This window comes from Lissotriton vulgaris, chromosome 10 (assembly GCF_964263255.1).
Source record: "Lissotriton vulgaris chromosome 10, aLisVul1.2, whole genome shotgun sequence".
Classification (NCBI taxonomy): domain Eukaryota; kingdom Metazoa; phylum Chordata; class Amphibia; order Caudata; family Salamandridae; genus Lissotriton; species Lissotriton vulgaris.
The window spans coordinates 1033351852-1033615465 of NC_141698.1; the positions used below are offsets into that span (position 1 = coordinate 1033351852).

Below are 263614 nucleotides of genomic sequence, written 5' to 3' on the forward strand. Positions count from 1 at the left end.
GTATGTAAATGCGCGAATGGGATTTCCTAAGAGTTAACTGTTTAGACCAGTCATCTGCTTGTGCCGCTGGTCCACTCTGAAACAAACGTGTCTATTATGCTGGGTGTGCTCAGTATAGATTGTGCTATAGTGTCATCGAATGCTAGACCTTGTCGTTCAGCCATCTTTGATCTAAACAGTTCCAAAAGATATGAAAGTAAAGGCCAGATATCTAGTGTCTATGTGTGAAGCAGAGGTCAGACCCGGGACCAGGGTTCGATTCCCGACGCGGCAGGGTGTTGAGCTCAAATGTCCACAGACTCGATAATTCTCGCTTCGGTGCCTGACCTAATCATGGGTTCACACTCTGCAACTCTGGGCATTAAGCTTGCTTAATCTCCACAACGGCCCCCCTGCGGCGGGATGCCTGGCTTTCACCTTGGGGATGCCCTGTAGGGGCTATCTCACAGGGAAAAACCAGGATGGGTTCCCAAGGCAAGCGCGGAGATACCCCTTCGGGGGTCGATTCTGGCGCTATATAAGAAATGCAATAATAATAATAATAATAACCAACATAACATCCCCACAAAAAAGTTCCTGCAGTAAATCGAATACTCCACTGTGATATTCGTCAGAGAAAAGACCCGCAGCCTAGGCTGCTCTAACTCAATACAACAACAAATTTCGAAAAGAGGGTCTTAGGGAAGTTTAGAGACCTGCAAAGGATTCAATCGCCAACTAATCAGACAAAGACACATGTAAAATCCCTGGGTCTCTAAAGTGCAAAATATTTGACAATAGACAGTAATAGTTGAATGAAATGAAATGAATGAAATGAAAATACATTTATACAGCGCGATTGCTGCCCTGGGGCGTCCAAGCGCTAGGGAACCAGAAGAGGGGGTGTAATGAGGCTGACAGAGACTGGGAGGAAGATGGGGGCTGAGTTGATTACGGGGATTTGAATAGATGGGTTTTAAGTTGCTTGCGAAAGGAGGCAAGGTTAGGGTTAGTTAAGCCATAGACTATCCCACACAGACTTAACTGTGGGGAATTCCCTTATTAGGATGAAATCCCTCACTCACCAAAGGTGACATGCTTCATCATATGGGATTCTCCTCTCGAAGGAAAGACCTAGTTTATTCGAGGGCTACAACCCCTTCACTGAGAGGGAGGAGCTCAGGGATGTTTTTAGGTATCTAATTCTAGGATATTCTAAATCCACATGTGATGAGCAGAATAATGTGAGCAAGGGCGTAGCGCAAAGAAAACATCAAATGTGAGGGAAATGTGAAGAAAACTAGCTTGGGGGCATCAAATATGTTTCATTCAGGAGCACCCTCAGCCAGGATTAAAAACAGTGCATCAGCGACATGGATTTAAGTCGCAGTGATAAAGTGAAGAGTGATGGTCGACATGTTTCTGCCTAATGTGCCCCTGGATTGGGCGAGGCTTTCTTCAGGACCCATATAGATGCTGCTGCTAAGTGCTCAAATATGTGTATAAACAAAGGATACAAAAGACCAAATGTGTTCAAAACTCAGACTGCTCCAGAAGGTGAAATTCCCTATTCGAAACAGAAGCAATTTAAGAAATGTATGAGACCTGTGTAAGGAGGATAAGTCTCTAGGCATAAGATTACTGTGATAAAACACTGAAAAAGAAAAAGATTCTTACTCGCTAGTGCTGGATAAAAAAAACTCTACCTCGGCCTGGCAACAGCTCAGGACAGGGACACCACTCTATAAGGGAAGTAACAATAAAGCAACTTTCAAAAAGATATCCTGCACTCCTCTCGGCATAGTTGACAGATTCATTATGCCATACAGCCTGGTCAAGAATTCATTGGGAGCACGAATGTGGGAGAAACTGGTGGAGCACAAGAGCTCCCTGTACATCTAGCATATGTAATACTTGAAATCCTCAAATGTGTGTCCAAAGGAACAGGCCCCACATAGAGCAAATAACAAGTTAGCAACATTGCACACGGACATCATTACAAAGTTAGGTAAATGTCCATGAGGGAAAGCAATCCAATCAGCCCCAATGATCAATATTCACAAACCAGGGGGATTGCTAGATGTAACAGAAATATCAGCCCTAGTAATCAATTTTTAAGAAAGCCAAAGGGACTGCTACATTGCGACTTCTAAGGGCAAAATATAATGTGGGAAAACTTGGCCCCGAAACTCACCTGTCTGTCGATACCACAAGCTCAGATTGAGCCTGCAACCGGAGGTGAGTGTCGGTGGCGAATGCGCTCGTTTTTGTAGAGCCCGCAGTTAATAGCCAACAGATGTGAAGATCTGAATTGGAGAAAGCCTGAGCATGTGCTAGTGAGGGAATACTAATTCCCGGCGCATGCGCTGGCACCTTGATAAAAATCAGTATAAAAACGATGGTAAGAGGCTAAATATCCGTTTAGTGCTCGCCAGACACGTCAAAATGTTAAAAGATTTTAAAAGACAGTCACAGACACCCTACCAGATATGCTATAATATCTACGATGAAAAATTTGAAGACGATAAAAGCATGTCAGTAACATTGCGCATGCGTGTAATAGAAAAAGCGTATCGGGATATGTAGTCCCAGGCTGAAGATCAAAACTAAAGTCAATCATCTACAGCGTGTGGTCTATCCTATACTGTGCACAACTCACAGGATGTAGTATTAAAAACGAAGTTGCAACCAGTGAACAACAGCGTGACTATACAATACATTTTCATGTGACTGTAAAAACAAGACAGGATATGTGGTACCACGCAGTGGTGGGAAGACGTAACGAATTGCTAGTAAGCTATGTAGTCTCCTGTTCTTTTATATCGTGTCATGTTAAACTCACATGATGTTTTGCATAGACCAAGGAACACTCACATTCAAAAAGTATAAAGTTTTAGGTAAGCAGGCTCGCTCAAGTGTACTGTTGTATTTACCTGGCTGATGAGATTGTTCATTGTCTGAAAGTAGGACATAAGTATTGTATATACATATTCCTAGTGTGAAGACAGCACAAAAAATCTGTTTAAGTACAGAAAACCCACTTGGGTACAGAAACTCATGGAGGTGCATTAACAGTGTCAAAACAGGGTTCAGCTGGAATTTTTGAGCAGCTCCATTATCGAGACACCCTGGGAATATAGTCATTCAGACCCCACCTGTCACGGTCTAATCTGTGAACCTATCGCTGTTCACGTCTTAACAGATATGTAGTGATGTCTGTTACGTGATTTGTTATGTGAGATTTCTCGAGAACCAGCCATCTAAGATCTTGTGGGGAATTGTTTTGCTTCAAGAAAGTGATTGGTCAATTTGGTATTAGATTTTTTGCACCATATGGTTCTCTTGTGTTCCAAGATACAGGTGTTGACTTTACGTGTAGTCATTCCCACGTATCGAAGAGTGCAAGGACAAGTGATCAGATAAATCAACTGTTCGCTATTGCAGTTAGTGTGGTTTGATAGTACCCAAGGTTTTGCCACCCCAATATCTACCTCGGTGATGTGAGACATCTGAGGGCAGGCTGCACACAAACTGCAAGGAAAATGTCCTTTCACCGGCGGCAAACCCCAGGGGGTCTCCTGTTGATCCGGCTTCTTACCTCTAGGTCTAGTATGTATCAAAAGGTGTTTAATATTAGTACTGCGTTTAAAAGCAAACAGTGGACATGAAAATGGTGTAGTCCCAATGTTTAATATTCTCCAGTTGGAGAGGATGCTCTTTGATTTTATTAGAAAAACTGCAGAATGTGGGTACACAAGTGAGTCTGTTGTTCACTTCTATCGGTTCGCTTGGTTCTATGAGCGCAGATCTGTGATTGTTGGCCGACCGTTTCAGCAATCTTCTCACCAGTTTCTTCGGGTAGTTGCTGGCTTGTAGTTGTATTGCCAGGTTTTGTGCATGTTCTTGATATTTAGCAGTAGATGAACAATTCCTCCTAATACGCAAGAACCGTCCAAACGGCAAATTCTCGCGTAAGGCTTTGGGATTGAAACTATGGTATGACAGCAAGGAGTTCCTGGACATTGGTTTTCTGTAGAGCAAGGTCCCCAAACCACCATCTGTGGGAAAACCCCTGATGTCTAAAAAAGGTAGGCTGGTGTTGCTGTACTCACAGGTGAAATTCAAGTAAAGATTCCTGTTGTTGAGCCAAGCTTTGAATTCCATGTTCGACGTTGGTGCTCCTCTCCAAATCATAACCAAAACAGGTGATGGACCGAATGTGGATCAATGTCACACATTCACCCCAGTCCAAAGATCTGGGCCCAAATCCATCGTTTTTTTGCACTCCACACCACCCTGGGTTAGACAATGGCGATATGCAAATCAGCTCTGACCCTGTGCCCCATGGGAACAGTCCAGTCCGAACTACAAAAGCCATGTCCTTCCCAGAACGGAATCAAGCATCCGAGGACCGGACCGGTTTCGAGGTAACACCTCTCATCAGCCCGGCTAGCTTGACTCCAGTGGTGTGGAGTGCCTGGGACCCACGTCTGGGCATCCCCAGCGCACTTAGGGCGGCAATTGCAACCAAAGCAGGTGATGGACCGAATGTGGATCAATGTCACACATTCACCCCAGTCCAAAGATCCGGGCCCAAATCCATCGTTTTTTTGCACTCCACACCACCCTGGGTTAGACAATGGCGATATGCAAATCAGCTCTGACCCTGTGCCCCATGGGAACAGTCCAGTCCGAACTACAAAAGCCATGTCCTTCCCAGAACGGAATCAAGCATCCGAGGACCGGACCGGTTTCGAGGTAACACCTCTCATCAATCATAAGCACATCGTCGATGTAGCGCTTCCATAAGCGTATGTGGTTAATATATGAATTCGTACTACTGAAGATATGTTCTTGTTCAAAGGCATGGACATACAGGTTTGCCAAACCAGAGGCAAAAACACTACCCATAGACGTGCCAGAGACTTGGAGAAAAAGTTAGTCCTCATACTTGAAGAAGTTCTCCTTCATAGCTATCCGGGCACAGGCGATGATGAAAGATACCGGTGAAATGGTGTTCGGAGCTTTATTCATAAGTAGTATCTCGATGGTCGATAGAGTCTCATGTTGAGGAATGCACGTATACAAAGATTCCACGTGAAAAGGATACGAGCAAATCTTGCTCATTGTCAAAGCATATGTCTTCCACAAGCCGCAAAACATCCTTAGTGTCTTTTAGGTACTTTGGCATTTCGCTTACCAGAGGCCATAGAAAATGATCCACAAATGTGGACAATGGTTCGAACAACAAGCCCAACCTTGAAGTGATGGGACGTCCTGGAGGCGGTCTTTCATTCTTATGCACCTTAGGCAGTACATAGAAATATGGGATGACTGGGTGGGCCTTCGTCAGGAAAGCTGCTTCTTGTGTAGTGATCCATCCACTAGTGCTAGCCTCTTCCACTAAGATCTTGATTTCATTTTCAAGTCTCTTGTCTTAGTGGTACATAAAACAAGCATTTGCAATGCAATAGGTCTCGCATTATTTAAGTTTGAGCTATTAGCATTGTAAATGGCAATTGTTTTTTGCTTTATGCTATATTTTTTTTTTACATAAAAAGCTTCATATAAAATATGTTTTATTAAAGTTATTTATGCAGTATCTAAATTTTGTTTGCATAAAACAGTATAATAATATCTTAGTAAAAAAGTCAAATATTTTAATGGAAATTCACCAAACGTTCATTTATGTGTTGGTTTTGAAAATAGCTAAATTAATAGCTTTGTCATTTACAATGCCAGTAGTTATAACTTTCGCAAATGTGACACCTATAGCATTTGTAATGCAACATTTGTATTTACGTGACTTAGATGTATTGATATTACAAATAACAATGGCTTTTAATTTTTTTTAATACTTAATAAAAGTGATTGTAATTTATAATGGCAATAGCTTAAACTTTTGTAAATAACTTTTGTGAAGATTATGTTCAGTGTATTTTATTGTAACAAAATCCAAGAACAGAAGTGAAATATTAACATCTTTTTGTGACATTTGTAATAAAGCTTGAAACATTGAGAGAACATATTTGTGCTGTGGTGGTGCTGAGTGATGCTGTGGTGGTGCTGAATGGGGCTGTGGTGATGCTGAGTGATGCAGTGGTGGTGCTGAGTGGTGCTATGGTGGTGCTGTGGTGGTGCTGAGTGATGCTGAGTGATGCTGTGGTGGTGCTGAGTGGTGCTGTGGTGGTTCTGAGTGATGCTGTGGTGGTTCTGACTGATAATGTGGTGGTGCTGAGTGACTGTACTCACTGTCACTCTGCACGCACTGTCACTCTGCACGCACTGTCACTCTGCACGCACTGTCACTCTGCACGCACTGTCACTCTGCACGCACTGTCACTCTGCACGCACTGTCACTCTGCACGCACTCTGCACTCACTGTCACTCTGCACTCACTGTCACTCTGCACTCACTGTCACTCTGCACTCACTGTCACTCTGCACGCACTCTGCACTCACTGTCACTCTGCACTCACTGTCACTCTGCACTCACTGTCACTCTGCACTCACTCTGCACTCACTGTCACTCTGCACTCACTCTGCACTCACTGTCACTCTGCACTCACTCTGCACTCACTGTCACTCTGCACTCACTGTCACTCTGCACTCACTGTCACTCTGCACTCACTGTCACTCTGCACTCACTGTCACTCTGCACGCACTGTCACTCTGCACGCACTCTGCACTCACTGTCACTCTGCACTCACTGTCACTCTGCACTCACTGTCACTCTGCACTCACTGTCACTCTGCACTCACTGTCACTCTGCACTCACTCTGCACTCACTGTCACTCTGCACTCACTCTGCACTCACTGTCACTCTGCACTCACTGTCACTCTGCACTCACTGTCACTCTGCACTCACTGTCACTCTGCACTCACTGTCACTCTGCACTCACTGTCACTCTGCACGCACTCTGCACTCACTGTCACTCTGCACTCACTGTCACTCTGCACTCACTCTGCACTCACTGTCACTCTGCACTCACTGTCACTCTGCACTCACTGTCACTCTGCACTCACTGTCACTCTGCACGCACTCTGCACTCACTGTCACTCTGCACTCACTGTCACTCTGCACTCACTGTCACTCTGCACTCACTGTCACTCTGCACTCACTGTCACTCTGCACTCACTGTCACTCTGCACGCACTCTGCACTCACTGTCACTCTGCACTCACTGTCACTCTGCACTCACTGTCACTCTGCACGCACTCTGCACTCACTGTCACTCTGCACTCACTGTCACTCTGCACTCACTGTCACTCTGCACTCACTGTCACTCTGCACTCACTGTCACTCTGCACTCACTGTCACTCCGCACTCACTGTCACTTCGCACTCACTGTCACTCCGCACTCACTGTCACTCTGCACTCACTGTCACTCCGCACTCACTGTCACTCCGCACTCACTGTCACTCCGCACTCACTGTCACTCTGCACTCACTGTCACTCCGCACTCACTGTCACTCCGCACTCACTGTCACTCTGCACTCACTGTCACTCTGCACGCACTCTGCACTCACTGTTTCTGCACGCACTCTGCACTCACTGTCACTCTGCACTCACTGTCACTCTGCACTCACTCTGCACTCACTGTCACTCTGCACTCACTGTCACTCTGCACGCACTCTGCACTCACTGTCACTCTGCACTCACTGTCACTCTGCACTCACTGTCACTCTGCACTCACTGTCACTCTGCACTCACTGTCACTCTGCACGCACTCTGCACTCACTGTTTCTGCACGCACTCTGCACTCACTGTCACTCCGCACTCACTGTCACTCTGCACTCACTGTCACTCTGCACTCACTGTCACTCTGCACTCACTGTCACTCTGCACTCACTGTCACTCTGCACTCACTCTGCACTCACTGTCACTCTGCACGCACTCTGCACTCACTGTCACTCTGCACTCACTGTCACTTTGCACTCACTGTCACTCTGCACTCACTGTCACTCTGCACTCACTGTCACTCTGCACTCACTGTCACTCTGCACGCACTCTGCACTCACTGTCACTCTGCACTCACTGTCACTCTGCACTCACTGTCACTCTGCACTCACTGTCACTCTGCACTCACTGTCACTCTGCACTCACTGTCACTCTGCACTCACTGTCACTCCGCACTCACTGTCACTTCGCACTCACTGTCACTCCGTGTGTGTGTGTTTGGGTGTCTACATAGAGCCTCTGAACCCCGGCACCAATGCTCCTGCTGCGCTAATGGAGGCTACGGCTCTGGTCGGTGCATCTGATTAACGAAGGAACTGAGATTAGAGAAGGTTTAAACCTAGTTCATGGCTCTGGGCCCACGGCAATGGAGTACTGTAATGTTGCTGCAGCACCTGGCCTCGCGCTTGTTACATTAGGGACAAGCGTACGTTTTCCGGTCCAAGGTGCTTGAATGTGCAGAAATGGAAGCGAGTGACAACGAACTTCTGCTGCATGTCTAGCTGCCACAATCTGATCCGAGGATGCATGTCCATTTTTCTGTACTACACCGGACACTCAACACTCCTCACTGGAAAGCACAGGGAGCACATTTCCTTAAATAATGTAAGAGCAGAAAGGTATTCCATCATCAAACCTGCACCATTAAAGGCCCTTCCATGATGTTAGCGTTTCTGACTCCCCTAGCTCCGATACCCCTGTGTCACATCCTGTTCGGTGACACACTAGCTCCTCCGAGAAGAACAGATTTTCCGGGAAGTATTAAGGAATATCTGGTTCTAGACAAGAAAATATACAAAGGTACCATGTGCAGCAGACAGCCGCCTTGTGCCCTACAGCACATTACACTCTATGACGCAATGCAAAATGGAGGGGGCCCACAGGCAGAATTTGAAGAGGGCCCCTGAGTCTCCCGTATCTCACAGACAAATCTTGGCCTTCAGTGTGGGCTCACTGGAGGATTTGCAGTCACTCTGCACCAGAATTACGGCAGGGTGTACTTTATGCCCTTTTTACATTAACATAGTCCCTCATATTCAAAACTCCCTCTCCGCCATTCTTCATGTCTCTACATGAAGGAAATGATGTCTGGTGAATGTTGGAGCTGTTCAACAGGGCCTCAAATCACAGCAGCGCGTATATTGTAAAAGCGGTGCCAATTCTGGAGGATTGCATGCAATACGTGTCCCCTCTTTTTGTTGAACACGGTCCTCTGCCTACCTCCTTTAATCCCACTTGTAAAAGAAATATGTGCTGTTAACAGTGAAAACGAAAGCCGGTTGTGACAGTGACTGTAAGTGCTCAGAGAAAACCTGCATTGCAGCATCAGTGTTCTGATGCACCGAGTCCTCTCAGCACCTCAGCCGTCCCCGCTGCTCCAGCCGGATCGTGTTGTTAGAAAGATGAGCTCCGGAGCTCATCCCTTGAAAGGCCTTGCCTGATAATGCGCAGGTAACACCTAGCGTTACTGAAATCCGGAAGTGAGTTTGATCGCAACACAAGGCAATCCGCAAGTCCTTTGGAGAGGCAGTAGTGGCTGGCCACTGAAGCACACATAGAGAGAGGACATTTCTGCTCTTGCCCGCATCCAGAGATAGATGCACACGTATGCATGCACACCTCCGCGCCAGTCAGACGTGCGTACATTCACAACTACAGGTGCAACGTCATATACACACATTAACACACACACGGGCCACCTGTGAGGGAATTAAACTGTGTCAATGTCCTGAAGAATAGGCTCAGGGAGCAACTCTAACGTGTGTTATATAATGAGTTGCGAACTTACAATACAAACCAAATGGGCACCAGGGGCATAGTACAGGCCCCTTCAAGCGGGGGAGGGGGCACGGTTGAGGGAGGCAGGGGGCTCTACTCGAAACTAAATTAAGCGAGATCACGTCCCTCGCCTCACACCCCCACCACCTCCTTGCGAGCCGCTTACCTTGTGCATTCCCTCTGCTGGTCAGCACCGCGATGACTTTACCGGCGCACGAAAGATTCTTAAGACACTTTTTGTCTGTCTGTTTGCCATGAACATTCCGTGTCTTCTACCAGGAAGTCAGGCAGGCCGGGCGGGACAACCGGAAGTAGGAGGGCGGGAGCCTACCCCGCCTCCCACGGAAGAGCCGCGATTGTTTGGCGCACCGGAGCAGGCAGGAGCCTACCCTGCGCCCCGGTGCCGAAGAAGGGAAGAAGAGTCTTGCTGCCGGTGGGAGCCGCTGCACTGAGGATGCCGGTGAGTGGGGCGTCGCCTTGTTGGGGGGGGGCGGGGGGCATCTGTGTGCGCGCGCGCGGCGGCGGACTGTGTATGTGTGTGAGCGTGCATGTGTGTGTGTATGTGTATGTGTCCTGGAGTCTGTGTGTATGCGTGTGTGTGAGGGGGGGGGGTTGCCTGTCTGGGTGCCTGCGTGTCTGTGTAAGTGTAAATGCGTGTGCGTGTGTGTGGAGCCGAGAGGAGAGGGGCTGGTGTGTGTGGAGGGGTCTCTGTGTATGCGTGTAGGTGACGGGGGTGTGCCTGTGTATGCGTGTGTATGTGCGCATGCGTGAGTGCTGTGTATGCGTGTGGCTGTGATGTGCGCATGCGTGAATGTTGACGCGCGTGCACGCAGCTCAATCCACGCTCGTCACAGTTTTGTGTCCCTCATTCCCCCGTGTCAGCCGACTATAAGTCTCCGCCCTGGACGCATCCTTCGGATGCGAATTCCAGGGCGAGACCTAAAAAGGGTGTCTTCGGGTTGTCTGAGACACTCCGTTCGATAGGCGGATGTATCCATGTAACGGAAGCTCCCCCTTTATCGGCGGGCTTAATCGTTATGGTGTCATCATTAGACAATGCTTGTATAGCTTTGAGTTAGTTGTTCTTCAAATTCTGGTATTGTCTTCCACCGCTGGCACAGATGTTGGTGACTTGGGTAGTCACTGCTTTTTCAAATGTCAGAACCTGTGGCAGTATTTGGTGTGCAAGGGGACTGAAAGTAGATTGATTCTTTAGGCCTGTGTTAGTAACAGCCTCATCATTGGTATCTTGCACCCAGTATCTAAAGAAAAAGTTTAGACGGATCTTTCGAAAGACACTGGCAAGTTCCTGTCTAATGACAAAGGTATCCCCTCGATGTGAGGGAACAAACCCTAATCCCTTGTTAAAGACGGCTTGTTCATCTGTGTCAAGACTCCTACTGCTCAAATTAATCACTAGATCGTTTCGTTGCTCGAGCCGGCTGTGGTTTCCGTCACGCTCCGAGTAGATCGGGCCGGTGGAGTGTCTGCCCATTGAACCTGGGCCTGTTGGTTCCGTTGTTTCCCCCTCAATCTGCCTCGGCCAAATCCTAAAAAATGCTGGTCTGAGTATACTTGTGGTTGTTGCTGGTATGGAAACATATGTCCCTGTGGTGGTACATTAGGGAAACCAAAAGGTCCCGGTGCCCACCATTTTGGTGGTGGTGGTGGAGGTGGACCACCTCGGTATCTTCTCCAGTTGTTTATATTCCTCTGAGCAGGCCCTCATCACCTTGGTACTAATTATCCGAGTCGTTGGACCACTCATCGCTCCCGGATGTGGAACAGTCTGATCCATACCTCCTTCCTTGCCGATTAAATTGTGGTGGAATGTAATCAGCACTGGTATAAGGATACACTCTATCCATAGAAAAACGCGCAAGGTCTTTCTTGAATTTGTTGATTTTTAAAGGCAGAACCAAGTCCTTAAACTCTTTATTGCTCTTGTTGTTCTCTTCATTCTGTTTTTTAAACAGAGCACCTGATAAGCTCACTTGGACCAGGGACTCTAACGTCTGTATCGCGACGAGAATCGTGTCTGCAATACGTTTGGCCATGTTGATTATACGAATGAGCCTATCGCGGGTACACCGCCATGCCACGAGTGACCAATCTTTTAGAAATAGTTTGTCACCTAAAAATAAACAGGGCGAATTGGTGACTATTAGACCCGTTGGTGCACAGTTGCCCCAGTTGTCATAATAGCACCGTGTATGTAAATGCGCGAATGGGATTTCCTAAGAGTTAACTGTTTAGACTAGTCATCTGCTTGTGCCGCTGGTCCACCCTGAAACAAACGTGTCTATTATGCTGGGTGTGCTCAGTATAGATTGTGCTATAGTGTCATCGAATGCTAGACCTTGTCGTTCAGCCATCTTTGATCTAAACAGTTCCAAAAGATATGAAAGTAAAGGCCAGATATCTAGTGTCTATGTGTAACCAACATAACATCCCCACAAAAAAGTTCCTGCAGTAAATCGAATACTCCACTTTGATATTCGTCCGAGAAAAGACCCGCAGCCTAGGCTGCTCCAACTCAATACAACAACAAATTTCGAAAAGAGGGTCTTAGGGAAGTTTAGAGACCTGCAAAGGATTCAATCGCCAACTAATCAGACAAAGACACATGTAAGATCCCTGGGTCTCTAAAGTGCAAAATATTTGACAATAGACAGTAATAGTTAAGCCATAGACTATCCCAATCAGACTTAACTATGGGGAATTCCCTTATTAGGACGAGATCCCTCACTCACCAAAGGTGACATGCTTCATCATATGGGATTCTCCTCTCGAAGGAAAGGCCTAGTTTCTTCGAGGGCTACAACCCCCTCACTGAGAGGGAGGAGCTCAGGGATGTTTTTAGGTATCTAATTCTAGGATATTCTAAATCCACATGTGATGAGCAGAATAATGTGAGCAAGGGCGTAGCGCAAAGAAAACATCAAATGTGAGGGAAATGTGAATAAAACTAGCAAGGGGGCATCAAATATGTTTCATTCAGGAGCACCCTTTGCCAGGATTAAAAACAGTGCATCAGCGACATGGATTTAAGTCGCAGTGATAAAGTGAAGAGTGATGGTCGACATGTTTCTGCCTAATGTGCCCCTGGATTGGGCGAGGCTTTCTTCAGGACCTATATAGATGCTGCTGCTAAGTGCTCAAATATGTGTATAAAGAAAGGATACAAAAGACCAAATGTGTTCAAAACTCCGATTGCTCCGGAAGGTGAGATTACCTATTGGAGACAGAAGCAATTTAAGAAATTTATGAGACCTGTGTAAGGAGGATAAGTCTCTAGGCATAAGATCACTGTGATAAAACACGGAAAAAGAAAAAGATTCTTACTCGCTAGTGCTGGATAAAAAACTCTAACTCGGCCTGGCAACAGCTCAGGATAGGGACACCGCTCTATAAGGGAAGTAACAATAAAGCAACTTTCAAAACGATATCCTGTACTACTCTCGGCATAGTTGACAGATTCATTATGTCATACAGCCTGGTCAAGAATTCATTGGGAGCACGAATGTGGGAGTAACTGGTGGAGCACAAGAGCTCCCTGTAAATCTAGCATACGTAATACTTGAAATCCTCAAATGTGTCCAAAGGAACAGGCCCCACATAGAGCAAATAACAAGTTAGCAACATTGCATATGGACATCATTACAAAGTTAGGTAAATGTCCATGAGGGAAAGCAATCCAATCAGCCCCAATGATCAATATTCACAATCCAGGGGGATTGCTAGATGTAACAGAAATATCAGCCCCAGTAATCAATTTTTAAGAAAACCAAAGGAACTGCTACATCGCGACTTCTAAGGGCAAAGTATAATGTGGCAAAACTTGGCCCCGACACTCACCTGTCCGTCGATACCCCGAGCTCAGATTAAGCCTGCAACCGAAGGGGAGTGTCGGTGGCGAATGCGCTCGTATTTGTAGTGCCTGCAGTTAATGACCAACAGATGTGAAGAGAGCCTGCGCATGTGCTAGCGAGGGAATACTACTAAGTAAGAACTCCCTGAAGCAATACTATGCACGTTTAAGAGATCTCGATACAAAGTTTTTGGGATAGCCTCTTGATATTGGCTTTTGGGCCAAAATGGTTGCTTCACTAAAATAGTCCTCATCCGGTGAACTGTTAGAAGACTCTGAAAATGTGCTCAGGATGCAAAGTTAACACACATTGCTCATGAAAGTCAGGTGAATGGCGCAAAGTGAAATACATGAAAACAAAAAAGTGGCAAAAAGAAACCAGCCAAAAAATATTGTTTATGAGTCTAATCAGTCGAAGGTTTTAATAGGATGTCATTGCACAGTCAGTTTAATTTTTCTGCTGGTATTTGACAACAAACCTGAAGGTCAAAATGTCGTCAACACATACCGGCAGAAAAATGAAACATATTGTGCAATGAAATCATATAAAAACTTTGGACTTACTAGACTTGCACAATATTTATCTAGTGGTTTCCGTTTGCTGCTTTTTTATTTTCGTGTGTTTCACTTTGCGCTTTTCACCTGCCTTTCACAAGCACTGTGTTCGCTTTGCACCTTTAGCAATTTTTCAATTTATAATTGATGCTGCTTTTAATTTCAAATAAAATTGCCTAAATACCTTTGACTTTTTTGTGTCTGGCAATATCTATACCTTTTCTTCATCGCAATTTAGTTGGTTATACAATAAATACATGGTTCTTCAGTACTGTAAAGATTTATTTGATTAGTTTCTTACCCATTGTTGCACTGTGGGACATTGCTATTTGGTACAAATTTGCAAAGCTTTAGCGCTAAACAGTGCACACAGACTGAATGTATGTGTACTTGTAATGGTACAATGTATGCGAGGTAACAGTGCTGGACAGTAAGTGTGCAGTGGATGTACACTGAGCAAGTGTCCTTGCATTGATATATTATATGGAGGACCGTGGGTTGCACTACGGGAAGCCCAGCCCTCCCTGGTAAAGACGTGAGGAGTAGAGGAATCCATTAGACAGATTTGTGTATTTTTGTGTATTGCTGCATTCCTATAAGCTGGGCATGACACACACTGGGGGAAAGGAACAAGAGACTCTGCCCTTTATACTTTAAAGGGTTGCTCTCGGATTCAGTGATAGATCACAAAGAAGGGGCCTGGACACATCACGGTAAGGAGAGGGGACTGATGAGGGAATCATAAAGAGTAGGGCTGTGAGCCTGGGTTAACCTTTTAATGCACACATTGCTATGTCTGACATCCAAGTGTGAACTCTGTTCACTTCCATGAATTGTGTTGTGGGTGAATGGAGTCTTGCCTGCTGTGACAGACATCCTTTCAGGGGGAAAGAAGTAAAAGAAGTGGACACTTGAAAAGAAGTAGAACCCCAACATAAAAGTTCAAAGACTCAGACCCTAAATCACATATTGCAGTCTGAAAATGGACTATAACAAAGGGAGGTTGAGACCCCAAACTTTATCATCTACCAAGTAGACAGACGAGCTGTGTGAGAAAGGGACACTCTGCAAGACGTCTGCCTGTGACCAGGACTGGAGACCAAGGCCTGCCACTCTCCCTGCTGGGTGAGGGGACATCACCCAGGCAAAACCAAGATTGCCTTCCTAGGATCACCAGCACCTGCCTGCTTGCGAAGACCAATATGCCCTGTGAAGAAGGGGAGAGTGTTGGAGGGAGGAAGGTCCTGTGGGGAGCCCTGCTGATAGGATTCCCTGAGTGATCCATTTTCCATCCTGCAGGTAAACTCAGTGCTTAAAGGGACCAACTTCCAGCTACCACTGCTTCACAAAGTACTTCCAATTCTCTAAACATGGACAAGACTAAAGTACTGATCATGGTGTTGTGTATTCTAAGCCTGCCTTTCACAGAAGCGGATTAAAAGTTCCTCTTGATATTTATTTTGTTTGTTGTACTTGGTTACTTGTTAATTATACCTAGTGGTGACCTGGTGGTATATAAAACTATGAAATAAAAAAATTAATTGATGGACTACTATGAGAGCAACACCAATAGACCAGGCTGGCACTCAAATGGGAAAAAAGTTACAATACAACGCGCCTCAAAAGCGCCATCCTGGCTTCCAGGTCGAATTTAGGATTACAGTTACATTTCTGTGCACCATTTGGCAAAAAGAGCCAGTACCATACTACATGAAGTGAGAAATATCAGACTGTCCTACATCAAATGTGGAAAAAAACTCAAAGGGCATAGAGTCCAGGGCTTTGAAATGTCATCAACCCACCACAAGAACAAAGCCACATTAGATAGCTTTCAGGACCCCTTTGAACCAAAGACATATTAAACAAGGGTATTCAGCAGACTTGAGACCCTGCATGGAGTCAACAAATAGTGCTGCATGTCCAGGCTCCAACTGAACACTGTCCACAATGTATTAAGGCCACCCCAACACGAACCACCTTCTCCATTAACATTAGTATTAACTAACCTTTGCAGACTTTAACAAAATGTATGTGCATTTGTATGTACCACGAAAACCCCTTAAGTGCCTGCAAGATGTAGAACTCTTCAAAAAACCTAACTAGATCATGTCAAACCAAGAGACGTCTGGTCAATTCCTATTCTTTTTATTAAAATAACTGTCTTGTTGAGGATGGCTGAACGTTTACAAAGGCTGATAATTACAACAATTTAAAATACAAGCACTGGCAAAGCCAACAGGTCGCGCCCATGTGAGAGTTATTGGCTTTGCCAATGTACTTTAGCCATGTTGTAGAACAGCGTGGCTGCTGTGCAGCATGGCTAAAAGTGATTTTTTTTAAACGCTACAAGAGTTCAAAAACAAAAAAAAGCAATATGACGTTTGGAAGCAGCATGACAGGAAGAAGAAATAAAAAAAGATGTGACACGATAGGAAGAAAAAAAAAAACAGTACCTCAATAACAGTGCGAGCAACAAAGGATGCTAATCAAGATGAAGCAATCAATACTTGGTCCATGCTTCACACGAAAGTAGAAGTGAAGCCAGCATGCACTGGCCAATTAAAAGGCAGCAAGTAAGAGTGATTGTGAAGCAAACAAATGTAAGCAGTGGGTGGATTCTAAGCCCCTGTAGAAAACAATAGATCTTGCAAGCGAGAGTGCATGCACTAGCTGTCGCAAGCGATACCTAAAAATGGGACTTTTAATGCTGAAAGTTATTCAATGCAAAAACACACATGGATTGAGAAGTTGTCCTAAGCATTTTGGAGCTTTTCTCATAAAAGGTAAATCTAAAAATCAAGTTTAATTTGAATAAGTGCTATGCCAGAACTATGGCATTAGGTTGGTCTATGACTTACATTATTGCATAACACCATTTTAATTGCCTGTTCCTTACCCAGCCAGTTAAAATCTTTTAAGCCCAACATGCAGAACAATCCGACGCAGACTCCTATTCCAAGGGTCATATATAACTGTTTTATTTTTTAATATTTCTAAAATAGGAAGCAAAATATTTAAAATGCAAATACTTCCCTACAGTCCTAGGCCCTGAAGAGCCATTATCTGGGTGGTGAACCGGTGTCATTAAGCTTTCAATTCCTCCCTTAGTATCTTCCACTTGCTTATTTGGGAAAAGTGTAGCAAAAAGGAAACTTGCCTCGCTGAATAAGTCTTTCACGCAATAGCCCCCTAATCGAACAGAGCAATGACAAGTGAGGGCTCAACCTACAGTCCAATGTTCAGGGGCTTCTAAGGAAGTGAAATGACCCAAGAATTGATAAATAATGAACCAATCAGTTATTTCTTTATTCTGGAGTTTTGGATAGTTACTAGCTAGTCACTTCAAGAAGCATTGTTGACGATTATTGGCCTCGGAACAAATGACTGATGGAAATTAGAGTTCATCGGGAGTGAGGTGTGATCCAACATCGAACATTCCCGAAATTCTATCCTTCTTGTTAAATAATCTTTGATCAAAGGGCCATCTGATGAGCCCCACATACAAATGCTTGGAGACCCGTTGGGGCACTCTGGAGTATTGGGCTCTGGACTCCCAAAGACATTCATCCTGGCTATTGATGACTGAAAAGGCTTGAAAAGGCGTTATGCGGCTGATCGAAGGCTCCTGTTACACATGCAGTGCTGAGCCAAAGTTGGATGTCCCCATTGCTATGAAGATGAGCACTGCACTTGATGCAAATGAGACATTCGTGAGTATCAATGACGAAAATAAAAACAAATAAATGTAATGAGAATTGGACAAATGAGAGCTCAATTTAGAAGTTGAAAATGTACTATAGTTCTTAGTACTGAAGTATAAAAGTCAGACGCCATCCAAGGCGTCCAATGTTAGTAGGTAAATGGCACCCTGACATTTTCAAATATAAAACAAATTCACAGAGCAATGAAAGCATAATTCATGTTGGCTCACAAGTGTCCAAAAATAAGGCCCCTCATCAGTTGGGCTCAATAAACTGCTGGCAAGAGATGGAGAACAGTTTTGGCCAAACAAAGTTCAAACAGGGCAATCAGGAATCCTCATAAGGTTTTCGAAATTTGCTTTGGAGGAAGACCCTTGGAACGCAAAGACCTTCTTTCTTATTGACAGTCTGTCGAAGGACATATTCATTGACCACCTGCTCATATCCTGCAGCAACAAAAAGCTGGCCCAAGTGATCTGAAAGTGGAAAAGGGAAACGAAGGAGAATGCACATTAATAAAGGTAATTATACCAGCCAAAAAAGCAGTTCTTTTGCATATTCAATTTAGCATTCCAGCACTAATATTCCCCACCTCATTCATGTTAACTTCTCCAAGTAAGTTAGCTTAGTGCCCTCAGTCAGGATAACATTTCACAATCCTTTCAAGACCAAAACATTGCGAGTGGTACTTTAATTTTATTTGAAGTCGTTAAACATGTGAGAGGTACACATGTAGTCCCACAGTGCAGTAAACGATCAAACATTGCATTGTTATACTGATAAACTCAATTGCAGTGTTAGTTATAAAATCATTTAAGTAAAATATTCAGAAGCATCGGCACTTGCAAACGTTTACAAGAGAGGGCAAAAGAGCAGGGTTTGTTGCTTCCTCAATCCTCAACTTTTGCAGGCAGTTGTGCTGGTCTCTACGGAAAGAGAAACCTAAATGCTGCAAATCTTGTCTTTACCACTTTACCACTAGTGGAGTGAATTCCCAAAGAGTTTGATTTCTACAACTGAGACTAGTACAATACCAGTTTTTTTTATTTCAATAACTCTCCCAATCTGTGATGTTAAGACGTCATTAAAATCAGTTACCACTGTCTTTACTACGACATGGGTGCAAGACTTCAGACGGTACTGATATTACTCTGATTAGGGACATGTCAATTTGCAAAGATGAACTCTTCGTCCTTCACAGACAGCTTTTAACGCTTTACAATGTGTAAAGCTGTTGAGTTGCATTAAAAAAAATTATCAAATGGAGCCTTTTAGAAAATGCAAACACACAACCTTGCCACCTTGACCAGCCCGTGCTGTGGATGCCAGCTGTTGATGTGCTCTGAAGTTTCCTTCCTGTGTACTCATTTATATGTATGCAGATGCAAACAAATATGGGGTAACCAGATTATTGCAGGTTTTTCTCTCTGCCATGCATTTAAGTTTTGCAGCAGATCTGCACCACAGCATAGCAGAAATACAAAAATAATGTTACCACACATTGTCGGTTTCTTGCATGAAACATTAATTGAAGAGATAATGCGCAACAGTAACCCAATCACCACCAACATGCATTACCTCCTGAATTTAGCTGGAAGTCTGGATGCCAATTCCTGATCATCCCCCTTTGTATCACGACCACAAAATCCACACATGCAGAAGGTAGAACAAAAGCAAAAAAATTCAAGATCCTCATCAGCTGAGGCTGAGTCCAGTTACTATCAGATCTGAGATTAACATGCTAGATATCCGAATGATCAATTCCTGATCATCCCCCTTTGTATCACGACCACAAAATCCACACATGCAGAAGGTAGAACAAAAGAAAAAAAATTCAAGATCCTCATTAGCTGAGACCAGTTCCCATCAGATCTGAGATGAACATGCTAGATATCCGAATGATCTTTCTCGCATGCAATAGCATGCAAAATCTATTTTCATAATTACTTCTAAAGGGACAATAGTGGGAGATGGCCATGGAAGGGTGAAAACCTCTTGTCTCTCTTTTCTGAAAAATCAAAATTTCAGACTGATAAACAAGGATTGCACTATTGCTCCGTAAGAAGCAGGAGTGGAAACCACATTTATTAAAACCAGCACCACATTGCTTGAGCCAAGAAGCAGGATCACTGAAGAAGTGTGTGTAACACAGCCTAACCAACTCTAGCTTGTTGGCCGGTTAAAACATCCACACAGTAATGTTTAGTAAATGTGTGGGGGGTAGACCAACAAGCAGCTTTACAGATGTTAGATACAGGAATATTACCCAGGAATGCCATAAAAGCTCCTTTCATGCTATACACGTTTAGGAGAGTGCATGGTCTTTGTGTGGTATGTAGAACAAAACAGAGCTGTTGTGTTTTTCGGAAGGGCATACATACATACATGAGCGCTCTTTTTACATTTAAAGTATGAAGAGCTCGTTCTGCTACTGACTCTGGATGTGGGAAGAACACTGGGAGTTCTATAGTTTGATTAAGGAGGAAACTAGAGACCACCTTCAGATGGAACTTGAGGTTTATTTAGAACAATAATGAGGTTCTACAATGGGGCCCGCGGCAGCCTTGGTGGAATAAACCATTTGATTCCCTCAATAAAAGCTTTAATAATAGGGATCCTTAAAAGGGAAGGTTGGAGCAGATAACCGACAATATCCCGGACTGCTCTTTGAAGAGGGACAATACATCTAGGAAGGACAGTAGTGCACAAACCTTTTCCATTTATTTGCATAGCAAGCTCTGGTTGTGGGCCTGAGCGTCTCTTTAAGGACAGCCAGGTAGGTTGAGATACCCAAACTATAGGACTTCAGGAGGCAAAATCACAAGATTGAGCTGTTTGGGGTTGGGATGCCAGAGTGTGGCTTGATTCTGTGAGAGAAGATCCGGTCAATTGGGTAGCTTCTCGTGAGGCACTAGAGAGAGTTCGAGAAGAGAGGTGATCCAGCTCTGCCTGGCACAAACTGGGGCTACTAAGAAGAGAGTGAGGGATGTTTGCCGAAGCCTACAAACCACAAATTGAAGAAGTGGGAGAGGCAGAAAAGTGTAGGCAAATATCCCCCACAAGTTCATCCATAGTGCATTGCCAATGGACTGTAGGTGTTACCGGGAGGCAATGTTTTGGCATTTTGTGTTTCAGCGGTGGCAAATAGGCCTATGTGGGGGAAACGTCCAACATTGGAAGTACAAGAGTAAGACTTGGGGGTGGACTTACCACTTGTTGACTTATTCCTGCATCCTGCTGAACAGGTCTGCGGAATCATTGTCCATGCCAGGTATGTACTCTAGTAGGAGATGGGCTCTGATGTATTGAATTACTCACCTCCCAATGCCCAGGGTGTAGCAGACAACTCCAGGGAGTGTATGCTGCCCTGTTTCAGCAAGCAGACCATGGCAGTTGTGTTGTCTGTCCAAATTAGTTTAACCAACAAGAACCACACCGACCGAGCCACCTTCAAATCAGTGCCTACCACCGCCAGATCAAAGCTGCAAAAAAGGAGGCCCTGACCCACCGGTTCGAGAGCAGCGCCAACCAAACCAAGGAACTCCTCACCATAGTCAGAGAGTTCACCTGCTCACCAGCCACCAAACACTCAATCCCATCCACACAGGAACTCTGTGACGCCCTCACCGACCAATTCTACAAGATAGCAACCATCTATAGAAACTTTGATCCCCAAACCTGCGACCTCCTCAGCATCCCATTGACCGCCACCACCGAATAACCACTCATTGCATGGGAACAACTCAGCACACCGAACACAGCCACTCTGGTAAACTCCATTTGCTCGGGAGCACCCACTGACCGCTGCCCCAACTGGCTTTTCAACTTCGGAAGAGACAAGATCAGCCGCCAGCTCACCACCATCCTCAACGCCTCGATAACCACAGGTACCTTTCCCCACGCTTGGAAACACGAAGAGGTCATTACCCCCTCCTCAGGAAACTCTGCAGATCCCAGCAAGCTCCAGAACTACTGCCCCATCTCTCTTCTCCCATTCTTTGCCAAATTCCTGGAGAAGGCCATTAACCTCCAACTCACTGAACACCTTGAGACGAACAACCTGCTGGACGTTTCCAAAATCAGGCTTCAGAGCCAACCACAGCACCAACACTACTCTGATCCCTGCAACAGATGGCATATGCATCCTAAGACAGAGGAGAATCGACCGCACTGATCCCGCTTGACCTCTCCGTAGTCTTCAACACCGCCTTCAACCACACATTCATCAATCAACTACACCAGATTGGAATCATAGACAATGCGCTTAGATGCATGACATTCTTTCTCAGTCCCTAAAGGTTCATCCCAACCCTTTTCAACATCTACATGAAACAACTTGCAAACATCGTCAGCTCACACAACATCATCATCATCATCATCTCTTACGCTGACGACACGCAGCTCATCCTCTCGCTATCAGCGGACCCTACCGCGACGAAGACCAACTTCCACAACTGTATGAAGAACATATCAGCCTGGATGAAGGACAACTGCCTGAAACTCAACATGGACAAAACTGAAGTTCTGAGCTTTAGCAGACAACTCCCACTGGAACGACTCCTGGTGGCCGTCGGAGCTCAGACTCCCCATCCCCCACGCCAAAAGACCACACCTGAAACGTCATCATCATCATCATCATCATCAACAGTGAACTGTCCATGAAAAGTTAGGTCAACGGCGTCTTACTCAGCCTGCTTTCACACCCTCGCAAACTTTTCAAGTGGTTCCCCGTCTGCACCAGGAAGACAGTGACGCAGGCCCTCATTACCAGCTGACTGGACTATGGCAACACACTCTATGCAGGCACCACCACACTCATGAAAAGACTCCAGACGATCCAGAACACAGCAACCAGACTGATCCTCAACCTTCCCAGGAGAACCCACATCACCCAGCACCTGAAGGACCTCCACTGGTTCCCAGTCCAGAAGAGATGCCTTTTCAAACTCCTGACCCAAGCGTACAAAGTCTTCCAAGACCAAGGACCCACCTACATTAACCACCACCTGCATTTCCACTGACCTCCCAGGAACCTCTGTATCTCACACCACGCACAGACACCTCGCATATGCCACTGCTGCTCCGGTGGAAGCTCTTGCTCCCATCCCGCCTCCAAATCCTGAAACGCCCTACACCTCCGCACTGCACCTTCACTGGCCCACTTCAGGAAGGGACTCAAGACTTGGCTCTTCAACTGAAACCTGCAGCAAGCACCTGGGTGACAAGCCACGGTCTGCAAGTACGACTTGATTGATTGACCTTGTGTTGGATATAGGGGAAAAACACTTTGAGGGCTACCTGGATGGCTACCAACTCCAGGTGGTTGATGTGGAGACCCTGTTGATTGCGTTTCCACATTCTTTGCACTGTTAACTCCTGTAAATGTGCCTCTCTCAGCCAGTGTGAGAGACGTCCGTTGTGATGGTCATCTGTGGCACTGGGTCCAACAATGGCCAGCCTTGCAAAAGCTTATTTGAAGTTCCACCACTTCAGAGAGCTAGGAGTATGACCCCCAGATCAACACTAGATCCTCCCATTGGCCCTCTGTAATCATTGTGCTGTTAGGCATGCCTGCGTTTGTAACCCTGTATGTAAGACTATAGTAATGCAAGAGGTCATCATGCCTAGGAGGCGCATGACCTTTCTGACCGTTACCAGACGATGTGCCTGAGAAAGAGGGTGCAGCTGTTGGAAGGCTTGAACTCTTGCTGGGCTGGGCATGCTTTGCCTGTGCTAGTGTCTAGTATGGCCCAAGGAAATGATGCATCTGGAGGGCTGGAAATGAGATTTGATGGCAATGACGGTAAAGCCTAAACTGTGCCAGAGATGTATAGTCTGGGTGTGCCCTGCACATTGCTGTTCTGTTGCGCTCTTTATCAGTCAATCGTCTAGGTAAGGAAAGACATGGGCAGTGTTCCTTCGGAGGTGTGCGGCTACCACTGCAAGACACTTTGTAAACCCCTGGAGCTGTGGCCAATTCGTAGGGCAGCACTTTCAACTGATAATGCGGACCACTCACCACAAACCGAATATACCAGCAATGTGAAGGGTGGATGGGTTGTGATGATTCTTGCCTCGACCTGCCCCTTAAAGATGTCAGAGGCTGGTTTAAGCATCCACCTAAGCATTGGCGAGTAGTGCATGGACGTCTGGGTGGATGAGAGTGTCTCCATGAAGAAGACCCCCTACTCAGATTGCTAGTGCATCTCAACCTTCTGGAATGCAGCTGCACTTTGCAAAACCTTGTGGTATTGAGTAGTGTTGTCCAGCGGGGAGGGCATGGCCATTTAGAGGCCCTGGTCAGATTCCCCCAGGGACTCTGCATCATTATCATCCCATGGGTCCTCATGGGGCAGTGGGTCATAAGGTGCATCGTAAAGGTCTTAGGGAGACCTTGGACTTTTACTCACATTCCATTTAATGGTGGGGACCTGTGCTTATTTTGGCAAGGGGTCCACTGGTACTAGTGGGGAGGGTGGGAGAGGAGGTGGTGGAGAGGAAAGCAAAGGAGGAGGAGAAGGGCAAAGAATAGGTAAGTCATGATGCAGAGGTTCCTTGGACACCGGCTCAATGGGTCGATTCAGGGCCTCCTCGAAAGTCAGTTTCCTCTTGGAAGGAAATAAGACCCTTTGGTTGGAGAAAGGGCTGGGCTAGAATCCATCATGTCTCAGGATGGATGTGGATGCTCTGCAGTCTGACATCGAGCTCCTCTTGAAAGTGCTGCAGGATGGGTTGATCTTGATCCTCAGTAGGGCAAGAGGCTGGTGCCCTGGATGACTTTCTTGGAGCAGAGGTAGCCCGTTGGCCTACCAGCTCCAACCTTGATTTAAGCATCGATGGTTGGTACTCCCAGACCGGCCTCACAAATGCCTTCGAGGCCAGAGCTGAAGAGTTGGTGGATGTCAAAGGATGTGGCTTAGAAGGATGTGGCTTAGAAGGACGTGGCTTAGAAGGACGTGGCTTGGAGGCATGCTTTAATGCTGAGAGATGGGCGCGAGTCAGATCTGACCCAGCAGTCAGTACCGACCATGAACATGCGGCAGTGGAGGTCTGAAGGCCTCATGACTGGTCAAGGAGTGCTCAATGCTGACCCCCCGTGAGGGTGATGCTTGGCTACCAAGATTTGTTGAAGGGTGGGAGGCGGTATATTAGTACTCCCTGCCACTGGTTTTGTGGTTGGGCACTGTGCAGGTGGAGTCTCAACTGCCTCGACGTCTGACCCAGAATTTTCCTCTATCACCAACACTGGAGTCTCTGTGCCGGAGGCCTCGGACTGCAGCTCGCTCTCTGTGTCTTGTTCTCTGAACAGGTCTGGAGTATTGTCTGCTTGGTGGTGTGCAATAGAAGCAGAAGTGATGCGAGGATCCTGACGGTAACAAAGAGTTTACTTGTTTCGATAGGCGAGGCCCAGGGACAGACAGAGGTTGCACACCTGATGGAGGTCTGTCCTAGGGTACTTGGGTCAACACTTCAGTAGTAGAGGAATTGACTTCTTTCCATCACAGGTATATTCTAGCATGTCAAGGAGCCCAAGAGGAGGCAGACCCTGAATGGGGTGTCTAATTTGACAGCGGAACTGAAGTAAAGTACTACATGATACTTGGAACAGACAATGAACTACATTCCTAATTCAGCTGACGATTACGGAGGATCTGGACGGGCCCTGTGAGAACACCACAGAGAGTTGAACTGGAGGTCAAAGGGACACGTCTTTACCAGACAGCGGAGAAAAAAATCAATCTAAACAGAGCAGAGGTCCATGCGCATTACCAGTAATGAGTCACAATACCTCGTGACTCGAAAGACTTCTTAGAAGAAAAACTTGCACACATCCAAGTCCAACACTAAATTTCAGGGGTATGCACAAGATGTGTATCTACAGCTACAAATGCCACAAACATTTTAAATACTATAAACCTCAGGAAATAAAATCACCTTTGAAAACTAACAAAACATAATGTCCATTAAGGTTTCTGTACCAGTTAATAGCCCATCAAAATGAAACTACCGGAAAATAAACCACCAACAGAATCACTACCGCAGTTATGTGCCAGGATGCTGCAATCATGTACCACAATACTTCCAATCTCAATGCCAATTTCAAGAGGGTGCTGAACTAGCATTTCGTGTTTCTGTTGACAATCGGATGTTCATTTTGTGAGATGACCTCGGATGATAAAAGTATGCTCAAATAAGACAGGAATGCTCATTGTGGCACGTCACCCACAATCCTGGCACTGGTGCAATTACAATTTCGGTCAGAGTACTGATCATACGGGATTAAGCTCCGGATCCTTCAAGCGGTTCATCAGACTGCAGCGAATACCATGAGGCCATTGTTCAAATTTCACTTCCAGTATTCACAATGCTCTCCCCACAATTACATTTCAATAGCTAATAAAATACATCCTCATTGCTTCTAGCATAAAACTGCACTGCATCATTCCAGTATCCACATTGCGGCCCTCAATCTACAGGTTATTTTCTACACCAGAAATCCACTGTGCTAACAGCATTTATAGCATAACTCCCACACAAACAAAACATGATTCAGCAACTTGGAATGGACTTCTCTTTTTTGGGGAGGGGAATCAAAAATATGATTTGAATAAGGTTGGTCACTCTTGTAATGGCACAGACAAGCTACAGTTATGCATTAGTCCTCCTTCAGAGCTTAGTCCTCCTTCAGCGCCAGGATGCTCCTTTTGGAGCGACAGTTTGCGCTATATAAATACTGCATACAAATACAAATACTAGCCAGAAATATTTCCAGTGATTAAGCCTCATTGGCTCAAAAAATTCCAGTGATTACTTTTTTCAGGTATTAATGAGGTTCCTTAGGAGGAGATGATAGTTCAAATGTTGGCCCCCAGCTTACTGCAACTAGGAACCAAGTTGTAACTCACGGATACACTGCTGTAGTTAAATAAGGCTCAAAAGCATCAGGGGGTTCCACATGATCTCAGGTAGACTGGACATTGTCTACAAGCAGACTGTTCCCTTTTTTGGGGTCAAGACTGTTCTGTATATGGGTGACCTGTTTCTGTAATGGGACTCAAAAGCTAAAAACAATGGAATTGAATGTTATTCAAAAGGTAGTAGTTGAGAAGATCCAGAGCAGACACCCAAACTATCACCTGGTGGTGGTTTCTTTAAGTCACCGTAACATAGGGGTACGCCCAGACATGGGTGCGAACGTAAATGAGCCTTGAGACATAAGCTGAACCTTACTTATGAGACCCAAGAAGGTCAAAAACAATCTTGAAAAGCTTGTGTTTAATTGTAGAGGGAACGTGGCCTAACAATTTAGATTGGACTCCTCTTTCGTAGTAGTGTCAAAGTAGAAGCTACAAAAGGAAAAATACAAAAAAATAGAGTGCTACTCTGAGAAATCCCGAGTGGTAAGAAAACTTTGACTGACTCAGTTCTGGCCATCCAGATTTTCCATTGACCAACAGTTCTTCCATGCTACCCAAACAATTTGCTGTAAACCTTCCTTCCATCATCTGCTTCAATCATGCAAGCCCCCCTTCATTAAACTACCCTAAACAGATTTCTTTTCCTTTTTTTTATTTCTCCTGCCAACGTTCCACCATTGAGAACTATTCCCTTCACATGAACGTGCATACTTCTCCTTAATCAGAACCTTAACAGGAATTTGCAAAAAAGTGTTCTCATTTAACAGTGGAAACAAAGAAGAGCCTGTTTCTCGCCACCAACACAAATACACAACATATGTTCATTTCTACTTCCTATCACCATAACTTTTATCCCTCTATAGTACCACCAACCAGCACTACTTCACCGACCCAGTCCTCAATTCCCTCCCTACCACCATCTCAATCAAAACTACAAGACCAACTTTAGTGTGCTTTTGCATCACACGTTAGAGGTTTCCCATCTTGTGGTTGAGACCAAACACCTTAGTAATTATGCTGTGTTCTACTGATCAATGTATGAAATTGCAGTTCATTAATATTAAGATCAAGCAAGTGACAATACCTTCTGTGAAAAAATATGATCGAGTCCCATCCTGTCTCACATAAAAATTTTCTCCAAGCTTGTTTCCAGGTTTAAACCGAAGCATGGCGTGATCATACTGCCCATAGTCTCTGAATAAGACACATCCTCCTGTTTTCAACACCTATTAGAAAACACATACATTTGATCATGCAAGGTGCTAGAATCAGGTTTTTTACCTTATTGCTAAACAACAAAAATAAAATGCAATTCTGAACAGGTAAGGTTAGTTTAGTTTATTTGTCACAGCGTGTAATCTAACAAGACAAGCCTCAAGATGATGAGTGGCTAAAGAAAAAGTTACATACTTGCAACATTAGTTTTCAGATCGGTCATCTTTTTCTAAATTTACAGACATCAGATAGGAGGATCTTATTGCGATAATCAAAACCTCTGCTACATTTTTAGTCAGTCAGTCAAAGTCATTCAAAACCACTTTATTTGGTTAATAAAAACCATATAAGTACACAACATACAACAAATAGCACAAGACTGATAAGATTTTGTAGTGAAGGCAGGGCCCTACTTGTGGTCATTGCTATGTTAGCATAGGCTTATTAGAAGTTTAAACGCCATTTACCTTTCTGCTGGATTTGCACACGACACTGCAGTTAACTGTTATTATAAGTTAGGCTGCCTGAATTTCTTCACATGAGAATGGCTAGTTTTCAATGTCCCTAGACTTACATCTCGACTTTAGTCTGCACAGTGAGTGCTGAAGCCTCCAAGGTTATCATTACAATGTTAGCTGTTATTCAAGCTGATCGACCCACGCTTAAACACAACATACACGCAGCTGCAGCTAACTGAAATTCTTGGGCCTTTAATATTTCACTGCATGCATGATCTTGACACTTGGAGAAAATTTGTTTCCAGAGAAAGAGCTTTTGCAGATCCTGATGTGATTCACCTCTGCTGATCTTAGAGGTATGGGGTTCCGATTCAAGCCTAAGAGACCTTCTATATTATATAAAACATAGTTCCTAGCTAAGGAGGGTGGTACATATTTCCACTATCATTAAAACATGATTTCTCCCTTTGTGTTTTATGGAATTGTAACTATGTTGATCGTATTATTTTTAATCATATGCCTGCTTATGTTAGCAAAAATACTGCATCTTCAAGTCGTTAAAATAAACATTTTAAACTTTCCCGAGTCTCTATTTACTCACGTTGTGGACTGGTATGAGAATAACAAACAAAAGAGTGTTCTCGATTCCCACTATTCCGGAGAGGAACCTAAGTCGCATGTGTTCTGGGTTGTCTAATCATTGGTACCTTTGCTATAGGACGAAGAGCTAATGAGGCACTGATGCTAGTCGGTTAGGGGTTCTAAGTGTTGAGGTGAGTTTTTTGGTCCACTACTATTCACTGAGGTCCTGGGTCTCTGTGCACAGTTCTGTGTATGCGGTAAAAAAGGGGGTGGTGATGGACGGAGCATCTGAACCAATCAAACACTCTCACCCAGTCAACAGATCTGGGTTTAATCCATCACCGTTCTTTAGCCCACTCTGCCACCCCAGTTCAGACATGGCCATATGCAAATCAGTCTGACCCTGTGCCTCATGGGAACAGTCCAGCCCGAACTGCCAAGCCATTCCTTCCCTGGACCAGAAACAAGCTTCCTAGGACCGGTTTCTGGCATTACAGCCGTCTTCAGCCAGGCTTGCTTGAATCCAGTGGCAAAGTGAGCAAGGGACTCACATCTGAGCATACCCTGCCAACTTATGGCGAACAAAGCGGTACGAAGGGGGGTGGTGATGGACGGAGGATCTGGGTTTAATCCATCACCGTTCTTTAGCCCACTTTGCCACCCCAGTTCAGACATGGCCATATGCAAATCAGTCTGACCCTGTAACTCATGGGAACAGTCCAGCCCGAACTGCCTGCCAGTTCTGTGTATGAGCAGAATCCCTGCAACAATTTAAAACACAATTCATCAATAATCAGTGGGCGAAATAAAACGTTTCAGCTGCAAAATACATAAATATACAAAAAAAGGAAAAAAAACAGGTTGTCAATAATTCCAAAATAGCAACGGACACCAGGGTATATCATATTTCATAGGCAACATTTTCTCAAAAGAAAAAAACACACATAAAAACAGAGTAATTTAATCCTATACACGCGGACAGGTTCCATGTCGTAGGAAACCATTTTTTCCTAAGTCACACGGCTGCCACTAAAAAACTTGCAATATAAAATGTCTCACAGGGATCAGTCAAAATCTGTAAGTATAACAAAGCTGGTCTAACCTGCATAAAAACTATTCCCTTTAAAATAGGGATTACAAATTTTCGGAGGATTTCGGAAAAATTATCACAAAACATTATAAATGCATGGTGTCCTGGGTTGAAAAATGATCATAGGTGCAGGGGTCTAAATCGCTCACCCTACTCCATCCCTGCAAATCTGATAATAGACTGTGAATGAGATTAAAACAAAATATAGTTAAAAGAAAGCAATGGAAGGGCTTTGTAACAAATGTCAGATAGAATTCTATCTGTGGCACAGTTTTTAACAGGAGATAAGCTATCACTGTAGGTTTCATTAACTCCATCGCCTCTCATTCTGCAGACAACACATTTAAAAATTGTGTTTTAACCCACACAAGGTCCTCTTTCTGTATTTTTTCTGGGGAGTCGAAGAGATCAAGGCACCCAGGTTTGTTTAAGACTAACTTAACATACTGGATCCACGGAATTCAACTTGCTCTCTCCATGGAAACACAACCCCTGACAATCTCTTGATTCAGAGCGAGTTCTAGGTTAAGCCAAATCGTTAACCAGCATACCACCGGAGCTAGCCGTATCAGATCAAAAACATAGCCAATGCCCAATTCTTGGTGTATGATATAGGTGGGGTAGATTGCAGGACCGACAAAAAAACCTTAAAAACTTATTTTCAACAATCTGGAGCCCCTCACCCGTTTTATAACCCCAGATTGCAGCCCCATATCTAGCAATGGCAATACATTTAGACCTATAAATGTTTAGCATGGCTACAATGGGCTTCGCCCCAAGTCATTGTGCGAAACCCTGGACGGCTGCTGTGAATCTTGCAATGGCATTTTTTTTGTTGCTTTCTGCTGGGGACCCACATACCCTTCTCATCGAACAGGACCCCCAAATAAGTAAAGGAGGAAACCCTCGTCAACTCTGTACCTTCACAGTAAAAAGTTTTAAGCTTTTTTGGTCTCTACTTCATAATCATTGTATGCGATTTTGCTTTATTGACAATTAAATTTAAAGATTGCATAAAGGACCCAAAAGAATCCAAAAGCCTTTTTTTTTTAAAACTTTGCCATTTTGCATTACAGAAAATACAACAACATACACAGACACAATGTGTGGTCATTCCGCTAATGCCTATTCAATCAACCAATGCAGAAAATTGTTAAAAAAAACAAAAATCGCAATGTTTCAGTTAACATAAGCAGTCTATGTTTAATCATGAACGTTCCTTCCCTTGAGCAGGGATATTACACAGAAGTACATTATATAATAGATATGGCCTTAATCGTATGTCCATATGACAGCAAACACACAAACCATATCTCCTGACCCCACCCGCTCCTCCCTCCCCCTCCCGATACTGCTCCTCTTGGAGGTTTTGCATAGGGGCTTTGTCCAGTGTGTATTGTTTTAAAGGACCCCATATATCTTTGGGCGCACATTTTACCGGCATCAACACATTGTAATTTTCAGATTGCATGTAACAGTACGCCAAGTCCGTATGCCATTCCGATACAGTGGGTAAGGGGCCCCTCATCCATCTCATTGCCACTCTGTGTTTTGCTAAAAGAAGGCCTATGGCTGCCTTTGGGTATCTGTTTGTCAAACCCTAACAGCAGTGCTTTAAATGGGCCGGTACTCACCGGTACTGAGTACCGGCACTTTTTCATTTTCACCCCTTGAGTACCGGCATTTTTTTCTAAAACGAAGAGAGTACCGGTACTCATGGGACCTGACTTCTACATAGGCAGCACTCCTTTCGCCCCTCAACCTTTAACGGGCACTGCAGGGAATTAATCAGGGGAGCACTTGTCACCCAGCGTGAGCTGCTTTGGAATTCATCAGTGCGGGGGGGGGGGGGGGTGTCTGCAGAGAGGTTATCTTATCCATAGATCTTTCACAGTGGGGCTGAGAGGGGGCTTTACAATCAAATGGGTGGCGGTGGGACGCACTGTTCTGGGTAGAATATTCCGTGGACAGGACAGAACAAAAGAGCCTTTGCTAATGCTTTCACTATCGCCACACATATTAATTGCCTACCACGCATGTGAATTGCCTTGCCTGCTGCTACTTTGTGTTTTTCTGTTGTTGAAAATGTTAGTTATCACTGACCGGCAGCGTTTAATTTAAAAGTGGGTTTATTCTCCAACTGACCCACATGTTAAAGCACCGCACACCAAGCTCACTACCTGGTGCTCACGTTAAAAGCGGTAACTGTCGCTTTCTATGTGGACAATGAAAGTGACGCTCTTCACAACCTCATTAATGGCGTGGGTGGGGTGAGAGCACTGATGGAAGAGCAGCATAGAAGAGTCTTAAATAGGCATTCATCCCGAGTTTGTTTTCAGCAGCAGCCATTTCAAGAAGCAGGCAATTTCAAAGATTCCCGAATATGTTGCATAATTTTTCCAGTGTTGTCCTTGCAGTAATAAACTAAAAAAATCAAATTAATTCTGTTGTGTCTGTGGTTACTAAATGGAGAGAGTGGCACTCAAAATCGATATAGTGTGGGTTTAAAGCATATTTGAGGAGTGCAGAATGAAGGCTATTTGGAGCACTGTGTTCACGTGGGCATGTTTTCTGCAGACTGCGTCTTTTCAACAAACTATTTGACTCGAGGAGATAGCTTAGGAAGGGTACATAAATGGCTCTTCTGCGCGTCAATATGAAGCCAAACCCTCAAATGCTTGAACAGTATCCCCTCTTTTATCTGTCCCTCACAAAGCTCCTGTCCTGCGTACAGTGACATTTAAAAAAAAAGTGTGTATTACCTTTACGGAGGTAAAATGTGAAAGACGATGCCACTGACCGACCCAATATTCACTTTAATCGTATCATCAAAAAGAACTTCTTTTAGTTGCCTTGTGGTTTTGTAATTTGGCCCTCGATTTCAGCAGTAATTCCAGCAGCTCAGCCCCTACGGCAATGCCTAGGGCATTTTAAAATCCCAGAATCACGTCGCAGTGCAGCCAGTCTGTTGGCCTCAGGCTCATTTGACCAGTGGCCCTTGATCAGCAATGTCCGATGGCACAGCTGCTGCTTCTCCACTCCACCACAAGCACATCGTGAAGATAACACGGTGCCCGAGCCTCACTTTTAAGGACGTTGTGGTTCACAAGCCTTTCTAAACCCCTCCCTCGGACTCTTCCCCTCCACATCCCTTTTTTTCATTCCAAGCTTCCTCCTACTGCTATGACCTCCCCTCCAAAAAAGTCTAAATCCTTCCCTCTTCTATCCCTCCACTATTCTTTTCGATCCAAATAATAGACTAACATGTCCACTCATATTTCACTAAACAAATCCATTACAGGTTCCAGAGTAGCGTGCTACTTGCCAAAAAAGCGCTTTAACACCCCATCAGGGGTAACAAGAGCTATATAAATACAAATCTATCCCTCCGCTATCCTTCTCAATCCAAATAACTTACTAACATATATCTACCACTCAAATTATTTTCATATTTCAATATACTAATTTTACATTAATCCTTTATGGGTTACGGAGGAGCGTGCTACTCACTGATAGTGATTTGACGCCTCATCAGGGGTAGTATGCGCTATATAAATGCAATTACATTACAATACAATACTTGCAAGTGCAAATAAAAAGGATCTTGTTACCAAACTCGCTGATCCTTATTTTATCGACCTTGTCAGTCCGGTGAAAAATGTGACATGCTCTTTAAACAGGGATGTGTGCAGCCAGTGTTAAACCACCTGGGCCTACATGCCACATGGATGTACATGGCTGCATTTTTATCAGAAGCCAGTAAATGTGTTGCATGGCTAGGTGTGTGCGTGTTCTTCACACTCCTGGCTGCAATTTATTGCACACTGTGATCGAATGCCAAAAGCAGGAAAACATAAATTTTTGTACAAGTTATGTGGTACAAGCACAGAAAACATATTTAATTTGTAATAAGCCCCGTCTCCTAACCAGGACTTCACGTAATTGGCAATATTTTGATTCAGAAAGACCATATTACCATTTATAATGTGATTTGAAAGCCTGTTCCTTTTCTTTTTAATATTTGTTTCATTCACAAATGCAAGAATGCATTTGGCATTTAGTATAGTACGTATATGAGGAATATAATATCAGTTATTAACTGAATTAACACACATGGGATCATGTGTGTATTTCTATTACAAACAGTGCAGCCAGATCGGCCCAGTAGATACTTCATTCTTTCTGATATCCTATCTGTAGCATGTTTACTTCTTCCATCACTCCTTTTCAACCACATAAAATCATTTCTTATTTTAAGGATGCTAAAAAAGGCTACTATGGGTAGTAATAAACATTTTTTATTAAGTGCCATATATATAGTTATTAATGAGATATCGAATGAACAGATATATCCGATATTCTAACAATGCATGGAGATTTCGTGCATACAACCTTGGCAAAGTCAAAAAGCTAACCCCGCCCCTTGTTCCACCTTAGCCCCTCCCAAAACTACGCCCACTGCACCTTTTGGTGAGTACCTGCACTTATTTTTTTCCATTTAAAGCACTGCCTAACAGGGCCACTAGTGGCGACTCTGGGATGGTGCAGTCTAGCATTCTGGAAAGATCGTTGATGACCTCAGGCCAGAACTTCCGTATACCGGGGCAGTCCCTTGCAAGGTGCGTGAAGTGAGCGTTTGTCTCAGAGCATCTTATGCATTCACTGTCCTCCCTCAATCCATACCTGCACATTCTTGCAGGGGTATAGTAGGTGCGATAGAAGTATTTAAAGTGCAGCAACCGGTGTCGACCATTCAGTGAGATTGATTTGGTTTTGCTGAAACACCATGTCCATTGTACTATTATGATTTCTGTTTCCAACTCCTCTTCCCATTCCAGTTGAAACTTAAGTTTAGTTTGCGTACCCTGGACTCTTTAGAGTGTGTAGTATGGTAATTCCATGTTGCGGAGTCTGTGATTGTAGCAAGTACGTTAGGGACTGTAAACCTACTGGTTTGTGCAATTCTGGGCCCACCCGTTCACGTAGAAAACAAGGGAGCACCACCAACTTTGTCAATGCAATCCTGCAGACCAACAACAGAGAAGCTTAATCCAAGCGTCCACTGCTTCTGATAGTTTGTGAACAGCTCTGCCATAATTTTCAGAGAGGTCAAGCTCAACATCTGTGTGAATTATAATGCCAAGATACCTGACCGGGATAGTTGGTCTGGACTGGAGTGGTGCAAGGTGTGAGCGGAAGAATAAGAGTCTTGTGCCAATTAACATGAAGCCTTGAATGTTGACTAAAGTGTTCTACTTCTTGCAGCATTTAAGGTTAAATTTAGCTTGACATTTCGTAATATACAGGAAGGTGTCATCAGCGTAGGCAGATAGGGTAAGATTATAAATCAGGGATCGGATGCCACGATATGTGTAATATTCGTTCATTGCGCACATGAGGGGCTCCACAACTAAAGCATAAAATAGAGGGGACAGCCCTGTCTGGTTCTCCTGGTTATGTCAATGGTGCAGGAATACATACCATTAACCCGCACTCAAGCATCTGGGTGGGTATATAATACTTACCCCAGGGTTATAAATATATCTCAAACTCCCACCCGCCGAAGAACTGCATATAAAAACCTCCACTCCACCGAGTTGAAGGCCCTTTCGATATCCATAAACAATGCAGCGGCTTTGACCTTGTCACGAGTCCGATGACGAACTGCTGACTCTATTACCCTTCGATACTAGCTGGCCCCTCATATCTCTCACGTTACCCCTCTATACAGGAAACTCAGGAGCCCTTTAAGGAACAAACCCAGAAGGAACGCCAGGGGGAGTGACTTATGACGTCGCCAGCGGGCAGCCTATTGGAGGAGCACCCGCCAAACATAGGAGGATCGTCCTACTTTCATGGCGGCGACGCAGAGCTCACAGGTGTAAGGGAGACCGTGGCGTGGGCAGCGAGGACTGACGAAGGCGGAACAACGGCGGGTGCGAGGGAAACAGGACGGAGAAAAAGGCCGAGGCGAGGACTGCTCTGACGGGGTGAACAGCGACTGGAACAAGTGGAGCAGGAACGGAGGAGAAGACCGAGGCGAGGACCACTCTGACGGACGGAACCCTGAAGCCGGGAGGCCAGCAGGACCACGCTTCACCCAGCCATCCCCCTGGAGGAGGGTGGCTTAGCAAGGTACGGGCCACACTAAAGGGACTTGCAGGGCACAGGAGGGAAAAAGGACACTGTCTAAGGGGAGGAGGAAGGTCACATCAGAACTCACACAGTGTAGGTAGAGGTGACTTCTCCCTTCACTCCCATTCCCCAGCAAGAACTCCAGTATCCTCCCGCGACTCACCCCAGACTTATTTTTTTCTTTCTTCTTCTTTTCATACCGCTACCATCGGTCCCGCTGAGCTGAAGTACCGGAAGAGTAAACAGCCAGTCTGGGAAAGACCAGAAAGAAACTGGACTCTAAAACTAGGAGAACAGCCCTGATACTGACTTTCATAATTTTTTTGTGGTCTTTTGTGAAATAAACAAAGATGCTGACCTTCAGTACTCTTACTCAAAGTCTCTCATTTCTCCGTTTGACCGCCCCCTCCTTAAAAACGATCCCTGGGTTGTAACAGACCTGTGGACTGATGCGTGCTATAGTGCCAAATAGGGTGCGTAGATTACTGGACAATGACCGTCCAGAGACAAACCCAGTCTGTTCCGGTCTGACTACGCCAGGAAGTAGCGGGGCGAACCTGTTTGCAAGGACTTTAGCAAAGAGCTGAGTATCTGTATTCAAAAGAGACAGCGGCCTATAGGATTAACAGTATTAAGGAGACTTTCCGGGCTTTAGCATAGTGACTATTGTAGCTTCCCTCATGGATGGAGGCATTAGCCCTGTTTTGGCCATTTCTTCAAATACATTTACTAGGTGTGGGATCAACTTGTCCTGATAAGCTTTATAGAAGGCAACTGTTAAACCATCTGCACCAGGAGCTTTCTCATTGGGCATGTCTTTAAGTGCAGCACTCATTTCTGTGGGTCTGAGTGGGCCTATAAGTTGCTCCTTGTCATCTGAATCCGGTGTGGATGCTACTCTAGAAGTTTAGAGCCCGCAAACACATCCAGAATTGCCAGGGCACCTTCTCTTTTTTATCTGATTACCATCGTATATATACTAGTGATCTGACCGTCGAGGCCAGAGTGGCACTGGGCCTATCACTCTCTGAATATACCCTGGCGACTGCATATTTTCCTAAGTGTTTGACTTCATCTTCAGCGGATTCATTGAATTCAGAGATTGTTGTCCTAATCTGGGCCAGAGTCTGTTGGTCGCCCGTGTCCTGCAACTTCCCCTCCAGCACCTTCAGGTCATTTTCAATATTAAGCAATTGAGTGGGTTGGATTTAAGGACACCAGCATGCTTAGAAATCGTAATACCACGAACATAGAGCTTAAAGACTTCCCAGATGGAACACATTGTGGTCACACTGCTCAGGTTAGTAAGAAAATATTCATAAATCTCTGTACCAATTTCCGCGCGAAATACCGTGTCTAACAGGGAGTACTGGGGAAATCTCCATACCCTCTTATAAAGAAGAGCTTCAGGGAGCTCAATCTGCAAAAGCACTGGAGAGTGGTCAGAGAGCATTCGAGCCAAATGTGAACAGGACAATATGTAAGAGTAAAGTACTGGATGCGAACCAAGGAGTAGTTTCTGTCCTGTAACTCCAGTTCTGTAGTAGGGGTATCTCTGTTATAGTCATAATCTAGTGAATAGTCCCGTCCATGTGCGTGGACCCCGGAGCAATCAAAAATAATCTCTTAAAGGGTCGAAAAAATGCAGAAATGCACAGACACTTAAGAGAGAATTAAAGACAGATAATGCAGCCTATAAACAGGCTACACTGTCCAGTACTTCAACTAGAAATTCCACCAAAAATCCACAAACAGCAAAGTCTGTCCAGATTTCCCTTGCCTCAGCAGCAAAAACCCTCTGGAATGATAGAGAGGAAGACATGGACAGACAAGCCCCATAGGCTGCCATTATGTGGCTCAAAACAGGATACGGTGCCTTTAAGAGAACTTTCCAGAACTTCACAGTATCCCAGAATGCACTGCAGGTCCCTTTTACTTTCAGTTCTTTTTGAAGGCGTAACACGCCAGACCTGTAGCATTCCTTACTTGAATATCTCTCTATCCACCGGGGAGGAGGGCGGGCGCTTATGACTATAACAGAGATACCCCTACTACAGAACTGGAGTTACAGGACAGAAACTACTCCTTCTGTAGTAGGGGATCTCTGTGTATAGTCATAATCTAGTGAATAGAATGGCAAGCCCATCCCCACACCAAAGCGGCGGTGGAGAAAAGAGAAATAACACCACTATTGTGCGAACATATTTCGCAGCGAAGCTTGCCCAACCTGAGTGTCTGCCCTGGCATCAGTGTCCAGGCAGTAATGCTTAGCAAAGGTATGGACCGACTTCCAAGTGGCGGCCTTGCAGATTTCTGCGATAGGAACATTACGGAGCAAAGCCGTCTTGGCTGCTTTGCCCCTGTTGGAATGAGCCTTAGGTTTACCTCCTAAGGTTTTATTAGCTTTCTGGTAACACAGTTGTATGCAGGACACAATCCACCTAGAAATGGACTGCTTAGAGGTAGCAAGACCTGTCCTGACCGATCCATAATTGATGAACAACTTGTCTGACCTACGAATATCTTTGGTCTTATCCAGATAAAATTTCAACACCCTCCTAACATCCAGGGAATGTAAGGACCTTTCCGCTGGAGATGAAGGATTCTGAAAAAACGTAGGCAAAGTTATAGTCTGGTTGACATGAAAATCAGAAATAACCTTGGGAAGAAATTTAGGGTGAGTACGCATAACAACCTTAGCAGCATGAAATACAGTATAAGGTTCTTGGCAACACAACGCCTGAATTTCACTCACCCTGCGGGCCAATGTAATGGCCACGAGGAACGCCGCCTTCCAGGACAGGTGCTGTAACGAAGCCTTATGAATAGGTTCAAAAGGCTCCTTCTTCAATCTGGACAGCACCACATTCAATTCCCATGAAGGCGAAGGAAGCCGGACAGGAGGGAACACTTTCTTCAAGCCTTCCAAGAAATCTTTGATCACAGGGATCTGGAAAAAGGAAGTCTGTGAAGGGCATTTCCTGTAGGCAGTCAATGCAGCGAGATGAACCTTAATGGAATAAACATTAAGGCCAGATCGCGCCAAATGTAGAAGATAAGGAAGGATGACATCTTCCATACACGTCGTTGGGTCATAGTTCTTGGACTCACACCAGATACAAAACCTCTTCCACTTGTAAGCATAGGACGTCCTAGTGGAAGGTCGCTTAGACTCCTTCAATATGTCCATGCAATCCTCGGGCAGATTTAAATGGCCATATTGCACAATCTCAGGAGCCATGCTGCCAAACTCAAAGACGAGAGGTTGGGGTGCAACATCTGCCCCCCGAACTTCGTGAGAAGGTCCGGCCTGCACGGCAGCCGTATGTGCGGAAGGAGAGACCGGTGAAGCAGGTCCGTGAACCACCACTGCCTGGGCCATTCCGGGGCAATCAGGATCATCCGTGCCCTGGACTGGGACAACTTGATGAGCACCGCTGGAATCAGGGGAATGGGTGGAAAAGCGTACAGAAAGCTGTTCGACCAGTTGATCCATAGCGCATTCCCCAGCGTCCCTTGCTGGTAGTACCTGGAGGCGAAGTTTCGGCATTTGCTGTTTTCGGCGGTGGCGAACAGATCTATGTCTGGAGTCCCCCACCTTTCGAAGACTTCTCCTAGTACTTCGTCGTTTATGACCCATTCGTGGTTTTCCTGAATCAGTCTGCTCAGTGCGTCTGCCTGAACATTCTGCACTCCTGGTAGATGGGTAGCCGTTATCTTCAATCCTCTGGCCAGAAGCCAGTGCCAGATCGCCTGCGCCTCCTGTGACAGAGTGCGTGATCTCGAGCCCCCCTGCTTGTTAAGGTAATACATCGTGGTCGTATTGTCCGTCTGTACAAGCAGAGAGTTGGTCTGGAAGGACGGAAGAAAGGCCTTCAGTGCCAAGTGAACCGCTCTGAGTTCCAGGAAGTTGATATGGTACGTGGCCTCCATCGGGGACCACGTTCCTTGAATCTGTAAGTCTCCCGAATGTGCTCCCCAGCCGTGGAGAGACGCATCCGTCACGATAGTCTGAGTGGGAATGTCTTTGTGGAAGGGAACCTCTAGGAGGAGGTTCTCCGCTGAACACCACCACTTCAGAGACTGAAGAGCATGCAGGCACAGTCGTATCTTGTTGTCCCAAGATCCTTTCCTCTGGTCCCACTGGTCCTCCAAGCACTCCTGCAGAGGTCTCATGTGCAGCCGTGCATGAGGAGTGAGGAAGATACAAGAGACCATCGACCCCAGTAGAGAAGACACCGTCCTCACTGTTGTACATGGAGCGGTCATAAGAGCCTGTGCCTTCCGAAGGATCGATCGCCGTCGCTCCTCCGAAGGAGACACGCTTGCTGACAGCGTATTGATGGTGGCTCCCAAGTACTGAATGCACTGGACCGGTGTCGGGACAGACTTGGACTTGTTGATGTGCAACCCCAGCTTGTTCAAGAGAACGCACGTCTTCTGGAAATGCGCTTGAGCTTTCGAGAAGGAGGAGGCCTTGATCAACCAATCGTCCAGGTACGGGTAGACAAACACCTTGTTCTTCCTCAGGTGTGCCGCTACCACTGCCATACACTTCGAGAATGTCCTGGGCGCAGATTTCAGCCCGAATGGTAGTACTGTGTACTGATAATGATTGGCGCCGACTTGAAATCGCAGAAACTTCCTGTGTTTGCACGTAATGGGCACATGAAAGTATGCATCCTGTAGGTCTATTGCACAAAGCCAGTCTCCCTGTTGCAACTGAGGATCAATCTGATGCAACGACAGCATGCAAAACCTTTCTCTGCGAATCCACTTGTTTGCCTGCCGCAAGTCCAGAATGGGCCTGAACTCGTTCTTGTCCTTCTTGCGCACCAGGAAGAACCGGGAGTACAGACCTCTTCCTCTTTGAGACAGAGGTACGTCTTCTATCGCCCTTTTCCTTAACAGGAGATCGGCCTCCGCCTGGAGTTCGCGAAGTTGATACTGCGAGCTGACCGGAGGGATCGCTGGAGGAGGGCTGATGAACCGAAGACTGTATCCATTGCAAACAATATTCAGCACCCACTTGTCCTGAGTAATTTTTCTCCACTCTGCCAGAAAAAATTGAATGCTTCCCCCCACCGGAGCGGGTAACGGATGAAGGGGAAATAACCGCTCAGGGTCGTGACCCGGCCGGGCCCTTGTTCGTGGTAGAGGACTGCTGTCCCCCTCTACCCTTTTGCCGTTTCTGGAAGGGTCTCCGTAACTGCTGCTGTTGTTGTTGCTGCTGTCCCGAAGACTGTCCCCGTCCTCTTCCTTGTGCACCGAACCGTCTTTGGAACGGGCGGTAGGACTTCTTTTCCTTGGGCTTCTCCAAGCCCACAGCCGTAAGGGTCTCCGCCCCTGCCTTCATGCGGGCCATCTCATCATCTGCGTGTTTCCCGAACAAGGTTCCTCCGGAAAAGGGCAGATTGGCCACCCGCTGCTGGGCCTCCGGCTTGAGTGACGTGAGCCGGAGCCAGGCATGTCGCCGCGGATTGATTCCATGGCAGTAACCATGTGCAGCCAACAGGGAGGCGTCTGCAGCCACGCTGATGACCTGATTGGACACCAGCATCCCTTCCTTGAGGATCTCTTGGAAGTCCTCCCTCTTGTCTCTCGGTAGCAGTTCCACGAACTGTTGCAGGGAGTCCCACAGCGCCCTATCATATCGTCCCAGCAGAGCTGTATCACTGGCTGCCTTCATGGCTGTGGAAGCGGTGCCACACGCCTTCCTTCCAGCCGAGTCGATCCATCGACTTTCTTTATCTGGCGGCACGGTGGATGACGGGGAGGTAGAGTGTAATTTCCTGGCCGCCGTCACTATCACCAAATCCGGTACTGGATCTACCCTCAGAACGGCAGGGTCCGAATCCGGGGCCCTGTACTTCTTTAGAAGTCGGGAGGGAGCGACCTTCACCACCGCTGGCGTGAGAAACAGTTCTTCAGCAGGTTCCTTCAATCCAGGTACTAGTGGTAAAAGAGGGCGAGACAAATGCTTCTTGTGAAGCGTTTCGAATATCACGGAAGTCGTAGGTGTTGGGAGCCGTCACCGTGATACCCAACTTCGCAGCCCCCCTCAGGAGAACCTCCTGGAATGTGGCAATGTCGTCCACCGGAGAAACCCTGGTCTCAGGGGAGTCCGATAAGGTCGGCGAGTAGGAACGGGTCCTGGAAGAGTCCGTGTGGGACCTAGAGCCCCTCCTCCTATGGCGACGCCTTGATCTGGTGGAGGATCTATAACGACTCCTCAATCTTCCTCTCCGTCCGGAGCGTGAACGCGACCTCCTCGGCCTAGGGCAATCGGCCGGTTCCATCGGAGCGGGTGACTTAGGCTTAGCCGGGGCTTTCGGTCTAGGCGTACCCTTGGGAGGCGTCGGAAGAACAGGCAACGAAGCAGACCTCGGTGGAATCGGAGGCGGCTTCACCGGCAACCCAGGTCCAGGTTGTGGTGGAGGCAACGGAGGAGGAGTAGGATTCCTCGGGGGGGAACCCCTCGGCAACGGAGGAGGGGGAGTCACCTTCCCCGACGGGGTATACACCTCGAATACACAGAGTCCGGCGAACCCCCTTCTCTACCCGCCTGGGACGTAGGCGAACCTCCCGTGGCGTCAGGCCTCATTCCACCTCTCTTCGACGTCGAAGAACGGCGACCAGACGGCGAGCGTCGGCCCCTTGACATCGAGCGACTCTTCCTCGGTGTCGAACGCCTTCGCCTTGACGGCGACCTTCTGCGCCTCGAAGGCGACCTTCTGCGCCTCGATGGCGATCTTCTGTGCCTCGACGACGACTTGCGCCTCGACGACGACTTGCGCCTCGACGACGACTTGCGCCTCGACGACGACCTGCGCCTCGACGACGACCTGTGCCTCGACGGCGACGAGGACCTCTTCGACGATGGACGTCTCCTCTTCGCCGACGGCGAGCGGCGGTGTCGCCTCGACGGCGAGCGCCGACGCCTGGCCTGTCTACGTCGATCGCTCGACGCCGACATCGACGATGACGACGATGAAACAGTCACCGGAGACTTAGATGGTCTTTTAACATCCTTCGACGCCGAGCGTCGACGTCGTTTCGATTCCGACGATGGGGAACAGACCGTAGTCATTCCTCTCAACGCCGTAGTGGGCGCAATGGACCCAGGCGGAGAATGGTGACGTTTGCTGGCCTTCCTGCCCCTGGGGAGCCCCCCAGAGGCCTCAGCATGGGCAGAAGAAGCCCCTCTAGACCCACCTTGTGCCTTCATTCTTCTCTCCTCGAGGCCCTGAAGTCTGATCTTCTTCCTGTCCTTCAGGGTCCTGCCAGAGAAGCCTTGACAGATCACACACTCCTCTGGGATATGGGAAGCTGGAAGGCAGAGGATACACACCTCATGGGAGTCCAATTTGGCCTTCTTCCTGGAGCACTCCGGGCATTTATCGAATAATGCAGGCATATTTGACCTAAAACAAAGTGCAACACCAAGGAGAAAGGCACCAAAGTACTTAGAAAGCACTTAACTTCGAAAAAGCAGTGAAAAATCACCAAAAAAACCCTTGAAAAGGGAGAGCTGAATGCTCCAGGGTCCTGCTTGCAGGAGCCGGAAAAAAGAACTGAAAGTAAAAGGGACCTGCAGTGCATTCTGGGATACTGTGAAGTTCTGGAAAGTTCTCTTAAAGGCACAGTATCCTGTTTTGAGCCACATAATGGCAGCCTATGGGGCTTGTCTGTCCATGTCTTCCTCTCTATCATTCCAGAGGGTTTTTGCTGCTGAGGCAAGGGAAATCTGGACAGACTTTGCGGTTTGTGGATTTTTGGTGGAATTTCTAGTTGAAGTACTGGACAGTGTAGCCTGTTTATAGGCTGCATTACCTGTCTTTAATTCTCTCTTAAGTGTCTGTGCATTTCTGCATTTTTTCGACACTTTAAGAGATTATTTTTGATTGCTCCGGGGTCCACGCACATGGGCGGGACTATTCACTAGATTATGACTATACACAGAGATCCCCTACTACAGAATAATCAATCCTTTTGTGGATTTCATGTGTAGCTGAATAATGCCCAACGGCGATCGGTGCCGCCACACATCCCGCAACCCCTCATCCTGAGCTATACTAGCAATAGTCTTTGCAGCTCACAAAGGTGGCCTCGGAGGTCCTCTGAAGCAGTCTAGATCAGGGTTCAAGGTACAATTGAAGTCCCCACCCCAAAGAATGGGCATGTGAGAGTGCTGCATTATTTTGTGGTGGAGGGTGATAGAAATTCGGGTCATCATGATTAGGCTCATAAACCCCCACCAGCAAAACACGAAAGTGATCTTTACGGCATTTGGCTAGTACAAACCTACCATTTGTATCCACTTCTATAGCTTGAATCTGGATACCTGAGTTTTTGCGAACCCATACAAGCACCCCCCCTAGCGTGCGTGGAGAAGCCTGCTGCTACACAAGCTCCCCTCATACGTCTTTGAGACAGTAGACCAGTTGCTGCGGAGAGATGTGTTTCCTGCAATAGGGCCACATCAATATCCTGACGATAGATATACGCCACCACCTTACGTGTTTTTCTCTGGTCATTAAGACCTCTGACATTCCAAGAAAGGAAACTAATGGTAGAACTGCTAGTGTTAGACCTGGACATAGAAAGGGTTACTCATTTGCGACAACTTACTGATGACAAGTGATGCGACCTGTGAAACTATTGTGAAAAATGCCTGATGAGATATACAAAACGACAAAAATACAACAAAAGAAACCCCCCACCCTGGAGCCCACCCACACCACATCAAAAGAGATAGACATGGAAACTTTCGAAACCCCATCCTACCCCCTCCCCAACCTATAGCAATTGCTACCCTAAACAAAGACAACTTCCCCTCGATGTGAACCCAGGTGGAACACACACAAACGCAATGGCTGCCAGACCCTTGGTGTTACTGGTTGGTCTAATGTCGCCTTATACTAAAAGATACCAACTAGGCAACTGGCTACCAGCATCCCTCCACATTAACTCCTAGCAACATCTTGATACAACTTCTATATAAGAGCGATCAGACTTGTACAAAGTAATGTTACTGCGTAAACTATGAGTCTTGAGTCTATAGCGAGAGAACAAACATTGGCAACAGCTTCTATGAGCCCGAAGTACCTGGACCCTGCGTGCTCTCCAATGTCCCATCCCCTGCAGCAGAAGAGGTCTTAGTCGATGACCCAGGCAATTTATTTGCTTGAATCGCACAGTACTTCATAAGGTCCTTCTGCAGCAAATTAGGGTCTGCATAGAATCTAGCTCAGCCATCAAGAGTAGCCCGGAGCCGAGCCGAGTACAACATTGCATATCAAGTTGGAGCTCCTTAAGTTTGCGCTTAACCGGGCCGAACTTCTTGCGAGCCTCTTGTACAAGAGGGGTGAAGTCCAGGAACAGTGATAGATTGGGGACTTCATATCGCAAGACTTTCAGTTCTCTAGCCCGCTTCAACGCTGCATCCCTGACTTTGTAGTTGAGCAGGTGAGCGATTAAAGGCAGCGGAGGAGCGCCAGGTTTGGGTAGAGGCCCCAGGGAGCGATTAGCCCACTCGACAACAAAGACATCCAAAAAAGTGTCACGTCCCAGTAACTGCACCAGCAGCTTTTCGATTAAGGTTTCCATGTTATCAATAGCAGTAGATTCGGGCAGAACCAAAATACGCACGTTATTGCGCCAAGAGCGCGCCTCGATGTCCTCGGCCTTATTCTTCAGAGATGCAAGAGGTTTCTCCATTTGCTTCTAAGCACTCCCCATATCTGTTTGGACCTCTTCAGAATCAGCTATCCTGTGCTCTGCCAAGTCAATTCGTTCCGCATGCTTATCTACCCTTTCTGACATCCTATCTATGCGGTATACCAGAGTGTCCATTTGGATATATCAGGATGTCAGGCTGCGCTGCATGGCCAAAAGGATTTAACTAATATCTCCTTCAGATGCAGAGGGATCCATCACTGTCTCAGAAGCTATAGAGTCGCGATCATCATCGCGGTGCCTCGACGACTTGCGGTGCTCAAAGTGCAGTTTGGATTAGGTCTTGACAGTTTTCCCCATCTTGCTCACAGCTGCTGCACCGATGAGGACTATCTGCGACCCTGCCACACGGGGGAAGGCAACGCCTATATTTGGTGCAAACGCTAAAGAGTCACTCCAAAACACATTTGTGAACTCTCAGCGCAGAAAACCAAGTCCCCAAGTTGATAGAAGCAAAATTATAAGTATCAAAGGAGCGCTGCTGTAGTAGTAATGCCAAAAGGGGGTATTCAATGATTAATGCGCAGAGAAAAAAATTATTACGACACGGCCAACTTAACCCAAGTCCTCTAAAGCTTTGCTAAAGTGCTCAAATATCAGAGTCCTGGCAGCCACCCAAGAGCTCCCGCCTGACCTCTTGCTCCTATAGCCAAGACTGACAACGCCAACGCCGAAGTAACAACTGCATCACAGGATGTACAGTGCTTGACCACGAGATCCACATGGGTGGGGCACTAGTAGGGGGCAGAGTCAATTCAACAGTGTAGCTGCAAAGGCTCCGATGCACAGCGTGAGCACTCCGCTCCTTCAGGGACACTCACCGCTCTATCAGCCTAGCACGATCTCATGAAGTCAACAGGGAAGCCTGTCCTGGCTCAATAAGCTGTGCCTAACAAAAAAATTGGTTCTGTTGGGTAAGACACATTACTTTGTTATTGCTGAAAAATGCAATCAAGAACCGATACTCTCTGATACACACCTAACTTGAGAAATAAATGCTCAAATTACAAAATCGTGAAATCAAATGCTTGTATTGTGTAATTTTTAACAGAATTCATTCAATTTATGCGTCATGTGACGCAATGGCCAGCCGTAGCAACGGATGTATGCAGCTGGTAGGAGGGACGATGCACCTCCTTCCCACTTGATTGGTTCCTGATCTTTTACCCGGATACGACTGGCCATTGCGCCACATGAACTCAGGCTAAGATTCCCAAGTCTGAAACCCAAACTGTCATCACTATTCACCTGTATTCCTGTCTTGAGAAAGGCCCGCCACGACCACCTACTGGGGCGCAAGAGGGTCGAAACGTCGACGCATGTCATAGGTCCAGAACCACCAGGATCCCAACAGGAACACTAGGATTTCTTGGTTGAAAATCAGCATCTGGCCAATGTTATACTTGTATATATCTGTATATAGGAAATCGCCTTGCACTGTATATTTCTTCACTCATTGAGCACTTTTCACTCAAAGTCACCTTTTTGCACTATTTCTGACAGTCCTATCATGCATTGTATGTTATCCTTGAATGAAGTAATTCAGATATAAATTGAATGAATTCTGTTAAAAATTACACAATACAAGCATTTGATTTCACGATTTTGTAATTTGAGCATTCATTTCTCAAGTTAGGTGTGTATCAGAGAGTATCTGTTCTTGATTGCATTTATCAGCAATAACAAAGTAATGTGTCTTACCCAACAGAACCAATTTTGTTGTTAACCATTAATTACCTAGGTTCTGAGGGACACAGGGTTAACCCTTTTTCTTGAATATTAATAAGACGTGCTACGCGCAGGCCAACCGTCGCACCTCCCCCGGCAGCATCGGGACGAAATGGCAGCCTCCCTGATACTATAAGGAGGTCTGTTATGTAATTAGGCAAGGTGGAAGGGGTAAAGTCGCACAGCGAACGCGGTCCCAAGAATTATGCTACAACTTCGCGCCGGAGACCCAGGGCTGTGTGACACGGCGCACCTGGACCTAAAGGACCAGACCCCCAGCACTAATATCTCCTCACCACCTATCCCAAGCAGTATCCACATGCTCCGATGAGAGCAGCTCCGATCCGTGAATAGGGCGCGAGGGAGGTAAAAAGCACACCGCAGTCAACAATCCAGGCGGGCAGCACTACACAGCGACGCCGGGACCATGCAGTCCCAGCACCACGCAAAATGGCCGCCGGAGGCCTCAGGCAGGGCAGAGAACGCAGCAACTCGTAGTGCAGCAACCAGGGACAGCAGAGCTTCCAAACTTCCCACATACGCTCCCTACTGCCTTCGACGCTGATATCTCAGTTTTTTGGGCAACCAGCTAACTCGAAGGTGCAGAATAATTGAGGATTGATGAGGCGACAGCCGGAGCCCACTTAGGCAGCAGCCATCTCGGAGTCAGGCTAGCCACCCCCCCCCCCCAATCCAAAAGCCTTTTTCAGTCCTTTTAACATAGCCCGAAACACCCAAAATGGAGGGCAAAGACTTGGAAAACCCTCCAATGATAACCTATATCTAGATGCCTTCTAAGATCCATATTCGTACTTGGAATGTATGAGGAATACAACAGAACTGTTTCACGGTATGCATGCAGTCACTGAAGTGCCAGTGAGGAGGGCATGTAGATTGTTTGGTAGGGTAAAAAGAGAAAATGCAATGGACAGATTAACATAAAAACAATATAGGAAGAAATCCAAGATGAATGGGTTAAAGCGGTTTACCACCGACAATAAAACTGTAACTGGCCTGGTAATTAGGAGAGAACACCACCTATATACCTGCAATCAGAGTGCAAATATTAAAGCAGGGTATCTTACGGTTTCAATTGTTGGCTACGTTACCTTGGACAATGCCGGTAACTTCCCAAATTGAATTAGAGACATGAACAGGACAGAAACGACATTTCAAACCATCCAGAATTGCTTGAATCAGGCCACACAGATTTTTAAAAAGCAGTTACTGGGCTGCCTACATTAAACTATAATAGCACACAGAGGAATGCAAATGGAGGACAGTACCTATAATAAATAAGAGATAATTGATTTAATATAGCAGAAATAATAGCAACAATCTAAAAAACATTAAATTACAACTCTCCAAGTGTGCGTGGTTTGCTGGACTGGTACATGTAGTTGTGAAGGAGAGATCTTAAAATTAGAGCTTTCGTAGCGGACAATGACATTTGAGATGATTCTCAGGATGGTTTCTGACCTCATCGTAGCATGAATTCACTCTTACTAGGCGCTTTGATGCCCTCCAGCTCACAGTAGGACACCGGTGTCAAAGCCCCGATTTTACTCAGTCCATTAGCAAAATTCGACACCATCAACCATGCCATCCCACTGAGAAGACAATGACACTAGGTCACTTGGTAGCACTTACTACGTGTTTTAGCTGCCTGCTGTCAGAAGCACTCTCTTCCTCCCTTTATATGTATTTATGTATGTGGTGTATACATAACGTGCAAACCCAGTCGAAAGGCAGCGGAGTGCTGTACAGGGTCAATGGCAAAGACAGCCATCGTGTGACTAGGGAGTTAGCTGGCTTCGAAGAGCGAAAGTGGACTGTTACTACACCATATTGAAGTGTTTTTAAAGAGATAAGTCGTCAGCTTTTTCCTAAAATGGAGCATGTTTAGAGGCAGTCCTGATCAGGCATGGGTGAAATTTAAATGAAGCCGGCTCAATTTGTGTAATTTTGGAAATTTCGCGTCATGTGTAATTACGTCATGTTGCGCAATTATGCCCCATTCATGTCTATTGTCAAATTTTACCACGTGGGGGCAGAAAGTGAACAGCCTGAACGCGAGGGGCAGTTGTTTGCACCACTTGTGTTTTCACAGCTAAATGCATCAATGTACATACACGAAAGCACATTATGTGAATTTTTCATATCCCCTAGTCCTAATGGATACAGGGATGTCGTTCCAGAACCTGAGTGCATAAATAGAGAAGGCCTGTTATCTTGTTTTCTCACCTTTACTCTGCACGCCGTTTGAGTCAATAGGAATGTGCTTTAACCCTTTACTTTAGTAGGACAGCCCATTAAGGGAGCCTCAGATGTATTGCCAGAGCATTTTTTCTTAAAACTTTTTAATATATAGCATACATGCTTGTAGGGGTTGTTGATCAGCGGTCTTTATCGGTCTGTTAAACTGACACAGCATACAGCATAGGCCTACGGGTCAGTTGAAGTTATCCATTGGTTCCAATCTGTGCAAGTGATGAAATTTTGCCTTTGCACCTTGGAGTCATACTGACTTTAATAGTACACTTCAGTGTCAGTGCTCGTGAGAAAATATTTATTTTTATAATTAATTTCCTTTTTTTAGTTTTGTTTGGGTGCAGCTGCTCCACACATACTGCTACCAGGCTGCAGGCTTGTCATGATGTGTGTAGCATGCTGCTCATACATTATTAATATTTTAAAGTTCCAAAATTGCATCAGCCATCTTGGAATAGCAAAATGCAAAAGTATGCCAAAAACCATTCCACTGTGACTGCCCGCACTTGCACATGGAAGGACAACCCTCTTAGATTGTTTTTTGCCCTAAATATAACAATAACTCATTTAAGGATGACCAGCTACAGGTGCACACGCCCGGGATGCCATATTGCAATATTTTTTCAATACTTTATCATTCTTTTTGGGGTCTCTGGAGACAGTGTTCTGTGACAAGCCCTAACCAATAAAAACTGTAGCTTTAAATTAGATGTTGAGTTTTGGCTTACAACTGAGACTAGATCTGTAATATTAGTATGCTTCTGTCAACTGTGTAAGATCTTTCAGTATATCAGTGCAGGAAACGGGAGATTTGCAGTGCAAGTTATCATAGCGATTAGGTTAGATTATGGTAGTGGCCTTTACCATGTATCCCCATATTATCTCCTGAACATTTAAAGTCAAATCAGAATAAGATGGCCAGACTGTTTCTGGGAGTACCAAAGTTTTTAATGCTACTCCTCTCCTACCTGAACTTCACTGGCTTCCAGTTGAGGCTACACTAGCTTTTAGAGTAGGGTGAGTCCTTGGTCACAGAATGGTCTACGGTCTTGAGTCATGAGGTGCACTCCTACATGGTCCTTGCAATCAAGCAATACTGTTTGTTTTACCAGACCCGCTTCCACCTGTAGTGAATGGGAGACAGATCTGTTTTTTGGTACGTGAACTCGCTTAAAGGGAGTCCATGCCACCAATCTGAAACAAACCCACAATATTGCCATCTTGAGGTCTTTAAAAACGTTGCAATTCTTACAGGCTCAAATGTAGTCAAAGGTGGTTTGATGTGCTTTTGATGTTTATCTTTATTGTTTCATTAAATTATTTTAGTTGAAAGGGCACTTTAGAAAAGTTAGTGCACAGATGATACATCAGGACCTCCGAAACCGATCTGGCTGCTTTACGACTCGAATGACAACCAAAGAGTAGAGAACATGGTTTGATCAAACCACAATGAGGAAATGAGGATTGCTGCAGAGCCCAAAGGTTAGATTTGTTTATTTGGAAGATGACAAAGCAGAAAAACGTAGGCAAAGTCTGCAAACAATTAAGAGATGAGGCCAACTACACAAATCATCAGTTATGTTATTCCATTTAAATTGCCCTTAAATTGGCCCAAATCTCTTGGAGGCACACAAGAGGGCAAGGTGTCTGTTCATTTTTTGGAGGAGGAGAAAAGTGGACCCCTTCCTGACCACTTAAATAGATCTGAATATGAAGGAGCAAACGCTGCCTCGAATGTATCTTGATGCACAAGAAAAGGAATGCAGAGCAGTATACGGCTACATTGTTCATCCATTCTCATTGACACCCGAGTTGACCCCATTTCGCACCAATGACAAAGGCACAGGGTAGACAAAAGCGAAGGTCACCATCAAGGCAACAAAAGTGCCAAATAGGACAGGTCTTCTCCTGTGTACCGGTGGCATCAGGTGGGGGAATCAGAAGACCAGATCACTCAAGGCCATAGTATAGGCTGGGCTGTAATGGACTGAGAGGTCATCATAACCCAGGCTCTGCTGACAAACATTAGCTTTCACAAGATGCCACTTGATCGTCATGGTAAACCATAGCTGCCCCCTTGACGGTCTTCAACAGAAGAAAGCAACACAAGGAGTCATTAGAACTGCTCACTATCAGGTGGTCTTTCTAAAACTGAAATTGGCATTGGGAAATACCCCAATAGTGAATGTGCTTGACTATGGTCATCACTTCAAAGTACATTCGGATGCTTCTAACAAGGTGTTGGGGCAATCTGGCCCAGTTCAATAAGAAAAGAGAATTAGGTGACTAGTGTGGACTCTATCCAGGGAGGTGGGGCTGTGATTAAAAGAGTGCACTGCCCTTATCTCAGTCATAAAGAGCTTTAGGATCAACTTTGCTTTAAACTGATTTTATGGTCCAGGCAACCGTAAAACCTGCAAGTGACTGATGGCAATCGAAATCCCAAACGTAACAAAAATCTATATCCCTGCAAAGGTGGATGTCACCTTAGAGCACAAGGCACGAATGTGAAACAGCAAAAAAAAAAATGACCTTCTCAAAGAGTTTTTCCCAGTCACATGACCGTGACTCCCCAACATGGCAACAGACCATGAATTTGTTACCTAGGTGGGGCAAACTGTGAGCATGAAAGTACCTGCATGGGGAGGAGTTCTATGCCTTCCTGTACCATTATGTTCAGATGGATATGGTACAGTGCATGCCATAACTTTCAAATCCACTGAGGATGTCTGATTCTTTTCTTGATGTTACCAAGCAGCGGCCTAGGGGTGCACCTAAATGGTGACGAGGAAGCCATGGGAGGACTAAATGCTAGCAGCAGCTGAATAAAAAGTATCGTTTTCCACTTAGTCCATTACAACTTGGGCCACTCACTCCCCCTTTGTGTATGCAATGGAGTTTGTGTCATGAAACATGTTTGATTGATTTAGAGTCACATGTTGTGTGCAAGGAAACCAGGTGATGTATGAGCTGCGTCCTCCGTGAGGATGCACAGCCTTCACCAGAAGATGACACTACACAGGGCAAGGTATCTTTGATTTCCCTTTCCCTGGAGCCGACCATGGCGTTTTGTCACAGAGACCACATAACAGATTCACACAATTTTACCTCTGGTTGCAATACATGTTCAGCGCTGGCTAAATATAAAAGAATGGCCAAAAATAGTTTTAATGCTTGGCGGTTGAGCATGCAGATTTGAAGAAGGATGTTTGATCAAAGTGTCTACCACATAGTAAAAGGACCAACAGTTTGACATGTTTTGTATGAAATACCATTAGTGTGATAGCAAAAAGTTTGAAAGAAAATCAATGAGAGTCTGTAAAAGGTTTTAAAAAGCTAAAAGCCATTTATATTTTAAGGTTTCAATATATTTAGCTTTAGAAATGGAAAGGGGTTAGAATATTATTAGGGACAGGGTAAAAGGTGTGTTGGTTTTAATATTTGCACTGGGGTTTGGTCAATGCTTAGTTTGTGCTTCTCTTTAGGGGCGGTGGGCACAGACACTCATTTTTGAGAGGTAGGACTTATTTTCTATCATTAGGGTTTGACCCAGCTCAAGAGACATAAAGGCAGAAAAGAGAGAAAGAAGGAAAGGATAGGAAAACTGTCCCTGTGGGAGAACGCATGTTATTTTTTATCATAATTCACACAAGTGTCGACCATAGCTAATGACAATACAAAGACGGTTTATTTTTAACGCTTCCGATTTTCAACTTTTTGCTTTCAAATTTCACAACCTGAACATATAATTTTGCGATAGGCAAGGTGATACCCACTCAGAGTGTATATTTATGGGGTGCATAATCCATGCTCTGCCAAAGAAGGCCTGTGGAATGCAGCCAATTGTTAGTGTAGTGTATTTAGCTTGGATAATGTCATCTGCATTTATGAACTCCGCCGCCACAACTTTCCATGCATCATACGAAAGACAGAACCCTGCTGGGTTATATTGTTCAAACGTTTTGGTTTTACATATCACAAGAACCAGCTACAGAACACAATAATCTTGCTGGTCGTCATCAAGGAGTAAATTCAATCTCTGATTAATCCATAATACCACTCATGATTTGATTTCAATTCCAAAGCAAGACACTGATTAAAAAAACAAGGATAATATATTAAATATATGGGGCGTCAACAGTATTCTTCCCTCTGAATGATTTATAATTGTATGCATCTTTCCCCTACTATGTCCATTACTGCTGTATTGCTATAATGACTATTTTTGTGTGTATGCTTTTTTATTTTATGGATTCTTTAAATATTATTTATACTATTGCTTTATGTCTTTTTTGTTCTTATGTTATTAAATGTGAAAAGGAAATGCAAAAGAAGACTAGGTGGAAAGTCGTTGTACCCAAGAAATGAAACGCCATCCTCGCTGAGCAGAAAGAGCTTACTCTTAGTGGAGAGATGTTCCAGTGGCCATCTATTGTTTTAACTGCTGTGCTATGCTAGCCCGCTTGGTCCTTCTGCTTTAGCTTCTTCAGGTTTGGCACTAATGACCCTCCAGCACACCACAGCACTTGCAGACCTTCGGCTCAAATCATTCTGTATGGAGGTTAAGAAACGATACATTGGTGCAGCTTGAAAAGAAAGCATAAAAAGGTGTTGGAGATAGTGGAGAAATACCAGATAAGAGACTGCTCAGTGCTGCTCATCTAACTATTCAAGCCAGGGCAGGTGCAACAAGGAAAGCTTGGACAGTCCAATGTAAATTATTTGTGCCCATTGTAGATCCGTCCGTATGATCGGTCATCGTGCCACCCATCGCGTGAGAACATTAATGAAACTTTCTTAAGTCAATCAAGAAATGCCTCATTGTCCGTTTGTTCCAAAATGTGATCTGCACATAATATAATAGTACCTGTTCCATTTAACTTCATGAGTCCTTTCTAGTATAAATTTCGAAAACTGTACTTCATACTTTTAGTCTTGATAGGTTGTACCTCTCACAATGTTCTTAAGATATATTTTGAATTCAAAGATGGATTAATTAATCTCAACATAAACCTGGATTCTTAGCCTGTGAATTTTTTTTTCCCTCAAAAAAGATGGCCGATTGGAATTGTTGTGAATCCCTCTGACGGCGACTCTCCCCTATACTACAGCTCGTCAATTTATCTTCCACTTTTTTTTCCAAACTAAAGTTTCAGTGTATTTTCAGATTATGTTACAAATTTTTCTACAAAAGTGTTTTTAAATCACTTATTTCCAGGATATTGGCTTTGGTTTGTCTCGAAGACTGCTGACTGTACCAGTTTTCATTGTGAAAGAAAAATAGCACTCAAATAGTAATCATCAAGCAGTAGTTTTCTTTCTGTGATATTACGATTCTACTTCTAAATAAAAAAAGGTTCAGAGAACATTAAACAAAATATGAATCAATGGCAAAATCTTAAAATGAAACTGTATAAAATGTATACAGAAGAGCTTGATACAACTGACCCTAATGCATGTTCATTTGTACAAGCAACATATCGGCGGGCGAAGACACAACTTTGGCCAAAACGTCAAGAAGTAACCTGGACTGAAAAGAAAAAAAAAGAAGAGAAAAAGATACTTCTATAAAGTACAACAAGCGTTGGCATGAGAGGGACAAATCCTACATCACCAAATGGAAAGTTTGGTGCAGAAAACTGGCAGTGGAAGTAAAAATCATTGGCAGCAGAATTAAAACTCATCCTCTCTGCTTTCTATGCCTATTCTGCAGTGCTAGAGTGCGTGCACTCTCTCAGGAAATAGTGCATTACTACCCAATTCAATATGAATAATAAAATACAAAGAATCCTAAATAAGTATTCAGTTATACTTTACCTTATAAACATTTTGTAGCACATGTAGCATTTTGTCAGGGTGAATGGCAGAAAGGACGAATATTAATGTGACGACATCTACGCAGTCTGCAGGGACACTGTTCAGAAGATCATCTTTGGTAAGATCACACTGGAAGACTTTACATCTCTCTGGATCATATAAAGGATTTTGCTAAAAGAGAGAAATATAAATAGTGCAACAATTAATCAATTCACTCACAGAGACAAACAGTGTTCAAAGCAGATAGGGTTAGCTTCTCAAATGGGGGAAAACTGATCTCACACTCTGCCATGATACCCACTCAGTTCATCTTCTGGAATTGTTATATTGCTTAAATTAGTTTATTTACTAACTCAGTAAATGTTGGTGAAAGGAAGATACATACATCCTCCAGCCCTATTCTACTTGACTATCATGAATCCGGATTAGGTATCCAGGTTCATTGCAGGTTGGCAGCAAGAACATTACCTTGTTCTGAACCAACTCTTTGGTCAACAGGCAGCATTATGGTGGTTGTGATCCCTGCAAGCTACAACAGTATAAAGAACTAATGATCAACTAAGAACAAGCCACTCGAGTGATCAGGAAATATCTCTTTAAGACATCTTGACAGAGTCCATAGTAAAAAAGAAACTCAATGCCCATTCTTCAACTGGATAGGAAGCATGCTAGAAACCAGATGCCCATGGTACAACAAGATAGGGTGCACGCTAATACTACCATAGATAGGCATCACTGATTTAGTCCATTTGGGATCACAATTTCCAGTCATTTCCCAAAAAAGGGATAAAAATGTGAACAAAGAAGTGCTGTACGCTTAGGCCAACAAATCCCACTCCTTAGTTAAACAACTTGCATAAAAAACCTTTTATGATTTACCTTTCAAAAACCACTGCATAATAAATTATATAAGTGAATTCAAATGATAGAGGCATAATTTAGAATACAAATATTAACTTGCAACATTCACGAAATCCTAGGACATTTTGATTGTATCTTACTGTATTTATTTTGGGAGTCACACGTCAGTCAATATTCATCATTATCTCTCTGGGGGCAGAGTCCACGTTTAGGCCACATGAACAATTGTTTATTTATAATACACAAACTATCACCGGAGGGCATGATAGTACAATAACAATCACCTTACAGAGATGAGCAGAGACAAAGAAAACAAACCAACTAGATTATAAATTAACAGAACAGGTCTGCTTTAAATGTTTTGCAGAAGTGTGTATCAGCCGAGATTTGTCAGAGATGGACAGGGAGAGGATTTCATAGCATCGGATCCAGAACCTTAAAGCTCCTCCCTCCAGAACAGCCTTTTGTTGTAAAATAGGGACTTTCCTAGCTGGAGCATCCTCAACCCAAGAGATCAAAGTTGGATACAATGCAAGAGAAGCTGGAACAGCAACTTAGAAACGGTGCAATAGGAGGATTGCTGCACAATCATAATACTTAAAAAATTGTAGACCATACTTGAAAGAAGCAACAGAGTTGTGTTTCGTTGAATAGGGATCTTCTACAAGAAGCCCCTAGATGACCTGTATCACAGTACTGATGTAGCTCTTCAATATTCTAATCTGTATCTCTGGAGGTCTGGGTTACACTGCACTGCCATAATGAAGGTGGCCCATGATCATACATCTGAAAACTGTAGTGCACTTACCCCGAGGAAGAAAAAGTAATATCTTGTTCAAGGTGCAAAAAAGCATGAGATAAGCCGACCACACTTTAAGGATCTGGTAGTCAAAGGTCAAACTTGATCAAATCACTCTGTAGGTTTCCTGGCTTTGGATGCCGGGGCAGAAAAATCCACTAAAAAGGAGATCCATAACATCTCCTACCGGACAGAACAATATTTACCTCTCATGAGGATCTCTTTCATATTCCCATTCAGTTTTGAAGACATCCAGTTCTGTACAGCAGTACAATAATCATGAAGATATGCAATCTTATCCAAGGCAGGTGGACAAAGCACTCAAGACATTGCACGTATTGTGCATAAAAAAAGAGCATAGAAGTTGAACGCTCAGATCAGTCTTCCTAGCAGATGATCATCGCTGTTCAACAGGAGGTAATGCAGAACAATAGGCATTTGGTTCAGTGAAAAAGAGGAAGGACCACCCACCTGTATGCAACTGATGATAAAGTATGATTGAATGGTTGGCTGCCAAAAGATCTAGCAGCAGCAGACTGCAGGAAAATGAGACCAATTATTTCTCAGCTTGTTGAGGGTGGGTACAAACACTGCCTCTTTGCTGTGCCCTGCTTAAGGGCCTGCATCCTGGCTTCCACTTAAAGATCTCGAGGGTGGGGGGCGGAGCTAGCCGGCGTCAATGGCGGACGCGTAAGAGCGAAGCTCCGAGCCAGCGCCACCGTCTATCCGGCATTAATCCTTCATTAGCAGTGCCACACACAACTAGCCAGCGGACGTCGTCCCCCCTGTCCCTAACGGATCTCCGCCTGCAATTCTGGCGGAATTCGGCCCAGGGAAACCCTACTTTGACCGACTGCCCTTCTGGCGCCGGACCAGGCCCGAATCCCCGGCCTTTCCTGCCCGGCGAGGCCGAGCGACGTCACCCGACGTGCGGCAGAGGCGAGCGGACGGCTGGGGGTCGGACGATACTTGGCGGTGGCTGGCCCTCCGGCTGCCTCACGCTGTGGGACCACGCACCGGACCGGCGGCGGAGCAGCTGACACACCCCTGAGAGCCGGCGGGGGCAGCGAGGGAGACACCGGTGCGACTGCGGGGCAGGCTGCGGACCACGTGGCGGCCGCGGAACACCGCGGAACACCCAGAAGGTAGGCTCGGCCCGGGCCTTAGGCTGGCATACATCCCCACAGTTGAGGAGTGCTGGATATTGATCAGGGAGCGCGCAACCTCCGAGGGGCAGGGGTCACCCCCCCCCGAAAACGGGCTTCTTTTGCTGTCCTGGGCCATATTGGGGACACTGGAGGGCGACCTCCCGGCCATTCCGGAGGACAATCACGGACATAAGCGGCGACGCCAGGCCCTGGCAGGCCGCGCTCCCCACGCAGCCCGGCTTACAGCTCCACTACAGCCATTCACCGCCAGCGAGATTGCAAACACGTAGCTCAGGCATACAGTGTGTTCCCCGTCGGAGAGTGCCACTGCCTCCCTGAATCTTCACAATGGGCAAGGGAGACCGGACGCAAACGAAGCTAACGTTCGAGCAGCGAAGGCAGAAGGAACCGGAACAACCGGCTGCCCAGTCCCCGACAACGACTGGTGACCAGAGTCCCTCAGTGGGGGGGGAGATGGGGGTTAAGGGTTCAGGGCTGTTCGGGGGGGGGGTCCAGATTGCGCTTTGAAATGTTGTGCTCCTCGGAGGGCGTAGGCGTCTGCTATGGACGGGGGGGGAGTGGTGAATGGCAGGGCCTTGACATTAATGTGCTTCTTTAGGGACTATGGTTGATGCATCACAGGATGACCTCCTACGCGACACAGAGACTCTCAAGGCTGTCACATGGAACGTTAGGGGGCTAAATGATCACCGAAAACTCCGCAAGGTGCTGCAGTACCTACTTCGACATCACATAGACCTGGCACTTTTGCACGAAACTCACTTGCCCGACACCAGCAACATGCTCACGCACAGGGGCCTTCAGGGACACGCCACTTACGCGGGCTTCACCACACACGCAAGGGGGGTTCTTACATGGGTAAACCCGAAATCCAAGTTGTCTCTCACACTACTGAAAGCGGACCCGGAGGGGAGATTTGTGTTGAGCAGGTGTGTGGGCAAGGGCCACGACATATTAGTCATGTACATCTACGGTCCGAACTACGATGCCCCTGACTTCTACGCGGCAATTGCGGCCCACTGCGCCGACTGCCCCGCTGATCGAATGCTTTGGGGGGGGGACTTCAACTTCACATTTAATGCAGAGCTGGATAGATCGGCGGGCCCCCCCCGTCGCCCGGCGGCGGCCGCCCTGCAGATGCAAGCTGAAATGTTGCGACTGGGGCTGGTGGACGTCTGGAGAGATAGGCACATCGACAAGGGGGGATACACACACTACTCCGCGTATCATAACATCCACACCAGGATAGATTACTGGCTGTCCACGCACACACTACTTCCCATGGTTCGGGGCTGCAGGGTGCTCCCCCGCACCCTGTCGGATCACTCCCCAGTAGTGCTAGTACTGACCACTCCCAAGCAGAGGATCCCTCCGTTCACGTGGCGCTTCCCGCCATACTCACTACTGGATGAGGCGTTTAGGGCTGACCTGGGGGAAGACATAGATACCTACTTCGCCACTAACGTAGGCTCAGTGGACAGGTTCGGGACAGTCTGGGAGGCATTCAAAGTTTACGTCAGGGGGGTAGTCATGGCAAAACACTCCAGTGTCCTCAAGGCTATTAGGAACAGGCTTAAATATCTTGAGGGGCAGATCGCGGACTGTGAACGCCGCCAGCTCTTGGCCCCGGCGCCACTCGGGGATGAGTCCTTGCAGGGCCTACTAAAAGAGTTTCAGGAAGAGGCGGATAGAGAAGTTAGACACCTAGGTAAGTACGCGACAGCGCGCTCTTATGGAGAAGGGGACCGACCTGGGGCACTGCTAGCTAGGATAATGAAGGGCACTAGGCGCAGGCAGACAATCCCTGAGCTGCGAACCCCGGGGGGGGAAAGAGTCACTACGGAGGGTGACATTCTAGCGGAATTTCGAAGATTCTATGAGGACCTATACACAACCAAGATTACTGGGGTAGACGCCCAAATTGACAACTATTTAGACTATATTCAGATGCCGTTCCTCGAGAGCTGGCAGAGGGAATTCCTGATGTCCCCTATACTCCGTGAGGAGATATCGGACGCGCTAGACTCCATGAGGTCCGAAAGTGCCCCCGGGATAGACGGACTGACGGTGGCATTCTATAAAGCATACAAGGACAAGTTGTTGCCCTACCTCTCCACCCTCTTTGATGAGATATGCGAGTACGGCGCTATGCCGCCCTCGATGAGAGAGGCGCTCACCGTCACAATCTTGAAGCCGGGCAAGCCACCTGATCTTCCAGGTTCATACCGCCCCCTGTCCCTACTGAATGTGGACGCTAAGCTTTATGCTAAGGTCCTGGCGACCAGACTGGCACTGGTAGCCCCGGAGTTGGTAGCCCCGGAGCAGGCAGGATTTATCCCAGCAAGGAACCTCACTTATAATATCCGTACTGTCATGGGGGCCATGCAGCACACTAGGCATGACACTAAGGCCGTGGCGGTGTTCCTCGATATGGAGAAGGCCTTTGACTCTGTGGAGTGGCCCTTCATGCGTAGGGTACTGAAGAAGCTGGGCCTGGGGGAGCTATTCCTCCAACTTCTGGGCGCGCTTTACCATATGCCCACGGCGAGGATCAGGCTAGGGGACGCAGTCTCGGAGCCGATTCCCATTAGCAGAGGCACGAGACAGGGGTGCCCCCTCTCCCCGCTACTATATGCACTAGTGGCGGAGCCACTGGCGTGCGCGATGCGGGAATACCACTCCTATGAAGCCATTAACTACCCTACTTACAGGATTGGCATATCCACGTACGCGGATGACACTCTGCTGTACATCAGAGACCCGGCCAATAACTTGTCTTCAGTCTTGAGGGAAGTGGTGAGGTTTGGCGCACTCTCGGGACTGAAGGTCAACTGGCCTAAATCAGTGGCCTTCCCGCTGACCCCTATCACCGAGCCTTTCGAGATGGATTACCCGCTCCAATGGTCCACGGAACCGGTGAGGTATTTAGGCATCATGCTCCACACGGATTCTGAAGTGATGCTAAGGGAGAACTACGGGGTAGCCTACAGTAAACTTGTAGACGACGTGGAGATTTGGACTAAGCTTCCCCTGTCACTGATGGGCAGAATAGCCATGATGAAAATGGTAATTCTCCCGAGATTTCTGTTTCTCTTCAATAACCTCCCGTTGGTCCTCTCGAAGGCTTTCTTTGCGACCATTAACAAATTACTGGTGAGACTAGCGTGGGCGGGTAAACAACCTAGAGTACAATGGAAGGTGCTACAGTTACCGTACGAGCAGGGAGGTCTGGCTGCTCCTGACCTGGAGCGGTACTACAGGATTGCACAGGCCTCCCATCTCCACACCTGGATACATGGTGACCCGGCCATCCCGCACGTGATCCTGGAGCGACTGTTCGCGGACCCCACCCCACTGCCAGCTACCATATGCGGACCTAAGGACCGCAGAGTGGGAGTGCTGGACTCACTCCTGTCCACCAACCATGCTTGGCATTCTATATTGCAGCGCCAAGACAAAGTACTGATGTACGCATCCAACATGCCGATACAATGGGCGCTATGGCTCCCAACATTGGCGGAGCCTGGTGTGTACAAGGCCCTCAACGACTTAGGCGCACGCACCATGGGTGACCTCTTTGTGCAAGGGAAGGTGAAGACGTGGGATCAACTTGCGCACGGAGTGGAGCGTGCCTCAGCGCTACAACGCTTCCAGTATCATAGAGTGAGGAGTGCGCTGCTGGATCTCTTGGGCCCCGACCTGGAGGAACCCCCTGAAGTCCCGGAACTAGTATACATCATAAACACTGAGAACCCGAAGAAACTGATTTCTAGGCTTTATAGGATAGGCCATGAGCACACGGCACTACACTACACTAGGGCGAGGTTAGCCTGGCAGACTGACCTAGGGACTCCAATCGATGACGGCATGTGGGGATACTGCTGCGCGGCCTCCAGGCGCATCTCCCTGAACGGGCGGCACCGCTTGATTCACTTTAAATTCTTGCAGCGGGTGTACCACACGCCGGAACGGCTGTACAGGTACGGCCTACGGGACTCGCCACGCTGTGAGAGATGTCCGGCGCCAGTGGCGGACTTCCTGCATTTAGCCTGGTGGTGCCCAGGAGTTCAGAAGTACTGGGCGTGCGTGTTTGCAGAACTTAGCAATATTGTGGAACTTGACTTGACCCTTAGCCCGGCCCTCGCACTGATGGGTTACACAAAGGAGATACCAGTCACGGTGAGAAAGCTGGTGAGCATGGGCATGCTCCTTGCGAAAAGGGTGGTGGCACTGTGCTGGATGAGGGGTCCCCTCCCGACACTGAAGAGGTGGTCTAGCGACATGACATACTGCAACACTCAAGCAGACGCATACAGTGAGCTCCTCCCGCCCAGAAGCCGCCCCAACAACTTCTGGGGGCTATACCAGATTTACCTAACATCCAGAATAGACGGGGATGCCTCCACGGAGGGGGAGGGGGAAGACCAAGACAGTGACCTACATATGGAGCCCGGATAGGGCTGTACACTACACTATAGCATATCGCTGGGTGGGAAAGGCCATCACACCTCTGCCTCTGTGAGACATTAGGAGCCACCTGCTGGAATGCTGGGCGGTGGAGAGTGGCACGAGCCATAACGCCCCACCGGGACGCACACTACCACACACGAGAAGCACACACATGGGACCGGTTGTGGGGAGGCGGGGGTCATGGGATGGGATTTTGGTTGGGAGAAAATGACAAAAACATACAATGTTGTTTATATACACGCAATGCACACCACAACGCAGACGGGGTTAGTGGGCAGGGGGAGCCCTGCTCAATCCGTATTGCTACCGAGACCTTAACCTTGATCTATTGGTCCTTCTGCTTGCTACATGTACGTGTCATGATCGTGGCGAGGCAGTCCACCGCCGGCCCGTGATGGGTTGTAGGCGAAGGGCTCCTCGTACAATGTAATGTGCTGTTATTCTTGCATGATAAACAAATAAAAAAAAAAAAATAAAAAAAAAAGAAGATCTCGAGGGTGAAATAGATTGAGCCAAGGGCTGCTCCATGATTTCATAAAGGCTGGAAAAGTTATCCGGCTACAGTTTTTCAGGTCTCCTGAGTTGCGGTCTACTGGAAGTGGGGAGATGATCCCTTTCTCACAAAGTCTAGCAACAAGCCGACAACAAACAAGGCTGGGTCAAAGGGCTGCAGAGTGGAAATTGGGCATGGGTCACTGAAGGATCTTGACTTGAGGCTTGACAAAGCACAACTTGTGCACATCAGAGAAAGCTAGTTTGCTTTCCCCTGAAGCATCTCATTAGAAGGATAGAACCTATTCAGTGGGTCTTAATGTTTTGATTTACTCAAATTCTCACAATCTTATCTGAAAAAGTGTGAATACCACTAGCAGTTCAAGCGGCAGGTTTCCAGACATGGAAACGAGAGTTGTAATTAAAGGCACGCCTAGCTGACAGGAAGGTTGACTTTTAATGCCCGAGTTGGCTACTGCTAAAGAAGCAAAGTTTCTCAGAGTAGTCCCTTCTCCTCCTTTTTGCCTTTGGCAAGACGTATCTTTGTTAATTCATGGGTAAACCAGTAGTTGCCAGCCAACGAGTTTGCATAGCAACAATCAGATAATGCTATCAAATACCCACATACCCAAACAATAACACCTACAGAAGACTAACATAATAGCAAACCCCAACACAACAAATCAATACAACTCCACAATAACAATACAACAAACAAGCACTGGCGTTGCCAATAGGTCTCGCAGTAGGAAAGTTGGAGCTATTGGTTTTGTAAATGACATTTTATATTTATATATCGTTATTGGCATTGTCAATAACAATATATAAATATACAATGTCATTTACAAAACCAATAGCTCCAACTTTCCAAATTCGAAACCTATTGGCAACGCCAGTGCATGGCTAGTGCCAGTGCATCTGTAGATGTGTTGTGTATGTTGGCGTGTGCCTGGCAGTGCCTGCACGCCACTCTTTGTGCATGGCACTATGTTGTTTATTTGCATTTCACTTTGAAGCGTGTACATGTATCAGAAGTATGTGTTTGTGCACTCGTCTCAAATCACACAAAAAACGTGCAGTAATTTACCACCTATTCTCTACATACAATTGTATTTTCTCTGTTAGTGTGCGCGCCTTCGCTATTTACCATGTATGTGTGCATATGAATGCGCATCCACAAGCTTCACTTCCCAGAACACACACGTGTAATAATAGGTCTGCGCTTAGTAGGAGCTGCAGTATGTACGCATGCGCGTGTGCACTGGGAGAATAATGTGAACAGCTTGTTTAATTGGCACTACCTTGCTGGTGAATGAACCGCACTATCCAGTGATATGCACGTGCACATTACTGAAGTGTTGACAGCACGGAGGAGTGTGCACTGTACTGTGGGTGTTTTGTGTACTGCACCCGATTTATGTGTGCACGTCTCTGCTAAGTATATGTCTCATGCAGGACTGCACACGTTATTGGTCAGTTTACAATCGGAAGGACTGTGCACCAGGTTGTCGACAGCGAGTAGCTTCACAACCTTGTACATCACTGGCACTTATGTGCAAAATCAACACTTGTGCACATTATCACTGGGTGTGCGTGGCACGAATGGCATCACTGTCGAGTGTGCATCGAGTGTCTAAGTGCACACTGTTAACGCAGTGAACAACGTGTTTAAGTGTGCACAGCACTGGAATGTATGCAGTGCATGTAGGAGTTTCAACATCACTGGTGCAGGTGCAGAAGCATTCACGCTCTTGGTGAGTTTTCAAGTGTGTGCCTGGTCCTTCGTGGGGCAGGGTTGAGTTCATCGTTGATTGTGCACATAAGTGTGTTCATTATTGGCGAGGGTGGAGGCATTTTCCATGATCAGCTATATCATTAACAGATTTGGACAGTACATTAAAAAATGCACGTTAGTAATAAGTGTAAACAGTAACAAGGATTGCAATGTCATCAAGTCATGCAGGCGCCTGTTGAATTACTAAGCATGGCGCCTGTGTTGCTGATAATGTAGAAAGTTGAGTGTGCGCCCAGGGGGCGGGATGGCAAAGAGGAGCAAGGTGCAATGATGGGAAAAAAAAAAAAGAACAGAAGGTTTGCGGCTGCTAAAAATTAACGCGTGCTGGTTAGTAAAATAAAACAAATACATAGAAATTGAAAGAAGCAACTATTAGTTGCTAAGGGGTAGGAGAAGTGCCAGCAGTGGAAACAAAGAAAGTAGCACTGCTTTTAGAGTCCTGTCTATTTTCTTCCTCTGCTCTTGTCTTGGTGATGGCGATGTAGTGGAGTCCCGCAGTGCAGGGGTGTCATGGTGCGGGGTCAAACAGCAGTGGAGGGCAGTGGCAATCCGTGGAGACGTAATGAAGGGCGATGACGGAGGGCAGCGCCTGGGTGTGATGGTGACGTACTTTAGGGACGGAAATTTTGGCAATTCCTCATTAAACTTTGATGCAGAATTAAAGATAATGTGATGCTGCTCATGTAATTAGGGGAAATTCGAGGAAAAAATCCTAACGCAAGAGCATCCTTAACAAAAACAAGAGCAGCAGGGAAACTGAAAGTACGGCCGGCCACCGGCCAGCCATGAATAATTAGGGGAGGAGTAGCCGCACAGCACACGCTGGGAGAAGACCTTTGATGTGCTCTGCGGCCGTGAAAAAATGCAATTAGGAGGGAGGGAGGGAGGCTGATGCGCGTGCTTGTTTGGTCACGTGATCTCAAAGAAAACCGCACCAAAAAGCCCTTGGTTTGACGAGCATTTTGAGCACTTGAATTCTGGCTCTGCTCAATGCGCATGCACGCATTGATAGGTCGCGAGACCTAAAAAACAACACATTAAGAAACTCCACAACAACACAATGATTTGTATTTAAAATTACAAAGTAAGGGTGTCTTTTAACTATTTTGTGCTATTTTAATGCATTGCAGATATTTATGTTGCTCGTATTTGTCCCATTTGAAGGATCGCTATTGTAGTATATTGGTTAAAAGCAGACTATTCCATTTTGCTTGGTTTAAAATTAAATGAGCTTAAAATGTACCATTGTGTGAGGGGTTTCAAGATCTAAGGCTGGCCGGGAATGGTCTCAACATAAAATAAATGGGGTTTCATGAACAGCTAGTTGCTGCACCTTTTGGGTGTGCCTAATAGGAAACATTACTAGACTGCACATAAATCACTGAATGTTAGAAGGTTGTAACAGGTATGGGGATCTGGAGCTATGATCATTGAAAACCAAACTCACAGTGTTATGAGACCAAACAATTTCCTAGCACTGAGGCCACTAAAGGGAGAGGTATTCATTTGTTTGTGAGAACGGCTGCCATTCTGTGGAGGATTCGGTGTTCTTAGAGAACTGAAAGCTGTATAGCTCTTACGCAATTAACACTTTCCAGCTAATCAATAGGACGGTACAGTTCCCTTATTACTTTCCATGAAATTACTGAAACTTATCAGTTGTAAGCAAATAAGAGCAAAAACATAACTGATACATAAGTGTATTTATTAAATTAGATTATGGTTTTTAAAATATGGTAAATAATGTTTGGTCTGCACTTTGCTTCATTTCTACACCCGTCCTTTCTTAGGGAGTAATTTCTGGAGTACTGCTCATGCAGGAATTTTAAACCACATCTAATTTGTTGATACAAATTCCACACTACTTCCGGACACTTGAGTGGTAGTATGTTTAGATCTCAATCTGCGTCATTTTGCATTTGCCTCTCTCTGTACATTTTAAATCTTTATTACCATTCTCTTTACTGCAAACCTGTTAAAACCATGTTTTACAAACAAGACACTGTATGGACTCCGTTCACTCAATCCTACCCATGTGCCAAGACACCAATTAGTAGTATACAATGGTCTCTGTAAATAAGCAACATTATAAAATATTAATTATTGGACTTAAAAATTCATACTTCTCATTGGCCATATTGTCAGCAACATTCAAACAGTACAGAAGTAACACAAGAATCGGTTTAAAGATTCATACAATTTAAGTACAGTAGCAATTCAATTCAATTGTGTTTATTCGATCTACCAAAGTCAGATCATAAAAGATACTCGCAATAAAAAAAATTAGGCTACATAATGCACACACGTTAAAAATACCAACCACATGTTTAGAGACAGAATTAGTTATGTAGATTTACGTTTGTTAAAATACCAGCACATAAAACTAGGCTTCAAGAGCATCAAATCTAACATAACAAATAAAATAAGCATGTTAAAAGTGACCACTTGTAACAAAAAGAAATCATTATGTTGGTTTACATTGAATAAAGTGATGGTGTCAAAATATTGATTCAGGGAGCATCATACCTCAGAGTGCCAGATGGATAAGAGTTGGAAGCAACAGTATTCACTTAAAGTGCTTGGGTCAATAATAATCATTAAAAAAGAAGGTATACAACTTTTGTCAGAACAGCACACTCCTTTTGGCTAAAGTGCACTTAAAAAAACTAGCTACTGCCTAGCAAACATTACAGTCGTTAAGTTGCAATGAATAGTACAGGGCGGCTTTACATTTAGAGGATTGGTGTCTGCGGGCAAAGGTAATACAAACTTCCCAGTGAATGGTAGATGGAATTGGCAGAAAAATACAAAATGTAAACTGGTTTGGTTGGATTGCTCATCACATGGACAGGTATCTGAGAAGTACTGGCCTAAGGGGAAACATTAGCCAGCAAAAGGAACCTAGCCTGAATCTTGCCAACCGTGTTCTTTCAAAACCATTGGTCACGTATAATAAATACAGGGCAATTGTTGGGTCTGCTTGAATAATACAATAATCTCTGATTGAAGGTTTGGACACTTCCTTTAGTTGCCAAGTAGCTTGTTTGTGCTTACGAAAACTATCCTGGACACAATTTTAGTCCTTTTTTTGGATGGACTCCCAAGAGCAGAGAAACAATTTTTAATATATTGTAGCCATGGGCTGGCAAAACCGTGAGCACAAATTAAGCAGTCACTGATGACTGCCCGAATTTGCTTAGCTTCTTTATTAGACCAAATTGAGCACCAGAGAGCCAAAGAGGCAGAGTTGATGGTATCTTTACTTCATCAAACTCCAAGCCTAAATAGAGAAAACAACTAACCCTATCTAAGGTTTTACCATCAATTTATAGGGTACAGGTTTTAGTGTTTCTTGGACCACTTACCACAGTAAATGTTTTCTTAAAAGTTTGGCTCCAGGGCCAGGTCTCTCATGTACCCAACGTAGCTAAAGATAAGTCTTTTAAGGCCTTCAGCTGTCCATGCCAGGAGGACTGCGTCGTCAGTGTATAGCAGTGTGGACACAGCCTTTTTCTCCACATACAGGACATCCGCCCCAACAGATACCAAGGTTTTCTCCAAATCGTTCGCATAGAGGAGAAAAGGAATTGGGGCGAGGACAGAAACCTTGGTGCACACCAAGCTTGATGCTGAAATGCTTTATGCATTCGGCAGCGCTCCCATACCCAACTGTTTCTGGAAGGTCATGTTGAAAAAGCCTTAAAAATGTGACCAGCCCTGCATCAACACTCCTATTCTCTAAGATAACCCACAGTTTTGATCTGGAGACGTAGTTAAGGCACTTGACAGGTCTATAAACGCCAAGTGGGTAGAGACTCTCTCGGAGTATATGTATTTTGCCACAATATGGTGAGATTGAGGCACTGTTCAATAGTCCCAAGCCCCTTTCTGAACCCATACTGACTTGGGGCATATATACTATTATGATTAATCCAGTCAAGTAGGCACATTTCTTTTTTTTCTTTTTAAACGGGGACAATTATTGATGAACGCTACGACCTGAGCACCCCTTGGCTACAGACAGAGTTAAATACTGAAATAAGGACTGGAGTCCAAAACCCTGGTTCCTCCCTGAATAAATCAAGCGGAATAGCGTTCCGTCCCAGAGCCATCTTAAATCTACAATCGCTTTAAAAATCTCGTCCTCTCTAAACAAGAGGTTTGGACGCAGTGGACTCATTGACGAGGATGCATCATCGGCCTCGCTATCAGTAGAATACAACCCAGAGAACTGCGCCAACCATGCCTCGGCCAAGATGTGAACTGTTACTTTATCTTGGGATGATATGGGTAATAAAACAGATTGCCCAGCTTTCCAAAAAGCTTGAGGGTATTTTGATTGACAGGCTCCGACGATGGAGTCCCATTTCTTCTCCTTCATGGCCAATGTCCTACTTTTTATTGCTTGCAGATATATCTTTCTACTGGCTATAATAGCACTCTGGTCTCGGGGAGATTGCTTTAAAGCCCTGCGTAAGGAATCATTATCCGCTCTACATGCTTTGTCTAACCATGATTTAGGACGAAGGCGAGGCTGGGCAATAGGTCTTGTAAGCATCTCTTTTATCCACAATAGGAGATTGGAGAAATTACTTAAAATAAGACCCGGATTTGGTAAAACGTCTTCAAATTGTCCAGAATGCGGCAGTCCGACTCTTACTTAACATCCCGAGATGGAAGAGCGTTCGCTCTGAGATGCGCACGCTCCACTGGCTTCCGGTTGCTCAACGCATTCTATTTAAATCACTGGTGCTTGCCTTTCGTGCTTCCCATGATCAAGGCCCCTCGTATCTGAGGAAGAGATTTACCAGCTATGTTCCTGCACGTACCCTCAGATCCTCCACCCTGCACAAATTGTATCTTCCCCGTTTCAAACGAGCAAGACTTGGCGGCCAATCGATCTCAGTGATCGGGGCCCGGGCCTGGAATGCTCTTCCTCTCCAGCTACGCTCTATGTCCTCAGTGGCTGCTTTTAAAAAGCATCTGAAAACACATCTGTTCCAGAGTGTAAGTTAAGTTCTTCTTGTATGTCTCACTGTTTGCCTCTCCACTACCCGCGCCAGGATACTCCCCAGTAACGGAGCGCGCTATAAAATAGTTTATACATACATACATACATACATCTGTTCCTCAGTGCTGTACTATTGCAGACTACCTGGGACACAATGCTCCTTAAGTTCGCAGCTCGCCAATTTCAGTACAGTAGCAAAAAGTGTGAGAGGCCAGGCCATTAGATTTCACAAAGGTAAGAAATAAAGAAAAATAGGTTATTGGGACTTAAGAGTTGGGCAACTCGGGCAAGTTCCTCAGGCATGGGATCAGTGGATGGGGAAGAAGGGTCTAAGGTTTTCACCAATACTATGCAATGGATAGTATTCTTGAACTGAAGGCCGAGAGTGTAAGGGCAGGGCAGACTGCTTTAAGTGGTTATCAGATGAATAATGTATGTGACAGTGCATGATAAATAGCATCAATAATTATACTGTACTACTTTCTTCTATTTACCGAATGAGGGATAATTCTAAGGACACCACCTTATCCTTTATAGCCACGTACGCCTGTCACTCTTAATATGGCAATTAAGGCTGCCGTCAAGCAAAAGCAACCAGCCGTACCTAACTCCATCACCACCCCAAAAAACAGCACAGGTGATAAAATTCCTGTGTTGAGAAGGAGTAACCAAAAATGTCAAAACGACAAAATCTATTTCATTACTGTATAAGGAATAACAGTTTGAATCTTAATATTTGTAATGGACAACAATGGGGTTGAGAATGAGGTCTGCAACAATCTGTACCACCTATGTCTGCAGGAGGATAGTGGCACGCCAGCAACAACTATTAGCCAGTCAAGGAGGGCCACTGGTTGGGATCTTGAAATGAGCCATCTCTCTTCTTTGTGGCCTGAGGGAGTCTCTGTATGGTCAGTTTAATCACAGAAGAGGGGCTGGTTAGAAAGTTATTGCGTTTATTTAAAATGCCTTGTTTTAAGTGCTCGATGTTTCCTGCTTCAGTGTATTTCAAGCAGTTCATGGCTAGTGGTGTTAAGGAGGTATGAAATTGGGTTGATTTGCCTAGGCCGCCTGCATATTTTTTTTGTTTAAACAGCACCACTTTTCAAACATGTGGCAGAAAACTCTGGTTACATATTAGCAAATGCAACGATAAACAAAGTCAGCTTTAAGATACTGTTGTGGTGCAAATCAATAACACACTGAGCAAATTCTAATAATGAAGTGAAACAGAAAGCAGGTGTGAAAACCTATTCATGTGTTGCTATCTGTTAAAAGCATATATTCTTATGTATTACATTATATTTGTTTTACACATAATAAATATCGATATTTTGGAAGAAAATAGAGAGGTAATTTCGTATTGGTTTGAAGCATCACTAGCTTTCAATATGTTTGCCAAACTTCCGGGGTCGAGTAGGTTCAGAAGCCACGTTATTCAAGGTTGTACATTTTCACATTTCTGCAAGGCGCAACCTCACTTCGCAACTAGAAGCAGGATTTCAGGATAACAATGAGATCCGTATATTAATTATGAATATCTACTCCTCAATGACGTCTTGTGCTTCCTCAGGGACTAGATCCCGCCACCTGATCATTAGGCAGGGTTGTGCTAAAAGAATCAAGTTTCTGACATGTACTTGGGCTCCATAGTCTTACTTTGAGAGAAATCCAATATAAAACGACCCTGAATGGTATCCGTATTTTAGCATTAGGCTCCAATAGGCCCTTTTCTAGTAAGATAAAATCTCCAGTCTTCTGAAATCACAATGGTCTTAAAATATTTTGCTCTGCTGCACAGTAAACTCAAGCTAGACATGGTCTTCCAGGCATGCTGCATTTTATGTTTAACAATGGTGTACTATGTAAATTGTTTAAGCTGTACCCGTGCACTTAGAAAGATTTCAGAATTCATGTCCTATATTAGCACACGCTCACCTTCACAAATTCCACCGCTCTAGGAGAGAAATCGCAGGCATAAGCAAAAATGTTCAGATCTTCTTCCAAAAGAGGAAAAAGGCAATTGCCGACTCCGCAGCCGGCTTCGAGAATAGTCAACTTCTGACCATTGAACTGCAGGAGGAAGCAAAGACCAAACTTAGGTTAGAGTTGCGCATTCCATAATAAAAACAGTGGTGCAAAATTGTTTCCAAATTTCACAGTTTTCAAAGCTTACATTAGAAAGTTTGTATGGTCAATGCAATGATGTCCCATTTGCTATGTGCATTTCAACTGTAAATTATCTTAAAACTTCACAATGAAATAATTGCTGTACACTTTGTTAATAGGACTTAGGCGAGTTCATCCTCTAGAATTAAGACCCATGCTTTTACAAGTGGACTTGACTTTTACAGCCCTTTCCTGCAAACTTGTTAATTAATTCTGAACTCTCCATTGCACCATTTCATGGATAGCTGTTGGTATAAGTGGCTGTGAACTGGCCCTCAAAATGCAACTACCAGGGCTTGGGGTAACTTTCTCGACACCTCGTTCTGTGATAACGCAGGGCAGAGTGGCGTCTATGAACAATATTATCCTACAGGCTGGGCAATTCTATTAGCTCGAAAACCCCTAGAAACTTTGGTTCTGAGTTATTCATTATGGACAATACTTCTCACCTTCTGAAAGGTACTACACATAATGTTTCAAACATATAAAGTGTGAATTAAAGGTTTGCCTTTTGTACTAGTTTCTCAAAGACCCTGAGCATGAGGGAGAGCTCACTGCGTTTAAACCCAGGATTGAGAAACGAACTAAAAATCTCAACCACTTCGCCCCACCCATAACGGCACTGCCATTCCTAAACCTACCAGCAGTTAGATCTCAGGTTCAAAGGACCAGTTAATGGGTCGACTAGGACATTCAAGATGGATACCGGTTACAGGTCCAAATGATCTCCAAAGCCAATGTTACAATAGGGGGACCACATGAGCTGGGACTGGGCTTTACATCTAAAGTAAGGCCCCTGGACATACAACACTTTACGGGCCAATTTCTTGCAATCAAAGTTATGGCCTAATTGTATTAGTGGCACCGGAGGGGCTGCAGCATACAATGAATACACGAGTTCCAATTGGTAAACAGGTACACATTTTTAGGATTAGAGCCCTGCAGCATCTTTGAATTGTATTGTTATCACGACAGTACGCTGTAAATTAGGGGTGTGCAACAGCGGTACAGGAAGAGTAAATCCACACAGATTTTTTGAATAGCCAATGTATGTAAATTTATCTTGAATGGATTTCCTGAAAATTTGGCATGGATTAAGATGTCATTGACCTTCATTGGACTCTTGTTTTAGAAGGATGGTTCAAACAGTTCTGGAATCAAGATGATCACCTTCAGTGAACAGGAAACATTGCAAAGGCCTGTCTTTCTTCATCTACCACACCACAATGTGTGCAATAATGTGGTACAAATTGTATGTAAGGGTCTGAAAATAAGAAGATGCATGTGATCTGTAGAATTGCTTCCTCCTTCCTTCAGAAAAAAACTTACAAGAATATGACTGACTATGATTATGGATATTTTAAATGCAACGAGTAATACTTGTAGTTCTTAAAAACCCATAAAACCGTAACTTAGTTTTATTGATTAAAATGTGCTTACACCGATCAGAATGGATGGATGCTGAACAGCGAGGTGTTTTTGCCACTGCATGACTATAAAGCTATGGGGCGTGCTAGGATGAAAGTCCCAGACTACCCATGCAGCTGTCCTATGCCTGAATCTTTCATGCCTGACATTCCCCTAATTGTTTCCCCCATTTTTGCTCAGTTTAGGGGGCCCTTATCCCAAGAGACACTATAATTCCGGGCTTGTAGCAGTATGCGTTTCTTTTTCAGGATGCATCAGCAGCACCCAAGAAGTGATGTTTATTGACCTCCCAGTGTAAACTGAGTTCAGAACCATAATGTGTCAATATTTCTTTAATGAATCTTAACATTCACTACCAGCAACTTCTTTTGGCCCCCTTATTGGGACAATTCATCATCAGCACATTATGGCATCTCATATGAGATTACCTGTTTGGGTCGCCATTTTGGAGCTATATCCAAGTTACTAAAATCTACCACTTTAAGCATTTCACAAGCAGCAGTAACTTAATACAGATTAACACCCAAACCAATAATTCATTGCATAGGTGTTGTTCCCTACAACCAGGACTGTTCCTCATCTAGTAATACAAACTAATGCTCTGTTATGTAATCTCCTCACCAATGCATACATGCCCACTAGCATACTGGTGCATACTTCTCAAAAGCACAACAACGTTTGAACCCCTAAATATGCAAGAAACAAACATCACTTCTAGACCATCTCCATCATGCATCAACACATGTATTTTCTAAACCCTATGCACCTGCTTAACAATTATTTGCCCTCAGTGACAAACAGTCTACTGAGCTGGGCAGTAGTGGCAGGGTGGGCCAAAAGTACTGGAGGATTGTGGCTGGTCCGTAGGGGGGGGGGGGATCTCGGCCTAGAGTACCATAGCAAGACCTAACCAGACTTGTGAGCCAAGAAAAAACAATAGAGAAGCGAGGAGCCTCAATGGAGGGGTGGGGGTTGGGGGAGAGGGAGTGGGAGTGGCCAGAGGAACAAAAGCCTCTTCTTCAATACTCCTAAAGAAGATTGGGACTGGGTGGCAGAAAGGAGAGTCGTTCACCATGGACTGCTCCAGCAGCCTGAAGGGGAGACATGGCCCCATAACAGACGTCACTGAAACAAGAACAGAGTGAGACTGGTGTGTACCCAGTGTAAACTGAACAGCAGCCACCAGTCTCAGGACTCTACACCATCCAACAGAGGGGAAGACCCCACAGTACCTGCAGGGGGAGCAACGAGATCCTAAATGATGCCACTCTAGTAAGAGATCATGCAACTCCAGGGCAGACAACAAGAAGAGAGTGATGGGTTTAAGGTGTATTTTGGGATGTTTGGGGCGGGATGGGTTGTGGTACACCGCAGGTCCCTCATTGAGGCTCTGCTGTCTGGGTTGCTGCTATACCAGACCTAAAGTTAATGGGTGCGTCTAAATGACTCTGTGTTTTGTTTAACACTTATGGAGTTTAACCAGGACAGCAGATATTTATGGGGTTTAGGTGAAAGTGTGGGACTTAGAGGTGTCAATACCACATTCTCTAGTACTTTTTGGTCATTGGCTAAAGAGGTTCATGGTAACACACAACTTCATGTGCGTTGCCATGACTGACACAAATACTAAACCCAGATACTGTATCATGTCCTGGAAAGTGATTATTATAAAATTAAATGTCACCTGATGTTGCAACTTGCTAAACAACATTTTCCTCCTAATGTTCTCTTGGGCACTAAGTGTGCCTTTCTGGTGCACTATGGGTAAGACAGGGTATACCGCTCTGGTTTCAACGCAGTGACTCTGGTCAGAAGGTCCTTTCCCCTGATAGTTAGACGAGTTCAGAGAGGCCTCCTGGATTGGTACGCTTCACTAGGGAGTAGAAAAGAGGGCTGTCGCTAGTTGTTCATAAATGTTTATGCCCCGTTTATTTCTTCCTTAGGGATTAACTGTACTTTGGGATAACTTTAATGCACCATGGACAGACACCAAGACACTCACAGGCTGCAAGGCCACCAGGAAAAGGGTTCTTGCGACTGGGAAAACTCTCTGTGGCTTTGTGATGTATGGCACATGTGGAACTTGAAATAGAGGATATACATTTTAATCAGCATGCCACTCATATCAGACTCTCTCCAGGCCATCCGGTGTCATCCATCCAGGAGCCATGCATTCTACCAAGAGGTGTGCCTGATCACTCCCTGGTGGAACTGTCCCTAAGGGTTGCAGGGAAGAAGAATGGTGGAAATGTGGCAACATAGTGCCTGACGGCTAACTGATGAGGATAGTCAGCCTATACATGCACACATTGGCGCATACACAAGGCCGTAATTCGAGGCAAAAGGAGCTCATATTGGCACAACTGAGGGAAGGAGAGGGAATCGGACATAACTGCCTTAGAGACGCGCATACTTAACATTCAACAGAAGTTTGCAGTCTGTGGGAATTTTACCCTGTTTGAAAACTTGAGACACATAAAAGGATTCTGAAACTGATGGCCTTACATACAGCCAGAGATGTGTGTACAAATCTGGGCAAGGCAGACAAGCATCTGTATTGACTCCCACACAGGCTGACGGCATCCAAGGGAATACAGAAAATCTGATGCTTCTCTGGTTAACGAGTGTCTAATGCTGCAGATGTGGCCTCCACATTCGAGGAACACTCCCTCTCATTTTGCATCGCTTGTCCTGTGCCAAGAACAGAGTATGGTTCACCACTAATTACTGAAACTCACACGAGAGGACGCTACCGGCAGCGGTACTGGAGCTGCGGCGTCTATTTTGAACTCGACCTTGCACATACGAAAGTGCCTTACAACATTAAAACATCGATACTGATTTTAAGCTGCTGGATAAAGCGGTGTTAATCTTTTATTCGTTTGAACTTGGCAGCCGGGACGGAAGTACAACCAGCAGAGAGCAAACAAACTTATTGCAACAGACATTGGAATATCGCTGCCCATTTGGAGCCCTGACGAAGTCGAGGGTACACCACCCTGACGAAACACGTGTTGGCTGGGCGTTGCAAATTAAAATTGAAGACCACAGCAATCAAGACTAAATCAAAATTCTTTGTCTCTGAATTGTTTTGTTTGTGACTCAACTGTCGATATTGTGCAGTATAAAATGTAAATGTAAATGTACATGTATTTATATAGCGCAAATCACCGACCCGGTATCTAAGCGCTTGCTTAGGGAACCCGTCCTGGTATTCCCGTGTGAGATAACCTCGGCAGGGTATCCACAAGGTGAAAGCCAGGCATCCCACCGCGAGGGGCCGTTGTGGAGATTAAGCAAGCTATTGCCCAGAGTCGCAGAGTGTGAACCCGTGAATCGAGTAGGCACCGGAGCAAGAATTGTCGAGTCCATGGACATTTTAGAACTCAAGACCCTGCCGAGCCGGGAATTGAACCCTGGTCCCGGGCTGACCTCTGCTTCCAGGTCTGCCTCCTCTAACCAGTGAGCCACACTTCTCCAGTATAATAATTGACGTGTGCACAGATCCCATGTTTTGTTGTATTTAGGACCAAGGTCCAACTTGGGGGTTTCAGGCTATTCCTCCTTTCTGGGGCACCGTCGCAGATAAATTACGGAAATTATAACACATGACACACAGCAGGCGCCACCACTGGTCGTACTCTTCAATTAGCCTTGTCTCTCTTTTCATAAGCATCTGTATTGACTCCCACACAGGCTGACGGCATCCAAGGGAATACAGAAAATCTGATGCTTCTCTGGTTAACGAGCGTCTGATGCTGCAGATGTGGCCTCCACATTCGCGGAACACTCCAACTCATTTTGCATCGCCTGTCCTGTGCCAAGAACAGAGTATGGTTCACCACTAATTACTGATCTTCCAGTAACAACCATAGGAGCAGAAGACTGCAAGGTGCCAGACCTCCTGCTAAACATAGTAAGGATTGCAAAGTTCATAAATGGCATGCAACCCCAAGGAACCCTGTGGCAAAATGTATTCCCACTCAAATTCTATAAGAAATTTACAACGCTTATGATACTACACTGTATAAATATGTTCCAGCAGGTGGCCCCGGCGAGTTCTTTACCAGAAAATCTGGAAATGGCCATGATTTTTATCAAAATCTGGCCCCTCCCCTCAGAACTATGCTCCGCATCCCGTCCAGTCACCCGGGTTAATATTAAATCTAAAATCCTTGTAAGAGTTAACTAGAGTCATAACCCCCATTAGAGAGAGGACACCAAAATGGTTTCATGCTGGGGCAGGAGGCACTGCATCTGACATGTTCAAATGGTGCTGGTGCGTGCACAAGCGTTCACAGGACCAAGTGTACCAGATTCTGAAAAAGCCTTCGAGTCCCTCAGTTGGGACCTCCTATGTCAAATCACGCACCAGCATGAGCTCGGGTTAACAAGGCCATGTCCAATTCATTTCCAGAGAGAGAAGTACCAGGCAAGGTTGGCCTCACACCCCCAATGTGATATGCTCTGGCCATGGAACCGGTAGCAAATTCTGTCTGCTCGCATGCACTGTGCAGGGATCTTAATGAGAGTAGGGATGATCAAAGATCACATTTCTCTATATGCAGATGACATGCTTCTTTTCTGGCAACACTCGAGATGGACAGGACAGAGATTAAGGCAAATAAGAAAACTGAAGTAAATCTATTATAATTATTATTATGATGATCAGAGGAGCGGAGACAACTGTCTTCAGACAGAACAAAATACACGTCCAGGCAGATAGTGTCAAACATCTGGGAATTCACATAACCTTAGATGAAACACACTCCTGGGAACTCATTGTAGTCCCTACTGGAGACTTGACTTAAAGCACTTCAAACTAGGACCAAAGTGCCTGTCCTTATCCAAAACTCTCGATCTCCTACAAAACTATACAGTTACATGGAGAAACAACCCCAGACTGCATCGGATACATTCACCCCATTAGTGTATAAAAGAAGGATGGAAATGACCGATGTACCTCTGTTCCAGATGGCGATCTTGAATGACAGGCTGTTAGAAGACAGCGAGGCCCTATCATTTCTGTCTCAGGCAGGAACTGCTGAGTGACCTGTATCTCCTGGGTATCCTTTACGGAGACACAATCCCAATCAAATTCCTGTTAATGAATGGCCCTCAGCTGGCCAGTGGGATAATAAGCTCATACAATGTATATAGAATCACGCGATCTATAGAAAGTGGCAGGCATACTCCACCAACTTGGTTGGAATAGGGGCATAGGCTTCTCCAAAATGGAGGATGTCTGGGTGGGTCAAACAAAATCCTTCACTACCTTACAAGACGAAGTGGCACCCAACAAAATGCAATTCAAGAGATAGCCACAATTACGTCATGTACAAGAGGCATACACAGTAGACATAGCGACCCTTCAGTTTAACCCACTTGAAGTCACAGCAGCAATGGGACAGCTAGCTGGAGTAGCCATTTAGGGGATATATCAAATTTGTATATACAATAGCCTAGACTTGTTCTGGGAGTTTGAGAGTAAAGTGGAAGCGAGACCTGGACACATTTGAAGAGAAGAACAGGAGGTATGCAGTTTGCCATAAGCACCAATCAATCTAACAGGATTGGTAAAGCGCAGCGAATCACCCGCAAGGGTATTCAGGCTCGGAGGTCTGCAGCTGCGGTTGGTTCAGTAGAACAGTCAGGATTTATGTCCCTTCCTGAACTCTGAGCGAGAGGGTAATGTCCAGAGGTGAAAGGGGTGGCCGTTCCAGTCCTTGGCAGCCAGGTAGGAGAAGGGGCATCCTAGACTGTTGCTTTGGGTGATGCAGGGTGTAGATGAGGGAGAGGGAGGCGGGACGCAAGTGTCTGAAGGGTAGGTAGAATTTCAGGCTTCGTTTGAGGTAAGCTGTTCCTTGATTGTGGAAGGCTTTGTAGGAGTGGCTCATCATCCTGAAGTGGAATCTCTTCTGGATGGAAAGCCAGTGAACATTCTTGGGGTTGGGGGTGATGTGGGTCCATTTGGGGAGGTTGAGGATGAGTCTGGCTAAAGTGTACTGAATCGTCTGCAGTCTCTTCAAGAGGTGCCTGGTGATTCAAACATGGAATGTGTTCCTGCAGTCCAGCTGGCTGGTGAGAAGGAAAAGGGTTGGGTGACAGTTCGTCTGGTGTTGGCACAGTGCCATTTGGAGATTTTCTGGAGCATGCGAAGAGTGAGGAAGCAGGCAGATGAGATTGCGTTAATCTGGCTATTCATGAGGAGTTTGCAGCCTAGGATGATGCTAAGGTTGCGGACGTGGTCAGTCGGTGCAAGTGAGGGTCCTAGTTTGGTGGCCACCAAGAGCCGTTCAATGAGAAGAGCAGTTCACAAAGATCATCTCCTAAGTCTTGTCTGTGTTGAGATTCAGGCAGTAGTTTCTAATCCAGTAGGCGACGCTTGTCATGCAGCTGTGGAAGTTGACTCTAGTGGGTGAGGGATCTTCAGATAGCAAGAGGATGAGCTGGGTGTCGTCTGCATAGGATATGATGTTCAGTCCATGGGTTCGGACGATGTTGGCCAAGGGGTCTTGTAGGTGTTGAAAAGGGTGGGGCAGAGGGATGAACCTTAAGGGACACCTCAGATGATGCTCTTGGGTTCTGAGGTGAAAAGAGATAGGAGAATACTCTGGGTTCTTCCGGTGAGGAAGGAAGTGATCCATTTGAAGGCACCCCTTTAGATTCCGATGTGATGAAGCATCTTAATTAGGATGTGGTGGGATATGGTTTCGAATGCTGTGGAGAGTTCAAGCAGGATCTGGGGTGCAGATTCTCACCAGTTGAGAAGGGTTCCAATGTCGTCTGGGGTGGCGATCACAATGGTTTTGATGCTGTGGTTCATGCGGAATCCGGATAGGGAGGTGCATAGCAGGATGTTGCGCTTAAGGTGCTTATGGAGTTGGCCTTTTACAAGGACTTTTGCAGGAAAAGGGAGCAGGGAGAGGGGCAGTAGTTCCTGATGTTGTTGGGGGTCGGCGGACAGTTTCTTGAGAAGGGGTTTGACCACTGCGTACTTCCATTAATCAGGGAAGGTGGCTGTAGTGATGGCAGTGTTGAGAAGAGGCGTGCTCACTGCTGATCTTCTTGCTTCTAAGGTTGAAAATGTGGTGGGGACAGGGGTCCGTGGGTGATCCTGAGTGGATGGAGTTCATGATGGCTGTGGTGTTCTCTGTGGTGAGCTGATCCCAGGTGGTGAGAAAGTGGTTAGGGTTCGTGTCTGTGGGCAATGAGAGATGAGGGTGTGCAGGTCAGTAGACTGGGGTTTGAGGTTCTTGTAGATGGCGGAGATCTCGTCGTCGAAGTCACCAAGGGAGGAGCAGAGTTACTGTGAAAGGGGTGATTGTGTTTTCGGTGGCTGAGGGGTTAGAGAACTCTCTGAGAATGATGAAGAGATCTTTGCTGCTGTTGGCGTGGTTTTTGATGCAGTTGGCTGGTGTGCACTTTTTCAAGAAATCGTAGTATAGGTTGAGGGCTGCCTTGAAGATGGCATGGTCTGTGGGGTCCTTGCTGGTGCACGATTTCCTTTCTAGCCGCTTGCAGTTGCACTTTGAAGTTTTCAGTTCCGTGGTGTACCAGCTGGCTCGAGTGGTGGATCTCCTATGTTTGGAGAGCTTGACAGGGGCGACTGTCAGCTGGTGATCCAGGTAGAGAAGTTCTTGACCGCCTGTTCTTGGTTGAGTGTGGTGTCATGGTGGGAAGTATCAAGGACATCGGTACATTGGCTCTCTGATACTCTGCTCCAGTTGCTGAGTGAGGTGCTGGGCGGCTTCATGGCGATGTCAAGGGGGTCTTGAGATGGTGGAGTGGACAAAGACCGTGGCCAGTCCAGGTGAGCTCGGTGACATGACAGAACTGGACTCTGTCTCTGGCCGTAAAGATGTGGTCCAGCAAGTGTCTGGCGATGTAAGTGGGGTTGGTGACGAGTTGGGTGAGGCCGAAGTTGTTCATGCTGTTGAGGAGGTTGGCAGCGTGGATGTCATTAAGGTTGTCGAGGTAAAAGTTAAGGTCTCCGAGAAAAATGTAGTGTCTCGAGTCGATAGCGAGCGGGATATGAAGGTGGGAATAGTATCGCAGAAACAGAGGCATGGTCCTGGAGGTCTGCAGGCGAGGGTGCCTCCGATGGTGGTTCTGACATCGGTGTGGAGTTGGAAGTTGACGTGTTATATGAACACGTAGGTGTAGTCTTTGTGGTGAAGCAGCAGAAAGTTTATTTGTGAATGATGGCGATTCCACCTCCGTGTTTGTTGCTGCAGTCCCGGTGTACTATCTTCTAGCCGTCAAGGGTCATTACTGTAACGTAGGGATTGGAAGCAGGGTTTAGCCAGGTCTCAGCAAAAGCCTACCTATACACTACTGTACAGAGTCAAAAAACAGTCAAAAAACAGTAAAAAGCTGCCCACCTCCCTAGTCCACTGCCACGGAACTATAATTAGATAAACACAAAACAATCATATGGAGAGGCAACAAGAACATTTGTGAAATGGAATGTATCAAATTGAGACACATGTCCTACATGAATGTGAAAGAAGTCCAATTTTAATTGGTTTCTCTTGACGCGATGATAAAACAGCCAAGAAACTCAAAGTACGATGATCAGTGAAATAGCACGAAACAACCAACACGTTTCGCCCGATATGGGCTTCTTCAGGGCAGAAAAGATTCAGGTGGATTACGGTCTCATTGGAAAATGCCACAGCTGATTTGATAAGTCAACAGCTAAGCTTGTTCAAACGCGAATAATGTGCAACAATCGTAGAAGGAGAAGAGAAAATGGAAGACAACTCAATCCGAATACCAGTTCAAGCACTAGGGTGGAACAAACACTAGAGTATCTGAAGCAATCTTTATTTTCTTTCACCCATCGGTATGTAGAAGTGAGTACTCAGATATGCACCACACTCTGATAGATCCTCAATTAAGGAGTCGTCCTCATTCTGTTTGCGAAGAGTCTGAAACGTAGCACCCTCCAACAAACAAATTTCGCACCAGGTCTCGGTGATAAAGATGACATTGGGGGTGAGGGAGGTGATGGAGTCCCAGATCTCGGTGGATAGCTTGCAGAGTGATCCTGCAGTGAGCAGGAGGAAATTGAGTAGCTACGGGGCAGTTGTAGTCGGCGAAAGTCATGCCTGCGGTTCTCCGGTGCTGCAGAAGAGGCAGTGCCGGCAGGTGAAAGGTCAGACCGTGGAGTGCAGAGACGTGTAGCAGCAGTTGTCATAGAGAATGGGGTCTAGGGCTCGGAGTTGGAGTATCTGTGGGTTCCTGGCTCTGGGCGCGTTCCAGGCGTGGACGGGCACAGACTGGTTTGTCTTGGGTGCGGTCATGCTGCGGCCTCCATTAAGTAGGTCCTGGAAGAAGGGAGGCCCCAGAGAGGCATGAGCAGTGAAAAAAGGCAGGAAAGGGCGAGTGACTGGAAAAGAGCACGGGCAAGGAACGCCTGCTCGAGAGCACCAGGAGCTTGACAAAAACACAAATGAAAAATAAACAAACAGCTAGGAAAATAAATAAAAAGTAACAAGGGCAGATATTAACAACAGCGGAAAGACGGACAACAATTCAACAAGTTCAAAAAGGACCAAAGACACTAATGCAAAGGGCAGATATTAAGTACAGCAGGTAGGACTAATAACAGTGTAACCAAAGGCTAAAACAGATAAAAGCATATAGTGAAGTGTGAGAGCACCGACTGACCCAACGGACAGGCAGAACACTCGGCAGAGTTGGGAGACCTGCAGAACATGCGGCGGCGAGGGGGTGCAAGGTCAGGGTCAAGGTCAGGCCCTTAATCCAACTTCACATCATGCAGAGAAATTACTACAATTGACCGGCACTGTAAGATCGGCAAAATACCATCACCTGAGTGTACAAGATACCCAAGGGAAATAGGTAACTTTCTACACATGGACTGGAACTGTAATTTAAATTCAGGGATACTGGCATGAAAATGCTCAGCATCATCAGGCGACCAATGGACCTCTCACCGAAGCGGAGGCTCCTGGGACTTCTGGAGAAACTGGATTGGCAGAGGGGAGAATGAACCCTTGTGGGGTTGGCAGGGTAGAGAATGAAACCTGGTGGGGTTATCTGCTTTCCACAAGATACATTGCTAGATTCTGGAGATATGACACTACCGCCCCTGAAGGGTAATGGCAGAGAAGAATGCACAGATGTTTGTGGATGGAAGATCATATATACAATTCCGTAAGCCAAGATGCACAGAACCTACCTACCTTTTTCTCAAAAACTTTGTAACAAACTAGGAAATCATAACACAACTAAAGCAATCATGTTGGATTCTTTCTTAAACAAAAAAACAATAGCTGCAACCCATTTCCTACAAAATACTCCAGGAAAAGGCAACCACAACCTCTATATCCTTCAAACTATCATCGACTGAATATCTGAATCTTGTCAAAGCGAGAATTCTGTCCCTCTAACCATCGTCAGCCCAAATTTAAAAAAAATTCTACTATCAACTTCTGCAGCCATCCCAGCAACAACACTCATCAACATCTCCTTAAGAACAGGAGTATTTCCACAACACTTAAAGCAATACAGAAGTCCATTATTTAAAATAAAAAATAAAAAAGAGACCTACCCTGGATAAAGAAGACCCTGACAACCTCAAACCCATTACAAACAGACCATTCCTGAGCAAACTTATAGAAAGAGCAGCTTTCCTTCAGATGTAGCAATTCATAGAAAAGAATTCCATACTTTGACTTCCAAACTGGATTCCATCTAGGAAGAGGTACTGAACTAGCTCTTATCTCTATCTAGAATGATCTTGTAAATGTAAATGTAGGTGTACTTATATAGCGCAACCTGTCACCCAAAGGGCATCCTGGCGCTTGCTTAGGGAACCCGTCCTGGTATTGCCCTGTGAGAGGCCCCGGCAGGGTGTCCACAGGGTGAAAGCCAGGCATCCCGCCGCGAGGGGCCGTTGTGGAGATTAAGCAAGCTATTGCCCAGAGTTGCAGAGTGAGACCCAGTGAGTCGAGTAGGCACCGGAGCGAGAATTGTCGAGGCCGTGGAATTTTGAGCCCGAGACCCGCTGAGGCGGGGAATCGAACCCTGGTCCACGGTCGATCCCAGCATCCGGGTCTGCTGCCTCTAACCACTGAGCCACACTTCTCCACAACATCATAAAAGCACAGAACAGGATGCGTCCCTTTTTCTCTTGGACATTTCAGCAGCCTTTGGCACAGTAGATCATGACTCACTAAAACAAACACTTGAGGAAGCCGGAATAGAAGGCACAGCTCTCGCTTGGATCTCATCGTACCTACAAATTAGAACAAATATTACACATACTCCTCCTTTCTCATCTAAACCGTACAACATTAAAGCAGGCCTCACTCAAGTTCAACCATCTCACCCATGCTTTTCAAAATCCATAAGAAATCATTACCATATCTGAACAATGGTTTTGACTTCATCAGCTATAACCACGCAGATAGTTCTGAAATTGGAAAATCCAAAGGACAATGGTACACCAAAAATCTTTAACTGCCTGTGGGCCGATTACCAAAGGATGACATGAAGCCACATTAAATTGAAAGCCTCAAAAACCGAAACTCACCTATGGTGACTGGAAAACCATTTGTCCTCTCTGCACAAGACCTGATGATCTAGGACCATCACCAAAAATATCTAGGATGGGAAGAAACCTCAGAAATACCATGGACACCAAACAGTCAATAAATGCACAAGTAAACAAGGTAGCAAAACCTTTCGGACTATTATGAACTATTAAACATCCTTCTCAAACTTTCCTCTCCTTTTTTAGTCATGTCACACAACTAGCAGGCAAACGCAAACACACAACTTCCCCTTTCAAATACATACCCATCATTCTATTACTACTCTAAAAAAATTCAGCACACAAGAAATGAAGAGTACAAACCTAACACAACAAATGCAGTAAGGAAATTAAAAAAAATATACTAATCTACTAACGTCTGGTTTTGGGTTCTGGTGTAGCATGCTGCTCGCCGCAAAGGACCTCTATACCTCGTCACGGGTACTAAGTGCTATTAAAAACAATTTACAATTCAAAGCCAGGGCTGCCTCCGCAAGTACTGAAATATCTAGGGCATACTAACTCGTACACTAGGAACAGCTGAAAAGGATGCAACTATGTTAGTTGTATAAAGTGGATATTTTGTATTTCATTCTGCTATATGAATCTGTCTTACATACCCAGACTTATTTAAATAAAAAATAAAAAGGAGTTTATAAAAGACAATTCTTAATACTTTGCTTTCTTCCTGGGTTTCCCCCAAAGAAAAATCTCTCACCCACGTTTCACCGATGAAACGTTCTCCTTTGCATCATACACTGGAATACCACTGCAGCAGCTAAAACAAATGGCACGAACAATAAAAAATAAAAAATAAATAAAAATTAAATGGCACCCTCACAATTCAGTATGCACCTTCTGGTGTGATGAAGGATGCAAATTGTCTAGAATCATAAGCATTTCAGAAGTCTCTAGTAGTACACTTTGGCCTCATCTACTGTCAACAACATCACATTGATATTGGGCAGCTGATGTGCTCCATTTCAAATGTATTTATTTAGGTCATTAGGAAATTATGGAGTCCGTGTAGGGCTCCTGCATTGTGCTGGAGGGAAAAACTGATATGACGTCCATAGAGGTCAACCTACTCAGCAGAACTATGCAAAGTAGCCGAGCAAATGCAGACGGCTCCATGGTTCAATTGCAATATGACGTGGCTGTTTTGAGAGACCAAATGGTTTAGATGACAGCCAGAGCACATGTACTGAAAAACAGGGTAGAGGATGAAGAGAACTGCTTCTGCTGTAATAATCTGTGTTTTTTGGGGTTTCCGAAGCAAGTGGAGGGTGGGCTGTGGGGTGCTTTTTGGAAGAATTGAACTGGCGAGAGCTGCGGCCACAGGGGCTTCATGAGCTCTTTGTGACTGAAAGGGCACTTCAGGCAATTGTTTCAGCTCCGCTGCATGGGAAGCCACTTAAGAGTCCTTACACCACGCATCCTCAAGTACAGGGACTAGGATTGCCTTCTTCATGCAGCCAGAGAATCAGAGCACCGACAGTTTGAGAACCACACTATTGTCATCTAACAGGACTACACCAGGAACGTTCAGACCCAACAGAAATCATATCTGGAAGTTAAGCAAAAACTGCAGGAAATGATACTCAAGTATATGTTGTTGTTTCAGGCATGCCTGCAGGTGGTCGTGCAGGGAAAGTGGCATTTGTTTGATACCCCAGAGATGTCGGAGCTTGGCTAGAGAGTTGGGGACAAAGCTGGCACCTGGGGGATGGGAAGGGGGCCAGCCCTTACGAGTGATGGCAAGGAGACTGCCCACATGGGTGGACCCAATGACAAGCAGAGCTCTCAGACGGGACAGGGGTGGATGGAGTGGACTTCTCCAGGTGGTGTTACAGGAGGACAGTACTTTGGAGCTTCAGGATGGTCCTTCCTCAGGGGAGGTGGGTACTCCAGTACGGTCTCCAGGAAGACTGGCTGATACGGTTTCAGACATGCAGGGCGAGCCACAGAGGTGTGTGGGCGGGAAAAAACCATCTCAACGCATGCGTTACGACGCATGCGTTGAAATCGTGTGCACTTACAACACACGCGACGGTACGACGCGTGCATTGTCTACGCACGCCATTACGTCGCATGGGCATTTAGAACGCATGCATTCCAAATGCATGGGATGTAATGGACGTGCGTCGAGACGGCCTCCGAGGGACACAGACGACAGGGAGACAACGCTGAAACGACGACGAGACAGGTAAGGAGGTGCTGTTTTGGGGTTGCGTTAGGGCTTAGGGCTAGTTGCAGTATAGGTGCTGGTTTGAGGTGGGGGATTAGGGCTACTAGGGCTACTTGTAGAATGGGTGCTGTTTTGGGGTTGCGTTAGGGCTACTTATAGAATGGGTGCCGTTTTGGGGTTGCGTTAGGGCTATTTATAGAATGGGTGCTGTTTTGGGGTTGCCTTAGGGCTACTAGGGCTACTTAGAGAATGGGTGCTGTTTTGGGGTTGCGGTAGGGCTTAGGGCTTCGTGTACTATTGGTGCTGTTTTGGGGTTTCCATAGGGCGTAGGGCTACTTGCAGTATAGGGACTGTTTTGACCTTTGGGGGATTAGGGTTGAAGTCGTACTGTAGGCTTGATTTACTGTTTAGAGCTTAGTGTTTAGGGAAGTGTTAGCGTGCCATATTGTAGGGTACTGTTTCATGGTTCAATGATTAGGGTTTAGAATCGGGTGAAGGGAAATGCGCATATGGCAAAAAAATGCTATGTAATACCATGCAGGGTGTCTGTATGCGATGTAACTGTATTTCATATGCATGCCTATACGAATGCGACGTAATGGTATGCGATGTGATTACTCATGATGTAAGGGCACATGCGATGTTTTAATTGCGATGTAAAGGCATGCGATGTGAGTATTTGCGATGTATCATCATACATCTGTGTGGGCACTTGATGAGGTGAATGACTTATGTGGCCTTCACTTCCCCTCTAGGGGATTTCATCTTGGGGGTCAATGTGCAGCCCACTATTACTTTTTTTGTTCCTACTTATGTACATGTTTAATGAGATTCTCTCTGTTCTTGCTGATTAGTAGTCCCAAGTGATCCAAGTCAATATTGGTTGGATGAGAGGAAATCTACCCTGTCTAAGGAGATAGAAATGCCGAGATTCTCCGATTGAATGGCAAGCTCCACTTGTAGGGGTGGGGCACCTGGTTGACCAAACGCTGCCTGAGATACACATCGTAGTTAATAGAGTCATAAACAGTTTTTCTTTTTCTGTATTTGGAGCTCTAGGGATAGCTGTATCGGACCTGTTGGTAATGTGAATGGTTACTGAGATCATAAGGGCAATTGCTGAGTTGGGATATGATGCCTGGCTGATGGGGTGTTTTGTCAAGTTAAGAGTTGGAATAGCAGGCCATATTTATGCTGCAAGTTATTCTAATGACACTTTATGGGTCTTGATTTAGGTTGCACCGGGGGTCCCATTTGAAGTGCAGTTGGAAACATAGAATCTACAAGGGAGGAATGTTGTGGTGTACAGGACTATAGATGAGGTGTGCCCATGCTTGGTGAACACATACCTGTAACACTGACGAACAGGACTGGTGGTTGGATTGAAACATGGCATGGAGGCTCATCATTCGAGAATCTTCACAGAATGTAATCTCTTAGATATTTGGAGGTACTGGCACCCTATAGAAAGGATTTATTCTTTCCACTTCTTAATGCAGGATTCATAAAGTAGGGCAGATTTGGAGCCAAGTAAGCGCGCAGATATAGTCTGGTGTCAAATATCTTTATCTACACAGATTCCTATCAGATCACTCCCAGCTGCTCTTAATCATTGCAATACTCTTGCGCAGACCTCCGATACCCTTGCGGAGGTTACGAATGCTGCCTTCCTTTCACATGCCAAAGACTTCACTGGACATTACTTGCAGGGAAATCCGAGATCTATAGACAGCAGAGCAGTGGAGAAGAGTGGCAGGCCAATAAGGTAGCTCTTCAGGGAGAATGCATATCCAAGATCTTTGGGGTGGGGAACACAAGTAGAAAAACCCTGTTGGGCTTGGATACGAAGTTACCTGGTTTGGATGCCCCTGCTGTGACACGCCCCGAGTGTTCACAACAGCAGTTAGACACTAAAGCTAGATTGAAGACACCTCGTCCTAGTTTGACAAATACAGTTACAGACATCACAGGCTATTTTGGGAGGCAGAAAAGTCAGAACGCCTTCTTGCATGGTTTTTAAACCAAGAGAAACTTCACATTCACAAATTATCCCTATGGCTGAGTTATGGGAGCATGATGCGGTCCAGAGAGCACATTAACGACCTCTGCAAGGATTACTAGAAGGACGGGGAATTAATCTTTTGATGACGGATAAACAGGAGTAGACAATTTCTAGGTGGGCTACGACTGCCAGCGGCTTTCCCTTGAGGCTCCACTTGACATGCCTGAGCTGAAGGAAGGTTTGGTCAGCATGGCCAGAGGTAAAACCCCGGGGTTGGATGGTCTCCTAGCAGACTTCTATCAGGAAATTCCCTTCCTCCTGCTGGAGAAACTGGAGGAGACCCAGAAGGTTGGCCGACTGCCGCCCACGATGCTTTGATAGTCCTAGTTTCTAAAGGGAGGTGGGGTGATAAGAACCACACCCATATATCATCCGATTGTTCGATCCCCTGTTGAAGACACATCAGGCTATTGAGTAAAACTCTGGCAAACAGCTTGCTGGGAATCACCCGATCCCTTGTGCAGGAGGATCAGGCAGGGTTCATACCCGGTAGGAGTACAATGTTTAACATCAGACAGTTGATGCATGTTATGAGAACACTGGTAGATTCTGAAACGGATTATGCTCTGGTCTATCTGGACTTGAAGCACGCTTTCGACTCTGTTAGGCGGACTATCTATGGGTGGCCCTGGATGTTCTAGGGTTTAGTCCCAATTTTATTAGCAGGTTAAACTACTTTATAGGGACCCACGGGCTAGGGTAATGAGGCAGCATGGACGATGAAACTAGGTACTTGGCAGGGATGCCCACTCTCCACTGTTCTTTTCACACCTGCGGTCGAGCCCCTTGCCTCCCTGCTGCGGAATCAATTGAATGGTTAAGTGATTCTGGTATGGGACTATAAAGAACAAGAAGAACTAGAAGGTCTAAAAAGAAAAAAAGCTAAGTCCTCGTGGTCCTCAATGAGAGCTACGCACTTGGATTGCACTGAACCAGACCACAGTGGTCGATAGACACTAAATGTGCAGTAGAAATCCTATCAGCCCACCCTCTTGGCGGAGCCTCGTCATGTAGGACATCTAGAACCAAGTTGGTGTATCCATGCCCAGATGAATTGGCTAGATACCACGCAGTTATGGTTCACAAGAAGGAAGTGTCCACGCCACTGGCGGTGCTGGTAAAGTGCAGTGCAGTGAAAAAATGAGTGAGTGATTATAAAATGACGGTCAAGGCAAAAAAGAAAGATCCTTTTATTATTATTCACCTGGACGTCAGATTAAAAAAAGGTGCATAACAGTGTGACAAAATCACTGTCTACTTTGCTGTGTGGTTGATTAGGCCAACATGTTTCTGCCATCAGGTGAAACTACACCGGCATTCTTCAGGGCCACTAGTATGAAAGTTGCTACTGCAAAGATACACTTTAGTAATAGTGCAAAAAAAGTGAAATGACAGACCAGAATAAGTCTGTCAGGAGAATAATGTGGTCAATTGGACCATCCTACCGTATCCTCTTGGACCATGAGATGATAGAGGATGCAGTCCTGTAAACAAAGAAAAAGAGAAAAAATACTATATTGTGTTCTCTAAACATGACAGACTCTCAGGAACATTTAACCCTGTAAAAGGCTATCATATCATGAAATGAAGACCAAACGAGACTTAGCTGGACCAGTCCAGATTGAGACGGCCACTTAATTAGTTTCTGGTTGCACATAGGGTAACCACAGAAAGTTCTGAATACAATTTAGAAAGATAAATAGACTTACCCAGCAATGTGTAGGAGTCAAGCCTCACCTCACCCGGCAACGGCTCGGAGATTGAGGCCCCGCTCTATGCACAGAAAAATGTGTATAAACATACAGATAGAAAGACTGTAAAGATCTGAGAAGTATCCTCAATCAATGGTATGTATTAAAAGTTGTGCATAAAAACGACTGGTTGTAAGTTGCCCACAGTGATCACAGTCCAATGGAGAAAAAAGGGATTGGGTATAGCATCAAGTGTAAAATAGTGAAGGTAATGACTAACAGGGAAGATGATGTGTTCATAGCATTACTCCCCTCATAATATTGATAAGCATTTCAAAACCCAAAAGCATTTATAACTTTCAGTTTGCAATGCAGTGTAGTATTTAATAAAATGAGAGGGATGGCTCAGCTGACTTTATGCTGCAGCCTATTCTTGAGGGAAGGTACAGCCTCTAGCTTAACTGGTGGAACAAATCAGTATATATCATATTACCCCTCTAAGTAAGTTTTAACATGCTAAACCGCCGAAACGGCCGAGCAAACAGCTTCATTCTACCCCAAAATACAATGGAAAAGCGCAGTTGGGCTAGCATATGGCAGACCGCGTCGTAACAACTCACCTCTCCGTCGGTACCTCTCGGCTAGATCCAAAGCCGAAGGGGAGGCAACGAGGAGAGGTGAGAGGCGCATTTAAATACCCTCCTTAATTGGTGGAGCTTACGTTCATTCTGCCCAGCTGATAGGCTGATGCCGGTCCTCCGAGGCGCCAATTGTTGTCAAAGCGCATGCGTGCCGGTGAGCCACTCGTTGTAGCAGTGTGGTTCAAAACCGGAGCATGCGCAGAGTAGGAATGTCAGTGTTCGTTGTAAGGGCGCCTGCGTGTTGTGTTGTGTGTTCGTTGCATGCGCCTGCTCATTCCGCTGTAGTGTGGCTAAGCTGCATCAACGATGTTACAGACAGGAGCACATCTGCGCTCACGAGGGAGAAAACAAACAATAAATAGTTTTCAAAAAGCATGATAGGCTCGCATTTGACTGCATATTTGATAGTACAGTCAGGGAGACGGGGCGCTGAGAGACTAATTGCGCGCATGAGTTATACAATGTTAAAGATGTATTGTAATATCATCGTCGAGATGTGGAAAGGAGCATGTCTAAGCTTCTTATTGTATGCAAAGGACATATCAGTGAGGGGCACTGCAAGAATGACAGATTATGTAAGTGAAACTCAGACAGTATGCATAAACCACCATGGTATACAATGTCACAATATGTCCTACAGGAACAGGCGATGCATTGGACTCAAGGAAGATAGGACCAGCTCGTGTGTATGTTATATCTGCCATAGTCCATTCTAAGGGTAAGGCTGGCATAGAGAGATGTTTTATTAAACGGGCTATAAATTGCACAGTTTACCTGGGGGGTCCCAAACGGTGTTGAGGACATCACGCCGTGCAGTAGAAGCACAGATTCCAGTGAATTGACAGTGCATGATGGTCAGTGCTCTAAAGGGAAAATGAACTGGTCATATGGACACCCATGGGATATTGTCATTCAACCCTGTCACATCAGTTTTCAATTTAAAAATCCAACGTTGTTCCTTGATGAACAAGAACCGTGAGATATCTGTAATGTGTGCAGGGATGAAAGGTTGTTCAAGGACCACCCACCTCAAATCATCAGCTTTGTGTTTCTTGGCTAAAAAGTGATTCGTTAGGCAGGTAGACTGTTTATTGCAACGTATCGTGCTCTTGTGTTCACTAATACGTAATTTAACTTTCCTGGTGGTGTGTCCAATGTATGCTAGACCACAAGGGCATGTGATCATATAGATCAGTTTCCCCGAGTTGCAGTTCGTGTGGTTGGTCAGCTTCCATGGTCTGGATGTGCCGATGTCGATGGAAAGTGTCTTCTGAGTCTGGGGGCAGACGGTGCAGCCACCGCAAGGGTAGTGCCCCCAGACCGGAGCAGTATTCCAAATGGTGTCAAGAGTGGTAGTGGTATCTCTTCTCTGTGTCTTAGGTCTGGTGTGAACCAGACTATCTCTGATGCTGGGCCCTCTTTTGAAGGCAAACAAGGGCCTGGGTATTGCACCAGATGCTGTGTTCAGGATCTTCCAATGCTTCAGCACCGTTTTTTTGACCACATTGGATAGGGTACTGAAAGTATGCACCATCGTAATCCTGTCAGACGGCGTCTTACTGTGTTGATGTTCAATCAGTGCCTCTCGATTGTTGTTAAATGCTCTTTTGTGCGCCCGACGTATCAGATGATTAGGGTAGTGACGTTCCTTCAGGTTCGATGATAGCTCTTTCGCGTGTTGTTCATACAGGATGTTCGAGGAACAATTTCTCCGAACCCTCAGAAATTGACCTACCGGTAAGTTGTCACGTAGTGACTGCGGGTGAAAACTCCGGTATGATAGCAGTGAATTCCGAGCCATGGGTTTCTTATAAAGTCGACTTTGCAGGCCTCCCTCTCCAGGGAAGATAAGAAGATCTAAGAATGGTAGCTGCTCTTTGCTGTATTCCATCGTGAAGTGGAGGTATTGATTTCTAGAATTCAACCAAGTGTGGAAATTGGTGACCTCAATGCTTGTGCCTCTCCATATGACAATGATGTCATCAATATATCTGCGCCACAGCAACACCTGTCCAAGGAAAGGGTTGCGGTGGTTCAGAACATGGTCTTGCTCAAACTGGTGCATATACAAATTAGCAAGACTTGGGGCAAAGACACTCCCCATTGATGTTCCGGAGACTTGGAGGTAGAGGTCATCCTGGTATTGAAAATAGTTCTCCATCATGGCCAGTCTGGCGCACTCCATGATGAAAGGTATTGGAGTCTTGGGGTCTTTTTTGCCTTGACCGTCATTTTATAATCACTCACTCATTTTTTCACTGCACTGCACTTTACCAGCACCGCCAGTGGCGTGGACACTTCCTTCTTGTGAACCATAACTGCGTTGGATCTAGCCAATTCATCTGGGCATGGATACACCAACTTGGTTCTAGATGTCCTACATGACGAGGCTCCGCCAAGAGGGTGGGCTGATAGGATTTCTACTGCACATTTAGTGTCTATCGACCACTGTGGTCTGGTTCAGTGCAATCCAAGTGCGTAGCTCTCATTGAGGACCACGAGGACTTAGCTTTTTTTCTTTTTAGACCTTCTAGTTCTTCTTGTTCTTTATAGGTCCAATAGGGGTTCTTTGAGCTTTGATGGTCTATAAATATATTCCCCTTGACCCTCCTTTAATAGTTGTTTTTCATTCTGGTATGGGCCCAGATGCATACAATTTCTCTAAAGTGATGAATGGTTGCTATATTTGAGGGACACCACCCAGTAGGTGCTGTGTGTGCTGGCAGAACTGTAATGATTTGAGAGACTATCTGGCCTACACACAAATGCATCTAAGTCAAGTCTGTTCGCCCTGGGTCAGCTGGGGTGCACTCTCGTGTCTTAGCCGCCTGCATTGGTCTTGCAATAGGACCCAGATGGATGTTGATAGTTGGGGATATGGGTATCCAGGGACCCGGTAACACAGTATGATTGAAATATGGGTAAAGTTGTGGCAGGTTTGCATAGTTCAGTAGAGTTTGGAAAACTCTCCTGCTGTTCATTACAGGTCGTATCTCACTGGCAGAAATTAGGCACGCATGAATAGGACTAGAGCGCTCTCAGCTACCGTTTTTCCTTTTAATTACATTTCTTTGCTAGCACATGTTTAGACCGCTAATTTACCCCATCTTTCCCCACAGCGTCGTGACGTCTTAAAGACTCATTTTCTCTTTACAGGTAACACTGTTTACCTTGTCCTTAAAGCTCTCCCTTTTCTAATCACCACAAGCTTTTTTCGTATTTCACTTCTCGATTCCTTTTCTTCCAGGCACACAGTGCACTATTTCTCATGTGCTCTAGTTCCTATTCATGCGTGCCTAATTTCTCTGTTTTAGATCTTTTCATGCTGCATGTTTAATAATACCAACGCACATTGATTGCTTTCATTCCTGCAGTGTGTGCATGGTCTGGTGGCACGACCTCCAAGTTAGACCCACACACATATACTTCACATTTGGGCCTGTGGCTGTCGAAGCGTTTCAAGTAACACTGCTTGTAGGATCATGTGCTGCATGGCCACACCTTTCAATAACACCTTAGGCAGAATGTGGAAGGTGACATATAAGGGTATTTACAGAGGTAAACTAACCCCCTAGCCAAAGAATGAAAAAAAATCCATACGTATTTCTCTCTCTCTCTCACACACAAACACACAATGTCTCCCCTTTCTCTTCTCTCTCACTCACACACACACTCTCGCTTGCACGCACACACCCCCATGGTGTATGCATGTTTCTGCTTCCCACTCAAACATATGAACCGAAACAATATGGCTTTTGCACACATGTAAATACATACATAGTCTCCCTGTCCCACACACACAGATTTGCACCTGACTCGCTCTCACACACTAACAAAGACACATTACTTCCCTCTCTCTCATTCCACACCCCTTCTACGCAGTGAAACACCTGTATGTCTAAGCCTGGCCTGCCATTATTACACCCACCGTATGGTAATGCTCGTGATATCTGCACGGATCAAACCAGACCCAGTGTTGCAAGGACAGTATCTGGTTGCACATGCATCTTTCTTCCTCACTGGCTGAACTACTGAGGCAAATCATATTTATGTGGCTTCTGAGTTTAATTGTTAAACATTAAAGAAAGTATAATTTGCGGCCATAACACACAGCAGCCATTTCTGCATTTTTAATACAACAGCCATTCCGATTTTGAGAGGAGTAAACATCTAAACATTTTTTGCCTTTGGAACCTTAAAGGCATTTACCCCATGAGCTAAGAGCTAAAGGCGTTTACAGAAGCAGGAAGAGTTTCTCTCATAAACGGGACACACATACAGATAAGTGGTATCCGAAAAAAAAGCATTTGCAATGCAATAGGCCTCGCATTTGCTAGAGTTTAAGCTATTGGCATTATAAATGACAATGCTTTTTATTTATGTGTTTTAAAAACCAACACCTAAATAAAAGGCACTCTCATTTACAATGCCTGTAGCTCAAACTCTCGTAAATGCGAGACCTATTGCGCTGCAAATGCTTGGTTTTTTTGCACATACTATCAGATTAGGCCTTAATCTGATGGTATGTGCAAAAAAGATTGATTGGGCCTGTAATTTACTTTTGGTGGCCGGGGCTGCCCCCTCCAGTCCCGAGAGGCTGAGGCAGCAATCACAGTAGCCTAGGCCATGATTAAAGTAGGAGAACGAACAAAGCAGCAAGCCAGCCTGCTGCATTAGCTTAGTTCAGTTCTCCTACTTTAATCACGGCCTCCCGGCCTGGCCACCCACACCATATCAAAAATTGTAATCATGATGATTGATTTATCATCATAATTACACATTTTGATTTATTGCCTGCACCTGCGACGGTCCTGTGAGAGGCTGAGCTGAGCGCACAACTCCCCTCAGGCTGAGTTGTGCGCTCAGCACAGGAATGGGTAGCTCATTGAAGGCTAAAGAAGGCGCTAGCAGGCGAGAGGCCTCTGCACATGTACACAGAGCTGTGCATATACCCATAAGCAGGTTCTAGCAGCACGACTCCCGGTATGTGAAGGAAGCAGTGACATTGACAAGTGCTCTTATTATTCCTTTCTCCCTCCCCCAAGAGTGGGCATAGCTCCTTGCCGGACGTGTGAATCCCCTGATGGCTCCTGGTCCAGGATCCCCCTGAATAGCGCAATTATTAACCCCTTGTGCGCTAGCGATTTTCCCGCTGTGTGCTGGATTTTTCAAAAACCCGCGTTACATGACGAGCTCAGCTCGTCATCAGCATACGAGCGCCGTAGCTGATGACGAGCTGAGCTCGTCATCAGCATCGAAGGGGTTAAAATGTCCCCGGCGCACCCTTTCCCTGTCCTAGCCTCATCTGTTTTAACATGGCACACTACACTGCATACAAAGACCGCACAGGCATAGGGCTCTTACTTCCAGAATGAAAGCCCTCAAATAGTTGGGAACATTTGTCGAATATAAATTCGAGCATAGTGTATCGAAGTAAATAACAGACAAATAACTTCGTAGGAGACGGTCATTTTAATTACACTTAAAATCCACAGTCCTAATTGTACTCATGTTGGCTTTTACCATAGATGTGTAATGCAGATATCACACGTAGGTCAATGTTCATTGCCTATATTTTGCATGTTTAGTGAAGAGAAATATAGCTGGATGAGGGCCCGGACCGGAATTTCTCTCAGCAATGCCATTTTTATCTGAAATTGTCCAATGGTGTTAGTCCCGTCTTAGTCTCCAAACATTTATTCATCCTTCCCTCACAGCTCTTAGAAGACATCAGAGGCAGGCCACCTCGCTCCGCACTGCCTCCTCCACCCTGGCCCCTGCTCACAAGTCACTCACAACAACACAGGCAGGCAGCAATCAGTTAAATTGAATCCAGACCACCACGGCGCAACTCCAGCCAACTGCCACTTATGCCAATTATTCCATGACACATCATTGATTGATTGATTTGGTGCCGGAAAAACTCACCTGCTGTTGGTAGCAGACAGGGGGGGGGGGCTACGTTGGTGGGCTAGCCTAGGAATAATTAAATTATGGTTGGCCACCCGCAGGCTACGTTCAAGAAGTGCGCACAGTGCCTCTGCTCGTCACTCTCACTCGTGATGGTGCAGGCAGTCACACGCAGGCCTAATGCCTGTGATGGGGGTCGCTGGTGCGCGTGGTGTGAGCGCTGCGGCCGCAATAATTGCACAGGAGGCTCGTGCTGGTTTACTGCGTAGTAACCACTAAACTGCCTGGGACACGCCTCTTTATTTATAGCTGGTGCGTGATGACACGCGCCAGTGCTAGCGTAACTTCTCCGACGCAGGTAGACTGCACCGCTACCTCGCGTTAGAGATCGGAGAACACTACACTCCTTCTAACCTTTATTAAACAACAAACAATGATCAAATAGATCTATTACCAGTCACTAGAATTCCAGTCCCAATTCGTCACATCATGAAGTCGGCCACCCGGGAGGATGGAGCTGGGTTTCTTCACAGGCCATACCTGGAGTGCTCTCCCTGTGATGATGGCAGAGATGGGGTCACCCCTTGCGAGGCTTGGCTCTCCTGGGATCTTGCAGGACAACTCGACGGACCCGCAACTGGTGTTCCCGGCAGGGAAGGTGCGCCCTGGTCTGACCAGGTCCCATCTCCAATGGTGGTTGACTTGTGACCCCCGCCTGAGACCTCCTCTTCTGCCGGTTGACGTGGGCTGGTGTCCATGCTTTCTGATGCTGGCAGGTCCGGAGTCCCGGCATCCACCTTTTTGAAGAACAAGATGTTGCGGGTGACTTCCTCTGTTCCTTTTCCAGCGGTTATCATGGTGCCGGTCCTGCGGACGACTGTCCAAGGCCTATGTTCGAATGGAAGCCGGAACTTGCTTCCTGGGTACCTGTCCTTGACATAGACTCTGCCTCCCGCTTGAATGACAGACATCCGGGCCCATCAGTTGGCACTGGCTTGGTCATTGGAGCTGGTCCTGTTGGCTAGGGTCCTTCCCGCTTCGATCGGAGACGGGGTCCAGCTCGGGTGATGTGGTATGGTGTCTCTCACTACTCTGCCCATGCTTGCTGGTCCCAGAGCTGCCTCAGTTGTGAGATGGGGCGTCAGATAATATTCCCTTAGGAAGGTCTATATGGCCCACTTGAGCGGTGATCCATCTGCATGAGCAATTGTTGAGAGTAAGCATGAACCCCTCTACTTCCCCATTTGCCTGAGGCCAACGCGGGGTCACTTTCAGGTGTTAGATCCCCCAGGCCTTGAGATAGTCCGCAAACTCCTGTCCCTGGAAGGGGTTGTCTGACTTCACCACTTCGAATATTCCGTGGGTAGCGATGGTCTTCTCTAACTTAGTGATGACCTCGGTGGCTGTCTGACTTCCCACGATCTCGACCTCAGGGTTTTTCGTGTAATCATCGATGATTATTAGAGCATAGCGTCCATCTGGAAGGTGTCCAAAGTCTACACTCACTTTCTCCCAGGGTCGTTGAGGGTTCTCTTCCATGATGACTGGGTGAGGGTGATTGGGTTGACCCACTGCCAGGCACCATGCACATGCCCTGACTGTTTGTTCAACCAGTGGATCCATTCCCGGGAACCACACCTTGGCTCTCAGTCGGCTCTTGGTTTTTACCTTGCCTTGGTGTCCCCTGTGTGTGAGGTCTACTGCCTGTTGAGCCAGACTTGATGGTATTACTAGCTGCGAACCTCGGAGCAGACAAACCTCTGATATCAACCGAAAGTTCATCTTTTACTCGCACAATGGATTCCAGAACAGCCTTAGTTTTTGGCGTCCTTCGGGTCATGGTGGATTGAATGGGGCGCCAGTCATTCGATTGGACTGCGCTTATGGCCAGCTGCAGGCATTCATCACTCTGGGTGTCTTCTACAATGGTTTCGAGACTCATGGGCAGTGGTCGGGATCTTTCCGATATAAAACGGACATATTCTTCAGTGTCTTCGGCATCCTCCTCTTCCACTTTGGTGGACGCCCTTTGGTGCCTAGAGAGGTAGTCCGCTGGATTGGGCAAGCCCGGTTTGTACTCCACAAGGTAGTCGTATCCCTGCAGTTGAAGTATCCACTTTTCAATCCTCGGCGGAGGTTTGGACGCGGATCCTTGAAAACAGGGGAATCAGGGGCTTGTGGTCTATGAACACTGTGAACGGATGGCCATACACGTAGACGTGGAAATGACGACAGGTCCAGTGGATGGTGATCGCTTCTTGTTCAATTTGCGAGTATCTCTGTTCTGTGTCCATCAGGGACGGACCCGCATACGCTATTGGGGCCCACTCTCCGTTCTCTTGCAATTAAGCGAGTACCGCTCCAATCCCATGCGGGCTGGCGTCTATAGCGACGTTGGTGGATCGGGCCGGGTTGAAGTAGGACAGTGTCATGTCTGCTGACAGTGCTGACTTAGTGTCTTTGAAGGCTTGCTCCTCCTCGGGGCCCCACTGCCATGTGGTAGAAGCTTTTGTCAGTTCCCTGAGGGGTTTCGTGAGATTTGACAAGTCTGGGACAAAACGTCCGCAAAAGTTCACCATTCCCAGAAAGCTTCTTATTTCTGAGAGGTTAGTTGGCACCGGAGCTTCTTGTACATCTCGTACCTTGTCAGGGTCTGGGCCCACTCCTTGGTCCGAGAATGTGTATTCAAAGAAACTAATCTTGTTCTTTAGGAATTGGCACTTTTCTCGATGTAGAGTCAGTCCGGATTCTTTGATCCTCTGGAGAACCCGACAAAGTTTCCGATGGTGGTCTTCGATCGATGACGCATGTTATGTTAGATGACTCTTGTATCGCGCACTGTCACCAAAGGTTTCCTGGCGCTCTTTATAACAGGATGGAAAATGAAGAGTTGAAACTGACCAGGTTAGCCTAGGGAGGGGAAGAGGAATGTCTTAAGCAGTTTTCTGAAGATAGAAATGGAAGTGCTTGACTTGATGAAAAGAGGGAGGGAATTCCAAAGGCTAGGGGCCAGATGAGAGAAGCGGCGGCCGCCGTACTTCTTGGTTTCAACTTTGGGAGCAACAAGCATGTGAAGGTGAGCGGAACGGAGGTTGCGTGACGGGCGATGTGAAGTAATTAAAGATTGCAAAAATGCAGGACTGGTGCAGTGCTGGGCTTTGTAAGTGAGGCAGGGTACCTTAAAGGCTGTCCTTGGTCCCATCGGCAACCAGTGAAGTCGATGCAGCAGGGGTTTTGCCGATTGCCATTTAGGGATTTTATAAATGAGACGGGCCGCCTGGTTCTGAGCCACCAGGAGACGATACAGCAGGGACTGAGGGAGGCCATAGTAGATGGAATTGGAAAAGTCCAGGCGGGAGAGAACCAAAGAGATGACAACCTGAGTTAGAGCAGAAGGTGGTAAGAGATGGCTAACTTTGCGGATCTTTCTCAGCTGATACATACAGGACGAGATGACAGCGCCCACTTGGGCTTTCAAGGAGAGCTCTGCATCAATGATCACGCCCAGACTTTTCACTGATTTGACCGAAGGTGGAAGGGGGCCAAATTCAGTGGGCCAGAACTGTGGACCCCAGTGAACAGAACTGGAGCCGGGAAGGAGCAGCTCGTTTTTTCCTGGATTCAACTTTAATTGATTCTCATTCATCCAATGTAGGATGTGAATCATAGCGGTGCGAAAGGTGTTGACAGCATTGGAAGAGTTGAGGGGAAAAATTATCTGCATAATTATATACCGTGATGTCCCAGTTCTTAAGTGAGTGGATAAGTGGGCGAAGGTAGAGATTGAATAATAATGGCGAGATGGAAGAGCCTTGGGGTACTCCACAAGACGTGGAGGTTTTTGCTGCGGTGTACGGGCCCAGGCGCACAGCCTGAGTACGTCCAGTTAGGAATGACGCGATCCATTTGAGGGCAGTACCCTGGATGCCTGCCTGGCCGACACGGTGGAGAAGGATGTTGTGGTCCACCGTGTCGAATGCGGCAGACAAATCCAGGAGTACAAGGACTTGAGGGATGCCCGCATCCGCATTTCTCCTCAGTGTATCCAAGACCGCGAGGATAACAGCCTCAGTTGAATGGGCGGGTCTAAAGCCGGCCTGGTTGGGCTCCTGGTAGCCAGAAGTCTCAATGAAATTAGAGAGACAACGAGTGACATATGCTTCTGTAAGTTTAGAAAAGTAGGGAAGGAGAGAAATAGGGCGAAAATTCGAGAGATCGCCGGGATCAGCTCCAGGTTTCTTGAGAAGGGGCACTAAGATGGCATTTTTAAAAGAGTTAGGAACAATGCCGCTCCCCAGAGAGCCATTCAGTAGGGATAGAATGTCATCCGGTAATTTAAAGCAGATATCCCGCAGTACTGATGGCGGACAGCAGTCGTTGGGGGAACCCGACTGGACCCGGGTAGCGAGGCCCGCTAGAAAGTAGGATCAAAGGCGGGAAAGGTCGTGAAGGTCAGGGGATTATCGGAGGAAGGTTCCAAGATGTATGACTGAGGACAGGAAGGGATAGAGTTTTTTATTTTTATAATCTTTTCAACAAAAAAGTGGTTTAGAGCGTCGCATGTCTCTTGGGAGGGGGTCTGAGCTGGGAGGGTTCTGTCATCCGTGGTAAGTTCATTCATGACCTTGAAGACTTCCTTGGATTTATTGACCGCTGACGAGAGTCTGTTGGAAAAGTGGTCTGACTTAGCTAAGATGATGGCAGCTTTGTATTCTCTCCGCACCAAGATATAGAGCAGCCTAGCTGAATCGGAGTAGGTGCGCCTCCAGATCCGTTCCTGCTGGCGCACTTTCAATTTGAGTTGCTTAAGATCATTCGTGAACCATTTATGAGACGAATGATGCCGTGTGCAGGGAAATTTCGTAAGTGGAGCGAATTGATCACTGGCCAACTTTAACCAGGTGCTAATGTCTCTATCCAGTGAGTTAATGTCAGAAGGGTCAGTGAGGTTCGTATGTGGACGGGTATCAGCCAAAGCCGTAAGGAACCCCTGGGAGTCAAGTGCGCTCCACTTCCGGGCGAGGCCACCAGCCATAAGAGGGGCGGGGGTTGTGCCAGCGACTGTGATGATGGTATCGACTAGAAAGTGGTCCGACCAGACACATGGGGAGACGACTGGCTCGGACAGTGTTATGTTGTAGGTCCAGATCTGGTCGAGAATATGACCCTTGATGTGGGTAGGGTGAGATACCTGTTGAATCAGGTTCAAACTGTGGAGTGAATCAAAGAACTCCGTAGCAGAGGAACCGGCCTTAGGATCGTTGTACCAGTAATTGAAATCACCGAAAAGGGCGAGACTGGCATGGTGTGTCAATAGGGCAGACAAATGTTCACTCAGAAAAGTGGAAAAAGATGTCATAGGGTGTGGTGGACGATATAGAAGCAGGAGCGTGAGGGCACCCATGTTGGTTTCGAGATTGAGGAGCAGGAGCAGGTTATCCACCTCAGGTATAGGAAGGGAAGATGAAGAAAAAGAGTTAAGACGTTTGGAAATGATAGCCGCTACCCCACCCCCAGGACGATCTCCCGGGCAGTCAGCGTGGAGGATGTAATAGTCGGGAGGGAGGGTCGCCAAAATGTCTGGGAGAGACTCGGAGGTGAGCCAGGTTTCTGTTAACAGAAGTATATCTGGTTTATTGGTAGACAGAAGAATAAAAAGCTCATCATGATGCCTTACTAAAGAGCGTGTGTTCAGATATGTTACCTTGATGGTCTGGTTGCTCGTAATGGAGGGAGCAGGCACGTTACAATTGCTGAGGTCGGGGGTAGCTGAGCATTTAAGACCCAGAGAATCTATACGCCTAACGGCAATGGGACATAATGGAAGGGGGGGATATTGTAACTGTCTTAGTGATTGTGGCGTATATGTGGTAGAATGGGCAGCGCGACTGGCCCCTGGGCCCGGTCTAGCGCGGACGGGCGCAGACGGGCTGGTCTTAGGCGCGTCTTCGGCGCGCGTCCGCTGCGCATCCTGGCAGGTGAGGGCTAAATAGTCTCCAACCCGGAAGTCGGGGAGAGCTAGAGCGCGTCCCCAACCAGCCCTAAGATGGCGGCTGCAGCTGGTGGGCGGCTAGAGTACCCTGTTTCCCTCTGCACTAACGGAACATCCCGCGGCGGATAGGGAATAGGGGAAAGAGTGAGTGCAAGTGTCAGCAGGTAATAAACATAAAATCACAATTTAGCTATACACTTTTAAAAAAACGTCTAAGTCACGAGAATGAAACTGAACAAATGTGACAGAGCGTAAATGGTGAGCGCTACAATTTTAAAATAAATGAAGTCCTCTGTGCTGAGCTAACTGGTGCAGATCTTCAATAAAAGTGTTATCCCCGAGCCGAGGGCTCGTTCTGCCTAAATAGCCTCTAACCCGGAAGTCGGGGAGAGCTAGAGCGCGTCCCCAACCATAGATGAGTAGGTCGTCACTTATGTTTAAGACTCCTGAGAGCCCGCTGAGGACTTTGCAGATGGTGTTTTGAAACACCTCCGCAGCGCTTGAGATCCCGAAGTTGAGGCGTCGGTATCTCCTGAGAACCACATTGCGCCGTTCAGTTCTCCCAAGATGTCGTCAATGGTGGGGGTTAGGTGGCGTTCCCTCTTCACCGCAGCATTTGGGAGGCGCATGACCACACAGATGCGGACCTGCCCCGGCTGTTTCGGCTTCCGTGCCACTACGATCGGGGACACCCATGGTGTGGGTCCACTGCCCTTTTCAATAATGCCTTGCCTCTCCAGCGTCTCTAGCTCTTCTTCCACCTTCTGTCTCAGGTGGGACGCAATGCGCCTGTGCCTCAGCGCCACTAGTTGGACTGACGGGTCAATATGGAGGGAGACCTCTTTTCCTTTCGGGCATCCAATACCTTTGAAGACATATGCGAACTCCTCCATGATGGCCTCTAGTTCTTCCTCTTACACTGCCATGGCAAACGATATTAGCTTAAGTTCTTCTGCTTATTGACCACTTATCAGCATATCACTTCCTTCTTTGGTCACGTATACTGTGGTGGGGGTCTTGAGTCCTTGTGTTGCAGTTCAGTCTTGAAACATCCCAGGAGTGGGATGGGTGTCTTCTGGACGTATGCAAATACTCTGATGCTGGCCTCACGTAATGGCGGGCGTGGACTTAGTTGATTATATACAATGGCAGCCATCAATTCGATCGATTCCCCCGTGTCAATGGTGGCTCTCACCTCCTGGTGGTGGATCTTAATACGGCATCTTGGGAGTCGTTGTCGCTTCTTTCGTGGCTGATCAACTGCGAATACGTAGTGAACCGGGTAGTCTCCCGTGTCATCATCCATCTCCTCGCTGTCTCGCTCTTCAGGTATCGCCTGCGCTGCCTCCTTTTTTGATTTCGCCGACCTGCATACCACCACAAAGTGGTTCATCCACCCGCATGAACTGCACTTTTTCCCTCTCGCTGGGCAGTCTTGCATGCGATGGGGCGCACCTCCGCAGTAACCACTCTCCCTCTTCTTGTCTTGCTGTCGTCTCCCGGCGTTTTGGCGCACTTTGTGCCTCACCACATTCGCCTTTTTCACCACGTTGACTTGTTCCGTCTTGATGGGTCGGTGGAGGGGCGCTTCCATATGGGACGCTCAGGCTTGCGACAACTCCTTTGACCGCCCCAGGGTAAGGATGTCCGCCAGGGACTTACCATCCTCTTGAAGAATGTTCACTCTCAGTTTGGACGAATAGCATCCTTGTATTGTCTGACCCCGGATCTCTTCATGTTCGTCGCGGAAAACGCACGTGCTGGGCAGCTTTTTCAATCGTCTGTGGAACGCGTCCAGCGATTCCTCCGCTTCTTGCTTGGCTTGAAAAAATTAACCTTTCGTAGTCCCTGTTTGCCATCGGCTCGAAATGAGCGTTAAGGGAGTTGAGAAGCGTGACATACATTTTGGGTGTGGCTTCTACCAGGGTTTTGTAGATGCGGTGGATATCCTTGGCTCCAAGGTGGAGAAGTAGGGCCCTGCGCCTTTCCCAGTCTATGCCAGCCCCTTCGAAGTAGATCTGGAGGTGGTCTGTCCAGTCTCTCCATTGCGGGGCAAGAGATGAGGGCACTACATCCACCACAAAGGGCTCAATGGTGGGAATCGACACCATCTTGGCGCAGACGCAGTCACACCTCGTGACGCATGCACTGCTTACCTCCTGGGAACACTAACAGCCGCCCGGCCCAGGGTGAATGCAACGCCTTCCAGGTCCTCTCCTGTTGCCAGTATGTTTCAGGCCTCAACGAGGTGTCCTCCATTCACCGGATGCTGGGGTGCCTTCAAACGAGGATTCCACCGCGTGCACAGGAGCCTCTGTCTCAGCAAAACATGTTCAGGAGCTGCAGGGCCTGCTTCGACTGCCACAGGCTCCCCTGAGGGCACACAGCAGGCCAGGAATGCTCGGGCTGCTCACCATGGGCCCAGGGCAGTTATCAATGGCCCACCGATTGTCCCTCATTAGGCACAGAAGGGCTCGTTACTGCCCATCGCCAGTGTGATGGGGGAGGGGGCTGCTGGAGCGCGTGGTGTGAGCACTGTGGCAGCAATATTTGCACAGGAGACTCGTGCTGGTTTACTGCGTAGTCCCCACTAAACTGCCTGGGACATGCCCTCCTTATTTATAACTGGCGCGAGATGACATACGCCAGCGCTAGCGTAACCTCTCCGACGCGGGTAGACTGCACCGCTACCTCGCGTCGGAGATCGGAGAACACTACAATGCCCTAGAGAGGCGAGCAGATGCGGCGGAGGAGGAGACAGTGCATCATTCTGCGCACTGGCACCTCCTCCTCCTCCTCATCCTGAAAGTTTGGTTGTTGCACACCCAGGGCATGGGTCAATCAGGCTTGCTGCTGTTTTGTTACCCTGCAGCTTCAGAGAGCGGTCTCGGTCAGACTCGGACTGGAGTTAAGTAGTATTGGAAGTCTGACTGACTGTCTGAGTCTGACACACAGACTCAGACAGACAGTCAGTCAGACAGTGACTTTTCTCTCTGAATGAAACGACTCACGTGTCACGTCACTCACGGTCCGACGGTCGGACTGAAAATAGGCCCCCCAGCCACAAAACTGGCCCCCCGGTCGGAAAACCCGCCCTCACCCCATCCAGCCTACCGGGAATTGCCCGATGATCGAAAGCACCGGTCCGACTCTGATGGGATTCACTGGAAATGTTGTTTGCTGCTTCTCCTCCTACCTTTCCAACCAACACAATTTTGTTCACACAAACACCTCTGGGTCTCAAAAGAGATCCATCACATGTGGAGTCCCCTGCCCCTCCCCACCCCCAAAAGAGATAGGAATTGCTAAGTGCTTGGTTCAGTCCAGGCATATGGGTGGCTTGTATTGCCCTAGATAAGCATGTAAAAGCACAATAACTGTGTGTGGGGTCATATTTTTGAATACAAAAAATATGTTTTTGTAGGTGACATACTTTTGCACAAAAATAAATAACTTTCTTGATAAATAATAGCCATTAAACAGTAAAATGCAATCATAATTCAAATAAGCCTTCGGTTTGCGGGCGGAATGCGTTGTTTTAGTGGGAGAAGATGGCATATGCATACAACTAATAGCCTCTGTAAGCTCATGCGGTTCCTGAAAACAATTAACCTCATGCACTGCACTGGAAGACCTCCCTAAAAGGAACAATAATACACCTAAAGACCAAAAGCATGATAGTGAGAGAAAATACTCAGCTTGGCTGACCCAAAAAATTTGAATGATATGGTTTTCAAACAAAAGCTAAAAAGTGTGATCCAAAGTAAAAAATGGCTGGAGAGGGTTCACCTAAACTATCTTTGTGAATTATTTTTGTTCCTTCATGTTAATGATAAAAGGACTTTCCTATCACTAGACATAATGAAATAGCTCATACTAACCTTTAAGCTGGAAAGACACCTCTACATGTAGAATGTATCCCCAGTAACCCTGTCATGGTCTTTTATCCATAGCCAGGAAATTGTTGTGCCCTTTCAGATATCCTATCAAAGCTTTGTATTCATCCAAGATCAAACAAATAAGTGCCATCCAACTGGGGGACTAGAAAAACGAGAATTGTGGCATCTGCCGAGTAAAATCCATTATTATTATAATTCTACTTTAAAAAGACAATGATATTTTGGGAGAGGAACTGACAAAAGAAGAGCGAAATACATTTTAAGTACATTTCTAGCATAGTATCCAAGTTATCAGGTTGGGCACAAGTGAAGTCCACAATGTCACCATCTAGGGCTTTTTAAAGACCTTCAGAACTCAATGATTCCCCAATGCTCGCGGAAACACTAACAAATAAAGTATGGTAACAAATTGGAAAACCTCACCGTCCTACAAGCCTTCAGCTCCTCAAACTCTCGCGTTGTCCAGTGCCGGTCTTTGAAGAAGTTAACACTGTTTCTCTTGTAAAAAAGGTCCCAGTTCTTCTGAGCCTCTTTCTCCAGTTTCATCTGTTTGAAATCAGACACGGTGCTGCAGTCTTTGTCCAGCTTTCCCGCTTCTTCTGGGGTTAGAGCACGCACATGGTGCGCTTTCCTCTGGAAGGGTGCTTCCTCTGGTGTATGAACTGAATCAAGTGCATCCTTCACCCCCACACTATGGGTGTCCAAGTTATCCATGTGATTCGGAATCGGATGGATTTTCTATACCCGCTCGTGAACGTTACTCACCAAATGCGTGATCATTTGTGAGGAGAACCTGATTCAGCATGTCATACCTAAAAGAAAAGCAATATCTATTATGTAGTGGAAAGCAAAAGCTTCTTCACACTGTGCGAAATTAAATCATTTTAGTAGTTGACATCTGAACTAGGTTTCCCTAAATTCTTAGGAACCAGTAGAGAGTACCACAACGATTTGTTTTCATCGTCCAAACTGAGTCAAAGTCATACAAAAAGTACACATATATCCAATCTATCCTACATGTTGTTGTGCACTCCTACATTATAGATCTCATTCACCATTCTATCGTTTACTTTTTTCTAAAATATAACAATTTTTCCAAGCCTTTACACAAACTCATTAGACACCTTTTGTCAAGATGGTATCCTTTATAAATAGAATCAGTTGCTGCAGAACGTGAGAATATAGATGGCAAAATGTTGCCTGGATAATAAAGGCTGAGGACCCAGCAGGAGGACAGGCAAGGGATTTATCAAAATAGATGGCCTTTGGTGAAACAGTAGATTCTAAAAACTACAGTAATCTACACTAGTCAAGCAATTAAATATACTGGGGTGAAGGTTTTGAAAATTGTTTAAAGAAGGCTCAAAAGCCAGACTTCCCTATACCAACTAAATTCCACATACACAAATGTCAGAACAGATTCTGGGCTGGCATTGAACTCGCCTTTACTCTACTTCGTAAATTCACCATAAATTGGGTGGAGTCTGCAAACAAAACCATAAAATTTCATGTTGGGGACACACGAGAGGGATGGGCAAAAACACACATACACCAATAACAAAACATCTTACCTAAAAAAAGGAGGTTCCTTGGAGGCGAGATCACAATCAGGACTCGATTGGAGCTAAATAAGACCAAGCATGGATTACCTGCTCTGTGGAATGACAGGGAGATGGTCTGGGTAAGAGGCCCCAGTGAAGAAGGGTACTATCTCCCGTTCTAAATGACCGTTGCCTATTGATAAGTCTCCCCTATATTGTCTTCATTACATTTACTAAACTATTACATGTATTTGGTGCACCATTGTGTCTGTCTAGGATGAGTGGTAGTTATACCTAGCTCTGGGTGGTAGCTCAGACCTGGGAGAATTGGGCTCCAGGGGGTAACAGCATTTCCAAAAGCATGATTATGGCAGAAGTTTGCAGTGGGTTGAATCCCATGGTGTCAAAGAATGGGGAGAAGTGTATTTAGGTTGGTAGAACGAGCCATGAGAATATCGACAACAGTTAGTGTTTAATGTAAGATTAATTATTATACATGTGGGACTAAGAAGCTCCCCAAAAAGCTCCAAATCAGTTTTTGGTTGGGAGACGCTCACTGGAAAATTAAACAACCAGTTTATGAAAATGCCCCTAAAAAAAACAATGATATACCCAACCCACTGGTGTGATCTGCCAGTGTGTAAATGAAGTGGCTTTGCTAGACCAAAATAAGAAGATAACAGTAAATAAAGAGTAGCAAGATAAGGCATTTCTATAAAGAACTATATGTCACAAAGACGACGAACACCATACTGTCAACTGGTGACACCTATGAAACACATCCATCATTGTCTGCATCATAGGAACCCTAAACTAAAAAGACTTCCCAAGGACTCTGTTGTCCGACCACATCCAAATGGAATATTGTGGATGCTTGCTCCTGTTATAGGTTAGGTACCAAAAGTGGCGTCACTAGGGTTGGTGTCACCCGGTGCAGGTAACTCATGGTGTTACCCCCTCACAACTTACCGGATGGACCATCTCACCCTCTGCCTGCACCATGTCCCCTCTGCCTGCACCATCTCACCCTCTGCCTGTACCATCTGTCCCTCTGCCTGCACCATCTCACCCTCTGCCTGCACCATCTCACCCTCTGCCTGCACCATCTCACCCTCTGCCTGCACCATCCCCCTCGCAGCCTGCACCATCCCTCCCTCTGCCTGCACCATCTCACCCTCTGCCTGCACCATCTCACCATCTGACTGCACCATCTCACCCTCCGACTGCACCATCTCACCCTCCGACTGCACCATCTCACCCTCTGACTGTACCATCTCACCCTTTGCCTGCACCATCTCACCCTCTGCCTGCACCATCTCACCCTCTGCCTGCACCATCTCACCCTCTGCCTGCACCATCTCACCCTCTGCCTGCACCATCTCACCCTCTGCCTGCACCATCTCACCCTCTGCCTGCACCATCCCCCTCGCAGCCTGCCCCATCCCTCCCTCTGCCTGCACCATCTCACCCTCTGCCCTCACCATCTCACCCTCTGACTGCACCATCTCACCCTCTGACTGCACCATCTCACCCTCTGACTGCACCATCTCACCCTCTGACTGCACCATCTCACCCTCTGACTGCACCATCTCCCCTCCGCCTGCACCATCTCACCCTTTGCCTGCACTATCCCTCCCTCTGCCTGCACCATCTCACCCTCTGCCTGCACCATCTCGCAGCGCACATATGTGCAAATGTTGGCGCAGACGCACGTTGTTCGTGACACGCTCCAGGTGTCTGCTTAAACCTGCGGGTCCTGTGTTGCTTGGCTTGTATCAGGTCACATGCTTTACTATACAGAGAGTCAGAATAATTCAGAAATGTGCCCCATTTCCCGGTGTCTCTTTCTATCTCTCCCGTACCAGGATCTTTTATACCAGTAATTTGATTTTGATTGTTTTTTTCCTTGGCCATCCAGGCCAGGAAATGACCCATTTTCTCACCCTCTTCATAGACCTGGCAATTGCTGGCCCGACTATTAAGAATTTCCTTACCGTTACCCTGAAAGAAACTTTCAAAGTTTCTTTCTTTTCCTGCCATAAATGCAAAGAGCTAGAAGACTGCTTGGTCAAAGGTTTACACAATGCCTCGCCAGCCCCTCTTTGCTAATTATACTGCTGTTTGCTTTTGTTCTCTCGGCTCCCGAAGTGAATCCAAAAGTGACAGAAAATATTAATTTCCAGGTCTCAAATGATTGTTCACACCCGTCCCTTATTGTCTTTAGAAAAGCCATAAAGCAACTATTCCCTTAATAATACATTACTAAAACTCTTCCTGCATCAGACTTAAACCTCCTTCCTGTTCTAGCGCCTGGATGCGATATATTACTTTAGTGCTGCTACATAGATATAAAAATATAAATTGAAATGTAAGTGGAATTAAAATCAGTTTAGTTATATCTGAGATTTCCACAGATCCGCTAAGAAGACCATTAGCCTCGGAGTTTCTGTAAAATACCTAATGTTGGCATTATTTATTCATTCTTATGCACATACTGAATTAATGGATACAACTAATCTGTACCTGCAAGCGGAATCGGTAATGTATTTATTCAAAGGTGACTGCCTTTTGGAAAGGCTTTCGAAACTGAGCACCTGCTTGGTTTATTTTGGCATTTTACGTCTCATAGCGGTCGCTTTTTGAAAGAACAAAACCTTACTCATTACAGATGGTGTCACCCCATGTGAGGGTGTCACCCGGTGCGGTCCGCACCCCCCTAGTGACGCCACTGGGTACCAAATCACCTTCCACAACATCAACAAACTATTTGCGGAGGCTGTACATGCGACACAGAAGCCATTGCGATGCACAGCACCTAGCGGGGAAGATGGCCAACAAGCCATCCTATAATATGTTGTTGAAGGTCCGAACAAGTACTGCTACTGATGCCTTCTGGCAAGGTATGTTCCCAGCATAGCAGGGTGGTCCGCTGACCAATCCAAAATAATTTTTGCTAGGAGTTTATTTACCCAAAGAAACATGCAGGCTTATCAAGCTCATAGCAATCACGTCTGTTTACCCTGAAAAATAGCTTATGTAATTCCCACTGCAATGAAGCTGACTGAATTTGCCGTTTTACCCAACAATTAGGTCATGATGTTAGTTCAGTCCACTAAATCAAGTTCTCCTCTGGACACCTGCCCCCTCACATCTTAAACATGGCGGTTGATCTTATCTTTTACATAACATTGACAAGTGCCTCAGTGCCGACCACACAGAAGTAGGACATGCTTGTACGGATTCTCAAAATGCCTTCTGCTGATCCTAGTTCCTTGACCGTCCCATGTGCAGCACTGCAAGTGCAGTATTGGTAATGGTAGATGACCTTAGAACTATTCTGGGCCAAGTAGGATGAATCGCATTGTGGCTTTAGACACAGTCTCTCACTCTGTCCTCGTCACTCACCTGGTCAACTTTGGCTTCTGCAAGCTAGCGCTGGAATTGCTTTATTCGTTTCTGTAGGACAGAAATCAGACGGTCACTTTTCTTCCATTCCATTTCACTCCTAACTTCATTCAGTGTACCTTACCCCAGGGATCCTCATTAAGACTGGCTCTATTTAAATTTGTATCTCAGTACATCTCGGACGGATATACCTGCCTATTGGCACCTACGGCCCACCACAAATGGGCATTCACTAGTATTAAGCAGAGGTATTTCTACATTGAAAAAGAAGTTACTTTTTGTTACAATATTTTTGGTGGACACATAATCTTCCTACAGATTCTAGCCTCTGCGTAGAGGTGAAATGAGATTTCTTGGGGTTGATTGTGAAGCCCCAGTTGTGAAAAACCGTCATGGTACATTGAAGCTGCTCTTTACCCAGCGCTGCAGACTCTGCTTTCACCAGTCAGTTATCCAAGTATGTGAATATATGGACGTATGGCTATCGTGGTGAAGCCACCACAACTGCTATCACTTTTGCGAAGACATGTGGTTGGACTGTGAACAAATCGTGCTGGTACCTCATTGTGAATCTCAGGTAACACCTGTGCCGGTAGATACGTGGTCTATAAATAAGCATCCTAGATGTCCATGGATGTCATCCAATTTCCCCGCACTGAGGGCCAGCAGCAGTGCTTAGTTTGTAAAAGAATGAGTGCCCAATGAAGTGCTCAGAAGCCTACAGCTGGAACTATTAAATATTAGCACCCTGAATACTAAGGTTGCAAACTCTACAATCCACCTCAGGCCTCTTCAATCCACTACCAGTCACACCTTTCCCCTTTATCTCACTGTTGCAGGTTATGCCCCATTATGATGGGTTTTCCATCTTTCACTTCCTCCTTCTTACCCCTTTGTGCGTTTTTTCTTTTTTGATCTCAGGAAATCTCTGAGCAGGAAAAATACGTGGGGAAGTGCCTGTGGCCCCCACAGGCAACCACTGGCTCAAATTAAGCACTGGCCAGCTGTACTTGAATCAGAGACAGCGCTGTGAACTTAGCTTGTCAAATCATTAAGTTCAAGAGGCAAAGATCGAAGATGGGCCTCAGATCCCCATCCTTCATATGGAACAGGACATAAGGAGAGTACAACCCAATACCCCTTTCTTCAAAAATCACCTCCTCCATATCCACGTTATTCAGTGGGGCAAATATTTCCTCCTCTAAAATGAAGGCACTTGTCAGAGTGCATGTCTTGGTGGGAGAGAGGACAGTCTGGCGGGTGGAAAGAAATGGTATGGCATAGCCTTTGTGGATTAGCTTGACGACCCTCAAAGCCTTTGTGATGGCCCTAACCCCCTCCTGCCCCACCAATGATCACATTGTTAAGAGTTGGGGTCAGAAAGGGTTTGAGAAATTACTCCTCGATTCGCCTCTGCCCCAAAAGGAGCTTAACATCTGTTGGAACTATTAGGAGCACCACTAAAGGTTGGTGCTGCCGTAAAGCTTGGATTGTGTAGTAGCCTCTAAACTTCCTCTATTATTAGTGAAACTGTCTCGTTGGGAAGGCTAGGCACAAAGAACAAGCTGTAACTCTGCTGTTTTTTAAGTGTTCCAAGAAGGAGTCAGCCTTCTCTCCAAACAGCTGTATGCCATCAAAGTGCATGTTCATCAGGGTTGCCGGAAATGCCCTTAGAAGATAATGGAACCCAACCACCTGGGGTGACATAGCATGGCAGCTGTGCCCATGGACCCAGCTGTGTACCATTGGAATCCAGGCTGCATTTCAAAATCTGTAGGTGTCCAAACCATCACCGGTTAGGTCGAAAAATAACTTTTTCCATGTGGTCTGGCAGGATAACTGTAGGTTTCGCCAGAGGACATGGACACAGCAGCCCAGAAGGCATGTGACGTTAACAGTGCAAAGGGCTAAGCTTACAGTGGCAAAGGCATTTTGGCTCCCTATCTGAAAGTACCATAAGAGTTCAATTGTGTGGGTCACCAGGGCAGGCCTATGATATCCTGCTGTTTGTGGACTGCTGGGCCCAAATATGTTTTTTGTCATGCAGCCAAAACTGGTTCTATGGGAGTCTCATTGAAGCAGGGCTCCACAGCTGTAGAGAGCATTTACAAGATATTTCAAATGTTAGATTCTACTCAATGTTGATAAAAAAAAGTGACTAACATTAATATTTTCTGTTGTAACTTGTATGAGATTTAAAATGTAAAAGAAAGAAAACCACTAAAATAAATCTCACAACTAATCAGTCAGTCCTCAGACCACGAGACCTGCAAATGTTATGCGTTTTCACTTTCGTTATGATGAAAATCATCATTTAAAAACCTTCTAATGTATAGTGCTATCATAGAAAAAATCGAATTTGTTGATAATTCTTATCATACCTGTCCGCATCCAAGAACATAGAAACGAAAGGCAACACTTCTCCGCAATCATCGTTTTTATCGTCCGAAACTATACATTTCTTTCTCAGTACAGTGCCACCATAGCTTTCTTCATATTGAAATATACCAGACACTTTCGCTACTACAGCTCACACGCTGCAGTACCAAGGCAAGTACCCAGAACCGGCCAACTTTAAATCAGGAAAGTGTTTCTTTTACCCACCTCGCGCATGCGCAATGATAGAAACATTAATAATATTGGGGGAAATCTATTTTAGCGAGAAACATGGATGCCATTTTGGAACTAAGTTTCAACATAGACTAGTGATGCTTAAGATGGGAATTATTAAAAATCGCAAAAGTTCAGATATCAGTGCACCAAGAAAATTTGTAATGTGTGTTATCTTTGAGATAATGAAAAGAAAAATATTTTAAATTAATCAAGCTTACAGCAGAATCATTACCTTTCAATTTTATGAAACAATAATTTAATGAGTCAATTAAAGATAATAATGAAGGTTCACAGTTAAAGTAGGAATGTGTTTAATGAGCTGTACAGTTTTGATGAGGCTATAGGACCAGCAAGATGGCGGCCGTAGCGGCGTTCAAATACAACTAAATATCTTCTAATCTCCGCCACCCCCCTCCAGACGTCCGCCTGATGCGGCACTTCGCCCTCACTCAAGCTCCGCCCCTGCCTGCCCAAGCCACTCCTCCTTGCGACCCTCCCCCGTAGGCCCCGCCTCTACCGTCTGTCTGGTCTCCCGGGTTTGTTTACAGTCTGTGGGTGATCGTTGTTTTTAGGCAATGAACGGGAATCCGAACCCCTTGTTGGACCGGGAGGAGCACGGATTGAGGCTGGGCGAAAGCTTCGAGAAAAGGCCGAAGGCGGCCTTCCACACCATCCGATGTGAGTATCCGGATGGCTTGAGTACAGATGACAGGGAGGGTGCAGACAAATGATCATCCCTGAGCTTGGCCCACAGGTGTGAATCACTATTGCGAATACTGGGAGGAGGAAAGATGTTTGAGTAGCTAAGAAAAAAAGAGTCGTAGGTATGAGGGGCAATCCTGCGACAAAGTTGAGACAAATAGTGCACGTCCCCAGGCTATATATTGTGCAGTCTAGTGCTCTAAATGGAATGAAAGTGAGTGGAGTGTATAGAAAGGCCAAGGCATCGTAGATGAAAAAACATTTTTTTATAAGACCAGTGGCCTGTGTGTAACTAAGGGTTTATCCTAATCGGCGATGGCTGTCTTCTAAGCTTGATCTGTTGCTAAATAAAACTTTCTTGTGCAGTCAGAATTCTAGAAATTGAAAAGCAAATGACTATTCTTATAAGGGCTATGCTCCCACACCTGACTGATATCCACTTTCCACAGAACACCTCCTATTATCTCTGTTGCTTCATGTCCTCCAAGTTTAAATCTGACAATTGGAACATTTTGGAAGACTGCGCAGACATTTTCAACCTAGCAGTTTTAGTTCACTTCGTTTGTATTTTTTCGTTTTAGTGAGGTTAGAAGCTGTTTGGAGATGTAAACGTGAAAAACACCAGTTTACAGCTATTGGTGGACTGGACACTCCCCCCCCCCCTCCCCAATCCTCCCCCCCCCCCCAAGAAAGTGTTTTCCTATGTAGGCATTTCATTTTTTCCCCCTGGTGTCTCTAATTACGTCTTTCATTTTCACCTCTATTGACCAGAGTGCATGGGATGCCTAATCTGTATTAATAGTGATAAGCACTGTTTTGACTGAGAACCGATGTACTCCACTAATCCGAGATAAAATGCACGTACATCAGTTGCATACATATCAATAATAACATCAAAACAAATTGGTTCAGCACTCATCAAAGTATGATCAAGAAAAGATTATACTTTGTTGAGTGCTGAACCAATTTGTTTGATGTTTATATAGGATTTGTTTCCTTGTTAAGGAGTATAGAGGGCATTGCTCCTTGGTTCTGTGCACTATTACCTACTGCTCTGATATCAAATTGTCGGGTGCGGATTGGTATAGACTCTACCCTCAGTATTTGCTTGATAAATAATAACTTACATATTATTGAAATCAGTCAAATGTTCAGTTTCTTAAAAAGTAAAAAAACTGTGGTGGAATAATCCACAACAGGTGCACCACGCCTTCGCCTACTGCTCAACACATCCCCAGCTTCACTTTAAACGTCCACAGATATGCTTTATACATCTGCGCTTCCTTGGGCACACTTGGATAACATTTAGACACTGGTGACTGGGTTAATGTACTTGCTGACAGAAGGAAATATTTCACATGTCTTTGTGGAAGTGTGAGAGACATGCATATGGCAAAAAAGGATCAGAAAGAGCTTCCAAGAGGTTAAAAGGAAAACAGAACTACTTTCAAATGTGCTGCTTCTAACCAGTGTCTGTTGGCAGCAGCCTGAGGTTACATGCTACCTGAGACGCAGGACATCCCCACTGCATGCAGAAATGTTAAATGAACTAGGGCTTGTACACTGCCACACCAGTCAATAGGACGGTGAGCTTTGTGCCTAGTCTGTATTTATAGAACATCCGTCTCCAGGTCTACTGGTAATATCAATTACTGTCTCACTGCACGTCTGTCTGAACATTGTGTTGGCATTCCACATTATGCGGCATCCACAAATCTAGACACACAACACGCACTGGCATTCTAGTTACTGAGGCATTTATAGAGGACATATCTGCAGTGACCGTCATTGTGGGAATACCAAAACATAACTGTTGGTATAGCCACAGTCATGTAGCATCTGCTGCCCCAATGCCAAGCTATTATCACATTTTGAGAGTAGTAACGTTAGCGCGGTAAACCTGCAGACCCCTTTCGGATTATAATGCTCGTAGCCCAGCTGTGTTGAGAGGGGATATGGTGCTGGAGTAGTCCGCACCATTAAGGCGAGCTGGGAAAAGACAGCCAGCCATAAATCCCCAACGTGGGTGCCCATCCAAGTAAGGTGCACAAAATCAGCATTGTTGGCATGACATTTAGGGCAACCAGAGGACCTTGTGGGGGTCAATCTTGGCCAGGGAGTAGTATATGTGCGTCTAAAAAATTTGAAGTGTATACATTTATGTCTGTGATTGGGGGAACTGAGTTTTATTTGTTGACAGGAATAATACAAAATTTCATCTGGCAGAAGTCGTTGTAATTCATGCTCCCATAAGTCCCGAATATGACCGTTCCTGGCAGACAGTAAAGTCAGTTTCAGTTTCAGTTTCAAAATGCTTTATTCGGTTTGTACAGGTACAACCATATAGCAACATTCATGAATGCAATTGAAGTCACTTTTGTAAAAGATTAAAGAATAATGAAACTTTCTAAAAACAATTACATTAATTCAGCCAATCAAGTTAAAACCTGCAAGATATCACATTTATGTACAGTAGAAAATAATCACTATATGTAGCGTCAATTTAAACGTTTGGTGCAAGGCATGCCGTGGGATGGTACTAAACAAGAGGCCTATGCTGGACGTAAAGTGCAATAATATGTGCAAAATATGCAAAAATTGGACATAGTATTTAACAGTAATTTAGCAATTTAGTGCAAAGCATATCACAATTATATACAGTAGAATAATCACTTATATGTAGCAGCCGTTTTAAACGTTTGATGCAGAGCATGCAAATGGGATGGTACTAAACAAGAGGCCTATGCTGGGCATAAAGTGCAATAGTATGTGCAAAATATGCAAAGATTGAACGTTGTATTTAGCAGCAATTTTAAAATTTAGTGCAAAACATGCCAAGTGAGGTAGTACAAGTCGGAGAGAGGCCTGCGCTGGGCATAAAGTGCAGTAGTATGTGCAAAAATATGCAAGGATGACTAAAGTGCAATGTCTATAAAATCTCTTACGTATTTTAGCAGCAGTTATGTACAAGAAATTTTAAAAAAGCATTAGTCCAGGGAGGTACAGAACCGAGGGAACAATCGATACCCGGGTCTAAAAACATAATAATAACAAAGTTCATGTATAAGAGAAATGCAAAAGGTTTGGCAGTAGCTCACAGTTGGTCAATAGGTGTCTTTTCCAACGGAGATCATATAATGATTGATTTCCTGTGCCCGATGCATTTAAGAACATAGGTGGCTACACGGTAACACACATTAAGGGACGACAGGTCAAACAACAGTCGCATTGCAGCTCTTATATCACACGTACTATATTCTAAAAATAGTTGCTTTAGGTAAAACTTTCTAAAACCAGTATAAAAGTTACAAAGTAGTAAAAAGTGGCAGATACTCTGTTTAGATTTCCCATCGCATGGGCACGGGCAAGACCCGGGCTTCTTTACAGTAGGGAAAGCCACCAGATGGTGGACTATACCCAGCCTCAGGCGTGCCAGAACGAAGCGATGGGAGTTAATACTGACAAATGTAAGGTATGATGGGAATCCTGTGCTTAGATTATATTCCAGGTACAATTTAAAAGTACTTTGTGTAGCATACCCCTTCATTCTAATCCCTTTTGCATGATCCATATAGGTGGATTTAAGGTCACGCTTCGTTAGAACTAATTCTGTTGGGGTGTCTTTAAAAATATCCTGACCAAAAAGGGAATTATACCAGTGGAAAATGTGTTTTAGCCAAGGGATTTTTAAGTGCTGGTCCAGTTTAATGCAGTCTAAAATTACTTCCTGGGTAAACTTGGTTTCGTCTTTAGCCCAAATGGATCGCCAGAGGGAGAGGGGGCGTAGTGCAATCAAGTCTGTGGCATGGTGTATGCCCAGCTCCCTATGAATGATTTCGTTGGATGCTGAAGCAGGAAGACATAATAAGCGTTTAAGGTACTTGTTTTCTTCCTGCTGAATGGAGAGGGCGATCTGCGAGTTATATCCCCATATCCCTGCTCCGTATAGAGCAAAGGACATGCACCTGGAATTATAAATAGAAATCATCTCCCTTATTCTACGCCCCCCTAGTTTGGAAGCGAATCTGAAGATACAGTTTGTATTTCTAATCATCTTCATGCCTATACAGGATTGCTCGTTTACCCATCTCCCATCCCCTGAGAAAGTAATGCCTAAGTAACAGAAATGTTGCACAGACTCAAGTTTATCCCCATCAAGGAAGAATGACTTACTTTTCTTTAGTTTCTTTCCACAGGTCATAGTCATAGTCTTGCCCTTGTTAATTTTGAGCTTTCTGCCCTTGATAAAAACATTGAATTTGTCAATTAGCTTTTGGAGCCCGTTCGCGGTCCTGGAAATCAGGACCGCGTCGTCCGAGTATAAGAGGACGGGTATTTGTTTGCCATTTATCATACGGGCGTCAGCAAAAGACTCTTGTAGGGACTGGTCGACCTGGTTTATAAAAAGGGAGAACAGCAAGGGTGCGAGAACACACCCTTGCCTAATCCCTCTGCCTATTTTAAAAAAGGGGGTGCATTCTCCGTTTGGACCGAATCTAACTTTACTTGATAAGCTGCTATAGATTCTGGCCAGCAAATGAATAATTTCGGGGGGTGCGCCCATAGCAAGTAATGTTGGCCAGAGCAGTGTGTGTTCCACTAGATCGAACGCTGAGCTTAGATCGGCAAAGCACATGAACAAATTCCCTTCCTTTGCTTTTGTGTACTTGCCGATGATAAGCTCAAGGTTCACACACTGCTCCATGGTTCCTATGCCCCTACGGAACCCGTACTGGATTGGTGACAGGACATTTTTGTCCTCGACCCAGGACTCTAATCTTCCCAGAAGCACGCGACTCAGTATTTTTAGTGACGAGTCCAAAAGGGAAATTGGGCGATAATTTCGTGCTTCAGCCCTTGAACCTTTTTTGAAAAGTGGCACCAAAATAGATTGACCCCATGAGGTAGGTAGCTCGTCCTCAATAGCAGCATTGAAATAGCGTGTTAAAATAGGGGCCCATAAATCTATCTTGGATTTAAAAAAAGTCCACAGGGACCCCATCTGGGCCCGGGGCTTCCCCCCCTTGCTTTTCTCTATAGCATCCCGCACCTCATTTAAAGATACTGAAAACAATAATTTCTCCCATTTAAAACTGATTGGCATTACAGTTAAAACATTAGGATCTGGGGCCAAAATACAATCAAAGGTACAGTCAGAGTTAAAAATCCCAGTAAAGTGTATAATCCAGTCTTGACAGCTGACATGCGAAGTAAGTTCGGGAATGTTGTCGTTCTTTAAGAACGGGCTGTTTACAGTGTCCCAGAAGAGTTTATGGTCTTTTGTTTCCGCAGCCTGATCTAATTTAGCCCATGCCTCGTCCTGTAGTTCTCTCTTCCGAGTGGCTAGTGCGATTTTGTAATTGTAACGCTCTTCCCTTATCTTACAGGGGTCTCTCGGTTTGGCATCTAGCGAAATTTTTAGCCTTTTTAGTGACTGGGCACAATTATCATCAAACCACACTGTCTTAACTTTTCTTGGCTCCCGTGTTTTGCGTGTCAGTGATTTCTCGACGGTTTGTGTAATAATTAGAAATTTAAACAGCAAAGTTTCTGGGCATGGTGTTGGGGATAGACAGTACTCCACTTCTCCATAGCAGTTTGTAATTACATTGGTGACAATTTTAGCAGGGTCAACTTTTGTCCATTTCACCCTTATCCCATTTGGCCTTCCTACGGAGATGTTCTGAATAGGTTGACCATAGGAGTTCCTTTTTGACCCCCAGCCCAGTAATTCGACAGATACACTGTTGTGGTCACTGACCGTTTGTTCAATTACCCAGACATTTATATATGTTGCAGAGCTGGATACGATGATGTGGTCTATAAAGGATTGGCTATTCCTTCCGTGGAATGTTGGACATCTGACATTGTTTGCATTCGTGTTACATTCAAGAAGTTCCAGATCATATTTGGCCAATAGGTTATTCAAGGCACTGCCTAGGATGTTGTGCGGAAAATGATTGAAGACACATGTGGTTTCCCTTCCAGAGTATTCCTCCCTATGGCCGCAAGCCCCCTTAAGTGCATAAGTGCATGTTTTGATGTTAAAATCTCCGGCCCACAAGATTACAGCTGGTTTGGAGGAGCTTAATAACATTGCATCGATGGCCTGCTCGATATCAGAGATGAACAACCCCTGTCTATGGCCGGCGATGTTGTTGTAAAAGTTCACAATTATTAAGTCTGGGCCACGCGCAAAACGGAAGCGTAATCTCCCAAGACTGCATGGTTACTGACCCAGAACTCGGTCAATGTTGTGGATAGCAGGGTCACTAACCCCCCCTTGGCTCGACCAGCCTGCGAAGCCACAGCCAGCACGTTAAAGGAGGTATATCCCTCGACATATACTTCAGCTGTGTCCCAGGTTTCTTGTAGGCATATGATGTCATAGCCTTGTTTGAGAAAGTCATCCCATGCGGGTGTGTTTACCTTGGAAGCTAGGCCAGCTATGTTCCACGTGATAACCCTCAATGAACCTTCCCTGGATACATGAGGTGGAATAATTTCTGTTGTGGCTGTCGGTGGTATTTGGTCGCCCGGGGGGTTTGCAACAGTACAGGTGCTGTTAACTATCGTAGACAGGTCGTTTGGGCTGATTACAGGGTTCTCTATCGGAGGTTCATTTGCAGGAGGGATTTCAACCGGGCAAATGCAAATGGTGTTGGCTGTCATGGTTAGATTGTAGGAACTTGTAGCAGAAGTGTCTTTATGGGACAGTAAAGTCAGGTTAGCGTGACAAAGTTTAGAAACAAGGTATCCTCCGTCTGCATCATCTATCAATGTGGTCAATGGGGTGACCTCTGGAGGGGCAAATGGATAAGAGGAGATCTGTGCACTGTGGACGTGATGCAAGACAAAATGGTCCATTTGAGTTCCAGCGGCAAAACGCACGTCACCAGTACGATAAAGAATATGGCCATCCGGGAATAGATGCCCGTACATGTGTAGTGCATGCTGCATCCGCGTATTTTTGACGAGGGTCTCTAGGGCAGAGGGTAGCCATTGGTTATCTGCAAGAGGTAGTTAAGGAGAATATAAAAGATCCCTACCAAGTAATTGGGGTCGTTTTTGTCATGCCCAGCAGGTGGTATAGAGGGTTAGAATATCTGTGGGAGCCAAGGGAATCCCTTGGGGAAAGAGAGAGCGTAATGGGACACCCCAGCTTGATCGTGCTCAGGTCTGTCGTATGGAAGGTGCACATCCCTATTGCAGCAATGGTGTGCACAAACTGAGGTTGTGCTACTAGGCAATAGAGATCCCCATATTCACTTTAACCATCCACTGCTGTGCCTTGCACACCCTCAGATCTGTACATATGCGCTTCTATAATCAGATGGAGCTTCCGAGTAGGTCAAAAGTAAAACAAAGCTACTTTCAAATTTGCTGCTGCTAACCATTGTCTTTTGGCAGCTTAAGATTAAACACTACTTGAGCCGAAAAATATTGCTACTACATGCAGAAATTTTCAAGGCATCACGGGGCCAGATGTAGGTAAATATCATTTACCGATTCTAAAATACAGAATTTTACCGATTCTGTATTTTAGAATCGGTAAATGATATGTAGCTAATGATTCGGAAAATTTTACCGAATCAGTAACATTCGGTAAATACCGATTCGGTATTTACCGATTCGGTATTCCCCATTCATTCCTATGGGCCTGGAGGCCCATAGGAATGAATGAGAATTATCGATTTGGTAAATACCGAATCTGTAATAGGGGGTAGACTTACAAGGGTGGCAGCGTGTCACATTGACACCCTGTTACACCCCTGTATAGTCATGGGTGCACATGTGGCACACATACATGCCCTAATGGCAAGTATGTCTGCCACATGGCACAGTTGAAAAAAGCACAAAATAGCTTTTTTTAAGGTTTTCGATATTTACCACCAACTTGTAGTTGGTGGTAAATAACGTATCCTTACAAGTGAAAAGCACTCACTTGAGTGCTTTCTACATTAAGGATTCAGTAATTTACCGAATTGGTATTTAAGAATTCGGTAATTTACCGATTCCTTAAATTACCGATTCGGTAAATTACCGAATTCTTAAATTAGGCCCCTACATCTCAAATGCCTAATACCGGTCGGTAACGGCTGAAATTCGGTAATTTCGTCTGTTACCGACCAGTATTAGGCTTCCTACATCTGGCCCATAGTTGTCAGAAACCTTGATAGTTGTCAAAACGTTGCACTGTTGCACATTCTGAGATCCTCTAGTCTTGATTGCTCAGATTCTCCTCTCTCGCATTAAATGCCAGATACACCAGCATTCGTATCACCAGACACTTTTATTGAAACTTCACCACTTTGTTCAGCACTTATTCTTTCAATGACAAATTAATATTTGTGATCTGGATCCTTGATACATAAAGTCAGTAGTCTTTGAATCCTGAGTGTAATTTTCATAGAATGGTGTGCCCCCCACAAGCTTTTTCTTCTACTTAGCATCTGGTCTGCACTTTAACAACACTTCAGCTACATTTCACGAAGAATCCACAACGAGTTGTGATTTCACACTTTTGGCTGCTTTCTTAAAACAAGCATTTACAATGCAACTGTTTCACCTTTGGATAAGTTAGAGCTATTGGCATTGTAAATGACAAAATTTTTATTTATGTGTTGGTTTTGAAAACAGATAAATAAATGGCATTGTCATTTACATTGCCAATAGCTTAATCTCTCGCAAATGTGAGACGTATTGTACCCTACGGACGAGCTCAGCAGACAGCAATTACTACCACACACACACACCCAGAGCCACACACACACACCCAGAGCCAGCCACACACACACAGAGCCAGCCACACACACACACACCCAGAGCCACACACACACACAAACACCCAGAGACACACACACAGAGCCACACACACACACCCAGAGCCCACACACACACACACACACCCAGAGCCACACACACACACACACACACACACACACACACACCCAGAGCCACACACACACACACACACACAGAGCCACACACACACACACCCAGAGCCACACACACACACACACACACCCAGAGCCACACACACACACACACCCAGAGCCACACACACACACACAGAGCCACACACACCCACCCAGAGCCACACACACCCACCCAGAGCCACACACACATTCAGGAGAGCAAGCACAGCGAGGGGGCAGGGAAGCAAGCACAGCGAGGGGGCAGGGAAGCAAGCACAGCGAAGGGACAGGGAAGCAAGCACAGCGAGGAGGCAGGGAAGCAAGCCCAGCGAGGGGGCAGGGAAGCAAGCACAGCGAGGGGGCAGGGAAGCAAGCGCAGGGAAGGGGCAGGGAAGCAAGCACAGCCAGGTGGCAGGGAAGCAAGCACAGCCAGGTTGCAGAGGAGCAAGCACAGCCAGGGGAAGGGGAACCAGGGGGCAGGGGAGCAAGCACAGCCAGGGGGCGGGGAAGCAAGCACAGCCAGGGGGCAGGGAAGCAAGCACAGCCAGGGGGCAGGGAAGCAAGCACAGCCAGGGGGCAGGGAAGCAAGCACAGCCAGGGGGAAGGGAAGCAAGAACAGCCAGGGGGCAGGGAAGCAAGCACAGCCAGGGGGCAGGGAAGCAAGCACAGCCAGGGGGAAGGGAAGCAAGCACAGCCAGGGGGCAGGGAAGCAAGCACAGCCAGGGGGCAGGGAAGCAAGCACAGCCAAGGGGCAGGGAAGCAAGCAAGCCAGGGGGCAGGTAAGCAAGCACAGCCATGTTTCCAGTGCTTGGCTATTCTGAACAAACCATTGGTATCCAGCCTGCCACTCAAACGAAAACAACTCCCAGAATACCTTAAATAGCTAAATGAAACCTCAGAAGTAGAAACATTATTACACCCATTCCTATGAAGCTCTTCACCCACTCTCCACTAATCTGTTTGAATCCTCAATCATGAGTCAGTGCGAAGAGTCAACAAACAAAGAACAAGTTAATAGAATACATGTACTAGATGTAGAATTAAGGATGACAACCCTGAGTCAATGCAGAGTCAGAGAAAAAAAAGTCCCTGGAATAGATGCTACATGCACCAGATGCAGAATAACGAAGGCCAGCGCTAATAGTTAATTTAGTCACAAGGGAGACATAGCAGACACTGGCAGGTCTAGTTCACTGGCAAGAACGTGCCCAGACATTAATGCAACACAGCATATGGAGTGTGGCGATCTGTCCCTATATCAAGCCAGAACAAAGATGGCGGCTACTGCTCATGCGCAATGCAGCTGCAATAGAACCACTCCACGGCCTGACCAAACCATTAGAGGGGAACATTCTGCGCCGTGCAACTATGGAAAGCGCTTTTAAAGCATATGAACATAACTGTAAAACTTGATAACTCAACTAGCTCAGTGCGTACTGTAAAATTAAGACATGTACATTGAAAAACAGTTGAGAAGTCTTGTCCAGGCACGCAACGTGCCACCCACAACGCAGCTTATCGCTGATTAAATATTTCCATTTGAGAGCTTTAAATCCAAAGGCTGGCTCGAGGATCGTCTTATTGGGCTATACAATAAAACGAAGAGGTAGCAAATCTGTAGTTGGGTCTCCTTTCATTACCCTCAATGTACCCGTTCTTCATGTCTACCACCAGGAGCCTGCCATAGGCGCCGAAGAAGCGCTGGATGTCCTTCTCCCGAACCTGGTAGCTTAATCTGCCAATGTAGACGCGCGGCATCCTGGATTCAAGAAAAGATTCGAGCTCTATGTATAACCTAGTAGGTCCAGGCAGCTCGTCAGCTTCCAAACCTCCGCAGCCTGTAAGAAGACGACACAATAGCCTTGCAGCGCGTTTTACTGCAACGTCTGACGTCACACCTAGACGGAGGGAACGTATCACGCAGTGAGTCCTAACTAGAGACGTGGAAATAGGACGATCTTCATGTAAAATGCTGTGTACCCATTCCAATCTACATAATAAATATGTACCGTGTTGTGTTCGTTTCCACGTAGCTAGTCGCTGAACCCAAAATGTATTAAAGCATCCAAAAGATGATATAGGGCGCCAGCTGTACCTTAGTTTTTCCCAAAAATATTTTGTATTGTCTTCAGAGGTATTGCGCCTCACTCCCCTACTCTTCGGCTGATTGTTTCTTTTACGGATCTCTCCACAGCCTCATTTAAAAACCGTCAGGGGGGATTGCGGGGCTGCGGGGGAGAGAGGACACGTACATCCCGGCACAGACACGTAAGGAATGACAAAAATATGACTTGCCCAAAAAAAAAAACACCGCCCACCGCCGCAATGACGTTGTTAAAGGGGCGGAGAGCAAAAAAATCGCCGGAACGCCCACGAATCTGCTCCGACAATTACGGACAGATCTCTCTTCCAATGGCTAGCCTCCATTTATGGAGCTAGCCAATGGAACAGAGAGGAGGGACAAAGCCCCGTACTGCTAAAACATAAGATTTCACTTGAGCGAACACTGCTGCGCAGTGGACGCCAGGCGAAACCTAAACACCTTCATTTTTTTCCTTTTGGCATGCCTTTCAGTCCACAGCCTGGACATACAGGGGCACTCATCTTTACGAATTTAAGGAATGTTTACCCTGAAACAGACACTGCATGAACATAAGAATACAATCAACAAATAGGGAAAAGCCTCTGCTGTACAGATTTATTTTTATGTTGTATTTTATGCTTCATGTTTGTCACTAATTCATTTAAATTTATTTTATTTTATTTATTTTTCGTTCCAAGTGGTGGCACAGTAAGCTTAAAGCTAGGTTTGCACTCACTACCCCTGGATGCAGATCTAGAAATAAGATCCCTATATCACATTACCTTGTGTACAAAATTTACTATACAGACCTTTTTTTCTGCAGCAGGTGCATTATGTAATTAAAGGGGCAGTGGCTATTGAAGTGCTACATTGTTTACAGTGACCTCACTAGCCATTTTTATTTGGGCACTTCTGCCTCCCTGGTGTTGGCATCGACTGTATCTTAAGCCGCAACCCTTTACCTTGAAAAACAAAGTCACTGCTATGGTAGCATTATTCCCTTAAACATAGAAACAGAATGCAAGTGTTTTGCAATTTAAAAAAAAAATGTTTTCCTTTCCTTGATTAGATGATTTCAAACCAGCTTCGATTGACACCTCCTGTGAAGGAGAGCTGCAGGTTGGAAAAGGAGATGAAGTTACAATTACTTTGCCACATATCCCAGTAAGATTTGCTCTTTCAATTACTTCTTATCATGATTATTACTCCATTGCTCCATATGAGCATTATAAGCATAATCCTGCTACATCGATCTGCATCGATGATTATGCAACATTTTTAATGTTTCATATCATTTATCCATCTTTTTTCCATGTTATATGTTACTCCTACCTTACTTGCATCTGTGAGTTACTAAATATATTTCTTTATTAGATTACCTCACCAGGATTGATATCGAGCACATCTGAGAGTTGAGTTTGTCAAAGTAAAGCATTGAGGTAGGGTGTTGGTAGGGTGGTGAAGATATAGAAGAGCATTGATGGCTGCTGGTTTGACCTAGGAGCAGGAAGCAGCGTGGGTCCATTAGCTTCTATGCCACAGAGAATGGGGAATAATGGGACAAAGGATCTCTGTCTGTAATTCAGAGACCTCAGCAGTAATCAGACCAGACAATGGAGGCTAGGGGTAAGTCCAGCGTGACAGAGTACAGGAGAGCACAAAAGCAGATGAGAAAAAACACGAAGGTAGAGACCACCACATGGATGAGGTGGGGCAGTAGACTGCTAACACCTCTCTGTTCTGTGGCTCGCTGTAGCACACACACATCCAGCAGAAAAAGAATTCCTGAAAGTCAATTACTAATCTTTGTTCAGGCCATGTTGGTTTCAGGGAACTGAAGGAATTTCTAAATATTTCCTTTCTTTCTCTGGTCAATGACATGTCTCATTTGAAGACCAGTACTTATTTTCAGACAAACTCCCACAGTAGATTGAATGCTCCCTGAGCCATCACTGTAAACAATATTCTTGTTGAATAATAGAGGTAGGACTATGTGGCCCTGGTACATCAGGAAGTGAGAGCTCAGTTCCAAGCCACTCAAGGCAGGTTATATGAGATGGGCAATAACGTCTGAAAACTCCTTGCATATTTGGCTAAGAAGGAAGAGGGGCAGCATTGCATTAAAAAAAGGGAAGATATGGGGCTGGAAGAGACTCTCCAGTATATCGCTCGAGCATTTACGATATATCTAGAGCAGCTCTAGATTTCTTTGTTGTGGATCTTCCGGTCCCCTGCCTTAACCTTGACCAGGTTCAAGCGATGGCTGGGAAGATCATGGAGGGTGAGGTTGCTGCAGCTATCTCCCAATTAAACAAGGGCCAACCCCCTGGCCCTAACAGCTTCCCCGTAGAATTTTTTAAAAGCATCAAGTGTAAAGTTGCAAAGCCAATGCTCTGAATGTTCGACACAGCCAGGGAGATGGGCACCCTGCCATGCGACCTTTGTGAAGCCGCAATTGTCCTGATCCATAAGGACAGTAAAACCCATAGATGATTGTGCCTCCTATAGGCCGATCTCATTGATTAACACCGAAATGAAAATCCTGACCAAGATTCTGGCAAACTGAATCCTTCAGGTGGTTGACTAACTTGTTGCGAGAAAGTGCCCTCTTTCTTGCATGGTATGCCCCCACATTTTGCTGAATTGCTGATGTGCTTTGACAGAGTGTGCCCTGGGCTCCTGCCGATCAGGTACCCAGGGCCTGTATTCCTTCCCTAAAACTGCATTGAAGCCTAAACCCAATTGGCATCTCTGGCCACAGGTCAGCCCCTGGTAAATTGTACCACAGGTACCCAGGGCACTGTGACCAGAGAAGGCCCCTAAGGGTTGCAGCACTTATTGTGCCACCCTTAGAGGCCCTGTACCCTGACACTCACACACTGCCTTTGCAGGCTGCGTGTCTTGGTGCATAACAAAGTGAAGAGTCGACATGGCACCTATCCCTGTGTGCCATGCCCACAAACCACTGCCCTGGCATACATCACCCACCCCTCTAGCTGGGTGCCCTATGGCAGTGGTGAGGGTAGAGGTGCATGATCCCTGTATCCCTACAGTGCCCAAGTCCATTCATGGGCACTCTAATGCAGTGCTGCCGTTAAGAGTATATGGTGCTGGGAGTTTGTCATTACGAACTCCACAGCACCATAATGGCTACACTGAAGACTGGGAAGTTTGGTATCAAACTTCTCAGCACATTAAAGCCACACTGATGCCAGTGTGGGATTTAATGTAAAATGCACAACAGAGGGTATCTTATAGATGCTCCCTGAAACTCGGCCAACCTCCAGTGACCTGACTGAGTGGCTGCCTAGGCTGCCACCTCCAGACATGTTTCTGGATCCCTGGGTCGAGAGCTTGCCGCTCTCGGGGGCCTGAAACAATGCACATCCTGGGACAAGGTGAAAAGCCTCCTCCCCCAGGATGGGTAGGGTTCACGAAGGAGAAGCTTCAAAGGCATACCGCCTTTGTGAGCCTTTCCAGATCACTTGCTGCTCTCAGCAACTGGTCCCAACTGGTTCTAGCCCCCACTTTGGGCAGGAGAACCGTCGGCAAAAACAAGCGAGGAAGAGAGGTGTGCCCACCTCTGCCAACTCCACCTCTAAGGTAGGGGAGGCGAGGTGAAGCACAACCTCGAGTCCATCTTGAGAGTGACAGAATAGGGGGTGTACCCACCCCAGGGAAGGGACCCATTGGTCCCTGCCCTTTACCTACCTGTAACACCCATAAATTTAGTATTTAGGGGCACCCTGAACTTTCCTTCCTCACATCCAGCAACTACAAGAAAAAGAAGAGAAGAAGAAGGACGAGAAGCCGTGCAGAGCTGCAGAGCTAACAAGAGGACAATGTCCACTGACTTGTCCCCAGCCCTTCAGGCCTGTCTCCCCTCGAACCAGCTCCTGCAAAACCCTGGTGTGTCCAGCGGACAGCAACCTCAAAAACCCCGGAGGACCTTCCTGCCTTCACTTTCCAAGCTGTTTCTCCTGTGAACACCGGACGTGTTTGAACTGCAGCTTCTGGTGCCAGCCAGGAACAGCAAATCCAGCCCACTCTACACCTGCAGGACCCGGTCCGAGCTCGAGTGGAAAAACACCACAAGGAGAGCCCCCAGCGATCCTGACCCGAGATCTGGCAACCCCTGACCTTCCTCAGGCCTCCAGACGACGCCTGCAGCCTCAATCCAGAGGGGCCCCCCTACCGCGACCAGAGCGGGTAAGAAAATCCAAAGTCACAAGGCACCCCTGCTCCCGACGCCCCACGGCCTTGTGTGCCCAACTCAGCAGTGCCTAACCAACCTTCCACATCCCAACTTACCCCTCGATGTGGTGGTCGCTCCTGGAAGATCATCGTCCCCGAGCCTGCAGTGTTTCTTTGTCCCAGAGAATCTCTAATAAAATCAACAGGGCACCCAACCTCAAAACAGCACCCTGCACCGGCCACCGTAGTGCCGCTGAGGGTGCCCCTTTTGTGCTAACTTGGTCCCCAACTTGCCCTGAGCTTAACTGTAGGAGCTGTGCTCCCACAACCCCGTGGTCTGCTTTCCAGTAGCCACCAACCTGAGTCCCCCTGTCCTCCATAGGATAACATTCGGTCTCAGCACTTTTCACCCGGCCGTCCTAGTGCTGCTGAGGGTGCAACAACAGGGCATCACTGACCCTGAGAGACCCCTGAGTCTAACCCCGGGACCCTAACTCCAAAGACCGATTACCTATCTGGAAACCGATAACCTCTTTTTCCTCATAGAATAACATTAACAATTTTTCTCTCACAAAGTTTCTAAGTGTCGACTTTTGAAAACTAAGAATATTCCTTAAAAATCACCCGAATTACCAAAATGCGTTAATCAAATGTTTTCAGGAAATGTCCCAGTGCTGAATCTAGGTATCCAGAGTACCTGAGTAAGAAAAGTAACGTTAAAGTAACTTACCTGCAATGTGAATTTCCTCCCATTAGATAACATTGGTGATTCTATGTGAAAAAGTTTGTCAACTTTTGAAATACAATAATCTTTAAAAATCGTACATCTAACTAAAACTAATTTACTCAACTGTTTTCAGGAAATGTCCCAGTGCTGAATCTAGAATCCAGCCCTGTGTTAGCTAAAGTAATCTGAAAAGTAATTAATTGCATTTTACTTAAAAAGCCCATTCATTCGAATGTACTATACCTGCTAAGTGTTGCAAACTGCTTTCCTTAAACTGTAACCAAAATCAGTACAAGTTACACTGCAATTTTGAACTGTGTTCATACAAGTAATTTACTACTGCAAAGTATTTTTATGCTTACTTGTGCCAGGCTTGCTTGGTTCTAGAAATAAAACAACAGTATATTCTTTTATATACAAAAACCCCAATATTAACTTTTCACCACAGGACACAGTAGTTCAGTCTTCTATCTTTATTCATGGGTACAACGAGCCACCGCTCCTCTCACACCAGAAGAGAGACACCAACTGACTCTTCTTAAAACACCCCACATCCCACCACCATGACAACCCATGGGGTTCTGTGTAGAACCAAAAACAAGCATATCTAAGCACAATACAATTGGCCTAGAGTTCAGTTCTTGAGTGTGTGAATCAATTTGCTGACTGAGTGTATACATCAAATGCTTAACACTGTCCTCTGATACTGCCTTACTGCTCGACCAAGCTACCACTTTAAAGAGTAAGGTTCTATCTAAGTTTAACCTCTGCCAAACCTCTGGAGACACTTGGACTCTATACACACTGTACCTCACTTGGGTGCAGTATATATAGAGCAAGTTTCTTACACTTGTTAACCCTTATCCATCCGGATTTATGCCATACATGCCCACGAGGCATATTCTGCAGAGACTAATGGGCTGCTTAGCGTGCAGTAGGGGATTACAAGAGCCGAAAGTCCTTTTGGCCTTGCTGAGAAGGACTTTGACTCCCTAGAGTGGCCATTTCTAATGGGCATTCTCCCAAGATGTGATTTGACCGTATTTCTTATCCAGGGTTGGCCTGCTATATAAAGAGTCTGAGCCAATGGGGTCGTCTCAGAAAACCTAGGACTATTCAGGGCCTGCCCGACAGGGCTGCCAGCTCCCACACCTACTTTCTGCGGTTGCTCTTGAACCCCTGGCATCACGGTTTGGAATAGACGCACAAATACAGGGCCTCTGATGATACCCGGACTGGGGGGATATATGACAATATCCTCCTCTACCTTGCAGACCCCCACGCTCTGTGCCGAGAATTTTGCCCATCTTGAAGTCTTCTGGGACCTATGCAGGGTTCTGCATTCATTTTCATAAGTCGATGGCCTTGTCCGTGGGAATGGGAGACCCAAATTGGGCTCTGGATTGCCTCTTCCAGTAGGCGACCCAGGGGTTCTGATGCTTGGTTATTTTTGTTCAGAAAAGGGGGTGGTGATGAACAGAGTGTCTGAATTAAGCAGACCACTCTTACGCAGTCCAAAGATCAGGGCTTGATCCATCACCGTTATTTAGCTCACTGCACCATCCCAGCTCAGAACCTGGCTATATGCAAATCAGTCTGTCTCTGGCCCAGTGCATCATGGGAGCAGGGCAGACTAAACTACCAAGCCAATTCTTCACCAGAAAGGAGACAAGCTTCCGGGGACCGGTTTCTGGCATTTCAGCCGCCGTCGGCCCGGCTTGCTTGAATCCTGATGGTGCAGTGAGCAAGGGACTCATGTCTGAGTATACCCTGCCACACCTATATTGGCCAAAAACGATTCAGAAAAGGGGGTGGTTATTTTTGTGACACCAAACTGGGACTGTACTGCCTGGATGAATACCTCCGGCTAGGAAGGGCTTCCTCCCCTCTCCTATCCCACAGGGACTGTGGTCAACATATGAAAGAGGGCAATGCCTACACTGAAGTGGCGAGACAGATTGATTTTTTAAGACCCCACTTTGGTACTCGGTCCTCCTCCGTGGTCTTCGCGAGATAGATGAACATCAAAAATGGGACCTGTTGGGGATCTCCAAACTGGGTGACGTACATAGGGAAGCTGCATTGATCCCGTTTATGGATTTGCGAGCTGAATATGAGTTGTCAGGGAGTCAATTTCTGAGATACCAACAGATGCAATTCATAATAGGCAAATGCGAGGTGCTACGGGAAGTGGTGAAAGAGGATTCTCCACTGGAATACAGGGTTTTGGGTGCACCGCGTGACAGAGCATGTGATGTCCCAGCTCTATTCCACGCTCTGGTGTAACAGCCTTCCATCACTTAAACCTTTGAGAGAAAGATGGGAGAAGGATTTGGGTAGACTGGAAGATGGTGACTGGGGGCAAGCGTGTGAGTACTCTAGAGAGGTCACGATTCAGGTTGGATTCCACATGATCCAATAGGAAATCCTGCATAGGGCATACTACACTCGGACCTGCCAGTCCATAGGGGTGGGGGAACAATGCCTGAGGGGCTGTCGCACGATGGGCACCCTGATGCACACACTGCGGAAATGTCAGAAAATTGGGGCCTTCTGGAAACGGGTGGGTTACAGAATATCAGAAGTTTTGGGCTATGAAGTGAGGCTTCCACCCCAACTGGTCTCACTAGGCATTTGTAACGAACAAGCCCTGGACCCCCATGCCCTATTATTATGTAATCTATGTGTACCAGACTGTCACTGGGTTGGTACGATTCGGGAGGGCAAGGAGCGGACACGGGACTGGTGGAATGTGACACCTGCCGATCTTCCTCTTGTTTCCCTACAGCAGGACGAGTGGAACTGTCCCTTTAATCCCACGCATGAGGAAGGGCGTGAAAATAGGTATTGCTCCTTTAACTGGGAGATCGATCCCGGGGACCCTGCCCGCAACTATGACGTCACAGAGGTTGGGCCAACAAGAATGCCGGGACTCCGGAAGAGGGGCTGTGGCATCACCGGAGCGGGAGAGGATGAAGAGTTGGAGGAAGCCGTGCGTGGAGAGGAGTGAACACTGTCGAGTGAAGAAGTTGTTGCAGAGCTGGCGAAAGAAACAAGAAAGCCAGGAGGCCAACAACATTGCGTTTCGCCCAGCCACGCTCCAGGAGGAGCGTGGCTCTCTCAGATACAAGAGCGGAGAGACCCGACTGATAGGGTAGCAAACTTTCTCCCGGTTCCCGACTTATTATCCCTTCCTGGGCACTTCACTTTCCTATCTAGACATGCAGCACCAACTGGTTGATCCTTCACTCCCCTCCCTTACTTGAGTGCTAGTTCCCCACACTTATACCTGATCTTTTTTTTCCTTCCATTTGACTGTCTCTTCTTCGGAAACACTGTCCCTGCAAGACCCGTCAGAGGTAGATGAGAAAGGGGTGGAGAACGCCAGAAGACCCAGAGTGCTGGAATAAGACGCCATTATCCCCAACTCTTAGCAAAAGACTGGCTACCCGAAGAAGACGTGTATTGCATAAAATAAAACCATCCTTAATCCAACTTGGTCTCCTGCTCCCTCATTCCGACCCGCTTCACAGGCGAGAGGTTGCCCATGTTAATTCAAGAAGATCTGGGGTCTCTGAGAGAGATGAGGGAAGAGAGAGAGTGAGGAAAGGGGGGTAGGTGCTTAGCTGACAGAGGGCGGAGTGGGCTTGAGCCACAAGTTGAACTGGTGGTTTTTCATGTTCATGCGAGCAATGAAAGGAAAAAGACTCTGCTTGCAGCGTTGGTGTCATGTTCCGGCCTAGGCCTTGGGAAGACCGTTGTAATAATTGATGTATGTTTCGCTCCCATGTCCTTGACAGTTGGGCGGTATACTGTTTGTTTTTCTCTGCGAAAATTGAATAAAGAGATGTTAAAAAAAAACATCTTTACTGCCAAGATATAGTTTTTCATAGGTAAACTAAGGTTGCTGAAACTCTCAAGCCCAGTTGTTATTTTGACAAGACATTTCTATAAAGCATTACAGCTGCTTGAGTGACCTTGTAACACGTACCTTTGTCCAATTACTTGGCGGCTGGAGAATGCATTTGTCGTTGGAAATGTATGGATGCAGCATGCCCTATGTATACACTCTGGATTGTGTAGAGTGACACTGCACTTAGGAATCTACATGTTTCTTTGACCATCCGAGCTTTCCTATTCTTTTTTATGCTGGCTGATGCTCTGGGCTCTTTTAAATTCCGCCCGCTCTGTTCCATTTTGATGTTGATCTTATCATCAGAGCCTGATGGCCCAGTGACTTGTGCACACTCACATTTTATGTAAATCTCTCTTAACAGAGGAAATCAAAAATAAACTACATAGGTATTGTCGGAAAGTGCCCTTTTTGACAGGGTCACCCCAAATTTTTGCCCACTGGTAATGATGTTCTTGATTGGATGTGCACAGGGACCCTGCTAAACAGGCTCCAGTGCCAGTTCTCTTTCCATAAAATGTTAATGTTATTCAAACTTATAAAGCGCTCTATCACCCTACAGGTATCCTGGCGCTGGTTTACACTAGCTTCACATTTGTTACAGTGAGGATAGCATTCGCTAAAAGTGATGAAGATCTAGATTACACTTTAGGATAGAGCCAGGTCTTTATTTTCTTCCTAAACGGCAAAAGATCTTCTATCTGCCAGAGCCTAGTGGATGCAGAGCTAAAGGCTCTTCCTCCCATTTTTGTTCTTTTAAACCTAGGTACTTTTACCAACTTAGCTGAAGATGATCGAAGGCTTCTGGTAGGAACATACCATTCGAATTTCCTCTGCAGCGGTTTGGGCCCGAGACCGTGCAGAGCTTTAAATACAATGCAGAGCAATTTGAATTGTATCCTCTGTGACACTGGGAGTCAATGAAGCTCTTTAAGAGCCAGGGAGGCTGATGATCGACGTGATCTCATTAGGGTTAGCTTAGCTGCTATTATCTGAATTCTCTGAAGTCTCCCAATCAAATAATTTGGGGGTCTCCAACAGCAGGGCGTTACAGTAATCCAGCCAGCTCAGAATGACACCTCTCACTATCAGTGCTCTGGCTGGAATTGGTAGCATCGGAAGAATCTTCCATAGCACTCTGATAAAGGAAAAACCAGTCCCAACCATTTTATTCACTTGAGTTAGTAAACTCAGCTTGTCATCAAATACTACCCCCAGATTTCGCACTGCCTCAGAGGGTGTCAATGGCTTATCCATGGGTATAGGCAAAAAATCAGTCGGGAGCAGAAGCGTAACTTTCTTAGCCGCACAGCATAAAATCTATGTTTTATCACCATTGAATTGCAGAGAGATATTCCATTGTGCAGTATCCTGCATACATGCATGGAAGTTTTCCTTTTTAAAATTTTTTTTATAGAGAATTTAATTCAGTTACAAACTAACAATAAACATGATTTCATACATTATTCCATCTGGCATGATTAACAGGAAACACAATAAATATGATAAATAGGCACTATATATTTACATATACTTTCACATTCACAAAAGTGATAAAACCTCTATATATAAAAATAGGTTATACAAGTAAATATATACTAGCCTATTTTTGCAATCGTGAATCTCTCCAGATTTTCCGGGGCGCCCAGATTTTTAGCCCAAGCTGCCGTGTTTTCTTACCCGTATGTGCATAAAGTGTAGACTCAATGTTATGAATACCCAAGAGCCTGGTCAGCCACATCTGAAATGATGGAGCGGTAACATCCTTCCATGCTGCTGATATAAGAATCTGCAGCACTGCCACCGATATAAAAACAAACGCTTCAGTCTCTTTGTTTACACCCAGCTTACTTTCACTTCCCAGGGTCATTAAGGTCGGGGATAGGCTGATCTTAAAGCCTAGCAGCCCCTCCCAGAATGTCTCAATCTCCCCTTTTATAATACTTAATTTCTCACAATGACGGAACATGTGCAACAGATCCGTGGGCCCTTTTGAGCATCTGGGGCATCTATTATCTTCCCTCTTACCCCAGTCAAATAATTTAGAGGGTGTAAAATAGAGATTAAATAATGTTTTAAAATGTTGTGCTTTAAAATTAAAAGAACGTAAGATCTCCTTAACTAATTGCAGCGCTTTATCCAGATCCACGTCTGGATCATCCAATTTTAGGGCCCATAAGGCTTCATTTTTTTCCATGTCATCTTGGATCCCTGATATTAAGACATTATAGATAATTTTGATCCTACGTCCCCCTTTTAACAAATACTCCAAAACACTACAGCGATTGCCAGGGGAGATGCGGGGTCTTTTAGTTTTAAGTGTTTGCGAGACCTGGACATATTTAAATCCTTGACTACTAGATATACCATATTTCTGCTGCATCGCACAAAAACTCATCACACCATCTCCCTCCATTATATCATCTACTGTCCGAATACCCTGCTGATCCCAATATTTCCAAGCACCATCCATACTTAAGTTTGGAAAGAGCCCTTACTTCCAGAGTGGCGTATGAAGATTAATCTTTGGGATTAATAATGTCTTCTGTAGTTTTCTCGACATCTCCCAAGCGCTGTCCAGTATCTTATAACGCATTTTCTTAAAATACCTACGATCTATTTTCCTTAATAGAACCCCCACCGCGTCCCTCCCCCTTAATAGCTCATATATAGAAGGGATATTTTGATTACTATGTGGCAGGTCTTGGGTATGTGGTTCACTTGTAGATGGATCAAATAAAATTGCCATTTGGGTTAACAGACATGCTCAATGATAATACCTTACATTCAGGATTCCTAAACCGCCCTGTTCCTGTGAGAGAGACATGAATTTTAATGAGCGCCTAATCTTCCCATATTGCCATAAAAACTCATAGAAATGGCTTCCATTGATTTTATCATCGCTTCATCTATTAAAAAGGGAATGGAACGAAACAAGTAAAGGACTTTGGGTAGCATAGTAATTTTCAGGACGTTGGATCTCCCTATTAGTGACAAATGCAGAGTGTCCATTCTTTTAAGATCCCGCTCGATTGTTTTTAAAAGCGGGACAAAATTAACCTTTATAATTAATTCTGTTGCTGCGTTGTCACTCCCAAATATATTGCAGAATCCACGTATCTGTTATCTGATTTAGTGATATTTTTAGTACAGATTACCTGGGTTTTCCCCTCATTCAGGCGATACCCTGAGTGCCTCCCAAATTTCTTGGTGATTTCGACTAATGCGCGCATAGCCAACGCAGGTTTCGCAGTGATTACTGCCAAATCATCAGCGTAGGCTAATATTTGGGTCTCAAAACTATTAGTTATAACCTGCTTGATCTCCTCATTGCGCAGAATCTGCCTAATTAGTAGATCTATGTACATAGCGAACAAGATGGGTGAACAGGGACATCCCTGACGGGTTCCCCTTGTTATGTTAATTCTCCCAGAGCTTTCACCCATCAACTGCACCTTAGCAACTGGATCGGAGTACATAGCTTTGATGGCAGTCAGAATTCTTGGACCAAAACCTCTTACACAAGTACCCCCCACAGATAATCCCACCTAACGCGGTCAAAGGCTTTTTCAGCGTCGAGGAGAATCATGGCTATCCCCCCCCCACCCCACGGCAGCATGGGCGTCAAGGAAGGATATTGCTCGTCTTATATGATCGGTTGTTCCCTGCCCTGAAATGAACCCATGCTGCCAAGGGGAGACCAGACCGGCAATGACACTCCCCAAACGCTTCGCCAAGATTTTAGCATAGATTTTATTGCCCACATTTTTAAGCGATATCGGCCTATACGACCCGGGATTTTCTTTAGGCTTCCCTTTCTTGTGGAATACCACTATGTTTGTGTCCCTCCATGTCTCCGGTATTTTACCAGTCCCCAATATACCATTAAATAAATCTAGTAACAGTAGTGCCACCTCACTAGAGATACATTTATAAACCTCCAATGGAATACTATCCGGCCCGCTGCTTTACCAGCAGCTAGCTCTTCTAATGCCTCTACAACTTCATTGGCCGGCACGTCTCTCTCCAATTCTTCCCTCTCTAAATCATCCAGTTTGGCACCTTCATCCGGATACTCCCCCTGTGGCTTCTCCCCCTCCATCTCTTCCTGGTATAAAGTTTGGTAGAAATTTTTAAACACCTCGAGAATCTCCTGTGGTTCTACACACTCCCGGACGTTCTCCTGGATGCTAGTTATTATGTTTTTGGTGGTGCCCTGTCTGATCCGGAGTGCCAACGCCTTGCCCGCCTGCTAACCTGTTTCGTACATTTTGCCTTTATATGCTTGATATTCAGAGGCAGCTTTTTCGGCCATTTGCTTGTGTATCTCTGCTTTAACAGAGCTAATTCTCAGCTGGCTTTCTTTCCCTTCTTTCCTTTGTATAATATCTTGGGCATGTTGCTCTTCCACCTCTGTCAATTCAGCTAGTAGCCTACCCTTATCTGCCAGCAATTGTTTCCTGATCCGAGCAGCATAACTAATCGTTTCACCCTTAATGCTGCTTTAAACAGATCCCAAACATTATTTCTGGGTCTAGCGATTGGCGTCAAATAATTCACGGGTCCATTTCTTCAGATACTCAACATATATGCTATCTGCCAGCAGTTTCCTATCAAATGTCCAGGCCCTTTGTTTCCTTGCTGACTTAAAAAAATTGTAGATCAAATACAGCGGTCTATGGTCCGATAGGACCTTTGGTAGCTTCCTGATACTGACTTTGCTCATTTCTGTAGATGAAATTAAAAAGTAATCCAATTTCGTATACCTTTGGTATGGACATGAGAAATAGGTGAACCCGGGATTACCGGGCTCCTTGTTTCCCCATACATCTGATAGACCATGAGACTGCATCATAGAACACAAAGCCCTAAATACTCTTGGCTTCCGGCCTACATACGAGTTTTTATTGATGAGGTCGGCAGATATATTTAAGTCACCACATACCACGATAGGAGTGGACCAGTTAGACAAATCCCTCTCTAACAATTCGAAAACCTCGGGGTCATCTTGGTTAGAGCCATATACCCCACAGATTGTTATAGCAATACACAATTCGACCATTGCCCATCTCCCTGATGCATCAGCCTTAGAGAGCTTGGCCCCACCAAGTCCAGTTTTCCCTAGAATGACTACCCCTCTTACTGTTGAAGTTTGAGAAGAACATGACAGAATCTCGAAGCCTACCAAATTAAGCAGCTGTTTCTTTGCCCAGGGTAGATGCGTTTCTTGTAGACATAAGATGTCTATATGTTCACATTTAACAAACTCAGCCAATCTACGCCTTTTTTCCGATCATTAAGCCCTCCTATATTAACCGAGCATATACTAAGGTTCACCATTATTACATTTTGAACATTTCTTTCACTTTTTGTACCACCAGCTGAATAAAGACAACACGTATTCCAAAAGAAAAACCATACCCCTCTCCCAAAAATGACCATAAATTCTCTTTTTTGGCTTTTTCCCCCCTTGCTCAGCCCCCTACTGCCCCCCATCCTCCCTTAACCCACCCTAGCCCCCCTCCCTTCCCCCCAGCTCCTCCCACCCTTGTGAAGCGCTCAGACCTTAGTCTGTGCTTGTGATGCTTGCAGTGGAAGCAGTTAGGGCACTTTCCACCAGTTACAGTTTAACACATAATACCCCTTTTATACCCACACGTAATATAGAATACAGAGAAATCACAGCGCCATGTCCCCCCCCCCCCCCCTAGCCATATCCAACTAGTTTTCTCATCTTTCCGCTAGGGAGTCCAGATACTCTTGTGCTTTCACTTCTGAAGCAAAATACTGAGTCCGACCTTCATTTATTATTTTGAGTTGTGCTGGATTGATGAGGTATACCTGTATGTGCTTATCCTGAAAGGGTTTAATCAGTCTCAGCCTCCAGCGCCTCTCAACCGTTGCGTGACAATAATCTGGCCTGACAAAAAAAGTGACTCCCTCACTAGATCTTCTTGCCTCTGGTCTGGCTTTTTCAGCTATGGCCTGTCGTAAAATAAAATTGCCCAAAAATATTAAAATTGCCCTTGGCTTATCTCCTTTCCCTGCACCGAATCCAATTTTAAACGGAGTGCGATGCGCCCTCTGGTTTTCCGCTGACCAGTTCCAATCGGAAAGCTCTGGAAAGGCCAATTTGAATAGATTTATCATGTACGCCCTGACATCCGACCCCTCCACCCCTTCTGATATCCCAAGCACCCGCAGATTGTTCCGCCTAAGCCTATTTTCCATGTCCTCCAGCTTGCACTGGATATCAATGACCTGGGCACTTTGGGACTTTAGTGGTGGCTGCGGCAGCCTCCGACTCTGTTGCGACAATCCTTTCTTCGAGATTTGACACCCTATCTCCCACAGTAACACATGCCTTGGACAGCTTCCTGACCACACCTTGCATCTCCTGCATTGCTGCTTGCAATTTGCGGCTATCCTGTCGTGTTTCCTCACGATGGGCAAGAATTGCCTGATGAATAACCTCTAGGAGCGGAGGATGGATTATAGGAGTTTCTACATTAGGGCAGCCCTGGAGTGGCATGGAGGATGAGTCATCCCAGCTTAGATCTCGCACAGACTGCTCCTGCAGGTTTAGTTGAGCGTTAGATCTTTTAGCCATGCTAGGGGGATCCTGTTCGAGATCTCTTTCAGATTCAAAGTTACTCTCTACCTGAGATGAGCTCTGGTCATCATCAGACCTCTCCGCCTCTTCTGAAACAGAGTAGAAGCATTCGCTGCTTTCTTTCTCTTTACCATCCATCAGGGACGTGGAAGGACACAGCCCTCCAGCCTCTTCTTCTCCCAAAATACTGCCATCGCCTACTTGAACCGGCACCAGCGCTGCCTGACCGCCCACAGCCTCATTCTCTCCCTGTGGGATGGAAGTATCATTCCCAGGGCCTGCCCCTCCGTCACTGCTGCCTTGGTACTGCTAGGTACTCGGTCCAAATTGCCAGGATAATTAATCCTAGTTTCTCCCATTTCACCAGCCATAGAGACCTATGCTCGCTCTATTATTGGGTTTTTGCCTGCGTGGCCCTGAAGGTTATCTTGGTTGATAATATCCTTTGGTAAAGGGGTGCGCGCTGCATCCGTATCTTCCGTACCTGACACTTGTTCTCCCGTTGTCTCAATCTCCTGTGAGCGTATCGCAAGGGCAGCTGCCTCTTCTGCGTCACCAACCTTAGAGATCTGCCCCTTGCCACTCTTTAAAAACAACTCTGGGATTGATGCGGTCGTCTGACGCCACTTTGCTGCGGTCTGCTTCCATTTTCTTGGCGGCTCCACTGGGGGCGTACGCAGCTTGCATGGCGACTCGTCCTTTTCTGGTTCCTGCCCAGATTGCTCCGCTGCCTGAACTTTCCTCCGGGCTGCCGCAGCTGCAGATTTCGCCAAAAATCCAGCCGCTACCTTCAAAGCCATTCTGTACGTGCCCCGCTCACTCCGCCTGCCAACTCCACCACTCCTAACACGCTGAAGCCGAAGCCGGAACCACAGAGACAGGACGCCACTGGGCACTCGCAGGGGCCCAATCCTGGGCTCCGTTAATCGTGCTATCTTTGCTGTTGATGTCCAGAACGTACAGTAAGTGATGGACAGCATCTGCCAATTATTACCGTCTGACGCCGGTGCAGGGGCTCAAACAAACCGTGCCCTTAACGCTAGTACTGCATAATGACCACTATGCAGTCACAATCTTACATCATGGAAGTTTTCCAGTGATAGAGATTGGTTCCCCTCCAGGGACAGGATGAGTTGAGTATCATTTACATAGTTCACCAGGTTATCATCGTGGGACTTAATTACAGAGATCAGAGGGCTCATATATCGGGCTAATCGATGATCCCTGAGGGACGCCATGCTGAATGTTAGTGAAATCCAACTGCCTGTTGTCTGTTCGACAAGTATGATTGAAACCATTTCAGAGCCATGCCCTCTACCCCAACTTCGTCAAGTCTCATCAGGAGAAATTTATGGTTTACCGTTTTGAATGCGGCAGACAGGTCTAATAAATCATTATAACTGGTTGTCCCTTGTCTGCTCGCATTTGAAGTTCGTCCAGGACTGTCATCAGGGCAGTCTCTGTCCCATGTCCTGGAAGGATCCAAATTGCACATTTTCTAGCTTGTTGTTAATTTCCAAAAACTGCGAGAGTGTTTTACTGACCAGGCACTCTGTGATCTTCACAGTATAAAGTAGAAGAGAGATGGGTCTATCGTTTTTTAGGCACACAGGATCAAGCGTAGCTTTATTCAGAAGTGGTGTTTCTATCTCTTGTTTCCAGCAGGCCGGTGCCACCCCACCGCTCAGGGATGGGCCGCAAATCTGTCGGAGTAGCGGAAAGAGTTCTGTCCCTAATTCTTTTCATATCCTGTGTGGTAAGGGATCCAAAGGAGAGCCTGAGGAAACACTTAAAGCTAATCTATTGAAGTCCTGCTCTGAAGGTATCTCAAAGTGATCTAAGTGCCCAGTTTATCCTTACCTACCCACCCCTCCTTCTGAGTCAGTGGTGGCCTCTCAATCATACTGCTATGATCCTCTATTTTGTCTACTTCTCCAATTTTCAGGCCATCAATGATTTTACTGATCTTCTCCTCAAAGAAGGTCGCTAGGTTGTCACATAGATCCTGTACGTCATTAATCTTATGTTTTGTGCAGTCAGGGTTGGAGAGGTCGTTCACTATTTTAAATATACTTCTAGTGCTCCTTGACACTTTTGAAGATGATGTCTGCGTAATACTCTGCTTTTACTATGGAGATTTCTTTTTTATAGTTACCTATTGTCACTTTCAAGGCAGTTTTATCTTCATCTTCGTATACTGTTCTCCACGTTTGCAGCCCTTTTTAAAGCTTTTTAGCTTTTCATTGTACCACGAGGCTGACAGTCTGCAGGGTTTTTTTATGGTTTTTCATAGGGGTGATCTGTTATCCATTGTTGCAAATTCAAGTTCTCACAAGGTTGAAGAAGATTTTTAAAAGCTGGGTCTAAATTCCCATTGGGCCATAGATTAAAATCCCCTAGAATAAGCAATCTAGTATGGGTAATTGCCTTATTGCTGAAAATGTCAATTAATGCCTGTTGTTTGGGGCTAGCTGAACCAGGGGGTCTGTACCATACTAGGCCGGTCAGCAGGAGCCATTTATGGTCTTTTAGCAAAAATCCCAAGAGTTCAGTGCCCTCTGCATCATCAATGTCCATTGAGGTGAAGTTCCATTTCTCCTTAAAAACAACCCCTACTCTGCCTCCTCTGCCGCGGCTTATAACAGGCCTTATATCCCGGTGGGCATGCCAACCCCAGTTCAAAATCTGAATCAGGACGCGTCCATGTTTCTGTCATGAACATTGCATCAAGGTCATGTGTTTCTAGCACTAGTTGGATCTCCAGGTCATGTTTCACTAGGGATCTAGCATTAATTAAACCACATTTAAGGTTGTCCCCTCCTGCCACATCAAACTCCGTCCTTGCAATCCCTTTAGGCTTATATTCACCAACATTACCCCCCAGATGACCTATTGCCCGAAGTTGTATGCTCGTGTAGAGATGGTTCGTACTCTCCGCAGCGTTCTTCCCCAAACTGACAGCATGGCTGGACTGTGTGCGGTCGTTGCGCGTACAGGCGCAGACGGGCTTGCTCTTGGCGTGCCGGTGGCGCATCCGCTGCACGCTCGCGCTTGCCTCAGCTTAAATAGTGAGAGTGGCCTCCTCCTTCAAGCGGCAAAAGAACTAGACCGCTAACCAGGTGGAAATGAAATGGTGACCCGCTCTTACATGCGGTGTACACCAGCTCACCTTGATATAGCGGTACAACAAAATGCTACCAATAATTCATATATCACATTAGGCAGTATTTAAAATATTAAAAATCAAACAGTGCAATATTTTAAAAATTGAGAGGTCCAATCAGTGCAAATTATGTTATTTAACGCTGCAAGTGTAGGGGGCAGAGCATAGTGTCTGCGCGCTCGTGCTTACATCAGCTTAAATACGGAGAGCGGCCTCCTCCTTCAAGAGGCGAAAGAACTAGATCGCTAACCAGGTGGCGATAAAATGGTGAACCGGTCTTACATGCGGTGTACACCAGTTCACCTTGATATAGCGGTACAACAAAATACTACCAAAAATTCATGTATCACATTAGGCAGTATTTAAAATATAAAAAATCAAACAGTGCAATATTAAAAAAATTGAGAGGCCCAATCTGTACAGATTATACTATTTCATGCAGCAAATGTATCGGGCTGACCGTAGTGTCTGCGCGCTCCCGCTTGCATCAGCTTAAATAGGGAGAGTGGCCTCCTCCTTCAAGCGGCAAAAGAACTAGACCGCTAAGCAGGTGGCGATAAAATGGATACCCGCTCTTACATGTGGTGTACATAAGCTAACCTTGATACATATGTTTAATTTTAACTCAATTGGCAAGGACTTGAACACCCCTTTATGTCCCTAGTAAATGGTATCCAGAACCTGGGTACTAAAGAGGACCTTCTATGGCTGCGGTTTGTATTTTGCCACCCTAAGGAACCCACACACAAATTCCATGCAGACTGCCTTGGCAAGCTGCGTGAAATGGTGCAAACCATTTCAAAAACACGACCTTGCACACTCACTATTCTATATGTAAGTCACCCCTACAGCAGGTCTTAGAGCCATAAGGCAGGGTGCAATATATTGTATGTGAGGACATATCTGCAGGAGCAGATATGTCCCTGTGATGTCTGATTCCATTGCCACAACATTGCAAGGGATCAGGAAACCATCTTAAGCATATGTACTTGGCACTGGTCATTACGAGTTACCCAGCTACATAATGGCTTCACTGAAAATAATGGTGTTTGGTATCAAACACTGCATCGGAAGCCAGTACTATATTTATTCTGACATGCACCAGAGGACTAGTCTCTTAGTGTGCTGGCTGACTGGTATCTTCCAGGCTGACAGCACTGACACTTTCTGACCCCCCTGCAAGCAAAAGCCCACTCTCTGAGGTCAGAAACAATGCCTGTCTGGCGGATGGTGATCACACCAACAGAATGGCTAGCAAATTTAGCATATCAAGGCCGAAGGGTTCAAAGACTCTGTCACCTTTGATATGCAACCCATTCTTCCCCCCAGACTTGGGAATGCCACCCCTGCCCTCGGTCCTATTTGGCACTAGAACAGGTGGGAAAATTAGATAGTTAGAAGGCGTGTTCACTTACAGGCTAGTCAAACCCCTAAGGTGGACAACCTGAAAAGAACAACAAAAGAAGGGTTTCACCTGTTTGGGATTTGGTGAAACTAATAGCTCTAGGTCAGGTTTATTCCCACTCTTCCTAGGAAGTGGTCTTATAATGGATGTAGTCACCCTAGAGGTAAGTAGCCCATTGGCTTCTACCCTATACTCCCCTAAATTCAGGATATAGGGGCCCCCTGAAACCAGGAACTTCGATTTGTCTACTTAGAACTGAAGGATGGACAAAGAAGAGCCATGGTCGAGAGAGCAGAGTTCTTGCAGTGAAATTGGCACCAAATCCTGCCTGGCTGTGACAGTCACCAACACCGTCTCGCCTAGAAGCTGAACAGCCTTCCCAAAGCCCATGGAGTACTGTTTCTACCTTAAACAATGAAGCACAATCTCCCTTGGTGTGGACAGGCTATCGCCCATCATCTGCAGGCACCAACTGCATCAACCAGTCACTTCGTGTTGCTGGCCATTGAGCCAACAGAGGGAGCATCTCAGCAGGAAGAGGTTGTTGTGAGCCCAGGAGGCCAGCTCCGCTGATTCACCGAGTCTCAAGACGGTGACTTCTCACGGAGATGCTTAGCACCAACACCCTGGGTACTGGAGCCCTTGGAACTACCAAGGCTTGTTGAGTGTCCAGTCCAAACACCACCAATGACTGCACCGACCTGCCATTGAGGGGCTTTAGTATCCCTGGAGAGTGGCCCTGCCGTTTTGTTTTCTCTCCCTCTTCAGGTCACCAAGGCCAAGTGAGAACCTGTAGCTACAGCGACCCGCTAGCCAAAACACCTCTGCACGCGAGAGCCCAGCCAGGGATCACGAGAACCCACTGTGTCCCTGTGATCCGGAGACCCTCAAGAGCCATGCCCCCACTTTTGGGTTCTACTAAGCTAGTCCCCACTTGCAGCCCTCCTTTTGCAGGTACCTTCCCATTGACGTTATCGTGTAGCACTCGAGGCTACCAACGTGACCGGCACCTCTGCACCTGGACACCTCAGGGCAGGTAAACCTGAACTGCTGGTGGTTTCTTGGACCTTGGCGCCTAAGCATCCGGAGGGCCTGATTAAGAACTTGGCGGATGGGTAACTCCGTCACAATGATGACAGATATCCCTTCTACCAAAATCTAAACCCCATTATTTCCTATGGGATATATATTTCAGTAGATGGGATATCCGTCACTGTTGTGACAGAGCAACCCGTCCACCAGGATCTAGATCAGGCCCAAAGTCGGAAAAGGTATCCTACAAAACACGTTGCCTGTATAAATAATTAAATATATATATGTACACACGTCGGTTCAAAGAAAGCCAGGATTTGCAGCGCTCACCATGGGGGCAGCTCCCTGCGGCGGAACCACGCCGCTTTCAACATTAATCGGAGCTGTGTAAACTATTGGTGTGCGCCCCGTTTTTCCTTCGTGAGAAGGATTGTGGATTAATATATATATATATAAATAAGTATCTCAAATGATGTAATAATGTTTTTACCAGTCAAGGGATTTTAAAGTTAATAACAATGGAGTCACCAATAAAAAGCTTTGGAACGTGGCCCACCTATTTCACACTACAATCTGTGAGAATTTCATTTACTAAGTCCTTGTGCCAAACAGTGTTTTACTGCACCAATGGACCACCTTAAACTTCAATGCCAATGGGTTCTCTTTTTTACCTATCTCCATTGAGGGTACGCCCTCCCGTACTATAACGTATGGAGTACATTTAGGAGGTAACTGTCATTCAACTCCTTGTCTTGAAGTCTCTATCCAGCTCTGCAAAGGAATCACCACTCCTGGTGATCCTGCTGCTGCCAATATGGATTTGCTTCTTCTGGCAGAAAGGGATCGTGGTCTGCCCAACTTGGATGTCAAAACCTGGCTTTCTGCCACTTCTGGGGGATGGTTAGTTTTGGAGAGTGGTTCGAGGGCTTATCAGACCAGGTAGAACAAACATGTTTCCACTGTGTTCCTATTAGCATTGAGACTTTATAATAATGCTCTGCCTTTTGATCAGAGATAATGTGTATGCCAATTATTTAAAAAAGGTCTGGCACTGATCAAATATTTTGGATTGCATTTTCATTTAGATAAAGAGGAACACCATCTTTTAATGCGACTTGGAAGGACAATTTTTTTCTTGGCCGAAGCCATGGCTTTCCATCTGTGTGACTGCAGTTTTTTCTGGCAAGTGTGTCAACGTTTGTGCAATCCCTTCTTTGCGCTTTCTCTCTGGTGGAGGTGAGTTTACTGATTTTGGCGCAGGATCAATTGAATTCACTGAGGAGTTCAAGATGTCACAAAAATGGCATGCCATCAATATCTCTCCACATAAATTTTGCTTTGGAGCCTCTTTTGTGCCTTCTAAAGGGATACCTGCTCCTTTATTCCTCGAGTTTGGTACCAATACAGGGGCCATCTCTTGAGCTGATATTTCAGTGATGATATCGGGATCATTTATTAATCCTTGGACTGCATCAATTCTCTCTTCAACTATCCTATTCTCTGTACTCAATGCCTCCAAAACTGTTGTGAGATAATTGGTTATTACTGATGTGGAAGCCATTACCGGTTCTCTGCTACCTTTAGATGGATTTGTTTTTCTCTTACCCAAACTATATCAAAATATACAACAAAGATCACGGCCAACCATCAAGGAGAAAGCAGTAAGTCCTAGGAATATTAAGGTCCAAATCCTGGGTCAAGAGGGAGGGCCTAGCCACCTCTGGACGTGGCCAGGCGCAGGCTGACCCCTCTTGACCCGGTCTTTGCCCAGTCCCATGCCCGGACACATTCCACACAGTGGGGATCAACAGCACTTTGTGTGTGCCCAGTACGATGGATCTTCCTCCTGGTATGAAGGGTCTACTCCAAAGGAGTATGGGGATTGTAGTTCTGCCCAGGCTAAGCCCTTATGTGCAAAAGGTGCAACTCCCAGCGTGCGCACCTGGTCCCATACCTGGCCCACACTCTATAGGCCTGAACCTTTTACTCTGTTCAGGTCTGGCGGGACCAGGCACCCACACCTTTTTGGTTCTATTTTTACCTTGAACTTTAAAAACTGATAACTCCGGTTGTCCTTATTGGACTTTAGTTTTTTGGGTGTTTTATTTTTTAGAATGTCCTCTTTTTCTGAATTAATTTGGGATTCATCTTGTGCTTATTTTCACTTTATCACTGTTTGAGAACTGCATAAATACTTTACACATTGCCTCTAAGTTAAGCCTGAATGCTTTGTGCCATGCTACTAGGTGGTTAAGCACAGGTTTATTTTGTGACTTTTGTGGTCCACCCTGACAAGAATTGTGATTATTCTTTGAAGTGGGTTCTCACTCCCTTCACAAATAATCACAATTCTTACAGGGATGAAAAGGACTACAGACGTGTTAAACTAGGAACTGGTGTAACAACCGCAACAATGTAACTATTTGTAATTATCGCAGAAAGATCTGTCATAATGTTCTAAGCTACTGCAGAAATCGTGCCTTTCTGGTGAAGCATTCATCTTGAGCTAAAAATTCCATCAACTAGTTTTAAAAAACTGATAGCTTATTTGTTTTAAAGTGGAGTACAATTGCAGCCTTCTAGCATATCTCTGAAAGTCTATGGAACAAGGAAGACCTTAAAAATTGTTCCTGGTGTAGCATGTGTTACAGTGTTATATGCTTCGGCTAAATTATGCTCTACCTTCACAGTGGACTACACAAAGGGGATTGAGTGTTTTTCATGAGATCATGTCAATCATTGCAACATATTGAGAAAAGTATATTTTTGTGGAGGGGCATTTGCATTTTACATCCTAAAATCCTGGAAAAAATTTAGATTTGAAGGCTGCATATAAAATACACAAGTTAATATCAGCTTTGCAAACAATGTGTTCGCAATCAATGAAACTGTATTATATTTTGTGGGTGAGAAGTACAACTCTAAATGATATTGCCCAAATTTACATTTGCACAGCATTACATTTGTATTAAAACACATTAACTAGTATTTTTCTATTCTTTTATTTGAGGGCTCAACACCTCCAATGACTGTTTTTAAAGGTAATAAAAGGCCGTACCAGAAGGACTGTGTACTCATAATCAACCATGACACAGGAGAATATGTTCTGGAAAAGCTAAGTAGCAGCATACAAGTAAAGAAAACCAGGTAAACACGCTGCCTTGTAGAAAACCTTACGTACATTTCCCATTACTGTTGCTATATATTATTTGTTATCTGCAAAAAGCCTGTTATGTATTTGAACTGTGGTGCTGGCATCAGGAATAGATCTGCCCTTGCCAAGCTTTCCTCAGGTCATAGCAGACACTGAACACTTAGGAAGGGTAACAGTGGCAGCTTCAATATTTCAGTAAGTGGAATATACACATTTATAATATTTTTCAATAAAATATGAATAAACCCGGAGCAGGCACACTTCCACTGACATATTTCCTACTCAATTCTGAGACACATTTTAGAAATATTCTGGAATGTAAAGTTTTATGAACGGTATTCATAACTAAAACGCAATGCTATAGAACAAAGGTTGGTATTGGATGTGGCAGAAAGTTGATACAAAGTTAAGATAAGAGAGTAGTAGTAGTTGACAGCTGTGATTCACACATAACAACAGTGGCAGCAAGAACAGCAGAAGCCACACTCACTACACTATTTAAACAGCAGCATAGTAGTCTTGATTTTAATAGGTTGCCAAATGCTCTGCAGAACAGCTAAATACGTAAGAAAGGTAGAGTTTAAGGAAAACAGCGCTTCACTCTTGACGCAATATTGCCTGTGATTGAAGGCTACAAAATAATGGCCTGATACCATACTGCCAGAAAAATCACAGTTAAACTGAACAATGAGATTTTCTGGGGTTATTTGAACTCATGGAAAATGAGGCTGATGGAAAGAGCTGACACACATTACAATGGCTGGTACAAAGTTCCTGAATTTCTATCTTTTATGTTATGGTGAACTTTGCTAATATATCTGTCTCCGCATGTTTCATGCCATAAAATAATACCATTGAAGTATGTCATTTTTTCACCGTGCTATATTATTAGGGAGAATAAAAGCATATTGGCTCAGAACTATGGGCACTTCTTCCTTGAAGCCTATTGGAATTCCATAAGCCCAGAAAAAGGCAAACAACCTCCAACAATCTGATTTAGCAAGTCAAAGACTTCCATAGATCACTTTTGTTTTAAATCATGACTTATGCATTTGGAGCATTGGAAATAATCTTAAATGGTCTAATGTCCAGATGTCCCCCCATTAGATGTCTCTCTTCATCTCCCCCTCTACTTCATGTGCCCAGAATGAGAGATATGCAAATCTCATTGGCTGCGCCACCATCAGTTTTGAACTCAGAGTTGACAACCTAAGAGCAGGAAGATTCCACCTGGAGCTGCACCTAGCCTTTGATACACGTCTGCATTTATGTGCGGCCCAAACGCAAGTCTCATTTATACTTCCAAAAAAAGTATTGACTTCCAACAATTTAATGTACAGAATTGCATGACTTCCTCTCTAAAAGCTAACTGATGCTTGATTATGGACATTATGTTTGCAGTGTTGTTTTGCATTTAATGCATTATAGATTCGAGGAGTAGCCATAGAATTAAGATGCACCAACAGCAGCCACGTGCTTTATACCATCAGAATGTTTGTGGAGTTGAAAAAACTGCATGCGCCTATTCCTGAAATTGGGAAGAAATTAAAACACCTTTGTAGTATTGGATGTACAAAGGCATAGTTTAATCCCTCATCCTTGTCAAGCAAGAGCTCCTGCTCGGCTTATGTTGAGAAGGCTATATTATGAAATAGTTTTGGGTAGTTGTTACTCAGTAGGGGTGTCCTGGAGCTTAAAGAGTCAAAGAAAAAGCTAGCTAGGTGATGTTTAAGGAGTCGGACGACAAGCAGCTTACAAAATGGCACAAAAAACGAGGTTTTATTCCTTCTCTAAAACATAAATGATTGGCAATCAATCAAATCTTTGAAAAAGAGTTCCCACAGTTGTTGCATACCTCAATTGAACTTTAAATGTTCAACAGATGCTGTCGTAGAGAGCCGTTATCCATGCTATACTGGGCATTGTTGATTAATTATTTATGCGTTGAAACAAGTACAGTGCCTTAAACACAACATGTATGACTATTGGGAGTCAGTATAGCAGCTTAAGGTGGTTGGAAATAGAGAATCTTACTGGCATTCCCACAATACGGCACGCACAGCATTATGCATGAGTAGACGATGCTGCAAGAGATTACATGTAGCAGTTGTCTGAACAAGATAGAAAAAGTGCCTGCAGCATCACTGCTGAGCTGGTTGGCCCCTGTAATAGAGTGCGGTTCTCACAGAGAACCTGAAGAAGCGAAACAAGTAGCTGTTAGTTTTTTAACTTGAATGCTGAAAGAGAGGCTAACATCAAGGATAATACCAAGATTGTGAGCAAATGAATTAGTAGTAGGAAGACTTTCCAAGTCAGTGGGCCACCTTGCAGAGGTCCATGTGAACTGGGAGGCGCCAAATAGAATGGTACTATGCATTCTATCAGTACCACTGTATCCTGTATGAACTATGTCCTGCTTTATTTGCACAGTAATCTTAAAATGTCTTTTTTTTTTTTTTTTTTTTTTTTGGAAACCTTTATTGTGCATTAGTAAGAGAACAAATACGGGCCCACAACCCATTGGCCGGCCACGGACACATTTAAAGCACCAAAGCAAGCAATACGGCGACACAGTAACACATTAGTATAATAAGCAAGCATTCAAGAGTTACACTGTAGATCATCGTGATACTATGTCCCAGGAGTAATGAAGGTTTGTTTTATATTTTTGTTGCAGCTATTGAAGTTCGACATTTTAATTTTACATAAACAATAGGCTAATAAAGCGGAGTCCGTGCCGGAGTGACGTGACAGTAGCAGCAATTTTACCACATAATCAAATTACCCAATATTCAAGTCCCCCCGGGCAGCATGGCGGCTCAAAGTTTGTACAGCAGAAGTTACATACCTAATATCGTTCCTGTGTCCACCGCCACCCACCCCTTAGCTGTCTCAGACACGGACCCAAGATAGAGTAAAGAGAGAGAAACGAAAACATAGAAAAAATCAAGGCACCATAGAAACTGAAATCAAGAAACTAAAATCCCATCCCCCAACCCCCCACCCTACACGCATGCAGAGGCTACGGCCTACCCCCCCCCCCCCCCAGCAGTGTGTCTGTCGCCCAATAAACCCGAAATATAGAACAAAGAAAAAAGAGGAGAAAAAGAAAGGAATAAGTATAACATCTGAAATATAGAGAGTAAGAAAAGAGTGTTCTAATCTATAACTCCCATTAAAGAGAAAAGGTGGGGAGGAGCCCACCAAGTACCAGGTCCCCCGGACTCCCCAGCCGTAAATACCTTCTACCCCATATGCAATAACAAAAGTAGATAACATGAAATATGGAGTGAAATAGGGAGAAACATCCCACAGAACATAGCACGCGTTGAGAAAGCGTCCCATCTCGAGTCACCATCCGCCATTCCTACACAGTTCGTAGAAAAGGGTCCCCTAGCCCTGGCCAGATCGTAAGCGTCCCCCCGAAGATGGCTTCCAAGGAGGTCCCGCCCCAGACAGAACAAAGGGGTAAGATGGCCTCCCTCGGCAGTGAGAAGACTCCCAAAAACAAAACGGACAACGCCAGTCACATACAGTGCCATCAATCCAGAAGAGCGGTGCTCCCAAGTTTACCAGATGTTGCATAACACTAAGAAATAAGAGCGTAGCTTGCATAACGTAGGCAGTCAATAGAACCAGTCGCTGCGTCAGCGGCACCATGAACAGGGATATCGATGCTGTAGGCGAAACCAAAAGTTCTGGCAGAAATGGCAACACTGTAGTAGCGCTGGAAGAGGCGGATAACAAACTGCAGGCATTTTCACTGCCAGACAAATGCTCCGTTGTGCGCTCGTGCGGCAACATTGTATCCCGGTCACAGCATAGCGTGGGCCGATTAGAGCAGCGAGGAGAATAGGCAGACGCTACACACCTCGAGTCGGATGCGGCATCTTCCAGCCGGACGCACAGCGCCAGAGAACGCTCACGCCATTCTGCCCTCAATTCGGCAAGTGCGGCAAGAACAGAGGCACAAGTGTAAACAGGCTGGTGATCGCTCATGTCCACCAGCCGAGGCGCAGCACACTGGTCCACACTTCGCTCGGGTCCACAGAGGGCGACACATTCAGGATCTGAGGCGTAACCCACCATCACCCCATAGGAGCCGGCCGCCATGTTAGTGCCACCAAGGGGCTCACTAATGCGCTTAGGCGAAATACACAATGGGCGGCTGGGGTCCAATCTCCCGATACAGTCAGGGCCCGCTGACACCGGGCGACAGTCAGTGAGATTCTCCCTTCATGCGACTCTAGGCAGGGGCAGCCACAGAGGTGAGCCACGGCAGCCAAATCCACGCTGAACAAAAGAAAGGGAAGCAGTGCGGCTCACCGTAGCGTCGCACAGAGGAGATTCCACAGGATAAACTTCCAAGCAGTCGATGTCCACATTCCACTGAAGGCCAGTGCAGGTTTATCCCCAGCAAGCAGCTGGGCACTAGACGCCCGTTTCGCTCCAGACCAGGCAGCCCACGGAGCTCCAGCCGCCCCCGGCGGCACACAGCGACACGGGTCCGGTCCCAGGGCTAGACAAAGCCGACAGAACAGCACGGCAATATCTGCGGCTAGCAGGCAGGCAGGGACACCGGAGAAACACCTTCAGCAACAGCGCGCTCTCATCTACATCCCGCGGTAGGGCTATCGCAGGAGAACGGACAGGATAGTACTGCAGGGAACAAAGGCTCGGGGAGCCGGGAGACTACACGTCCGTCTACGCCGCCATCTTGGCTCCTCCTCCTTAAAATGTCTTTTTAATGTTTTTATTGCTTTTATGATTTTAATCAAATCGAATAAAGTGTATTTTGACTGACTGACTGAATGGTCACTGTCTTCTATCAATTCAATTTAAGTGAATTTGAGCTCATCCAGGAAGATCAAACTCTATTTTGAACCTCCTCAATGTTTTGTGTGATAAATACCACAATTATCTCATCATCATTAAACACAAAAGAAGAAACGTAATGTTGACTGTTGCTAGAGGGTGAATATAGATATTGAAAAGGAATGGACGCAAGGAGGATATGTTAAATTGCAAGCACCCTCTCAAATGGAAACTAGTGCACAGATATTATCGATTGTTATTGTTTCAGCAAAAAAGGTGGCTAGAGCTTTACAGAGACCCAAGGAGGGAGGAATTGTGGTAGTGTCTATTTCAGCTGTTGAGAGTTTGTGAGTTGAGTAGTTAGCAACTAATCACAAGTCTATACAGTTGGACTTCACTTTTCTAATAAGGCTTTACAATATATTGTCCCCGTGCATGTGTCGGACCTGTTTCTTTATTAAGAGGGCAGGACTGGTGGTGGATGTTAAGCAGCTGTCGGCGCTGCATATCCGGCACGCCTCTCGGTCTGGTGCTCCACTGATGCCGGCATCATTTTGTGGTGTTGCGTGCTGAATGCACACAGTGGCGCCCCCCCGCCCAGGATTGAATTTTGGTATCGGGGAGAGAGCAGCACAATCTGTGCTGGAATGGAACTAAATCCGGGAGACGATTGACGCCATGGAAGAAATCCCGCAGCAGTATGTGGTTGAATTAGTGAACTGGAATATCTGGGGCAAATTCAGTGCCCGGACTCGACATGTGATCTAAGTCCGAGAATTTCCACAAAAAACTCTGTTGGCGGATGTTTTAAATCGACACAGTGGTGTGGGGACCACAAAGACCATCAAGCATTGCGAGGACTACAAGGGAGGTGGTAAAAGAGTGATGCCTCGAGAACTGGATTAAACCAGGCTCCAATGGGAGTGTGACTATCAGCATGGACCCCTAACGCTAAGTACAGCAGAGAACACTAAAATGGCAATGATTAAGGCAAAACGCCGAAACGCGTCTGCCACGTGTTACTCACCAGTGTCTTCTTGATGGTCTTGATGGTGCCAATAAAGTTTCCTGGATTGGTCTCAGTGCATGTGTCGGACCTGTTTCTTTATTAAGAGGGCAGGACTGGTGGTGGATATATATATACATATATATGCACCACATAAATGTTGATATATTTTGTAGAATAGCTCATTCTCCAGATTTTAAATTTTTTGCAAGGCTATTTGAATATGACTAGCTCTGCAGTGTACCAAGAACGGGTGGATTTCTGTGATGAGAATACCAGTGTTTTGAGAGGTGCAATGGATTCCATAGAGTGCTTCATTTATAGATGGAAAGCTTTAATGAGCTGGCTGGGATCTGAATAAGAGCTGGTACTAATGAATATGTAAGAGTATAGAGTAGATATTCAGCTTAGTGAGTTGGGACATTGACTGGGATGTTGAGGTCAAGGATTGACGGGGAATCACAAATGTTTGAGGATTCAAGTCTTGTGGAGTAATCCAGCCACATGTAAAGGTCTCCACAGATGATAAAGGTGGCATATGTGAGGAAAAACAATACCAAGAAAGAAGCAAGAGAAGTATCAAAATTAAGGGTGGGACCAGGGCGTCATTAGAGAAGAGCACCAAAGAATATTGTAGAATTGTCTGCTTCAATTTTACATAGAAAACTCTCAGCAATGGTAAATGTGTCTGTGTACGTTGCTGGAATCTGGATAGACAAATGATAAGTAATGGCTATGTCATCATTAAGCAAGCAGAGGTGGTCCTTCCTAAGTATAGATCAGCCCAAAGGAATCGCGCAAACAAGGTCAGGACCAGAGGAGGCCTGTAGCCAGGATAAGCCTCTACATGTCCATCTCTGTTGGAAAGAGTCCAGATCCTGCCTGCATGACAGTTCTTTGTAGCAACAGTTCAATTCCGGGATGGATTGCACCAAAGTCTAGAATGGTTTCCACTGGGCAGTAATTTATTGTTTTTGTCATATTAGGGTAATATAGCTAAACACTGTTATTATTTTTAACTTCTATAATTACCATAACGTAGATCTTATTTCGAAGATTATTTTTTCAGTCTTTGAAATATTTTTAGTCACAAGGTCAAATACCGACTTAAAGGTCTCACTATCCACAACTTCTCCCTTTTTTCGAAAGCTTATATTAAATCTTAGTTCCCCTCGGTCAATGCTTCATTTTATAGATAGGCAGCCTCACAAAAGTATTATGCATTATACAGTCAACTGTTAAGCACTTTGAATACCCTATAGGGAGATAAAATGTGCCTGTAAAAAGTGTTTATAAATGTAAGGATACACTGGCAATTCAAAAGCCAATTAACTTCGTATTATTTTGATTTCTAGAGCAGAAGGCAGCAGCAAGATACAGGCACGAATAGAGCAACAGTCCACTCGACCCACACCACCATCCTCCCAGCTGAAAGCACCTTCAAAGCAACCTGTTGGGCCAAAAACATCCCCCATGAAAGATAATCCTTCACCAGAACCCCAGCTGGATGACATCAAAAGAGGTAATAATATGTTACTGGCAACATCTATGCCACTGATATGGTCTTTTATCTTTATGACCATTTAGAAAGTGGGATGCACCCCAGACATGTGGTTTGTGCAAACCAGAATCTGATCCTGTAGAGTTGGTGAGCTGCAAGTGGTGGCTGGTTGTTTGTGTAGGTGGTAAGGTGGATCATTTGTGATGTGAATGTTGTATGCAAATGTGCTCAAGTGAAAACGTGTGTTTGTGTGTCAATGTGTGCAATTTGCACACTCATAGTCAATTCAGTGTAGCCATCCTTAGGTAGCAGCACACCCGATGCCTGGTTAGAATTTAGTGTGTGCTGTGTGTGGGTTAGTATTTGTGCCTTGTGCCCTTGGCTTTGTCAATTACTATTGTATTAATGTTGCAGATCATAAAAATGCCTTTGGATCTCTGCTGATGTGTATATGTTTAGTGCGAGTTAAGTTGTGAAAGTTTTTGGTATGTTATATTGTTAGTGACATAGAGCTGAACATTGTCATCAGTGTGACCATTGGCTTTGTACTAGTTGTATAAACAATGCAAAGTTTGTTATGATGTGTAGTTTTGTATGAGTAGGGTTACAAAACACAGAATTGCCCCTGTATGCCTTCAGCCTTCCGCCACTTGTTTGGTAAGACAATGCTGTTTAGGTCTGGCAGAAACAGCTCTAGCTGTGTGTTAGTTATAATGAAGTCATTAAATAATAATACACAACTAGGGTCTTGCCTCGGCCTTCCCGAGCTATTGCTTTAATTAGCTGTCATTTAATGTTGTAACTCTCAGTAATACATTAAAAAGTATTGCTCTTAAACCAGCATATAGAAGTTCAGTGGACATACATTTACATTAGGACGGCACACTTTATTCTATTTTACCATACATCACTCACTACTCAACAACCTCACCTTCTGGGCTGCGGTGATTTGGCCTAGAGCTGTTATGCGAGTTCAGCGAGGACTGAAGAATAGCCAGCTTCTGTTGCCTAGCCTTGGGCCACTGCCACAATCAGACAGCCAGTCCACTCATGAATGTCGGATACGAGGGATAAGGACGAGAAATGACACAACTGCCCCAGAATCACTCTCCCAATTCCCAATCACACACTTATGTGGCATCTTGCCATTTGTGAGTCCTCATTCAACTCATTTAATTTGTCCACTTTTAAGATCTATAAACTAAGGGTGGTTTTCACCCCAATCCCTAATAACATGAGCTGCTGCTCAGTAAAATCTAAGCCAAAGGGTACTAACTTGTTCCAGGTTTTACCTTCAGACTTAGTAAGTATATGGAGAGGAAATAGCATAATGTGCAGTTTTACAGCCATGAATTTCACTTGATGCTCCTTGTAATGCAGTGAAATGTCTTAGACAGTGACATTTACAACTGTCAACTATAATTTCCTCAAAGCACTCAGTACACGTCTAAAAGCTTGACAGTCTGTGTCCGCCACACTTTCCGAATGCCCGGCTCTGTTACTAATTCATATATGCTTTGCATGTCTTTTCAAATTGAATTAACGTGTTGGACGATCCATGCCAAATCTCTTTCCCACTCGCGGCTCTGAAGTCTCCTTGTTTGATCATTTCAGACATTGTGCATTGTGTCATTTCCGGGTATCATTTATCTGCTGCATTACTTGCTAAGTCTACAAGGAATATTTAGCCATACTTGTATTTTACATAAACTTACAAATGTATATGATCCTGAGGAGGATAGAAGTAGTTATATTTCCTGCAAAATTGCAGGTGTTTGAAATGTAGTGCAGCTCTAACCTAAGATCCCTTTGCAAAGAAATGTTTTACTCTAGCAGGAGCATCTTACACAAGGTGTTGTTCTAATCTAAGGGAATTGTCAAGGAATAGAAAACCTAGCATGCAATGGTAAAACCTATACATTGGGCAGTATTTTCATAGAACACATTTACAGTTGAAGGCAAAGAACGATAATGCGATTTGCACATAATTAAGTGGCATGTTTCACTAACTAGCAAAGAACATTTAGATTCTAAGGGCAGCGGTTTAGCCATAAAACCGAGTTTCTTTCCCACATGTCTTACTGTTGCTTACTGAGATTTGTTTTGCTAGAGGCAAACCTTTTGGATGAGATGAAGTTCATCTACCTCTAAAGGGCTCATGACTGGTGAATGTTGGGTCACTGATCGCCCTGTACATCAACTCCTGTATGTGGGTTATACTTCTCTGTTGGTTCAAGTTGGGTACATTTACCTACAAGAAAGTGGTAGAACTTGCACTGAAAGATCCCCAGCATCAAGGGGATAGCAGGGTTTTCTTTACTAGTGACAGAGGAAATAGAGAATAGAGGGAGAAGATGTTCATATTTACACAATCAAAAACAATTTTTATCTTTTTTAATTGTTATTACTTTGCATGTGAGAGTATTTCTCTGATTGAGAAAAAATTGTGGTAGGTGATGAAAAACATCTGGAAACCCTAACGTTTTAAAAAATATATTAGTTTGTTTCTAGATTCTAATCTGACGGGAGAAGGTATCGTATTAGTTGGGACTAAACGCATAGTGACAAACTGCATAGCAAAACGAGTACTTGCAAAACCAATAGGTCTGAACTTGGGAAACATACAGGGTTTTTTAAAATTCTGTTTTACAGGGACATGTGATATGCCAAAAAAATGGCAGGAATATAAAAATAAAAGAGTGACCTAGCTTCCCAGGCATACCAGGCACTGAAGTGTACTGATTTTATCAGGCAGCGGTGCACGTTATCTGGTAAATTCAATCACTGACAGTGCAATACAGCCTATGGATGAAGTGGGTAGCCCCATTGCCCCCTTTTGTGTGTGTGGTGAGCAGACGCAAAACGTGAATGACACTTGAACAGACCAATGAATGAAGAGAGCTTACACAAAACCCCTGTATGTATGTATTTTTGTTTTGACGGTTTTGGAAAACAGAATGCTGGGAAGACAGCTAAAGCTGCATTCTATACCTAAAAACTGAGTGCAGAGAGTGCAATAAAAATGTTCATGCAGTAAGCCAATGAGGTGTGAACTGGCATGTACATGTATTATTAACCAGAATGAAAGCCAACCACAACCCTGCTCCTGAGATCCTGCACACGTCGGTTTGTCACGTTTCATTAAACTTTTCCTATATTCCAAAAGTGGCATTTTACATTACATTGTTCCGCAGGCAATGCACCTTTTTGCCTTTCATCGCAGTGCCACTGCAACAACCATTTACAGCACAGTAATTGAATAGCAACGAATAAGAAGAATCCCCACCACGTACTACCTAATATGGTCAATCTGTTAGCTGATCTAGTCCTGCACCGATTGAGCACATTGTTTCTGTATATAATGCAGATCTACTAGCAACTATGAAAAACGCTTCTTTTATTTTCAAGGAAGTGTAGTAGTTTTCTCCTGAGGCACTACTACTACAAGAACTAGTGTGCCGCGTTTCTTAGGCACACTGTCATCATAAAAACAAACAAGCGGCAGAAGTTATAGAACAGTGAAACAAAAAAATATAGACAGCAGGCTGTCTTTGGTTATTTGCATAGCTGTGAATAAATACTTTTGTAATCCTTTTCATAATGTGGGCACCCATGTCATGACGTACCAAGGCACCAAATAAAGTCATTGCGGAATGAATATGGGTTATGTTTTGGTAATTTTTTTTGTAATATCTAAATTTAAGATTAAGCTGTTTCATACTGCGGAAACTAGTATTATATAATTATACCAGAAGCTAACATATAGCTTCCATTATAAAAAAGACTTGTTATTGTATATATTGCCTTAAAACAGGATAACTTATGTAGTTTTAAACCTTTTTTGATTTTAAACTATCAGTTCACATCTTATAAGAATTATTAAAACTTCATAGAGCGTTTTAACAATACTTTACTGGTTGTATTTTAAAATATAAGCACAATATAGGAAAACCTAAAGACAGGTAGACCTAATTTGAGGAATACAAGGAACACTTTATGGGACATAGACATGGAACCCACAACATACTGTTCTGACAACAGATTACACAATTGGAAAAATATTCTATTCCGGATTAAAGCTCTCTGAATACTGCTTTTAAACCTCACAATACTTTGTTTCTAAATTTTGATTCTGTAAACAGGTTTGTGGGTGTCACATGATGTATTTTAGGGATGTTTTCGCTTTCTAAAACTTTTTTCCAGAAGAAATCTGGTTTTTCTCTCCTTAGGCCTGTTTTCTCTTCTGCCTTCGTTCACCATGCTGGTTCTGGTCAGCTTGATATGTCTAGTAGTCCAGACAGGGCCGGACTGAGATCAGCAACCAGCCCTGGCAGGTGGCTTCTCCACCGGCCCTGGTAACGGGAGGGGAGGGGGTTATTACCCACTAGGCACTGCTCCCGCTTTTCTTATAGAGGGCCGAGTTTGCAGCGCTGCTACAAAACCGGCACCCTGTACGAAAAGCGGCCTCCTGGGGCCACAAAACCGGCCTCCAGCCCACCGGGAAATGCCCGGTCCCCGCAACGGCCAGTCCGGCCCTGCTTTCAGACAACCTTTCTGTGAAACAGTGTGCTTGGGGCTAAAACATATTTTGTTGGAGGCTAATGAAAAATAAGGGAAACAGCCTTGGAGCCACAAAGAGGTTCCCTGTTAGGCATCCCGAATTTTCTCTGGTGATTACTGTATGCCAGGCCTCCTACAAATGTGTGAATGACCTCTCCCATTGTCCTTCCCAGGCTGAAGTTTTTGCTGACATAGGTGTGAGGTAGGTTTCATTAATGCTCTAGTCAACATTAATTTTGAAGGCTTTCCCCTGTGTCACACTCTGCATTGAGTCTCATTTTCACGTCTGTCTTGAGGTAGAAGGCGTGGACCTCAAGGACTACATCTGTGATCACTTCGATGTTAAGTGCACCATTGAGACTTTTAATGCTTAGGCTTAGACCTCCACTGAAATTGACAGCTGAGGGTGCTGGTCCTTGCAGTACATCCACTTGAACTACAAAGCAAACAGTCTCAGCACAGAAAGGCCGGTTTTGCTCTTCAACAAATGCTCAATGCAAACAGCTTCAACTAAATGAGGTTCAGTTACACTTTCAAACGCCTCAGATTGACATTTGCTGTTGTATGTCTGTGGGCACTTAAATCATCTCAGCAGGCCTCCTCCTTCTGCTGCATAGAAGATTTCAGACGAGTAGAAGTTCTCAAGGCAGAGCTTTTCCTTTAATAATGCAGTTAAAAGATCTATCCTACTCATACAAAGATGCTTCACCGGTCATCTCTACATTTTGGGCTCTCCCTTTGCCGCCAGTATTAGTTTTACAACGCTCTTTCAACATTCAAGGACTTTATTTCAAGGCTGTGACGTTTAATGCAGCACCTTACCAAGGGACCTCATTGTGGCACTTAAAGTTTGAGATCCCTGCATCCTCTGGGCCCTGGTCTCTTAAAGTGAATAGAAAACCTTTGTGACCCGTTCATCCATCTACAAAGGAACATTAGCAAAATGGAAAGAACAAATACAGAATTTCTGACTTCAGACCCCTGTTTTGCACCAGGACTCTGTTCCAGAGACTCCAGTTGTTTCTGCAGTGAAATAAGAGAAAAACGTGGCCGCTTCTTCTTCAGCTGCTCCTCCAGAAAGGTGAGCGAGTCATCCTATAGATTGCATAGGAAGGACTATGTTTTCTACTGACCTCAGGATTGGCTTGTCTCTCTCCTCTGTTAGGAAGGCATGACAAGCCATGTGGAAGTCATTAGAAAACATAGCTGAATATTTCATGGGCACCTTAAGCCAAATTTCATGAAGGTGGTTCATGAGGGAAGTTTAAGTTCCACTCAATTAAGCTCAGTCAAGGATGCTGCTGATTTATTTCCAGCAGATTCCGTTGTAGCTTGACTGTAGGACGATCATGCTGGCTTTCTCTTACGTACCAAAAGCCAGACGTACTACTTAGCATTCATATCTGGAGTCTTTCTGTTTGAATCACATAACGATGACGAGCTGGCCATGATGAAGACTCTGGATATTACTGAGAATTTCACTGTAATTTTAAAGGTAAACATCCTTTACGACGCGGTGTTTACACCGCGAGTCCTTTACTACGCAGCCATTACAACGCAAGTCGTTACTACGACGTGAGCTGGAGGGCGCTCTTGGTAAAGGAATAGTTTGATTTTCTATTCCAACACCTTCCCTACTGTTACGCGGGCTGGAGTTGGAATAGAAAATTAAACTAATCCACAATCCAGCGCCCTCCAACGCAAGTCGTTGTAACGACTTGCGTTGTAATGGCTGCGTCGTAAAGTACCGCGATCCTTTTGATCGCGTTGTACTGACGTACATCCAATTTAAAAATTACCCAGAATCTGGCATAAATTGTAAATCTGTCATCAGCAGAATTACCACAAACAAACTAGTTGGAGCTTATCAAGAGTAATTCAGCCAGCTTTATATATTCCTGTGGTTATTCTGTTAATGACCGATTTATAGTGAAAATCCATTCTTTTACCATTGACGTGACCAATACGTCAGGTGCAGAACCAGAGATGGATGGTTAGAGCAGGACAAGACATCCACTGTTTAGTAGTCTTTCCAGCTTTGCAAACAACAACAGAACCAAAATCAGAAATCTCTTTCAGAAGATGAAAGACCAGAATTGAGGAAGCGGAGGATCCCATCCTTTTGCAGGTGCATGAAATACTCCAGTAATAAAAAAAACGATTTGCACCATCTCCTCCCTCTCACAAGCGCATAAGTGAGAGGAAACATTTCAAACCATCTTTAGCAGTGGCAGGTATCATTCGAAACCATTTGATTACTCAGTACAAATGGAAACACGTGTGTGAGAATGCTTACCCCAAAATTTCCATCTGCCAAGGTGCTTTACTATTTGCCAGCTGATCCAGAAAGTTGCATGTCCTCTAGGACAAAGAAACAATGAGAAGGTTCTACAGCATCACAGTAGTAATATCACTCTGAGAATAGTTGCACATCCACTTTGCACTTTAAAACAGCAAAATATTTAGCCTGAAAGGAAATATCCAGGATATTTGCGCTTTGTCAGATCCATATTTTCCACAATTGAGAGGAGCCTAAAACTGATGAATATCCATGCAGTCTGGCAAAGCGCAGCATACCTTGAACGCGAATGCCTGCGCAAACGAGTATCCTGGCTTTGCCTTTGGACTGTAATGTTTTTAATTAAGTATACAATACATTCCTGCGGAGTGCAAGAGATCCTCTAGAGAGCATATCTATTCCAGAGGAGACCAAGAGATGTTCTAGAGGATATGGCTATTCCTGAAGACAATAAGAGACCTTCTAGTTGGTATGCCTATTCCTGAAAGGAACATGAGACCTTCTGGAGTGTACAGCTACTCCCTGGAGGACAATATACCTTCTAGAGTGTATGGCTGTTCCTGAGGAGAGCAAGAGACCTTCTGAAAAGAGTTACTATGGGTTCGAGTAAAAAATGTTCTGCATTTGGTGTCTATTAAAGAATCTACATCCAAGGTTATTCTCAGAAGAGACCTTATTGTTTTAGTTTTGTCATTTAGCTAAACTAGGTAATCACTTTTTTTCTGTAAAAGTGCATTTATATTCAGCATTCTTTCTTCACTATCCCTGCAATCTAAACATTTTCCTCCCTGGGAGTTTTATTATAGTTCTTTCAAAGGTGATGAATCTCTCTTTGAACTATTGCCGAACTTAAGCACATAGCCTGGAAGTTGCTATCACATCACCCAGGAGAGGGGTGAGGAACAGCAACTGTGTTCTTATTGACTTTATGGTATTCAATTCAATTCAAAAAACTTTATTCGATCATTTGTTAATAATCATAAAAGTACATACATACATAAATAGTTAAAAACATATAGGTACAGCAGATTTTAGAACATTCATATATCAAGAAACATATTATTCCTCCAGCGTACCGACTTCAAGATAAATACAGCAGTAAAAAAACAGATGTCCTGCGACCCAAGACCAAATAAAAGCCTCATAGCAGATACAATTGTGGATACATTATATTTTTTAAAAAGTGGTTTCAAGTATATTTTACGGAGATGAAGATAAAAAGGGCATAACAATAGAAAGTGCTCCGGGCTTTGCTTTGTAGTCCCATCACATGGACAGGGGGCAGTAGTGTAAGTTTTCATATGAGGATACGCAACAAACAAATGAACAGTCCCCATCCGCAATCTTGTCAAAACATATTGGTGGGAACAAATAGTAACCATTTTAAGGTATCCTGCGAATCCTGATTCTGCCATGTTATACCTATCATAAAAAACATGTGTAGAAAACTTAAAGGTAGCTACATTACGCTTTACCATACTGGCCCTCAGGAATTCGTGTTTAAGCTCAGTCTTTGGGATGTCTATAACACAAAGTGGATTATCACACACTGCAAGGTTAAAGACATCTTTAAATTCACGAATAATATAATTAAGCCAGGGAATACGGGAACATTTTTCCATGTGGAGACAGTCTAAAATAATCTTTTTTGTGAACCCCGTCTGCTCCTTAATCCATATAGATCTCCATACCATCAGTGGTCTTAAATTGATCAAATCAGAAAGATGTTCCAGTCCAACGTCCTGATGGATCAATCTAGTTGAAGCAGAGGGTGGTAGACATAAAAGTTTTTTAACAAATTTATTTTCCTCCACGTGGAGCATGTTATGGTTACAATGGCCCCATATACCTGAGCCATAAAGGGCCAGGGCAGCGCATTTATGACGATATAAGTACAACATGTCGGGTTTCCGCCTAGAACCTAGCTTGGATGCAAACTTAAATATGCCAAAGGAACACTTGGCCATTTTGGCGCTTACATTGGTCATTTCAGATGCCCACATCCCCCCACTATTAAAAGTGATACCTAAGTAACAAAATTTGTCAACCACTTGTATTATTTGATCCATAACTGTAAAAGGTCTTAGATTTTTAACTTTCTTACCGCAGGCCATTATAAAAGTTTTGAATTGTTTATTTTTAATTTCCTCCCATTAATAAAATCCACAAATTTGTCCATGAGTTTTTGCAGCCCAAGAGGGGTTCTCGAAATCAGAACCGCGTCATCCGCATAAAGCAATATCGGAATGGAGAGGCCGTCGGCGGTCGGTGCGTCAGCATTGACTGCCCGTAGTTCAAACTCAATTGCATTGATAAAAAGGGAGAAAAGAAGGGGAGCGAGGACACATCCCTGCCTAATACCAGAACCTACCAAAATACTCGGTGTACACTCTCCCGATTGCCCATAACGTATCTTCGCCGACAAGTTCCTGTATAATTGGGCCAAGAAATAAATTATTTCTCGTGATGCTCCCATATCCAGTAGGGTTGACCACAGAAGACCATGGTCAACTAGATCGAAAGCACTGGAAAGGTCAGCAAAGCAAAGAAACAACGAGCCTTGTTTTGCGCGTGTATATTTGCCTATGATGAGGTCCAGGTTTATGCACTGTTCTATTGTGACTTTATGGTATGCCACAACAACCACATCGCTGACCACCCCTTTCTCTTTCCTTCTCTTCCTTCAACTAAATTTGGTTTAGGCTTTCCTAAACCAAATTTAGTGGGTCACAACGTCCTATAATCCGTTGAGTGTTAAATGTGAAGTGTAACTGAGAGTAGGGTAGCTGCGTCGAGTCTTTCTTGGCTATATGTGGTCAATAGTGGTAGCCAGTGGTGCTGCATCCCCTTCTTCCGTATTGCTTTTATGCAACTCATCAGATTTGCCCTGCCTTTTAGCTTTTGGAGAAATAAGAAGCCAGTGGTTATTCGGGATCTGCTGGATCTGGATCAAACCAGTCCTGCAGGTCAGTCAATCACTTGAACAAAGGAACAGCAGACTGCAGGACCAAAAATGCACACCTCCTACAGAGAAGATGGGCTGCCTCCTCAACCCCTCCATTGCTAATAGAAGGAGCTTGGAAGCAAACAGCAAACTGAAAGGGATTTTTCACCTGACATCGGTTGCCTTGACTCTGTGACCCACTAAAATACACTCAGAGTTGATGTCTGTTTGGGGCTAACTTTAAATGGGACTGACAGATTTGTACCAACTGCCACAGGACTGAATATAGGGCTAAGTCCTGCAGCATACCATGTGTTGCACATAGCTCTAAATGCCCTTGTACAGAAGTAATAGTACCAAATGCTGAATTCTTGGCTATCTGCCTTCTAGGTGATTAGGGTTACATCACGAGCACAGATGAAGAAGCTCTGCTGCGGATGCTGCTATTGAAGGTGACAAGGACTTCTATTGCTTTGCATTTAGAGGACCTGCCCTGTTCTGCCAGAGATGGACTCTGGCATTCACAAACATGCATTTAGGAAGCCAGAGAAGCCTGCCCAGGTCCAGGCACACCTGCATAGTCTCCCATTAGTGTCACAAAAATTATTGTGCCATTGTATGATAACGAAGGAGCACTGGTTTCCATATGAGAAGCTGCATGCCTGCATCCTGCACTGCAGCTATTACTTAATCAACAAGCATTGGAAATGCAATAGGTCTCACCGTAGTTTAAGTTTAAGCAATTTGTTTTGCGAATGGTATTTTTTAAATCTTTTTTTAATGCTTTTAACTCCCCTAAAGGTCCCTTGCTTTCTCTTCCTATTGTTAGCAACACCTTCAGCTAAGTGTTACATCCACCCGCCCGCACCTCTATTACACTCTTATAAAGCCAAATTGTGACAGAGCAATTATGGTCTGTGTGCTCGGTTAACAAAATAGAAACAAGCATTGGTAAAAACGAATGTTGATCTGTTAACTGTGACAATATCTGTAAATCATCGTTTAAAACTTAGCTCACTTGCTACGAGGGTCTGTAAATGAAAGTTAAAGCGTTTGATCGTTCCCACTTGGGACTTCAAACTGGGTGTGTGACATGTCCTTTTGCAGGGAAAAGTTAGATTTATACTCGAACCTCACACTGCCCAAGGCGAAATCTAAAGATATATGGGCTCCCCTGTGATCATACTTTCTACATATGGGTGCTGAAGCAGCAAAAGCAGCAATAGAAGGTAACACCAAAGCCCACACCAAATTAAGCCCCTACTCCTATACCAGCGAGCACACCCACACGCACTCCAGTCCTCCAATATATATATGAGATAGCAAAATGCAATGTTGAATCTGTGGTTTTAAATGGGCTAACACTGCTGGTGAGTGATCTAGTGCTGTGCTGTCATATGACATCAGTGACATTTATCAGCATAAAAAGCACATTGCCACCTGTACATCAAAGTAATCTTGGGGCAGGATAATTATACTCCTTGAAGCCATAGGTAACTGGGGAAGTGAGAAGGGTTCCAAAGGGCAGGCAATGAACATTAGCGTATATCCCTGGCTGCCCCAAAAATGTCTGTGTTGAAAATATGTAGTAAACTTTGAGATGGTAATGATTGGAATAAGTGCTGTGTGTGACAGCGGTAATCTTTGCTCTCATTCCTGTATGTACTAATTAGCTTCAACCCTTATTAATGATTTGCGCAGTACATTTTCTATCTTGCACTCCACCAACATTACTTATTTAAACCTGAAATGAAATGCTATTTTATATAGCAATAACCAGGGCACACACAGAAAAAACTGCCAACGAAAACTAAAGAGAGTTGTTTAAAAATTACGAAACTAAAATAAAACAGATTGGCGAAGAAGTGCGCGGAAAGGTAACCTGGAGGTCGCTCTTTGTTCCAGGAAATGGGAGCTAAGACAATGCTCTCTGCATTTATGTACATGGCAAGCTGCTCAAGAGATGTGTGGGCTCTGTTTTTAAAAAGGCTGCTTACACACCAGGGGTTTAGAATGTCCATGCGACACAAGCACACTTTTATTTTAATATATTCGCATTTTGTACCAGAATAAAAGGTGATTTTATTCATTGCCCTGTTATGGTCTTCCTTTACCGTTTCTGCCCTTTGTTTAATGTAACATGGTTCTGGACGGAAGGCACTTACCTTTTTGCACACGAATCTCTTGAAGCCAGATAAAAGTTACCCAAGGACGGCCTGGGGCACTGAGGCAGTACGCTTTTACACACAGTTGATTACCACAGCAAGGAGTAGCCCCCAGAGGTCAATCAGGCAGGCCTACCTCCCTCCCCGCGCTTCGCCGCCCCTCCCTCAGATGCACCCTCCCAAAGATTGCTGACTCCGTTCTTAAGGAAGGCATGCAGCCCCTTCAAACACAGACCAGTGTCCCGGCACCAGGAAAGGGGAAGTGTTGATACATCACGGGGAGTGTCGAAGGGCAGCCATTCTGGTGAATTATCTCCTAGGGCAGGGACTCCCAAACAGCTTGGCGCATCTTCCCAGCCGAACTTCTACGTAGCGTAGGGTTGCAGAAGAATGCTTGAGATTGTGGGCAGTAGGAGTGGGGTCACATTAACTAAAATTATGGCAACGATACATGAAGTAACCTTCATAAGATCTATGAGGCCGAGTCTACAAACACAAGCAAACTAGGTATACCATTAAACAAACCGAATCACAAAACGGGCTCGCACGGAGCCTTGTCTTTTGTCATAATATTGTGTGAGCATGCCTTTGATTAACAAGGGGAAACGGGGCATACCGCAGGGAGAGCCCTCTATCTGCCCCTCTCTACCAGCAGCGATGACTTAAAAGAGCCAACGGGGGTGGGGGAGGTGGGTGGGGGGAGCGGGGGAGGAAAAGTGAATGTGCGCTGACAGGAGATGTGCTGTGGCTTTGGTGCACGAAGGGAGACAGGAGGTGGCACGCGCGGACAGGAGATGTGCACTCCGTATGTGTGCACATCGCCTTTCCGCACGTGCCACCTCCTGTCTCCCTTTGCGCACACAAGCGGCAGCAATAGAGCTCACTAGCGAAGCAGCTCCGCTACAATCGCACGCGAGACCTAATCAATACATTTGTAAAGCGCGCTACTCACCCGTGAGGGTCTCAAGGCACTGGGGGGGGAGGGGGGCGGGAGGGGGGGGCTTCTGCTGCTCGAACAGCCAGGTCTTGAGTAGCTACCTGAAGGTTAGTAGGTCTTTGGTTTTCCGTAGGAGGATGGGGAGGGTGTTCCAGGACTTGGCGGCGAGGTAGGAGAATGATCTGCCGCCGGTGGTCGCTCTCCTGATGTGGGGGACGGTGGCGAGGGCAAGGTCGGCAGAGCGGAGCTGGCTGTTCGGGGTGTAGAAGCTGATCCGTTTGTTGAGGAATGCTGGTCCGGTGTTGTGGAGAGCTTTGTGTGCGTGGGTGAGGAGCTTGAAGGTGATCCTCTTGTTGACAGAAAGCCAGTGCAGGTCTCTCAGGTGGGGTGTGATGTGGCTGTGGCGAGGGATGTCGAGAATCAGGCAGGCAGAGGCGTTCTGGATGCGTTGAAGTCGTTTCAGCAGCTTGGCCGGGGCTCCCGCGTAGAGGGTGTTTCCGTAGTCCAGTCTGCTGCTGACCAAGGCCTGGGTGACCGTTCTTCTGGTGTTGGTGGGGATCCACTTGTAGATCTTTCGGAGCATGCAGAGGGTGTTGAAACAGGAGGATTAGATGGCGTTGACTTGCTTGGTCATGGAGAGTGTAGAGTCGAGGATGAATCGCAGGTTGCTTGCGTGGTCGGTGGGTGTTGGAGCTGCTCCTAGGGCGGTCGCCCACCAGGAGTTGTCCCAGGCTGAAGGCGTGGAGCCAAGGATGAGGACCTCTGTCTTGTCCGAGTTCAGCTTCAGGCGGCTGTTCTTCATCCATTCGGCGACAGCTTTCATATTTTCGTGGAGGTTGGTTTTGGCGGTGAGAGGGTCCTTGGTGAGTGAGAGGCTCAGTTGTGTGTCGTTAGCGTAGGAGATGATGTTGAGGTCGTGCAGACTGGCGACATTGGCGAGTGGGGCAATGTAGATGTTAAACAGTGTCGGGCTAAGGGAAGATCCTTGGGGTACGCCGCAGATGATATTGGTGGCTTCGGATCGGAAGGGAGGGAGGCGAACGCTCTGTGTTCTGCCGGAGAGGAGGAAATGGTCCAGTCCAGTGCGTTGCCTCGGATTCCTGCATCATGGAGGCAGGTGTGTAGGGTGCGGTGACAGACAGTGTTGAAGGAACAAAGTTGGAAGCATGGAACAAAGTTGGAACTCCTGCCCCTTCCTGGGACTGGTAAACTTGCCTACATGACTGCTGCTGAGCAGGTGGTCCCCGTGCACAGTTCCTGTAAAGCTGCATAAAAAGGTCCCAAAACAAATGAATCACGTATTGGACTTTGCCAACAAGAACACTTACAGAATCTGCAATTGAGAACAGATTCAGGTTTTGTCCGAATGTTATGTTCCTTGCCAAGTTTGTTTGCCTATAAGACGGGGCTATATGAGAGTAACCTCGGTACACATTCAGACAGAAGCTTTAATGCCATATGTAACTGAGCATATTGCCTAAATGATATTAAAAGGTCAATATTTATAGAAGACCAACATCGCATATGGCTTACATTTATTGTGTGCAATACATGTGGTACATGATGTAGACATTCTGTCCCACACCACCCTCCAAGAATAAGCTTGGACTGTTCGACCTTGTTACCACCTTAAAGTCAACCTAACAAAGAAGTACTTGGCAATTCGGTGAGCTTACAGTAGAAGCTGGTTATTGTGTTTCCAGGGAGAGTAGCAGTAATTTTCACAAGGATGGCTGACTGCATTTGAGCCACACAGGTCCTGCAAAACTGACTTAACCCATAGCATTTCCTTTCAGTCTTTTTGAACCCCTTCCAATCTGGCCAAGAGTGTTCTGCATATTTCATAGAAAAGGTTAAGAACAGTAAAAAAACGGAACTTCTAGCTTCCAAGCAGTCCTTAGCAAGATGGATTATGTCCTCCATTTTCTGTAGGTGTCAGAATACTCATCAGCCCATTTGGCCCATTTCACCTGAAGTGAAAAACCACTGCCATGCTTAAGGTACATTCTTGATGGTGAGATCTATAAGGCGGCCACATGGTGGTTAATCCAAACATTCACCAGATGTTACTTATGTGATTCTGATGCTGCAGGGTATTTGTAAAATGGCTAGTATATTTTTGCTATTCTCAATTTTAAAGTTCCTTCTTTTACCTACTTTAATTTTGGGTGATACATTGATAATATTATCCATTGCTTCTACCACCTTATTACTAGCAGTAACTCTATAACTACTGATCAAGAAGCACCAGTTCAATTCACTGGCTGATTTTTGCCAGATTAATTCTTGGCTGTTCGGTGATGATTGCAGCCCTACTATGCCTATCTTGGCCTTCTCGCCATTGGCCAACTTTAGAGCAGGAAAAGGACATATGATGCAATGCTGTAATTCTACACATCACCACATTATCCACTTCACTTGGCAACTAAAATCAGCAATTAAGCTTTCTCAGCATTATGAGGAACAAATGTAGCATGCCCACTTCTATGTGATCAAGCATGACGTCTCCACCTTTCATCACCCACCAGCAGCACTGTTTGTGTGCCTCTCACAGGTAGCTGTATGATAGGGCTCAGAACACTTATGTCTTTTAAAGTCTACAGATGGTTAGTGCTTCCAATTTGAAAAGCACATTCATATGCAAAGGTGCACTCTTAGGTCAATTCACTTGTTGGCACTTTTCAAAAGATGACGTTCTATGATATCAGATACACTGCACCAGTATTTATTTAGGAACAGAAGTAAACATATTCATGTGGGAGGGCAGCAGAACAACTACTGGCACCACAATCTGTCTCTCCTTCCTGCATTTGTCCATTCACTGTTCCATCATCATTGTGTCTCCAAACGACAAATGTGTAACATTGCAGTGAAGATGGAGATTTTTTGAAAGTCAATTTGAATGAGATGGTTCTCCAGTGTCCAAGGCTGTATTAATTCCCTCAGACCTCTCCCCCCTCCCCCCCTCCTCCCCAAGGTGATGCTGGGAATGTTTTCCATTGGAAATCACTCAATAGCTTTGTACAATTATATTTTTAAAATCTACATCTGTTATACTGGCATTGGGTGAAGTGAACAGTCTTTCATCTCCACATCTCTTTCAATAAACACAGTGAACAAAGAGTCTATTGCAATACCAAGGATTGTGCTGTGTATTTTGCCATTATATGTAATTTGACAGTTGTCTGCCATCTGTAACCACCTACAGTGTTGCACTTTGAGGCGGGAATAGCTTGCTGTACTACTATCTGTCTCTGCAGACTGCACTACCCACTCACTGCAGTTGCTATTTTGCACTCGTATGGTATCAAATATTGCATTTAACAATGGGAGCAGCTTATCTTTTTCGTTCTCGTAACTCACATTTGGATGAAAACACAGTTTTAATCATGAATATGTCCTTGCATTTCAGAGCTGAGGGCAGAGGTGGACATCATCGAACAGATGAGTAGCAGTGGCTCTTCAGCTTCAGGGTCCCCACCAGCGAGTGACGATGAGAACTCGAGCAGTGCGGGAGAAGAGGATACCCATACCTCACCTTCTCAGCGTCCACCCTACCGAGGTCAGCACAGCAGCCGTGCTCCTGCTTCCAACGGAACCGGACGGCAGCAAGAGAGCAATCAGCTGATTAATACTCTCAGTGAGTATTGCAATAGTGTATCTTCTGTATTTCATAATTGTATTTAATTGATATGTGTTTGCGAGTGCAGATAGGCAAAGAGGACACTGCGGCATTTCACTGAGTGATAATAACTCAATCACTTTTTACAAGTTTGCCTACCCTAACAAAGAAAAGTTGAGGGTGGGGTAGAAGGAGTAAAGATTTCAGTTGTTTTTATTTAAAGGAAGGAACCCCTTTAAGAGTAAATAGATAGTCCAGATGTATTGGATTGAGTGACAGAGCACTTTTACTGATTTGGAGCAGCTAAACACTAACTGTAGTCAGCATCTAATCCAAAGAAATTCCCAGGGAGCAGTTGATTACAAACACTTCCTCTGTTGACTTCCACAAAGTTATTATTCACCTTTGTTTCTGTACTTTTATGGATGCAGCACTAAATGGCAGGAATATCCAAAGCTTGCAAATCTGAGGCAGATTGCCAGAGCGGTTTTCTGGACAAGTCTCAAATCATTGTTTGCATTCAATGGCATATCTGAAAAATGTAATTTCTCTCTTTATAGGGTTCTTTTAGTATGAATGGTTCTGAAATCTGAGTTACCTCTCAGAAAAGGCTGTGTCATTGGTAGAAAGCCTTTGCTGCCATCCCCAGTTCTGTGCCATGCCTTCTCATTCACATAGTGTCCAATTTCAAACGCCTTCAATACACAAATCATAAAAAGCACTTTTGTGCTGTTTTGAAACATTCTATGAGCAGGGTACCTCACAAAGTGAAAAGGATGCCGCTATAGGTCATTCAGGCATGACTTGTCCAAATGTCACTTTTGGAATGGTTCGAGAAGAAGATGCATCGCTGGCTCAAATCACAAGACCGAGGTTTTAGTTTGATAAGATTTTATGGAAAGGACAAGTCAGGGGAAACAGGCCCGCTATGAAAGCACAACATTAATACAGTCCTATAAATCATCAAAAACTCAATTCAGCAGCCCTCCTGTTCAAGACCCACTTCTACCTTGTTTATTGTTCATGCAATTTCTACTATGTGTACGTGTAAGAAACAGGAGACATGCAACAAAGGAAAAGGCAAGAAAGTAGACATAGGTAGAGGAGGGACAGCTTCCAGATACCAACAAAACCATCTCCAGGAGAACCTGCATGAGAGGTGACTACCCAAGCTTAGCGTTCAGCTGCTTCCAACCCTCTGTTGTATGGCAGTGTGACTATGAAACTGTATCAACGTACACAAAAAAGTGATAGATAGATTGCATGAATAAATCTTAGCCACTGGTAATCTGGCCTGCATTCCAGCCCACTGTGCCACCTCAGACAGGAACCAGCCATATGCAAATCAGTCTTGATGCTGCATAAACAACACAAGACCAGTTTTAGCCTCAGTTTAGGGCCTCTTCATTCAGGTGTTGATTCCTTTGGTGCAGTAAATACGGAATCCACGTTGGGGCATGACTGGCGCACATAGGGTGTGACAGTGAAGTACACAAAAAATGAAAGGGTGTAAGGCTCAAATTAATCTCAGCCACAGTTAAGTACTCAGGGCTGCATTCCAGTCCATGGTCCTTCTGCCCACCATGCCACCTTTAACAGTGACCAGGCATCTGCAATCCTACTCCAACAGGAACAGTCCAGCCGAACTGCCAAGCCAAGCTCAGAATGCGAACACAAGCAACTCAAGATTGGCCCTGCCCTATTTGAGCCTCTATAGTCTGGTGTAGCTTGGACATTTGCTGTATACTTCTACCTGCAGTTTTCTCCCCTGTAGAATAATCCCAGGCGTCAGATTGGATCTGGAAAATGTAAAGCTCTCAAGCCGCTGGTAGGGAGCTCTGGCTTCGTATCGATGCTGGAAGTGGCCTCTTAGGATGACACCAAAGCAATATAGGGCCAACTCCAGCTCAATTACAGCAGCTTTATTTTTACCACGTCTTCAACATGGATCCAGAGCTTGCTCTCTCCAAAGAGTTGTAAGTTTTCCTCACAATAGTCAATTTGTCTTTTGTTATAGTACAGTACAATGTCTCCTTCAAAGCATTCTGGCTTCAGGTCCTGTGGGGTTTGTGAGGGACAGATGACCTTTAATGACCCCCACTCTACCCACTCCATCTGCCTTTGGTGCCAGAGGGCAGATCATACCCACAGCATGCATCCCAAGGCAGTCAGACAGCGAAAAGCCAAGTTGCTCATGGCCCAGGCCCACAATGACAGGCAGAGCGTGGCCTTTGATGAGGCCATGCTCCGCATCACCTTCCTTACATTCGTCAGGTAAGAGATGGAAGCACAAGAAGCATGGTAAGGGTACATAACCCTGATGCCTGCCTTCTCCTGCAGGCTCTTCATCTTTGGACCCAGAGTTGATTGTTGTAGAGCCTACTGATTCTCCTCTGAGCAGCCCTGTGAATTTACCTGAACTGGACCTAGTCCTGGAGCTGCCTGGATCGTCACCAGTGCCAACCCTAATATTCTCAAACTTCCTGGCACTGGCTCTCTCATATCCGAAATTCTCTGTGCTGGGTTCAGACCCAGCAACCTTTATCAACGCCATGTTCTTCATCAATGACAGGGCCAGAACTCCACCTGTCACACCCACAGGCCCTGCAACGCCATGTGGCCTGCCTATGTTTATGCCTCTGACTACGATGCCAGCGCCATTCAACATCAGGCCCATGGCGCTTGTGCTGTACAAGTTAGCTTTACCCTAGCACCGAAATACATCACTTCACAACCACAAGTGCTGTGGCCAACCCCGCCACAGAAACCCCTGGCACTGCTGCAGTGATCTCCTTTGGCGCTGGACTGAGCACCACCTCACCTGTGCTCATAGCTCAAGCCTCAAAACAGGTCTAGGAGGGATGCTCTCAGGCTTTTGGAAGAAAAGGAATACCGGCAGAGAATCCATGACGTATCTCATTCAGATCCCCTCAACCCATCATATGCTTATGTGGATGATGCAGAGAGAGAACAGCTTCATGAGCTGTTAGGCCTCTCCTTGACCAGTAATCTGGACACCCCTCCAGAAATGGAAATGGAACTTCCCTCTGGGACCTTAACGCCAGAAGCCCTGACCTTCCACTCTGTGGTTAAGCAGGCTGCTGAAGTGATAGATCTACAGCTTCCCCGGGTGGGAGTATAATTTAACACCCTTGTTCTCCTTTCATCAGTACACACCTCAGAAGTCCTGTTCGCCTTCAATGATACCGTACTTGAGCCAGTCATGGCAAACTGAGAAAAGCACCAGCAGTAAACAGATTTGTGGTGCTACGGCCTACACCAGGAGATCTTCCCTTCTCTGTACGCATCCATCTCCAGAGAGTTTGGTCTTACAAGCTTACTGATGCTCATAGCAAGTTGCAGGTACCTTCCGTTCAATTCTAGACAAGGAATCTAAACGAATGGAGGCATGGGGAAAGAAAATATTTTCCACTGGCACTATGGCATTAAAGTTGTTTTCTCACTCGGTACACACACCTATTATGGGACATGGCCCAACTGATCATACCACATGTCCCTGAGGACATGAGGCCACACTTCTAGGAGGCCAGTCGAGACGGACAGAACAACTTATGCCATATTATTGAGTATAACCTGGGCATGGCGGATTTAGTGATGTGCACAGAGGGGACTTCGGTTTCTCTGAGTCGACATGGCAGACTTCGCATTTTGTTTTTTTCCGATGACATGCGAGCCAACCTAGTAGATCTCCCCTTCAGTGCGACGTGTCTGTTCTCAGACACAAACAAACACAGCCAGATCGTTGTGTGTCCTGCAGCCTCAGCCCCTAAGTGACTACTGTCAGTTTTGTTGCTTTTGCGGATCTCCAGAGGATTTTTCTTTCACCAGCATCACACCTTCCAAAAGCCAATAGTCAAGAAGCACAGAGTTAGGGCCAGAGGTAAAGGCTGTTGTCTACCCCTTCTCCCCCCTTTCCCCCAGCAAGCCTCCTCTTTCTCCCCTGCTCCACCAGGAAAGCAGGTCTAGCTTTCTTCTTCAAACCCACACAGAGACTGTGGTGGGGTGGCTGTCTTCCTTTCTACCAGCCTGGAAGGCCATTACTTCAGACGACAGAAGTAGATTATACCCTATACTTCCTTCAGGCTTTACTGCCCCCTGCCCTCATTTCTCTTCCACCCTCTTCCCTTCCAACAGATCACCTTTTTTTGCAGAAAGAGGTGGAAGCAGATCTCCTATAGTGGAGTTAGTTCCAGAGCATGAGATTGGTATGTTATTTCCTTCTTATTAGGATTTTACTCCTGTTATTTCCTTCTATCCAAGAATGATGGCGGTCTATATCTGATCTTACATCCGATTCTAGGGACTTGATTTTTTTCCTCAGAAAGGAGAAATTTCTGATTGTGACCCTAACTCAGGTCTTATTGGCGCTGGAAGCGAAAGAATGGATGGTTCCTCTCAAGCTGCAGGAGAGGCATTTTCACATCCCGGTCCAGTGGTTCCATCGGAAGGACTTGCATTTTGATGTGTGTTATCCACATTACCAGTCTGACACTCTCCAGTTTGGTTTGACAAAGGCACCTCGAGTCTTCACCAAGGTGAAGGCGATAGTTGCGGCCCATATTAGAAGCTCGGCCATTCCCATCTTCCCGTACCTGGACAACTGGCTGATCAAAGTCGGGACTCCAGAGATGGTGACACATCATCTGAATTCATCAGTCTCGTTATTGTTTGAACTTGGATTTTCAATCAACAGGTTCCAATCTCACCTCGAGCCATCCCAGTACCTCCTGTTCTTAATGTCAGTAATGGAAAATATCCATTACTGCGCCTTCCCTCCTCTTCAGAGATTCCTCGATATCCAAGAAATTACCCCATCCTTTTTGGAAGGGGCACTAGTCCCATTCCTGAAGTTCTGCTGCCAGCTAGGTCTGCTAGCTTCCTTTATATTACTGGTCACGCTCTACATTGGAAACTGCGGTTCCAAGAAAGGTAGAGCAGTCTGCTATGAGATAACAACAGGGTGGTGAAGTGAAGACGTTGTGACACAGGAGCAACTTCAATGGAGATTTATTGAAGTACAGCTACACAGCAGACCAAAACAGCAAGGCCATTTCACAACCGTCCCCAACAGCTTCTCCTAACCCTTTTCAAACACATAGAACACAGTGATCAGGCAACTAGCCAACCCTTGAACATTCTACAAGATGACACCATGAATAGAACACTGAGCATAGAGCCCCAGCATAAGGCTGTAACATTGACTAAGGTAGAGGACAGGATACAGATGGATTATTCTATGTATCAAGGCCTGCTATGTTCTTGCCAAGTAGGATTCTCTAAAGGAATCAAGGCGCATTCCCTAACATTCAACTTGTCACCCTCCACACTTGCTAGATTTGTTCTAATTGCAGAAATCTGCAAGGCAGCTAAGTGGTCCTCCCCATACAGTATGCTAAGCACTACTGCCTGGATTCAGAAGTGCATTGGGATAGCCACTTTGCCAGATCTGTCTTGCGTCTTCCTCAATCAGCCATCTATCTACACTCCTCTGAAGAAGGTTACTGCTGGGAAATCTATTCTACAGGTAAGAAATATGCAGATAGGAGTATCCATCAGTAGAAAAAGTTACTTTCCTTCAGAAACAATCTTCCTGGTTGATACACTATCCACCTCCATATTAATACGTTTCCAATTCAAGTTTGGTACTGCACTACTTATTGTCGATGCTAGTCCATCCGCATGCCTCGAAAGCAGGGAAAAAATAAATGGAAACTGAAGTTGTTGAGCCGAGGTGAGTGCTATATGGCTATGGTGTCATCATCCAATATCACTTCTGCTGTTGATGCAAAGTCAGCACCCCCTAGCAGCACATTTACACCTTTGAAGTTTTCGGATCCAGTGTAACATCAGGAATTATTCTGCAGTTGAGAAATCTGCAGGTAGACAGAGTGATATAGTATCTACAAGAAAAACCTTTGCTGCAGGGAAGTAACTTTATATGGCACAATGAGGAGGGGGACACACTTCTGGGCATACCCGTCGCACATAGCGCATCGCACTGAGGTACACAAAAATAACTTCAAGCAATGTGCCGTCTACACATCGCCATTACCAAGATTCATTGAAGACTCAAGACAAGAAAATCTCCATTTCCATGTTCACAGTGGGTATGTATTTCACATCCTCCATAAAGGAACAGGATGCTGCTAGCCTTGAAAAAACAGATGTCATCATGAGTCAAACTGGGCTAGGGGGATTCTGACAGATGTTTGCAGACGCCAAGCAACAATCTCATTCAGGTTTGAGTCTCCATACTTACCTCTGGGAACAGCACGATACGTATTCCATGAAATTGCAAGTCGGACTTCAGTTAAACCTCTCTAAGTTAAATACTCTGTAGTGGACCCTATACACTCACTTGACCAGCACAGTGCCTGAAGTCTTCCTAGATGTCAAGATTTAGAAAACAAGGCCTGAATCACCACAGATACGTCTTTGTTGTCGTCCACTGGAGGTAAGCCCAGAAGCCATAACTATCTAAATCTGCTTTTTTGAGCACCAATCTACTGTTTAGCTGCAACCGGCTCTAGTTAGATATTAACGGAAAGCGAAGAGATCTTGCACCACATTCCCTACTGCAGAGGTGTACCCCGCTGCATCCTACACCTGAACTTCCACCTTAGCTATGATAGTCTTCACTAGAGCCATATTCTTTGCCATATTTCCGAGCATAACTCAACTACTGCAGTTAACTTTTCCACCTTGTCTAGTTTTTTGACAGTCATCTCTAGTGCTGGTATCATTTACCTCTGATGAGAGCAGATGGTATACAAGTCCACATATGATAAGTCTGGACAAATCAATTCATAAACCTGTGTTTAGTTTTCCATAAATTGTGAGCTCTCTAAAACAAGTTTGAACCACTAGATCAAAAAGCACCAATCCAGAAATAAACCTCGTCTTCCAAACCTGAACTTATCCCTTGTCTATTCTATGTTTGCCTTACTTTAAGACTTATTTTTTTGTAAAAAACATTTTATATAGCACACAACTGTTATTGGTGTCTTGGGGCAAAAATTGCGTACTACCATGGAGGCGAACTGTGGAATTCACCGCCCCACCAAACGAATAGGAGCAGTTTTACATGTATTTCTCCATCTTGAGGGGCCGATTCAAAGACAAAAGTCAGAAATTTACTTTTATATTAATACTCCTAGGCGTGGAGCAAATTTCAGAAAATGTATGGATTCACAAAGGATTCTAGGATCACTCTTGGAAAGTGACAGTATTGTTCATTCATCTTTACAGGTTGGACTTCCCAGGCATGCATTTGGTTAAGAGAGGTATTCAGAAATCATGGCTCTGGAAGGCATGTTTCTAACATGCTGAATAATTATCTGTCGCTTTCATTTTATGACCCCCCTGGTGCTGGTAGAAATAAAGTGGGGATGTATAGAGAACACTTAGAGGCATGCTAATCTTGCAAGAGCTTTGTGATCTAAATTAACATGTGACGGGCTGATGGTAATATCCTCCCTTTCAATGCAGAGCTCTCTTCGTTCCCATGTAGTGACTGACTGCCCCTATGTTAGACTTACTAGGACCCTCAAGATTGGGAGAGGTTATCTGTCATTGAGCTGGAAAATTGAATGTTTCATCAAAAGGCCATGGGACAGCCGACTCAACATTTTGTTCTCTTGGACCACAGTGTCCTCACAAGGCTAACTCCTTGTCCATACTTTAAGTTCTCACCAGACCCCTGTTTGCGGCTGAGGGGCATGCGGAAAAACAAATAAAATAAATAATGTGGACCCAGTCATTCTGGTATTTGCAATAAGATTTATTTTCACAATTTTACTTTGTTACTGGACAAGCATTATATATTTTAAGACTATTGCATTTTCCCAGATTGCAGAAGTTGTGTATTTAATTTGTACATAGTAATTACAGTATTTCCTGTTTTACTTTTCCATTCAGGAAACGACCTGCAGTTGAGCGAGTCAGGAAGTGACAGTGATGACTAGAACGAAGCCGTGTTGTTCTGAAGTTTCAACCTTTAATATGTTTATTAGCCTTAAATGCACTTGATAGGCAAGTTATGTGGTTCTTCTGCTTATGGTGGAACAGTGAGAGGGTCCTTCAAAGATAAAGGTTTGGGAGTAAGAATCACTGTTTGTCGGATGATACCACAGCTCTTGTTGAATGTAGATCTGGTGAATTAATCTTTGTGTGCATTAGTTGTGATACTGTTACAGGTTCCGAACCTTGCTTTGTACCATGCGGAAGTGCACTCCTGATGAGCACTTTCATTAAAGCTTTATTTGCATTGTGTATGGTTCACCCTTATGGCGCTGCTGCCTGGAACTCTGCATCCTAATAGCATTCGGGACATAAGCATACCCATAACACCACGTTAAATCCACAAGTCAATTTTAGAACAGGCTTATGAATGTAGTAACAAATTGATATGCTGTTTTTGGCATACATATGTCGATGGCAGCAACATATTTTAATAGGTCTGCATACACATACAAAGATGCATACATGTGTTTACTTATAAGGAAAATACAAAGATGTAAACGATTCGGTCATGGCCACAGCACTCTGAGCAAAGCTTTGCTGCGCTGATTGTTCCACAGTATGACATAAGCTATTTACTGATAAGCTATTTGATCATTGTTTCCAGCAAACATACCCTCTAAATTTGTATCCAGTTGTTACTGCTCACTGGGTTGTAGCAGTGGCAAATTTCATGTAAACTGATAGCATTCATGTGTGCCATTAAATTCAGGGAACTTACACTGGCATGTTGACAACACAAACCTGTACAGCAGGCTACCTGGAGGGGATCAGGACTTCCAGTACCTACAGTTATGCCTCTGAAGTCAAGGCATGGGTGCGTACTTACAACTTAATGGAGACCAGGGAGAGAAAATTATTGCTTTCTAAAGAAAATACAGCTACCCTTAGAAAGATCAATTACTTCCCCACTGGGGATGAAATTGGCACCCAGCCAAAAAGTACAAAAAGATCTAGGCATCATTATTGAAACCCATGTATCACTGAAGGCACCAGTTAGCTCAGTGGCTTCCAGGTGGTTTTTCCATCCTTTCATGGTCAATAATGTACTCCCTTGCTAACTCAGCAGCATGGGGCTTTAGTAATAGCAGCAGCAATCAACTAGCTGCTGCATTATGCCAAAGCCCTATGTAGAGGAGCTCCTAAGCAACATTTCTACTGGCTCCATGGCTCACAGCAGCTTTCTGGCTGGTCTGTAGACTCAGTAAAAAGGGCCATGTCTCTGAGGCAAGGAACACACTAGACTGGCTACCAATAAAACATTGGTACTCCTTTGAAATAGCATGCCTGACGCTTAAATGCTTTTTCAATTTGGCCTTCATCTATTAATCTGGAAAATCAGCCACGTAATCCCTTTGATTGTTTATAACCTCAGAGGACCAATGTATTTGTAGTCCTAGATTTATACGTGTATCGAATGGCAAGTGTAGATTCTGTGTCCAAGCCCCCTTAACATGTACTAGATCCTACCAGCCCATATCCACTCATAACTTAGCAAGCTTTGGATGTCTGATCAAGGCTCACTTATTCTAAAGGCAGTAATTACAATGTCAGTGCCTGGAGACCCTCACTGGGTATGAGATCGCTGCATAGTATACAAACTTAGTATTGCAGATACTTCTAAAAGACATAAGTAGCGCAAAATGTTGCTGACATTCTCACACAAATTGGTTATGAAATTCTGAAAGAATTCAGAAGTAGTATACATTTTCATTCCCAACTCCAGAATAATCCTCATCATCATGCCCATTTAAATGTTGTTCATAATTTGTAAATATGTTCTAATTGATATGTATTAAGTAATGTGTAACCCTGTACTTTTTAGAAAAGAAATGATGGTGCTTCTGGCATTTATTCCATCTATAAGCACAGATCACTGGCAAAGTCTGTCTCTAAATGTGTACATTGTAAGATTGATTTCTGTATGGTCAAGCTGTTCTTATCCAAATATTTGTTACAGAGAACTGTTTCGAGGATCACCAGCATGTCTTTAATGTGTACAATTTGTTAATGTTTTAATGTTCTATAGAAGCACTGACAAGGCTGGTTTTAAGTATTCCCTCCACCTGATGCCCCTCTCAAGTCTAGGTTCCTTTCACCCCATTTTGACTCAGAAACCCAATCAAGAGAACTCGAAGAGATAGTTCTTCCTCAACTCACCCCACAGTGTGTCATGAAGATACCATATCACGAACAGTCAAGCAAACACAACATCATTGCCACCACATTTTTGTGAAAGGGACAGAATGTTCCTGCCTATGCCTGTCAGAAAATCCATCCATGATCATTCATCTAAAAGCAGTTGACATTGGAAGCCTTTCATAACATCATGTGAGACAATGCTCTCATTCAGTAAAAAAAAAATGATGCTGTAAACAGAAACACCCTTAATGAACTGCCCATGGCTGCCTTCGCTCGTAAAGTCCTTTATGGCTCTGCAAAACTTACTTGCCCCAAGCATCTCTTTTTATCCACTTGATGTGGTTAAATGCTTAGTTGTTTTTTTTAATTTACTTTATTGTTGCCTTTGTTAAGTTACTACGAGAACTTGAGTATATAGTCACCACTCTTCATATTTGTTTGAGCTTTATACTCGAATTTGATAGTTATTAAACATTAAGGCTCGTTCATCAACATCACAAATTTGTTTCAGACGTTTTAAAATACGCCCATACAGTTTTAAAGTACACCAAAATTGTAATTTGAAGCAAGTCAAGCTTTAAATACTTGGTGGAATCAAAGATGCATTGCTTGAAGCAATGCTTGGATAAAAGAGTTATATAAAATATTTCGCAAATCTTCTACATTTACGATTACTTGAAATCTTGGGACTCCTCCCAGGTCTGCAAGTCATAAATAATTCGTCCAACACCAGTTACCTTTTCCATTGAGACTATTGAGGCATAATGTGGTCTCCAGTCGTTGGGTCTGAAGTTAGGAAATTAGTATAAGGCATACATGGGGACACAGTTCATGGTGTACAAAATTAGAGCAGCCTGGTAATGCTCATGTGAGGAAACTACCAATGGCGAGCTATACCAACAGGAGTTGATGTGGTGTTTGCTATGCGCTCACGATTTTAATCACAACAAACTGAATCTCATTAAGGAGGACTAGTAATTGAATAGAAATGGGTCTACCCTAACAAAAAATTGGAAAATCTACATGTTACATTAAAAAGGTGATAATAGGCAATGCGTTGTATTGAATGGTTGTTTATATTCTGAAATGTCAGTGTGTTGCTGTCCCAGACATCCATTTGTTGGTTGTATAATTTATTATTTTTGTAAGTTTGTCCTACATCACCTCCCGCTCATGCCCGTGTGATGTATGGATAATTTCTGCGCCTACCAAATCCCCACCACCGCATCCCTTCACACGCTGGAGCTGTAAGGGAGGTTCTTCCTCACCAGCAGTGTTAGTTATATTTTTATATCTGAGATTTAAAGGATAAACTATTTCATAAGGCATCACAATCCTAAATATATCCTCTTCTGCAATGTTTAGCTCATCAATGAGCAGATTAGATTAGACGGCTGTCCCTATCTGCAGTCAGCATCGAGTTGTCAATGTAATTTCTGCTTGAAGGGGCTGAAGTTAATCTAAAATAGGGTTACCAGATGAGTTTAGCAAACCATCAAATTTTTACCTTTTCACAGTGGAGTAGTTGACGCTGGGGAGAGAGCTCTCTACTGATGTGTTGCGAAGGTTACTACTTTCTCTACACTACTGTAACTTACCTGTTGAATGGCCAGGACATGGGAAGTGCTGGGGCCTCAGTTGCTAAAAACAGCTAGCTAGTTGCTAATAAAGGTGCCTGTTGGCATGATAATATGGGAAGCATAGGGTCTGCAATGCAGTAAAATGTAGATCATTTAGGAGTGGTGGACACTCAAATGAATAGCCAGGCAGAAGAGACAGCCCCCGGATCAGCAATCCACGACAGCAACTGCAGATAGTCTTCTTAGAAGACTACCATAGACCCTTCTACTGAGTAACAGGCAGAGAACAGCCATGAACAGACAGATGTGGAGAGAGCTCCCTGCCCCTTCTGTACTCCACTCCACTATTCAGGTCCAAAAGGAAACTTTGGGGCACTGCCCCTTAAAAGAATTCTGCTTCAGAAACAAATCATCATAAGTCAGAAAGTTGAATTTTACAGATTGAAATTTGTTGCTTGCTGATTAACTTGTTATTTTCTGTTGTATATTACACAAGTTGTGCTGATGATGGAAATTTAAATAAAAAGAACCTGAGAAAGTAAACGTAATAAAGTGTTTATTGTTCCTTTTACAGAGTGTGTTTAGACCACATTGCAGGTTTGCTCATGGTTAGAAAAGCAGTGGTGCCAATGTAAATAACTCCGGTTGACTTTGGAAGTCAGAATTAAGTTACACCTCAGCATACCTGTACGCTTAGCAAAACAGTCATGGGGGACGGAACAAAATACCTATACTCTAGCTCCAAGGACATAATAGAAATGCATTTCTTATATTACATCTCAAAACTCCTCCCCAGTGGGCAGGTATTGAGCACCTCTTTCCATGGTTCTGAAAAGCACATAGGCATGGAATTAAGCCGGAGGCGTTACCGCATCGATATGTCCTTAGACGTTCCTTCTTTTTCCGCACAAGATGTGCCTGCCATATTCAGAAAAGGATTGCTTTGCCAAAGCCTCTCGGAAGCCCACAAACATGTAGTCCTACCCGGTACTTGTACCTGTCCCTCACCAGTAACTTTTCTGCTCTGGTATTAATTTCACAATAAATAAGGCTCTTCAAAGCAACAAAAGCAACGAGAAACGTGTTGTCCACCTGCTCACCCAACTACCAGTGGATCACTCAATACATTTCTCCACAGTACCAACAACGGCCTATGCCATCACTCTTATCTTCAGCCTATTGCAGTAGTTCTCCTTCCCAACCAAACGCTGTAAACATAATTCAGAAAGATATAATTAATTAATTACATTTCATATCTCATTGGATCGCTGCAGCATGCTTGTATTGTGAACAGATGCACTCCTATAAATTTTAAAGACCCTCTTTCACGCACCTTCCAAATCAATTTACTATATATCAGCTTCAGTACTTCCCTTGTTCTTTTCCCTTTTCTGTTCAGTCTTCCCTCAGTATTGTTAGCACATTTCATATCCACGCGTTATTCCACTGAAATCTCACCACCGAGCATGACATATCCAGCCTGGTGAAGGTCACACCGCCGCCTAAAATAACACTCTTCCTTTAAATTCACCATCCACACGTTGCAGAACCTCACTCTGGGCCAGATGTAGGTAAATTCAATTTAGCGAGTCCTTAATAGCGATTTTTACCGAATCGCTATTAAGGACTCGCTAAATTGAATGTAGGTAGGAATCGCTAATATATTAGCGATTCCATAATAACGAATCGCTAATTGAGATTCGTTAATAAGGAATACCTAGCCTTTCATTCCTATGGGCCAGGAGGCCCATAGGAACGAATGGGAAGATATTCACTATTTGTGATTCGGTATTAAGGAATCGCAAATAGCGGGAGCTATTTCAAGGGTGCCAGGGTGTCCAATGGACACCCAGTTGCACCCCTGAAATGTGCATGTGTGCACATTTGGCGCACATACATGCCCTAAGGGCATGGATGTGTGACACATGGCACTTTCGCACTTTAAAAAAAGCAAAAAAAGTACTTTTTTAAAGGAAATCGCTACTTACCACCAATTTGAAGTTGGTGGTAATTAGCGATTCCTTAAGGCTGAAGTGCACTTTCCTTAGTGCTAATTACATTGCATTAAGGAATCGCTATTTCCGATTCCTTAAATGCAAGAGCAAAATAAGGAATCGCAATTTTGTGATTCCTTATTTTGCAAGTAGGTTTCAACTCACCTACATTGCTCTCAGCCGAATACCGGTTGGTAACACAGAAATTCTGCGAATCTGGCCCTCTGTCTCCTATGTGCATCTCTACCCTCTTGCTTTCTTTCTTTTTGCCCCATTATATTATATGCTTCTCCTTCTTAGTGCTGGTTCATTCGAATATTGTCTTGTTATCCACAACTATACCATCAACGTTTTCCTTCCAACCCAAGCAAAAAGGTCTCTCCGGTACTTTCCATTTCATCAGAACAAAAGAACTCTTCCCATGGGCCAGAATAGATCATTAGCCCTCTTTTACAACTCCCTAACTAATGCAAGCTGTATGTACGTATGTATTAAAAAACCTATTTGTTCTCTCCATTAAATAATTAGATCAGCAGATACACAATAATACCAGTTTCCCTCAATCACTCACCTCTAGAAAACACAACTGCCCCCTAGTATTCACAAGCACTGATAGATTTCCGTACCACAAAGCACCTGCATAAATATGTTAACTTTTTTCTTGTAGTAATCACTGACAATTTTTTTTACTTTTTTTACATTTTTTTTGTTTTTTGTTTTTTGTTTTTGTCCTCATTAACCACCATGGTTTCAAAGGTCGACAACCATTAGAAAGAACGTCATGCTGCCTCAGTTGCAAAACTGGCAAAGCTCCTATTTACGAGTGAATCCGACACCCAACAGCAACGACACTTTCTATGGAGGTCAACACCTGGGAGACTTAGACAAGGAGTAAGACCGAATATGCCCGTTACTTCCATTACATGCCACAATTCCAACAGGAAAAAGGCTTACCAGGAAGAATTAAACCATGATTGCATAATCATTGGACCGGGGGGGGGGGGGGGGGGGGTAGGGGGGGAAACCCTGGTACTGTCAATGGATCCAGTCTAGCAAACGCCAAAAAGATCTCTTGTCTTGGGTTCCGGCCCTAGCAAGGTCTAACCTTGAGATCTGCAGAACTGAGGCATACCCATCATTAGGAGAAGGAGGAGTAGAATCCTTCCATCTTCTGCAAATTTCCCTTCTTGCCATTAAGATGGAATAGAACAAGAGGTTATTGGCTGGACTCCGGGCATGATCTAAAACACCAAAAATGATAAGGCGGAGGTCGACTGATACTTGAAAGCGGATGTATGACGTTACAACGCATGCTTTTACCACGCATGCTGTTACAACGCAAGTATTACAACGAAAACCTTTACAACGCATTACACTTGGGGGTGCTGGATAGTGAATAGTTTAATTTACTATTCCAACTCCAGTGCCCGTGGACACTAGGGAAGGCGTTGGATAGTAAATTAAAACTATTCCTTATCCTAGAGCGCCCCCCAGTGTATTTCGTTGGAATACATGCGTTGTAAAAGCACTGCGTGGTAAAAGTTGCGTTGTAAAGGTTGCATACCCTTGAAAGCCAAGTGAGGACGTTAGTGTATTGCCTATTGAGTCCCAGAATGAAGCCAGATTAGGACAGTCGAAGAACATATGCACATCTGGAGCTGCTTCTAGGCCACACCGGGCGCATGTCACAGGGCCTCCCGAGGAGAATTTTGACAGCCTTTGTGGGAAATAGTATGCCCTATGTATGGTAAAGAGGTGATTTCGGCGAAGCCAAGCGGTTAACAATGTCCCACAGAACCTTGCAGGATGTCAACCAAAGATCTTGCCCATTTTGGCCAAGAAATGCAGTACCCCACAGGGACTCAGGTAGTTGGAATTCACCGTCAATTTCTTCCAGGATTAGATTGTACCATAGAGAGATCTCCTTCTTAGCGGGGGGGTTTATCCAAAAGCAGGGACTCAAGTTGGCTCCCCCACCCCCCTAATGGTGAACTACTTCCCCGGGAGGACTGGGAAGCGTGTGATTGCGCCCAACTAACTATCTGTATATACTTAAATCTTGAAAGGTTAGGCCCAACTTTGTTTATTAAACATTCCCACGGGAGCAAGCACCCTTCCACAAACAGATCTCCCCAAACCTCAATACCTGCGTCCCTCAATGGAACTGCTAGACTGTCACCCAGCCAACCTGGGCTCTCGGGAAGATCCCAAAGGGGAGACCTGCTAGAAAAGTAACCCAGCTTTATTGATGACCTCAGCCTGGCCCAAGTTTTTGCCATACCCTGCAGCACCTTCAACTTGATCTTTTTAAAGAACTTGGGGTCACCAAATTTAAATAAGAAGCCTGATTGACCAACTCCTTCCCCTTTTAACAAAGCTGAAAACATGCTACCGATGCCCACATCCGTGGGCATCTTTAATAGCATTCGGGCATGGGAAAGTTGGAACGCCCATGCATAGATCTACATATCCGGAGCTGATAAGCCGCCTTTCTCCCTACGACGCCTAAGTTTCTTCCATGCGATCCTTGTACCTCGTTTATTCCAAATAAAAGAAGAGATATCTCCCTGTAATTTAGCTAACAGAGAAGCATCAAAATGAAGAGGTATTGTATTAAATAAAAACGAAATCTTGGGCAAAATAGTCATTTTCACCAAATTGACTCTACCTAACAGAGATAATGGGAGATGTGACCAAGATCGCATTAATTTATGGCAATCTTTAGCTACAGCAGCAAAGTTAGTTGCAACAATCTGATTTATTTCTTTGACAATACTGAGACCTAGATATCGGAGACTTGGACTGGGCTTCAATTTTATCTCGCTAGGATCATCATTCCAAACCATCATTTCAGTCTTCGAGGCTTTCACCTTGTATCCTGAAATTCCACTGAACTCCAAAGCCACCTTAATAACTGCTGGAAACGCAGTGCGGATCTCAGATGAAAAAATCAGAATATCGTCCGCATATAGGGCCACCCTCTTTTCCCAACCCCTATAGATGAAGGACTTGATGTTGATATCCTCTCTTAATTTTTGAGCAAAGGGTTCTATATAGATATCGAATAAGAGAGGGGAAGAGGGCAGCCCTGCCTTGCCCCCTTGTGATCGTAAAAGGGTCCGACAAATCTCCATTCACCAGAACACAAGCAGTGGGGCGCTGATATAGGAGGCTGACTGCTCTGCGAAAGCCGTCCCCAATATTAAATTTTGCCAAAGCCTCCGACAGATATAACCAGTTTATCCTGTCGAAGGCTTTGGTGGCATCCAACGTAAGGACAGCTAGAGGTATGGAATCAGTGGTTGCCATGTCAATGGCCCCTATCAAGTCATATGTCAACTCATAAAGTTGCCGATCCTTAACAAACCCTTTCTGGTTCAGATGTAAAATGTCGGGCGCAACCAGACCCAACCTCTTTGCTAAAATAGCAGCAAAGATTTTATAGTCTGCATTTAGTATCGAGATTGGCCTATATGACCCACAATTAGAAGCCGGCTTCCCAGGCTTCAAAATAAGAGAGATTGATGCGTTATCCCAAGTATCCAGAGGTGATAACCCTTCTTGTAGTATTTGGTTGAATAAAATAGTAAGAAAGGGAGTTATATCTTTTTCCAGGGCTTTGTATATTTCAGCTGGTAAGCCGCCTGGACCTGCCGCCTTACCCCCTTTACTGCCCTGAATTGCAACCCTAACCTCCTCCTCTGAGATAGCACTATCGAGAAATGTACGTTGTTCTGGGGAAAGAAGAGGTAAAGAGATCTCTCACAGCCAACTCTCGATACGCTCTGGAGCAATCTTTTTGTTTTTCGTAATATATAGACTCGAAGAATTCCCTAAATGCTCTTCTGATTTCTATGTCAGAAGAAAAAGTCCCAGCGCCTATCATGACAGACTCAACGTTGTTACGGGCCTGATCGGTTTTAGACTTCCAGGCCAATAATTTACCAGCCCCTTCGCCATACTGGAAATGAGCTATTTTGCTAGCCTTCCATTTCTGTAAAATTCTCTGAATTAAGACAGAACCAAGCTGTCCTTTTAAAGAAAGTCATTTATTATGTAATGATGATAAAATAGTTTCAGAAGCAGCATATTAGCATCGATATCAGCTTGGGTTTTGAGTATATCAGCTTCTATGGAGGCAACTTCCTGTTTATACTGCTTCCTCCGGAAAGTGACCTTATTTGTAATAAGACCTCTCAATCAGGCCTTAAAGGCATCCCATACTACACCGGAGGTAGCTGACCCCATATTGACTTGCATATAGTACTGGGCTTCGTTTTTAATGAAGGAGATATCCTCAGATGATGAGAGTAGAGAACGATCAAAGGACTAAGATCTGGAAGAGGTTTTAGTGACTCCGGTAAGTTCCAAAAATACTGATGAATGAACTGAGAGATGAGAATGAAAGTAACGAACACTCTTAACAGAGTCCACTAACTTGTGACTGATTAAAAAAAAATCTATTCTTGATTGGTGGTGATACTTGTAATTATAAAAAGAAACTCCTCGTTGTTGTCCTGACCTGATCCTCCAGATATCTACATAACCATATTGCTTCATGCAATTCAACAAGAAAGCTCTAGATTTTGAAAGGGCCAACGGTCTACCGCTAGGGGTCTTGTCTAACAAGGGGTCCAATACTATATTAAAATCCCCCGCCACAATGGTTGGTTCCGGAAATGACAGAAGTTGTGAGAATAGAGCTTCCAGGACCGTAGGATCGTCCTGGCTAGGCCCATAATACCCAACCAACGTAATTTGGGCCCCTGCAATATCTACTGTGGTGATGACCCATCTGCCACCTGGGTCAACCATCTGCGAAACTACTCTAGTTCTAACTGATTTTTTAAGAATGATAGTCACTCCCCTAATATTCATCCTTTGTGAACTAGATATCGACACATCGATCCACCTATTTTTTTAACCAGTGCGAGTATCTCTGTCTCGATTAAATGTGTCTCCTGGAGTATAATGACCTGCGCATCTGAATCACGCAGATATTGCATGATCTTATCCGCTCTAGGTCTAGTGCGCAGGCCATTAACATCTTGAGACTACTCATAAGGTACCCTACCACCTGATTTCATGGAATTCAAAAAGAAAAGGTTAACAATGATCCGCAATTCCTGCAAGGCTATCACTTTTTGACAGTATAACATTGCTATTAAAACTAAATGAAACCAAATTGAAAATGAGGAAAGTTTTAATTTTTCTACCCACACCCCCCCCCCCCCCCCCCCCCTAGTGCCCCAGTGCCCTGGGCTACCCCCCTCCACCTCCCCATGAGAAACGCTTGATCTATCTAACCGGAACAAGTCCAGTAGATAGTACCCCTACCCGAGCTCCTACATAGTGACATCTGATTTATAAAAAATAAAAAATAAATTAAAAAAGTGACAAGAGAAGGGTAGTATAGAGGCAGTAGAGGGCGAAGAAGGAAGAGGAAGGAAGAGCAAGAGACTCCCCCATAGTAATCTTTGAAAGCGCCTTCTATTCCAACTATACTCCGACTATACTCCACCTACCCCTACTGTCCGCCCTAACGAATAAAGAATAATAACTAATATTTTCACCGTTTTTTTTCTTTCCTCTTTTTTATTCTTTTTTCTTTTTCCCATTCTACTTATTTCTTGTTTTCTGTTCTGTTTTACTTTATGATAGACTTTCCAATCTAACTTCATAAATTGCAAAAGGAAAAGAGCTTATACGCTTATAAGCCTATGTTTATTTTAACCAGAGGGTCCCTTATCCTTCCCCAGGGTCAGCAATAGCTCATCTGCCGCCTGAACTGTACGAATATTAAACATCTTATTTTTGTACATTATTTTCAGCATGGCAGGAAAACCTAGTCAAACTGTTGCACCCAAATTCCTAAATGCACCCATCCTCCTGCCGAACTCCCACTGCTTCTCCAAAGTGGCCCTTGATAGATCACACCTTATTTGGAAACTAAACCCTTTCCCCGCCAGAGACTTTTGCTTTAGGGCTAGATTGAGGATGTGTTCCTTAAGAGAGCATGTATGGAAATTCACGAGAATTTTTCTCGGTTTCGACCTTTGAGGGTTCCGCCTAAAAGGGTCTCTGTGGATCCGCTGAATATCCGCAGACAACTCTTCCATAGATTGGTTCAGGCACATTGCCTCTTTTAAGAGGGAAATTACAAAATGTTTAATGTCTGAGCCCTCACTGCCCTCCAGGACATTAAGGATGTGTATATTACTGCGTCTGGCGTTATTCTCCAGCGTCTCCATCCTCTCAGCCAGAGTAAGGTCTTCCTTTTTAAGCTTTATTATGTCTTCTTTGGCCTGATCCAAGTATATAGATAACTCAGACACTGTATCCTCCAGGGCTTCTGTTCATAAGGTTAAACCGTCAATCTTATTCTCCAGCGATTCGCAAAAGTTTCTGATCTCTCTCTGATTGGCCGTAGACTCCTCAAAACCCTTTTTTATGTCCGAAGATAGAGTGGCGAACATTAATTCCAAGGAAGCTACCGTGATACCGGTGAAGGCAATATCACTGCCCTCTACACTGGTAATAGAGGAGATGATAATAGCCCCTTGCTGAGTATCAACGTGCACCTCCTGTGCCGCGTGCAACGCTTGCACCTCTTGCACTACTTCCTTCTGATCATTGAACTCTACCTCAGCATCAGCAACAGCGTCAGCATCAGCGTCACCTCTAGTAGAAACACCCCCCTCAGTGCCGCTGGGCTCACCAGATGGGGAAGGGGATAATGTAGGTAATGAAGACTGAGGGGTTGCCCGTGAAGCTAGGTGCTGGTGGGTCTTATCCAAGGTGGGAGTTAAGGATGCTTCTCTTCCTTCCACCACAGCGGGGTCTACCCGTACTGCCTCCATAGACTGAGTTACTAGCAAGCTAGACGTTAGCGGGAGGGAGATATCTAGTTGAGCAAGTGCGATGGAGAATTCATAGGGCCCAATATGGGAGGGGCTTGTCTTCAGTAAGATCCAATACCTGTGGCACAACCTTGAAGTATGAGCGTAGCGAGGGCGTAATTTTTTAACCTGGGTTAAACACTGATTTAAGCTTCTTCACAGCCTTGTTACTTCCCTTTGCGCGTTTTGTTTTAACCTCTGTGGATAATAATGACGAGGTTTTTAGCAGGTTTTTTCCTTTAATTAAGGAAGCCTCCGGGATCACAATACCATTTAGAGGGGCTATCCCAGGCTCCACTACTGTGGTGATAGGGGCAGTAACCCCAACTGAGGCTATGTTCAAGTTGTGTGGTTTCACTGCACCTCTTACTTCTTTCTTTTTGTTTCCGCGCTTACCTTTGCGTTGAGATGCCTGGCCAGACGTGAATGCAGCACTAGGTATAGATAGGTCCGACAGCGATGCTGGGGCCGCACTCTCCCCCACTACACACGCCGCCTGTGCCTCACCAGCACTTACCGCTATCTCACCCCCTTCCCCGATGCCACTGCCACAGCCGTCGCTGCCGCGGCCTCCGACGCCTCCGTAGCAGCTGACTCACCCGCACCATCCCGGCGAGCAGAGGAACCAGCACAGGAGACCCGCGAAAGACTCCGGAGCTTTCTGCCGTGCCTGAGCTCCAGGGCGGCCAAGGACAACAGCCACAGACCCAGCGGGGCTGATGGCGATGTTGGGGGACTGGCTGCCGATGCCGGGCCCCGGGGGAAGCAGAGTCGCAGACTAGTCTTCCCCCAGGGTCATTCGCGCAGGCATAGGGCAGGTAGGGGAAGGGGAGGAGTTAGGGGGTGGGTATTTAGGCGCAGGGGAGGAAGGGAACTTCCTCTTCCTGCGGCTGGCACCATCGGGAGGGAGATCAAAAGGGAGGTTAGTTCAGGGCTGGTTTTTCCAAGTTTGTAGCATAGTCGTTAGGCTTTTGGGTTCAGGATCAGCGTCGGAGCTGTTGTACGGCAGCTGGGTTTACTTGCTCACGCCTGAAGCGTGGTGTTTAGCGAGATGTCGGGGGTGTCCTCGGAAGAGGTCCGGGAGGCCTTGCTGTTGCTCACGAGGGCCGGGCGGGAGGACCTTATACGGCCGGGGGTTATGGATCAGGCCTGGGTGGGGGCCACCAGGGGCACGCGCGCCGCCTCGGCCGGGGTTTAGGCCGCTGTGGTAGCGTGTCAAGAGGACGAGCCTAATGCGCCGGGGCAGGGCCATGAGCGAAGGGGGGGGGGGCGGAGCGCCCAAGGACCCGGCGAGGGGCGGGAAACGGCGGAGCCTGCCCCCGCGGGCCTACCCCCAGATCGACTTCGTGCCTGGGGCCACGGGGGCTCCTGTGAGGGCCGCGCCCCCGCCCCTGGGGCCTCTGCAGGTGCCGGCCGGCGCGTTGCAGGGGGAGGGGCAGGCGGACAGCCTCACAAGGCCTGCTCTGGTGACATTAGGAGCCCCGGGGGGGGAGGGGGCCTCGGAGTTTGTCGGGCAGGCTGCTATCACCACCCCTGAGGCTGGCTTGACGGTGGAGGATTCTAGGGAGGGCGGGGGACCGGAAGAGGAGGCCCCCATCGACCTGTCTACCAGTTCTAGGGCAGGCACCCCTGCCCCAGCGAAGCAGGCGGCGGAGGGGGACCTAGGGGGCCGGGGTGGGCCTTCCACACTGGTTCCCATGGGAGGGGGGCCTAGTTGGGTCCCGGGGTTTCCGCAGGTGGGTTTCTTCCCCCCGGGGGCTGAATTCTTTGGTTACTGCCCGCCCCCCAGATCTGGGGCGCCACTTCCTGGGAGGCTAGGGCCCGGGGTGAAAGGATTTTGGAGCAGATTCAGGAGGTCAGGTGGGCTGAGGAGACTAGAGCCAGGGTGGGCGCAGTGTGGGGCCATGAGGTTGAGGGCCCTCCCACCCCGACCTCTGAGGAGGAAAGGGAAGCGGAGCTGGAGGAAGAGTTGAGGAGGGTCAGGGCTAGGAAGGCAGTGCAGGACAACCCCCCCCAAGGGGAGCAGAGCTGGAGCAGGGACAGCCGGGACGGCTTTGAGGCCCGATGGTGCTGGGGCCCGCTCAGGTTGGAGTGACCTGAGGGGTGGGAGGGGATCCAAGCCGGCGGCTGTTGGCAGAGCCCGGGGGTGCCTGGCGGGGCGCAAGACGGCTCCAGGACGCAGGACGGAAGCAGTAGGGCAGTCCGCGGCGGCTGTCCCTCCACCGAGGGCCCCCGCTCCTGCAGCGCGTGTTGAGACTGGTGTGCGTGGGAGGAGAGGTGTGCAGAAAGGTGTGAAGCGAGCGGTGAAGGAGGTGGACAATTCGTGTGTGGATTTGGAACCGGTGCTGGAGTTGGATTATGGTGTGGAGAGTGATGAGTTGGAGGACGGGGAGGTGCGGGATGACTTGGAAGGCTTAGGCGGCGCTGCGGACAACGGCGACCTTGGTGTATTACAGGACAAGGCGGAGACGAAGACCAAGGCCGGGACGGCGGCGGTCCAGGTGACGAAGTCCAGAGGACGGCCCCGGGAGCGGAGCTCGGCACTCACAGGTGAGGGAGCCTGGTGGGCGGCCTGGGAAGACGTTCCCCGGGGGGGGGAGGGGCGGAAGAGGACTTGCAGGTCGGTGGGGGTGGGTGATGGTTCGGTGCGGGAGGCGGAGAAGCCATCGGGCGGTCCACCCGAGGATGGTAAGAAAGTGGATGGTAAGTCGGTGACTTTGGGGGTGCAGACGGACAAAGGGGATGGTAAGGAGGAGAAGGGAGTGAAGGTATCTAAGAAGCTCCCATATATGGGGCTGGCGATGCCTTTGGGGTCGCATCTCTCGGAGAAGCTCAAGGATCGGATCTGGAAGCATGAGTTTGTGGATGTCTTTAAGTTGCTTCACAGGGAGGTGCAGGCTAAGGAGGGGTCTAAGGAAGAAGAGTGGGAGCTGACGAGGCGCCCTAGGGTGCCGGTGACGATGGAGAACTGGACGTCGGCGTTCTTGATCTATGCCAGTGTTTATTGCCAGAAGTATTTGGACAGGGCGATTGCGCTTTTCAAATACATGGACATCATACGCAAGGCCCAGATGCAGTTCGGGGGTTTTGCCTGGCTAAGCTATGACGAGAGTTTCGAGCTAGGGTTAGCGCGAATCCTGAGAAGAGTTGGGGGGAGGGGGATCAGGAACTCTGGGTTCAGTGGATGGCGTCTTCGCACTCCACTGCGTCCACACACACGGCCAGCGGCCTACCGGTGGTGTATCGGTCTTTTCCGCCGCGTCCCGCCCAAGGCGGGGCGGGGGGTGGAACAGTGCCCAGCACCATTGTCTCAGGGCAGCAGTCCAAGCCGGGGGGTTATTCCACGGGGGCCTGTTGGAGCTACAATAAAGGGTATTGTTCCCGGTATCCTTGTAAATTCAAACACGAGTGCTCGAAGTGCGGCGGGAAGCATGCCCTTATGCAGTGCCTCACGCTCACCACACCCTCGGAGCAATGGAGGAACGCCAGAGGGCGGGGCCACCCTGGACCGAAGGGCGCCTACACCGGTTAGGGTGGAGGCGATGGCCCCGTGGCTCTCGTGCTACCCGGATCAGGAGGCTGCGGCGCTGCTTTTCTGGGGTTTCACTGAGGGCTTTAGGGTGGGCTACCAGGGTCCCAGGGAGCGACGTTGGGCCGAGAATTTGAGATCCGCCAGAGAGTTGCCGGGTGTAGTGTCTGCTAAGTTGAAGAAGGAGGTGGAGGAAGGAAGGGTGGCTGGCCCGTTTACTGATTGGCCGTTGCAGGACCTGATCATATCCCCATTGGGAGTGGTGCCAAAGAAGGAGGAAGGGGAGTTCAGGATGATTCACCATCTGTCATGGCCGGAGGGCCAGTCCGTGAACGACTTTATTGCAGTGGAAGATTCGAGAGTGCTCTATGCGTCGGTGGACGATGCGATCCGCCTGGTGAGGGTGTGTGAGTAGGGAGCTGAATTGGCGAAATGTGACATCAAGTCGGCTTTCCGTTTACTGCTTATTCACCCGGCGGATTTTTCCCTCTTAGGCTTGCAGTTTGGGGGGGCCATCTATGTGGACAAGGTTTTGCCCATGGGGTGCGCCATCTCCTGCGCTCTGTTCGAGCTTTTCAGCACATTTCTGCAGTGGGTCATGGTGCGTGTTAGTGGGTGTCGCGAAGTCACTCACTACTTGGATGACTTCCTCTTCCTGGGGAGGTCGGATACCGGGGATTGCGGCAGGGCCCTGTCGCGATTCCAGGAGATGGCCTTTCAGTTTGGGGTGCCCCTGGCGCCCGAGAAGACGGCTGGTCCCAGCTGTTGCCTCACCTTCCTGGGGATCGAACTGGACTCAGTGCCGTGGATGGCTCGCCTTCCTGCGGCCAAAGTGGTGGAGATTCTGGCATGCCTGGAGTGGGCTATGGGGGAACGGCGGATTCCTTTGCGGGCAGTGCAGAAGCTTCTAGGTTTCCTTAACTTTGCGTGTAGGGTAGTGCGGGCAGGGCGGACGTTCTGCAGGCGGCTCGGCATGGCCATGTCGGGGGCAGTGCTTCCACATCACAGGGTCAGGATTTCCATGGGGGTGAGAACGGACTTGAGGACATGGATTACCTTCTTGCAGGACTTCAATGGTGTGTCTTTGGAATTTGACGAGGGGAGGGCGGTCTGGCAGTGCCACATCTACTCTGACGCGGCTGGGTCAGCAGGGTTTGGTGTTTTCTGGGACGGCAGGTGGTGTGCGGAGAGCTGGCCAGCCTCCTGGATCAAACAGGGCAGGAGCATTGCCGTCTTGGAATTCTTCCTTTTGCTGGTGGCACTGGTGGTGTGGGGGGAGGAATTTCGAAACAGGTCTGTGCTCTTCCACATAGACAATATGACGGTGGTGGAGCTGGTGAATCATCAGAGGGCAAGGGACCTGAGAGTGCTGCGGCTGTTGCGGAGGTTCATGTTGGCGTGTCTGCGGTTGAATGTGGTGTTTCGGGCTAAGCATGTCCCTGGGGCGAATAATGACATTGTGGATGCTTTGTCTCGTTCGCAGTGGCAGCGGTTTCGACACCTGGCACCGGGAGCGGATACATGCAAGACCGAGCTGCCGGCCGGCATCTGGGCCTTGGGGGAGTGAGGATGATTGGACTGGTGGAGGGTTCGCTGGCTGAGACCACGAGGAGGACTTATAGTTTGGCATGGTCTGAATTTAGTGCTTTCATGGGCTGGACGGTGAATGGAGTTGTGGGTGTGGAGTCAGCTGTGGAGCAAGGGCTGAGAGGTTATGTGTTGGATTGCATGGATCGGGGTTTGACCGCGGCTACAATATCTGGTAAATTGGCGGGGATATCTTTCTACTGTGTTTTGTTTCTGGGCTTTGACCCGACAAAGGATGTGATACTTAGCAGAATGTTGCGGGGCAGGGAGCGGGGGAGTGGGGGGGGGGGGGTAGATTGAGGGAGGCGGTGACGTTTGAGTTGTTAGTCCGGCTGATTGGGGTGTTGCCGGAATGTTGTTATGACCTGGTTGAGGTGGGTCTGTTTTGCTTGTGTATGGTGTGGATGTTTTTCGGGGCATTTCGGGTGTCTGAGCTTTTGGGTACGAGGAGAGGGGCTGGCAGGTTGTTTGAGGAGATTGGAGTGGATGGGGGGGGCTTGGGCATTTGGCTGCGATGCTCCAAGACTGATCAGTTGGGCAGGGGCAAGTGGGTGTGGTTGAATGAGACGGGTGAGGCGGTTTGCCCGGTGTTGGAGTGGCGGACTTTCCTGGGGTCGGGGAGTGTGCTTTGTGGGGAAATTTGTTGTCATGCATCTGGCGCGAGAGTGACGGCGGGCCAGCTGTTGGCTGTTTTGCGCAAGGCTTTGAGGCGGTTGGGCTTGGATGAGGCTGGTTTTGGGACCCACTCTTTCCGGATTGGGGCTGCTACAGCGGCGGCCAGGTTGGGTTGGTCCTGGGATAGGATTAGGAGACTTGGGCGATGGAAGTCGCGCTGCTGTGAGAGGTATGTGAGGAAGTAGAGTGGTCCCAGGCAGGATGTTGGTGGTTTCAGACTGTTTTTCTTGTTCTAACATCTTTTTCTTCGTAGGTTGCGTGGGAGGACCGGGTGGTAGGACGGTGACTTGGATTGTTGGGCACTCCTTCGTGCATTGGGCCTCCAAATATGTGGAGCAGCGGGTTTACGGCCGTAACTTGGGACTGAGAGGACACTTGCACGAGGTACAATGGTGGGGCAAAAGTGGCATGCGATGGGGGCACTACTGCCCTGGCTCGCGAAGATGATCCCACAGAGGGGATGTCCTGATTTGTTGATCATTCATCTGGGGGAGAATGACCTGGTGCAACTGTCCGGATTGGCGCTTTTACAACTCATGCAGCGGGACCTGGAGGTTTTGAAAGCGAGGCTTGCAGGGACCTGCATTGCCTGGACTGAGTTGGTCCCCAGGAAAGTGTGGAGAGGGGCTATGAAGCATGGGGCCATCGAGAAAGCACGAAGGAAGCTCAATAGGGCAATGAGACTCTACTGTGGTGACAAGGACATTAAGGTTATTGCACATGGCGGGGTACGACTGGAGGAGCCTTTAGTGTTCAGGGACGACAGGGTGCACTTGTCCCAGCTGGGCAATGCGTATTACATGATGGAGATGAGAGATGTGGTGAGCAAGTTGTGGAATGAGGCTATCTGGTGTCGCAGGGAGTGAAGGCGGGAGTGTGTGCTGAGGACTGGCGGACCCGGACGGGGGGTGGGGCAGTGAACCGCCCTACAGGGGGTTCACTGGTTGGCAGGTTTTGAAGGGACAGGGGGGTCAAGAGCGGGCACACCCCTCCCTTGGGGGGGGAGTTCGTAGGGCGGATAGAAGCGTGAATGGCAGCACGCAAGGAGTGGGGCTGGATGACAAGTGATTGAGGGGCAAGAATAAAGCATGGTTGGAGCTTCTAGGGCTTGGTGATGAAGCGGAACGAGTGAAACGAATGAGGGGGGAGTGTGAGTGGGGTTTGTTGTTATTATTATGTTGATATTACTGTTATGTACAGATTACGCAGTTCTGGTCTAATAAAATGGCCTTTTACGCTAACACTGCGTGGTCTGTTTATTGCGCGATGCCGGGCCCCGGGGGAAGCAGAGTCGCAGACTAGTCTTCCCCCGGGGTCATTTGCGCAGGGATAGGCCAGGTAGGGGAAGGGGAGGAGTTAGGGGGTGGGTATTTAGGCACAGGGGAGGAAGGGAACTTCCTCTTCCTGCGCCTGGCACCATCGGGAGGGAGATCAAAAGGCCACCCACCCACCCGGCAGCTGGAGGTGTGTTTGGGTCGGTCCGTAGCGTTGCCAGTTTAGGCCAGAGCTGCTTTAGGCAGGTTTTGAAGGGACAGGGGGGTCAAGAGCGGGCACACCCATCCCTTGGGGGGGGAGTTCGTAGGGCGGATAGAAGCGTGAATGGCAGGACGCAAGGAGTGGGGCTGGATGACAAGTGATTGAGGGGCAAGAATAAAGCATGGTTGGAGCTTCTAGGGCTTGGTGATGAAGCGGAACGAGTGAAACGAATGAGGGGGGAGTGTGAGTGGGGCTTGTTGTTATTATTATGTTGATGTTACTGTTATGTACAGATTACGCAGTTCTGGTCTAATAAAATGGCCTTTTACGCTAACACTGCGTGGTCTGTTTATTGCGCGAGCGCAGACGTTGCACCTTGACCAAAGGAAAACACATGGAGAGTGAGAGTGAAGAAAGACGGCCGTCCTGAAGTGAAAAGGTCGACAGACCGCTGGACGCGAAACCAAATTACAGGTTTTGTTTCTTCTACCTTCCCGCCTTACTCCGATCACAGAAACCCGTTTTCTAAAGCATTTTCTGCCTCTGGCAGGAGCTCGGAACGGAGCACCACGACAGCCTAACCTGCTTTCGCCATCACTGACAAATTTGTAATCTTGCCCTTTGGAATCGTAATTGACCATGGCCCAAAAACATCCTTCCACTGTTTTCTCAACACTGGATGACATCTGTATCCCCTCATTCCACATAAACAACAGTTCCAGTGAGAAAACAGAGGTTTGCACACCTTGCCACTCACTGTGCTGCCAGTAAACACCAACACTCCAGTTGGTGGCTCCTACCAAACGGCATCTTATGCCAAATGAATAATCATTTTTCTGAACAACAGGCAGGGGTATCGCTCCCAATTCTCATCACAACCAGTCTTCCCAAACTCATTGTTTGCCACGCCTGTCTTGCTTAAATTCCTGATATTGGTATTCCCTCTCAACCTTATCTGTTTTCGTGATTTATCCTTTATATGCTGAGGTTTCATCTTCAAAATCACCTTGTGTCACTCTCCTTATACATCAAATATTCTCGAAACATAATATGCCTCTAAGCCGGCTAACAATGCAAGCATGACTATGACCTTTGCTTTCCAAACATTTGTGCTGGAATTGTATGATCCATATGGACCCTATATAGAATATGTTACAAATACACTAACTCATCACCTGCCTGAGAGCTACAGTGGACTGCACCATGATGGGTCCGCTTCACAATGCAAGTTGCGACTGTAAGAGTATGCAGGCAGCTCACAGGATGTATATCGACAAAAGTGAAGCAGGAAACAGGCATGTTTGAGCCTTGGAATCCTGTAAACTGATCCATCCATTTTATCACCACCAATCGCCCAGTAGAACTGGGACAGCAAAGCCAGGATGCAGAGAATGTCAGCCGTGTTTGTTGCAAACAATGTCAGCCCTGAATATAGAAAGAATATAGAAAGAATATGAATGTGATGTAGTGTGTACAACTTTCCAAGTCATCTAAGAAAAAAGATGTGAGGAAAAGGGGAGTATGCTGCACCAGCAATCGGGTGACGTGTGCTTATCTTCATGCAGAGCTTCAAATATTTAAAGCTATTTTTGACCCTCCACTTGCTCAACCTCAAAATGAGTTACTCTCAGAGCCAACACTTTTGCTGTGTTCCTAGAATGCATCCAGCTGGTGTCATCTAGTCCTTCTCCAATAATGTATTTGCCTCGTATTATCAATGGTAACATGAACTCTTTGAGTATCTCATGCAGTCACATGGTCTATCAGCAGTCAATTCCACCTATCTTCAGAATCTAGGGTTTTGAAACAGTCTTTCTTTTTACCTTCAGTTGATGCACATTGCCAAGGGGGTGTCAACAATACTGACATTGAAAGCCTGAACTCAAAACAATGGATCAGCATGTAGATTACATCATACAAGCCAGAGAATTCAAAGTATCAAATAAAACTGGGAGTAGCGATAACATCATTAAAAATAAAATCCTTATGATCTCTAAACTTTATGCATAATGGCCTAGTCTGAAAGTTTGCTGGAGCAGAATCCAAAGTTAGCCCATTCACACCTTAAATAGTTTCAGTGTTGTCTTAACCATCTCTGAAGCCTCCTGATAAATCATGATTTGACCAGGATTTATTTCATGAACCCAGAAATCACGGTATAGTGAACCTGCAAGGAATGAGCAGAGTTTAACTGAAATGTAAATAAAGCAAGCAGTGTCTCCAGCTGTGTTATGATTCCACTTATCACTAACTTAAAACATTGCCAGCACTGCCGTGGGTTTGCAAGGACCATTGTAGATATAAGCAAGAAGGTTCAAACTGATGGGCTTTGTAGCACTCTTGTCCTACTCTGTTACATGTTGCCACAGACAACAGGACAGAACAGAAAGCTGATGTGAGTCTGAACTATTAGTCAAAGCAGGTTTGGAGACGCCAAGGAGAGAACCATGAGTATCCTCATCCTTCCCAAGTTTCTAAGCCTACAGGAGACTGTTCTGCTACGGGAAGAACTAACTGGGAGGAAATGAAGGTTGCGTAGGAGGAAGAAACAATGTTTGTTGGTACTAGTGTTGATACGGGCGTCTTTGACACACAGTGCAAAACTTCAAACGAGATGCAGATCTTCACACTAAGTGAGGGACAAAAGCTTGCTAGGGGGTCTCTGAAGGCAGCGGGACACTGACAAATGCTGAACATACCAGGAGCAGGAGAAAGTATGGAGATCGGCAGCAACTGCAACAGATGGTAAACACAGCAAGAAGTCAAGCCTCCAAACAACAAAACAAGGGGGTAAGGTAAGGTATGAGAAACTGACAGGAAGGTTACCATATAGTTGAAAGGGGGAAAAAACGAAGGTGCGAGGTGCTGAGGCCAGGTGCGAACTATAGCCACACTGGAACACCAATGCAACCATGCAAAACACTGCCATTCCACGGACACATGGGGAGATGGTGCAAGGTGCAGAGGCCAGGTCCACGGACACATGGGGAGATGGTGCAAGGTGCAGAGGCCAGGTGCGAACTATAGCCACATTGGAACACCAATGCAACCATGCAAAACACTGCCATTCCACGAACACATGGGGAGATGGTGCAAGGTGCAGAGGCCAGGTGCGAACTATAGCCACATTGGAACACCAATGCAACCATGCAAAACACTGCCATTCCACGAACACATGGGGAGATGGTGCAAGGTGCAGAGGCCAGGTGCGAACTATAGCCACATTGGAACACCAATGCAACCATGCAAAACACTGCCATTCCACGAACACATGGGGAGATGGTGCAAGGTGCAGAGGCCAGGTGCGAACTATAGCCACATTGGAACACCAATGCAACCATGCAAAACACTGCCATTCCACGAACACATGGGGAGATGGTGCAAGGTGCAGAGGCCAGGTGCGAACTATAGCCACATTGGAACACCAATGCAACCATGCAAAACACTGCCATTCCACGGACACATGGGGAGATGGTGCAAGGTGCTGAGGCCAGGTGCGAACTATAGCCACACTGGAACACCAATGCAACCATGCAAAACACTGCCATTCCACGGACACATGGGGAGATGGTGCAAGGTGCTGAGGCCAGGTGCGAACTACAGCCACACTGGAACACCAATGCAACCATGCAAAACACTGCCATTCCACGAACACATGGGGAGATGGTGCAAGGTGCAGAGGCCAGGTGCGAACTACAGCCACATTGGAACACCAATGCAACCATGCAAAACACTGCCATTCCACGGACACATGGGGAGATGGTGCAAGGTGCAGAGGCCAGGTGCGAACTATAGCCACATTGGAACACCAATGCAACCATGCAAAACACTGCCATTCCACGGACACATGGGGAGATGGTGCAAGGTGCAGAGGCCAGGTGCGAACTATAGCCACATTGGAACACCAATGCAACCATGCAAAACACTGCCATTCCACGGACACATGGGGAGATGGTGCAAGGTGCTGAGGCCAGGTGCGAACTACAGCCACATTGGAACACCAATGCAACCATGCAAAACACTGCCATTCCACGAACACATGGGGAGATGGTGCAAGGTGCAGAGGCCAGGTGCGAACTATAGCCACATTGGAACACCAATGCAACCATGCAAAACACTGCCATTCCACGAACACATGGGGAGATGGTGCAAGGTGCTGAGGCCAGGTGCGAATTATAGCCACATCGGAACACCAATGCAACCATGCAAAACACTGCCATTCCACGGACACATGGGGAGATGGTGCAAGGTGCAGAGGCCAGGTGCGAACTATAGCCACATCGGAACACCAATGCAACCATGCAAAACACTGCCATTCCACGGACACATGGGGAGATGGTGCAAGGTGCTGAGGCCAGGTGCGAACTACAGCCACATTGGAACACCAATGCAACCATGCAAAACACTGCCATTCCACGAACACATGGGGAGATGGTGCAAGGTGCTGAGGCCAGGTGCGAACTACAGCCACACTGGAACACCAATGCAACCATGCAAAACACTGCCATTCCACGGACACATGGGGAGATGGTGCAAGGTGCTGAGGCCAGGTGCGAACTACAGCCACACTGGAACACCAATGCAACCATGCAAAACACTGCCATTCCACGGACACATGGGGAGATGGTGCAAGGTGCTGAGGCCAGGTGCGAACTATAGCCACACTGGAACACCAATGCAACCATGCAAAACACTGCCATTCCACGGACACATGGGGAGATGGTGCAAGGTGCTGAGGCCAGGTGCGAACTATAGCCACATTGGAACACCAATGCAACCATGCAAAACACTGCCATTCCACGGACACATGGGGAGATGGTGCAAGGTGCAGAGGCCAGGTGCGAACTATAGCCACATTGGAACACCAATGCAACCATGCAAAACACTGCCATTCCACGGACACATGGGGAGATGGTGCAAGGTGCTGAGGCCAGGTGCGAACTACAGCCACATTGGAACACCAATGCAACCATGCAAAACACTGCCATTCCACGAACACATGGGGAGATGGTGCAAGGTGCTGAGGCCAGGTGCGAACTACAGCCACATTGGAACACCAATGCAACCATGCAAAACACTGCCATTCCACGAACACATGGGGAGATGGTGCAAGGTGCAGAGGCCAGGTGCGAACTACAGCCACATTGGAACACCAATGCAACCATGCAAAACACTGCCATTCCACGAACACATGGGGAGATGGTGCAAGGTGCTGAGGCCAGGTGCGAACTACAGCCACACTGGAACACCAATGCAACCATGCAAAACACTGCCATTCCACGAACACATGGGGAGATGGTGCAAGGTGCTGAGGCCAGGTGCGAACTATAGCCACACTGGAACACCAATGCAACCATGCAAAACACTGCCATTCCACGAACACATGGGGAGATGGTGCAAGGTGCAGAGGCCAGGTGCGAACTATAGCCACACTGGAACACCAATGCAACCATGCAAAACACTGCCATTCCACGGACACATGGGGAGATGGTGCAAGGTGCAGAGGCCAGGTGCGAACTACAGCCACATTGGAACACCAATGCAACCATGCAAAACACTGCCATTCCACGGACACATGGGGAGATGGTGCAAGGTGCTGAGGCCAGGTGCGAACTACAGCCACACTGGAACACCAATGCAACCATGCAAAACACTGCCATTCCACGAACACATGGGGAGATGGTGCAAGGTGCAGAGGCCAGGTGCGAACTACAGCCACATTGGAACACCAATGCAACCATGCAAAACACTGCCATTCCACGGACACATGGGGAGATGGTGCAAGGTGCAGAGGCCAGGTGCGAACTATAGCCACATTGGAACACCAATGCAACCATGCAAAACACTGCCATTCCACGGACACATGGGGAGATGGTGCAAGGTGCTGAGGCCAGGTGCGAACTACAGCCACATTGGAACACCAATGCAACCATGCAAAACACTGCCATTCCACGAACACATGGGGAGATGGTGCAAGGTGCAGAGGCCAGGTGCGAACTACAGCCACATTGGAACACCAATGCAACCATGCAAAACACTGCCATTCCACGAACACATGGGGAGATGGTGCAAGGTGCTGAGGCCAGGTGCGAACTACAGCCACACTGGAACACCAATGCAACCATGCAAAACACTGCCATTCCACGGACACATGGGGAGATGGTGCAAGGTGCTGAGGCCAGGTGCGAACTATAGCCACATTGGAACACCAATGCAACCATGCAAAACACTGCCATTCCACGGACACATGGGGAGATGGTGCAAGGTGCTGAGGCCAGGTGCGAACTATAGCCACATTGGAACACCAATGCAACCATGCAAAACACTGCCATTCCACGGACACATGGGGAGATGGTGCAAGGTGCTGAGGCCAGGTGCGAACTACAGCCACATTGGAACACCAATGCAACCATGCAAAACACTGCCATTCCACGGACACATGGGGAGATGGTGCAAGGTGCTGAGGCCAGGTGCGAACTACAGCCACATTGGAACACCAATGCAACCATGCAAAACACTGCCATTCCACGGACACATGGGGAGATGGTGCAAGGTGCTGAGGCCAGGTGCGAACTACAGCCACATTGGAACACCAATGCAACCATGCAAAACACTGCCATTCCACGGACACATGGGGAGATGGTGCAAGGTGCAGAGGCCAGGTGCGAACTACAGCCACATTGGAACACCAATGCAACCATGCAAAACACTGCCATTCCACGGACACATGGGGAGATGGTGCAAGGTGCAGAGGCCAGGTGCGAACTACAGCCACATTGGAACACCAATGCAACCATGCAAAACACTGCCATTCCACGGACACATGGGGAGATGGTGCAAGGTGCAGAGGCCAGGTGCGAACTACAGCCACACTGGAACACCAATGCAACCATGCAAAACACTGCCATTCCACGGACACATGGGGAGATGGTGCAAGGTGCTGAGGCCAGGTGCGAACTACAGCCACACTGGAACACCAATGCAACCATGCAAAACACTGCCATTCCACGAACACATGGGGAGATGGTGCAAGGTGCTGAGGCCAGGTGCGAACTACAGCCACATTGGAACACCAATGCAACCATGCAAAACACTGCCATTCCACGAACACATGGGGAGATGGTGCAAGGTGCTAAGGCCAGGTGCGAACTACAGCCACACTGGAACACCAATGCAACCATGCAAAACACTGCCATTCCACGAACACATGGGGAGATGGTGCAAGGTGCTGAGGCCAGGTGCGAACTATAGCCACATTGGAACACCAATGCAACCATGCAAAACACTGCCATTCCACGAACACATGGGGAGATGGTGCAAGGTGCAGAGGCCAGGTGCGAACTACAGCCACATTGGAACACCAATGCAACCATGCAAAACACTGCCATTCCACGAACACATGGGGAGATGGTGCAAGGTGCAGAGGCCAGGTGCGAACTATAGCCACACTGGAACACCAATGCAACCATGCAAAACACTGCCATTCCACGAACACATGGGGAGATGGTGCAAGGTGCTGAGGCCAGGTGCGAACTATAGCCACACTGGAACACCAATGCAACCATGCAAAACACTGCCATTCCACGGACACATGGGGAGATGGTGCAAGGTGCTGAGGCCAGGTGCGAACTATAGCCACATTGGAACACCAATGCAACCATGCAAAACACTGCCATTCCACGGACACATGGGGAGATGGTGCAAGGTGCAGAGGCCAGGTGCGAACTATAGCCACACTGGAACACCAATGCAACCATGCAAAACACTGCCATTCCACGGACACATGGGGAGATGGTGCAAGGTGCAGAGGCCAGGTGCGAACTATAGCCACATTGGAACACCAATGCAACCATGCAAAACACTGCCATTCCACGAACACATGGGGAGATGGTGCAAGGTGCTGAGGCCAGGTGCGAACTATAGCCACATTGGAACACCAATGCATCCATGCAAAACACTGCCATTCCACGGACACATGGGGAGATGGTGCAAGGTGCAGAGGCCAGGTGCGAACTATAGCCACATTGGAACACCAATGCAACCATGCAAAACACTGCCATTCCACGAACACATGGGGAGATGGTGCAAGGTGCTGAGGCCAGGTGCGAACTACAGCCACATTGGAACACCAATGCAACCATGCAAAACACTGCCATTCCACGAACACATGGGGAGATGGTGCAAGGTGCTGAGGCCAGGTGCGAACTACAGCCACACTGGAACACCAATGCAACCATGCAAAACACTGCCATTCCACGAACACATGGGGAGATGGTGCAAGGTGCTGAGGCCAGGTGCGAACTATAGCCACATTGGAACACCAATGCAACCATGCAAAACACTGCCATTCCACGAACACATGGCTAGATGGTTTTTTGTCCTGCAACAACCCAAAGTACCTTGGAAGTGTATCATCCCATCCGAAAGCTGATTCTTCCATGCAAGACGTTAGCGGTCTAAATTCTGATGAGTCTAGTAACCTCTATTTCCCAGTCTTACAAACGCTTAAAGGTGTATCAATAACTATCTGATAGAGACATCTAGCCGCAGATTCCTTAACTTAGAATATCCCCCCCAGGCGTGAGACTGGGTCCGGAGAATTTTTTCTCTCAGCAGTACCTCTGCGCGCCGGGTAAGGCGCCGCATGGCTCTGCCCTGATGTCGTCCACAGACATGACGTCAGTGGAGCCATGTAAGTCCCTCCCGGCGCGCTGACGTCAGTTTTCTTCTTTTCCGCTTCTCAACTCAGAACCGTAGTATCGTTTACCTCTGGCCTATTCAGGCCTTCTCAACGCCTTTCGGCATCTGGGTACAGTGTGCGATGCCTTCGGGCTTTGAGGCGTGTGGGACCTGTATGCCGTAGATGTTGGCGATGGATCCACATGCGATCTGTATGTGGTGCTTGGGGAGCACAACAACTCCGAGGAGTGCATCGACTGCCGTCAGCTGAAGTCGAAGCCATTGTGGGAACGTCGTATGAAGTTGTTGTTTGCCCGGAATTTCTGCTCGGAGCCCTCACGCTGCAGGTCTCCATCTCATGCTGGGACTTCGGGTCGGGACAGGTCACGGAGTCGTTACAACGGACATCACTCATCTGATGCAGGTAAGCACTGGAAAAAGTCACGGTGGTCGTCGACCTCGCATAAACGTGACATTGGGGCCCACTGCTCGAGGTCTCTGCCGGACACGCACCCTCAGGAGTTGACCCCCCCACCCTCCGTTTCCAGGGGCTGGGGTGACTAGGGGTGACTAGGACCCAGATGGAGGCCTATTCTCGGGCCTTACTGGCCATCTTTGGGTCACCCCCTCTCCCTGGCGCGCCTTCGGGCCCCACAGAGGGCGCAGGTCGAGTGCCCCGACGTCGGGACACGCCCGGAGGGGCATCCTATTCACATATCCAAGCCTGCTATGCCGTCTCCGCACAGCCCTGTGAGGCTCCCTGCATAGACGCCGGCTGGGGCGCAGCTCTGTACCCTGTGTCGACCCCGTTCCTCTCTGCAGGTTGCCATCTCAGTGGAGGTCGAGTCGACAACGGTCCGACGCCAGGCTTACGGGACTCCTTTGGGGGTCGTCGACATCGAGACAACGCCGTCTCAACGTCGATCGAAGCCGGTGTCGTTCTTGGCGGAACCTCGGTTAGTGACAGATGAGGCAGCCGAACTTGAGGAGGCCCCTGTGGGTTCACCACCCCTGGGGTTATTTCGCTGCCCCTGGGACAGGGACCCATGCCCTGCCTGGGCCTTGGTTGTCCTCGGGCTAGGGAACCCCCACGGTTTGTTGGACGGGTTAGCCTCCTGCCATCGCCTACGGATGACTTGTTGTTGCCACCTAGGACGGCCATGTGGCTAGTGCTGCATTTGCAAGGGTGGTCCGCATGGTACGGATATTTTACAGATGCAGTCGCCCTCGGTCTCTCTGCTCTCTGATTCCTTGTTGGATCTACTCCACCATGGCACAGAGGCCGTGGAGCCCTTGTTTCCTTTTGGCAAGTCGTTATACAACACTCTTCTTGGGACTTGGACAAGGCCCTCTTCGGGCGACCCGGTGGATCGTGCTATTGCACATCGACATCGCCCGGCTCCAAATGACACTGCCTGTTTGACCCTCCATCTTCAGACTCAAGGGCTGGTGGTCCAAGCGGCCTCAGTCTTGCCGCCTTCTACCCCTCCTCCGTTACTCCCTCCCACTTGGGAGTCTCGCCAGGGCCGGCTCTAGGGCGGTGCGACCGGTGCCACCGCACCGGGTGCTGATTCTTAGAGGGAGCGCCCTGTTTGGCAATATTTTATGATTTAAAAAGCACCAGCTGCTACATTGCTGGCCTTGGGCAATTTTCACACAACAATTAAAATGTCCAGATAACACGGTGATTAATGTTCTTCCTGGAGAGAGAAGGAGGTTTTGTCTAGTGGAAGTTTTAACTTATTTTATGGTAGCACAGAGGGTTAATATGCATGTTGCAAAGAATGTGTACCATGCAGATCACAAAGTGCATATAGTTTAAATAGGTCAGTGCTTTTTACAGAGAGATTCATTTGTTACTAGCAGCATAGATGTTAACATTCTAACATGGAACAGTGAGCTAATAACTGTCATGAAAGAGCTGCATGAAAACTGCAAGGTATATGTTACAGCATTATGATTTTTTTCCTCGGTCTTTCCTTTTTAATGTTTCAAAAAGGGTTAATTTTGGTTTTAAAAAAAAACCTTATTAAAACCATGGGGTTCTGTTTCAAATTCTGAGTTTGTGCTTCTTCAGACAAAGCACTCTTAAACTATACTGTCTACCAGTATGGATAACATGTGACTCACCTTGTAGTCTTCTGGTTTTATGTAACAATTCCTATACACTGATTTACACACCTATGGTTGGTTGTCTCTGTGTAATGTGTTTGTGATGAAAAGTGCTCTGATACCCTACACTGGTATAGGTGGTGCTATATAATTAATTAAATACATCTGAGAGAGAGAGGTTATGGAGACTTGAGTGGGCACTGTGAAAGGGTGGTAGTGAGGGAATCCGTGGGGGGTGCCCATGGGGGGCACCAACAAACATTGCCACACAGGGCGCCACCAGTGCTAAAGCCGTTCATGAGTCTCGCTGGTTGGAGTCGTGTGGCCACCATATCTTTGCGTCCAGCAGTGCGGGCCTTAGATCCCTCAACATGTCTTGCATGATCAGGCCCAGTCGCCCCCACGCTCCTTTGCTGCTCCTGCCTGCCTACCTGCTGACGCTTCCTGCCTGCTGACGCTTCCCGGTTCTTCGTGCTAGGGCGACCCAGCCGCCGCTGAGCCGCCCGCCCGCACCAGCTTCTTCCCGCCGCTGCCTCCCTGCGGCCCCGCCCCCCGCCAGCCCATTCGCCGCCCCACTCCCGCCAACCAGCTGTCCGCCCACCCGGCTCCCTACATAAGCACGTCTCCTTCAGCCACGCCACCGGACTCAACTGGACAGATCACAGCTGCGTCCACTTCAGCTTCAGTAGAACTACGACCCACCACCAACCGCAAAGGGGCCCCCGCCGCAGCTGGAGCAAGATCACCGCGAGCAGCTCACCGCCTCCCTCAGCCAGAACACTCCCACCAGCACAACGGACCCCAACGAAGCAGCCAGCAACCTCACCAAGTGGCTGACCGCCTGCGCCGATGACCTCGCACCACTAAAGAACCCTCCCAGCAGACCCGGCAGCAAGAAAACCCCCTGGTTCACCGACGAACTCAAGGAATCCAAGAAGAACTGCCGCACCCTCGAGAAAGCCTGGCGGCTCGACCACACCACAGACAACTGGACCGCCCTCAAACACGCCACCCGCAAACACCATCAGCTGATCCGCGCCACCAAGAAGACGGCACTCAAAGAACGACTGGACAACAACGCCCACGACAGCAAGGAACTCTTCAGCATCGTCAAAGAGTTCTCCAACCCCAGCGCCGACTCAACAACATCACTCCCTCGCAAGACCTCTGCGACTCACTCGCCTCGTTCTTCCACCGCAAGATTGCCGACATATACAACAGCTTAGACGCAAAGACCACGCACCCTACCACCGAACCAACGCCCGCCACCACCACCCTCTGCAACTGGACCCCGATCACCACCGAAGACACCACCCGCACGATGAACTCCATCCACTCAGGATCACCAACCGACCCGTGCCCACACCACGTCTTCAACAAAGCCGACGCCACCATCGCACCCCATCTCCGAGACACCATCAACTCCTCCTTCCACACAGCCACCTTCCCGGAGAGCTGGAAGCATGCCGAGCTGACCGCCCTCCTGAAGAAACCAACGGCGGACCCCACCGACCTCAAGAACTACCGTCCCATCTCGCTCCTTCCTTTTCCGGCCAAAGTCATCGAGAAGACCATCAACAAACAGCTTGCCGCCTTCCTCGAGACAAACGGATACCTCGACCCCTCGCAGTCCGGATTTCGGGCCAACCACAGCACCGAGACCGCCCTGATCGCAGCCACCGACGACATCAGACCTCTGATCGACAACGGGGAAACAGCGGCCCTCATCCTCCTGGACCTCTCCGCAGCGTTCGACACGGTCTGCCACCGAACCCTAGTGAAGCGCCTCAGCAACATCGGAATCCGAGAGAAAGCGCTGGAATGGATCATCTCGTTCCTCACCGGAAGAACCCAGAGAGTCCGCCTCCCTCCGTTCAGATCCGAGGCCACCGAAGTCATCTGTGGCGTACCACAAGGATCTTCTCTCAGCCCGACCCTCTTCAACGTCTACATGAGCCCCCTCGCAGCCATTGCACACCAACACAACCTCAACATCATCTCCTACGCTGACGACACCCAGCTGATCCTCTCCCTCACCAACGATCCCACCACCGCCAGAGCCAACCTACACGAAGGGATGAAAGACATCGCCGACTGGATGAGGAACAGCCGCCTTAAACTGAACTCAGACAAGACGGAAGTCCTCATCCTGGGATCATCACCCTCCGCCTGGGACGACTCCTGGTGGCCCCCGGCCCTGGGCACCGCTCCTAAACCAACGGACCACGCACGCAACCTGGGCTTAATCCTGGACTCCTCCCTGTCAATGACCAGACAAATCAACGCCGTTTCTTCCTCGTGCTTCAACACCCTGCGCATGCTCCGCAAGATCTTCAGATGGATCCCCACTGAAACCAGGAAGACCGTCACCCAGGCACTCGTCACCAGCCGACTGGACTACGGGAACGCCCTCTTCGCCGGAACCACAGCCAAACTCCAGAGAAGACTCCAACGCATCCAGAACGCCTCCGCACGACTCATCCTGGACATCCCCCGACACAGCCACATCACCGGACACCTGAGAGACCTGCACTGGCTCCCCGTCAGCAAGAGAATCACGTTCAGACTCCTCACCCACGCACACAAGGCCCTCCACGACCTGGGCCCCAAGTACCTCAACGACCGCATGACCTTCTACATGCCCACCCGCTAGCTACGATCAACCAGCCACGCACTCGCCACCGTACCACGCATCCGCAGAGCTACCGCCGGAGGAAGATCCTTCTCCTACCTGGCAACCAAGACTTGGAACTCCCTCCCCACCCACCTTCGGCGAACCCAAGACCATCTCTCCTTCAGGAAGCAACTCAAGACCTGGCTGTTCGAGCAGTAACATACCCCTCTCCCCCAGCGCCTTGAGACCCTCCCGGGTGAGTAGTGCGCTATATAAATGCTGTGATTGATTGATTGATTGATTGATTGATTGATTGATTGTTTGCACAGGCTACTTCGGCCCTTTGGGACTCGGTAGAGCGCCTCCTTCCCTCTCTTCCGGAGGGCCCTTGGACTGACCTGGATGGGTTGATACGTGATGGCCAGGACATGGCCCAGTTTTCCATTCGGTCGGCCATAGACACCACTGATTCTGTGGGTCGGGCTATGACCAGGTCCGTTGCTCTACGCCATCATGCCTGGCTGCGCGATGGCTGTTTCCCTGCAAATGTTCAGGATCAAATCTGAGTGGAACTCTCCCCAATAGCAAAGGACATTGTAATTCCCAGTTCACGCTGTTATTCCACATTCTAGGGACCTTATCACATAATAACCAGATTTTGACGGGCAGATAGTGGCTAGAATTGTTCATTCTGGCCCTTTTATCTCTCTGCCATAAGTCTGGCCAACTGGTAAGCCTATGCGCGCATGTACAACCTTACAATATTAACCCAAAATGAGAAAACATCATTCAGGATAGACCTTTGAAGTGATCTCAGATGACCTGTCTGTTGAGCACAGATGCTAAGACTCTATCATTGTGCTGGTGTCTTCAGAGTCTGACAATTGAAAGTTGCCTCTTTCTTTTCAGGAAACTTCACAATATTCCAGCCAACAACTAGTTTTTAGGTCTCGGCTAGCGGAGGCTGCGCACATACGCAGTCTCGCTGGCGAGATTTAATGAGATAGAGGTATTTTCACTAGCGAGGTTAAGCCCCGCCCCTCTTTACCATTAGCTGGCGTCACCGTTCATGCTAAACGGTGGCCAGCCATTGGAGAAGAGGACCTAGTGATGTACTTCTTTCTCTTTAAGTCCCATCCTTTTCAGACTGGCTTCCTTGACTTATATGTGTGGTAAAAGCTTTCTTCTCTTCTTTATGGGGCCATCTGTTCGCCGCATAAAGAAGATAAGAAAGCTTTTACCACAGCAGCAAGTCAAACCGAGCCCGTCCAAGTGGGATGGCTCAACCCCCCTGATCGAGCGGGTGCCTACCCCGCAATCTGCCCGATGCCGTTTTTGATATCCCTAGCGGGTGCCCACCCCACCAGGGACATTGTGGTGCTCCTTATTCCCCTAGCGGGGGCCCACCCCACCAGGAACTTTATGTAAAAATAACGGGAGCCTACCCCGTATCACAGCCGCCAGGAGGACCTGGAAGTGACTGAAATCAAACAGGAAGCAGACGGGAGCCCGCCCCGAGCTCCTGTACACTGAGGGAGATCGTTGCGTCATCACCCGGGGCTCCCGAGAGTGAGGGAGAGCCCCTTACTGCCTACCCGTGCCCCACGTGCCGCCTATTACTTGGAGCGTTGGAGGCTCCAAAGGAGGGAGTCCTGCAGGCAGCCCCAGCACGTACGAAGCTTTCAGGAATCCCAGCAGGATTCCCAGAGGCAGGGCTCCCGCAGCCGCGGTGCGAGCCCTGCATGTCTAGTCGTCGAGTGATGCCAGAGAGCTCTGGTGAGTGAGGCTTGGTGGGGGGCACAGTGCTGGTGAGCGTGAGCAGGCAGTACAGCAAAGACAAGATGCAGATGGAATCCCTGCTGCTGCCCTGCCTGCGCTTCCAGCGGCAGCAGCATCAAGAGGCACCATCCTCGGCGCCCTCCCTGTCGTCGTCTTTCGGCAGCACTTTCTTCCAAGGAGTGCCCCCGGTGAACGGCGCCCTGCTCTTTCAGAATTTCCCGCACCTCAACCCAGTGTTCGGCCCTGGTGTTCGGCGGCGGCTTCTCCCCACAGCTCGGCCTGGCGCAAAGCACCACCACCCCCAGCAGCAGCCGCTCAGCAGCAGAGAAGGGCCCCCTGGGAGTGCAGTACGCCCCCCACATAAGCGTCTTCAACCACCAGCCCATTATGACCAGCAAGCCCTCCACCACGTCCAGCTAGAACACCAACAGCCACCAGATCGCCGCCTGGAGCAGGCAGTCCAACCCCTGGGGTGGCGTCCATGTCAGTTGGGACCCATGGAGGGCCATGGGAGTCAGGGTGGGTGTCAGCGTGGGGGTACCCTCCCCGATGAACTTCATCTCACCCTTGAAGAAGCCCTTCTCCAGCAGTGTCATTGCGCCTCCTAACTTTCTAAGGGCCGCCCTGCTGCCCCCCAAATCCTGGGCAGAAGAGAACGCTTTCAGAAGGCAGAATGGCACCCCTTACTGCCTTTCCAGGTAAACGTGCGCCCCGTGACCCCCTGTGATCCTCGCAACTTTTCCTGGTAGGCGAGCAGTTAGCTAGCTGCAATGTAACCATTTATTTAGTGTGGTCATATTTACATGCTGGATGCCCTTAGATATCAAAGTGGTAATGTTTTCCAAGTAGTTTGTTCTTAAAAAGAGGATGGACTGTGAGCAATTTCAAACATGTGCTTGTTTGTTGGAGTTCAACTATTTCTTGTACAGGACACAGCAGAACAACACCTTTGATTTTTCACTCCGTAATTATAATGCTGTAGTCTGTTTTTCACTCTTTTAAAAGTGCTTAGTGTGCTACTTCGAAACACCATGCTTCCCTTTCGCAGTATGCTTAATCCCTATTTGATTTGAACATGCCAACATGTCCCTCTTGAAACTTGTTTCACTCCAATGCAAGTTAATGGGTATTGCATTGCAAATGCAAATAGGTCTCGCATTTGCGAGAGATTACACTATTGGCATTGTAAATGAACATGCCATTTATTTATCTGTTTTAAAAACCAACACATACATTAAAATGTTGTCATTTACAATGCTAGTAGCTCTAACTTTTGCAAAGGCGAGACCGTTGCATTGTAAATGCTTGTTATATGTGCCGTTAAATTCTTGTCTGTGCTTTTAGGCACTTCTATAGCAACCTTCTCAATAACATTACAGTGTGAGGTCACAACCAAAACTACTTTATTCAATGTGGAAAGTCCCATAATGTTGTGTGGTGCTCACATCAATTCTGGTGTACTTGCGATGGCTATAACAAGTTTCCACTGTGTGTCTTGGAAACCCAGGTGGGAATGAGGAAGATAGGGCCTAGAGTAAGCCTTCTACAGGATAAAGTGGCCTCCCTTCAATGTTCCATCATTTTAAGAAAGTGGTCATTAAATAGTAAGGACAATATGTTATTATTTGAAAATATCTACATGTGTCTGTAGTTTCTCAATTCATCATGAGCAAGTATCCTGAATAAAGATGCATGATATACATCTATTTTGTTGCCTCTAGTTAATTTCCACTCAACATTGACGATGAAACAGTCTTCTCATTTGTGTTGATTGTGCATCATTTCATCAACTCCTTATACAGTGAGCTGCTTTTACAAAATATATCATGTCATACTCTGATGATGAGAAGCTGGGGTTTAGGGGACAGGTAGATACTTCTATGTCACTGTCCCCAGAACAACCTGCGCCCTTTGTGACGCCTGCTGTGGCATGTGTTGATTCTCAGGCCCTGGATGTCTAACCATCTTTGGGCTTTTCTGCTTCGAACTCTCTAAGTATCTGGTGATGTCACTGGGTCAAATACTTTAAAATATATGATGGTGACCTAGGCATTAAAAATGAAAGATACCTGATATGTCTTTTGATACATTGTACTGGTCCTGCAATGTGGGACATCATTTTTCAAATTGTAGTGGGCAAAGCTGATAAGTCTCAGAAGCTGCAGTGATGCTTTATATCTTATTATATCTTACTTCCTTCCCTAAATAAATTATGACTATAAACAATATGAGGGGTGCATTTTTCATTTCATGCTACAGAAACCTAGGGAGACAACTGACTGTTTTGTAACAGATGTGTACGAATGCATCAAACATTGTGGCTTTGCCAAAAAGAATTGTGAGGTGGCTTAGAGGTCTTAACTATTTTTCAGGAATGTTGTGGGGTTTCCAGAAAAGTTGCTAAAAAAAGCCCTGCAAATTAGAGGTAATTTTTGCCTGGTTGAAGCATCTTCCACAGTGTAATTCTAGACAGAAGTCGTGAGGAGGCCCATACTTTGCACTTTAAAGTGGGGAATAATCTGTGAATCAAATCAAAGAAATGCTATCTGATGGTCAGACATCTAAACACACATTATGGCTGTGGACACTGCCTTATGCATTCTGTTGCATCCTCTGTGGCTGCATGTAAATGTTATGGGTGTGGTAAACAAGGACATTACCAACTTTTTTGCAGACACCATGGTGGGAGAAAGAAGTACTCCACAACCTTGTCACTACCCGATCATCGTAACACTATTCTGACATATCTAAACATGCTCCATAATCAAGACACTGAGTCCGAGTGGTGGCTGTGAGAACCAGTTTGTCATCTGTCTTTCCATCTTCAGATCACGAAGAGTCTTGAAAATCTAAACTGTTCCCTCTCTGTGGGAGAGTTCTCATGGAGGAGAAAAACAATTAGCCTTCAGAACTCATGCTTGACACTCGTGTGGATGGAGTTAACATTCCTATTTTGGGAGACATGGCTGCCTAAATAAACATCATAACTGATACTGAATTGCCCAACTATGCAATTATCTCACTCTGCTGCAAGCAAATTTACAAATGTATGCTTATGGTCTGAAGATACCACTCAAGTGAGTAGTTTGCTCACCGGTGACAACCACTCGGCTAAATTTGAAAGCTATGATGTAGAAGCGTCCACCTGCACTGGCTGTCTTCTAAATTCTGGATTAGCTGTGAAAAGTGTTTCCTTTAAATTCTTTGTCAGTTGGTGGCCAATGTGATTGTCTCTGATGACACAACATTAAAATGACGTTCTTGGACTTTTTCATATTAGTGCCAAGGTAGAAATAGACATATTTGGCTGCATATTGATGAGGGGAAGAAACCTGTGACTCAACAATTCAGGGGCATGCCTTTCAACTTTCAGAAAAAGGTGAAAAGCCCAAAAGAATCTATTGAAAGAAGGCATTATTGAGACAAGACTTATCAATGCACATTAAAATGTTGCCTTCAAATTGGTGTTAGGCACAGAATCTATGGGGGAAGCCACCTTGCGTTTCGCCCATCTATCCTATGCCTAATGCCAACGTGAAGGCAATATTTTCATATGCATTGATATGATCAAGACCAATTTTACCATTTAGACGGACAGATATGTCCCTTCTTGCATTGAAAACATATTTCATCAGGTCTGTGATGCAAAATTATTTTCCAGTCTTCACCTGAACAAAGATTACCATCAGATGGAATTGGAGGAGAGTTCTTCGGGTATCACCACATTTGCAACTCAACTGGGATACTTCAGCAATAAATGTCTTGCTTAGCTTTGGCATTTCCTCAGCTGCTTATGTATTTAAAAAAATTGTATGCCTCATGCAAGCCATTCCATATTGTCTAAATTATAGTAACAAAACTTAATATTTGGAAAATCGATGGAAGAACAAAATGATACACTAGTTAAGGTCTGTCAACCTCCTCATTGTGCAAACCTGGTACTTTGGAAGACGTCCGTAGGGCTTGTAGACATATTTTCCCCCTGGATAGCATGAGTCCTGATCCTGACAAAGTAATGTCTCTTGCATCCATTGATCATTTCTTGAGAACACCAGATATTTTACCAGATACATTCTGCATGTTGCTTTCACCGGTACTCCTTTGAAACACCTGACCAGGAAAGGCCAAGCGTACAACTTGTCAAGGAAAGTGAAGACAGCATTTAAAGCTCTCCAGTCATGAATTACAGAAACCAAAATCATATCTTACTTAGATCTGACACCGCATACTGAATCACAGTAGACACTAGTCCAGTGGAACTGCATGCCCTATTGGCGCAATGAGATTATGATCCACAAGCCCCATTCCAAGGTATTGCTTATACAAGTTGCAGCATGATGAACCCAGAAACGTCCCACTCTCAGGCAGAGAAGGAGAGTCTTGCTGTGGTATGCGTCTGTGAACATGTCTGTCTCCATATATGGAAAGAATATCACAGTCATCAATAATCATAAGGCAGTTCCTTCAATATTTTCTAATCAACAAGCCAAGATGCCTCCATGCATGGAGAGATGGTGGTCTTAGGTAACAAGACTACCATTTCAAAATATAAATTTGTCAGGTAACAAAAAGAAGCTGGCTGAGGTTTTTATTCTCGCTCCCTGCTTGTGATACCAAAATGTTCAATGCTGATAATTACCACTGGATATATCAAACAAGTTCACCCAACAGCTCCGGTAAAGGAAAACATTGTGAAAGCCACAGTAGATAAAAGAAGTCTACTGCATGATCATCTCTCGTAGGTAGAAAGATTTGTAGCGCATGAAGAGAACACACATAGACTGCAGTTTCTGACATCTGCAAAATGTTGAAAGAAAGCTCACCTATTATAGAAGAGGGCTTACTGTGTGAGGCAAGGGCTTGCTTATTCCCCAGTCTCTGAAACACACAAAAGGTGATGGGAGACTGCTTGCAATGAGTCTGTCCACTGGCAACAGCTCGGGGTAGCACTCCAACCAATCGTTCTTTTGCTCACCATCCCACCTCAGTTTGGACCAAGTCATATGCAAATTAGTCTTGACCCTGTCCCTCGTGGGAACAGCCCAGCCTGAACAGCCAAGCCAGGTCCTCCCTTAACCGGAACACAAGAAACCCAGGACCAGTTGCGCCCTAGTAATGGGCTCATCAGCCAGGTGCAGCTTGGTTCCAGTGACATAGTGTTAGAAGGGGCGGCCCCAGAGGTCAGGTTATTTCTACCCGACGGCTCCGTGACCCACCTCTCCTGCCAATAATACCGAGCCTTAACAAGAGGTCCCCACTCGGGAGGACTTTGAGTAATGAATCGTACACACTGAGATCACACCACACTTACGAACGGACACCACACTGTAGGTTTTCAGTAACACGTTCTTTATGAACAGGAAAAGGAATCAACACTCTTATTTACAAGCGATCGTAAAGTCTCGGAGATTCGGGTAACAGGGAAGCGGGACAGTCTTAGTTGTTTGGCCAGTACGATGCGTACCCTGCGCACAGCTCTCAATCCTCGAGCCGGGGGGATACGGGAGATGATAATCGCACTGGATATCCTACTCACTTCAGATCAACTCAGTTCAAGTTGGTAGCGTCGATGGTCTAGCCAGACCAGAGTACTCCTCGATCCACGACGAAGTCAGCAGGGCTCGATCCGAGGATAGTTCTTGAGGAGCCGCGACCACGTCAGCAGGGCTCGGGATGTTCGTTGCAGATTTTTAAGGTTCAAGATCGAGCCGCGACGAGGTCAGCAGGGCTCCGATGTTCCGGTTCTGTAGAGGCGATGAAGAGCCGCGACAGCTTCAGCAAGGCTCGAAGAGTTCCAAAGTTCAGTTTACCCCAAGGGTCAGCGCGATCAGATCAGCAGGGCTTTCTTGTCCAGGATACAACTGCCCGCTAGTTCTTGGGCGAGCCTTGATATAGTCCAGTGGCCCTTTGATGTCCGGACCCTCGCAGGCGGAGGTCTTAGGCCTTGGGGGCTGGTCGTTGGTGAGGTCCGGCGGTAGGCCCTTTGATCTCTTTGAGGATGCGTCCGGGAATTCCCAGACGCTCAGCAGGGTTTGGAGCCAGCACTCGGGGAGGCCAGAGGTGCGAGCGAAACCGGCTCCCAGGGAATGGACAGAGATGTGACAGAAACCAGTCTCTCAGGGGAGGCCGGGGGTGTAATCAAAACTCCCTGTCTTATCTCACTCGGGGAGCCCTCACCCTCCCAGCGGGGGCTGGCGTGTCTGAAGCCTGAGTGCCGCTGGGGCTGGGGGTCATGCTAGGCCCAGGGAGAGGGGATCTCGGGAAGGGAAAATGTCTGCTGGTGGGCCTATGGGGCCATGCGGGGTCTAGCGCGCAGGGCCGGGGAAGAGTACAGGGGTATGCCGGGGCTGGTCGTCGGCGTTTGGGCGAACATGGACAGGACGACCAGGGTTTCTGGGTGCGGGGCTGAGCTAATGGGGCGCTGAGGATCGGGGGGGAACCACGCCACAAGGCCAGGTCCAACACGCATCCCCCCAGCTGAAAGGCGGAGAGAACTACCCATCCCCTTGGGGGTTCTCTTCACTGAGGCGGAAGAATCGGAACAGGCCGTCTGCGTTGGCGTGGTCAACACCAGGCCGGTGCTAAACAGTGAAGTCCATCCCCTGGAGGGAGATGGACCATCGCAACAATTTGGGGTTCTCCCCTCTCATTTGCAGTAGCCACCGGAGGGGTCAGTGGTCGGTTTGAACCCGGAAGTGAGTACCGAACAGGTAGGGCCTCAGCTTCTTCAGGGCCCAAACCACCGCGAAGGCCTCCCGCTCGATGGTGCTCCACCTTTGCTCTCGAGGGAGTAGCCTCCGGCTAATGAAGGCCACTGGCTGATCCAGGCCTTTCTCGTTCATCTGGGACAGGACGGCTCCGATGCCATGCTCGGACGCGTCCGTTTGGACCACGAATTCTCGGGAGTAGTCAGGTGCCTGTAACAGAGGAGCAGTACACATAGCGTGTTTCAATGCTTCGAATGCCTCTTGGCAGGCGGGGGTCCAGCTAACTTTTTTCGGCTGGTTTTTGGAAGTCAATTCTGTGAGGGGAACTACGATTTTGCCATACCCCTTTATAAATCTTCGGTAGTATCCCGTGAGGCCTAGGAACGCCCGCACCTCCGTCTGGGTGGTGGGGGTCTCCCAGGCCACGATTGCATTGATCTTGGGTTGGAGGGGGGCCACGAGGCCGCTCCCGACCTGGTGCCCCATGTAGACCACGGACCCTTGTCCGATTTGACATTTGCTGGCTTTGATGGTGAGACCCGCCCTCTGTAGGGCTAACAAGACCTCCCGGAGGTGGAGGAGATGTTCGGTCCAGTGGGAGCTGAATACCGCGATATCGTCCAGATATGGGGCACTGAACTCCTCCAACCCAGCCAGTACCTGGTTAACCAGCCTCTGGAAGGTGGCGGGGGCATTTTACATTCCGAAGGGCATCACCCGGAAATGGTAGTGACCATCCGGGGTGGAGAAGGCGGATCTCTCTCTGGCTCCCTCTGTCAGGGCGATCTGCCAGTACCCGCTGGTCAAGTCGAAGGTGCTGAGATAGCGAGCAGACCCTAGACGGTCAATGAGCTCGTCTGCTCGGGGAATGGGGTGAGCGTCGGTTCTGGTGACTGCGTTGAGCCCTCGGTAGTCCACACAGAACCTCAGCTCTGGGACAGCCCCGGGGGGAGGCAGCCTTCGGAACCAGAACCACGGGGCTGGCCCATGGGCTGTCGGAGGCTTTGACCACCCCTAGGGCAGGCATCTTAGAGACTTCTGCCTTGATGCAGGCTCGGACTCGGTCGGGGACGCGGTAGGCTCTGTGCTGTACTGGAGGGCTGTCCCCGGTGTCCACATCGTGGACGCACCAGCTGGTGACGCCAGGGACGAGAGAAAAAAGGTCAGAGAACTGTCCCAGTAACTGGCGACAGTCCTCGCGCTGCTCGGGGGTGAGGGAGGGAGAGAGATTCACTCCCTCTACGGAGCCGTCTTTTTCTTTCGCACACAAGAGATCGGGGAGAGGATCCGTGTCCTCTTCCGCTCCGTCGTCGGTGGCGAGGAGCAAACTCAACTCGGACCGCACGAAGTAGGGTTTAAGGCGGTGCACGTGAAGGACCCGCAAGGGGTTCGTGGGGGACTGCACATCGATGAGGTAGGTAACCTGGCTTTTCCGCTCTACCACCTTGAAGGACCCTGTCCACTTGTCCTGCAGGGCACAAGGTTCCACAGGGGCCATCACCCAGACCTGTTGTCCGGGCTGAAATTCGACCTGAGTGGCATTCTGGTCATACCACCTCTTCATCTCTTCTTGACTGGCCTCGAGGTTTGCCTCGGCCAGCTCTTGGAACTTCCGAGTCTGGTTTCGGAGGGCCAGAATGTATCGAAACACATCTGGAGGGGAGTCCAGAGACGCCGTCTCCCACCCTTCCTTAACCAGGCTGAGGGGCCCCCGCACGGGGTGTCCATAGAGCAGCTCGAAAGGGCTAAACCCCAAGGACTTTTGGGGAACTTCTCGGTACGCGAACAGGAGGCAGGGAAGGAGGACGTCCCATTTGCGCCTCAGGGGTTCCTCGAGACCCATAATCATTCCCTTGAGGGTGCGGTTGAACCGCTCAACCAGGCCGTTACCTTGGGGATGGTATGGGGTGGTGAACTTGTACGTCACCCCACACTGTTGCCAGAGGGACTTCATGTACTTGGAGATGCAGTTCGTCCCTCGGTCGCTCACTACTTCTCGCGGGAATCCCACCCGGGAGAAGATCCCCATGAGGGCCCGCCCCACTACGGGGGCCGTCACCGTTCGAAGGGGAATGGCCTCGGGATATCGGGTGGCATGGTCTACCAGGACAAGGATGAACCGGTGGCCTAAGGAGGTCCGGGGGTCAAGGGGCCCCACAATGTCTATTCCCACCCGTTCAAAGGGGGTACTGACCACGGGGAAGGGTTGGAGGGGAGCCTTGTGCCTCCCTCCGCTCTTTCCGCTGGCCTGACATGTGGGGTAGGACTTGCAGTGCGCCTCCACATCGGAGCACATGTGGGGCCAGTAGAAATGTGTGACCAGACGGTGGTACGTTTTGTCTTGTCCCAAGTGTCCCGCCAAGGGCACATCATGGGCGAGGTTCAGGAGAAAGCCGCGGAAACGTAGGGGTATCACCAGCACCCTGGCTGACCCTAGTTCGGCGGACTTTTGCTCACTATACAGTAGGCCGTTTTCCCAATAGACGTGGTGGGACCCGGACTGGTCACCGGCGACCTGGGCGGAGGCCTGCTGCCGTGGCCCCACGAGAGAGGGACAGGAGGTCTGTTCCAGGCAGAACTCCTCTCGAGAGAGCCCCCCTTCCTGGCGCCACTGGGCCAGCTCGGGGAGGTTGTCCGGGTGCGGGGTTGATTCATCGGCAGGGCCCGAAAAACCCGGGTCGGGGTTACTGCTCTCGCCGGGAAAAAGATCTAGGCTTTCGGTTCGCTCGCTGTCCTCAGGCTCGGCCGAGACAGGGCGAGGGTTCTTGGGTTCTACCCCCTCGGGGGCGGACGCTCGGGTGGTCATGGATCGTGTGTTCACGCAGGCCCACTCGGGCAGGCCCACCATCTCCAGGTGAGTCCTCCGCTCTACCTGCTTCCACGGGGAGCTCTCCAGGTCGTTACCTAGTAGACAGTCCACGGGCATGTCTGTGTAGACTGCTACTCGTAATTCCCCGGAGACGCCCTCCCACTCGAATGAGACCTGAGCTATGCGGCAGGTGCGGACGGAGTTGTCAGCTGAGATCACCCTGCAGGAGGCGTGGGGTATAATTTGGTCTTCTGTAACTAGGTGCCCCCTGACTGTAGTAATGCTGGCCCCTGTGTCTCGGAGGGCCCCTATGCGGTGTCCGTTGACGGTCACCTGCTGTCGGTATTTTTCAGTGTTATCGGGCAGGAGATCTCTGGGAACCATCTCACTATCCCCCAGGGAGACTAAGGTCATGGCAGCTGGTTCCCACCCCTCTGTATCTTCTCCCTCTTCTTCTTCGAAGGCCACTGTGGCTAGCTGGCGCGCGGGGGGTCTTGCAGCAGCGGGTTTTCTGAGCATGGGGCAGTTGGGGTCACTGGCATAATGCCCTGTTTGCTGACATCGGTAGCAGACTGTGCTTATTCTGGGTCCCTGTCTTGCTGGGGGGAACCCTGCCTTCGTGGCAGGAGGAGAGGTCCCGGACTGGTTTCTGGGGGGCTTCGGGGAGGCCCGGCCTGGGGTCCCCTCTGTCTACCCTGGCCCCTCTGGCGGGGAGACCCTTGCTTGTTTCGGCCATAATCCCCCACGGGACCCCGTGTGACTCTGGTGCTCACCCATCGATCGGCCTCAACAGCCAGCTTCCGGGGGTCGGCCAACTTGCTGTCCAGAAGGTGCTATCTTAATTCTACAAAGCAGTTGTTGGACAGGTGTTCGTAGGCAATGAGATCAATGAGTCCTTCAAAGGTGGTCACTGTTGGACAGGCCACATGAAGAGCCGCTCTCCCCCGGCCCAACCAGGCCTGGGTACCGTCACGCAAGTACCACCCACCACCATTGCACGTCTTCTGTTCCCCCCAGGGCCCCGGCCCTCGAGCACGTTAACCTCATGGGGCCGATCCACTGCCGGCCCACGCGCCCAGCCTGGGCCGCCATCTTGGACACTTCACCACGAGGCCGCCTGGCCCCCGATCGACCTCAACCCTGGGCCTGGCCCGGCCTCAGACATTCCGGCACCACCCTCCACCCAGGAGGTGAGCGGGCTACTTGGCAAGTCAATGGGGGAAAGAGGTGCCGATGGCTCTCCCCCGCCAAGTGCCGCTCGCCCATCGCCTCCCCGGGCGCTGGCTCCACCCCCCTGCTGGGTGTCTGGACTCCCTCATCCCGGACCTCCCGACCTCCAAGTGCGAGGGTCCGGACATCAAAGCACGCCAGCCCTATAACTGGGGCAGCTCCAGAGCCGGAAAGTAGTTGTATCTTGGAGTCGAGAGACGCAAAGAGGAACTCATCCTAGACGGACTACTGGCGCTGCCGTAGCTCTGTCTTGTGCACCATCGTCCTGCCTGTTGGCGCTGCCACAGCCTTCGTAACCTTCATCCTTCATCGTCGTCGGGATCTGCTGGCGTGGCCGCAGACCGTTGTAACCGTCATCTTCACCGGGACCTGCAGGCTCCGCCGCGGACCGTCGTTTTCCTTCGTCCATCTCGGGACCTGCTGGCTCCGCCGCGGCCCGATCATCTAGAACGCCGAGCTCGAGGATTGAGAGCTATACCCACCTTCTGGTAACAAGACTGTCCCGCTACCCCTTTCCTAAACCAGAGACTAGAACCGAGGGGACCCCTGAGTCCAGACCTCCTTGTATCATCTTATCGTACCTAAGAATTGCATATAAAGTCTCGTTATAAGTCAATCTTGTGTGGTGTCCGTCTGTGGGGGGGAAGTTGCTTGTCTGTACAGTCGTTGGAGACGGCTCTCCCCGGAGACCTCTCCCCGTAACCTCGGCCGACCCTCCCGGTCCGTCTAACATTGGTGGCCAGCGGCGCGATCCGAATCACCGCATAACGTACAGAGAGTAGCTCACCCCACAACGAAATCACAATGACAACTAAAGAAAGCGGATCAACCGAGAAGTTCCAAATGGAGAAACTAGAGGAGTACAGCCACCGTGAACTAAAACAGTTCTGCATCGAACTGGGTATCGCTACCACCGGGCTAAGCACCAAAGACGATTTTAAGCATGCCCTAGAATCTTGGGCAGAGACCGGGGCTGCCGGAACCCCTGATCAAAGCACCGCGGAAAAAACCACCACGGCCCCTGAAGGGCAAAGAACGGGTCTCTCGCAAGACGAGATCCAGGAAAGAGAAAGAAACCGACTACACGAGCTAGAAATGGCCCGACTCAAGATGGACGTGGAACTCAAATTGGCCGAACAAAAAATCAACTTAGAGCACCTGCGTCTCCGAGAAGAGAGAGAGGAGAAACAGAGACAAAGGGAGCTCGAGGAAAAGAAACTGGCGTACGAACACGAACGAAACCTAGCCGAGATCAACCTGCGCAAGCAGAATAAAGAGTTAGGGGTGCCCGAGCGACCCCACACCGCAGGGACCACAGAGAAAAAGGTACACATCCCCAAGGATGTTGTCCGAGAATATTTCCGAGAAGACGACATCCAGCAATGGTTCAAGGCCTATGAAATCGCTATGACTGCACACCGGATCGATAGGAGCGATTGGGGAGCCGGTCTATGGGGGAGATTCCTCAATGAGGGCCGCGATACACTGCTACAGCTCCCGGACCACCAGATGACCTCCTACGACCATATGAAAGCGGCACTCCTCACCCGCTATGGCCTCACACCCGAGATGTACCGTCAGAGGTTCCGAGACTGCACCCGCATCCCGGGTACAACTTGGGTGGACTATGTAACGTACTTTAGCCGAGCTTTCGAAGGCTGGATCAGAGGAAGTAACGTCACGACCTACGAACAACTGTTCAATCTGATGGTGTGGGAGCATCTGTCGAACAATTGCTTCATTGAACTACGCCAGCACCTCCTCGACAGCAAGTTAACGGATCCGCGGCAGCTCGCAGCCGAAGCTGACCGGTGGGAGATCACCAGAGTGGGCCGGAATGGGTCCTACGAACAGAACCGGAACAACCATGGTCAGCACCGACCAAGAGGAGGAGGAGGGGGCCAAGGACGAGGAAGAGACAATGCTCCGGTCGCCCCCGCTACCAGCACCACCCCCCCGGCCAACAGGGGCAGCACCCCGGCGCGACCGGGGTACAGAGCCAATGTCACGTGTCACCGATGCCAACGAATCGGTCACTATGCAAACGACCCAAGCTGCCCGCAGTACCAGAGTCCAAGACCCCGCCAAGTGGCCGCTGCGGCCCTAGGGGAAGAGCAGATCTCCGAGGAACAGGAAACATACGAACAAGAGCATCAAGAATGGGAGCCAGCCGCCATGACTCTCGCATGCTTAGGGGGAAAAGACATGGTCCCGCGGGTCCCCCTACCCGCTAACACCCAGAAGTACAGCCAATGGGTGAGCATCAATGGACACCAGGCCGAAGCCCTTCGTGACACCGGGGCCAGTGTAACAGCCGTCCGCTGTCACCTGGTGACCCCAGAACAGTACCTACCGAACATTCTCTGCCCTGTACGATCAGCCGATAACTCGGAAAGTCTGTGTCGGATGGCCTGCGTCCCCTTCGAATGGGGAGGGGTCTCCGGCATGTTGAAGGTGACGGTCCGAGACGATGCCCCCGTAGACTGCCTCCTCGGAAATGACCTTGAGAGCTCCCCGTGGGCAGCCGTGGAGCGAAGAGAACACCTGGGAATGTTAGGCGTCCCGGACTGGGCGTGCGTCACCACCCGGTCCATGGCCGCCCGTGCCAACCATCGCCCAGAAGAACCAGAATGGCCGGCGCCACCGCCTTCGGTCGCCCCAGCCGAAACCACCGACCATGACATCCCCCTCGAACCAGCTCAACCTTCCGACCTCGCTAACCTCGACCAGTGGGCCCAAGAGGGGGGGCCCACGCAAGAACAATTTCGCCAAGAACAGAAGACCTGTCCCTCCCTCGAGGGACTCCGCCAGCAAGCGCTCGCCCAAAGCGCAGGGGATACCTCCGGAACTCATTGGGTCTACTGGGACAATGATCTGCTGTACAGCGAGCAAAGAATCGCCGAGCTGGGGGCCAACCGAGTACTAGTAGTGCCCCACCGCTTTAGAGACTTTCTGCTGAACCTGGCCCACGATGTCCCCCTGGCAGGGCACCTGGGACAAGATAAAACTTACAGTCGCCTAGTGACCCACTTCTTCTGGCCCAAAATGAGGAACGATGTGCACCAGCATTGCCGATCTTGCCCCACGTGTCAAGCCAGTGGAAAGAGCGGCCGCAAGCTAAAGGCCCCCTTGCAACCTTTTCCTGTAGTCACTACTCCATTTGAGAGGGTCGGAATAGACATTGTGGGGCCCCTGGACCCCCGCACCAAACAAGGCCATCGATTCATCTTGGTGCTAGTGGACCACGCCACCCGCTACCCTGAGGCTGTTCCTCTGCGGACTGTGACAGCCCCGGTAGTCGGCCGGGCTCTGATGGGGATCTTCTCCCGTGTGGGTTTCCCCCGGGAAGTCGTCAGCGACAGAGGCACGAACTTTATCTCTAAATACATGAAATCCCTCTGGCAACAGTGCGGGGTCACCTACCGATTCACGACCCCCTATCACCCCCAGGGGAACGGACTTGTTGAGCGGTTCAACCGCACGCTAAAGGGGATGATCGGGGGGTTGGAAGAGCCCCTCCGTCGCCAGTGGGATGTGCTGCTGCCGTGCCTCCTCTTCGCCTACCGAGAGGTCCCTCAGAAATCCCTAGGCTTCAGCCCATTTGAACTGCTATATGGACACCCAGTGCGGGGACCGCTCAGCCTAGTCAAAGAGGGCTGGGAAATGCCCCCGTTAAAGAACCCTCCAGATGTCTTCCGGTACCTCCTCACCCTCCGCAACCAGACCCGGCGGTTCAGAGAACTAGCGAAAGCCAACCTAGAGGCCAGTCAAGAGGACATGAAAAAATGGTATGACCAGAATGCCTCATCCATTGAATTCGAACCTGGCCAACAGGTATGGGTAATGTCCCCCACGGAGCCATGCGCTCTACAAGACAAATGGACGGGGCCCTTCAAAGTAATCGAGCGCAAGGGTCCTGCCACCTATCTCATCGACATGGAATCCCCCCGGAACCCTCTCCGGGTCCTCCACGCTAACAGACTAAAACCCCACTTTGTACGAACAGAGCTCACCCTTCTGATGGCCACAGACAATGGGGTTGAAGAAGACTCCGAGCCTCTCCCCGACCTCCTGCGGACTCAGGAGCAAGACGGCTCCGTGGATGGGGTCCGACTCTCGGAGACCCTCACCAGAGAACAACGCCAAGAGTGTCAAGCCCTCCTGTCACAGTTCGCCAGTCTGTTCTCCCTCACCCCAGGTGTCACTTCCTGGTGTGTGCACGATGTGGACACCGGGGACAGCCCTCCTATCCGCCACCGGGCCTACCGCGTGCCAGATCGGGTACGGGCCTGCATCCAGGCAGAAGTAGCCAAGATGCTCACGCTCGGGGTCATCGAGCCCTCCGACAGCCCCTGGGCCAGCCCTGTCGTACTGGTCCCCAAAGCAGCTGCCCCCGGCACCACACCAGAACTCCGGTTCTGCGTCAACTACCGGGGCTTGAATGCGGTCACCAGAACGGACGCACATCCCATCCCCCGGGCAGATGAACTGGTCGACCGAATGGGAGCTGCCCGCTACCTCAGCATCTTCGACCTGACAGCAGGCTATTGGCAGATCGGCCTCACACCCCGAGCACAAGAACGTTCTGCCTTCTCCACCCCCGATGGCCATTACCATTTCACGGTCATGCCCTTCGGCATGAAGAATGCCCCAGCAACATTCCAACGGCTCGTCAATCAGGTCCTGGCGGGGCTCGAAGGATTCAGCGCCGCCTACCTAGACGACATCGCTGTATACAGCCACCATTGGACCGAGCACCTCCACCACCTCCGAGCAGTGCTGCAAGCCCTTCAGCGAGCTGGCCTCACGATCAAGGCCAGCAAGTGTCAAATTGGACAAGGGTCTGTAACCTACCTCGGACACCAGGTGGGAAGCGGCCTAGTGGCCCCTCTACAGCTGAAAATTGCCGCCATCCAGGACTGGCAGCCCCCCATCACCCAAACCGAGGTACGAGCCTTCCTGGGCCTCACGGGCTATTACCGAAGGTTCGTGAAAGACTATGGTACCATAGTGGGGCCCCTCACGGAACTCACGTCAAGGAATCAGCCCAAGAAAGTCAACTGGACCCCAGAGTGTCAAACTGCATTCGAACAATTGAAGGCCGCCATGTGTTCCGCTCCTGTGCTCCAGGCCCCAGACTACAGCCGGGAGTTTGTCGTCCAGACGGACGCCTCCGACCAGGGCATTGGGGCGGTCCTGTCTCAAATGAACACCGAAGGCCTTGATCAACCGGTGGCCTTCATCAGCCGGAGGCTCCTACCACGGGAGCAACGCTGGAGCACCATAGAGAGGGAAGCCTTCGCTGTGGTATGGGCCCTCAAGAAGCTCCGGCCCTACCTTTTTGGCACCCACTTTCGGGTGCAGACCGACCATCGACCCCTGCAGTGGCTGATGCATATGCGGGGGGAAAACCCAAAGTTGCTACGCTGGTCCATCTCCTTGCAAGGTATGGACTTCACCGTCGAACACCGGCCTGGGCCAGATCACGCCAACGCGGATGGCCTGTCCCGGTTTTTCCGCCTCGACGAGGAGAGTCCCCAAGAGGATGGGTAACTCTCCCCGCCTTCAGCTGGGGGGGACGCATGTTGGACAGGCCACATGAAGAGCCGCTCTCCCCCGGCCCAACCAGGCCTGGGTACCGTCACGCAAGTACCACCCACCACCATTGCACGTCTTCTGTTCCCCCCAGGGCCCCGGCCCTCGAGCACGTTAACCTCATGGGGCCGATCCACTGCCGGCCCACGCGCCCAGCCTGGGCCGCCATCTTGGACACTTCACCACGAGGCCGCCTGGCCCCCGATCGACCTCAACCCTGGGCCTGGCCCGGCCTCAGACATTCCGGCACCACCCTCCACCCAGGAGGTGAGCGGGCTACTTGGCAAGTCAATGGGGGAAAGAGGTGCCGATGGCTCTCCCCCGCCAAGTGCCGCTCGCCCATCGCCTCCCCGGGCGCTGGCTCCACCCCCCTGCTGGGTGTCTGGACTCCCTCATCCCGGACCTCCCGACCTCCAAGTGCGAGGGTCCGGACATCAAAGCACGCCAGCCCTATAACTGGGGCAGCTCCAGAGCCGGAAAGTAGTTGTATCTTGGAGTCGAGAGACGCAAAGAGGAACTCATCCTAGACGGACTACTGGCGCTGCCGTAGCTCTGTCTTGTGCACCATCGTCCTGCCTGTTGGCGCTGCCACAGCCTTCGTAACCTTCATCCTTCATCGTCGTCGGGATCTGCTGGCGTGGCCGCAGACCGTTGTAACCGTCATCTTCACCGGGACCTGCAGGCTCCGCCGCGGACCGTCGTTTTCCTTCGTCCATCTCGGGACCTGCTGGCTCCGCCGCGGCCCGATCATCTAGAACGCCGAGCTCGAGGATTGAGAGCTATACCCACCTTCTGGTAACAAGACTGTCCCGCTACCCCTTTCCTAAACCAGAGACTAGAACCGAGGGGACCCCTGAGTCCAGACCTCCTTGTATCATCTTATCGTACCTAAGAATTGCATATAAAGTCTCGTTATAAGTCAATCTTGTGTGGTGTCCGTCTGTGGGGGGGAAGTTGCTTGTCTGTACAGTCGTTGGAGACGGCTCTCCCCGGAGACCTCTCCCCGTAACCTCGGCCGACCCTCCCGGTCCGTCTAACAGTCACCTTGCTGCCCTTGACCCCACTTCCAAGGCCGGGCTGTAGAAATTCACGTATTCCACCCAAGTGGTGCCGGGGATCTTCTTGCAGTCTCTGAATCGTTGCCGGTACATCTCGGGGGTGAGCCCATATCGAGACAGTAGGGCGTCCTTCATATGGGGGTAGGAGTTCATGACGGTGGTGGGTAGGTCCAGCATGGTGTCTCTCCCCTCACTGAGGAAGCGACCCCATAATCCGGCCCCCCAATCCTTTTCAGGTACTCGTTGGGAGGTCATGGCGACCTCATACGCTTTGAACCATTGCTGGATGTCGTCCCCCTTGTAATACTCTTTCACAACATCCTTTGGTATATGCACTTAAGCTTCGGCCGGGGCAGGGACTGCTCTGTTCCCCGGGGGTCGGGCCTCTTCGTTTCTGGCCTTGAGTTCTAGTTCCTTTAAGCTGCGCTCATGTTCAAGCTGGAGTTTCTTTCCTTCATGCTCCCTCTGGAGCTTCTTTTCTTCCAGTTCTCCTTGCATTCTTAATTGTTCTATGGCCAATTTCTTTTCTTTTTTTTTTTTTTAGAATCAAACAATTTTATTCAGCAGACACGTAGCAGTGAACACAGCTGGGCTGCCTACATCCACAGGCCGGCAGAGCGGAGTCAAATTGCACATAACACAGTAACACAGCCATAGGGTCTACAACCCGGAGGGCGACCCGGCATAGGTGGGCTAACAGCCATGCGGTGAGTCAATGTAGGGAGGCGAGGCTGCTTTTTGTCAAAACCAGAAAAGAAAACAACCCGAAAGAAACCGTACCCTCCCGCCCCCCCCAGTACCCAACCAACTCCAGCTCCCCCCTCCCACCCTCTCCGCATCAGCATAGTTCAGAGAACCCTCAGAGTCCAAGGGTCAGAGACCCCGTTGCTGCCCTAAGACGACCTAGCAGCAATCATGCCATCATGCCACAGCCCCGGGCGGTTCCAAGGGAATAAGTTGTAAAATCTGGAGGAATTTGGGGCACGTGACCTCACGCAAGTCAAGTGTATGAAGGGTGCCCAAAGCTTAGCATATGTGTCCCCTTTACCATCCACACACAGGGAAAGCCTCTCCATCCCCAGAAGCAGCCACAGGCGCCTAATCCAGTCCCTGGGGTCAGGGGCGTCCAGCGAGCGCCACTTCGAAAAGATCACCAGGCGCGCCGCCAGGAGCGCCAGCGCAATCTGTCTACCTCTAGGGGAGCGCAAGGGAAACGCCTTAGGGTGAGGGAGGCCCAGTAGTACATATTCCGGAGCCCTGGGAAAGGTGATACCGAAAGCATTGTCTATGTCATCTAAAACTGCTTGCCAGTAGCGCACCAACTTGGGACAGTGCCAGAGCAAATGGGAAAGAGTGCCTGTAGCGCCGCAGCCCCTCCAGCAAAGCTTCGAGCACTTGGGGTCCCACCCATGGAGCCTCGCCGGTGTGTGGTACCAGTAAGTTACGATTTTGAAGGCCGCTTCCGCTCCCGCCACGTTCGCCGCTGTGTGGTGCGCGCGATAGAAAATTTTACCCCATTCCTTACTCGTCAGGGGGCGGCCCAACTCCGTCTCCCAGCGAACTTGTGCCTTGGAGCGCTGCGGGTGGTGGCGTTCCATAATGAAGGCGTACAGCTCGGAGATAAGTTTGCGATCGTCCTTCTTGAAGACCACCCAGCGTTCCAGAGGTGTCATTGGTCGAGACATGTCCGCGATGTTATCAGGAAGCGTCACCCAATGCGCTACCTGCGAGTAGTGGAAGGCGTCAGCCACGGTCAGCTCAAAGTACTCCCGGCGCAGAGTGGTGAACGGTATCAGTCCCTCCGGCTGAAAGAGGTGACCCACTCTCTTACAGCCCAACTCCCTCCAACGCTGGAAGACCGGCGAGTCGCACCCGGGGGGGAAGTCCGGGTTGTCAACGATAGGCGTCAGTGGGGATGGGAAAGTGGTCCAGCCGCGCCTGAGAGCTAGACAATCCCACACCGCCAGGGTCGGGGAGGTCACCGGGGAGGAGTAAAGGCCCCAGGATCTGTGCTTGCGTGGGAGCCATAGCTCGCGCCAGATGTTGCGCCCGGCCACAGTCTGGTCCATGAAGAGCCAGTGCTTGCTGGACAGCGGCCTATTCCATTCCAGAATGAAACGCAGGCACGCCGCTTGGTAGTACGCCTCCACGCACGGGAAGTTAAGGCCGCTGTCATCGCGCGGCGCCATGAGGCGGTCAATAGCAATGCGAGGGCGCTTATGGTTCCACAAAAAAGTGGTCAGCAACCGCTGGAGCTTTCGTAGGGTTCCCGGGGGGGGGCGCAAGGGCAGCATCTGGAAGAGATAGAGGATGCGGGGAAGGATCGTCATTTTGATCGCCGCGAGGCGGCCAAACCAGGCCAGCTGCAGCCGGGACCAGTCCGAGACGGACTTAGCCGTTTGGTCAATGAGGAGCCTATAGTTGAGAGCAACCGTTTGCGTGAGCGTGGGCGCCAGCTGGATCCCGAGGTACGGGATGGCCGACTGGAGCCATTGAAACGCGAAATCGGCACCGAGGTCCCGGACCTCCTCCTCCAGCACCGAGAGGTTCAGGATTTGGGACTTCGAGAAATTGACCTTGAAGCCGGCCACCAGGCCGAAGTCTTCCAGCTCCCGGGAGAGATGCCTCAGTGAGGAGCGCGGGTGTGTGAGGGATAGGATGACATCATCCGCATAGAGGCTCACCTTGTGCTCCTCTGCCCCAAAGCGCACCCCCTGTACGTCCGCATTGTCCCGGAGGCGTTGCGCAAAAGGCTCCATATAGAGCGCGAATAACAGGGGCGAGAGAGGGCACCCCTGCCTCGTCCCCCGGGTAATCGGAAAATAATCAGACCGACAACCGTTCACACGAACAGCGGCTCACCATGCCACCTCAGTTTGGCCCCAGCCATGTGCAAATCAATCTTGACCCTGCCCTTCATGGGAACAGTCCAGCCTGAACTCCCAAGCCAGGTGTTCTCTGAACCAGACGCAAGCAGCCCAGCAAGGGCGGTAAGGCTGACAGTGGCAGTGTCGGTCGACCCCGCTTGATGCCAGGTACAGTGATTAATACTCGCTGATGCTGTACTTTCAAAACGGAAGCTCTCTAGCGATAGCAGCACACAGAAAAACCCGTTTTTAAATAGTTTTTAATGTTTATGTAATTGTGTAAATTGGCATTTTAAACGGTGCTACTAACCTGTTGAGGGCATAACGCCAGAATTAGACATTGTCAGGGGTGCTAACCTACGTGTGTTCTCAGCGCTCTGTGATACCGCCTGCCCGCCCTGGTCCGACTCGGTATCCAATACCGTTGAGCGGAGGGCGGGACAGGTACGAGCCTGAGTCACTCACTTCCGCTTCCCCGCTGCAGCACAGAGCGGGTAGCGCTCTAGCCTTGCTGTTTCTGGGGCTACTTAGCCACTCGTCGGGATCAAGCGCGCAGCGTTTGCGCGCAGGGAGGCGCCTCTAGACGCGCCGAAGACAAGCCAAAGACCTGCCCGTCTGCGCCAGGACGGTGCCAGGGGCCATGGCGGTCTCTTCCAATCTCCCGCATGTCCCGCGCCCCGCTAGGATCACATACCCAGCCCAGGTACTAAAGGATTTGCAGAGGATTGACTGTCACGGGGCCCTTAAACCAATCATTGAAGGTCCTTTTTCTTGTTTACATTGCAAGTCCCAGTTCAGTACTGATAGATCTGTGAATAGTTATACAGCGCCTCTTAAAACATCTAAAATCACCGGTCATAAAAACATTCTTTGTAATGTACGCTCCCTACCCAAGCATACCTCTGAAGTCTGGGATATTATTTCCACAAATGCACCTGACTACTGTTTTATGATCGAAACGTGGCTTAAACCCCATTCTACTCCGTCCATTACATTGGCCATCCCTTCGGGATATAAAATTCTCCGGTTAGACAGACCTAAGAAAATTGGCGGTGGAATTGCTATTGCTCACAAAAGTCACATTGACTGTTCTGTCTTGGCAGAACTCTGTACACCAGACATTGAATTGCTGGTTTTTAAAACCTCTCTTTCTACCAAACAAACCAGATTAGGAGCCTTAGTCTATCGTCCTCCTGGACCTAGCTCTAACTTTGTAAATACTTTACTGGAAAATCTTGCGCCTTATGTTCAAAAGGATAAAGATTTTTTGTTAATAGGTGATTTTAATTTTCACAGTGAACTCACAAATTGCAAAGAAGCACAGGCTTTTCTTAATGATCTTTTATTGTTAGGTCTTCAACCACACAATGTGGGCCCAACTCATGTGGCCGGACACACCTTAGACCTGGTAATAACCAACTTCCCTAATGTCACATGCATGCCACCCACACAGGTCAGTTGGACGGACCATTTTATCCTTGAGTTTCATACTCCCTATCCTACAACTACTGCCCTCAAAACCACCAACATCCCCGAAATACGACGACAATGGCATAAGGTTAATGAGGCCTCATTTGCTGAACAGTTTGTTCAATCCTACCATGAGATTCCTGATGACATCGATAAAGCTATTGACATATTCAATAAAGACACTAAAATGGCCATAGATAAGATTGCTCCTCTAAAGCAATTTAGACCCCGACCAGCCAAAAAACAAGAGATCTGGTTCTCTGAAGAGCTCAGAAATCTCAAGAAAGCAGCCAGGAAACTAGAAAAAATATGGAGATCTACCCATCTAGTAACAGATCGGACACATTACTGGGACGCCTTAAGCATATATCACAAGGCTATTAGAATGGCGCGTAAAACCCATATTACTAACACTATCATGGCTGCAGATAACTCTCCCAGAGTACTGTACCAGGTCCTTCACTCTTTCACCAATCCCACAGCATGTGAGAGTGAAGACACATCGTCGCAATTACTTTGCGATAATATATCGCAATTTTTCTGCAATAAAATAGATCTTATCTATGCTAAAATAGTAAATACAAATAATACCCTGACTACAAACACAGCCCCGAATTTTCAGGATTCAGAACTTGATAGTGGTTCTCATACTTTAGACCTCTTCTCCCCTATCACTCATAAAGAGGTATCCCTACTCATGGCGCAGATTAAAAGTGGAAGTCCTGATGATATCATCCCGGCAAGACTCATGCCCATCTTACTTGGAATCTTATCTCCCACCATTGAGAAACTTGTTAACTTATCCCTTTCCACAGGTTCTGTCCCTAAGCAGTGGAAACAAGCTTTGGTCAGACCAATCAGGAAAAAAGCCACTACTCCTTGGACTGACCTATCTAACCTTAGACCTATTTCGTTGCTGCCTTATCTGGGTAAACTAGCTGAGAAGCATGTTAATCGTCAGCTATCTAGCTACATTGAGAAAGCTGGCGGCCTAGACTTTTCTCAATCCGGGTTTAGGCCGAAACACAGTACAGAGTCCACCCTCCTGTCTGTGTCTGACGATCTGCACATGTTTCAAGACAAAGGCTACTCAGTAATTCTGGTGTTATTAGACCTTTCAGCCGCGTTCGACACCGTGTCACATAACATCCTCATTGACCGGTTGTCGAACGCAGGGGTTAAGAACAACGCCCTTGCCTGGCTAAGGAGTTTCCTTACAGATCGGACCCAGACTGTCACCATGGGCAAATACAGATCAACTGAGGTGGGGATTACGAAAGGGGTGCCACAGGGCTCCTGCCTGAGCCCAACACTCTTTAACATCTACGTGGCACCCCTGGCAAGAGTGATGCGCAAATACGGTTTCATTCCCGTGTCATATGCGGATGACACGCAGCTCCTCTTCCCATTTCGTAACCTCACCACAGAAACAAGAAACTCCTTCTCCGCTGGCATGAAAGCCGTCGCACTGTGGATGTCCACCAACTTCCTACAGTGCAATGTCAGCAAGACGGAAGTAATGCTGTTTGGAGACGCCAAATTACTGTGGACCCCCGACTGGTGGCCCTCTGATCTCGGTGTTGTTCCAGAGCCTAAACAGATTGTCAAAAATCTGGGGATACGCCTTGATCAGGACCTTTCGCTCAAACAGCACAGCAATATGGTAGCTGGCGCATGCTTCCACATCATAAGCATGATGCGTAGAATTTTTCCACTGCTACCGGACTCCTCCAGAAGAACATTGGTGCAAGCCCTTATTTTGAGTCGTATTGACTATTGTAACGGGCTACTCCTTTCTGCCAATGAAGGAGTTCTAGACAGGCTTCAGGTGGTCCAGAACACGGCAGCCCGCCTTGTTCTAAATGCTCCCCCTAGAACAGCATCAAAACCTCTGCTGCAGAAACTACACTGGTTGAGCATTAGACAAAGAGCCAAGTTCAAGATATGTTGTATCATTCACAAATGCCTGAATGGAAATGGCCCTACATATCTGGAGCAGAAATTTACCTTCTATACTCCCTCCAGATCGTTGAGATCTAGTGAGAATTTTCTGCTGACTGTACCTCGTGTAAAAAAAACTAGACATGGAGGGAAAGCCCTATCCGTTGCGGGGCCTACACTGTGGAATAAACTGCCCCTGACCCTTAGGCTCTGCACAGATCATTTAAAATTCAGGAAACAACTCAAAACTTTGCTATTCACCGATAAAATCTAAACCCATTCTCTCATCTGCATAGTGTTGGACTCTATCTGGTATCACAGCGCAGAGATACTCCGGTCGGAGTCGATTCCAGCGCTATAGAAACCCATAAATAAATAAATAAATAAGGTGGTGTGAGTGACTCTGAGGAGCCAGCCGAGTGACTAACGGCGATGCCTGTGCACCAGGAAATTGCAGGCAGTGACATGCAGTTTGCTAGGTCCTACAAGCCCCACGCCCAAACGGAGAGTCAGAAGGAACGTCTTACCACTCTGCCATGCCGAAGGGGTCAGAGGCATATTATATAGAAAAGGGTTCCTGTCATATTTTCTTCCTGAACTCAAAGGCATAATATTCACCCCTCACTGCAGTTCCAACGAGACAACAGAATCCGCTCTTGTTCATGCAGGAACTGGATGGAGCCCCGTCCTATCATTGCCTGCCTTCTGTGGCAACTAATTTCGGCAGCAAAACAGCACAATGGCACCTTTACTTACAAATACTCCAAGATATATATAGAGCAGCAGACTTCTCCTACGAAAAAATGGATTCAAAGGAAAAAATGATTGGTGCTTTGACAACTGCTCCAGACACGAGACATTCCATATCGCCTCTTGGAACACTCCGTGATGCTACTTCCAATCAATGGAACGCACAGAGAAATTGCTGGACTGGACCAATTAGAACATTTCCTGGAATCATTGGACACTGTGGATAAGGACACATCACAGCCTCATGGTGCTCGAGATATTTCGCTCACGTGAGGAGCCACCGGAACTTTGGGCCTCATAGACATCCAAAATGAACCTGCGTCAGAGCGAATGAGGTTGGAAACTGTGACTAGATAATGGGAGCAGAAGGAGACACAAGAGTCTTCTAAAGTTAACCACACTCCAGAGACAGGGATACATCTCACTCTCCCCTGAAGGTCTGATCAGCTGACCAGATGATCAGGTATAGAAGACTCAGCCAAGGGATATTTTTGCTGTGGGGTAAGATCTACCCATGTACACAGTCTGATGGAACTAGGAGAATGGGGCAGTATTGGACTATCCTCCCTTAACAAGTGATCATATAATAATTGGGCTTTCCAATACATGCCCTCCATGACGGGGACCCTGAACTGCGCTTGTGGTGAGTGGGACATATTGTTAACTTAGGAAAAAAGCAGATTCCTGGAGCCGGGAAAGTCTTGAGGAAGGAGAACTCTCACCCAGTCAAAGATGTTACTTGTTAGGTAATTAGCAATTCAAAGGGCTCCTGAACTCTGAAGATGATACAGTTTTTTCTACTTTGTGTTTTAACCCTTTCCTCTATATAGCGGTACACCACCTAAGTGACACACGAGTAGCACTTGCCCCGGAATCTGTTCCCAGACTGGATTTCTGCCTTCCCGGACTCGGAAACTATATCTGACAAGTGGTGCTCACTTATTCTTTTAATGCTCATACCATACTCCCGTCTTGCCACGATCCCGATCACTGATGCCCCAGAAGATGCATGGAAATCAGGGTTGGACTGGCTGGAAAAGGCATTTGGCATTACTTTGGGAATCTGTGGGGGACAGTTTTGAAGCAGTGCTGCAATATCGGCCCGAGTAACAAAAGCAGCAAGCAAGCGCTTCCAGCCCCCCAGAGCCAGGCAGGGCTTCCAGAGGGGCTGCTTAGAAAAATTGCAGGGCTACTTTGGGTTCCCAGTCTGGCCCTGATGGCAATACCACTCCAAAAATCTCCACATACTGTCATTAAATGTGAATGGCACAACTCATTTGTGGGAAGTGGGGTTGGGGTAATGAGAGACGCCACGAATTGAAGTCTATGAATAACCGTTTTATTCGGTTTGACAGTACTTATTAGGTCTCAGGGGTGTAAGTAGCACAGTGTCCAGCAAGGCATACAAGACAAGCTTGGACACTCTCCTCTGGCGAACTTCCGGTGTCTTCGGTTCCCGTCTTTACTGTACCAGGGGTGGTCGCTGGTCCAGACGTAGGCTCGGGAAAAGGAAAAGAGACAGCCGCGTTAATGGCTGGGACCGATGTGTAACGAGTGGGAGGGGGAAAGAGGAGTGAGGGATCACCAGGGTACTACCACCATCTATAGCAGCCTTTAAGTGTAGGCGGACAGCAGTGCACGGCGTTAGTGACCACCCTCAGGCTACACCGTCCCACCCCGTGATTTAAACAATCCCTGAAAACGCCCTCGTACCTTGTGGAGCCACACTTCTCCCCTGGAAGTGTGGCAGGGCGGCTCGTGGTAACGTTGGCCTCCTGGCTTGTCGAGTCTCTGTTCCGGGGTCCCAGTAGCGGTTCTTCTGCACTTCCTCCTTCTTCGTCCTTGGCGTTCTCTTCGTGCGTCGGCTGGTGTCCGAGATGTTCCGCGCCGACAACCAGAGACGGGGTTTCCTTAAACGCCCCCGGCTCGTTTGATTGGATTGCTGTAGATGACGTTCGTTCACCTGATTGGTCGACTGTTGGAAATGCCGGGGAACACACCCCCAGCGTCACAGAAGGCAGCTGCAGTGAGGGGGTCAACGAAAGCAGAGCCGGGGAAACCCAGGAAACGTCCAAAGGATCCTGCGGACGGGGTGGAAAGGAAGAAATGTTAGCAGGTACACCCCGTCCGTCCGAGTCAGGGAGCTCGTCCGAGTCAGGGAGCTCGACCTCGGGACATCATTATATTAAAATGTAAAAGGTCCTTGCTTGCCTAGCCACGAAATCCCCTGGCATGGCGCTACTTCAAGAAATGCACTTGTTACAGACAAAATCAGATAAACTGAAAAGAAATTGGGCAGGCATGGCATCTGACCCACTCTAGGGATAAGGAATACACTATCTTTTCACAGCTAGAATTAGCGTATAGTGCACCCACTACTAACCATTAGTGGCTGAATATGACTCACTATAAACTGCCAACAGATAAGCAGAAACTAACCTCTCACTTATAACACTACTTGGTTCAAAATTAGGCCTTGGTGGGATCACTCTAAGTCCGGTCAGAAAACCCAGACTGAAACACTTGAAACTACATGCAGATATGAGTGCGGGGAGTTACCACACCCAGACATGCATTTGTACTATCTTGCACACCACTTATCGTAGCTGGTGTGTTTATTGCTTGACAATACAGAACAGCCGGTGTGGGTACCACAGAACGCACTGCAGTACAGGCACCACCTAGACTGAACCTACTGTACAATGACAAAAATCAGACATTAACAAATGCTCACGGATGGTAAGAGTGATGGGGTAGACATTGGTGGACTCTCATAAACTGTTGGGACCAGATGAGTGCATGCACCGAGACGTGCAGCCATGGCCCAACTCGGGCATCCTGACTGAGCCAAAGATGACTAGATGGACAATATGCTTGTGGGATCCGAAGGATAGGAGACTTATATGAGGATGGGTCCTTTAAGTCCTTTGAAACATTCTGTTCAGACTTGACGCTTCCACATCATTCGTAACACTGCCAATATGGTTAACTACAACACTGTCTGTAAAGCAAGCTCGGGCCTGACCCCACTCTGTTACCTGAATTGCTGATTCAGAAATAACTGACTACATGGTGAAAATCCAAGGACACAGTTTCTATCCTTTTTTTTTTTTTTACAAAATTGTGATACAAAACAAAGACAATACAACACTAAAACAATAGAGACATTAAAATCGAAAACTGGGCTGAATATCAAAACATTATACTTTTGTGGAATACAGCATGGATTACAACAGACCAGTGGGCAAAGTGAAATTGTCTGCAGGATTGTTACGCCAAAAAAGAGATCGAAGATCAAATTATATAAAACATCCACAATACCCTAAAAGAAAAAAAAATAAAGAGATATAACATATCATATTTAAGTGAGATGGACTCTGCACAATATCTTACATAAAGCAGTAGTCAAATATGGTGATGGAGCCGTTGATGTGCACTTCATACTCATTCCAGAGCCACGGGGGACGCTCCATGAAAGACAGCAATCTGTGGGGTATAAGTCGGGGCCTACCACCTGCCCCCTCAGTCCGTGGGGGGGTTTGGCGACTTACTAGCAGCCTATGAGGCATGGAGAGTCCGTTGTAGAAATGTGCGGTATGTGCACCAGATGTCACGGGGCCTGGAGGAAAGAGGCTGGAGCGAGCGTAAATCTCAGAGTGGATATTACAATAAGCCATGCTTCTAAGCCAGGCCGCCTTAGTTGGACGTGCCCTGGCTCCCCAAAGAGAGGCTATCTCACGCTTCGTAAGCAGGAGTGCAATTGCTGTAAAGCGTCTATAGCACAGTTTGAGTCGCTGAACCATCCCCAGCAGCCCCAACTCAGGAGAAGGAACGAAGGGTGTTTCAATGATTTGAGATAACACTTCAAACACCTCCTGCCAGTAGGGGAGAATGTTGGGGCAGGACCAGGACATGTGGGCAAAGTCAGCATCCAGGGCGTTGCACTTAGGGCAATTCGTAGGTTTAGAAGGGTCACATTTCGCCAACTGAACAGGAGTCACATACATTCCGTGGATGAATTTGAAGTGGAGTAACTTGTGTCTATGGTTAGGAGATACCTTATGCGTCTGCTCCAAACAGTAGGCCCATTCTTTGTCCGTCAGGGAACGTCGGATATCAGATTCCCACCATTGACGTGCCCCGCTATCCTGTCCCGGTCGGAGCGCCATATATGCTTTGTATAATTTTGTGATCATAGGTGTTCCGGTAGTGTCAGATATAAGGAGGGTGAGCAGGGGGAAGTCGTCATAAGGGGCAGGGTGAGTAGCGAATGTAGCACGGAGTGTCCCGTGGAGACGAGCCACGTTAAGAGTATCCACACCGGTGAGCCCAGGAAGCTGTGTCAAATCAGACAGCTTACGTGCCCGACTGTCCAGGAATAAGGATTTAAAGGTGTCGAGCCCCAGTTTGGCAAAGGTCACAAGCACCCCTCTATCAGTTTTTAATGGCAAAAATGGGTTATTGGCAAGCGGAAGTGCAGGCGAGTAAAGGGGACGAGACCCGTATAGTCTATTTAGTTTGCGCCATACCCAACACGTGGTGGCCAGGGGCTGAATGTCATGGGGATCAAGGGGGATTCCCTTTGGGAGAGGGGATGCTAAGGGCATTGGGGCAGTGTAACCGGGAGGACCGGCACAAGACGCCTACCCCCGATACCGGGCGTGAATCTATAACCTGTGACCTCCCCTTCTTATTTCCACAGCCACCGCAACTCCCTGGGTGGACCGGAGAGGAGAAATACAGCTGCGACGAGGAGGACGAGATCGGGCCCTTTAACTGGATGGGAGGTCGTATGGAGGAGGAGGAGTCACGTTCTCCGATAAGTGTCAACAGGGAGAATCCACAGGTGTGTTATTACACCGGAGGAGCGGACAGTGAGTGGCAGAGCGGAGTGGCGTGGAGCAGTGCAGAGATCGGAACAGCGAAGGAGAAGTCAGAGACGCCGGAAGAGACCGAAGCGTGCAGACCTCGAGAACCATCTGAGACAGAGGAGCCGCCTGGACGAGGTGGAGAGGAGGACGGGAGGAACACCAAGGAAAGGAGAAAGCAAGGAGGCCAACACTACTCGTCGCCAGCCGCACACCAGGAGGGGTGTGGCTGTCCGAGGTGCGTACACGTATCGTGGGCTGGGTGAAAAAGAAAGGCAAAAGCCTAACTTAACTGTCCCGTTCTATTCCCTGGGAGTCCACCCCTTACACCCCTTCACGTCCCGTGAGTGACCTGCACGTACGGTTTTCCTCACTCCCCACCCCTTGCTACTGGCATAACGAAAGTAGTGTGAACTGACACTTGCCTCTTTTGTGTTTCCCCCTTTACCGGTGGAGCCTGGGCCATTACGGAGCCGAAAGAGAATAGCCGAAGGAGGAGCCCTATCCGACGAAGGGAGGAGGGAGTACTCCGAAAGACCCGACTGGAGAGAAGTCGATCTCCGAGAAGAGGTGTACCTAGGAAGACCTGTACTGACTTTTTGTTACAACAAATAAACCCCTGCAAAACTAAGACACGCCTCCTGCCCCTCCCTACCCCGCATGTTACAGTGGTGGAGAATGCGGGCAAGTCATCCGTCTGTGTAACGAAGATGGACGAAGTAGTACAGGCACTCGTGAAGGGTCAGGAACGACTGGAGTGGCTCGGGGAGCAACAGATACGGTCTGCAGATGCCGATAGGGAAATAATGAAAGTGGCCATGACGGCCCGTGCACTCGACCCTCCCCTGGCCAGCGGACCGGTAACCTTAGGTGGAACGCCCGAGAGCATCAGTGGGGTGTCCTTGCAAAAATACCAAACCGGTGAAGACCCCGATGCGTTTTTGCTAAACTTCGAAAGGGCTGCTCAAGCCTGCGGTTGGCCAGGTGCAAAATGGCTGTTCTTTCTCGCACCGTTGTTGGTGGGAGAGGCACAAGCAGCCTACCAGGTGGCAAATCCGAGAGGCGACACCCCCAATGCCGATATCAAGAAGATCATCTTGGATCATCTCGGATTGGGCCAAGAGGCATACCGCCTCAGGTTTCGTAAAGGGAGAGGAGTACAAGGGGAGACTCCAAAAACGCTGTTTGTTCGTTTAAAGATGGCTGCTGATAAGTGGCTCACACCCAACGAGTGCACGAAAGAGGAAATAATGGACAGAATCTATCTGGAACAATTCCTGGAGGCCCTACCTTTTGCAACACAGAGGTGGTTAAGACAGCATCACAATCTTACCACCAGTCAGGCTGTTGAAATGGCTAAAACGTTTTCGAGAGTACAACAGAGACCCCTCCCTCCCTGGGAACCGGACAAACCAAAAGCCATCGTGAAAACCGAGAAGAGACCTTTGAAAGTCCCGGAAACGCTGAAGCCCAAACCCTGGACACCTGAACCCCAGCCGCATAGTGGACCACAATGTTTCGAATGAGGTACTTGGGGCCACATAGCTCGACTCTGTCCCAGGAAAAAACCAGCAGAAGAACCTATGGAGGTCGGGTACCTGCCAAGGACTGTCCTGTATTCAGCAGAAATGGGGCATGCTTATCGAGTAAGTATAGAGGTAAATGGTAACCCCGTCCAAGCGCTCCTAGATTCAAGTTGCCGCCAATCGGTGGTACAAGCCCATCATGTACGACCCCAACAGGTCATTCCCAGGGAAAAGGTGTATATCCGGTGTGTCCATGGGGATGTGAGACCATACCCCGTGGCTGTGCTTCCCATAGTACCCTACCAAGGTACTCCCCATAGAATCAGAGTAGGGGTGTTGTCCTCACTTCCAGAGGACCTGATTATTGGAACCGATAACCTCTCTTTTCTAGACATGTTCCGTCAGAGCCTAGGACCCGAAGACCCCAGTAGGAACACTGCCGGGAGCACCCGGCCGTTGCCAGCGTTGGTATCACCTGAACCCTGGATAGGAGTTTTCATTTTGCTCAGGCAAACGATGCGACGTTGTTCAACGCCTGGGAAACCGCTCACCAAACCCAAGGACAAACTCCAGTTAGATTCCCCCGTTTTTTTATCAAAAACGACCTATTATACCGACAAGGCCAGAAGGATGATCCAGAACAGTTGCTTGTCCCCGTGTCATTCCGAGTACAAGTGCTCTTCTACTCCCATTCACACTTAGTGGCCGGCCATACGGGAGCAGAAAAAACAACACAGAACATCCTTAGATGCTTTTATTGGCCAGGGATCTATAAAGACGCTATGACCTTTTGCCAGGAATGCGACATTTGTCAGAAACGGAACATGACCAGACCTCCAGCTGTACCTCTGCAACCCCTCCCCATCATCGGGGTTCCCTTGGAGAGGGTTGGCCTGGACCTTATAGGCCCTCTCCCCAAGACAAGAAAGGGACACCAGTACGTCCTGGTAATGGTGGATTACTCAACTAGGTTTTCGGAGGCATTTCCTCTCACCTCCACCACCACCAAAATGTGGCGGACAAAATGCTGGAGCTGTTTTCTCGGGTGGGGTTCCCTAAGGAAATTTTGACCGACCAGGGAACGCCCTTCGTGTCTCGCCTGATGAAAGAAGTGTGCCAGCTTCTACATATACACCAAATCAGAACTGCCGTGTATCACCCACAAACAGACGGCCTAGTGGAAAGATACAACAGAACCTTGAAGACCACTCTGAGAAAAATGCTAGAGGTAAATGGAGCCGACTGGGACCAGATCCTCCCCCTTGCCTTGTACGTCATACGCGAACAAAAACAAAGCAGCATGGGATTCTCATCGTTTGAGCTGCTGTATGGTCGCCAACCACGCTCTCTACTAGAAATGACAAAAGAAGCATGGGAGAAGGAGTCCCCAGAAGAAACGATAAACACCCTGGAGTATGCCCGTAACCTCCGTTCCAAACTGGGCAAGTTAAGAGACCTGGCTTTCGCCAATCTGGAAATAAACCAAAGGAAACAGAAAACACTGTACGACAAAGGAAACAAATGGCGTCGTCTACAGAAGGACGATTGGGCATTAGTCCTCCTGCCCTCTTCATCGCAGAAATTTAAAGCTGAATGGGGAGGTCCCTACAAGGTGGTCGACACAATTGGAAACACCAGTTACCGGCTGCAAATTCATCCGCGGAAGACCCAGGTGTACCACATCAATATGCTAAAAAAATGGCTTGGTGCCCCACCAGCGGGGATACATCTGACCGACACCAAACCGGCAGACGAGTCGAACACGATAAACAAACTCGTGATCAACGAGGACCTAAGAGAGGTCGAGGGAACTGGTGAAAACCCTGCAAGAACACGCCATCGTGTTCTCGGATATACCAGGAAAAACCAACCTGGCGGAACACCAAATTCCGACCATACCAGGAAAGACTGTCAAGATACGTCCCTAAAGGATACCGGAAGCCAGAAGGAAGGGTATACGACAAGAAGTGGCCGAAATGCTGAGATTAGGTGTTATCCGACCCTCCCATAGTAGCTGGTCAAGTCCCATATTAATGATTCCGAAACCCGACGGGACTAGGCGATTTTGCATGGACTTTCGAGCACTTAATGAGATCTCAACTTTCGACGCCTATCCTATCCCAAGGATAGATGAATTGATCGAGAAGTTAGGCTAAGCCAAATTTATAAGCACAATTGACCTTACTAAAGGTTACTGGCAAGTTCCCCTTAAAGAGGAAGATCGACACAAGACGGCGTTTTCCACAGACGAAGAACATTTCGAATTTACGGTGTTGCCATTCGGGCTACATGGAGCCCCGGCCACCTTCCAAAGATTAATGAATAACATTTGAAAGATATCTCAGCCTTTACGTCCGCCTATCTGGACGACATTGTTGTTTTTAGCCCGGATTGGGAGACCCACTTGAAACATCTGCACCAAGTCCTGGATACCCTTGAGAAGGCAGGCTTAAAGATCAACGCGAAGAAGTCAAGAATGGCATTTCAAAAAGTCAAATATCTGGGGTACGTCCTAGGACACGGCCTTATCGAGCCCCAAATAGAGAAAGTACGGGCAATAGCAGAGACACAGTTCCCGAAAACAAAAAAAGAAATGCATGCGTTCTTAGGCCTCATCGGCTACTATAGACGCTTCATTCCCCAATTTGCCCAAATTTGCGCCCCTCTCACAGATACCCTACAGAATCAAGTCAAACAAGCAGAGTTGTCCTCTCCAACCCGGTAATGCTTGACGCCTTCTCTGCCCTGAAACGTATGTTCACCTCGACCCCCATCCTATCCTCTCCAGACTTTTCGCATCCATTCGCCCTGCACACGGATGCGTCCGATTATGGTATAGGGGCGGTACTGTCGCAGGTAGGGGAGGATGGGCTAGATCATCCAATACTATACATCAGCAGGAAGCTGTTCCCCAGGGAGCTCAGGTATCCTACAGTAGAAAAGAGTGCCTGGCAATTAGGTGGGCGGTGGATAAACTTGCGTATTACTTGGAGGGGCGGCCATTTACCCTCTATACAGATCATGCGCCCCTCCTTTGGATGGCTTGCAACAAATCCAACAATGCAAGGGTGATGCGGTGGTTCCTGGCTTTGCAACCCTATGCCTTTACGGTGTGTCACAAAAAAGGAACTGACACTAAGGGTGCTGATTTCCTCTCCAGGAATCCACTTCCCGAACGGAAGTGTCCAGGGGGGATGGTGTGTAACCGGGAGGACCGGCACAAGACGCCTACCCCCGATATCGGGCGTGAACCTATAACCTGTGACCCCCCCTCTTATTTCCACAGCCCCCGCAACTCCCGGAGTGGACCGGAGAGGAGAAATACAGCTGCGACGAGGAGGACGAGATCGGGCCCTTTAACTGGATGGGAGGTCGTATGGAGGAGGAGGAGTCACGTTCTCCGATAAGTGTCAGCAGGGAGAATCCACAGGTGTGTTATTACACCGGAGGAGCGGACAGTGAGTGGCAGACAGGAGTGGCGTGGAGCAGTGCAGAGATGGGAACAGCGAAGGAGAAGTCGAAGATGCGGGAAGAGACATAAGCGTGCAGACCTCGAGAACCATCTGAGACGGAGGAGCCGCCTGGATGAGGTGGAGAGGAGGACGGGAGGAACACAGAGGAAAGGAGAAAGCCAGGAGGCCAACACTACTCGTCGCCCAGCCGCACACCAGGAGGGGTGTGGCTATCCGAGGTGCGTACACGTATCATGGGCTGGGTGAAAAAGAAAGGCAAAAGCCTAACTTAACTGTCCCGTTCTATTCCCTGGGAGTCCACCCCTTACACCCCTTCACGTCCCGTGAGTGACCTGCACGTACGGTTTTCCTCACTCCCCACCCCTTGCTACTGGCATAACGAAAGGTTGTGAACTGACACTTGCCTCTTTTGTGTTTCCCCCTTTACCGGTGGAGCCTGGGCCATTAAGGAGCCGAAAGAGAATAGCCGAAGGAGGAGCCCTATCCGACGAAGGGAGGAGGGAGTACTCCGAAAGACCCGACTGGAGAGAAGTCGATCTCCGAGAAGAGGTGTACCTAGGAAGACCTGTACTGACTTTTTGTTACAACAAATAAACCCCTGCAAAACTAAGACACGCCTCCTGCCCCTCCCTACCCCGCATGTTACAGGCAGCCAGCTCCTTGTCCGTTTTTGTGTAAGGTATCCTGGCATTAGGATGGAACTAATGGTGGGCAAATTGCGCCTGCGCCACCAGAAAATATAGTTGGGGATCTGGAACTGTGATTCCTCTTCGGGCATATGGGAGGGTAACAGTGTCCCAAGCCACCCGGGGTCTGCGGCCCGCCCATACCAGATGGATGAGAAGACCACGGAGGTGGGCGAAAAACGCATTGGTGAGCAGAATGGGAATAGTGCGAAAATAGTAAAGAAAACGCGGGACTACTTTCATTTTAATAAGGGCGATCCTGCCAGCTATGGAGAAAGGTAGTTGTATCCACCTATCTATTTGCAAGGAAAGCTGTTTAATAGCTGGTCCATAGTTCAATTGTATAACTTATCCCTTATCCCGATGTAAGTGAGCCTCCATATATTTGGTAGTCTCCTGGTCCACCCGCAAAGAGTATTCAGTTTTGTCAGCCGCAGCCACGTCAGTTATGGGAAACAATACCGACTTTCCCCAGTTGATTTTAAGACCCGAAACGGCGCAGAAACAGTCTATTTCATCGATCAGAGGCTGGAGATTACTTTGCGGGTGCCGCACAAAAAGCAAGACGCCATCCGCGTAACGGGACATTAGCAGCGAACCAGCTGGAAATAGTAAGCCATGAAACAAGTGTTTTTCTTGAAGGTGTTGGACCAGAGGGTCCATCGCTATAATAAACAGGAGCGGGACAAGGGGCAACCTTGACGGTTACCACGGGTGATGGGAATGGAAGGAGAGAGGGACCCGTTAACCTGCATGCGGGCTGTAGGAGAAGAGTACAACAGGGCGAGGAGGGCTATCAAGTTGGAAGGGAGGCCAAGTTTACGAACACACATTTTATATTCATCAATTGAAAAAATAATCTAAATACATACAGCCCAGGTAGAGAGGAATACAAATACACACCGACTCATTCAGACCCTACTCACACACACCCAATCAAATCTTCACATACATAACATATCTGGGGAACACAACTACAAGATAACAATTTAGTTGGGATGACCAAAGACGAGAACTGCAAATAGCAGCATGTTTTCAGGGCAGTGTATTTGTATTCCTCTCTACCTGGGCTGTAGGTATTTAGATTATTTTTTCAATTGATGAATATAAAAAGTATGTTGAAAATATAAAGAAATAATAATGAAAAAAGTTTTGATAAAAGAAATGAAATAAAAGAATTAAAGTTTTATAAATGTTGGAATTTTCTGTCTAGTGGGTTTAATAATTCAGGGTGGGTGCTCATTGTATGTTCTTTGATTGATTTTGCTTCACATGTACTTAGGTCATGAGGGAGTCTCTTGTTATATTTAACATTTGTTTGCATGCAGTGCAAGGACCTTAGCTAAAGTGAAGAACTTATCTTTCAGTTGCTTATTTCTGGATTTGGTTATTAAATGGTACTAATGAGGTGTAATATTTGCCCATGTGTAAAAATTACAAAATAACAAAGTTAAACTATCAGAAAATGTGCTGCATTATGTCGCATAATTTACCTATTCTTGCTGCAAAATTTAGTCAATCCTGCTGCATAATTTGGTGTTCTCCTGCTGCTGTCTCTTTACATCGAAGGCTGTGGATTAAGGCGCCCCTCAAGGCTTGATCCTCACGCCCACCCGTTTCAATCTTTACATGGAACTCCTGGGAAACTTTCTAAAAAAGTCTGGGCTCCATTAACACCTCTATGCTGACGACACCCAACTCTACCTAAAGGTGATCTCTGCAATCGACATTTCAATCCTCAACACCACCCTCAACTCCATCCAAGACAGGATGACATTTCATCTTCTAATTCTGAATCCCTCTAAAACTAAATTCCTTTTTCTCTAAACCTCAAACTCTCCAATTCCTGTTCAATCATAGACGGATAATTTGAACTTTCTTAATAAACAAACCTACCATTGTTGACAGTGTAAAATCGCTAGGTGTCTTCCTGGACAAAAGATTCAACGTACATTCTCAAATCAACACCATGGCCAAGAACACACGCTACCAACTGCGCCTTCCCAGGGGTTTTTGGCGTTTCCTTCCTAAGACCTGAAAACTCTGGTCCAATCTTTGGTACTCTCCAAACTGGACTACTGTCATTCTCTCCTTTGAAATTTGGAATTCGCTACCTCCAAAACTGCAGACCACCGCTGTGAAGTCCTTTAACTTCCCCAAGAATTTGTTGGAGACAGGATTGGTTTTAGGTAAGTTTAATCACTTATTACAGCAGGAGAGCGCCGGGAACATCCGGAGCTCTCCAAGTACTTTTCCCGAGTCTGCCTCCAAAATGGCCACCGCGCGTGACGTCAGTGCGTCGCGCGGCAACTAGAGCGCAACTCTACATATCTCCCTTCTTCACATAACAATAGAAAACTTTAAAGTCTGTCAAAGGTTCACGATTATCTCCCATCCCCCAGTTCATAGTCTCTGTATTTGGTAGGCTTCACGATTGCTCTGCCTGCCCTGGTACATCTTACCGGAGTAGTGAGTGTGTTCGCCGGGTTGTCCTCCGCCTGGTTCATCAGCCCCCCGTCGATTACCTGGGGACACTCTCTCCTCGGAGTCTCCCCAACTTCCTCCTGAGGTTCCCCTGCCATGGAATTGTCTCTGCTCTCGATTTCCATGCCGCTTTAACCAGCACTTGGGTCTTCCTCTTCTCCATGCTGTACTTCTTTGTCTGGGGGTGCGGCTTTGTCTTGGGACATCCTTGATCTTTCTTCATTGGCCCACTGCAATATCTTGTTGCATTTGGACATGCGTTCTTGGGACCAAACGTTACTATCACTAAGCAACGCGGCCCTGTCATACACCTCCTTCACCTGCATGGGCTGGCTGTATTTGCTGTCCCCTTTCCTTTTCAATTGGGCCAGTTTGACTCTGACCCACTCTCCTCTTTCAAGTGCGACTTCCTTCACATGGCGTCTCTTATTGTAGTGCTCAGTGTATATCCTTTGTGCTTTCTCCAAATTGTGCTGAACCACCGCTGGAGACCACTTACTCATGACGGTCTTTTCCTTCCACGCCAGGTTGTCCTTGGTGAAGGGGTCACGTCCTCTCAGAATCTGGAATGGACTGTATCCTGTGCTGGTGGGTGTAATTCGGTAGGCCCACAACATACTCTGCACTTTCTCCCAGTCCTTTCCCATCGCTATGGCAGCTTGTATAACCCATTATGACGCGGTTAACACCTTAGATGCGGCGCAAATATCCCTCCCCAGTGCTGCGCTGTCCATTGGAACTAGTGCTGAATGGACGTCCAATGGACGTGCTCAGCACTGGGGAGGTAGTGCTGCCGTCGGCCAACGCCCCGACGCAGCACTTAAGAGGTTAAACCTTTCAACAAGGCCGTTGCAGGCTAGGTGGTATATGGATGTGTGTTTGGTCTTAATCCCATTTCAATTCATGTAATTGTTCATTTTTCGGAGGTGAATTGACGCCCATTGTCTCTCAAGATAGAGCGGGGTATGCCTTCTCCGAGGAATGCGGCAGTTAGGAATCGGAGTACTGTTTCGGTGTCCATCTCCTCTTGTATGTGTACTTCAGGCCATTTTTAATACCTATCGATGAGGACACACACATACTTCGGGGTACCCTAGGTGTCCAGTACCGGGCCCAGGATGTCTATCGACATTTCCTCCCATGGATTTGTGGGGTTGGCGAATTTTCCTAGAGATGGTCTTAATAGGGTTTGAGTTTTGTCTGCTTTCTGACACCGCTTTCTGGCACTGGTCACATTCCCTTCCATGTCTTTCAACCTGGTTGTCCATTCCTGGCCACCAGTACATCTGTTTCGTTCTCGTCTTCGTCTTTACGATCCCCAGATGTCCTTTGTGCAGTACAGCTAATAGATGGGGTATCAGGGTTGTTGGGGGAACCACTTTGTTCCCTCTAAACAGGAACGTCCACTGATCTCCTATGGACAACTTCTCCCGTACTTCGAAGAATTTCCTGAGGGCCTCCCATAGATGTCTCTTTTCCGGCCATCCTTGTAGCAGGAATTCGTTCACGTCCCGGATGTCTGGATCGTTGTCATAGGCTTTGGCCTATTCTTGGCCGCTTATCACTTTCTCCGGGTCCTCTGCAAAAGCCTCCACATCATTCCTATAGTCTAACAGTTTCAGAGTCATCTTGGCGATGCTGGGTATTGCGCTCGCATGGCTGCATGACATGAGTACATTACCAAGGGTTTTATGGTCTGTCTTGAGCTTGAACTTCGTGCCCCACAAGAATTGGCAGAATTTCCCCATGGCCCATACCACGGCCAGCATCTCCTTTTCTATAACACTGAACTTTTGTTCGGGCGGGGATAAGGACCTGGACGCGAAGCTGAGGGTCGCCACTTCTCCCTTCTTTCTTTCCTGCATGAGGACTGCTCCCAGTCCTTTTTTGCTGGCATCAGTCATTAATATGGACTGCCGTAGAGGATCATAACCTTGAAGAGGCACGGCCTTGCTGATATCTTCCTTTATAGTATTGAAGTCCCTCTGCGCCTCTTCCGTCCACGTGAATGTTGTTTTGTCCCGTATGAGCTGCCTCAGGTGGTGCGTCTTTGTGGCGAAGTGTTGCACGAATTTGCTGTAATATTCAGCCATCCCCAAGAAGGACATCACCTCCTCTTTGTTTCGCTGTGCTAGTGCTTTGCATATCGCCTTGACATTGGCTTGTTTGGGTGTTCTGGTGTGAGAAAAATCCCAGGACGTCTAAGCAGACAGTGTGAACAATCGAGTTAGATCAGTGGTCAAGAAGGAATAATCGAGGAATTAGCAATGTTTATATAAAATATATATTTTTAATGAGTATTTTTAAAAAATCATATTGTGTATGACCAAGAGGTCAAACCATATGATAAGGGTAAAAGATACTTCAATTACATACAGTTCTAATGGACATATAACATAAAACTCATATTCAATACAATGAAATTAATACACAAAAATACACGCAATAAATCAAAATAAAAAAAGAGCATAAAAACTCGACGCGCGTTTCGGCAGTGAACCGCCTTCTTCAGGAGACACAGAATAAGTCCTGAAAATACATATATGAGAGAGAAATATATATTAAAATATAGTCCATATATATATCTAATCCTTTATTCATTTATCAGCTAATGTACGGTTGTTGCAAATGACTAAAAAAACACTTAAAACAATATCAACATATCAAAAACGACATTCCTTACTATCTAACTGACCCTCCTTCACAATTTGTTCACTCTGTGCCAATGATTAGCAGAAAGGTGTCTAGCGATTGTACAGTATCTGACTAAACAAGAACTGATCATAGATTGATCATTCGGAACAAGTCCCATCCTCTATCACAGAAGAACATAACTGATAACATCTTCACTGACAGCCATATGTTTGCTATACTTCAAACTTAACGTTTTGTCACCCTATTGGTGAAAGTTATAAATGTTAGGTGGGTCCACTCCTCATATATCTTCAGAGAGAATGCAGTAAAAATGCTTACAATACATGATAAATTACTTACAACATTGGACGCTCTATCCATGCAGTAACAATGATGGAAGATGAAATCCTCTGCAATTTTGATAAGGCTAGTATAAGTTAAAGATGGAGATGGTCCTAGTAATGAAAAAGGGACATAGCTGAGACGGGAACAATAAGTAAGATGAATTTATAAAAGCTGAGCCACAATGGGTCAAATGCAATGCGCAAGACATGGGGATAGCCCTGCAGTTTTGAAGAATTAGATACTAGTATGGGAAGCAAGGAAGGGATGGAAGGTGGGGAATATCAGTGTGAAAGAGCCTGTAGTTTGTAACATATTTGGTTGCTAACTATTCTTTTAAAAGGCCATGGTTAAATATTTACCTGATCTCCACAGTAATGTTCTATAGGTAAAAATTGATAAGCGATGTCTTGTCCAGATGTAGCTTTATCTAATTTCCAAATACACTCTCATAGCTGGTTGATAGGCAGAAGCGGACGATATGGAGAAAGGGAAGAGAATATCGAACGAAAGCTAGTCAGCGTGGTAACTGTGTTGATATATATAGTCAGAAAAACATATTATTCTGACCCAACACTGTTCTAGTATTATGTTCGGGCGCGCAATATAAATACCTGAGTATTTCCAGATGGAGCAGGCAATGTATATAGCGCTGAGGTAGATGGTTCTAAAAACGTAGGTATCAGTGTTGCTGGTAGGACAAAATAAAAACGTGCATAAAAAATAATATTAGTGGTAGGGAGACATACGTTTGATAATTACTAGAAATGTCCTAATTGCAGAGGACTATATTCATTAATTGGAATTACATAGCGAGAAAGGGTGCTAAAATGTCTCGTTTACCTTTAAAATGCGAGCGATATAAATGATTTCAGTTTTGGTACATATCGCCTGGTATTTGTTGACTCGAAGGATAAATGACGTCTCTGTAAATAGTCACGATTGAGGGTCAGTTCATTTAAATCTCAATTCAGTTCATTTAAATCTCAATTCGTGATGAAGCATAATGCGAGAAGTCTCAGAGCGCCTAGCGAAACGTTTCGCTAGGCGCTCTGAGACTTCTCGCATTATGCTTCATCACGAATTGAGATTTAAATGAACTGACCCTCAATCGTGACTCTATTTACAGAGACGTCATTTATCCTTCGAGTCAACAAATACCAGGCGATATGTACCAAAACTGAAATCATTTATATCGCTCGCATTTTAAAGGTAAACGAGACATTTTAGCACCCTTTCTCGCTATGTAATTCCAATTAATGAATATAGTCCTCTGCAATTAGGACATTTCTAGTAATTATCAAACGTATGTCTCCCTACCACTAATATTATTTTTTATGCACGTTTTTATTTTGTCCTACCAGCAACACTGATACCTACGTTTTTAGAACCATCTACCTCAGCGCTATATACATTGCCTGCTCCATCTGGAAATACTCAGGTATTTATATTGCGCGCCCGAACATAATACTAGAACAGTGTTGGGTCAGAATAATATGTTTTTCTGACTATATATATAAACACAGTTACCACGCTGACTAGCTTTCGTTCGATATTCTCTTCCCTTTCTCCATATCGTCCGCTTCTGCCTATCAACCAGCTATGAGAGTGTATTTGGAAATTAGATAAAGCTACATCTGGACAAGACATCGCTTATCAATTTTTACCTATAGAACCTTACTGTGGAGATCAGGTAAATATATAACCATGGCCTTTTAAAAGAATAGTTAGCAACCAAATATGTTACAAACTACAGGCTCTTTCACACTGATATTCCCCACCTTCCATCCCTTCCTTGCTTCCCATACTAGTATCTAATTCTTCAAAACTGCAGGGCTATCCACATGTCTTGCGCATTGCATTTGACCTATTGTGGCTCAGCTTTTATAAATTCATCTTACTTATTGTTCCCGTCTCAGCTATGTCCCTTTTTCATTACTAGGACCATCTCCATCTTTAACATATACCAGCCTTATCAAAATTGCAAAGGATTTCATCTTCCATCATTGTTACTGCATGGATAGAGCGTCCAATGTTGTAAGTAATTTATCATGTATTGTAAGCATTTTTACTGCATTCTCTCTGAAGATATATGAGGAGTGGACCCACCTAACATTTATAACTTTCACCAATAGGGTGACAAAACGTTAAGTTTGAAGTATAGCAAACATATGGCTGTCAGTGAAGATGTTATCAGTTATGTTCTTCTGTGATAGAGGATGGGACTTGTTCCGAATGATCAATCTATGATCAGTTCTTGTTTAGTCAGATACTGTACAATCGCTAGACACCTTTCTGCTAATCATTGGCACAGAGTGAACAAATTGTGAAGGAGGGTCAGTTAGATAGTAAGGAATGTCGTTTTTGATATGTTGATATTGTTTTAAGTGTTTTTTTAGTCATTTGCAACAACCGTACATTAGCTGATAAATGAATAAAGGATTAGATATATATATGGACTATATTTTAATATATATTTCTCTCTCATATGTGTATTTTCAGGACTTATTCTGTGTCTCCTGAAGAAGGCGGTTCACTGCCGAAACGCGCGTCGAGTTTTTATGCTCTTTTTTTATTTTGATTTATTGCGTGTATTTTTGTGTATTAATTTCATTGTATTGAATATGAGTTTTATGTTATATGTCCATTAGAACTGTATGTAATTGAAGTATCTTTTACCCTTATCATATGGTTTGACCTCTTGGTCATACACAATATGATTTTTTTTAAAATACTCATTAAAAATATATATTTTATATAAACATTGCTAATTCCTCGATTATTCCTTCTTGACCACTGATCTAACTCGATTGTTCACACTGTCTGCTTAGACGTCCTGGGATTTTTCTCACACCAGTTGTTACCCTGCCCTAGGAGTCTATATACTACCCAGGGGGTCCTTGTTGCTTTCACTTGTTTGGGTGTTCACCAGTCTCATGACCAAGATAGGTAACCAATGTCATTCCAAATCGGCACTTTTCCCATTCGGCCGTGAGGCCATTTTCTTTCAGAACTTAGAGCACCTTGGCCAGCTTTTTATTGTGGTCGTTTTGATCCTTGCCATCACCAAGATATCGTCCTGGAAGTACTGTACTCCCTCTATGCCTTTGAACAGTTTGTGCATCAGTTTTTTAAATACTACCGCTGCTGACGCTAAGCCAAAGGGCATGCGGCGGAACTTATAGCATCCGAATGGTGTTATAAAAGACATCAATTTCCGGCTCGTGGGATGCAGGGCTATCTGGTGATAGGCTGATGTGAGAACAATGGTGGAGAACCACTTTATCCCTTTGTCTTCGCCAGCATTTCTTCTATTCGTGGCAACAGGAATTTCTCCACGATTATACATTTGTTCAATTTGCGTACGTCCACACATAGGCAAACCTTACCATTGGGTTTCGTTGCCACCACCAACGGAGCCAGCCACTCTGAGCAGTTTATGGGTTTGATGATCCCATTGTCTTCTAGCCTCTGCAACTCTTGTTGTACAGCTTCCCTGACCGCAATGGGTATATTTCTCACTTTGTGTGACACCGGAGCGGCATTCTCCTTAAGGTCTATTCTGTGGGTGAATTTCACTAGCTTGCCCACTGTTCCTCCGAACACAGTGGGGAAGTCTCCTTTCATCTTCTCGAAGTTCGGTTGACGCTCTGGGCTGGTCATCAGTACATGTGTGTCTCCTCTTGGGTTCAATTGTATGCCCAGGTCAACTTGATCCATCCAGCCGAGGACCGATGGGCCTTTTTCCGCCATGTATAGCTTGCACTCAGCGTTACGGCCTTTGAACTCAAACTTCAAGACTTGGTATGCCACCATTGGAATGGGTTCACCTGTGTACGTGACTGGCCTTATGTCTGGGGGTTCCAGGCACGATACTAGACTGGGTTTGAAGTTTTCGCTCAACACTGTCCTTTGGACGATGGTGTACGGCACAGCTTTCCAAACTTTTCATGTTGGTGACACACTTTTTGGAGATGCATCATTTAGTGACACAGTAAGGCATGGTAGCGAGCCAGCGAGCCCGAACCAACTAAGGGGGGTTTGGGGGGGAGGGTCTCGGCCCAGATTTTTTTTTTTTTATTTAAAGTGGGCAAATGGTCTCCCTCTGTCTATCTCTCTCCCTCCCTCTGTCTCCATCCCTCTGTGTCCTTCCCTCTGACTCCATCCCTCTATCTCCATCCCTCTGTCACCCTCCTCCCTCTGTCTCCCTCCTCCCTCTGTCTCCCTCCTCGCTCTGTCGCCCTCCCTCTGTCTGTCTCCCTCCCTCTGTCGGTCGCCCTCTGTCTCCCTCTCTCTGTCTCCCTCCCTCTGTCTCCCTCCCTCTCGTCTAACTCCCTCTCGTCTCCCTCCCTCTGTCTCCCTCCCTCCCTCTCATCTCCCTCTTGCCTGTCTCCCTCTTCCCTGTCTCCCTCGTGCCTGTCTTCCTCTTGCCTGTCTCCCTCTTGCCTGTCTCCCTCTTGCCTGTCTCCCTCCCTCTTTGTCACCCTCCCTCTCTGTCTCCCTCCCTCCCTGTCTCCCACTCTCTCTGTCTCCCTCTCTCTCTGTCTCCCTCCCGCTGTCTATCCTGGACTCCCTACCTCTGTCTCCCTCTCTATCTGTCTCCCATGGGTATCCCTTTGTCTGTCTCCCTCCCTCTGTCGCCCTCCTCCCTCTGTCTGTTACCCTCTGCCTCCCTCTCTGTCTCACTCTGTCTCCCTCCCTCTGTTGCCCTCCTTCCTCTGTCACCCTCTGTCTCCCTCCCTCTGTCTGTCTCCCTCCCCCTGTCGCCCTAGTCCCTCTGTCTTCCTCTCTGTCTCCCTCTGTCTACCTCCCTCTGTC

General features: G+C 46.9%; 2 protein-coding genes across 3 annotated transcripts; one reads left to right on the plus strand and one right to left on the minus strand.

The window, feature by feature from the left end:
* Positions 1-16271: 16271 nt before the first annotated feature.
* METTL6 (methyltransferase 6, tRNA N3-cytidine) lies at positions 16272-115505 on the minus strand. Of its 2 annotated transcripts, XM_086942076.1 has the most exons (7): positions 115266-115478; positions 108362-108750; positions 72331-72465; positions 55796-55966; positions 27846-27987; positions 21054-21123; positions 16272-18319 (listed from the first exon to the last, which is right to left on the minus strand). In XM_086942076.1, the coding sequence occupies exons 2-6, from the start codon at positions 108650-108652 to the stop codon at positions 21065-21067; spliced, it is 798 nt and encodes a 265-aa protein (XP_086798202.1). In that variant the 5' UTR covers positions 108653-108750; positions 115266-115478; the 3' UTR covers positions 16272-18319; positions 21054-21064. The 2 variants fall into 2 exon arrangements, with proteins under 2 accessions (XP_086798202.1, XP_086798201.1); XM_086942075.1 differs by lacking the exon at positions 21054-21123 and having other exon boundaries at positions 115266-115505.
* Positions 115506-115976: 471 nt separating this feature from the next.
* Positions 115977-187564, plus strand: EAF1 (ELL associated factor 1). Its single transcript, XM_086942077.1, has 6 exons — positions 115977-116175; positions 128270-128364; positions 151258-151394; positions 158578-158744; positions 175041-175268; positions 183189-187564. The coding sequence occupies exons 1-6, from the start codon at positions 116073-116075 to the stop codon at positions 183233-183235; spliced, it is 777 nt and encodes a 258-aa protein (XP_086798203.1). The 5' UTR covers positions 115977-116072; the 3' UTR covers positions 183236-187564.
* The last annotated feature ends 76050 nt before the right edge of the window (positions 187565-263614 follow it).

What these genes read in the sequence shown, in the direction of transcription:
- METTL6 (XM_086942075.1), bottom strand. Translation starts at nt 108,652, where the DNA reads ATGGATAACTTGGACACCCATAGTGTGGGGGTGAAGGATGCACTTGAT. An exon ending in TGCTACAAAATGTTTATAAG is followed by an intron (nt 27,988 to 55,795) that starts GTAAAGTATAAC and finishes GTTTTCTAATAG; the next exon opens with GTGTTGAAAACAGGAGGATG. An exon ending in ATCATATTTTTTCACAGAAG is followed by an intron (nt 18,320 to 27,845) that starts GTATTGTCACTT and finishes TTCCACTTTCAG; the next exon opens with ATCACTTGGGCCAGCTTTTT.
- EAF1 (XM_086942077.1), top strand. Translation starts at nt 116,073, where the DNA reads ATGAACGGGAATCCGAACCCCTTGTTGGACCGGGAGGAGCACGGATTG. An exon ending in GGCCTTCCACACCATCCGAT is followed by an intron (nt 116,176 to 128,269) that starts GTGAGTATCCGG and finishes TTCCTTGATTAG; the next exon opens with ATGATTTCAAACCAGCTTCG. An exon ending in TCAGCTGATTAATACTCTCA is followed by an intron (nt 175,269 to 183,188) that starts GTGAGTATTGCA and finishes TTTTCCATTCAG; the next exon opens with GAAACGACCTGCAGTTGAGC.